The 288,358-nt window shown below is 44.5% G+C and overlaps 1 protein-coding gene across 1 annotated transcript; it reads right to left on the reverse strand.

Moving 5' to 3' along the window:
- Positions 1-11,846: 11,846 nt before the first annotated feature.
- On the reverse strand, positions 11,847-240,730 carry CERS6 (ceramide synthase 6). Its single transcript, XM_075000988.1, has 10 exons — positions 240,296-240,730; positions 166,733-166,838; positions 163,217-163,347; positions 126,557-126,614; positions 66,843-66,893; positions 63,409-63,501; positions 51,593-51,721; positions 41,410-41,516; positions 18,707-18,863; positions 11,847-12,598 (listed from the first exon to the last, which is right to left on the reverse strand). Exons 1-10 carry the CDS (start codon positions 240,463-240,465, stop codon positions 12,437-12,439), a joined length of 1,164 nt encoding a protein of 387 aa, XP_074857089.1. The 5' UTR covers positions 240,466-240,730; the 3' UTR covers positions 11,847-12,436.
- Between the last annotated feature and the right edge of the window lie 47,628 nt (positions 240,731-288,358).

A 288,358-nucleotide genomic window follows, 5' to 3' on the forward strand; every position in this document is an offset into this window, starting at 1 on the left:
TGGGGTTTCTCTGTGTCCTTCTGTTATGGAAATACTCAGAAGTGAGCATAGCACTGAAGGAGCTCTGACACCACAGCACTACAGAGCTGTTAACTCCCTGCTTTGCGATGTGCCTCCTCACTGCTGCTCAAAATTGCACTGGTGTATTGCTGCCATCATCGTGCATTGCAAACTCAGGCCTGATTTGTCTTTCTTGTTATCCTGGAGACTCTTTCATCATTGCAACTTCTCCCTCCCACTGACTTTCTGTGTAGGGTCACTTTCTCCCAGGGAGGGTTAGTACACTGTTCTCAAAGCTGAATCCTAGATTGTTAGTTTGCCTACTGCCCTGAGCTTTCTTGGTCTCTTGGCATTGTTTTCCTGTTCTCACCTGTGATTTACAACCCCTCCTACTTGAGCATCACCTGTGAACTTCACAGATGTGAGCTCCTGCCTGTCCAAGAAAATCTTTTGATTCTCTCCTGGCTGACTTGAGACATTTCTGTTACCTCTCTCTTCAAACCAGCCTCACTGACAATATGGTCTTCTTTTAGGGTTAGATAGTGCAAGGGAGGCAGTGCAGGAGACACAATCTGCCAACAGCTCCAAGAGGTGCTGCCACAACATATGCTGTCCCATGCTTTGGGAACCATGGCCCTGCCCCCATTGCAGTGACTTTGCCCAAAGGAGCAATCCTGGTGTTCCCAAACCAGGAACTCTGCATGGTGCTGAGCTTCCAGCAAGAGACATGCAGTGAGAAGCGGCCTGCTCATGTGTGTGACTGTCAGGCAAATTCTAGCCCTTAATAGATGATGTGTTTGTAGCCAAGTTTCACAGGGATCAATCTTATGGCTCCAGGTGTTAATGGAGGAAAGAAATGGAAGTCAAATCATTTAATTTGCATAAAGCACAAATAAGCCGCAAAATATGAAGACTAATGGGCAACTAATTAACAATGCATTTTTCACACAGCTGTGATCTAAGATTTTAAGTTCCAGAGGGAAGCATGATAATCAGTGCGATTTAGCATAGCTGCATTAGCCCAAATTGCATTCTAGCTTCATATGTGCCACTTCCCAAAATATTCATGGCCTTCCCTCATAGACTGTTCAAGGGTTAATGTGTGCACCTGTGAGGTTCCTTGCTAAAATGAAAAGAAAAAGTCAATAAATATTGTTAAAGGCCAGGGTAAGGCTATTAGTTTGGGGATGTATGAATGTGTGCATGCAAGAGCATTCCTCCTTAGCTTTCTTGTCTTGTCACTAATTACGCCAATCTATGTGAGAGTATAAACATTATAGTTAACTTAACTAAAAACAGAAGGGAAAAAGCAATGGCTTTAATATCAAAACCCTCTTGTACACACTGATTAAGAAGGTAAATGTCCTCACTGAGACCAATGATGAGGACAATTTACCCTTCCTGCAAAATCTGGTAGGTTTGGTGTATAAATACATTGCCTAACCTCATCAATGGGGCACGGAGTGGCTGCTGCACAGAAGGGGACAGGAGGGAGCCAGAATGCTCAGTATAAGTAAAGTCTCTATGGGCATCTGATGAAGCGGGTCTTTGCTCACAAAAGGTTATGCTCCAAAATATCTGTTTGTCTACAAGATGCCACAGGACTTCTCGTTGTTTTTCCTTTTACACCTATCCTATCATAAAGAACTACTCTGGCCTGCCTAATCAATGGGCATTTTCTAACTTGTTCGCACCTATGCAAATATTGGTGCAGCTATGGTTACAGCACCACTGGCAGCCTAAATGATATATTGCTTCTGTTCTTGCAGACCTTTTAAACTCCAAGTCAAATAAACCTGTTCTGCGCAAGCCTAAATAATGTGATGCTAACAGTAGCTTCTACGACTACATCAGTGTTGGCAACAGTGGGACATTAAAATAAGAGTTAGCCTAGGATAGACAGAAACCACTGTACAGTGTCAGAGAAGAGGCAGTTACCTTGTGCAGTAATGATGGTTCTTCGAGATGTGTATCCCTGGGGGTGCTCCACTCTGGGTGTCAGTGTGTCCTCACGCTGGCGCTCAGAGACTCTTTGATAGCTGGAGAGCCTCATTCTACAGCTATAGCAGTAGTGCCTGCTCGTGCTATCTGGTGCATGTGCAGCATGGGTCCCTCCGTTCCTTCTTTACCCTAGCAAATAGAGCAGGATGCTCCAAAGCAGGGGAGGGAGGGAAAGAAGTGGAGAAGCCACGGGGACATACATCTTAAAGAACCATCATTACTGCACAAGGTGAGTAACTTCCTCTTCTTCTCTGAGTAGTGTCCCTGTGGGTGCTCCACTCTGGGTAACTACAAAGCAGTAGTCACACTTTGTAGGTGGCTTTGGAGCCCAGTAACAATTACAGTCAACAGAACTGCTTGACCCACTTGAACGGAGGAAGTGATGGAAGACGAGAGACAGTACTGAAGGCAAGGCCTGACTCGTGCAGGAGCAGCAGGTAGTCCACGAGGACAGGAAGCGGTGTGGTATGAGGAGGCATAGAATGATTAGCATCCAACCACTGAGAGAACTGCGTGCACTTGTAGAGAGAAGATTTGTGGGTGGATTCCTGTCCGCTGGTAACAAGAACTCTCTTTACTCCTTCAGAGCTTGTGATTTTGGCATTCTGGAACCATGAAGGAGCCAGGCATAGAGGCACAGCCTGATTGGATTGGGGTGAAAGGTGCAGCCAAAGTCCTGAGACAGAAGGTTGCAGCAAGGAGGAAAGGGATACGGAGTCGCCACTGACAGCCAGTACAGGTAAGGACACCAAGTTTGTCTCAGCTGGGCTGGGGCTATCAGGGTGAGGCAAGCCTTGTCCAGTCTGACCTTGACTAGAAGCTTGTGAATCAAGGGAAGGGGAGGAAATGCGTAAAGAAGTGGCATGTCCCATTTTATGGGGAAGGCATCCCCGAGGGAGTTTCCCCCCAGACCCACTCTGGAGCAATTCTGATGACACTTTCTGTTGACTCGGGTCACGACAGGTCTATCCACAGCTGGCTCCAAGGCTGGAACACATGGTTGAGGGCCACAGAGTTGACTTCTCACTCCTGGTGATTACTGAATGAGTGACTGAGAGTGTCTGCAGTCACATTCAGCACCCCAGGGAGATATGTGACCACCAGAGTAATGTGGTGCTGAAGGCACCAAGTCCACGGTTGTATGGCTTCTGCACATAGGGACAGGGACCAAACTCTTCCTGACGATTGATTATAATACATGGAAATGGTGATGTCTGTGAGGACATAGACTAACCTGCGTGCAGGGTGCCATTGGAAATGCTGTCAGACAAAGCAGACTGCCTGGAGTTCCAGGAGGTTTATGTGGAGTTCTTGCTCGGTGAAGTACCCTTTGCCGTGGACTGTACGAAAACCCAGATGGGCTCCCCATGCAATAAGGGAGGCATCTGTAGTAAGTAATAGCCAGGGGCGATTGGTGGAACAGCACCCTGTAACAACGTCGTCCAGACTTGTCCACCACTCAAGGGAGGCGAGACCATGCAGTGGGATGGCCATGGATTTGGACAGCGGGTCACTGGCTGGGGTGTAGCTTGTGGCCAGCCAGGAGTGGAGGCACTGCATGTGGAGTGGAGTGGAGGCACTGTATGGCCGGTTTCAAAACATATGTGGCAGTGGCAGTGCTGGCCCAGAAGCTTGAGGCATACACGCATTGTGACACTGGGAGACAGTTGCATGACCAGGATGAGATCGCTCAGGGCCTGGAATCTTTTAAGTCAGAGAGGGGCCTTCACGGTGGCAGTGTTTATGTGAGCCCTGATGAACTGTAGGCATGGCGTGGATTGAAGTGTGGACTTCTCATAGTTTATGTGGAAGCCCAGGCTGAGCAGGAGGTCTGTAGTGACTGTCACCATGTGAAGGTCCTCCAGGAATGATGGCCCTTTTATGAGACAATTGTTCAGACAGGGGAAGATGATTACCCCATGACAATGCAGGCCAGTGGCCATGACTGCCAGAGTCTTGGAGAACACTCTGCGCACAGTGGAGAGCCGAAAGAGGAGGAACCCATATTGATAGTGGTGGGATCACACTATAAATGAAGGAACTGTCTATGTGCTGGGTGGATTGTGATGTGGAAATAGGCATCTTGTACGTCAAGAACTGACAGCCACTCATTTCTGTCCAGGGTTGGAATAATGGTTTTGAGAGTCACCGTATTGAACTGTCAATATAGAACATATCTGTTGAGCCTCCAGAGTTTGAGGATGGGCCTCCAACCCCCATTTTTCTTCTGGGTTAGGAAGTACATGGAGTAGAACCCCCTGCCCTGAAACTTTGCTGAGACTGGCTCAACAGTGCCCAGGTAGAGGAGGAGCTGTACCTCTAGCTTGAGGAGATGCTTGTGAGAAGGTTCTCTCCTTTCTTCTGCAAGTCCTTGCACCTCATGGCCACGGCAAAGGCTGTGACCTAGCTGCTGTGTCCACTACATCCATCATGGACTGGAGTGCCATAAGAGTCATGATGTGCCCTTCATGTATGACATTCACGAGGTCTGGGTGCTGCTGCTCCTCACATAAGGAGGGAGCCATATCCTACAACTTGCAGTAGTTCAGGTGGTCATAGCTGGCCAGCATGGCCACATAGTTTGCTGCCTGCATGAGTAATGTGCCAGAGGAATAAACTTTGCACCCCATGATGTCCCATTTCTTATTTGTCCTGAGGATTGCAATAAAAGGATTTAGTTTTGTTGTGGACGGTGTCCACCACTAACGAGTTTGGCTGTGGATGGGTGAATAGAAACTCTGCTTCCTTAGACACCACAAAGTATTGTTTATCAGCCTTCTTATTAGTGGAAGGAATGGATGCCAACATCTGCCAGATGACATTTGTAGGGTCCATTACGGCTTTGTCCATGGGGATCACAATTATGGAGGAGGAGGGAGGCTGTAGGATGTGAAGAAGTCTATACTGTTTGACCAGCACCTCCTGCAGGTCCTCCTCCTGAGCCTGGGTCACCCACTGAAATAGCTCCTGGAAAGCCTGTGAGTCATCCGTAGGAGGAGGCAAAACAAAGAGCACTGTATCATCTGGTGAAGACAAGGAGTGATGCAGCGGGGACTTAGCCTCACCAGCCAAAAGGGAATCCTCAGCTACAGAGTGTTGTGACAGCAGATATGTCACTGATGTAGTGGGCTGTGGCAACAAGGGGGTTGTCCCTGGATGGTGCCAGCAGAGCATCAGACCAGGGTGAACACCCCTGCCAAAGTGATCATTGAGGAGCCAGTTCATGTGCATATGGGTAGTGGTGTGCAAACCACAGCAGGGGTGGTAGTTGGTAAGCCAGGGTGGGCAGCATGTCTTCCAGCTGGAGTGTGTGGGACTGGAGTGCTGTGACAAAAAGATACTCCTCTGATCGAAACTGCCCGCTCCATGGCTAGGCAGTTTAGCCCCTGTGGGAACCTCAAGTGCCTGAAGAAATACAGGTTTAGCACTGGGGACACATGATGCAGCAAGCTGGGCAGTGCTGGGCCCGATGCCATGTGCACCCCATGGGTCGAGTCTCCACAGTGCCGTTTGGCCACTGTGCCATGCTTTGGTGCTAGGGGTTTTGGTGAAGCGGTGTCTTGGTGCCGCTTTGGTGTCTTCTCTGGTGCCATGGCCCTGGACTTGTGTGGTGCCGAGTCCGGTGCCTCCTATGAGAGCATGGAGACTTGGAGCATTGCCATCTGCACTCCAGGTCCAGCACCAAGGGTGGTGTCTGTGTTTCCAAGGACCTCTTATGCCTAGGGGTAGAGGTGGCTGAAGCTGGTGGTGCCAACGGCATTGGAGGCACCAAATGCTGATGGCTCAGCTCCGAGTTAGCTGGCTTTGACAGTGCCAGGGATGTTGTGGCAGTCTTTTCAACTGGCACGGCCTGTGAGGATGACACTGGAGGCCAGGAATGCACTGGAGAAGGGCCTGCCTTTGTGGATGGGGTCCCAACTGAGGTAGAGGGATGAACAGAGTGCTGGCTTCTTGGTGGAGGGCTTCTCCTTGGGTGGTGATTGGAGGGACTTTTCGTATAGATGTCTTGAGTCCCTCCTGGCCCTTGCCATGAGGCTGGAGCAATGGGTGCAGGATTGGGTTTTGTGGCCCTCACCCAGATACTTGATGCAGGAGGCATGGGCATCAGAGGCCTGCATGGCTTCCCTGCATGTTGGGCATCACTTGAAGTCCAGGGAGCCTGACATGGCAATGACGCAGTAACTAATTCTAACACTAACTAAACTTTTTGTTATTTGAACTTTGAACAGGAGAGAGAACTTGGATAAGGGTAGAATAAATGCTTAACTCTCTAATTGAACTCTCCATTGTCTTTCAGAGACAGAGCGAAGCTACCGTGCATGCACGGCATCGGAAACCACAGCTATAGAAGAATCTCCGAGTGCTGGTGTGAGGATGCATTGACACCTAGAGTGGAGCACCCTCAGGCACACTGTACTGCTCAAAAGAGAAACAAAGTTATTGGACTAATTTTGGTTGGTGAGAGAGACAAGTGAGGCAGTGACAAACTGTTCCTTCTACTTTTGTACATTTTTTTTTTTAAACAAGGGCCAAAATTTCCCAAAGAAACTATGATTTTTGGTGGCTCACCTTCAAGGCGCTAAGCAGCCGCTCTCTCTGAACCAAGTAGACCTCTTCCGAACACCTCAAGTTAGATGACATTCCACCAGTACAATTGCGATAACGTACTGAATTCCTTAAAATACCATAAACAACTTCCCACAGACATATACAAGTACAAGCATATCTGGGACTGCTGAAAAAATTGTTGAGGAGTGTGTACTGTGGGTAACAGCCCATGAGCTAGGAAATGATGGCACAAACACTGGGAAATACTGTTTTCTTTTCAAAGAACAGAGAAGATTATTGCCATTACATTCCTAATGTTTATTATGAAAAGTGTCTCCGAATTAAAATAGTTCACAATATTGATTGGTTCTATATTAAAAATAAAATCCCAAAACAATAAAACACAAAGTAACTCCCAAAGTTTTGCACAATATCTATGCATAAAAGAATTCTGCCGACCTTATATAGCACTGTATTGGTGGATTGCGGAATTCTAACAAATTGTATTTCTGAGAGTGTTGCTCAAGCACAGAACGGTCATGAAAACACAGGTGAAATTGTGTCACCTGTCCCACCCTGACTCAGTGCAGTTAAAAAAGAATGTATGACATAGCTAGTGTGTATGAAAATAAAGCCTTGAAATTCACAAACCAAGCTAATAGAACTAAAAGCTCTATGCGACCTGGAATTTGTGTGTTGTTTTCCATAGATCATTTTAGATCGGTAAAGATCTACAGAACATTATGGATCACTTTGGTTTAGAGTTTGACATGTCTGATCATTAAAGTTTTAGGCTTTATGGGGTTAACAAAACATTATACCATAATATGTACACTGTTTCCTGCATAATTTGTACCAGAAGCGATTTCAAAAATGGAGAATTCAGTACTGACACACTCAAACATTGTGTTTTCGTTGCAACTACAATCAGAAACCTTTGCAATGTAAAAGCTATATATGTATGTCAACCTTTTCAACTGTCCACTGTTGTTTCAAAAAAAGGTGTCTTTGTAAAATTTCCATTAGGTCCCATTTCTATATCAAAAGCACTCAAAGCATATAAGTAATACAAACTGATTTTGCTTTGTGATTTCAAGGCAACTGTAACTTACAGTATACTGTGAGGTTGGGCCCATTCTGATTTATCTTACACCGAAGGGTATAAAGTTTTCAACAGATCACAAGTAGTAGCTAACTGGAAATATACAAAGAATTAACTTTAGCAAACAGTTTTTTCCTGTGTTTGGCCACCCTGACAGTTAAGAACTTTTTCCTAATGTCCAACCTAAACCTCCCTTGCTGCAGTTTAAGCCCATTGCTTCTTGGTCTATCCTCAGAGGCCAAGAAGAACAAGTTTTCTCCCTTCTCCTTATGACACTGTTTTAGATACCTGAAAACGCTATCATGTCCCCCCCTCAATCTTCTTTTTTCCAAACTAAACAAGCCCAATCTCACAAGTAGTAGCTAACTGGAAATATACAAAGAATTAACTTTAGCAAACAGTTTTTTTTTTTTAAATCAAAACATCAACAATAGAAAACCAATGGCATCATTTCTTTCATTGAGAATTACAGGAGGTTGGAATAACCACGTGTACTTAATTGAGATGAATAATACATGCATTGGATTTCTAACTAGAAAATTCTATGTAGCCTATGTGTTGTATCTAGCCAGAGACACTTACTTTTATTATCAATGGCATCTGGCTGCAGAGCAATTTTTCCAACAGTGTCAGGTTCACAGCCACATAGTGACTGACTGTCACTCCTGACGGACTCAGATTTAACACAAGACGACCTGAAAATATATGAAGCTTTTTGTGCACATGGCCAGTGGTCTAAAAAGGGGATTAGGCATTAGTGACTATGCTGGCCCCCGGGGCCACGCTTGTACATGGCGTTTTGGAGTCCGGAAGAACAGTCTTCTGGACTCCAAATCGTGACGTTATGCTAATGAGGCATGGGGAATTTACATCCGCGCCTCATTAGCACCTTTCATTCCGTGTATTAGCATGCCATGTCCGAAGGAAGTGGCCTGTGTAGAAATGGCCAATAAGAACTGATCTTAGTTTAACATATGTCAGGGATAATTAGAAAGAGAAAACAAATTCTTCACTATTTGCTAATAATGTCTGTATGTGGCATTTGCATTTTTCTACTTACCTATTCCAACCACAGCATCTCTTAGGCTACATATACGCTAGCCAAAAACTTCAAAATGGCCATGCAAATGGCCATTTCAAAGTTTACTAATGAAATGCTGAGATACATATTCAGCGCCTCATTAGCATGCGGGCTGCTGCGGCACTTTGAAATTGACACGGCTCGCCACCGCGCAGCTCCTCCAGACGGGGCTCCTTTTTGAAAGGACCCCGGCAACTTCGAAATCCCCTTATTCCCATCTGCTCATAGGAATAAGAGGATTTTGAAGTAGTCGAGGTCCTTTCAAAAAGGAGCCCCGTCTGGATGAGCCATGTGGCGGCGAGCCACGTCAATTTCGAAGTGCCGCAGCCGCCTGCATGCTAATGAGGAGCTGAATATGTATTTCAGCGCTTCATTAGTAAACTTCAGAATGGCCATTTGCATGGTAATTTCAAAGTTTTTGGCTAGTGTAGACACGGCCTTAATGTACTACAAAAGAAGGAAGCATAGGATTTGAAGTGAGGCAAAAACGCTGAAGAGCTCATTAAGAGGCAAAGAGCTTGAAAATGCTACTATATACCTGGAGTACAAATTCTTGTTTCTATAGGAACTGGCTAATGATGCTGTGACATCTATTGATGTACACAGCCTTCCAGTCCTTCACAATTACACAGAGCTGTGTGAACCTTTTGCAGTTCAAATCTCTTTACAAATTTTGTAAAATACATCATTACCCAAAAATGTACAACAGCCTTCAAAACTGTTCCTTCCCCAGTGCAACCTGTCTCAATTCAAGAACATAAACACTGGTTCAAATACAAAATATTTTGAATGTTTGCCACTCTCCTCTAGGAGTGAAACACTGTTCCTCTGCAAAGGCTGAGTCAGAACTGTTTTGACTCCTGTCATTTGACATACTGACTCAGAAAAACACTGCAAAGCATGTTCAACAAAACCTTCTGGTCCTGTCCAATAAGGGTGGGAGAAATTTGCTGAATTTCCCAATTCCCTCAAATACTGTGGACTGAATGTTCAGCAATGATTCAGTGATTTTTAGCAAAGCTCTTGATGCATTCTCTTCCCCATCACTATTTTTCCAACTGCCCACTTTTAATGTTGTATCTTCCTCATGCAGCTACATTTTCATTGAAGTCCCATTTCATGCTACTAAGAGGACTTGGAATGCCCAGGATAGCTAGAGAGGACTGATAATGAAATGAGAGGGATACACCTGACATAAAGGCCATATTGCAATGACACCTGCATGACTGTACAGGTGGGGAAGTGGGACCTCTGATAGTATCTAATATCTGTTGCAGATACTGATGCGGCACTGGTGTCATATGCACATTGCTATTTTCGAAGAAGACTGCAAACTTAGAATAAAAGAAAAAAATTCTCAGCATTCTAGAAATTCGGGGTTTCAAGAGTTCCCAGACTTTATTCTTGAAGAGAGTCTTGGCAACTGACCTTTCAAAGATTATAATTTCTAATTCACTACATCCCATTAATACAGTCTCACTGTAAAAAACTTTCTGTAATCCCAGTATCAGCATACCATTACGGATCTCATATGCAGGGTATTTTCCATATAGATTATTTGTACATCCACCTTTCCTTCCTTCTCTCATTCTCTGCCATTATTCTTGCATTTACCCTCTTTGAAGTGAAAGGGCCATTTTTCATCTTGATGTCTGGCCTTTTCTATCTGCTGGAACCAAGGGTCTTTGCACATAATGACAATTCCAGAGACTTTCAAGAACCAGCACAAGACACTAAATGGGTAAAAGGATGAGATAATAAATACCAGTCTTTCAAAAGAAATTGAGCTTTTTTTCAGTACTGTTCACATGGAATAAATCCACTAATAATACTCTAAGAAATCATCTACGTTTCAATACTTGCGTAAGTATGAGTAAACAAACCTATTTTCTGTTTTACAATACTCCTGCTGAGGGGGATGCTCTCAGTCCTGGTAACTCAACAGATGATTTTCTGTTTCAGGTTTACACCTGCTTACCTCTTCTATAAGTCTTTGGTCTCATATACACATTACTTCAATGCACACATGCGCAATACAGTGGAAGAGCAGGATGGGCAGAGATTGTTCCCCAGAAATGCTCCTACTGCTGCCACTGCCATTAATAAACAGAGAAGACTGAAGAGGTCTCCTTCGCAATACTTTACCCAAGGATTTTCAAGAAATTGAAGATTATATAAAAAAAGGAAGCAGCTATTCTTACTCTCACGTACTCCTTTGGGAGCAGAGTTTCCTCCTACCATAAATGTCAGATTAAATAGAACAGCAAGATTGCTGGATGGCCATTCCAAGCTTTATTTCTTAATTCAATAAAAAAGACTGAAGTGTCCTAAGAGTTTGCTAAGAATAAACTTCTGATGGTGCAGAACACTCTGTGGTCTCCCAGCTTCTGTATGACAAGAGTGGTAAGAACAAGCCCTCCTCTATCTGTTGAAGCCGCTGTTTTGTCATTGGGCCACTGCTCTCATCCTTCCCAGCTCACAAACAAACCCTCAAATTCAAGAATGAATTCTGGATTCACAAGAGTGCACCTCATTAAATTCAAAACATCGCTCTTCTGACATGGGATCAACTGTCAGCACGACATTATTTGCAAGACACTGAAGTCGACAGAGTTAAAACTTGCAAAGCAGAACTAATCTGCAAGTCCATTATCATAGCTGTTGACATAAAGGTATCTGGGGTATTTGCACAATTATTAAGTCTACCCTAGTGCAACTAACCATCAACTGAGTTTAAAACAACGCTAAAAGCTTACCCTACAATAACCACAGATTTGTCTGAATTGCTAATTGACCTTATTAGACATAATTTAAATACTAATCCATCATTTTAAAACTTTACACTGGGGACTGGCCACTGTGAATTTAGAGGTGATTTCAAAACTAGTACTTTAAAACACAAAGGGCTTGTCTACATGTGCCCCCAACTTCAAAGGGCACATGTAAATCAGGACAATGGGAGATTACTTATGAAGTGCTGCAGTGAATAAGCAGCACTTCATTAGGTTAATTCTCCCCTGTGGCAACTTCAAAGTGACGAGTAAAGGCACTTCGAAGTGCCTGTGGCTACACGCATGCCGGCACTTTGAAGTTGGACACTTCGAAGTTGCCATGGGGCAGAATTAGCTTAATGAAGTGCTGTGTATTCATCACAGCATTTCGTTAGTAATCTCCCATTGCTCTGATTACCATGCCCCCTTCGAAGCTGAGGGCAAGTGTAGACCCAGCCAAAGATAGCAAAACTATCTGGAGCCGAGCTAGAACCTGCAAAACCCTGTTATAGCTTACTGTAAGGGGCAAATCAAGGAAACTACTACTTACAGAAAACTGGGTAACAGGAATGGACGGAAGAGATCTTAGAGTGTCTGTCTCCATCACTGAGATTGTAAAGAGCAAAAGAGTAAGGACATTCCTTTTTGTCCCTAAGCCCCCAAAGAGTCAAAATAAATATTCTAAGACAGTACAAATAAAAATACTGTTCCCATAGTGTCAATTACATACACATACAGCATGCCCACGTATACAGAATGGTGTGTCTCTTCATTCACAGACAGGAAATATGGCAGTGCACTATTGGTATGCTTTGATACTCCTTAATTTTTTTTTGTTTCTGAGATATATGAAGAAACTGCATTCACAACTAATTATTTACTTCTAGTAGTAAACAGTTCACTTTGTTCATGTTTCATCAGTCAGCTCAAGGATTAATGGTCCTCTGAACTGGTGCTACCAGTGAGATATCCATTTGTCCCATTGGCACCACTGGTTCCATTCGTGGTGGTGGCGTTGTGTGGGGTCTGTGGACGAGGTACTGAATCTTCCTCATCTGAACTGGACTCAACGTCACTTCGGTCATCCTTTGCTACCTGAAGAATGTGCGAGAAGGAGTACATTATAGGCTATCACACGAAAACACGACGGAGCACCCACTAGTTCACACTAGAATCAGAGAAACTGTAGCCCGAAGAAATTCTTTAATCTGAACTTTAAAAGGGGCCTCAGCCCTGACATGCTTTTGTGCAATTACCTTCGTAGGCTGCTTTCACGCACTGATCACACAACAAAAAACATTGGTTCAAACCTATCACCAGGGCACATGTGTGCTTGTGTTCAGAACTGTGTGCAAAATGTTTGCACATAAACCATTTGGAATTCTGACTCTTTGGATCATTCAGTTCAACTCCTTGCTTGAGCAAGTTTGTGCTCTACCACGCATTTGCTGGTACTTGGTTCAGTGTAGTGTAAAATATCTCATGTGACAGAGTTCCCACCTCTTCCCTTGGGAGACAATTCTACAGCCTTACTGATCACAGTGTCAAAAATGTTTTTTGAATATTTTTCCTCAGTTATCCCTTTCTTAAATCTCCTCACACTAATTCCTGAGAGGCAATTTGGGCCAGTGGACTGGACACGAGATTGAGTCAGGAAATCTGGAATTCCTTCCCTGGCTTTGCCACTGACGATTGTCAAGTCACTCCACCTCTATCTGCATCAGATACTTCATCTGTAAAGTGGGGAGAATAATACTTAAGCCTCCTTTGCAAAGGTCTTTGAAGTTGATGGCTGAAAATCATTATAGTAAAGAGCTAGACATTATAGCTTTTAATTCTAGTTTTGTTCCTGGCAGGTCCTCCAGCACAATTCCTCTTCTCCTTGACTGCATTCCACAAATGGATGACTCCAGTCATCTACTTTAAGAGGTAATGTGGCAAAGCCAAGAAGGTAGAGAGTAAAAAATTCTACAGCTGGGCAACATGAAAGAAAAACCTGTCCTTGTTGCCCTGTTTCAGGGCATGCATTTATTGTGGTGGAGAGGAATGTAGTGCCAGCATGGGAAGCAAGCCATGAAAGGGAAAAATCAGTGAAGACTCATAAGGTACAGCCAGCAGACAATAATGAGAAGACATCTGCAGGCCAACAGGGGTGTGCACACCTTGCCTGTTTGGTTCTATTAATATGCTACTAGCAACAAGAATGATCAAAGGTTTAGAGAACATGACCTATGAAAGGCTAAAAGAATTGGGCTTGTTTAGTTTGGAAAAAAGAAGATTGAGGGGGGGACATGATAGCGTTTTCAGGTATCTAAAACAGTGTCATAAGGAGAAGGGAGAAAACTTGTTCTTCTTGGCCTCTGAGGATAGACCAAGAAGCAATGGGCTTAAACTGCAGCAAGGGAGGTTTAGGTTGGACATTAGGAAAAAGTTCTTAACTGTCAGGGTGGCCAAACACGGGAAAAAATTGCCTAGGGAGGTTGTGGAATCTCCATCTCTGGAGATATTTAAGAACAGTTTAGATACATGTCCATCAGGGATGGTCTAGACAGTACTTGGTCCTTGCATGAGGGCAAGGGGCTGGACTCGGTGGCCTCTCAAGGTCCCTTCCAGTCCTAGCATTCTATGATTCTATGACTCTATCTCTATTACATGTACTAAGAAGCCATCCATGCTGTAACACCAGATTAGAAACACAGGCACTAGCTTTCTCTGGTGTGAGATAAATTCATGTGAATGGGTTGAGAGTTGAAAGCCAGCTGGAGAAGTGATTTCTCTGAAATGTTTAAAATGCTCTTGGGTAAGAAACTTAACTCTACTTGTTTCAGTTTTTACCAAGATCCTACCACTTTCCTGAAGAACCCCTGATTCTCTCCCCAGCTGTCCCTGCTTTGAAAACTTGGAAAACAACCCTCCTCCTCTCAATTAAGGATGACTGACATGACTCCCTTCAGATGATGTTTGTTAATTGGACAATAGAGAATAACATCACAAGGAGCACTTGACAGTTCTCAAGTACCTGCTAACTGGTACAGTCCCTGATGCCAACATCTAGCAATACAGCAACTACAGAGCCATTGAAATTAGACTTCTGCTGAAGTCACAGTTTTGATTTTATATGCCTCAAATAAATATTACTATGGATCCTTTCATACGGGGGGACTTTCATGTTAAAGCTATTGAAATAAAATGATCCATTTTGAAAGATACTTCAGCCAAATACAAGTTATGTGCTCAATACTGCGATTAGTGGGTGAAATTTCACAGCCGACGTTATACAGAGACAGGAGGGGTAAGGCAGTATCTTTTCTTGAAACAGGTTTTGTTGGTGGAGAGACAGGAGTGGTTTGTCAGGCCTGGGGAAGCTACTCCAAGCATCACAGCTAAATGCAAGGTGGAATAGACTGTTTAGCATAAGTAAGTTGCACATACTGTAAGGGACCATTCAAGGTAGAGTGGAGTGTTAATAGTTTATTGAGGTCAGACTAGATGGTGTAATGGCCCTTTTTGGCCTTTAATTCTGTTAATATATGAAAATTTAGGACTAGATTCTCAGCTGGTGTAAAACCAGCATAACTGCAGTGAAGCATAATAATGCAAAATACCTTTTCAATCTGTGCTCTCAATTGATAATTATGGAATCAGACATTATACATTCAAAAATGCAAGATATATAGTAGGGGTTTGGTTTTTGTAACTTTAGCTACAGATGTAGCACGTTGTACTGTGTACTACAAACAATGTGTGGTCATGTATATGACAACTATACGACATGCCATTTTTATAAAACTACAGATTAGGTAGAACACAGTAGAATGAACATAAGCTGGCATTTGCTGACTGTCTAAATTAGCTGGTAAACTACTGTTGAAGATTACTGCTGGTTGAAAATAAATGGAATAGTTAGTATATGGCTGCTGACTAAATTATTAACATACAGACTTCACTATTGTAAAGGTGACACAGGCGTTCCAAGACAAGTATATTACCCCAAATCATCTTCTCAATATTTCACCATATTTCACAAATAGTCTTTGTGGAAAGCTAAGAACTATCTCATTGTCACAGTTATTGCTAGATGTTCATACAATTTTAGACATGTAGCATATTGTGCTCTAAATGTGTTGGGCATGAAACTTGTCACCTGAGAAGGGGGCATTTGAGAGGAGACCCAATCAACATGAGAACAAGCACTGAGCCAATTTCTATTCATGGTCTAGGCCAGAAGCAGTCCTTAGCAGTTTCAAAGGCCAAAGAACTCCGGTAAAAGTCTCTGAACAGGGGATCAGGGGGTTGAAAGAGAATAGACTAACTGTATTAGAGTTATACAGAGTTGTTTAAGTGATCTGAAGAAGTGGTTTGTCCCATGAAAGCTCATCACCTAATACATTAATTTGTTAATCTTTTAAGTGCTACATGAATGCTTTTTGTTTTGTATAAGAGAACAAAAGAAGAGGGGAGAGTGGACACAGAGTGGCTCTGCCAGCAGTGCTTGTCCCGTGAATCCCAGCTTTCTAGACTGTACAAGCAGGGTTTGGCACTGGTTTGGGTGTGAAACACCTTAGCAGACTGGAAAGTACGTTGGTAATAAGTATACATATTAAAGTTTGTGTCTTTTTTACAAATCCTTTAATGAGCCTTTATTCTGAATCTGTATCTCATGCTCTTGCAGAAAACCTCTGGTTTTACCATAGACACATCTGACTGCCTCGTTCTAAGAAGAGTGTTGAACTTGGTGAAACTGCTGGGATGAGGTGAACAGAACAGAGGCCGTGAATTGCTATGCATTGTGGGTGTCCAAAAGATGAAGAACTGGGCACATCAGGGTACCAGAGGAGGGTGCCTAACACTGTTAACTTGCAGAGGCAAAGAGCAGCCCTCGCAGAGCCTGGACCACAGCGCTTGTGTTGCCAGCAGCTAGCTGGTGGCTGGAGGGAGTTTCTCTCTGTGGGCACAAACCAGATTCCCTCCTGCTGTAAGTGGGTGGCAGTGATTCAAACTGACTCCCTGGGTAAACCCAATGAGTGCTCCAGTAACTGAAAACACAAAATGTCTTCACAATTTTCTTTGAGGGGATTAATTTAAATTCAATTCTTTAGTTAACTGATATGTGCTGAAATACAGAAGCTGAACGGTGCCAGAGCAAAGGGTTAGCCTATTCTACAGTTTATGATGCTTGTTTGTATTACAGACTCCCCTCCCAGAATTAGAGTCCTTTGAGGTTAGGCACTACCATTGCTTAATTTGTAAAGAAAGAGGTGCTGGGGCTCACACAATTTTTTAAATTCCATAATGGATGTGACAAGCATAAATGAGCCAGGGCTCTGCCCTGACAGGTAGGGCAGCCAGCTCTGTAACTGCACAGAACTGAATACTCTTGCCCAGCCCCACCCTGCCCCTTCAGAGAGGTGCCTCCTCCCTGCACTCCCCTTCTCTGAGGCCCCATTCCCACTCATTCCAACTCTCCTCTTGCCGTCGCTTCCTTTCTTCCACCCTCACTCACTTTCAGCAGGCTGGGACAAGGGACTGGGGTACAAGAGGGGGTGAGGGCTCCAGAGCGTGACAGGGAGGTGGAGCTTGGAGTGCAGGAGTGGGATCCCAGTTGGTGGCGCAGTGGGTCTACATCAAGCTCCGTGTCTGCCCTGATTCTGTGCAGCTCCTGGAGCAGCTAGCATGTCCACACTCTAGGCAGAAGGGCCCAGTGTTTCCGGGCAGCGCACACAGCCCACAACTGCTGGCACCACCTTTCACTGGCTGCAGTTCCCAGTCGGGGAAGCTGGAGAGGTGGCACTGGGTGGAGGCATGTGCCCTGGCTGCCTCTCTGCCTAGGAGCCAGAGGGAAACGCCATACGGTTCTGGGAGCTGTGTGGAGCGAAGGAAGGCAGGGAGTCTGCATTATCTCTGCTATACTGCTTGCCACACTAGTAATGGTCTAGTCAGTGGTGCTGATCAGAGACACCGGGGTCCCTTTTTGATCAGGCATTCCAGTCGAAAACTGGAGGCTTGGTAACCCTGCCGGCAAGTCTTGGCACAAACTGAGCACTGGATGTTGAACAACCACAAGTTTAGAACACTTTGAACACCGTCGAAGCAAGAAGCAGGTGTAACAATAAGAAGGAAGAGGATCAGGGAGGAAGGAACATAGGGAATAACAAAACATAGGTTTGCATAGCATGCGACTTTTGCACAGCAGAATCAGAGAAACTTACATGCAAAAGGTTCCACTTTCCAGCCTTCCCAGATAGCAGAAGGAAAAGGATAAACAAGTAGAGTAAGAAAGTCTCAGGAATGCGGGTGTGAAATCACTGGCTTAATTAAACAGGGGACATTGAGCCTTAGAATTGCTAAAGCAGAGGTGTCCCAACTGTGTCCCTCAACCTAAAAGACAGACCATGCCAGTAGGTGTGTTTAATACAGAGGGAGCTGTTGATATTGAGGGTGTGTGGGCACTCAATTCAAAAAGGAGCTGACCACTCTGTCTACAATGTTGATTATTCATGTGCTTAAAATTAAGTGCATGCTTAAGTGCTTTAGAGCTTGTTAGCCTCTGCCCAGACTGGATGGTTCAGCATCTGGATTAGAGTACTCTGGACATAGTGCATGTTTGGACTTGCTGTCACTGTGAGCCACTCTCCTGTTTTGAAATAGAAGGGTGGCAGCAATGTGCTAGTTTTGTATAAAGAGGCCTAGCCCTTTGGCACCTGGAAAGTGCCAGTGTGGCCCTTTGTTTAGCCAAAAGGCTTGTGATGCGTAAGACTGTCAAGAGTTGAGACGCAGCTCTGCCATTTACAAAAGTGACAGCTGGGCGGGTTTCAATTTATTATTTTTCTCTGTTGGGAGGCAGGTATTTTTTCACCAAATATTCTAAGAAAGAAAGTAAAACAGAAAGGCAGAATGCAGACAAGTGCTGTTTACACAGCTCCTAAATGTGTACTGGGATTTGACACCACTTTTTAAAAAAGGAACCGTTAATCACAACATAATCTTTGTCTTAAAAATACATGCAGTTGGAGTTCACATATCTTGTACATTTGTTATCAAGGACACAAAGCTAGTATGCTTTCCATTAAAGAAAGGAAAAGCCTCTCTCCTCAAGTCTGTTAGGGGTCAGTGAAGGAACAAATTCCTGGACAATTGGGAATTTTCAAAACAATACAAACAAAAAGTTTACTGTGAAACATCAGACAGTCTGGGTCAACTTACCTTGCCTCTGGAGATAGCTTTATATGCTGATTTTATGATTAGATAAGACCAAAAACAGTGCAGGACTTGAAGTACCATGAGCAATATGTTGAAGAGCCACAGGGCAGGAAAATTGCCCAACGCTTCATACATTTCAAACAGCACTGAGTTTAATATCCTAAAAGAGAGGGAGAAAAAAACACTTACATTTTGTTCAAGTCAACAGTGATCTAAACTGGAGCCTTTTTCTACTTAAGATGACTAATATTTGATTAGATGGTATTCACACGGGTATTTGATTCTCAGCTTTCCAATGACTAAGACTGAATAGCACTAGAAGAGGAGGAGTGAGAAAACATCGTCTGTGCCTCTGTCTCTCCAGAGGTAAATGACTGTGTAACTTCACTTTCACTGTTTCATTTCAACCAGCCAACACCCCATGGAGAAAGCAAATGTTCTACTCGTTCCCTCCTTTCCTGTGCAGAGCTGGTGAGCACCCAGACATGGGTTCTAACACCTCTTTTCCTGGACACTACTGTACATATGACAGATTCCGATCCTTCAGATTACTCTCCTCATGCAGAGCAAACACTTTTGGTCAGGTCCACCTTGTAGGCTAACAAGGAAACACCTGACCTTGAGGATACTCCTAACTTAATTCCTCTGAGAAGGAGGGACCTTAAACTTAGGCTATGCTTGAGTAAAATATGAAGCCAACAATACTGCAGCCATTCTACCGGTGTAATGATATGACATTTTTCCCATCTCTGAAAGGGATTTGTCTAATTTGGAGCAAAAACCCCATATATCACCAATAGCAACCAATACCTGCTATCAAACATTTTGGGATAAAGAACATTACATTATATGACAGTAAATTCATTTTTAGAGCATGTGTCAATACTATTTACAGCCCTATTAATGGTTTTGCTGTAAATTCCCAGCCTTAACATGAGCAAAACCTGCATTGATGTTTTGCTGCTCCCAGCCTGTACTAAGACTATTCAACTAACATGAGACTTCAGCAATAGCATGCCTATGATGGGACTCAGAATGTAGTAGGAATTTATTTGTTCATTTGAAAACTACAATGGTGAATGATGCAATCTGGGTCTTAGTGAAGAGTGAGCAAGAACCAAAACTACCAGGAGATGGGGCAATTATAGGAGGTAGGTAAACATAACAGCAGTACTAATGGCAGCACCTGGCTGTCTAGAAATACTTGATACCTGCAGGAGTCAATTAAAAATGGAGAGGATCATGTGGATTTTTGACAGCTCTTCTGCTTGGTACTCCTGCTGATGCCTATCATGTTGGAAATGTTTAGTGCGTTTATATTTTAAAAATTAACTATCACTACATAACCAGTAGATGGCACATTTACTCAAGCCAACAAATACACAGCTTTCAATGTGCTCTTGTTACACCATGCTTAGAACAAAGAAATCTAATATACCAGTGTATCATGGGGCTTTAGAATAGTTCAGACCTCACTGTCTTGGACTGAATGACCAGCCTGTGTCTGAATTTTGACATATCTTGTACACTTCAGGAATTCTTTTTACCTAAATACTGAGATGGTCACTATTTTCGCCAAAACACACACCTATAATTCTTGTTATTAATGGGAAATATCCAAAGGCAATGAGTGCACCCTCTAGTATTTATGATTTAATTAGTGTAAAACTATTTCAGTTAAAATTAGTAGATGATTTCTAATAAACTGACTTAAGCAGATTAGTCTTAAAGCTGTAGAGCATCAGAGTGCAGTTTTGATTCTATTTAGTATTACTCCTTTTCTATTCCTGGTCGCTGATGCTAAATTGTGTCTGTTTCATAAATCCTACAGTGCTTTCTGTGAGAGAGGAAAGTTTCATTCCTTCATTTTGCAGTCTGAATTTTACAATTTGTTCAGTGTATGGAATAGACATAAGAAAATGAAACAGTTTGCAGTTAAGGCTAGACATTTGGCACATAATTGTTGTTATTAGCTAAGATTCATAGACTTGACTTTGTGCAATTTGTTCTGTCAAAGACAGCACTAAATGGCAGAATAATGTCCCACTTCATAATCCAAGGTGACACTCTCCCTGCATATCAGAACACAGCTTTAGTCAGCCTTGCTTATTTCATTGGTAGTTATTTCAGTTCTAATTACAATATCAAACTCTTTTTAAAACAAGCAGCCCTTGCATGTGAAGTTACTCTCACTACATTGACTCTCCTTTTGGAGGTCTAAAAACTTAACACATTCCAGAATTATAAGAGTAGCTATGCTGTCATTTACATTTAGATGCCCTGGAAGAAATTCATCCCTGGGGTAACCCCAATGAAGTCAGTTAAATTAAGTTGTACTAGGGCTGAATATTGCTAATTTTTACAAGTTTGAAACGTTAAGATAAAGAGGTCCTGGAGAGGCATTTCTGAGTCCTAAAGCAATTTTGCTGCACAAATGAGTTACCTGCTGGAGATCAGAGATGGAAGATAAGCATTTATTAGAACCCTCTCAGATTTGCGTAAGTCTGACAGATGGAGGAACAAACTAGAACTTTCCATTAAGTGTCTGATATAGTTTGCACAGATTATTGCACGAGGACTATCCAAAATGAAATTTAGGGACAGTGATATGACACAATGTGGTAGGTATGGGAGGGACAGGTGGGCCTTTAATTCAAGCACATAATGGCTGTGTCTACACTTGCATTCCTCTTTTGAAAGAGGTATGCAAATGAGGGAAATCGAAATGCAGATGAGGTGCAGATCTGCATATCCGGCACCTCAGTTGCATATTCATATTTTGAAATAGCTTCTTTTGAAAGAAGAAAACCAGTGTAGGCACTGCTCTTTCAAAGGTGGGGTTTACTTTTGAAAGAGCGGTGTCTACACTGGTTTTCTTCTTTCGAAATAAGCTATTTTGAAATAAGAATATGCAAATGAGGGTCAGATATGCAAATCTACATCTCATTGGCATTTTCAATTTCCCTCATTTGCATGCCTCTTTTGAAAGAGGAATGCAAGTGTAGACACAGCCAATGAGAAAAGAAGTAGAATATGACCATAGAAGCCCATAGAAATACCAGACAGGTAAAAAACTGGTTTATGCCTGGCAAAAAATTATCTGATTTTGGAGGCTTTGTCTACAGGGATCAGCCGGTTAAATAGGAGTGAACATGATGAGAGGTGGTACTACCTTTAGATGTTCAGGGCAGGAGACAGGCCAGGCTACTCAACTCCCCCGAACCTCCATTCCGAATTCCATTCCTCTAAAGACTCACATGAAGCATATTAACCACATACACAAAAATGAATACTACACTACAACAGAGTCTACATGGCAATCCCACAACTAAGTTGGTTCCAAATGCAACTGACAAAAGGACCTAAGGGCTAGATTTTTTTTTTTTTGTTGTTGCTGGGAGGGATGGCGGGAGAATTTAGGTGCCTCACTGCAGCTAGGAAACTGGTGGGACTTTAAATGCACCTAGGTGCTTAAGTCTCCAATTTTCACAAGTCTGCACTTTTTGTTCTTCCTCACCTGCCACCTTGGGCTTGATTTCCAGAGATCATTTGGTTAGAGCTGCTTGTGTCTCAAGCTGGCCACAAAAAAAAATCTTAAAACAAACATACACAAACACACAAGCAAAAGAGAGACAACGTCTGAAATTTTGGCCCTAAGCAACTTGTCGAAGGCTGTGATTAAACAAGGCACCGAATGCAATTCTCCTTTGTGTTAGTCCTATATGAAATATAGGACTCTACTCCTCCTTTTTGCTAAATGCATAAAAAGGCGCCATGTGCATTGTGGTAGCAATTAAATTATCATTCCGCTTAGTGTCCTGAATTCAGTGACATGGTTCTGGCTCAAAGTGAGGCTGATTACGTTTTATTATGGTGGGCCTCATGGGAACAGACACAAACCACCACAGGGCAATCCAGCTTCCAGAGAAGTCACTGACTAACCTCCCAGTAATGTTTGTGTGAGTCTCCCTCTCTCTTGAAGGTCTAGCAGGTCTATTCCTAATTAATTATTTTAGCCAGAGATTCAGCGAGAGATCAGAAATTACTGGTATAAACAACACTATTAAATGACCACCTGCATCATAACAACACAAGGTTTCCCCATCATCTGACTCTCTGGTCACCTAATCTACAACAGGATTGACTCAGTTGACATGCTCCCATTGACTTAAACAGGCATAGTTCCTCGCTTTTAAGAGAGAGAACAGACTGGCACTTGTCAAGATGGAGAATGGTCAGAGGGTGGTAGGAGGAATAAGGAAAGAGATGTGGAGGACAGGAAGGGGTACAGATGTTAGAGATACCCTTCTATTATAACTGAAAAACTGAAGTCAGTGTTTTGCCGAAGAATTAAGTATGCAGTAGCCTGAGATAGCATTCTGCAAAGAGATAGAAACGTGGGCTTCCCCTGTTCCCATGGCTGAGCTATAGAGCTCTCTGTTCCTTGGGTTTAATGCTAATGCTATCAATGTAGATTTCTCATGGACGAATGCACCCATGTGGGTCATGTGGATCAGGTCTATAAAGCTCTAACTAACCCTTTTCCATACTAAAATCCTTAGAATGGAAAAATTTAGAGCAATTGACATATTGGAATCTGAGTAAAATGTGCTCCAGGCTGAGATGACAGACTGGGAGCAATGTAGAAAGAACACTGGCAAGGCCAGCCAGACACAGGTACGCCCTGCAGCATAACACAGAAACAGAGCAGCTGATATGCTAACCTTCCAGGTTTCTGTCTCATGTGGAAAACTTATACCGGGCTCATGCTCCTCCACCAAAGGAGGCAGACCTGAAATGAACACTACTGTGAGCAGCACTAGCTTCTATGGTGTTTCCCAGCCTGTAACATACTGTGTTTGTAAGGGAGACTGCTGCACTGACATGCTGCTCCCCATACCTACCCTCCCTCCTGACCAGTCATCTCTCCTCAAAGTCACATAGTGGAAGAAAGACACATGTTGCCTATAATGGGGCAAACAGTTCTGCTTAGACAGGGGAGAGCAAAACATGGAGCCAGCACATCCCTGCATGTGGCCCTTCTGCCATTTCAGCCCATTTCTCCTGCTTTTCCTTCCTTTAACACAGTACGAGAGAGTCATCCTGCACTCACCTCAGAGCACGTGGACAGCCATGTACTGTAGAAAGGCAAATGCAATGCTAAACTTTTTTTTATTACAAGTGTGTGCAATGATTATGCCAGTTATTTTTCAGCAGGGTGGTGGTGGTGGTGGTGGTGGTGGTGGTGGTTTTTTTTGTCCTATCATGATTTTACTCCTTAGAAACATTTCCACTTATTCCCCCACCTCCAAACAAAGAGATCTTTTTCTTGCTCCCATGTCTGATGCTAGTGAATTTCAGCAGACACCAAGAAGTCAGGACTCCTGGGCTCTGTTCGGTTATTCAAGTCACTCGCAATGTGATCTGAGGAGACACTGAGCTCCTTTACCCCAGTTTGCTCACGAAAATGGGGGGAGCACTTGGAAGAAAGACAGAACAGTGGGGGAAACATAATGTTGTGAAAGGGAAAGACTCACAATTAAGGCAACAGTCTCTCTTTATCAACTGAAAGGATGTGGAGAATGAGTCACAGTCTTTTCCAATCTCTATGGCTTCCATGCACCATTCAAATACAGTCAGTCAAAAGTGTAATGATTTGTATTCATCTACGGCCAACACACTTCAGTATTCGGCTATGTCTACACAGGCAGCCTCTGTCAACGGAAGCCACTGTTGACAGAGAAACCTTGGCAGTACAGTATCTCCAGCAACAGACTGTATCCATGTACAAGAGCAGATTGAAAGAGCAATTTGCTCTGTCAACAGAGAGAACGTCACTGCCCTGCCCTCTCTCGACAGAATGGCTGACTGGAAGCTGTGCATACAGGGCTGCCCTGGGAACAGGAAGCCCTGTCCGTCAACAGAATTGTCTACACGGGCATTCTGTTGACTAAACACTGTTGACAAAGGCACTATTCCTGATCCGAAATAGTGATAATGCTGCTGACTGAACAGCTGAATTTTGTCAGCAAACTCTCAACAGTGTGCTTTAGCCGTGTAGACGCTTGGCGAGTTTTGTTGACAAAGGGGCTGTTCTGTCAACAAAAGCTGCCCGTGTAGATGTGGCTTCTATATTGATAACAATCACCTACTCCGAACACACACAGGATATATGCACTCCAGAACAGCATGTGTGCATTCGGCATTTGTGCCAGAGAATTATCTGCTTAACCCCCCAACCCCCCCGGTATTCCAGTTAAGTTAGAACACTGGACACAGCACTGTTGTGCACACTAAAAAGCACTGAACACCCCATGGAGTTATGACTACTAAACACTCTTCTCTTGGCCAGCAGACTCTGTTCCACTCTTTCAAACAATTATTGGATCTGTTAGACTTAAATATCCAGCTGTGCTCTGAGCACCTGAAATGGCTTTCCTGAGACAGAAACTTGAAGGGGTGTGAAATTTTCAGCTGGACCAACCGCCTTGGCACTACCACAAGAGGGTGTGAGAAGATTCATAGGAAGGCAGCCAGAGAACGGGCTATGTATGTGCATGAGGGGGCAGGAGACGGTGAGTTCTCCTCAGCTGAGAGGGTTTTACGATTGATTTTCCAAGTAAGGGAGCAGATTCTGGGAGTCTCACCCTTTCTTTTTATCGTGGTTAGAACTGAACAGGACCTATAGCTCAGCTCTCACAATTTCAACTGGGTTCTCTAGCAATCTGTAATGATCCAGGCCTCAGTTATGGGATATTTCTCATGTATGTTAGGGTGAATGGAACTTCAGGTAAGTTGTCAAACTTGTCCTGAAGGGGGTATGAAGAAAAGGGCTCCTTCCCTGGACAAGATTAAACTACTAGACCTAAAATGCCCGGTTCAACAACACTGGCTTCATCTACCAATGTCACTAAATATTTAAGCGTAACAGAGCCAGTACGTTCTGTCTAGCCAATTCTTCTCTCTTCTGGCTGGCTACTCAGACAGCTGCTGTTTCTTTCATATCCTTGCTCTGAAGGGACTACAATTTGGTCCTTGCTGAGTGGAAGGACCAGCTGCTTTTCCGTTCCTGTTTCCCAGATTCTTCCACTCCTTTTCTGTACATGGAAATGGATCTCATGCCATTAGTCAAAGCATGGTAAATAAGAATAGAGCAGCAAAGATCTGTCCAGCATGTGCTGCCAGGAGTTGGATGGTACAGTCACTCACAGAGCATCAGGGAAATGGTGAAGGCCTGAGAGGAAGGACAGAGATGAAGTACACAAAGGCATTGCTACAGGATGCTGGGTTTGCTTGTCAGACCTGTTCACAGTCTCTACTCCTCTGGTCAATGAGCTCCAAGGACACGACCAATATAAGGCACACAATGCTGGAGTGGGTCTGACACATTGTACCTCCTGGACAGCTATTTGTGGGTCAACTCCAGTGGTAACATCTGCAAAGGTGGCCTCAACATAATACAACAGTGTCCTCTGAGGTGGTGTCTGTTCTTTGTGTTCCTTTTTATCTGACTTCGAAGTTTGTGCATACCCCTGAAACACAGAGCAGTTACTGCCTATTTCCATTGATGTCTGCAACTTCCATAGGGCTGCCAACTTCCTGGAGGTTTCATCACCTGACATTACCCTCAATTAAAGATCAAATTTCAATTCCTGGGGACTCCAGGAATATCCTGGAGCACTGGAAGCCCTAAAATTTCGCTGTCCCAAATGATGTTAGTGATGCTACCAGAAAAAACAAAACAAAACAACTATTTAATCTGTCTAGCTGAGAGGGAGATCTGTGCAGACAGTACAATAAAAATCTACTGTACAATTATTTAGGGCCCTGGTCACTTCAATCCAGACTCTGACAGGTTCCGTCCAGTTAGGTCACATGTATCTGTAGTGGAGCTGTATTACCAGCCATTTAATGGTTCTAGTTCTCCTGGTTCTTTCTCCATCCCTGCTGCCTGCATCCAACACTTCCCTGAGTGGGAATGCAGAGTTCTACCAGTGGCAAAATATTAGACAATGAGATCCCACAAAAGCGAAGGTAAAGCCGACTTTGTGAATGAACCAGAGATGTGAAGGCCAGGGATGCTAGATAGCCATAATGCCCAGAAATTGCATACTGCCCAGAGCACAGCGATCTGCTCAGCCTCCTTTTGAGCACACTGGTAAGTACAAAGTGAATATATTGCTGCTTTATCAAGAGCATTAGAAACATACACCATCAAATTCTGCTCTCATTTCCAAAGATGTAAATCCATAAGTCCCCTACTCAAGTCAAAGGAACTTCTCCAGATTTACATCCTTAAATTTCAGAGTGGCATTTGACCCACAACTTCTTTTAATTTTGAGTCACTTGGCAGATGGAGTGGGAAATCCAAATGAGCAATGGGCTGACATGCAATTGTGTTTGAAAGCAAGCAGTCATTTGGGAGCAACAAACGAATGTGGCTCAATGTACTTCAGGGTTATCATACAACAAAGGGGGTGGGGGGTGGTGGTGGTTTGACTCCGTAAAGTAGATTGTGCTGTGTAAGAACAAATCAGACAGATTAAGGAAGTTACACTGACTCCTAGGTGGAGTGCCCCAAGGGCTAAAGTAAGCCACAACGTCTTGCCATGGGAATTATGTGTAAATACAAGATGAGAACCAAGAGGATCAAAAGCTATTTTTTTTGTTTGTTAACCTACTGAAGATGATAAAAGTACCAATAAATAAACCGCACATTTATTTTTGATAAATTAGCCACTAATTAATTGCAGCCCTGGCTTCTGGCCAGATGCCAATTTCATCTGAGTATCGCAGAATTGGGCACTCTTTTAATACTAATCAGCAGTAAAACATCTTTTCAGAGATCCTAGAACCCCCCACTGAGACAATGTTATTTTAAGCCCCACGTAGGGCTTTCAGTTACTCAACTAACAGAATGAAGCCGACAGGAAATTATTCCTGTTTGATGTAGTGTAAAAGGCACTATTCTGACCAAGCTGTCTATTGTGCTGAATTTAGTTGCGCTTATCTGTTCACTCAATTTCTCCTCATCAATAGCTCCTGCCTGCTAACAGATTTTCCAGTCGCTGGCATGAACATTAATATCTCCACTCTTGCTGACAGAAAAATTGAAAACACAAGGTCATATGCACCTTCACAATCAAAGTGTACATCTCAGGAGAGTCTTTGAATAGAGATTTGAATAAAGGAGGACTTCAGATTCCCTGGCAGAATGCATTTATTGCTCTGCATAATGTTTTATCAAGACTATGTTCTGCCAAATGCATGTGTATGCGTCTGGTATCAGAGTACAAAGATACTGGAAACAACATTGTTTACATTTCCAAGTTGGAAAATCTTTAAAAACATATTAAAAGCTTGCACAGACATCAGAGAATTCACGTCAAGAGGCATTTGTCTCAGGGTGCATATTGTTCCCTGCTTAAACGAAAGATGTGACATATGATATATGGGGCCAGGTTGTTCCTAGCCTTGCAAGGGTGTGTGGTGTGGCAGGGCCAGGGTGGAGGGCCCCTCAGAGGGAGCCCAAACAAACAGAAGGGCCTGTAGGACAATCAAAGGCAGCTGGGTGGGAGATGGCTCAGCCTAATTGAGGCCAACTGGCCCCAGTGATAGGACTAATAAGAGGCCTTTAAGAAGCCTGCATAGTGGGAAGGGTGGGGAGAGAGGGTAAGAGGTGAGTGGAGAGATGCAGGGGGCAAGGAGACCAGAAGCAGTGAGAGAAAGCAGGTTAGAATGGAGCAGAACAGGAACACCAGGAACTGCAGATGGAGAGTGAGGAGCTGCAGCAGATTGAGAGAGGGACTCGTTACAGCTGCAGCCTGGAGAAGGTACCAGGGGAATTGTCTGGGGAAGTGGCCCAGGGAGAAGAGCTGATGTGCCAAGGGCTAAGGGAGTCAGCCCTTCCCACTAGCAGAGGCATAGGGTCCCTGAGCTGAAACCTGACACGAGTGGGCAGGGGCCAGGTTCTCCCCTGACCACCCCTTGCCTCAGTGAGGGCAACTGGGCCCTTGAGTGGGCCCAATGGACTGAGTAGAGGCCAGAGGCCCAGGAACAGGACTGACTTTGTCACAGTGGGGGCGGGGGAAGCCTTTGCCATATCTGCTATCTCTTCCTTGCCTCCTTATGGCACTAAGGACAACTACAGTTCCTGACTGCAAGAAAACTTGAGGAATGTCCCCTCCTCTGCCTCAGGGGAGTTGGGAGGAGAAAGGGTTAAAGACTCATCTATAAAGCAGGTTGGACACCCCAGCAAGATGACTGTGCCACCTGATAATCTTCTCTGGTGTCACTCTGTAGTACCTCAAACCAAAGCAATAATTCAACAGTTTTCTAGCTCATGGTATTTTGCTCCTAGCATTTTTAACACTAGAATAACTGAATCCCCTCTCAACCTACACAAGATCATATTAAACAGGAGTGGTTCAATGTATAAATTAAGGGAAAAACTATCAAAAACATGACCCAAAGGTTACATTCTTGTTGGAGAGTAATTTTATCTACCTGCTAAAGGACTTACACAAGAATCACCCTCCCCACCCCCGCCCGCAAAAAAAATAACCCAACAAAAAATCCTCTAAACCAACCTCTGCCACCACCTTTGCACCCCCCTGAGCTGAACGCAAACTTTGCCTCCAGATCAAAGTATGTAGGCAAATTAGTCCTAACAGCATCTTGTTCAGCTTGAGCACTCAAAAGATTATCTCAAGTTTTATGGATAGAATGGGTCAAATTCAGGTCTGGGGCAACACTACTGCATTTGGTGCTGAATCTGATCCTGAAAAGTGTTTTGGCTCTGATCACCTATTCTTAGCCATCTAGTAGAGGAACTGTTGGAAGAGATGTTCCAACAAAATTTCTGTCAGCAGATCGGGTCTACACATAAAAGCAGATAGATCTTTTGATCTCTCTGTCAATAAAAGGGCCCACAGAATATCCACATGGCTTTTTTGTCTACGTTTTTTGTCAACAAAATGCATTTTGTGTGTAGATGTCCCAGTTTTGTCTACAAAACGCTCTAGTGTAGATGGAGTCTTTATCAGTTCGTGCTGGTAAGTTTAGTGTCCTTTGGCAATACTCCAGAACTATGACTTTTATAACCCACATAGGCACTTTTCTGTTACTCTAGATTAGGAGATTAGGTTCTTGTAGTTGACACACATCAAATAAATGATGAAACATATATTTTAATGATTCTTCAGAGTTAAAGTTTGGGATTTGCTATCACTAGGATTATACTGATACCCATTTTAACCCCTGCTTAGGTTACCAGACTCTTGCAAAATGGGCACATATGGCCATAGTATTGCCAATGTTGATCCCTATAAGGATCTACTTGGACCCTAATTGAACTCTAAGGCTGCTCACAGTCAAATACCAGCACTGTCCATATTTCATATTTCTTTTAAGCACTGTGAATGTACCATGGTAAATTGTACTGGACAAGCAATAGGCCTATGTCCTAAAGATTTATAATTTAAAAGTATGGGGATAAGAACGGGAAAGACAAAACACTTTCAAGAGCTAGTATTCAACACATGGTCATTAGCTAATAAGCAAAGCTTAAATGAATACAAATGTTAGCTGAGAAATTCACAGCCACCAATACTCTGTGCAAGTCTACAGTGCTACTCCAAAAAAGTTTTGGGAGTAAGGGGACTTCAAAGTTCGGCGTGTACTTCAAAGCATCTGCAGCTACCCTGCCTGTCAATGCTTCGAAGATAGCAGCTTCAAAGTTCCCACAGTGGACATTATGCTAATGTGGTGTTGCATATGCATTGCAGCCCTCATTAGCCTCCTACAACCTGCCTGCTTAGCTTATCTCTTCGAAGGAGGGGACTAGTATAGATCCACTCCAAGGCTATGTCTACACTAGCCAAAAACTTTGAAATGGCCACGCAAATGGCCATTTCGAAGTTTACTAATGAAGCGCTGAAATACATACTCAGCGCCTCATTAGCATGCGGGCGGCCGTGGCACTTAGAAATTGATGCGGCTCGTCCAGACGGGGCTCCTTTTCGAAAGGACCCTGCCTACTTCAAAGTCCCCTTATTCCCATCTGCTCATAGGAATAAGGGGACTTTGAAGTAGGCGGGGTCTTTTCGAAAAGGAGCCCCGTCTGGACGAGCCATGTAGTGACGAGCCGCGTCAATTTTGAAGTGCCGCAGCCGCCCATGTGCTAATGAGGCGCTGAATATGTATTTCAGCGCTTCATTAGTAAACTTCAAAATGGCCATTTGCATGGCCATTTCGAAGTTTTTGGCTAGTGTAGACACGGCCCAAGAGACATAGTAAATAACCCACCTTGTAGATACAGTCAACAACCAAAAAACTTGTAAATTCCTTGGACCTTGGTCTCTTGGTGGAAAAGCAGACTCTCACAGAGCTCCCCTCAACTCAAGATTAGGAGTTTAGAGTGGAATCCATTGCAGTGGATATGGGAGCAGTCCTGATAGACTCTGTTCGTCAGTATTCTGTTTATTCTCCAGCCTTGATACCTCACTGATCACAGTGATTTAAAAACAGCACCACAAATACATCTGACAGCAGTAAGAAGGTGAATGCTCCTTACTTTCTCTAGAGATATTTACACCCATTACAATAATTCTCAGCCCAGACTGTTGCAGTAATTTTCTCTGTCCTGTTTGCATTTCGGAAAAGAGACTATTCAAAGCTAACAACAATCTCAAAGGCCCAAGAACACTGATTGAACAATCTGTCTCTGCCAACAGAATGTGTTATTGGAGCCACAGGGAACAATATGTATGAACCAAAATTGAGGATAATGAGGACTGACTTTGATAAGCCCGATAACACTTACTTTAAAACAAAATCTTGCTTGTAATGAAATCATGAAAACCCAAACCCAGAAACACCGAGCAAAGGCCACTGGTTGTTATTTACCTTAAAACCTTTCACTGGTGAATGACACTTTAAAATTTGCATTTGTTAGTTCCCCTCTAGGAACAGCTGGTTCAGTTTTAACCTAAAACTGCAAAGTTCAAGTTTTGCTTCAGACAATATTGAAGCTTTGTGCTCTCAAGAACGCACACAAATCAAAGGGATAAAATAGCTAGCCTCCCTTAAGAATAGCATCAGATAACACTTCAGCAAAAGCTGATAAGATAACAGTTTTACATCTTTTCTGCTAGAGAATAGGAACAAGAGCTGAGAGAAGATTCAAGGTGAGTTACTTATTTAATTCAGTGAGCCTCTTTTTGATCTTTATTTATTCATGAATAATTTACTACTTCCTCGAATTGACTCATTATTCAAAATTATTTGCCAAGTTTCCTTAGAATATTTCTTGGCCAATAGCTAGTTCATTAACTGTTTGTTGTGACTATGAAATATCTAAAATTCAAGCCTCATTCCTTAGTTTTGCTTATTAGTCATAAATCTGAGGTTTAGTGCTGTTATTTGTGTTCTTTGAAAGAAAGTGTAACTTTATAAATCACATTCCTGGTGAGAAAATTGTTATTTGGTCATGGAAAATCTACTGTCCGAAAATAGGGAATAGTTTGCAGAGTTATTGCAGTTGTGTTGAAACCAGGATATTAGATGAGGCGGGTGAGGTAATATCTTCTGTTGGCACAAGCTTGAAATCTTGTCTTTCTCACCAACAGAAGTTGGTCCATACCCATCTTGTCTGCCTAATATCCTGGGACCAACAACGGCTCCTAATTCTAATACTGCTTGAATTTTAGATACTTTGTAATCACAACAAACAGTTTGTAAACTAGCAACTGTCAAGAATTATTTAAAGAAAACTTTTGGTAAATAGTTCTGAATAGGTTTTTGGACAGCTCTGCTTGTGATAACTGACTGGCCCACACTATGGACACAAACCAGGTCTCAATAAGGCAGGGTGACCATATCTCCCTGTCCCAAATATGGGGAAGGGGCAGCTCCTCCCGGCTCCTCCAAGTCCCGGGGAACTGGGAAGGAGGCAGCAGCTGCCGGCCCTCCCTGAGCCCTAGGGAAGTGGCAGCCCCCAGTGGAAGCAGTGCTCTCTGGAAACCCTGGGGAAGCAGCAGCCCTCAGGGCTCCCTGGGAGCCTGGGGAAGCATCAGCCGGCAGCCATCCCCTGGAGCCCTGGGGAAATGGCAGGGACACAGCAGCCACCTGTGCTCTCCCAACTTCCACGAGGCTCAGGAAATTGACCTACCTGCTCTCTGCTTGTGCAGCTGCTGGCAGAAAAGTTCAGGGGGAGGGCCCACATAAGGGACAATTAGTCCCTTTTAAAAAAGAAGTAGGGATGCCTTTTTAGTGTCTCATATACAGGACTGTCCCACTGAATATGGGGTGGATAGTTACCCTACCATGAAATCAGTGAAAATACTTCAGTTGACTTGTCATGAATTGGACCCAATGACAAAGAGATTAAGGTCCATGAAATAAACTAATTAATTCAGAGACCAGACCAGGTCTGGTTCACCAGGATAGTTACTTCACTATCAGCTTTGTAGGAGGGTTCATAGTTTTGTAGATTCCCTGGCCAGAAGGGAACCATTGTGACTATTTAGTTGAACCACCTTAGAACACAGACCATAGACTTTCACCAAAATAATTCCTAGAGCATTCTTAGGTTGATCAAACAGTAATTATTCCAGATGACTACGTCTCTTTTAATTAGCTACTGCTTGTACAATGTTTTGAAGATGGAAAACATTTTGTAAGGGAAACCCAGGACTCTCATTTCACCATGAGATGGCCCTCGGGACTGAGGGTATGTCTACACTGCAATAAACAGCTGGCCCAGGTCCACTGGCTCAGGTCTGCAGGGCTATTACTGGAGCCTGAACTCTGAGACTCCCCACCCTCAAAGGGGGAGCTCTTGATTTACTTGGAAAGAGGGCTAAATATAATCCGCTAATATTCCACTAGTGGAAGTTTTGTGTAATAGTTTGCTTTCACTATATAGCAGCAGTATTCAGGCTACTACACTGAAGTACTGTTACAGAATTCACTGCACATAGCGTAATAAACACCAATAGAAAAAAGTCACCTTTCTAATGGAAGCATGTTAGCACAATATTTGTAGTGTTTTGTATGTATAGACAATGCTGTAAACATCATATATTTTCATATGTTGTATATTTGAAAGGACAACACACACACACACACGTATCTCCCTGGAATCCTTAATGTAGCAATCAGTACAGGTTAACTTTTAAGTCACAAAAGAGTAAATGGCTTAGCAATTTTAAGCACTTCTTTATAAATACCTCAGTGTAGTAATGAGCACACTATCACTTCAGTTATGCTTAGACATACATAGAATCATGGGACTAGAAGGAAACTTGAGAGACCTTCTACTCCAGTCCCTTACACTCAAGGAGGCAGGATCGTATACTATTCAGATTACCGCTGGCAGGTGTTTGTCTAACCTGCTCTTAACAATCACAGAGATTGTACAACTTTCCCAGGCAATTTATTCCAGTGCTTAACTACCCTGACAGTTGGGAAGCTTTTTTTGTAATCTGTAACTTCTGAAAATTAAGCCCATTGCTTCTTGTCCTGAACTCAGAGACTGGAGAAAACAATTGTTTCTAACAATCTTTTATGTACTTGAAAACTATTGTCATGTTCCCCCGCATTCTTCTTTTCTCCAGACTAAGCAAACCCATTTTTTTCAATCTTCCCTTGTAGGTCATGTTTTCTCAAGCATTATTCATTTCTGCTGCACTTCTCTGGACTTTCCAATTTGTCCACATTTTCCCTGAAATCTGATACCCTGAACTGGATACAAAACTCCAGTAGGGTGACAATCCATCCTGTAGTGGGTGGGACGGTCCTGAGTTTGGGATGCCAAAAAGGCGTCATGACTTATGTTTCAAAAGGGACTAATGTCCCGTCCCGTATGTGGGCCGTCCACCACCCCAGTTCCCTGAGCCTCAGGGAAGCAGGGGGGGCGTGGACAGCGGGACTTATACATTCCAGAACATTATTTGCCTTTTTTTTTCCAGAGTGACATATTGTTGACTCATTTAGCTTGTGATCTCTATGATCCCAAGATCTCTTTCTGCAGTACTTGCGGCCCAGGCAGGCATTTCCCATTTTTGTACGCGTGCAACTGCTTGTTCCTTCCTAAACTGAGCATTTTGTGTTTGCCTTTACATAATTTCATCCTAGATATTTTGCATCGTTTCTCCAGTTTGTCCAGGTCATTTTGAATTTTAATTCTTACCTTCAAAGAACTTGCAGCCCCTCCTGGCTTGGTATCATCCACATACTTCATAAATGTACTGCCTATGCTATTATTTAAATCATTGGTGAAGATAATGAACAGAATTGGACCCAGAACTGATCCCTGCATAATTCCACTTTAGATGCCCTTCCAGTTTAACTGTGAATCACTCACTTTGCAACCAGTTTTGCATGCACTTTATAGTAGGTTGTACTTCTATAGTTTTTTTATGAGGTCATGGCTACGTCTACACTAGCCCAAAACTTTGAAATGGCCATGCAAATGGCCATTTCGAAGTTTACTAAATGAAGCGCTGAAATACATATTCAGCACCTCATTAGCATGCAGGCGGCCGTGGCACTTCGAAATTGATGCGGCTCGCCGCCATGTGGCTCATCCAGACAGGGTTCCTTTTCGAAATGATCCCGGCTACTTCAAAGTCCCCTTATTCCCATCTGCTCATTGGAATAAGGGGACTCCGAAGTAGCCAGGGTCCTTTTGAAAAGGAGCCCTGTCTGGACAAGCTGCACGGCAGCGAGCCGCGTCAATTTTGAAGTGCTGCGGCCGCCCGCATGCTAATGAGGTGCTGAATATGTATTTCAGCGCTTCATTATTAAACTTCGAAATGGTCATTTGCATGGCAATTTCGAAGTTTTGGGCTAGTGTAGACAGGGCCCATGAGAGACAATATAAAAAGCCTTATTAAAGTCAAATCACATCATATCTACCCCTTCCTCACAGCCAAAAGGCTTGTTACTCTGTCAAAGAAAGCTATTAGGTTGATCTGATATGATTTCTGCTTGACAAATCCACGTTATGTACCATTTAACATACCCAAAGTGTTAATTAGTTTTAGGAGACCTACACTCAGCTATGAAGGTCAGAGATCTGCACAGCTTGCAATTTAGATTGGCCATGCAGATGAGGAGGTAGAATGAGAAGGTAGAAACACACGACAGATTAGAGCGCTGAGAAGCCAGGAACAGAGTGCAACTGAGCGGTGAAATCAGACAAGTCTCGGTGGTTACACAACAGTTGTATGAATGTTTTTTTGTAGGGAGGGAAGGATAAAAAAGTAAAGTTTTTCAGTCACCCGGTTCAGCTGTTTTCAGCCTGTGGCCCCTGGACCACTGGTGATCTGCAGAGAAGTAGCTGGGCACATGGTGCTGGCTCTCCTCCTATCAGGAGGCCTGTAGAAGCAGCTGTAATCAAGAAGAAGGAGGCAGCTTTGATGCAACTAGAAGTAACTATATTCTACATAAGAGGAAACCGAAGCTGTCCACGGGGACCAGTGAAACCGAAGCTGCCTACAGGAGTAGACCGCTTGGGGGCATGGGCCATGTAGCATATCCACCGGGGGAGAGGACAAAGACTGATGCCTGGGCAGCATGTGCAATAGAGAAGGAGACCAAACACAGGAACGCTGTAAAAGGCTGCGTGCACAAAGGAGAGGGAGAACAAAATAGATGGGCTGGGAAAATAAAATTAAGAATAAAACTTGACAGTGGGATTAATTTTTCAAATGAAACAAAATACTTATCAAATTAAATACACACATTTGTTTTGTAACACAGTTTGGCCATGTAAACAATTGCTAGTTACCTCTAGGATTTTTTTTTATTATTATAAATGGATTCTGAGACATTGTGTCTATTAAAATGTTGTCCATAATGTGGAAAAGATTGGATACCATTGGCTTAACAGTAAAAGATTAACAATAGCATACACTCCTGTTATGAATTATGAATCCACACAACACTCCTGTAGGTCTCAAAATCTCATTTCACTGATGGGGAAACTCACACCACAGGGAAATTAATCTCCAACAGAATGCCTCTATTCCACTCATGCGGCGAATAGCTTTGGCACCAGTTAGTTGATTTTGGTTTAGGAGGATGTGCCAAATTTCATCTGAATCATTTAACCTTGGTCAGCTGCACTTCTCCTGGGAAAGCTAACATTACAATGTAATTTGAAAGTAGAAAAAAAAGTGCTTTCTCCTACTTAACCTCATATAAGAATATTCATAAGACCCTTTACTGATTAAATTTTGTATTTTCAGAATATTATTTTGCACAGTGTCATTGGAACTGAAAGAAAAGAGCACTTTAAATTACTGTTGGGTTCAGAGTGAGAGCCCCTGTTTGTTCAATAAATATAACAAGGACTCAGTGAAGCTGAGCACCGTAATATTATGCTGAGAGCATTATGCAGCTATCCAGAATTTAAAGAGGCACTATTACAGTTGGGAGACTGAATGTGTGTATATTTGACTTCATATATTTGGCTGCAAAGTGGATCTAAACTTTTTAGCAGTTACCTAAAGCATTGCTTAAAGAGGGGGAAAAAACTCTGTATTTTGTACCAAATGCTGAATCACTTTCCATGGGTATGCAAACAATGTCATACATCAGAACTGGTAGCTCAACTGGAACCCATCCTAATCTGGGTATAGTTGAGAAAGACAGTTTTCAGATTTAAATATATTTATTCATGCTGTTGTCACAGGGTGGGCACACTCTCCCCCGTCAGAGGGAGGGCATTGGGTCTCTGTCACCCCTCAAAGAGTGCTCCTCCCCATATACTTACCAGCTCTGGTCTTCCCCAGTGACCACAGGCAATAAAACCCACTCCTTCCACTCAATGCAGTGGGGGCCTAGAGGCCAGAATCAATACTCACGCTTTCTGCCTTCAGGGCAGTGAGACCTAGCAGTCAGAGTTGATAGTCACACTCCCTCATACTCAGTAGAATGATTTTGGTAGCCAGCATTGATGCCAATAGTATGGTGCTCCCTTTGGGGTCAATGGGGATAATAGGGAGACCCAGGCTCTCCTTTTCCACTGGGTCTTAGCCCTGGTTTCTCAGTGGTCCACCACAAGCTCACTGGGGAATCCATCTGCAACACACTAAACTCTTGGGGCGGGGGGATAACTCCCCACCCTGGGCTACTTCCAAGCCACTTCAGTCACCCTCTTCCTCACTAGCTTCCTTCAGACAAGGGGCTTCTCCAACCATTTCTCATTGGCTGGCCTCGGCGGTTTGAGCCAGCCACAGCTCTTCCTCTGAAGCTCCTATGGCTCCTCTTTCCTCAGCAGCAGTCAGCTGTCACGGAACTGCTCCACAGGCCTTTATAGGTGGCCTCCAGCTGCAGCATGCCCAGCAGGGCTGTGGGCTGAGGCCTTCTCAGCCAGGTAGCCAGAGTTAAACTTTGCAGGCCCAGTGCAGGTTTGGTATACCCTCAGGCACTGCTAAATTAGAATGAACCCAAACAATAGTGATTGATTAGACAGAATCTATATTACATTGTTTTATTATCTCCTTCCATCTCACTGGCTAGTTAGCAGAGAGAATATGAATTAATTACTAGTTCCAGTTCTGCCTACCATCAGTGACACTGTGCCTTCCCAGACTAGATGAACGCTGGTATATTCTTAAAACAGCTTTTAAATAAAATGACAATAATGACGATAGTTCTCAAAGCTAAAACGTTACTATTCTGATGTCTGCATTTTAGAGCATAAAGCTTTATATGAGTTCTAAGTAAGAACACTAAAACAATAGCAATATTGTGCTGACATCTATTTCTACCATGGGCTTAACACTAGGAACACATACATACCACAGCTGGGAAACTGTTAGTGTTAAAGCAGTATTACGGTATTACTGTTAAAGCAGCACGTTCTGCTGTCTCTTTTCTCCTCACATCTGACTATTCCTCTACTGTAATCTGCTGCTCCCCTTCAACCTTCTAAATAGCACACGGGAGTTGTGTGGGGCTGTGCAGTGAAAGGAAGCTTCTATGTAGTTACCTTTTTCCATGATTCTGTTTGCTCCTGATTTTCACCCGTTAGTCCTTTTTGCTACAGATATGGATACTATATGACTTGGATCAAAAGTGAGATGACAGTATTCTCGTTTTAGGCATCAAAGGATATTGGTAAGCATTGAAAAACACTGCAAAAATAGTAAGAATGTAAATCTGTGCTTAGTCCGCTTTTGATAATGTAGCTCTATATTGGTAATCTCTGATTGTAGGATTCAGTGTGGAACAGCAGGGCTGATGCAGTCAGTCTGAGGGAATTGGGTAAGAAAACACACAAAAACTTCTGTTTGTGTTATGCCTGGACCTCACCAGCTGTCAGATCTTTAATTTAACAATTGACCTATGGAAAGTTGCTTTACAACTAATGAGAGAATACCATCAATAATTTCAGTTTTGTCCTTAGAGTTTGCTGCATTGTGTGTCATTTGGTTGGAGTGTTTCAGAGAAATTTGCCAAAACGGTGTGAGGCTTCATTTCCTTATCCTCATCCCAGATTGTAAGCATTTCAGGCTAACTCCTGCACTCCCAAACACTTGAGTGAGATGGCCTGGGGGTAAAGTAGAAACAGGACTGGACCCTTCTCATTTTCATGTGCCTTGAGAAGAACATATTCTGAGTAGCCACTTTATGAGAGAGAGAACTAATGAACTTCCCTGAATTTGGTGAATTCTTGGGAAAGAGCTTTGTGTGAGATCAAGACAGAGCTCACCCAAAGCAAGAACATAGCAGTGATCTGATAAATGTTAGGGGTTGAAAAATATTACAGATAGACATCCATGACTTGCATTTTCCCCTTGTCCTTGAGAAATATGGCAGACAGACATCTAAAGCTAGCATTCTCCCTTTGTTTTTTCAAATAGCTCAGAGCAAGGTTTAACATTTTATTAAAGAGCTAAAGTGATGGCTAAACAAACTAGGCAGCCATCTACTCAAGGAGTGTAAATCTGTTGTATTATTTATAGCATTACAGGCAAATCACATGGAGCAAACGCATTCAGTTGGTATTTGGAGCAATGCAGATTGTAAGAACGGCCATACTGAATCAGAGCAAAGGTCCATCTACCCTGATAGCCTGTCTCCTGACAGTGGACAATGACAGGTGCCCCAGAGGGAATGAACAGAACAGGTAATCAACAAGTGATCCATCTTGTTGCCCTTTCCCAGTTTCTGGCAAAAAAGGGGCTACAGACATCATCCCTGGACATCCTGGCTAACAGCCATTGATGGACTCATCCTCCACGAACTTATCTACAGAGACCTATCAAACTGAACCGTCCCATGGACAAACCACATAGCTAGTCATCTGTGGTGTAACACTTTTGGCCATATTTGGCCCTCACTGTGTCCCTGATGTAAAAATAGATATTGGAGGATAAAACAACATATGCACATTTGATAGCACACAGGTGGGGGAAATCTGTATACTCCATCTATTGAAATTTAATGTGTGACTAAGAAACCTTGGTAAGAGAAGAGGAAGAAGGTATATTTAAAAAAAAAAAAATCTGTCCCAGCCTCAAAAGACCACTGAAGGTTTCAACCAGTGTTTGGATTTCTGTTTTTTTTTTTCAAAGTCTCTGGGGTTATTGAATTTCTGGCAATTCTCTAGACTCACTGAGCACTAGTTGAGTCTTTTGCATTTAATATGACTGCCAAAAGGTAACTTGATTTTATCCTGCCTTCATATTAACAATCCCCCAAAAGGTTTCATTTTACTGGCTTGTGAAAGGATGTGGGGTGTGGGCAGGGTTGGTATTTGTGTATGTTGACCATATTTGTGATTAAGTAATGAGCTTTTTGTGGCTGTTTCTCTCTGCACAGCCACAAAGAATTTCTGCTTAGCGTAGCATTCTGGTAGTAAATGTGCTCTATAAACACAATGGATAAAACTGTTGTTCTACTGCATCCCAAAACTACTCTGCCAGATGGGATTAGTTTTGTTTCTGGAACAATGAAACAAAATGCTGAGGTGGCGTTGGAACTTTCTCACCAAGTCTTCTCGAGGGCAGGATGCTCACTTTATAATAGGGCTGCTCCTTTCATGCGCACGAACGTGAGATGGAATTTCATACTGCAGCTTTAAAGCAATTTGAAAAGGACTCTCCCTTGGGACACAGCTGTGCTATTTCTTAGTTAGACAGAACATTTGCTACTGCAAAGTGAAAGGGTTTCTTCTCCACAGAGCACATGGACTGTTTCCACAGCGCACACATCCACAATTGCTTTTGGAAAAAAAAGAGAGGCATGAGGCTTTGCAACCCCGTATAGTAGCAGTGCTGTCATCAGGCAGACTCTGGTGTCATTTCTTTTCTGTGTGTTTTTTAAGACAATGAAAGTGGTAAGTGGGAAAGATCCAAGCTCACCTGTTGGTCTCTTTTTCCAGTACTTAATTCTTGGTCACCCACTCTACAAAGGCAGTTGCACGCTTACCTGTGGCTGACTCCACCCATTTCTGCTTTAAAACCAGCTCAGGCCCTGACCCCTATCCTTCTACTATGTTGACTGCTCTGGTACTCTATAGCAGTATCCTGCTAGGATCTTCTCTAGGAAAGCAACTAGTTGCCTCTGAAATCTTTTTGTAATGTTTGTGACATACATGCCAGTGTACACAGCTGGAACCTTGCCATAATGCATCCATCTCCAAACTAGGGTAGGGTTAAGTACCTGAGGTAAGGGGCATGTTTACTCACCACAAAGGATATATGCCAAGCCTTGTGACGATGAAGACAATGGCAAACATAAGGAACAGCAGGTCACTCAGTTTTTGACACTTGCAATAGTTTGCCATTTTGGCAGCCTGTAAAGGAGAGAGATGGATATTGTTTACTCCAGTTATTATGACAACTGCAAAAGTCTTACATTGTGCATGAGCTGGGATGAGCAATTAAAATGCCATCAAGCCAAATTTTGATCAAATATGGCAAAAGCCACATTGTGCTGTTATAGAGTGACCTTACTTCCTCTCTACCCTGGATTTAGTCAGTTTCTTCAAAAACAACATCCAGCAAAATTTCCTCTCAGCTCTACCCTTTCCCACCCAACTGTTTCTCCCTCATCACTGCACTTTCAAACTCTCAGGTACCATTTCTAATCACAGGGTGAGAAACATCCACTGGCATCTCTCTCTTCTCCTTTCTCTCAGCTTTCAAGTACACCATATTTTGTCTGGTTGAATGAAACACCCAACTCCCCCTTGACTGAATCTTCTTCTGCTGCTACTGCCCATCTTCATCCTCCACCAGTGGTCTCCAGCCTTCTTGGGCCTAATGTCCACAAACACTGCCTCCATTTCTTCATTTCTAACCCTTTCTTGAACCCCAGCCTTTTGGCTTCTGCCCTTTCCACTACTCAGAGATTGCTCTGAAGGGACTCATAACCTTCTCCAGGCTAGGCATAAGGAACTCTTCTGTACTCCTCCACCTGGAACTTTTTGCTGCTTTTGACTTGGCCTATCACGCTTTCCTGGTCCATCTGTTCTCACTCCCAGCTTTCATAAATGTATTCTCCTAAATATCTCTGTATTTCTGATAGTGCCTTCAACATAACTTGATTGCTGCTCTTCCTCCCATACCCTGGCTCTCTTGTATCTGTGTTCCCCTCCAATCCACACAAGGCACTGCTGCTAAAAGTAACTCTCCTTGTCCAATGCTCAGACTACACTCCATGCCCCAAATCCCACCATTGTCTTCCTTTTGCACTCCTCATCAGAGTTAAGATTCTTGTTCTCCCTATTGTAGGGCAGACAGACCTGGCTTGCCAGCCCCAGGGATAGAACCTGTGAGCATAGAGTCTAAAGCCCTGCACGCTAAAGGCCAGCTGAGGCTGTAGAGCAGAGACTTCACTCACCCCACATGATGTCTCAGTGCTTCTGGGTACTACATGCTTCCCTGGGCTGAGAAAGCACATCCTGAGCTTTGGAGACCTTCCAGCAGCCCTTCCTAGCCAATGCACCCGTTGTAACACCCACAGGCCCAGGTTGCTAGCACCAAGAACAGAACCTGTGAGCATAAGGTCTCAAGCCCTGCACCCTACCACACGAGCTAAAGGCCACCTGCCTGTCAGCCAAGGCTGTCAAGGAGAGACTTCACTTACCCCAGATGAGATCTCAGTGCCTCTGGGTACTACACTGTGAAGACCATGTACTCCACCACTGTCTTCAGCCCAGCTCTCATTTCCTCCTACTGCTCTCCTGCTGCTCTTGCAGCTTGCTGTCTCACACAGACATTTTGCCTGCCTCTCCCACTCATCTTTCTCCGTCCTTTGATGCTGGAGAGCACTCTCCTCTGTTTAACCCCCACTCTGCCATATATTTCATGTGACAGTCATCTTGGATGAGGCTCTAGCACATGTTCATTTAAAAACACTTCACAGTGCATTTGACAAAACACAAAGAGGATAACAGTGTGATATTTCTAAAAATAGCTGCAGCACTTGACCCAAGGTTTAAGGATCTGAAGTGCAGTCCAACCTCTGATAGGGGCATGCCTTCACAAATCTTAAAAGAGCAGCACAGTCTGATGAGGAAACAGAACACAAACTACCAAAAAAAGAAAAATATAAAAGAAAAAAGAAAATTAACCTTCAGCTGGCGTGACATAGATGATGAAATGAACATGTGTTGGCCCGTTTTGCTTTGGGTCATTATCGAGCAGAACCTACCATCAACATAGACACACATTCTCCGGAATGGTGGATGCAGCATGAAGGGACACATGAATCTTTAGAGCATAAATTATCTTGTGATGCCAGGTACGCTAGTGCCATGCCAGTGTCTTTTTGCACTTTCAAGTAACAATGTAAACAAGAAGTGGGCAGAATTATCTCCTGCAAATTGTAACCTAACTTGAATAGTAACAGAGAGGAAGCCGTGCTAGTCTATACACTATCAAAACAAAAAGCAGTCAAGTAGCACTTTAAAGACTAGCAAAATAGTTTATTAGGTGAGCTTTCGTGGGACAGACCCACTTCTTCAGACCATAGACAGACCAGAACAGACTCAATATTTAAGACACAGAGAACCAAAAACAGTGTCCTCCTTGCTTACTGTTTTTGGTTCTCTGTGTCTTAAATATTGAGTCTGTTCTGGTCTGTCTATGGTCTGAAGAAGTGGGTCTGTCCCACGAAAGCTCACCTAATAAACTATTTTGCTAGTCTTTAAAGTGCTACTTGACTGCTTTTTGTTTTGATAGTGTAACCTACCTTGTTTCTCTGAGCAATTGGCTGAACAAGAAGTAGGACTGAATGTTTCTCTAAACTTTCACATTGTTTTATTTCAGAAAACAGGTTTTTAAAATAATTCTCCTTTTGTATGTTCAACTTTCATAAAGAGACTGCACTTCTGTAACTGTATTAGGTGAACTGAAAAATACTATTTTTTCAGTTATTACAGTGCAAGTATGTGTAATCAAAAATAAACACTTTGTATTTGGCATTGTAATTGACATTAATATATTTAAAAATATAGAAAACATCCAAAATATTTAAATAGCATTCCATTCTTGTTTAAAAGTGCAGTTGATTCTGATTTTTAAAAATTCCACAAATAATTATGACTAGTTTTTTAATTGCTTGACAACCTAATACAAATATCCACAATATATTGAGATTGTTCATGCAGCTGAACAAAATTGCCTATTTTAGATCACGTGCTTCTTGAAGAAGGGACAATCTCTTCCTTACACTTTCCACTGGACATACTGATGTCCCTGCAGTAAATAATAAATAGTAATGTATCAAAAGCCTGATTCAATGCCCACTTTAATCAGTGGGAGACTTTTCACTGGCATCTATCAGCACTATATCAGATTCCTACACTTCTAAATATGCACTGTGTGTGTAAATCCGTATATATATATATAGTACCCAGAGGCACTGAGACCTCATCTGGGGTGAGTGAAGTCTCAGCTCTACAGCCCTAGCTCAGTGCCAGCTGACCTTTAGCTCATGTGGTAGGCTACGTCTACACTAGCCCCAAACTTCGAAATGGTCATGCAAATGGCCATTTCGAAGTTTACTAATGAAGTGCTGAAATGCATATTCAGCGCTTCATTAGCATGCGGGCGGCCGCGGCACTTCGAAATTGACAAGCCTCGCCGCCGCGCGGCTCGTCCCAACAGGGCTCCTTTTTGAAAGGACCCTGCCTACTTTGAAGTCCCCTTATTCCCATGAGCTGATAGGTATAAGGGGACTTCAAAGCAGGCAGGGTCCTTTCGAAATGGAGCCCCGTCGGGACGAGCCGCACGGTGGCGAGGCGCGCCAATTTCAAAGTGCCGCAGCCGCCCGCATGCTAACGAAGAGCTGAATATACATTTCAGAGCTTCATTAGTAAACTTCAAAATGGCCATTTGCATGGCCATTTCAAAGTTTGGGGCTTGTGTAGATGCAGCTGTAGCGTGCAGCACTTTAGACCCTATGGTTGCAGGTTCTATCCCTGGGGCTGATAATGTGGGTCTGTCAGCATTACAACTGGTGCATTGGCTGGGAAGAATTGCTGGAAGGTCTCAGAAGCTCAGTATGTGCTTCTTCCACCCAGGGAAGCATGTAGTAGCCAGAGGCACTGAGACATCATCTGGGGTGAATGAAGTCTCTGCTCTACAACCTCAGCTGGCCTTTAGCTCATGCGGTAGAGCGCAGGGCTTCAGACACTCTGCTTGTAGGTTCTATTCCTGGGGCTGGCAACCCAGGTCTGTCAGGGTTACATATATACATTCACATAGCAATAATAGTGAGGAAAAACTACTACATGTATTGGCCTAAAATCCTGCACAAAAATAAATTAAGATAACTTATTGAAAGGGGGAGAGACAGCACGGCTCCATTATATATGATTTTGTTAGCATCCTGACACTGAATCTGAAAAGTGTGAAACAGTCACATTAATGCTGGAGTTCAAATTCTGAGGTGACTCCAAAGTAATCTGATGTTTGCATAACTTCAGTGTTTTTTTCCATTATATTTAGAATTTAAAAGTGATTTGCCATCTTGCAAACCAACTAGGAAACTGAAGGGATACGGAAGAAAGTCCCCAGCTCTACCAGTGTAGACTAAAATAAGGCTTTGATACCTACGACCCATTGATATTTCATGGCTGAGATTCAAATTAAAGTTACCACTTCAGATGTCAGCATATAAAGAAGAGTTATATTTACATTTCAATATTTTTTAGACTGGAAGTCTAACTAGAAAGTGGTTCATATTTCCGAAACAGTCTAGAATATTGCTGTACCAACTTGTGCTGAGATCATGCCAGATTTCAAACTAACCAGGATGAGCTGAGTCAGAACTTGGATGAAAAATCTGTAGAAAGTGGTGAGGGTGATTTGTTAGATGGAATTTGTCCATCTGAATCAGCAATGAGTAAAACAAAGTGTGGAAAGCACACACATTGCTGGAGTCGCTTGCTTCTGGAGGTTAGTCACGTAAAACCAAGGCCTTGGACAATTATGGTCACCAACAAGCTCATAACACTTTCTATAAAAGTAGGGACAATTCAAATAATTATACTTTCCTAATCCACCTGCATCCTCAATATAGCACATAAACATTCTTGAGTTACGGTCCTCAAATTGTAAAACAGCTGCTGTTTTCTATCTTAGCTTTGATCGAGTATCATATATAAGCCCTTTCCCAAGCCTGATGCGAGATTTAAAATAACCCTGAGATTTCTTGGAGGTACAGTTCTGTGAGTATAAACAAGAGGTTCCAGACACCTGTGTAACTTAGAATTCCTATCAATCAGGGAGCAAGCTCTCTATCACTCTTCCCCTCTGCCAGTGAACATGACACAGGAAGCCAGATTTTTAAAATCACTTTTTTGTGTTTATAAAGCACTTTAGTGATTCTCAGATGAAAGAAGTATAAAGGGTTGTTATTAATAAGCTTTTATAGACAAAGCCCCATGTCCTACATAGAAAGCAGGACATAAGGTCGTCTTTCTGTGCTTTCTAGTGCAGCAATTGAGAAATCTAATGGATGCTTCATTTAATTAATAATCAAAACAAAACACAGCTTGGAAACGAATACAATCTGAAAATAAATAGCAGAATCTGTGCTGATTTATTTTGAGATTTAATGCACTTCCTTTTACGCTATCCAACTTTTCTGAGCTTTCATATGCCAAAGAGCTTGTTTTGACAACAAATAACTGTGTCGAAGGTGTTGGGGACAAACCAGAGGTTTTGGTAGGTGACTACATGTTAGCTGGGGATTTTGAGCCTGTGGGGAAGAAAGAGATAGTATGGGATCATTAGATAAAGACATTGGCAAGATGTTTCTGCTACAATGATTGGCAGCTAATATTCCGACACTTAAACATTTAAAGTCATCTTCAGACCTGAGACACAACAACCCCCTGAAATGAATGGGGCAGTTCACACCTCTCAGAGCCACTGTTTTAGTCTTGAATTCTGCAGCACAATTCAGTGGCAAGGATGACAATTCCACAGAACAGTTCTGTGGTCTCTTTGAAATGTGGAACTCATTTGTGGGGGGTTTGTGTTAGAAGTTCAAAATATTATCATGAATCATCACAGAGCTTTTCACAATCCAAAATGTGTCATTAGTGTAACAGTTGTATAGCCATGAGACACATTAGACACTTCACTCAGTAGTAATTCTCACCCAGCTCATGGATATCATAATGACAGAAGGGATTGCTTGACTTGGACACACCGTGCATCCCCTATTCTTTTAGAAAGGTATCCTAGGAACTGTACTTCCTCATACCGTGCAACCAGAATTTGACAGAAAAGGGCACAGCTTAACAGGTCACCTAAAGGATGACATTACCTGTGCTAGAGCAATATCTAACAAATGTGTTTTCACAAATGTTTACTAGAATTGAAAGTTTTACAGTATTCATTAATTGGACAACAAAGGTCATATTTTCAAAGGTATTTAGGGACTTAAAATGCAGATGGATGCCTAGTGGGATTTTCAAAAGGACTTAAGCAGCATATGCATCCTAGATCCCTTCAACAAGTTAGATCCTTAATTCCCAATAAAATCAAGTTAGGAACCTAATACGTTTAGGCACTTCTGAAAATCTCACAAGATGCCTATGCAGCTTTGAAAATCTGGCCTGAAATGTCCACAACATTTTGCAGTGAATGTGTCAAAACCTTTTCCAACATTTTTCCATTGGGCACATACCTTAGGAATTTATTTCTCTAATAAAAAGCCAGTATTTTTTTTTTTGCAGTCAAAACAGAAATTTGGCTACGTCTACACGTGCAGCCAACATCGAAATAGGCTATTTCGATGAATAACGTCTATACGTCCTCCAGGGCCAGCAACGTCGATGTTCAACTTCGACGTTGCTCAGCCCAACATCGAAATAGGCGCAGCGAGGGAACGTCTACACGTCAAAGTAGCACACATCGAAATAGGGATGCCAGGCACAGCTGCAGACAGGGTCACAGGGCAGACTCAACAGCAAGCCGCTCCCTTAAAGGGCCCCTCCCAGACACAGTTGCACTAAACAACACAAGATACACAGAGCTGAGAACTGGTTGCAGACCCTGTGCCTGCAGCATAGATCCCCAGCTGCCGCAGAAGGAGCCAGAAGCCCTGGGCTAAGGGCTGCTGCCCACGGTGACCATAGAGCCCCGCAGGGGCTGGAGAGAGAGCATCTCTCAACCCCCCAGCTGATGGCCGCCATGGAGGACCCAGCAATTTCGACGTTGCGGGACGCGGATCATCTACACGGTCCCTACTTCGACGTTGAACGTCGAAGTAGGGCGCTATTCCTATCTCCTCATGAGGTTAGCGACTTCGACGTCTCGCCGCCTAACGTCGAAGTTGGTGCCGCTACTTCAAAGTAGTGTGCACGTGTAGACGCAGCCTTTGAGGCAAAACTCTATGGAAATGGCTCTTCTTTTCTTATAATATTGAGCTGAAAATAGCAAATGCTTTACTGACCCATCAAGGCAAGGCCTTATACCAGTTTTCCCTGTGGTAAGATTTGTTTCCCCCTGTACAGCCCTTCCCTTAGTACTGCCTTGTAGTCAGCAGAGCTTATCAGTTTCAGGTGACTGGTAAGGAATTGGAATAATGACCTTCAGGCCCAGAAACAAGAATTCTCTCAATTCAATCATACTCACACTTGTGGCAAATGCTTTTCAGGAGTTAAGAATAATTATCTTCCGTCGTATTTTAGGTTAGCTCTTTGTTCATTAAATGACAGCAGTTAAAATGAAAAACAAATCAACCCCAACATTTTTGCTGACCCTCTTGTGTCTGTCCAGGATATCAGTAATTTCTATTTTATTGTCTTAGAAAAAAATTAGTGACTGGAGCACACGGTCAAGCAAAAAAGAAAAAATCTCTTCGCCTTCAGGTTATGGTTTTCAGCAGCAAAACAGTATAACATATAGGGGTTTTTTTTGTTTTTGTTTTTTCAAATCTATCTTGCAAGTATTTGGGTGATCACTAGCAGATTTTATGGTACCCAGGGATCCTGTGGCTCTTTCTAAAGTAGATTTTTGTGGTGAGAATAAGAGAAGTGAGGTCAGTGCTGGTGAATTCATGGTTACATGGACGTAGACCCAAAACATTTCTAACTTACAAAGTTGGATTCTCCCCAGCCTTTCAGCCTGTGCAATCAGGGATACTGATACATAATAAAATTTATAATGCTACCGAGCCAGAACTAGCAGTGTTGACCCATTTCAAATTCACCTTACACAGCTGTACAGAACTTCACAAGGTGTAAAGCAACAGACAACGGGGCTCAGTGTGGAAAAGGCCCAGACAGTCTTGTTTTTTTAAAAGCAGTAGCACTTTTCCTGTTATAAAACATTATTTTTGATAAATAAAAACTAAGGTTTTCCTCCTAATCTGTAACCAAGAAGGATTTGGTACAACTCAGGAGTGTCAATTCAAAGGAGGTTTAAAACCTTTTCTGTGATCTTCTCATCCACAGTGCATGCTGATGCTTGTCCAAGTCCTGGCATAAATTAGAGCAGACTCACAGCCAATGTTTACAGAGATTACTCAGAGCTCTACAGGTGTTCTACATAGCAAATGAAGCCTGGGTCTGCGCCTTCTCTCAAGCCAGTCCCTACCTGTGTCCACCCTGCAGGCATGCTAAGCTAGGGCTCAGACCCAAAGTGCTGCAGGGCTAGAAAGGCCACGCCTGAGTTCAGCTGGGACCTCTAGAGGATCCAGCTGGGACCTTTTGAGGATCAAAACCTTATTACTTGTCTGGGTGCATATGGCCCTGGATTGACTTAAGCTCTAGATGTCTCTCATATGCAACCCAGAGTTTCTGGTGGCAGAGGAGGCAGCACTACAGACAGCCAGCGCAGCAGCCAGAAGCTCCATTACTGAGTGGCTGAGATGTCCCTCCCCTTCCTGTTCCGGCTTCTCCTGACTATTGTGCAGAGTTCACCTGCAGCAGGGAGCAAAGCTGACAGGTGGGAGCTGGCTCCCAGAATGTTGGGAGTCATCCCTCCCTCAGCCATGCTAAGCCTGGAGAGCCACCGCTGCCCGTCCTTTCAGGGTGGCGCTTGCTCCTGCACCCCTCTGTCCTCCCTGGGGCTTCAGGTGCAGGAGTGCTTAGGCAGCATGCACATGAGTGTTGTGAGTGGGAGCCAGCCTCAAAACTTCCTCTCAATCTCCCAGGGATCCCTTATCCCTGCTTCCAAGGGTGCAGCAGGGGCAGGGATACAGGATCTCCAAGGGTGCTGGAGCACATTGCACCCCAAGCCCTAGGGATGCAGCTTGCCACTCCACAGCAGGCTGCAGTCAGGGTGGGCTGTTTTCCCTCTGAAACCTACAGTTTATGTCTAGCTTCAAAACCAACAGACTAAAGTAAATAAAAAGCCAGCCAGCCAAACCCTGCACTGAGCATCCCTGTCGAAAAATTAAGAACTGGGAAGTTCCATTTTAATAGCCTGATGGCCCTGGACAAACAATGCTCATTAGCCTCAGAACAGGGGGACATGGCATTTTCCTGCCACTGTGACTCAAGCTAGAGCTGGAGAGCCCAACCCTGAGATCAGATGGTGCTTCAGCACAAAGCCTTCTCAAAATGCACTCATTCTACTGAGCTAGCTACTAAAACAGCTAATTATACAGATTATGTACATGTGTTTCTGAGTCCCATCCATAGCATCACCTGCACCACAGTTAGGAAAGAGGGCGGGCCATAGAGTTTTGCCACTGTGCACCACATTCCTCGTTCCTGCGTGTCAACACTAGAGGGGAGCACGAGGCACGCTGTGAGATGTTTAGTTCAACTTGGGTTTGTGCACTGCAGCCTGGATGCCAGGGTCCTGGTTTCGAGCCAAAGTCAGAAAATCCTTAACCTAGGGTTAAAATGCACTGTAGACGCCCAAGCCTGGATGTCTCCTGACGGGGTCACCTGACTCGAATCCCATTAACCCTAAACTTACATTGCTGTGTAGACATACCCTCAGGGACAATAGCAGTAGCTGGAGATTAGCTGGTCAGAAGCGAACTCTCACTGTGCATTGTCTTCCCTAATTGCACCCTAAATACTGATGGCTGGATGGACGGAGAGGCATAAGATCTGCTGCAATGGTCCTCCCATCTCTCAATTCCTCTAAGCTGGGGCCATCTTGCAGTGGAAAGATATGCCACCTTTAAGGTACAAAGCTGTCCCAACATACAGTTTGTGATCTTTTTCAAAGCCGCATTACACTTTGGGAAAGAAAAAAACATGATATTTTATGAAAGACATAGGCTAATCATAATCCAGCCTCTGTCGTAGGGAAAAAGTTTTTACGCAGGCAGTGTAGGCTAGAGTGTACCCTTCTGCTAGCCAACAGAACACAGCACAGCCAGTACCAGTAGTAAGACTAATTTACTTTTTGTACAGGATCGATCCTGATGACACATGAACAATCTCACCTCCAGCAAAATGTCAGCTGCATCATGAAGACACAAGGTCAGGGCTCCGATTTGTGTCAGATTTGTTACATATGAAAAGGATATCAAAATGATTGTTACAATGTGATGCAAAAACATGACGCTGAAATCCTGGAGTGGGAAGAAAAAGAGAAAAACAGCACAGTGAGTGATTGTGCACCACATTCAGCATCTTTACCAAAGGGATCGGTGGTTTTTAAAGTTTAAAACTTAGGGTTGGAGGTTACACTACTCAAAACCCCTGCATAATTCTTTTAACTGGGTGCACATTAAATACACATAATTAAGCACTTAATTTAAATTAAACAAAGCAGTTACTGTATGCAGAGCAAATATAAATAGATTATTAAGGGTTACATAGCATTTCCATTTCACGGTTCATAATAAATAAATCTAATGAAGTTAAAGCTTTTATAGTCAAATCTACTTACAGAAGGCACATGTACATACAAGCCAAATTACATCATTTTTCTTATACCCTAGCCAGCTTACACCATGCAAACAATGCAACCCAAAAATCACTTACGTACAAGATCTCAGACACTGTTACAAGCTCTGAGAGTGCTTCCTGTTCATACAGAAATACACACACATTTATAAGGTATTAAAGGCCTCCAATAGACTGCACCCTGATACAGATCCTCAGATCTCCTAACACTGAGGATGCCATTTCTAAACTGCTTTTTCACTCCAATCCCACATGCTATCACAGGATGGTGGCCCTTTAAAGGAACCAGCTGACGCTGTGATGCTAAGGATCAGGTGATAGCTTGAAGATCACCTAATCTTATGAAGAGCCAGGAAGTTATCTCAGTTGCTGGTGAGAACTGCAGGGCTGTGGCCACACTAGCCCCTCCTTTCAGAGGGGCTATGGTTATGTGGCCCTTTGGGATGTGCTAATGAGGCGCTGCATATTCATGGCAGTGCCTCATTAGCATACCCAATGTGCCATATTACCATAGCCCCTCTGAAAGGAGGGGCTAGTGTGGCCACAGCCTAAGAAGCAGAAAGGCCCCCGCAGGAGGCCTGGAATAATGGGACAGAATTCAGTTCTGAGACTCCTGGCCAAAAAGCTTGTGGAGAGTAATCCAGCAAGAAAGCTAAAGGAAGAAAGGCTCATCTTGACTTGTAGGATGATGGCCCATGGAGTGCAAAACCTGGTAGGAGGGGGTGGAGTAGGCAAGACTCCTGCAGAAGACTCCAGATCTTGGCAAAAGGACTTAATTGAGATGTTAATGAAATTATGTTAAATAAGTTTTATTTTGAAGAAATAAAAGCAATATCCTGAAGAAAAGGACTGGAACTGGGTGACGGGAGAGAGTTCTTTGGTGCATGGGTCGGCGAGTCTCTGCAGCCCTGCCAACTGGGAGGTGGGTTGGGAGTGGGGAAGAGAGTGATTGCCCCAGGACCCAGAAATTCAAAACGGCCCAGGACTCCTGCCACTGGTTCTGCCACTATAACAGAAATGCTGGTGGCTGGAGCTCTGGGCTCTTTAAATTGCCACCACAGCCCCACACAGTGCTCTGGCAGGGTGTGTGTGTGTGGCAGGGTACAATCCAAGCAGCATTGCGGGTTGGCCCTTCCGCCTGAGGCCCTGCCCCTTCCAAGAGCACAGAGCTGCCCTCCAGCAGCTTGCCCATGGCCCAGCAGGGTTGTTGACTCCCCTGAGTCTCTGTGGATCTCTCAGCCATGTTCACAATTTGAGAAATTTTCTCCTCCAGGAGGCTTGTACTTGGCCTCAGCAACAAACATAGCAGTTTCCAGTTCAGACACGGTTGTGTTACGGACAGATTCTGCCAGTGCCCCTTCTATTTCCAATTGCTGAACTCCTAGGCTCAGAAAATGAGGAGAAAATGTGTTGCAAAGGAGTTCACAGGTTAATATTGTGGGATAAACCACCTCCTCTCCTCTGCTTGGAAGACTCTCCTCTATTTCTTTATAAAATTATATGTATTTCCTTTTTCGGACAACAAACCCTTATTTCCCATGGCCTTGCACCTTTGTACCATCAATTACAGGTGTGCAAAGTGACCCTACACCCACTTTGCACAGGGTATGAAAAACCAGAGGAGGAGTAGAAGCAAGAATGGGGGCCATACAACCAGAGCAAAAAACAGAACCCAAACAGTCAAATTCCTGTCATCCATTCTTAAAAAATATCACAATGTTGGCTCCTATGGAATCAGTGACATCAGTGATAGCATTTGCTTTCTTCAGAATCCAGGCATTACTATGACCTCAGTTCACTATCAACTGCAAGGAAAGTTAACAGTAAAATATGACAAAACACTTTCCCTTTTGGGTGTCTGAGTTTTGCTTGAACCTTACAATACATGTAGTATGTACAAAGCAATCTAAAAGGTCTGCAGCACATACTTGCTTGAGAAATCTCCCTATTATTAACAATGAAAAGAAGCCCAGAGCTTAACCTCCCAAGAGTCTGAATGATCAAAATAGAAAAAATGGTCTGTTTCATTTCAATACCAGTTCAGATATTTATGGACATCCATATGATATTTAAATCTTCTATAATCAAAATAGCAAAGCTTTTACCTTTCCCACAAATATCAGGAAAAGAATGGTCAGGAAAATAATGTAGTCTGTGAAGCCGGTAAAGATTAAGATAGCATTCTTTATTTTTATTTATTATCTACTTAGGAATCTGCTGTCCAGGGGATTGTACCACGAGACAGTTAGACTGGGACCTTAGGTTTGTGGCCTGGTCGGATCCCTGTTCCCACTTAAGGTACCATTATGTTGGGGCTGCCACTGTTTAATTTGCCTGCAAATCTGGTAGCAGGAAATCCACTCATCCTGTGCAAAATACAGACCTATAGAGAGCTTTCCAAATACTGTGTAAGATGGCTTTTTCAGAGTTAGATTACTACCAAAGTTAACAGCTGTAATCAGTCAACTGCTAAGTAATGTTCAGGGGAATTATATTTAAAATTTTTATAAGAGCTAAAGATAAAAGTCAAAAGCTACAAATATGGAAAGAATATTTTTGTCAGACATTCAACTTGAACAGTCACATTGAACCAGCTGCTCTTGAGGCTGTCAACTGTTAAGGCAACAATGAAAAAGAATACCACATATTAAAGCAGAAATTAAAGTTTTAATCAGGCCTCTGAAAAACAGCAAGGCACCTAGTTTAGGAGGCATACTGCCTGAAATGTTAAAACATGGCAGAAGAGGTATGGACTACTTATATTCATTTGGATGAAAGGTGGCAAAACTCAACAACTGTACCACTATTTAAGAAAGATGACCTGACAGATTTAAATAACTACAGAAAAACAACAACGAAGGGTCCTGTGGCACCTTATAGACTAACGGAAAAGTTTTGCGCATGAGCTTTCGTGAGCACAGACTCATTATGATGAAGTGAGTCTGTGCTCACGAAAGCTCACGCTCAAAACTTTTCTGTTAGTCTATAAGGCGCCACAGGACCCTTCGTTGCTGTTACAGATCCAAACTAACACGGCTAACCCTCCGATACAGGAAAACAAGTCTTTAAAGCATTCCTAGTAAGGTATTCCGTAGAGAAGAGGTTCTCAAACTGGGGGTCAGGACCTCTCAGGGAGTTGCAAGGTTATTACATGGGGGAGTCAATCTCCACCCCAAACCTGGCTTTGTCTCTAGCATTTATAATGGTGTTAAATACATTAAAGCAGTGTTTTAAATTTATAAAGGTGTGCATGAGTGGTGGCGGGGGGAGCAGTCCAGACTCACAGGCTTGCTGTGTGCAAGGGGTTACCAGTACAAAAGTTTGAGAACTACTGCTGAAGTGATCTTCAAGTGAAAAAAAGAGCAAAGATTACCTTCTCTGAGTGCCAAGTTGGCTTTAGGTCGGGATGATGCACCTTAGAACAAATATTTGTATTTTTTTGGCCAAATCTTGGAGATACAGAAGAGTTCAATAAATCCCTGTTACGCTCATGTGTTGATTTTAAAGTGGCATTCAACACTGATAACAGAGGTGCTCAATGGAAAAGACTTACATGGTCCAGTTTTAGCAGCAAGCTGATTCAGATACTGCTGGGTCTGTATAGTACAGCTTGGCATGCACTGAGAATGAATGGTGAGCTGACAAAGTAGCTTGAAGTGAAAACTGGAGGAAGATGTGATGCATGCTTAAACCAATGCTTTTTATGTTATACTTAGAAAACATCTTGTTAGTAAGTAACATCTTGTTAGTTACACTGATAGGCTGCACCATATTACAGCACACTAACAGTATCAATTACTTAACTTTGACGACAGTATTGTCATGATAATGCCTATGGAGGAACAAAACAAGAAGCAAATGAACCTATATGTGAGAGCCAGTGAATGGGGCTTCAAAATGAAAAAAGACCGAACTAATAACATTAACAAGAACTGGTGTGAACACCAAACAAGTTGACAGCTTCTGCTCCTTGTGTTCCATCAGAACACACAACTCCTCTGTAATATGACTGGGATTCCTGGGCACAGCTGAGGGAACCAACCCTGGGTATATTGCTTAAAACTGGGCCACTTACAGCCCAGGCTGTGATTTCCTTCTCACTAAGGTAAATCAAAGCAGTCACAAAAGTACCTCTGCCAGCCCCACTGGCTAGCCAGAGCCACACAAGCAAACCCACAGATTCTCCAGCTGCTTTAAGGACACCCTTACTCAGGTGGGAGGGTGTTAAAACCTACCTCACCAAATCCACACAGATTCTTCTGGGCCCCAAAGGCTACGTCTACACGTGAACCCTACATCGAAGTAGCCTATTTCGATCAATAACGTCTACACGTCCTCCAGGACTGGCAACGTCGATGTTGAACATCGACGTTGCGCAGCACCACATCGAAATAGGCCTTGCGAGGGAACGTCTACACACCAAAGTAGCACACATCGAAATAAGGGTGCCAGCAACAGCTGCAGACAGGGTCACAGGGCGGACTCAACAGCAAGTCGCTCCCTTAAACGGCCCCTCCCAGACACACTTTCACTAAACAGCGCAAGATACACAGAGCCGACAACTAGTTGCAGACCCTGTGCATGCAGCATGGATCCCCAGCTGCAGCAGCAGCAGCCAGAAGCCCTGGCCTACGGGCTGCTGCACACGGTGACCATAGAGCCCCACAAGGGCTGGAGAGAGAGCGTCTCTCAACCCCCCAGCTGATGGCCGCCATGGAGGACCCTGCTATTTCGATGTTGCGGGACGCGGATCGTCTACACGTTCCCTACTTCGACGTAGAACGTCGAAGTAGGGCGCTATTCCCATCCCCTCATGGAGTTAGCGACTTCGACGTCTCGCCGCCTAACGTTGATTTCAACTTCGAAATAGTGCCCAACACGTGTAGCCGTGACGGGCACTATTTCGAAGTTGGTGCTGCTACTTCGAAATAGTGTGCATGTGTAGACACGGCTAAAGAGTCCATCCACATTCCCAGGTCAATACATACTTGGATCTTACCTAAAACAGCACACTGTGCAAATTCTTTCAAAGCTAAAATCTAAAGGTTTACTAATAAAGAAAGAAAGAATAGAATGTGAGGGAAAAATTGCTTAATTAGTACATTACATACATCAGTTAAAGCTACTGACAGGGGCCAGCAGTGATCTATGTTGATTTCTTGAAAGTCTGAAAGCACAGCCCTTGGGGGACGGGATCCCAGTTCATATAGGCTTAGTTCTTAGAGACTGAAGAACTGAAAACAAAATGGTGATTCTCAGAGTCCTCTTTACACCTTGCCCCTGAGGAGGAAAATTCCTTTCTTCTCCCATAGGCTTGGAGGGACACCCGACCACGTGAGCCGTCCTGGCACACTGCCATTGTTCGCAGGTTTCGCCAGCACGTCCCGCATGGTTAGGGGGTTGAGAGGAGGCACTTTGAGAGTGACTTGTACTGTGTGAAACTGTGGGAATCACCAAGAAGGGTGATGGCAGCTTACTGCCTAACATAGTGAATGCCAATGAAAATGGGGCAGTTCATAAGTTATAATAGGGAAAAAACAAGTTAAAAATTACTTGGACATATTAGACATCTTCATGTTACCAGGGCCTGATGAAATGTATCATAAAACAATCAAGGAGCTGACTGAGGAGATATCTTACCTATTAGCTGTTATCTTTGAAAAAAAATCACAGAAGACGGGAGAGATCCAAATAAGGACAACCCACAGAGGTACAGACCATTCAGCTTAACTTCAGTGTCAGTAAAGATAATGGAGCAAATAATTAAGGAATCAATTTGCAAACGTCTTGAAGATAATAGGGTGATAACAAAAAGTCAAGAACAAATTCTGTCAAACCAACCTGTAAGCTTTGTCTGATTTTAGTAAGGCATTTGATCCAGTCTCATATGACCTTCTCATTAATAAACTATGGAAATACAACCTACATGGAGCTACTATAAGGTGGGTGCATAACTGGGTGAATAACCATTCCCAGAGAGTCCTTGGTGGTCACTTGTTAAAGAGTAGGATGTCTTCATGTCACCCTCTTATTTGTGAGTCTGTTGATGGCTAACGAGCCCAATTCTAGAGCTGCAGATCTTATCACAGAAGAGGCAGGTGTTGGTAGCTGCTGGAGAAGTGCGGGGCAGTTTTTGCCACATCTTCCTTCTTCTCCGCCTGTCCTCATCTGCATTGTGCCAGGACCTCTCAAATTGCTCCACCCCCTCACGGATTACTGCTCTCTGCTGGGGACCGTCCCGGGCAAGGTTCTCCAAAGTATCAATATCAGCGTTGCACATCTTTATGTGCACCTTCATGCTGTCATGCTGGAAGGGCATAAGGAGTGGGGGCTGCACTGGGATCAGTTCTTCATACAGCTCTGTTCAGTATCTTCATGAATGATTTAGATAATGGCACAGAGAGTACACTTACACAGCTTGCCCATGATACCAAGATGGGAAGAGTAGCAAGTGCTTTGGAGAAGAGGGTCAGAACTCAAAGAGATCTGGACAAACTGGAGAAATGGCCTGAAGTAAGTAGCATGAAATTCAATGAGGACAAATACAAAGTTCTCCACCAAAGTAACGATCAGTTGCACACACACAAAAATGGGAAATAACTATTTAGGAAGGAGCTCCGCAAAAAGGAGCTGGGTGTCCTAGTAGACCACAAGCTAAAAATAAGTTGACAGTTTGACACTTTTGCAAAAAAAAAAATCAAATATAATTCTGGAATATATTAGCAGGGGTATTGTAAGCAGAATACAAGCAGCAATTGTTCCACTCTATTCTGGCTGATTAGGCCAGGAAATATGTGGACAGATTGGAAAACCTCTAGAGAAAGCACAACAAAAATGATTAAAAATCTAGAAAACGTGAAGGACCACTCATGTGGCTCACTCATTAGCCTAGGTTGTCCATCGCTGCTTTGAAGTGCCACAGGACTCTTTATTTTTTTGCTAAAACAGAGTAGTATGGCTGCCCTTCTGAAACTTGTGTAGACTGAAATAAACCCATTTCCAATGTCTCCATCTTTAAGTCATTAATCTAGGAACTTGCCTATTATACAGAGCAGACGGGCTTTTAACCGGAAAATAATAAGCCTGTAGACCCACATTGTGCGTGCTGGCTGCTCATATACGAACACTATTGAACAGTGCCAAAGGCAGCCTCTTCCATTTTGTTTTCCTTTCCTCCTCCTTCAATGGACCACAAGAATTTCACAATAGTCATCCATAACAAAACCCAAAAGAACATTGGCAATAAAAACCCCATGCTGTATTACAATAATGGACTAAAATACCACAGTTTAATACTGTGCTTTGGATTACTGTGCTTTGATGCATTGGATACTGTAATGTGTTAAAATTACAGACCATAGAATTTATTTTTGTTTCTTAAAATGAGTAAGGAAATTACAATTAAAAAAAATGTTAAAAGAACTTAGTTGCAAAATCCATCACTGACAAGGAAATGTTCATATTAAGGTTGCCCATGTTGCCTTCTGACACTGTCTTTAATTAAATAATCACAGCTTAACCCATGATTTTAAAAGAAAAGCCCTTGTTCTACTGGACAGTTGATTCTTACATGACTATATTTTTGGAAAGGAACTGAAAAATTCAGAGTGCCCTCAAGAAAATTAATTCCACCCCTGGAACCACAGTGTACAACTGTGAATCCTAATTTGAGTTTGCTTCAGCAAGGAAAATACTCCATTTCCAGCATCTGTAAAGCCTCTCTCCAGAAGCAGAAGGCGCAAGGAAATGTCCAAGAGTCTCAAATCTGTATTAGATGATACAGTTTAAACAGAGCAGCTGCCACAGACATACCACTCTGTTTGCTCCAAGTGTCTAATCTACTTACAGTTGTTACATACAGAGTAATTCACTAACTTGAAGTCAACAGAGCTTCTCACCCCTAAAGCAGAGATACACAGAAATGTGGCTCCACAGTGGGGTCTGACAGCAGAGAAGAATTCAGTACAAATCTGATATGTGTAAGCAGCAGGAGCAGGCAGGACTCAAACATTTGCAAATATGAAATTCAGCCCCAAATCCCTGCAGCTACGTTACACTATCCTTCAGGTTACCTGCAGCAATGTGTCATTGTATCCAAGCAGTTCCACTGCACAAATTTAGCCTTATGTGCTGCGCAGTTCTATCTTTAGCCTGGCTTCTCTGTGCACCTTGGAAGGAAGGCCTGTCAGAACTGCAAAACTGTGGAATACTGACATGGATGTGTTTTTCAAATACCTGCTAGTATCTTTGACCATATAAAAATAAAAAGAGGGAAAGTACGGAGCAGTAACTCACCGTGCTAAAGTACAGCTCTCAAAAGGCTCAGTGTGATGTTCAAAAACTTTCCTAATTTGATACCTCTTGGGAGCACACAATGTGACAATTTCTCTGATGACTCAGAGAGTTGTCACATTTGATCAGACAAATAGAAATTTGCATACCCAGATTGACTAGCTGAGCATATACCCACTCAGTTACTGCTTGTGGTTTTGGTTTCTGAGCATGGAATCAGGGCCCTTTCCGAAAGTTTACAAAGTTATCTTGCTCTCAGTTATGTTCATGTCACTGCATTGACTCCAATGGAAATGTAAGTTACAGCAAAATTTGGGCCTGAGTTTGTAAAATTAGGAGCCATGCGTCAGAAGGCTCTTCAGTGTCCTGACAAGAGAAGACCTTCAAAGTTCAAAGCACGATAGTTTAATATCATTCCTAGGTCTCTAGTAATGAAAAACACTTACACAGAACAAAAATGGCAGCTCAGGTCTGGGTGCAGGCCAGGGTGATCAAAATTCAGTTGGAAACAGAGGAAAGGTTTAAATGTCCCACCTCCAAAGGACCAACAGGAAACAGAGGGAAGGAAGAGAAGCATTGGGCTGCAGTCCTTCCTTGTATCTGCCCTTTGCTGTATATTGCAAGTTTAGCAAGGCAGGAACCTCATCCATCTAGGTGTCCATAAAGTCCATCCACAAGTGCGCACAAAACGAAATAAATAAAATAGTCACTTTCACCCACATAAATTGAGTGTCAAAGCCACATTCCAGACATTAGTGGAGGTTTTGCCCAAGTACATAGTTCCTGACTCAATGAGACTCTTTTCATTGACTTTAAATGGATCAGAGTGATAGAGGTAAATGGTCCAGAAAGCAGAACCATTCACAGCATTCCACTCCATAAAGCAGCTTCAGATGTAAGGAGATTGCATGGAGGGAAACAAATCGCTCTTAAACAGACGCCAAAAACAAAAAACTGAAGTTAATAGCATTTAAATGGTGAGACCTACAAGGGAAATATCTTTTTTTTATTGCAGCCTATACACCAACATCCTATCGATTTTTTTGTGCCCACATGGTTGCACACTGAGTCTTGGACTTCACTAACTTGGGGGTCAATGAAGTGTGAATCTGCTGAAACTAGTAGAGTTACACTGGTGCAAAAGTGGTGAGGGAGGTGTCAGACCCATAATGTGAGTTGTGATATACACACTGCCAACCCTCATATACGGAAGAAATACCATTAAGTGAGTGGTTATGAGTTCACCACAGTTTGAATATTCAATTACAAAAGACTACAATGTGTAAAATCTGAAATAGTTCGAACTCTGAATCAAAAAGTCTTACTAAGAAAGAAGCCAACGGAAACACCCTGTGCCTTGCAAGTTTTATATTGCACACTCTAAAACGTTATTCTGAGATTCTGTTCACAGTGTCATTTTCTGTGTCTCATACTTTTATAAAGGATAGCTAATGAATATTAGAGGATTGGATCCAGAAAGAGCTCCTCTGTGTGGCAACCTAGTACATCTTTAATTAAGCTGCTGTTTGGCTAGCACGACTGGGAAGTTTGCCACCCAATACAGTACATTACTAGAGTACTTCATGGAATTTATAGTTGCCAGATTGCCAGTTCTCAGCACGAGAAACCTGTTGCTATTTTTTAACAGAGAAAAAATTAAATATTATGTAAATTTGGCTTTCTTTCTGAGATGTTCTGAATGCCAGAGCCGTGCTGTCATAGTTCAGAACCATCGGAAATACCTTGGCACTTATTTCTGCCATCTGAGACCCTGTTGAAATTCAGCTGCCCACCTTCATTGCATCTAACCCCTTGCAATGACTGGTGCTGACGCTCAGGGCTGGCTTCACTTGCTCATTGAAACTTGCTCATTGTTTCCATCTCTACTTTTTCCCTCCCCTGTATCAACTTCATGATTGAAAGTGACTTCCTGTGAGATTGCTGATTTTCAAACACCTGCTTTGTCTTCATTTGCATGTTATAGATTCCATCTGATTATCTATGCCTGTCCAAAATGAAATGGACAAATATCTAACAATCTTGCTCACAACATAGCATTAGCATTCAGTTGAGGCACTGAACAGTGTAAATAAACTTTTATAATTTCACAACGGCATGTCTGCTTCATAAACTTCTACTGTACTACTATAATTATTTTCTAACCTGAAGGTGATTTCAGTTTACCAAGACTGCATCAGAGATATGATTTCACATGTCTCTGCTGCTTCCCAGTTTCCACGTCTGAAGGGCACAAGCAGTAGGAGGAAAAACAGATTTGTTAAGATAGTTCTGGCGGTCAGAGAGCATCCCTGAGTTTTGAATCAGTGAAGTTTAATGTACGTGTGTGTTGACAGCATGGCAGAAGTGTATTTTGAGATAAATATATTTTATGAAGGTCAACCTAAGTGATTTTGTAAATCTACTACCTCAATCCATGGTTTCCTGGATCAACAAAAGGATTGTACAAATTGCACTTCAGTAGTTACAAACGTTATATTTTTTCTGGAGGCTTACCTGTGGCTGGATCCTCTCCCTTCCTTTACCAAAAATTGTATCTGCTAATTACTCTGCACGGTGCTTTATGTTTACAGAAAGTTTGCAAGAGCAATGAGTAACCTAGGCAAGTGAGTGGGCCACGTGAGTGACTCTCCATCTCAGTGGGCAGCAAGACTGTCGTAACCCGGACAGTCTCCTGGGTTACAGTAGTTTTGCTAATTGCACTTGCATACCTAGACTTTGCACAGTTGGCCAATGAAAACATAGCAGTGCTTTGATTCAGTGCAGAGGGAGCACCTGGCTTTCACAGTCAATGTTGTGTGCAATCACCATGCACCTCATTTCACATGCCCTTGCTTTGCAAGCATGTCACTTCAGCAATACCAGTAGGAAAATACCAGCAGAATCTGCCAAGCTTGCATGTGATATCTACAATAGCCTGCAAGTGGACATAACATGTGTCTAGCACAGTACATAGCAAAAGGGTTGAACGCTAGCTAAGAGTCAACAAAAATGCGTCTGTTTAAATCCCCTGATGAGTTTTTCCCTTGATAGTTCTTACCTTTCTTTTGATGTCAGTGAACTGAGAAAACATTAAGGACCAATAGAATGACAGCTCGACTATGTAGTAGTAATGAAGATCAGGCACAAGTGGCTGAAAAAAAAGGGGTTTTAAAAGGTTAAGAAAATCTAAAGTACACAAAAAGAGGAGAAATTGCAGACTGGCTACTGGGTAATCTTCCTGTGTTGGCCAGTTCTGACAGATGCATGTTCCAAGCACTGAGAGCTCTGTGAGAAACTCCTTCCCATCTCTTACTTACTCTTCTCTTTTCTATTGTTTAGATCCTGTTGCAGTGGTTTGAGTTGACACATCATTAAACTCCTACAGCCTATCCTAAATCAGCATGCCGCACTCCAGAAGGCTAGGTGACAGTCCTGTTCTCTCCTATAGACAACCTCCGAAAGTTATGAGAATTCTCACTAGCAACCACAGGCTATACCACAATAATACCAATCCTGGAACTTTCCCTTGCAACAAGCCCCGCTGCCAACTTTGTCCACATATCTATTCTGGACATACCCTCACTGGACCTAACCATGTTATTCACAGAATCATGGGCACATTCTCCTGTTCCTCAAACAACAACATATGTGCCATCATGTGCCAGCAATGCCCACACACCACATACATAGGACAGATTGCAAACAAAGTATAAATCGGTGTGTGGACACACTCTGTCGACAGAAGTTTTGTCAGAAGAGATGTGACTTCTGTTGACAGATGGCCGTACTGTAGACACGGCTCAAGGGTATAGATTAGTGGCTGTCTTCTTAAACTTAACTCTAGTATCTGAACTAAAAAAAGAATCTGGAATTAAATTCTAAATCCCCTAAGAATTTATAAGAACAAATTGTATTAGAAGAATTTGTAGGGTTGTTGGATGTTTTCTACTAATTAGTATTTCTAAACACGAGTCAAGTTTATTGGGAGTGGGGAAGAGAAGCCCACACTGTGAGAATGTATCAGTTTCCATCTCGCAGAAGCAGAGAAGTTGATCTGTTAGTTGCCAAACCTTAACTTCAACAGGACTTAAACACAGTGCGTTGAGTAAGGATTTGGGCCTTTGCCAATCAAGTGAATGCAGAATCACTCACTTGTCTATATCTTTATAGAGTTGTGTTGTATTTCCAGAATGCCATGTTGAATAATTCATGTGAGTCACATTACAAACCAAATAAATGACCAAACAATGTCCCACCTGCCCCCCGAGAGCCTCTCCAAAATAACTTTGATTTGAGCCCAAAATGTTTCTTCTCTGGGACAATGACAGACAGGTTTTTATTTGCGATTTGCTATCAAGACTCATACTCTGGCACCGGATCTTCTCTGTCCGCAGCTGATCTGTATAGATCTCATATTTAACTGCTAGTTTTCGAAGGGTGCAAGAAATATTCTCAGTAACAAAGGGTGAACTCTCTGTCCTGATCATAAGCTTAGTAAATATTAAATGCTCATTAACCAATCGTACTTATTCTTTCTTCAGGAGCAGATTTTCTTCAGTATGCGATACACAGTTTACATATGTGTCCACACATTTTAGACCTTTCAGATTTCAAACTCTTTCTTGAATTTATTTCTCTTATTTTTCGGTTACTAACTGCCACTTCTGGGTAAGGTACTTTATTACAAGGGACATTGTTTATTTTTAATCTCTTTATAGAAAGATTGGGAGCTGCTGGGGACTTCAGAGAGTAACAAGAAAGACCCTTGGCAAAGTATGTGTATACTGCTTATGAGAGCAATAATAGTAATGAAGATGTGGGGTGGGAGTGCTTATTTCTGACATGCATTGCTGGCAAGCCTAATCATGGGTTTGTACAGTCTCTAGACCCATGGGCCCCCAATCCTTGCTGGAGATTTCGAGTACTGCTATTACACAAATAAAAATGGAAATCAGTATTTGGCGCTAAACAGGCCAACATTCAGAGGCTTTCTGAAAATTTGGAATTCAGATGGGTAGAAATGCTGCAAAATTACTACTACAAATTACTGTGAGACTTGGTGGCCATAGCGTTACGTGATATTTGTGACTTGTGATGCACCACAGCAATGGGTTTATATTTAAAAGTATTAAGAAGACAGACGAGGCACAGGAAAATGGTTGCTCTGAAACTGGCAATTAGTTCCAACTATAATTTTGCTCTTATTCAAAACAACTGTGAATCCTGAGGGCTCTTGAATTGTGGCCTTAGGTTTATTTACATTCTTCTCTAACCTAAATGTGATACTTCTGTGATGACATAAATGCAAACTGGTATTACACAAAAATACATATCCATGAAGCTGAACTTTTCCAAATAACTGCCAATGCCAACTCCTAACCACATATGCATGATGACCTTTTTCTCTAATGAGCTCTCTGATTAACAAGGTTATCTAAAATTTAATAGATATGGTTTAACTGATGCTTGGCATACCTTTGTGTGGCAGGTAAATATTACTAGCTTTGTAAGTACATCTACCCAACAGTTAAACACCCATGGGTGGCCCTGCTCAGTTAACATAGGCTCGTGGAGCTTGGGTTGTGGGGTTACAAAATTACTGTGTAAATGTTTAAGGTCAGGCTGAAACCGGAGCTCTGGACCTCGTAACTGGGGAGTGCTTGCAAGGCTGGGCTTCCTATACTTTGGATACAAGGAGGTAATTCCTCTTACCATGCATATATTTCATGCAGGGTCAGATCTGATCTTTGTCCTCAGACATAGTGCCTTTTTGCCAGTTATAACTAATGCTCTGTCATCACTAGGATGGAGGGGTACACAGACTGAACAGCTCAGAAACAGAATTCTCTCATCCAACATCACCTGTCATCTGGCAGGACAATTGATGTTACCGGATCAGAGGATCCTGACTGGGAGGTTGCTACGAGAAGGGCCAGTGGCTGGGGGCCCTGCCTAATGAGAGCTCAGTGACAGGGAGACTGGTGGCCCTGTGCAGGGGAGACAAGGGGCTTGTGTTCCTGGTACCAGCTCTCCATCCAGGGCTGGCATAGGCTTCCTGGACGAGGCTACAACCAGCTCCCTGGCAGGGGCTTATGCCAGACTCTGAGGGGCAGCAGCTGGGGCTGCGGCCTTGCAGGGTCAAGGCTGGTGGCATCAGCCCAAGGGGGAACAGGGGCCTGCTGCAGGTAAGGTAGCCACAAAGGCTGGTGGAGATGCTGAGGCAGGGAACCTCCCCTTGTCTGGCAAATTCCCTTGTTCGAGATGGATCAAGTCCTGAGGATGCTGGACAAGAGAGGTGCAACCTGTATTTCCTTCCTGAGAATGCCACTCACTTTGCTCCTCCATGACTCAGATAATAAGGGGAGCAAAATGGTGTCTTTAAGGAAATTGGATAAAGCTAATCAATATTTGCAGAAAACACCTGGAGTTTGCATAGGCAAAACAACTTCTCATTGAGGTTGTATATTTACTTCTCTATACAGGACGACTTACCTGATATGGGTATCCACTCCAGCACTGTCTTGTGTCCCAGAACCAGGGAGTCTGAAGGAAATAAAACAAAGGGGCATGTTAGTAGCTGTAAAATGAAACAATGCCGTCCTCAGCAGTTAACACTGTTCAGAGACTAAATCTTAAAAGCTGTTGAGCATTTGTACATCAACCACTGCAGTCAATGGGCATTGAGAATGAGAGCTAAAACCCTCAACGTTGTGTGTGTTCCATATTACAACAATCCACTCATTCATAAGGAGCCTGAGTTGCGCAGGTAAGATTTTTCTGCACTACAGAACAGCACATTGTGCTTCAGTCATTCTCATAGCTGTGCGCAAGTGGCGGGATCTCACGCCACACTCTCAGCAGCACAGCCAATAAACAATAACTGGGTCTTACCCAGCATTTCTTTCATGAGTAGGTTTCAAAGTGCTTTGCAAGGAACATCAATGTAATTATCCCCATTTTACAGATGGGGAAACCAAGGCACAGGGAGGCAAAGTAATCTGCCCAGAGCTACCCAACAAGTCAGTGACAGAGCCAGGAGTAGAAGCCAGGTCTCCTGTCTTTCACTCCAGTACTCTGTCCCCTAGGACACACTGTCTGACGGCCCTGTTGGCCTCAGACTGTTAGAATGTTGAGTCAGAACTGCTTCAGCAGGTTGCTGTTCAGTCCAGTCCCAGTAAATTACAGGAAAGGGGGTTATTTCTTCCATCTCCACTCCAGTGGTTTGCCTGCCTGTTAGCCAATGGTCAGGTGAGATGCCACTATGCCCTTGTATTAATATGAGATATTAACTGCCAGAGCAGAGCTCACCAGTGACCAGGTTAAGAGCTGCTGAAAAGCAGCTGGGTTCTTTTGTTTTGTGTTCAGGTTAGCACAGTAACAGGAGGAGTCAGGTTACCACTTAATCAATTACTTTGTTTATTTACCTAACAAGTTAATCTCTTACTGTTACAATGTTGCTTTATTTGTTACCTAGCGAGTTAAGCTCTTGTGGTTACAATTGTTACAAGGTTTATACTTTGATTACAAATAGCTATCATGCACTCTAGTTCATAGGTCTATACTTGTTAAATGCGCACAAAAGAAATAAAAAGTAAAATACCTATCAGGTCTTATCCTCACCCCTGCATTATAAACGTGGCTTGGCCCGTTTCCTCTCAATCCCTTGGGAAGAAGTTCCTTTTTGTCCCTTTTTTCCAGAAGTAGAGCGTCCTCGGGGACCTGGGGAGACCCCCACTCTCCTGTCCGGCAGGAAAGATGATTGGAGCTCAAATAGGGGGTTTGCCGGACCCCTCTTTATACCCATTGGGTCACGTAGGCTTCTTCCTTGGTTTAATTGAATTAAACTGTCTCTCCGTTAACTGATGCTGGCTGTCACAGGCAGTTCAAGGGTGTACTTCACACCTGTGAGGTAGAGACAATTAGGGGCATTTGTGTTTTAATGGGCCGGAGATTTTCCTCCCTGTCTGGGACTAGTGTCCTGGAGAATCAACTAATGGTAATTAGCCAAGGGCAGTCTGAGGCCTGGCTGTTAATTAGCCCATTGTTCTTTGCTTTGTTCAGGAGCTTCAAAGGCCCGTGGCTAAAATAAGCCCATCTGTGCTCTCTGGCATTCCAGGGCTAAGCTATTCCTTTTTAACACTTTCGTGCTCTGAAGCACCTAGGGACGGCAAGATGGAGTAGAGCAAAAGTGGGGGCTCTGTAGGCTACACTCCCCCATAGAGATCAAATCAAGTCCTTACATGCCTGGGTTTGGGTATTGCTCTCCTAGAAGATAGAGATTGCCATCATACCACATATCCTGCTTGCAGCAATTTCCTGAGGGAAAATGACGGCAGAGAGAGAAACTCAACGCAGTGTGCAAAATACCAATGGAATTTTCCATTCGCAAAGGCCAATCCCAAGAAATCAGAAAGATGTGGACGGAAGGTTCTTGTGGAGATGCATCACTGCTGTCCTTAGTTTGCTTGCCAGCTATTTGCACAAAGATTTATGTGACTATTTATACCTCAATTTTTCATGAAAGACAAGAATAGCAAAGTCTCCTTAAATGTCAGTAAATCTATTTTTTCAGCAGATTTATTCCTTTGTTCATTTCAGATGGGATTTCGGTGTGTTGCAGCATGGACAAAAATAGCAGTGAAGGCCTGATTGTCACATTTATTACCATCTACTGCTAGTGGAAGAATTTTTCTCTCCAAAAAGAGTAGTTTAAACTGGTGTCCCAAGGACTTTCACCCTGCCTTTCTGCTTCCTAAATATCTACTGTGGAATTCCTACATTGCAAAATACATGGCAAAATATTAACTTTCAGTTCTTTCTAACCATACACCAGGAAGTAAGTTGTCCTGGATCCAGTGCCCTCCCAGAAAAGGAACTTGGAGGACCAGAGTAGGATTTTGCAGATACTGTGGGTGGAAGAACATTTAGTGCTCCAATGTGTTATTGTAACTCGAAATTAAAAGTTCAAGGAACTGCTTCCCTTAAAGGGAAATTTCAAGATCGCAACTAACAGGTCACGTAAAGGAAAACTAAGCCAGTGAAGGAATTCTACACGACAAAAATGGCAGGTGTGTCAAGCAGTTCCCCTTCTTCAGGCGGAACTTTCTCTTGGTTGCAAAAAACCCAATCAGCTCCAAATACTCAGCTCTACTTGTCTTACCCACATGTATGTCCTGGACTTCAGAAACCAGGCTTTTCTCCTGTGCCTCTGTCTCTGCCCAGAATACTCCCCAAGTAGGTGAACTGCTCCACTTCTTCCAGGTCATCCCCTCCCAGTGTACTGGTGTTGTTGTTGGACTGGTTGACACTCACTGCCTTGGTCTTTCCCTTGTTGATGTTCTTTTCAGTCATTGAGGCAGTTTTGTCTAGTGTTGCACCCTTTTATTCCACATTTTCAAGTCAGTGCGAACAGAGGGCATTTGAACACTGACACTGATTTCAGATAGCTTTCTTCCAAGTATCATGGTCCTAACTCAGGAGCCCGAAGCTGAAAACTTAAAGCTCACTCAAAAGTCTTCCAAGATCTAGTCAAGTTATATTAAAAACATTTTAAAACATGGGCTGCTGGTGTTGACTAGCTTTTGCAAGAGGAAAAACACATTAACAAGGGTCACAGGACCAGAGAGAGCCTAGAATCGATACTAATTATAGCTGAGCTAAAAACATAAAACTGTCAATTTATTTAGCAGAACACTGTCATTTTTACTTGGTTTGACAGAGCAGAGCGGACGTTTGAAGCTGAGTCACTTGTAACTACAGAATCTCCTGATGCGGGAGTGAGTTTATTTATGAGGTACTAGATTTGTTTCCACTATTCTCACCCTACCAAGTCAGCAACATATAAGGCAGCTTTAAAAATAAAAGTGCTGTGTTTTAATATCTTAGTCTCAGGCGATTCCTTTTTTTTTTCATGCCAGCTCACTGTGTATTTCAACCAAGTGGTAACAGCAGCAGTTTCTAAAATTTACTAGCCTACATACAAACCTTCTCAGCTTTTACCATGAAAGGTAGCCAGGCATAGCAGATAGGACACTATTGTAGGAATTAGAAGACCTACCTATGTTCTGTTTCTGGCTCTGCCTACTTTGACAATGACCTGCTGTGTGACTTTGGGCAAGTTGCTTCCCCTTTTCCCATTGCTATCTCTATTGTCTTTTGACCAAGAGATCTTCAGAGGGACAGTCTCTAAATGTTTGTCTGGTGCCTAACACGATGGGACCCTGATCTCAGTTAGAACCTGAGGCACTACGTTAACATAAACAATAATGGCTCATAACAACTGAAAAACTATCACTACATTATTGGCCTATAAAAATCTGCTCCCCCAACCTAGCCAAAGAGTTTTTCCAAGGTTAATAAAACTCTGTAGTCAGTGAAGAAATTCACCCGTTAGGTTTTGACAGTGGTTTCACTTGGGAAATCTTCTAAGATAGAGTTTTTCATTCCTCTCAGGTCTCTGAGTGAATTGCATTCCATTGGATGGGGGCACACAAGCTTATGGGTGAAATCCTGGCTAACTCAGATGAAGTCAGTTTTGCCATTTGACTTCAATGGGCCAGGGTTTCACCTCAGGAAAGGAAACAGAATTCAGGTCTTCTGCATAAATCCACAACACATTAGCTTGTGATATCAATTTGCAATGGTTCTTCCAACACAAAAGTTGCAAAACTGATTCAGTTACTTGGATTTTTTGTATTCATCCAGAGATTCAGCTATAGGTTTGACCTTTCTAATCTGGAACTCTCTCATCTGGCAAACTCCTTAATCCAGCAAACTCTGTAATCTGTCTTGATTTAGTTAGTCAGACGACCACTTATCATGGGTGTGGCCAAGTTTCCTGTGGTCCTATAAAATTTGGTTACAGCCACCAGTCCTGGTTCTCAGTGTTCTGTGCTGTTATTTAGCTGCAATTTACCACTAAATGTCTTCTAAGAGCCCAGTAAGCAGGGGAAGGGCTGGTAATGCTGCTAGACAATATTGACCTCCCATCGTTCGGCAAATTCGCTTGTCTGGCATGGGTCAGATCCCGAAGGTGCTGGACAAGAGAGGTTCACCTGTATTTGGGTTCTATTTTTTAAAAAAGCAAAACAAAAATAAATACAAAATTCTTTCCCTTTTTTCCCATTAGGTGATTCAAATGAATTTTATTGAAAATCAAAAACGCCAAGGAGGGCAAGCACACATCTCACCCACATCCTCTCCTATTGAGCACATTAGCTGTATCGACATGGCCCCTCCCTTTCAGAAGGAGTATGCAAGCGAACAAGATTGGAAATGCAAATGAAGCATGGATTTAAATATCTCGTGCCTTACTTGCATATCCCCACATGATCTGGGTTCCGGAAGAGCCATTTCCGGAAGCCGAAGCAGCCATGTGGATGGGGTTCTTTGAAAGGAAACCACCTTTTGGAAAACACCCTTCTTCCTATTTTTTTTCAGGAAGTAGGGTGCTTTCTAAAGGTGGGGGGGTTCCTTTTGAAAACCCCCATTCACAGGCTGCTTTGGCTTCCAGAAATGGCTCTTCTGGAAGCCAGATCATGTGGGAATATGCAAATAAGGCATGAGATATTTAAATCTACCCCTCATTTATATTTCCAATCTCACTCATTTGCATGCCCCTTCCAAAAGGGAGGGGTCATGGAGACACAGCTAATGTGTGTGTACATAAAGAAAGTTTAAGCCATGATATAAGAAACAGTGACTCATGTGACCTGCCAGTCTAAACTGATTTGCCAAGACTTCCTTTGGGCATAAGCAGGAAGTGCTTTCTGGATGCACTTATACTTCATGAAGCACAAGCTGACCTTTGATTTTGACTGCACTTGTACTGTGCGAAGGACATTTCTAAAGCTGAAGAAGCCATCTACAGGGCTTTATGCAAGAATGTGGAAGAGTTGGGTGTCAGTGGGCTGTATGAAATTTCTTTACAGAAGCTAACCAGCTTTACTCCCAAGTGTAATGAAGGGGACAAATATTTGAGTCAATAAGCCTTTTGGATTAAAGCACGCGTACAGCACCCTGAAAGCAATAGGAATATCCACTAAAATGAGATTTGTTCAAATGAATCCTTTAGGCAACACTGAGTCATGACACACATTCCCTCAATTTCACTCCAGCACTTCAACTCCAACAAAAGCAGAGAAAAATCCATGCTCAAAAAATGAATGGGCAACAAGCCAAAGAAAGTGGACACTAAGTAGAATGTTATATCAGGGCCTTAATGCAGTTGAGAACCAGGCTCCTATTATCTTTAATGATCCTCATCACAGGAAGGATTTGCACTGCATGGATGGACAGTATAAATGTTATTAATAATACATACTCACTCCCAAGTTGTGTGAAGAATTCTAATCAGCTTCAAACTCAAATTTGTCATACAGGACAGTGTACTTGCAGTACATATATATCGATGGTATGATGACTTTGCCATTGAAGACAATGTCCAAGCTTTAAATTTTTAACTTTATGTTGAAATTAAAATAAAAGTTGCCAATGTATGCAAATGTATGCAAATGTATGCAAAAGGAGCAAGGATTGCAGAAGCTGATAATAGGACTCCTTTGCCCAGCTTAAGAGTTGCACATATCAGTCTCTAACCCTGTGTCTACACGTGCCCCTTCCTTTTGAAAGGGGCATGTTAATGAGCGGGTTTGAAATATGCTAATGAGATGCTGCAATGACTATGCAGCGTCCATTAGCATAATGGCGGCTGTGGCAGTTTGAAAGTGCGGCTTTTCGAATTGCGCACCGCCTGTGAAGACAGGACGTTCAGAAAGGACCCCCCCTAGTTTTTGAAAGCCCTTCTTCTAATCACCAGATAGGAAGAAGGGCTTTCGAAAACTGGGGGGGGTCCTTTCGGAAGGTCCCGTCTCCACGGGCAGCACGTGATTTGAAAAGCTGCACTTTCAAACTGCTGCGGTCGCCATTATGCTAATGAGGTGCTGCATATTCATTGCAGCGCCTCATTACCATCTTTCAAACCCACTCATCAACATGTCCCTTTCGAAAGGAAGGGGCACGTGTAGACCCAGCCTAAGTGATCAGTGCATGGAGTTCCTGTTGCACTGTACATCTTGAGGCTTTGAGTAAAGTGTGAAGCTCAAACTTCCTCCTCTTTCTGTCAACCAGAATCATTTCATGCAAGCTGTTACTAGGGTCACATAAATCAATTTATTGTACCTCTGCCTCTTCCAGCTGACCTACACAGAAATATTTAATGGTGAGGAACTAATGCATATCTAATTTGCCAGCCTCTTGGAATGGAACCATGAGCTTCGTTTTGTTGCGGTTTTTTTTTTTTGACACTCACAGATATTCAGCTGGAAGTTTGAGTTCTTGTGGACCTCAGAGTTTTGATCTCCAGTGTTTTGAAGCCTTTGATACATGCTCATTCTCACTCCTCCTCCTCCTCACCAGCCAACACAACCTTTTGGACATGAGGAGCTGACATGAATCACAGGGGGCGTGGCTTTGAGCAAGCTCCCAGCAGTATGTGGGAGGAGGGACAGGGCTGAATTGCTGCCTTGCTTGTTGATGAAAATTGGTTCTTGTGTCACTCTTGGCACCCATGCTGGTGGTTACTGACACCTGGTCTAGAGATTCTGGACAGTGGTTGGTCCTGCTGTGAGGGCAGGGGACTTGATTTGATGACTTCTTGAGGGACCTTCCAGTTCTGTGAGTCTATGAATGTGGAGCCAGGGCTTTACTCACCTGCTCCTCGGGGGGAGTGGGAGCATCAGTCACACAGCCCTGGCTCTCTGCTACATGCCCGGAGTCACAAACCAAGGTCTAATGAGCTGCCACAGGCCCTTCTTGTCTGGCCATTTTAGATGCAACCACAATGAAGCCATTAATAAACTAAACTGTCTATTGGGCTGGGCATGTGTATAGCACATAATTAAATGAGAGAAGTGCTTTGGAAATGAAGAACATTTGTTATGGATACATGGAATTAAAAAATGTCTGTCTTACAGCTGCCTAAATTAAAGCCATTCAAATTTCAGCCACCCATTCATTTAGGATAATTCCTACTTTTAGCCAAGTCTGAAAAGCAATGACTGCTTTTCACAGCAAACTCAACTAGATGCAAGAGATACTTCACCCATTTTTCTCACTACCTAAATTACAGGTACAGACCAAATATTCACATTTATATTTTCTTCAAATATTATGACACATCTTTAATATTACTCTAAAGAAACCTTGCTGCACTATTTGCCAGTGCAGAGATTTGGAATCGATTAAACTCTGAGTACAAAATAAAACAACAAGTTACATTAGAGAACACTCAAGGCCTGATCACAAAGCCTGGAATCTCATCACAAGTTGATAATGTAAAGTACGTATGTTTCTGTGCCTCAGGAAATGACCCAACACAGAACATTTGCACTCTTCTGAGCCACACAAACCCTCAAAGGCCATGGTTACAGGCAGCCAGATTCCTAAATAGAAGGCTTCTTGCAGCCTCTACTCTTCAGCTCCATGGACTGCGTTGGCAAATATCTGTTCCTAAAATCACTGTTAAGGAAGAGGTCGGATGAGTTGGTCCTTTGTTTAAGTTGGATTAAAGACCCAGTCCTCTGAAACTTGGAGAATTATCATGCCAACCACCCCATTACGAAAAGGTCAAAAAAAGAAAGGAGAAAAAAAAAAAACCACTGGATGGCAGAAGAATTACCCTCACTGAATTACACAGCAGTGCGCCAAAGAGGAACCCACTAAGTGGTGGCTTTCAGCGATTCAAAGGAGGTCTCCCAGGACAACCCAACCACAATATAAGGTATTGGATTTGTGAGGAGTCATGGAGGAATGAATACTATGGAATGCTGTGTCAGGAATTCTACAGCCTTGTAGAGAGAAGATTTGCCCTTCAGTGCCCCCCTTCATGCCTGCTTAGTTGTTGGAGATGCTGGGATTTCTATGGTTCCTCCAGAGATGAAAATTAGCTGAAATGAGCCTCATTATTGAGCAATGTTCTTTTACCTTGTAAATTAAAAACCAATATAGTATAACAAAACACACACTGTGCTGTGCAATTGTTCCATCCACCTTTAACTATGGTGTAAAGGTGCTGACTTGAGAAGGATTTTTAGTCCATAACCCTAGAAGTCAGGCGCCTTACACTAATGAATGTTGACAAAACACATGCATTAGGATGGGTAGTACTGGACAATACTCTCAATGAAATTGTTGGCAAATGGAAAATCAATCTCTTGAATGCCACATAAAGTAGCTGCCCTGCCACAGAACATTTGTACAATTTGTGCAGAGCTGACTGAAACATTTTTGCTGATTTGGCAAAATACATCTCAGAATCTATCCGTTTCCACCAAGCTTTTATCAAGGAAGTTTTTGAATCAGGCACAAAGCTACAGCCTCTATATTGCATGGTTAGGCCATGATGTGGGTGCCTCATGTTCAAGTTTCTTATCTGAAATTATATGGGATGAAAAACTCTGCTCTGCGCAATGCAGAGCAGGAACTTCAACCTGGCTCTCCCACATCCCAGCCCTGTGTCACAACCACCAGCCTACTGAGTGAGTCTGATCCCCTCTGTGAAGCTGATCCCCTTCTGTCAGCTTTAACCCCAGGGGCTTGGAATGGGATGAGAAGGATATGAGAAAGTGAGAAGAAATTCAGAAATTTCATTTGACCACCCTCCTTTTAAAGAGATCTCTCCTGCTGCCCTTCATACGCTAGTCCTAGAAGTAGTGGCCTTGTTCACACTCCCACAGGCTTACAGGTGCAGCTGCCCATAGAGTCCCTTCTTCGTGATCCATAAAGGACACTCGCTCTTGGCTCACAGCTCCTTAGTCATCACTTCAACTGGGCAGAGACCAACCTCTTAGGCTGCACAGATCCCTGCCTACACTGTGATATCCCTAGCAAGTCAGACTGCCTGAGCTGGCCAGTCCTTGCATTTCAATTTCTCTTCAAAAGCTTCAAACAACGCGGCTGCCAACAGTTCTGAGTTATCACACAGCTCTTTATAAGCAAGCGCATTGATTCTTAAGGTGAGAACATTACTGAGAAAACACACAGACACAATACAAGGGCCTATATACATGCTGAAAGCTTACCTGCAGTCACTCAGAGGTCTTACAGAGTCTCAGTAGGTCAGGTCCTTTCCATACTTCTCAGGAAGGACCAAGACCCCCTAGGACAGAATATCCTGTATGTTTGCCGGATCAGAAATCAGGCCCTGAGTCAGTCCTTTCTTTGCGAAGAATTTAGTCTGACCATCCCCAGGTGTTGGCACCTCCAAGGAGGTATTACAGCCTGAGCGAATTTGCCTCATTGCCTCTGACTGTTCTTACTGCCTGGAGGGTTGTGCTCACCTTCCCCTAGGAAATTACATATAATCCCTGGCTCACAAACTTAATGGGACACATCCTACTTAATTTGCTTCATTCACTGCTCTCACTAATGGCTTTCCTTCCCTCCCTGCAATATAAACACTAGGTTCTGTTTCTTTTTCTCCTTCAATCATCTGAAGAAGTGGGTCTTAGTCACGAAAGCTCATGACCTAATACATTTATCAGTCTCTAAGGCGCTACATGACTGCTTGTTATTTGTGAAACTTAATACAGTAACACCTCCCAAAGATATGGCAGGGAATTACGATCTCTGTCACCCAGGGACAAGGCCGAAGGCCCAAGGGAGAGGACCAGATTCTGATAGCCATACTCAGGCTGAATAACACATCCCACCTGGGACAGTGCCCCTGATTCCAGTGGGTCCAGTTGTAGAGTAAGGCCTGACTCACCCGTAGTAGGGCTGGCAGAATCTGGCCTAAGCTGTCCAGCTGAAAACAGATCAATAGCACAACAAACTGGAATAAAGGGAATAGCAAAACTGAAATAAAACCAGCATAAAGCTATAAGTGTAACGCTCAAGAGCAAAGTCGAGATTGCTGAGAACTGTCAGCAAAAATATGTATATTGCACAATGCATTTGCTTATCTCCTGCTGACAGTTCTGTCGGGAGAGGCTTCCCCAACATTTGGCCTGTCCACACAAGGCCAAATGTTTGGAAAGCCCCTTCTGCTGATGCATCCGTTCTTCCTCATGGAACAAGGAAGACTGGGATGTTGTCAGAAGGCTCCCATCACAGCAGACTTCTGTTGGGAGATCAGAGGTTTCCGACAGAAGCCAGCAATCCAGACATAGTCAAGGTTTGGAATAATTTTTACTGGGCATAAAGTGTCAGTTCTGCTAGCTGTTTTTTCACAACTATTGCCTCACATGTTACGTCAGCTCAAATGAAATGAAAGCTCTACCCCACTTCTCATTCCGTGCCAAATGAGTGCAGCATGCACGACAATGAAAGATGATAAATAGCTGTTGCTTGTATTGTCATTTATTTAGGAACAATACTTCCTCTCTTTCTCTCCTTATGTAAAAATCCGTCTAAAGCTTTCTATTAAATCTCGCCCTGAATCCACTAGTTAAAGGAATTTTATTTTTTAAGAGCTCCTGAAAACTTCTGAGACAGGGCAATAGTGAAGTTTAAAATTCTGCAGGAGAAATAATATGAGAAGTCTGCATGTTACACAAGAGCCCTCAGCTGTTTTGCGCATATTGTTCTATCGAGTTATCTTTAGAAAGAAGCTAATCGTGCCCAGTTTTCTAAAATATCAGTCTTGTAAGCACAAGCAGAGTCAAGCCCTCTTCTGTAAGCACCATTAGGTACATACATCAAAGAGGATATGCAAACCAATGCAGATATGAGACTGGCTGGCATTTGACCCTCTGTGTGCTCCACATACTTCAAACAATCAGTACAGTAAACCCTTGTGTTCCTACAGCCCCCGTGCAACTCAAACTTTCATGCAAGTCGGGGGGCAGGGGGGGAGATGGGAACCAGGCTGCTGCCTGGTTCCTGGCTCCCCTGGGCTTGAAGGAGCTGGGAAACTGACTAGCCCATGAGGGGCAGGGAGACAGGTACCAGGGGGAAGCCTGGTTTCCATCTTCCTGCTGCTTCTGGGATGTGGGAAACTGGCCAGCAATGAGCTGCTCAATTTCCCGGGCCCTGCAAGGAGCGGGGAGCTGGGAACACAGTAGCAGCCTGGTTCCCAGCTCCCTGCTGCTTGTAGGACCTGGGAAACTAACCAGCTCATGGCTGGTCAGTTTCCCGGTTCCCCTCATCACAGGGCAGCTGGGAACGAAGCTGCTGCTTGGTTCCCAGCTCCCTGCCACTTGGGGGGCCCTGGAAACTGTCCAGCCATGAGCCACTACTAAGCCACTGCTAACAGCCCCTCCTCACTGCCTTTTCTCAGCCATGAGCTGGTCAGTTTCCTGGGTTCCGCAAGCAGCAGGGAGCTGGGAATCAGGCAGCAGCCTGGCTCCAGGCTCCCCTTCACTTGCAGAGCTGGGAAACTGACCAGGGCAGCTAGACAGACTAAAAGCCTTCTTCCTGCCTTCCCCCAGCAGCACTGTTGTCAGGCTGACAGCCGCACAGCTGGGGGAAGGCCAGGAGAAAGGGCTCTAAGCCTGCCTAGATGCCCACAGCTGGGGGCAGTTAGGCTGGCTGACAGCTGCAGAGCAGCTTCAAGTTGTGCTTAACTCATGCTGAAGCAAGTTACATAAACCTTCTCAAAGACAGATTTGAATTTTAAATCATCAAAGACAGTAGCTTTGTGTCCATGCGTGAAAACAGATCACTACAGAACGGCTGAACCACAAAAAAGAGAGTCCCTCAAAAATCTGAATAGAATGAAAACTTTTCATCCAGTGAGATAACTGCGCTCCTCAAGCTTGGCCAGATGCTCCATTAGAGTACAGGGAGTATTCAAAACCACAATAGTTTATTGATAACAAAAATCACGTCTTGAAAGCTAAGTCAGTTTTAAACCAACTTATTCCCCAAAACAAATCTCAAAACCAAATGACACAGTGTTCTCTGCAAAAGCCTCACGGAAACCCCAGTACGGGGGAAGGTTAAAGCTGCCCTCTGAAATCAGTAATCATTAATCGGTGTGATCTGGGAGCCCTACAATGCCAACTGGCAGGGGCCACACCACTCTGCAGCTTATCTGACACCTGATACACTCATTACCCCTCAACACACTGTCATCGTGGGCTTGTCTACACTTGCCCGCAACTTCTAAGGGGGCGTGGTACTCCGGGTGTTGGGAGATTACTACTGAAGCGCTGCAGTGAATATGCAGCACTTCGTTAAGCTAATTCTCCCCTGCGGCAGCTTCCAAGTGTTGCATTTTGGGGAATAAAGGCATTTCAAAGTAGCACTTCGAAGTTGCTGCGGGGTAGAATTAGCTTAATGTAATCTCCCGTTGCCCTGATGACCACCCCACCTTCGAAGTTCGGGGCAAGTGTAGACAAGTCCCATACGTACCTAAATAGTGCCTTATAAAAGTGGGATGAGCAAACTTTTTACATTGGGTCCCACTTTTCATCCCTGCAACTGCAGTCCCTCCACCCCACAGCTGGCTCTGGAAGTGAGCGGTGGTCTCCTGGAAGTGACACACTGCACTCCCTCAGCAATGGTGGTGGCAGAGGCCCCGGAGGCGAGGAGGGAGGCATCGGATAAATCAGCTCTCTGAATGCCCCTTTTTCTCTTGAGAAGCTTGGCTTTTGTTTTTAGTTCATTGAAAGAAGAGAGACCAGCACAAATTTTTATAAATCTCCTTTTTCACCAGTTGGACCCACGGGATTGTTTCTTTGACCCTGGCACTAAACCGAAAGAGGTGGACAGCAATTGTGCTAGTTTTGTACCTTACGCAGCTTCTTACTGTAAGGGATTCTCAGCAGCAATGAAACTTTAAAAAAATGTGTTCCTCTCTCTTTATATCAGACTCTCAGAAGCTTTGAAACAAGCCCAGCCCAAGGAATGAAGTCTCAACATGACTTATAGAGCCCCGTGTAAGGTGTAGGGCAGGCTGTGTGCAGTGGGAAGCTCGGCCCAGTTCCCCTGAACACTCAGCCGCAGCTTCTCACTTCACCGCTGCTCTCCTGCAGCAAGGCCACGCTCTCACCTTCAGAGAGACACTCGGAGCAAACTGCTGCCTCGGGAAAAACAATGAAAAGACCAGGCGACAGCTCTTGGCAGAGCTCAGGAAAAGAGGAGCAGAGTGGTTGTGAGGAAGGTAACAGAGGCTGTAGGGGGGGTGGGGGCAGCCCAATCCCACTGTGCCCCCATTACATAATTTTGTGTCCCCCCCGCCAAAAGGCACAGTTCCCACTTTGCACACCCCTGCTATAAGATACATGCAAACTGGGGACATGCTAGACTCCAATATCTCTACAGGATGTATGTTCAATTTGCATACAAACACTTGTGTATGTGTGTTAGAAATGAGAACTTAAAATCCATCATGGAAAACAAAGAAGTTTGATATCTACTTGTTCAGCTGGCTTGATTTCTGGCAGAGGACAAAAAAACACATTTACATATACTTCAAACAAAGTGAACAAGCTGCACCTTGCAGAGAACATGTGGGGACAGAACCGCATCTCAGCAATCCTTCCTGGCTCTCAAGGCAGAGTCAATGGACTTTGGGTAATGTAAAGGGAGCAGACAGACAGACATTCTGGTTATTCGTCACTTAAGCCGTGTCTACACGTGCTGGCTACTTCGAAGTAGCGGCGCCAACTTCGAAATAGCACCCATCATGGCTACACGTGTTGGGCACTATTTCGAAGTTAACATCGATGTAAGGCGGCGAGACATCGAAGTCGCTAGCCCCATCAGGAGATGGGAATAGCGCCCTACTTCGACGTTGAACGTCGAAGTAGGAAACGTGTAGCTGTTGTGCGTCCTGCAACATTGAAATAGTGGGGTCCGCCATGGCGGCCATCAGCTGAGGGGTTGAGAGACGCTCTGCCCAGCCCCTGAGCTCGATGGCCGCCACGTGCAGCGGCCCCTTAAAGGTCCCCGCCCCCTGCCTTCCTGTGCAGGAAACTGAGAGAGCGTGCAGGCGGCAGCCCAGCCACACGGCCAGCCTGCACGCTCTTCTGCAGCCAGAAAAAAACCCCCAGCGCTGCGATGGCCGCCCCCCAGCCCCCTAAGCGCCCCCAGGGCACCCTCCCCAAGGGGAGCCAGGGCTCCCAGGCTGGCAGCCAGGCCGGGAAACGGCAGCGGGGCCCCTCCTGGACGGAGGCTGAACTTCGGGACCTGCTGGGGCTCTGGAGCGAGGAGGAGGTGCTCCAGGTAATGGAGAGCAAGAGGCGGAACGTGGATGCGTTCGCTCGCCTGGCCGAGGGCCTGGCTGCCTGGGGTCACCCTGCCCACACTCCGGATCATGTCTGCAGTAAAGTGAAGGAGCTGCGGCACGGTTACGCCCGGGCCCGGGATGTGGCCGGCCGATCTGGGGCCACCCCCGTCACTTGCCCCTTTTACAGGGAGCTCAGGGCCATCCTGGGCCCCCGGCACACCTCCTCCCCTCCGGCCACTCTTCATACCTCGGCCGACGAGCCCCAGCAGGCCCCGGAGGTGGAGTCCGCCCTGGAGGTAAGCCCCGCACCCCAGGGCCCCCCCCCAGGAGCCCACCCCCGGGGCACCGGAGGAGGAGGAGGAGGAGGGGGAGTCCTCCTCCAGCGATGCCGGGCTCCGGATCCACATCCCATCCCAGAGCTCCAGCAGGGCGTCCGCCCACCGGGTGTCCCCTGACCGTGGGAGTGGACCATCAGGTATGTACCCCCCTGGTGCACACCCCTGGGGTTGAGGGGCGGGGGTAATAGATATGACCAGGGCCCTCCACATGCCCAGATGACCATGGCCCCAAGGACAGCAGTGGCATGTCCCTCAGAAGAGTGCGTCAGCCCCTGCCCCCCAGCACGACAGTGCCATGCCCCATCCCCGGGGCTGGGGGGAACGGAACCTCTAGGGTCCCCCAGGGGGAGGGGGTGGGACACCCATCATCATCAGCAGCAGCATCTCCAGGGGATGGGGATGGGGAACCAGCAGCAGAGGGGTGGGGGGACAAGGGCCACGGCTCGGGGCCCACACTAACGGCTGTCTCCACTCTTCTTCCCCCCCGTGTTCCACAGCTGCACCATCGGAAGGACCGGAGAGCACTGGCGAGGTGTCAGTGGTCCCGGACAGCCCACGGGGGCCATCACTCCAGGCCAGCCCCTCAGCGGAGGAACGACCAGCCCCACGGTGGGCACGACGGCGGACCCAGCACCACCACCGGACGGCGACGGACCCCCAGCTGCTGGCCATCCATCGTCGGCAGCTGGAGGTTGCCGAGCAGCGGCTGCGGGTGGAGGAGCAGCGCCTCCAACTCCAGGAGTGGGCGCTGGCCTGGCACCAGGAGGCATGGGGGGCCTTTATGCGGACATTCGACCGTATCGTGGACTACCTGGCCCCCCATGCCGCACTGGCCGCCGCTGTGCCCGCCCTGCCTGCTCCACCCGCTGCTCCACCCGCTGCGCCATCCGCTGTCGCACCGCCACCGGCCACCAAGGGCCCTTCCGCCGAGGGGGACCTGGGGCCAGCTGACACCCGCCGGCCTTATCTCCTGGTCCGCCCGGCCCCCAGCCAGCCCCGGCCAGGGCTGAGGCCGAGGCGTGGGTCGCAGCCGCCCACCCCCAGCGCTGGACATTAGGGGGTGTGGGGCCCAGCAAGTGCCCCCCCCTTTGTATATATTCCCCTCAGTTTAATCTTCTTTTGTAAATAGTTTCTATTAGACCCCTGTTGTTATGCTGACCCCTGCCCCCCCATGTACATAGTTCTCCCCTTCCTTGTCTTCCCCTTTCATCTTATCTTATTTATAATACATATATATAATTTTGATTTTGCCTGTAAATACTTAGTCATGATAATAATAATAAGAGTTCAACAGATATTTGATTTGACGAACAAATGTCTGCTTTTATTTACAAGAAAAGTTGGGGGGGGTGTGCTCTTGGGTGCTCTGTGATGTGGGCGTAGGGGCAGGGAGTGTTGTGGAGGATGGGGGGGTGCAGTGGGGGGGTCTGCCAGCATTCACCCGGCGGCCTCGTCGAACTGGGCCCGCAGGGCCTCCCGGACCCGGGTCCCTTCGGGGTCCACCTGGCAATTGGGGGCAGCGGGTGGCTGCACATCAGCCCTGCCGGCCTCCACAGCCCAGCCCTGAAAGAAGGCCTCCCCCTTGCTCTCGACCAGGTTGTGGAGGGCGCTGCATGCGCCCACAATCTGGGGGATGTTGGTGGAGCCTGCATCAAGGCAGGTGAGGAGACACCTCCAGCGCCCTTTGAGGCGCCCAAATGTGCGCTCTACCACCTGGCACGCGTGGTTCAGGCGCATGTTGAAGCGCTCCTGGCTGGCTGACAGATGGCCCGTGTACAGGTGCATGAGCCAGGGCCGGAGGGGGTATGCCGCATCTGCGATGACGCAGAGGGGCATAGTGGTGTCCCCCACAGGGATCTCCCGCTGGGGGACGTAGGTCCCCGCCTCCAGCCGGCGGCACAGGCCCGAGTTCCGGAATACCCAGGCATCGTGGGTGCTGCCAGGCCAGCCCACATAAATGTCCAAGAAATGGCCCCGGCTGTCCACCAAGGCCTGGAGGACCACTGAGTGGTAGCCCTTCCTGTTTAAGTAGCGTCCTCCACTGTGCTCCGGGGCACGGATGGGGATGTGAGTCCCATCCAGAGCCCCAAAGCAATTGGGGAAGTCCAGGGTGGCAAAGCCCGTGATGGCAGCATCCGGGTCCCCAAGCCTCACGAGCCTGTGGAGGAGCAGGGCGTTGATGGTGCGGACAACCTGCAGGGGAAGCACATGGGAGAGCACCAACGAGGGGTGTGCAGGGTGTGTGTGGCCCTCCCCTACCAGGGCCCCCCTCCCCTCCCCTCAACTCCCCTGCCAGGGCTCCCCTCCCCTGCCAGGGCTGCCTCCCACTACCCCTGTGGGTCCTCTTACCTCCATGAGGACAGCCCCGACGGTGGCCTTGCCGACACCAAACTGCTGGCCCACACATCAGTTGCTGTCTGGAGTGGCCAGCTTCCAGACAGCGATGCTGACCCGTTTCTCCACACTGAGGACATGCCGCATGGCAGTGTCCTGGTGCCTGAGTGCGGGGGTGAGCCACTGGCACAGCTCCAGAAATGTCTGCTGGCTCATGCGAAAGTTCTGGAGCCAGCGGTCATCGTCCCACTCTCTGAGCACCGACTCTCTGAGTGAGCACTCTCTGAGCACTCTCAGAGTCGGTGCTGCACTCTCTGAGTCGGTGCTGGTGGGGTAGTTCCACAGCCGGCAGCGTATGAGGCGGGGGAGTCGGGGTGCTGCAGGGTTGGGGGTTGCGTCCTCCTCCCCCGTGGGCAGCTCCTCCTCTGTGGCAAGGATGTGCTCAGCTGCCTCCTGCATGGCATGGAGCAGGGTGAGCACTGCTCCTCCAGGGGCGGCTGGGTGGACCTCTGGCTGCTGCTGCTGCTGCTAGGGGTCCACGCCTGCGTCGCTCGAGGTGTGTGTGCCTATGGCTCTGCAGACCGCGTGCTGTGCAGGCTGAGTGTGTCTGGGAGGGGCCCTTTAAGGGAGTGGCCAGCTGTTGCCCTGGAAGCGCGAGTCCGCCCTGTGACCCTGTCTGCAGCTGTTCCTGGCACCCTTATTTCGATGTGTGCTACTTTGGCGTGTAGACGTTACCTCGCTGCGCCTATTTCGATGTGGTGCTGCCCAACGTCGATGTTGAACATCGACGGCACCAGCCCTGGAGGACGTGTAGACGTTATTCATCGAAATAGTCTATTTCGACATGTAGACGTAGCCTTAGGGAGCAAAAGGAACATCATCCTTGGATTCTGTGAATGCAGAAAGCTGGAGGTCCTGAAAATGTGATGTAAAAACACTCCTTAGGCAAAGATTTAACTTGCTAAGATCAAGTTTTGTGACTAGAAAGTGTTTCATTTTGACCTGTCTCTTTTTCTCTTACTTGGTGTTACTTCAACCTCTGGACTTCCTCAATAAACTTGCTTGTGTTTCATAACACCACCCTCTCAGTACTGCATATTAAACAGAAGTGAGATTCTTCAGCTACCCTAACAGGCTGGCATGTGCTGCATCTCTTTGGAGCAGGCACAACGATGGGTGGGGCACAAAGAGGAGGCTGTTGCACCAGGACCCAGAGTTTCAAAGAGAGCCAGACATCAATGGGAGCCCCACACACCTCTCAAGTGCTGCTGGAATGCCACTCTGTGTGGTTCTGAAAATTCAAGGGTGCTGCCTGAGGACCTGCCCCTTCTGGGGGTGTGGAACCGGGCCCCACTCTCACCTTGTCCCAGGGCCCACAGTGGCTGTAGGCCTTGCTGCTTTGCGCTCATTTCTGTGAGTGTCCAGTGACACTCCTCCTCTGGGAAACTGAGGAACTGGGGTTTGTGATTGTTACTGCACGGCAACATTCAGATTGGCAGAGTCTTGAAGACTTTGCTGGCATTCAGCGGATGCATGGATGAGCAAGGTAACACACAGCTCTGCAGTAGCCCAGCTCTCTCTGTTGCTAAGGATAAGATGGTGGCTCACAGTTCTGGGTGGCCTGAGCAGGACATCACAATGGTTTTTTTTAAAAAAATCATACCTAACACTTCTAGAGAGATTTATGTACAACACGAGTGTCTGTAGTCTAACAAAGCAGAGATTTTTGCTATATGGCTTGACCACTGGGATTTGGGTGGAGTTTACTGCATTGGCCTTTCTCTCAAAAAGTCTTGGTAGCTTCTAGCCTAAGTGCCAGAGAAATTTTCAGTATATCTTCATTAAAGTCAATATAATACAAATGTTGGGCACAGTTCTAGCCTCATTGCCTTAATACATTTCCTCAGGCCAGATGATGTTCTAGGGGTTAGAGCATACCTGACATGGAAAGCATCATGCATGGTCTCTGCTTGCTCCTGGTGTGACAAAGCTTGGTCTCAGACATGTTACTGCAATTCTCACTCTCTCAGCAGCATTCCAGCTCAGAATATGGTCTTTATTATAAAATTTCCATCCATAATAACAACATTGTATTTTGTTTGCATAAAGTGGGAGTGAGAAAAAAAGCTACAGTGTCATTGTTGACTCAAAATACAAAACGTGTAACTACTTCCACCTTCTATATATGCTACATGAATTGAAAATTGCAGGCTTTAAGTGAACAGTGTCTTTCATATTTGCAGTGGAAGGACAATTATTTATAAATAACAGGCATTACATTCTTCTAGCATGCAATCTTACATGTTTAATTTAAATGGGATCTCAGTCTTCCTACAAAAAATGTAATTAAGACCATGAATGCTGTCAGTTCTTTTTATTCAACAAATTTATAAGCATTCCTCCTGCATGTCAGTTGTTTTAATAAGTATTCAGTACTCTGATTAGAATTACTTGAATTGCTTTCTTTTTTTCTTAAGCAGCACCTGCATCCTCTTACCATGGTGATGCTGAATTGCTGCTGACACTACAAAAAAGAAAGTCTGATTACCATGGCAGCACATAAAACATCTTTCTATAGTTCTGAGCTCCTACAATTCTACATTCAGATAGAAAAATTCTTCTTTCCCTTTAGAGTGAAAACAAGAGCTCTTCCAGATTCCGTAGTCACCTCAGATTCTCTTTCTTTTGTGGCTTAATGGACGTCTAAGTTAGCAGTGACTCTTGTAAGCTTCCTCTATTTTAGGCACACCAGCAATACCTAGCAAAATATTTCCTTTCTTGTACAATATGAAACCAAGGTTGTCTTGTCTCCTGGGTACATACAAAAGCATAGATTTCAATTTCTTGGACAAGAAATCAAAGCTGTACAACCAAAGCTGAGCAAACCAGAATTATGCAAAAAGGAAACCTTAAAAATGATAAAGGGTGCCATAAAAATATAACCTACTTTTTTCCCCAATAATGTCTTGCAGGGAATTTTCATGCTGATTGTTGATTTCTCTCTTAAAAAAAAATCAGATCTATGAGTTGTGACCCACATTGTTTAGCAAGAGCATCATTATGCTTAAGCATTATTAGTTCATGGTAGGATCTTTGGTGTTGTGAGTCAAAAACGAAAAGCAAGAAATTCTGACTTAAGAATGCATTGTTACCATACCCCAGAGTTTAGGCATTACGGCACAGTGGAGTAAGAAACTAATATAATATCCATGGTCAGATCATGCTGTAAGATTTTTGAATGCACACAACGTGTTCAGGGGGGAGGGCAACAGTTTTGCCCGGCCCCTGGGTAATGTGGGGGTTGGCCCTGCACTCTTGGAAGAGGTGAGGCCTCGGGAGGAAAGAGCGGCCAGTCAGCCCTTAGCATTACCAGGAGCATGCTTCACTGAACTTCCTTCAGCCCTTAGTGTGGCCCGGAATCCCAGGTCCTTTTGAATTGTTGGCCCCAGGGCAACTTCCTCCCAGTTTTCAGCACAGTTGGCAGGCCTGACCATATGCTGAAGTCATCTTTCTTTTCCTTTTAGCCCATTTGTAAACACTGATATTTCTTGTCCATTTTTGCTGAAAAGAAATCAAAATGTTTCCTCCATTATCTACATAGCAAAAGAAAAGAAGACTAACAAATGTGCAACAGGAGTGCGAGTTGTCTGGAACAACAAGATGACTTTTCGTTTTGGCATCATAATGGTGTTTTCACAGACATTCACAGCACTTGTGTGTAAACCAGTAAACACTTAACTCTAGCATCATGTTCTAGGGCAGTCTTTCTCAACTGGGGAGGAGATGGTTCCCTTAATCGGTTGCCTAGCTTTACAACAAGCTACTTAAAAAGCACTAGCATAGTTGGTACAAACAAATCTCAAACAGACAAAGACTTGTTTTTAGTGCTCTGTATATAATACTCTGAAATAAATGTCCAATATTTGTATTTCAATTGATTTGTTTTATAATTATATGGTAAAAAGGGGGAAAAATTACCAACTGTGCTGTGACACTTCTGTAATTTCATGTCTGATTTTGTAAGCAAGTGGTTTTTAAGTGAGGGGAAACTTGGGGCGTATGCCAGACAAATAAGACTCCAGAAAGGGGCAGAGTAGTCTGGAAAGATTGAGAGCCACTGTTACAGGGTAAGCCATGGGCTAAACATATTGAAATGTTTTTCTTTCAGAATCTCATCCAGTAAAGGTCCTGGTCTATTTGGGAGTCTGAACATGTTAAAATCATCAGAAGTAACTGCTGCTTCTTTTTTTGTTAGTTATTTCTCACCCAGAAGCTTCTCACCTGGTTAAATATTTCCTCTGAAATGGCAAAAACATATTATGTTAAAATCATCAGAAGTAACTGCTGCTTCTTTCACTCTACAGTTGGTCTAAAGCTTGCAGCCTCCAAACCAGCTAGTATCCTAGGCAGTTACGTAATACTAAGCGCCATAGATAACGACACAGACAGCACTGCATGGGTATTATTTATGTAAGGACGAACCGTGCCTCACAGAATCCTCAGAAAACATGGCAGGAAAAATACGTTTCCACAAACGTCAGAATTTGACCACATTCACATTTCAACTAAACAGAGCTCCCACTACCCACAAAATCACTGGACTATTGACAACTGCTGTGTTGGAACCAAAGACAATTTAGGGATCCTAGAAAACCCATAGCTCACCCTCTGTGCCAACTTCTGCTTAGTATTCGCTCTAGTGACTTATTTGAAAAAGAACAGCATTTCCATATGTTCTTCAAGACCCAAATTAGTCTTTCACACTTCTTGGCATAGTTCACAATCACACAACACTAGAATGGGAACGGACCTCAATGGTCATAAGTCCAGTCCCCTGCACTCACAGTGGGCCCAAGTACCATATGTATAATCCCTGTTAGATACTTATCCAACCAGTTCATAAATATCTCCACTGATGGAAGTTCTACAATCACCCTAAGCAATTTATTCCAGCACTTAACCACCCTGACAGTTCCCCCCATGCCCCCGCCAATGTCCAACCTAAACTTCCCTTGCTGCAATTTAAGCCCATGGCTTTTTGTGCTCTCATCTGAAGTTAAGAAGAATGGTTTTAATCCCTCTCCCTTGGAACACTTGTTTAGGTCCTTGAAAGCTGTTATCATGAACTCTTGGCCTTCTCTTTTCCAAACTAAACAACCCCAATTCTTTTAATCTTCTCGCACAGATCATATTTTCCAGACCTTTAACCATTTTAGTTGCTCTTCTCTGGATTCATTTTTTCCACATCTTTCCTAAAATGGGCTGACCAAAACTGGAATCAGTACTGCAATCGGGATCAAACCTACACTGAGTAGAGTGGAAAATTACTTCTTGTGGCTGGGGCTGCTGCCACGGCAGGGGCCATTGAGTGGCTGGGACCGCTGGGGCTGCAGGAGCAGCTGGGGCCACCAGGGCTACCACAGCAGCTGGGTTGCTCCCTAGTGTGCCTTGCAAGGTGCCTCCAGTCCTGCAGACTCAGATATAATGAACTTTCGGCATTAACGGACTCCCTTTCCCCCCATAAGTCTGTTACTGTACTGTGATCCCAAGCTATTTAAAGAACACCATTAGTTTTTCAAGTATTCTAACAAAAACCAGAGGGGCTGCTATGTTTTTGAAGATGTTTGAAATTCAAGCTTTTCAAAGGTCTCTATGGAAGTAGTTAATAATGAAATAAATTCATCTTCATGTATTTATTTTCTCTCTAACAAAAATATGTTTCTGCCTTGCCAGAAGGGTACATGTGACTAATTTTGACAAGCAGATAATTTCCATCCAATTTGTTTAAGGGAAATTGTTCTTGCATCCTAGGGCATGCTACTGACACAGGCTTTTGGAAATTCCTGATGACTTTCTTTCTGTTAGTCATTCTGCATCGCAATGGCTTGCTTTATTAGCATCCAGGTCCAGGCTACTTCTCCCTGCTGCCCAGGAGGTGAGATATAGTGACTGACTTTGTAGTGCATTCTTTAACTTAGGAATATTTTTAAGACATTTAAACTCATTACAAATGTAAAGTCACAATGTGTCCTGTTGTATTACGTTTAAAATCAAGTGACAGATAAAACATTAATAATTATATGGGGGGAAATCCTGAAAAAATGGATCCAGAAATGAAAATAGTATCAAAATGATAAATGCTTAATACCACATAAAGCAGGACTTTACTAATTTGTCTCCCTACAGAGGATGGCCTTATGGCCTTTTTGGCAAAACAAATAAGTGAACCTGGAATGGTGAACAAGTTTTCTTCTCATGAATTTCCCCCACTAAGGACTGGGAATACTCACATGTATTATATACATGTGCATTTGGAAAATAGCATGAGAGCAGACACAATTCCTACCCTTGAAGAAGAGTGGAGTACTCACCAAAGAGCCCTTTGTCATTACAGCCAGATTTCAGCCAACTGCCTCAGTAAAGTATCTCCAGTGGCAATGTGCTGCTCATTGGTCAATTTCTGTAATGAAGTAAGTTCTGGTTCCGTGTATTAGGACTGGCTGGGGTAAAGCATGACCCCGCAGACAGAAAACAACTGGCTAAATCAGCCCCCTTTCTCTTTCCTCTCCCATCCCAACAGTGGCTGTGTTCTCCTCATTTGAAAACTGGAGCTTAATTTTATCTTTGGGTGCTGTGTCACAGCATAAAAAAACCTCCTCCCTGGGAAGAAGTGGGTCATGCTATGATTTGGCTTCTGTTTTGAACAAAACTGTTGCAAATTCTAACCTATAAAGTCCTTTGAGGAAGAGTTCTATCAAGCACTCTTTTTCCTCTGAAGGGAGTTAATACCCTGATCACAGGGACGTCCCATCTGGAGTGCCTCTCTTGTAAGCCACGGCATGGCAAGCGTGACTGCCTCAGTTTCCCCTGTCAAGTAATCCAAGGACTCCACTTCAGTCTCTTTTCCTTCCTTACTTAGGACTGGTTTATTATCAAAACCATACTCCATTATAAAAGTCCCCAGCATAGTTCATTTAACTTGCCAGTACATAAAGTCAGTAAAATCCCAAGCACACATTTTCCACCACACCTAGGCTACTGTTGGTCCATTTATCTAGCTCTGCCTGGATAGTCACACCAGCCCTTCCAGATGGATGCAACCTTGCTCTTCCCAGCAGGAATGACCCGCAGTCTCTTTGATGGGAAATCCTCTTCTCTCCTTCCTGTCCTCTTGCTCTTCACTTAGGTCCAGCTCTCTAGCTCTGGAGATAGCAGGCCAGCAGCTCCACTGCTCCATATACAGCAGAAGTCAGCTGATAACTCCTCCTGTATTTTGGCCTTCAGCCTTTCCCCAGGAACCACGTACAGCAGGGGTGGGCAATAAGAGGCCCATAGGCCGATTCCCAGGGTTAGCCCGTGGTGGGCCTCCAGATGCTTTATTTACTTGTGTGACCACAGTACAACGACTCAAAGGTCCAATTGGCCCTGGATTATTGTTCCTGGCCAATGCAAGCTGTGGGAAGCAGTGTCCCAATCTGCAACACTTCTTCAGCTCCCATTGGCAGGGAAAGGCAATCTGTGGCCAAGAGGAGCAGCAAGTGGCTGTACCTGTGGATGCACAGATAAATAAAGCATCTGACAGCCTGCTAGGGGCTAACTCTGGTAAACTGTGTCTGGCTTCAGCTACTTATTGCCCACCTCTGATCGACAGCTTTGTTCCTGGACCTTCTACAGTCCACCGGTCTCTGGCAGCTCACACCTATTAACACAGGCCCCTCTCACCTGAATCTCACCTCACTGGGGCTTTGTCTACACTGCATAGCTTTTAGTAATGTGGCTGTGTCAACACAGCCATGTCGTTAAAAGTCTTTCAGTGTGACCCCTGTTTGTTAGCACTTTTGCTGAGAAAATACTCCCACCCGTGTGAGCTGGATTCGGGTTGGCCACAGGAGAGCACACCTGCCAACAAGCTGTTCACACTGCGACTTACTGTGGCAAATCTGTTTCTTTGGCAGCACCTGTGCATGACAAAAGTTTTCTTGTTCAATTGGTAGTGTAGACAAAGCCTGGATCCCCTCCTCTCGGATTCCCCTTAATCCTTCATAGCCTCAGGTGATACCCTGTCCTACTCTCTTACTTGGCTATATGGGAGGGTCACTTCTCGCACAATAAACCCTGACCTGCATCACTTACAAGGTGCAGCCACTCTGTGACATATTCCTTTACAATTAAAATGGATTTGACAATACATTTAATAAGGTATGGCTTACTGCTTAGCTCTGATTCAATGTCCACTAATAGCGCTCCCTGGTTAATGTCAGCTCTTGCAGGATAATGTGTGCATACTTTAAAGAAAATGTACTGCTTTTATTATTTGGATTAAACCCCACTTACATGGCCATGTATATTATTTCGAATTTCATTTTCCATTTACATTGGTGACATGCTTAAGATGTTACCAAACTTTTAATTTTCTATCTAGCCTTCTCCTGATTGATTCATTCATGGATATAGTGTTCTAATACCTTTTAAGATTTTTTTTAAAGACTGGTAATTAAAAAAAAATAAGGTCTCAGTAACACCAGCATAAAATGAGAGAAATTTGACCAAAGTCTAAGGAATTATAATAGCGTAAACCTGTTTAAAAAGAGATTCAGTAGGATTATGGTACAGTAAAGCACCAACTGGGTCACAACCAGATTTCCACAGACCAAGAAATCTTTGGGGAAACAAGGAAGTCCGAAGCTCCACACTGAAGGTATGTCTGAAAGTAAGGGCTGATTTAAAATAAAACTGAATACAGAATTCAGTCTGAGGCCAGCTGGTTTTATTGAGCAAGTTATATTTAGGATATTAACTTCTGATATTTTATTATTAACATTCAAAAACCCAACTATCAGCAGTCAAAGAGAATGTGAAAGCAACAGAAAATGAAAATGTGCTAATAACTAAGGCTGTGTCTAGACTGCTGAGAACTGTTGTCAAAAGATATGCAAATTGTGCAACACATTTGTGTATTTCCGGCCGACAATTCTGTCAGGAGAGGCTTTCCAGACATCTGGCCCATCCTCACAGGCCAACTATTGGGAAAATCCCCTCTGCTGAGACATCCCTTCTTCCTCATGGCTACTTGGTATGAGTCTGAGCAGACAGTAGTGAAAACAGAGCTCTGGGAGTGAGAATGACGGGGTTAGGGATTCGGATATATTCTTGTGTACGCTCGGCAGGAGGAAAAGGGATCAGACAGAGGCCTGCACATCCTGGAGATGGATATTTGGGTGTGCAAACAGTGTTGTCATGTCTTCAATTTCTTCAACCATGGGAAATTGCCCCAAGAAAGTGCTCTCCTGGGAAGAGATGAGACCCACCTGACCAAGAAGGGGAGGAGCATCTTCGTGCACCAACTTGCCAACCTAGTGAGGAGGATTTTCAACTAGGTCCAAAGGGGATAGGTGACAAAAGCCAATAGGTAAACATAAAAAACATGTAAACTCAGCAGACAACTAGATGGCTTGGAGGACACAGAAAATTACAATGGTTTTATAGAAACAATAAGAGGGAAATCAGTGGGGGAACCTCAAAAGGGTCAGAAGAAGGAGTTCAGGAAAGCTGGCAGTTTCTCAGGAAGACAATATTAAATGCAAAACTGAAAACTATTCTGTTGCAAAAGGAAATAATGGTAAGAGGCCAATAGGACTCCATCAGAAACTCCTTAATAATTTGAAAATAAAAAAAAAGAATCTTAGAAAAAGTGGAAACTTGGATGAATTCCTAAGGAGGATTATGAAAGAACAGCACAAGCATGTAAGGATCAAATAAGATAAACATAGCAGAAAGCATAAAAAGCCCTTAATGAAGAGGTTCATTACATATATTTGAAGGCAGAAAAAGACAAAGGAGTGTGTGTAGGACATCTGCTTTGCAAAGAGATAATAACTGATGACTTCGGGAAGGCTGAAGTGTTTAACGTCTCTTTTGTTTCAGTCTCAGTTAAAACTGTCGGTGCCCAGATACTCAGCACAGTTAATATTAACAGCAAGAGGGAAGACATGCAAGACAAAATAGTGAAGGAATAGCATAAGCAATATTTAGATGAGTTAGATAGCAGTTTAGTATTTAGCAGACAGTGTATGATGGAGTTCATCCAAGGAAACTTCAGGAACTAGCAAAAGCAATCATCTTTGAGGGGTCACTGAGGACAAGTGAAGACCCAGAGGAGTGGAAACAGGCAAACATATAGCCCATACTTCTAAAGGGAATAACGACGATCTCAGGAATTTTAGAGTAGTCAGCTGAAGTTCAACACCATGAATGATGCTGGACCTTACTATCAAATAATCAATTTGTAAGCACCTAGAGGATAACAGAGTTACAAGGAATAGCCAGCTTGGATCCGTAAAAATTCTTTATAAGGAATCTTTCCAAATGAGCTTAATTTCCTTATTTGACAGGACTATGATCTTAGTGGATCGGGGAAGCTGCACATGTGATCTATCTTGATTTTAGAAAGACTTTTGACACTGTCATGCATTGGTGCAGGCAGCATTATTGTAGCCATGTCTCTGGCTATTGGAGGGACAAGAGGGGTGAGTAATGTCTTTTATTAGACTAACTTCTGTTGGTGAAAGAGAAAACCTTTCAAGCTTACCTGACGAAGATTTCTGTGTAAGCTCAAAAGCTTGTTTCCCTCACCAACATAAGTTGGTTCAAAAAAAGATATTACACCACCCACCACCCACAAATGAGATACCCATAAGCAAACCAGGAAAAAATGGCCCAGGTGAAGTCACTCGAAATGGGTTGAAAGACTGCACTCAGAGAATAGTTATGAATGGTTCACTGGGTCTAGTGAGATATTGCCCAGGTCACTTCTGGATTCACTATTTTCAGTAATGACTTTGACTGTGGAGTGAAGAGTGCTTCTAATATCTGTAGATGACACCATGCTGGGAGGGGTCATGAAGCACTTTGGAAGAAAGTTAGAATTCAAAACTACTTTGATAAAGTGGAGAATGGGTCTGAATTCAACAAGATGAAATTAAATAAAAGTGCAAAGTATTTCACTTAGGAAAGAAAAATGAAATGAACAACTTCAAAATGCTACTACTGCTGAAAAGGATCAGGGGTTATATTAGTGAATCACAAACTGAAGATTTCAAAAATGTGGAGTAATTGCAAAAAAGGCTAATGTCATTCTAAACTGTATTAACAGGAGTGTCGAATGTAAAACATGATAAGTAACTGTCCCAATATACTCAGCACTGGGGAGGCCTTAGCTGGAGGACTGTGTCCAATTCTGGGCACCACATTTTTAAAAAACCAAAAAACAAACAAAAAAAAACTGGTGGAGAAACTGGAGACAGTCCAGAGAAGAACCACTAAAAACAATGAGAAGTGTAGACAACCTGACTTCGAAGAAATGTTTAAAAAGAACTAAAGAACCAGAACATGTTTAGTTTTGAGAAAAGCCAACTAACTGACCTGTCAAAACAAAAAAGCAGTCAAGTAGCACTTTAACAAAATAATTTATTTGGTGATGAGCTTTCGTGGGACAGACCCACTTCTTCAGACCATAGCCATACCACAACAGACTCAATATTTAAGGCACAGAGAATCAAAAACAGTAATCAAGGTGGACAAATCAGAAAAAAAAAATGATCAAAGTGAGCAATCAGAGAGTAGAGGAGTAGAAGAGGAGGGGAGAAAGTCAAGAATTAGATTAAGGCAAGTATGCAAATGAGCCCCTATAGTGACCCAGAAAATTCCCATCCCGGTTCAAACCACGTGTTAATGTGTCAAATTTGAATATAAAAGAGAGTTCAGCAGCCCCTCTTTCAAGAGCGTTGTGAAAATTCCTCTTCAGTAACTTGCAAACTCTTAAGTCATTAACACAATGGCCCACTCCATTAAAATGCCAGCTAACAGGTTTGTGGATCAGGAGTGTTTTTATGTCTCTTTTGTGCCCATTAACTCTCTGTCTAAAAGAGTTTGAAGTCTGTCCAATATACAAAGCATCTGGGCATAACTGACCTGGTAACTCTTCAAATCTGTTAAGGGCTGTTATAAAGAGGACTGTTATCAACAATTCTCCATGTCCAATGAAATGGGACAAGAAGTAGTGGGCTTAATCTACAACAAGGGAGATTCAGGTTAAATATTAGGAAAAGGTTTCTCCTATAAGGATATGTAAGCTCTGCATTAGGCTTCCAAGGAAGAATGTGCAACCGCCATCACTGGAGGCTTTTCAAGAACAGTTTGTACAGGTAACTGTCAGGGAGAATCTAGGTTTACTTGGTTCTGTGCCAGTGTAGCCAGCTGGACCTGAAGACTTCTCGAGGTCTCTTTCAGCCCTACATTTCTACAAAATAGATAACTTACAACAGTGAGGCGTTTTGTTGAATTCTTCACTTTGCTACACTTATAAATGAAGCTGCCTTTGCTTTGAGCTATATTAAATCCAAATAAATGTATCGTTATTGTAACATTGCTCAAATTAAATACGTTGGAAAATATATGTGTTAGCCCCATTATTTTTATAATTCACATCCTTCAGAGAGTTGATTTTCTGCTGCTCTCAGTATAGCTGCTAGAAAAGCAGGTCATTCAAGTCAACACGCTTATATAAGGCTGACGGCTTTGTTTAATGGATCTGGGCAATTAATAAAATTCATTTGGACAATTACCAATATTAATAGTACAATGCACAGCTCAATACAAGCCTAACTCTCCAAAAATATGATTATTATTATTATGAGTATTACTGTGCTGTCAGTGATTATTAATTAAATATTTCAGTTGGATTCCAGGCAGATAAACAGACAATGCAAGTTCAGATTTTCTCTTTTTTTTTTTTTTAATTCAGGGTATTTTGTGCTTCACCCACACAACCTACTTTTATTCATATTTTTGCCTTTGTAAATATTGTATCTGAACAATATTCTGCTAGTTGAGTGAATAATTACATCATTTTTCTGTTTCTCTCCACAGACCGCTATTTACTTTTTGTCCACAAATAGACCCAGCATTCTCTATTGCTACTTTCTTCTCCTAATTTGCTTGATTCAATTGATCATCCTAGCTTCAAACAGCTTAAACAGTAGCTTATTCATCACAGGGATCGACCTTCCCAGGGAAAAATTCTCCCATATTCCAAACTGCATTGGCTCCTTCTCTTTGAGGTACGTTGCAGGGATGTGCTTTTAATTTAAAAAAAAATCTCTCCAGTGACTTTGATTTCCTTCCTCAGAGAATATGTCTCATGATCCCAATTCTGGACGTTCAGACTCATATCATTCCTCTTGTTGAATGGTCATAACATTACCATGATTTGAAAGGTATATGAGCTACCTAAGTCCTTATGTTGGGTAAGATCTAATCAGGGTCTTGTAACTGGAAACCTATTTGCCTCCATTCAAATCCTACCAATAGAAAAATGCACTATGCTGCCTGTTTCCCTTCTCTATAACAGCATTCTTGGGCAGTGATGTCATGTGGACCCTTAGCACACTAATTCTTCTCTTTCCTGCACAAATAACTGGACAATGTTTCCATGTAGTGATTTCCTGTTGCTTCCATTTCGTCCCATGGTCAGAGTCTTCCTCCCAGAAGAACCAATGGAAGTTCTATGCAGGACTGCAATGGGACCAGGACTGGATCCTAAGGGTACAGCTGCACCAAAACAAAAGACCTATGACTCTGGCTCAAGTCAGGTGAGTGAGGCTCATAGAACTCAGGCTTCAGGGCTAAAAAAGTCATGGTATAGCCATGACTGGGCCACAGCCTGGGCTCTCGGATCCGGGCTCAGGTGCCAGCCAAGCTCAAATATTTACACAGGGATCTGACAGTCCCATGAACCACCCACAGGTGTTTAATTACTGTCTAGACCGTGGGTGTCCAGCCTTTTGGCTTGCTTGGGCCGCACTGAGTGAAGATAGTCTTGGGCCGCACACAAAATATATAATATAGTTAATGTATATAAATCACATAATAATGTTAAAAGTTTACTATCTTGTGGGGCCACATTACTAGCTGTCCAGGGCCGCATGCGGCCTGCGGGCCACAGGTTGGACACTCCTGGTCTAGACTTACCCTTAGCATTTTACATTTTACCTTAACAATTTTCAGCATCTGCCCCAGATACTGAACAATGCAATTTTCCGCTAAAATCAAAAAACACAGGAGTCCAAATCTACCAAGTTTACAGCCTGAACAATATAACAAAAGCAAGCTTCCTTCACTGAAGTGCAGAGATACCTGAAGAGTCCGAACATTAGCTAAGCAGTCCTCCACTTAAAGCTAGAGATGTGAATATTGCTTAACAGCAAGCTTCCGTATCTTCTTTGGTTACCCAAATTATCCAAAATGCCCTTAATTAAAGTCATTAGAGAATAAAGTCTAAATGAATTTTAAGTCATTTCAACTTTGTCTACACAGCAAGACCTACTGGTGCGGTTCTCCTGCCCATTTACATGTGCTCAAGGCAGCTGCACTGGACGTATCACAAATAGTAGAGTAGTCACAGGAGCAGCGCAGCAGCAACAGCAGCAGAGAACTGCTGAGCTGTGACCAGCATTTACCCACCATTTTCAAATTGGTTTGCACTTTGCATGGCTGAGACATCCCTCTGCTGCCACCGTTCGTTATACTCTCTCTAGCCCTCATAAAGCTACTCTGACAACTTGCAGGCGGGTTGCACCCCTCCTTTGTAGTGTAGATATGCTCATAGGAAAAGTATGAGGCAAAAAGCATGGACTGGAAGGAATGGAATTAAAGGCATCAAAAGAAGTCCTGTCCCTTTCTCACGCAACTGGTGCTGTTTTTCAAAGCAATCAAACGATATATTCCATGCATGAGTCAACAGCGGCTCAGATCGTTGTGCAACTGTGACTGCAATACATTTGAGTCGACTCCCTCGACAGTCATACTTAGAAAAATCAACAGCTGTTCAGAGAGATTTAGAAAGTTCCAGTAAAATCCTCTGTCTCAATAGGAACTAAGTTTTAACCAGAGGTGCCAGGCCAAATTTAGCCTTGGTATAATGATGATGATAAAGTGGCATCAGAACTGAATTGAATCCATTTTAACCTTTGCTCACTCTCTCAGCCGTTAGGCACTGCCAACCCCCTGCTAGTCTCAAAAAAAGTATCTGAGAGAGGAAAACTGGACTGCAACTTCTTTTTTTAATGAGTGCCATATTTAATGAGTGGTATATTTTCTGCAGAGAAAGCAGAAACAATTATTGTTGTTCAAAACTAATATAAACTTGCTTTCTCAGCTTAGCAACTACTGCATTTTGCAGAGGGCTCCTTCTAATGTCTCTGCATCTGCCAAAATGGACTGGAAACTTGCCATGGATCGTTACTGCTAATAGCTGTATCAAGGTTAGACAAATTTAATCTACCAATTGTTGGTTTGGGGAGCTTTGCTGCTGGATTGCTCCCCAGTGGCACTGCCTGATGGACAGTTCCCCAATGACATGGACCGCTGGAATCATTAAAGCCATTACCTCATTCTCCTTGTGATTTTCCCTGGTCTGAACACAGACTAAGCTATATTATTATTTAATACACATATGAAAGTCACACCCAAAATGCCCAGTCAGGATCAGGACCCCTTTGTAAACCCTACAAAACAAATGTGCAGGCACAGTACCTGGCTGAGGTGCTCACAGTCTAGCAATCACTGAATGTTGCTTCCCAATTCTGTTTAATGACTCAGTCCAGAAAGGCATCATTGATACTCCAGGAAGGACCTTTTAATATGCCGTACTGCCCTTCTTTTACGAGCACAAAAAGATGCTTGTTCTCCTGAACAGGCATCATAATAATGAAAAAATAAATAACTACAAATCCAAATGCATCCAGTTCTTTGCCGACTTTCAGGAATATCAAAGCACTTTAACATTTGCCACTATCATTTATTTATCCTTGACTTCACATCAAACATGCCAAAGAAACAGACATATTTCCCACACAACAAACTAAAGACAAGGTGATCTCAGATTCAAAGCATTCTTATCCTTGGGACAGCTCTACTGGTTCCCACTGTGATGGAAGTCTGATTTTTCTAGATAAACTTGGCAGCAGATTAGTCTGACAGGAAGTGGTCATGAACAGCTGCAGATTGTGCCACAAGGAAAAAAGGATTGGAGTTTCTTTCACAATTCTTTCCTGTCCTTAAACTGCGCTGTGGAACTATCCCCATTATCAATAGGGCCCTACCAATTTCACAGCTGGAGGGTTATAAAATTAGTCAATTTCGTGTTTTCAGCTGTTTACATCTGAAATTTCATGGTGTAACTGTGAGGGGGTCCCAACCCAAAAGGCACCTGGAAGTGCGTCTGATCTTCCAGAGCAGCCCTGCAAGGGAAGGATGAGTCTTGTCCCTCTCCTGCTAATCTGAGACTCACAGATAAGAGATCCACCACTGGTGCACTCCCAGGAGCAGGGGAAATCCGATCTCCCTCCACAAGTCTTCTCTAGCTGCAGGAGCCTCCAGAGCCGGAGGCAAGCATTCTAAAATGGATCTCATCTCCCCTGAAGGGCTTGTCTCCACTGTGGGGTGGACTGATGTCGCTGCAATCAATCTATGAGTGGTTGATTTAGTGGGTCCAGTGAAGACTCACTAAACTGACTGCTGATAGTGCTCTTTTCCACTGCGGTACTCCAGCCAAACTGAGACGAGTAAGACAAAATGAATGGGAGAGTTTTTTCTGTTCACCCCCTGCAGTGCAGAACTGGCAGTGAACAGACCTAAGTTATGCTGATTTGTGTTACACTATTAATGTAACTCAAACTGAGTAGCTTAGATCATAGACCTTGCCCTTAGAATGAAAGTAGCTGTTATGGGAAAGAACAAATCTCCTCCCGCCCTCCATGACCCCAGGCCCAGCCGAGACTTGCTGCTAGGATCCCTCTAACTGAGGTGCTACTTGAAACAGTGGGGAGCTCAGGTTTCAAGGTCTATAACATTATTCACAGTTGTGAAATTGGTTAGGCACAAATGCTGCCATGATCAGAAGAACTGGACAAAAGAAAGGAGACAGTAGGCCAAGACAGCCATGTCAGATTACTACAGGAAAAAGGAATCTAACTATTCAGCTTCCAACAGTGATCTGAAAGATTCCTAGTAATTTCTGCAGCCAGCCTTTGACTGAATACATCCATCCCAATGAACCACCCCACCACTGATGGGCACCAATTTCTCCCATCTGTGTGCACAGTGATTTTTCTCATTCATGCTGCATTTTTTAAGGTTGGTCACTCACCATGAGGCTGAGTACGGCAGGAAGAAAACCAACAGAACTATAATGTTTTCTGTATTGTCCCACAGAGATACAATTCAGTCCTCATGACATTGGGAGAAAAAAACCCCCACAATATCATAAAAGCAGAACAGTCTCTTGTGCTCCCAGCAAATCAAGGGCTTATTCAGCTACGGAAGCGATCTGCAAGACTGCATGTTCTTCCCGAGTGAGTCAGCACTGGGGAAGTGGCTGCAGTTGATACCCATCAGCCCACAAGCCTGCTGGGTGGGAGGGAGAACAAGTGAGCAGGGTAGAGCACATCTGTTTCAGGGATTACTTAGGCCCCTTCACAATCAGAACAAAGCTTCCTTACCACCTTCATTTCCACAAGAGGAGACAGATCAAAGGGGAGTCAAATTGAAAGAAACGAAGATTAAATGACAGCATAAATTTGGGACATAGCAGGATGACAGTCATTTCACAACATCACAAATTCCTACCTTACAGGCAGCATATGAATCATAATATCCCTAAGCCAAAAGTCTTAAAAGTATCAATAAATGCCGGCGATCCAGAGATGGATGTGGAGAAATGCTGCCATGAAATAATGTGACAGGAGAAATGTTCCTAAAGGAATATGAACAGATTCCCAGGGAGTATTAAATTTTTTCGTCTTTGCAGACTTAAATCTCTTTCAAAAGCAGATCTAAAGAACACTAAGACATTCTCTTCCTCAGTGGGAGGCAGCTGAAATACTCCTCTAGAACAGTTCCACAAAGAATATTATCAACAAGGGAAGCACGTTATGGGCAACACGTTACTATTACTACACTTTCCTCCCATGCCATCAGCCAAGCAGTTGCTGCCCTCTCTCTCTTCTTGTGAATACGTAAACCAAAAGTCTCCTTTTCAACCTACACAAATTTATTTTTCCATGCTCTTTGCCAAATGCTTAACCCACCCTAATGCCTACATTCCTCCTTAGTACCAGCAAGGCACACGTTACTGTTGTCTGGCAGTTTTGTGCTTTTACACAGCCAAAGGGCTTTGCTAATACTAACTAAATTTAGCAACTGGGGATAGCTCTCAATGTGCGTAAGTAGGAGCTTGTGTGATGAGGACACACAGAACCACCCCCATCCTCGTGTGAGACCTCCCACTTCTCGAACTTTGTGGAACAACTCTTGTGCCCATGGCTACAAGTGAGATGTCCCTTTGGCAGTACGGTACTTCTGTGCATGGAGGGGACTGTACACAGTTTGTGTGTACCTGTGACACACAGAGCTCTGTGCCTGGCATGGCTGTGCTGCAGGAGCACTTCCAAAGCAGGAGAGGTGCTCAATGCTTGTCAGAGTTTCTCCCGTGGGGCTGTAGTAACTCTGCAGCCACTCCACAGCCTGGCCAGGAAGATTCTTCTTCCCTATCCAATCTAGACAGAAGATTTCCTCATGAGTACCAGGGCACATGAAACCATCACTGGCAACACTACCCACATCAACAGGTGCACGACTGCAGAGGGCCCTGCCCTGCTTACTCACTGACTGGAGCAGCATCCAGTGTCCTCTTGCCAAAGTTTGGTACCATTGCCACTCTGGAACCTGGCAGAATATCTCTAACCAGTACCACTCCTGCAGCTCCCCCCTCGTCCTGGACTGCAGCAGTCATTTGTAAGGTCATAACGGAACAGCACCATATGTTCAGAATTAATTAACATTCTTCACTCAGCCATTTAAAGGGAGATAACCAAGTGGAAACAAGATAATCAAAGCTGTGGTTTGTTTCACTACTAATAGTCAGGCAGCGCTTGGCTCATCACTATACGTGTGAGTTGCAGCACAGTCCTTATTTACCAACACTGAAATTTATAGCAGTCCCTTTCATTTTTATTATAGAAATTGTGTTTGAATAAAAGGAAGAATTAGCAACTATCTCCAGTATTACTCTAGCTATTTAAATCTGCATTAATTAGTTTGCATTAAAAAACCTTCTTTCCCACATCTTGCACTAAATAATGCAGGCAGGTATAATTACACAGCTGCAATTCTATTTTTAGGCTTGGAGTGGTTTATAAATCACTCTTTCTATACACCTTGTATTGCAGACCTGTAATAACGAATACAGCTTTCCACTCGGCACAATGGATTCCCAATTTATTACCCACTATCTAGCCATGAGTGCACACAGACACATGCACAACTGCATTTACAGTAGAAGTGTTTATTTTAGTATTAGTGAGGCTACTGTCATATTTGAAATATATTGTTTTCATGTTCTCAGCCAGCCACTGCAGGTGAAAAATATTGCTTGTTTGATGCAGGAAAATGACCAGTGTAAATAAATGTTTGCCAAAATGTCAAATCTGAGATAACAAAAATTAGCTGATGTTGGAAACTTATGGCTTATTCTTTTTCAGAATGCTCTGTAGGCTTCAGGCATCCTAGAAGTTCAGGACATGAACTAATTTTCTCAAGATCTACAGTATTTTATCTATTAAACAAGAGCAGACATTGAGATCCAGGGATGGGGAGGGAACCACAAATCCCCACTTCAAACCCTTTACGAATGGCACATTTAACTGCTGTTGGGCAACGTCTGTGGCGAGAAAGTGGACACGTGAATGCCTGTGTGAATAAGAGCTGTGAACTGCTTCCTCATTGGATGGCATGTTAGAACTTCAGACTGTTTAGATGTGTCACTGGTTCGTCTGTGCAATAGTTCCTATCTCTGCTTCGTCAGCACCTCAGAAAGATATACCAGGGTTAGGGACATGGCATAGGAACTAGGGATGTTAATGGTTAATCAGTAAGCCTCACCCTTAACAGATGAGACTCACCAATTACGGATAAACAGTAGGAGTGGGTGGAGTGGGTCGATGGCACACCACACGTGTGGCTCTGGGGAACCACATTTAAAGGCTCCAAAAGCTGTATGCAACTCCAGAGCCTTATTTGCCACACTGTGGTGAGTGGCCATTGTATTGGACAATGTGGGTCTAGACTGCAAAGTTCAAAGAAAATGCTGTTCTTTGCAATTCAGATATCATCATCAGGACTGTAGTTCTAATGCAGAACAGAACTAACCCTTTCTCAACAAGAAAATGCTGTTTCCAAGCTACACCTTCTCATATTCATACAAAATATGTGGCTAGCTTTCATGTACAAAGAGATAAGGAGATGCTCCCTGCTCCCTGGTCCTGACAGCAAAGATGACTTCTAACTCAGAGCTTGTCCTCAGGAACTTTTAAAATTGAACCACTGTACATCATCATGAATATAAATGTGCCCCATCAATGCGGTTCTATTGAACAGACCCAAAAGCTTTAGCTGCAGATGAAAAAGCAGAGCAACTGAATTGATTTTATTGCATACTAGTGACATTTAGAGAGCAGAAAAATATCATATTCATGAAGCTTTTATTTTTTACCTTCTCCAGTGTGTTCTGTGTTTGTATTATTACTCTTCCAAATAATACGTAAGCTTCTGACTTTAATGTGAAATGAAGGCCACAGCACCACCACTTAAAGAATAGATCAATTTTCCCTGGATTTGGTGCAACAACTGCAGCCAGCTTTCTGAGAGCCTTTAAAACATGCCTTTCAGAGCACCTTGTTGGTGTAATCAGATTCAATAAAACAACAATCAGTGGCTGTATTTTATTGGGCTTCACAGATGATTAAACTGATGAGCCAGTGTCTCAGCTTTGTGTGGTATAATTCTTCCTGGGGTATACTTAATGTTAGCAGTTTTGTTTTTTTTGTTTTTAATAAATAAAATGGTTAGATATAGGGACTGAGACTGAGAGACTGAGAAGTGAGTATGGATTGGTGGGAGCTCAGCGGGGTGCAGCAGTGGGATGACAAGCAGTGATTGCAGAAGTTTCAGACGTGAAAGGCCATATTCCTGGCTCGGTGTGATGAGTTAGCCCCAGCCTTCCAGGGCAAGGGCACCAGCAAGATGGTGCCCTTGTGATGCGCGAGAATACACTGATCATAGTTCAAAGCATTGGTAGTTCTTTCTGGTAAATGTAAAATATATTAAGAACATAGTATACTACGAAAAGATGTCACACGGCCTACCATCTGGATGACTGCAGTCCACGGCAGGAAGACAGTCTACATAGCAGCGGGGGTGGGAGACTGCATACACCCGAATGCATCCTAAGCCTGTAGTTCAGCATGTACTCATGTCTGCATATAGCTTAGACTAGACTGTGAATAGCCCTGTGTGGGTATGTAAGGTGAAGCCCTCACCTTCAAGCAAGACACCTCCTGAACTCTCTAACACAAGCCCTTTGCTCACGAGCTTGCTACAATCACTGCCTTGGTGCTTAAACACAAGGAGGACTGCCTGGGGCTCTAACAAGCAAAGAGTTAGGCAGGAGCCATAACTCTTATTTCCTCACACAAAAGCTGCGTCTACACGTGCACGCTACTTCGAAGTAGCGGCACCAACTTCGACGTTAGGTGGCGAGACGTCGAAGTCGCTAACCTCATGAGGAGATAGGAATAGCGCCCTACTTCGATGTTCGACGTCGAAGTAGGGACAGTGTAGACGATCCGCGTCCCGCAACGTCGAAATTGCTGGGTCCTCCATGGCGGCCATCAGCTGGGGGGTTGAGAGATGCTCTCCCTCCAGCCCCTGCGGGGCTCTATGGTCACCGTGGGCAGCAGCCCTTAGCCCAGGGCTTCTGGCTGCTTCTGCGGCAGCTGGGGATCTATGCTGCAGGCACAGGGTCTGCAACCAGTTGTCAGCTCTGTGGATCTTGTGTTGTTTAGTGCAACTGTGTCTGGGAGGGGCCCTTTAAGGGAGCGGCTTGCTGTTGAGTCCGCCCTGTGACCCTGTCTGCAGCTGTGCCTGGCATCCCTATTTCGATGTGTGTTACTTTGACGTGTAGACGTTCCCTCGCAGCGCCTATTTCGATGTGGTGCCGTGCAACGTCGAAGTTGAACATCAACGTTGCCGGCCCTGGAGGACGTGTAGACGTTATTCATCAAAATAGACTATTTCGATGTCGCAACATCGAAATAAGCTATTTCGATATTGGCTGCACGTGTAGACATAGCCAAAGAGTCAGATTTACACTTTACATCTCTAGACACAGCATCTTCAGCTGCAGGCGGAGGTGAAGTGGGGGAAGGCACTGACATACCTTCATGTTTTCCACAAAAATAAACAAAAAGAAATATAAATGATAATATAATATATAGTTAATATAGTAAAATCTCTGCCAGAGGTAGACTTACCAGTCATCCAGACACTTTGGGTGCACCTCCACAAAAAACTCGTTTCAAAGTTAACTTCAAAGTTAGGCACTACTTTGAAGTAGCCAGCAGAGAGTCTACACATGCTTTCCCTTACTTTGAAGTTAACTTCAAAGTAAGGGAGCCCAGCTTCGAAGTTCTTGCTCCATTGAGTAGTGCCCTACTTTGAAGTTTAACTTGGAAGTAGGGTATGTGTAGATGCTCGACTTGGAAATTATTTTTGAAGCGTAGACACAGCCTCTGTGAAACCAGAAGTCCCCAGTCCAGCAGCAGAGCAAACCAAAAAAAACCTCTAAACACAAAAAGCAAATACTCTGTTGGGGGAAGGGTTGGGGCTGCAGTCACAGGAGGCAGAGGGCTGGGCTCTAGGCTTCAGACCCCTGGCAGATCCAGGGCTCACGAAGTTAAATGCAGCAGATGCTGGGGTTCAGGGCTGTAGTCTGCAGGCTTGCAGGGGGCACTTGAGCTCAGGGCTTCAGCTCTATGGAGGCTGACAGGTCTTGGAGCTTTAGCTATGAGGGGAGCACTGGCTTCATCCCCAACACTCCCACCACAGATAAACCCCCAAGTTCTGGTGCACCTCCCCTCTCCCCACTCTGCTGAAGCAGGGACTGGAGATGTGGGGCGCACACACCAGACCGCGAACCAAGAGAGGACCCTATAGTTGAAGCTTGGAGCCCAGCACTCCACCCAGGTGTGCTGAGCCCCAGTGCTCCTGTGGGACACAAGTCCTGACACCCTGCTCTGCCGAGAGCCCTGGCCCTCCCCATGCTGAGGCTGCAGCACCAACTCCCCATGTGACTATGCCCATAACCTCTTTGCCAGAGTTAGAGAACATTCCAGAGCTACGGACACCCTCCATTCCTGAGGTGTCCACAACGCTGAGGTTCTACTAGGTTAACTTTTGACCCACTTTTACCTTTTAGGCACCCCAAGCATGTGCTACTGTTCCTAGCTGGAAATCTGGACATACTCATGTAAACCACACACCTTCTGGGTGTGATGCATTGTCTTACCTAGTGTAACTAACACCACTTACAGAAAGAATAATGAGTCTCCTCTGTAGTTTTAGCTAGTAGCCAGGTAAGCCTTTTAGCTCATGCCACACAGGTTCATACACTAAGCTACGGATGTCTCAGGTTTGATTTCACCCACAGATGATGGGGGTCTGTTGATGTTTCACTCACATACACCATCCAGAAGAGCTGAGTGGGTACTGAAAGAGAACTTTGCTTTAAGACTAATTCAGATGGAAAGAAGGAAGATTTTTAATTCTATAGAGGAATCTGGATAAAAAATCTCTGGGGATAAACACAATCCAAGAGGGAACTCACAGAATTTCACAGAGACGCATTATTGATTCAGTACAAGCATAGCATAGATCACCTTATAAATCATCTCAGACACAGGCTGTGTCTGCACTACAAAGTTTGTCTGAGGCAAGGTATTTTGGCTTACAGCCACTGAATCACATATCGCCCTCAGCTAAATGCACATGGCTTCGTGCTTCACTTCTTGCATCACTCCTAATTTTCACGCCATTTGAAAAATTCCCACAGGTCTGGGTGCTATTTTTCTGTCTCTTGTCATCTCTCTGGCAGCAGCACGGACGCTGCAGAACTTAGCAAAGCTCTGTTACTGTTGCTAATACCGGACACACGACGTGTCAGAATCTGAAGAAATTCAAGCACTGTCATTACATTGGGTGGTGTGGTGATGAAATTGAAATGCCTGAGGATGATGAATGGATGATGAATACAGTAGATTAGCATCAGGTTGTTGCTAGCAGTCATGGAGCATCTGCACAGAGGCTGAGAAGTGAGTATGGATTGGTGGGAGCTCAGGGGGGTGCAGCTGTGGGATGACAAGCAGTGATTGCAGAAGTTTCAGACATGAAAGGCTATATCCCTGGCTTGGTGTGATGCGTTAGCCCCAGCCTTCCAGGGCAAGGGCACCAGCATGATGGCAGCATTGATTGCATGAGAGCAGAAAAAGTGAATGGCAATCACACTGTGGAAGCTTGCAGTGCCAGGTTGCTACCAGTCAGTAGGAAATCAGTTGGCAAGTGGAATATCTGCTTTGGGGGCTGTTGTCATCCATATGAGCAAGGCCATAAAGTTGTGAAACTCAGCAATGTGCAAGAAATAGTAGAATGATCGATCTGAAGCAATGGGGTTCCTGAATGGTGGTGAGCCAATAGAGTGGATTCATGTCGCTGGTCTGGCATTACCCTACTTTGCTAGCAAGTACAGAAATGGATATTTTCCCATTGTTATGCAACCAACAGTGGATCACCAGAAATGCTACACTGACATCCACATGGGCTGGTCAGGCCAGGTGCACCAGGCTCACGTCTTTAAGAGGGAAGGAGGTTTTCAATAACTGTACGCAGATCAACTCTTCCCCAGCCAGCCTGCTCACACTTGTGATGTTGAAATGCCAGTCGTGAATTTGAGGGGGCCTTTGTCCATCTGGCTCTTGAAACTACACTAAGCACCTTGACCAAACCAAGGGAAGATTCAGCTACCAACTGAACAGGTGCAAGATGACAATTGCATATGTGCTTGGTAGACTCACCGCTCACGGATAATATTTAGTGAACAGACTGGATTGCAGCAGAGCAAACATTCTCATCATTATTGCTGTATGATATGTGTTACATAATATTTGTGAAGCAAAAGGCTCCCCAGCAGGGTGGAGCGGGTGAGGGGGATCAGCCATCTGCTCAATTTGAACAGCCAGAGACAACAGATATTAGGAATACAAACCATGGGGCCTTAACAGATCATTTCAACAGTCATCCATAGTAACCAACGTGCCTTACCATTCAGAGACCTGAAACATGGGTGGGGTTCTCAACTCCAATTACGAACTTGGGAATGCAGCTTGTCCACTTAGTTCAAACTAATGCATAAATTCTGAGTTTCAAAAAATAAAACATTGTGTGCAAATAAACAGGATGCAAAGTTAAAGTGCAAATACAAAAGGTGAATACATTTTAGCAGCACTGTAAGACAGTGAGTCTTACTTAAAAAAACAGGTAAAATCATATGTATACATACTAACATAGTTAAAATATTACAATACTTCATTTCTGGTAAAAATAAATAGCACACTGTGTTTACTGGCTGATCCCATGGTTATCACAGGTCATTGCAGATGGAATCATGTTTCTCCTTGTTTTCTCCTGGCATAGGGAGGCAACAGCAAGGGTCAGACCATGCTACTACTGGTTATACTAGTGTGTATTGGGAGCAGGAAGCATTGAGTTTTCCCCATAAATAGGAAAGTTTCTGCTTACGAGGTCTTTGGGTTTTTGGTTCAATAATTTTCTGCAATATGCATTTGTTGCACAAGCAGACCCCTAAGAGCTTCCCAAAGAAATTCTCAATGCACTTCTCTGACCCTTTGACTCTTCCTCCAGCGATCAACTCTCTCTATTCATGGTCCTTCAAAAACGCCTGAATTCAGGGCCAACAGATGCAACAGACTGGAAGACCACAGGGAACACATTCCCGCTAGTCTTCTTTCTTTGCCTGATCAAGGTTAGGCATTTAGGAGATGGGAAGGGGGCACCTCTCAAGGCCACCACAGCTGAAAAGAACAGGTAGAGTCACAAATACCTTGTTGGAGTTACAGTTCCAGTGGAAAGGCAAAGCTGAATCTCAAAACTGCCTTAGCATTTTTAAAAGGTTTTTATAGGAACAATATAATTGTCACTTTATCTTTGTTACAGTGACACTCTGCTACTCAAGCCATGGTGAGAACGGACTAGTTTTTTGGGCACTGAAGCAAGCGGGCACTGCTGCATGGGAGCCTGTGTGCTTGAGGGTGTGAGTATAGATAAGGTCAGTGGAATGTGATTTTTAACTTTGATGGATAATATCAATATTTTAAGCATTTTTTAGACTATCAATTCACATCTTCACAGTTGCGTGAAATTATTGGGGAGGGATCAGCTAATAAATATTTTAAAAAGGAGTAGATATTTAGATTCAAAAAGTTAGTGCTCTATTAACCATTAAAATGCAATCAGTCAGTAACACCTGTCAAAACATACAAAGCAAATATCTTAAAACAATACATCCTACCTGCTATTTTCTATTCATTTGCTAGCCCATTTGTAAAAAGTTTAATTCAAGAGATTTTGCCCATAAAATGTTCAGTTCCCACACTTAGGAGGCTGCTTGATTACTGGAATGCTTAAATATTTGCTGGAACCAGCAGACAATTCCAGGTTTCAAAAGTTCTCCACACATGAAGTTGTATTCTGACTGCAGCACAAAAAACTGAGTTGCTCAAACCGGTCTTGTGCAGAGGCACATGCTGCATCTGTCTTGAACACTTCTCAACACACTGAAGTTTCCAAATACACTGAAGTTATTAGCAACGTGAGCCTACGTAGTGCCACAGTGGACTTGGCAGGCAATGACTGGATTTCTTTTTTCCAGTATTCAAGTGTTGCCAGGCTGTCATTACAAGGTACTTCACACAACATGTGCAAGTCAAAATCATGCTTCAACTTTTCTGCACTGCAGGTGAAAATATGCAACATATTTTTCTGGATGCTTATCTTGTGTGACACATGACCCTTGAAAAATGGACCACACACTTCAGAGCTGGCAAAACAATCTGCTCAGCCAGACACAGCTCACGGAGCATGTTGCAGGATATGGTTGCCTTCAGTTTGCTTTGAAATTTGGATGTGAAATCACACATTGCAGATGAAAGGAACTGCCTTCTGGAGCCCACTGACGTGAGCTCTGCTTCTTTTGAGGTGTTATCTACATCTGCAGTAATTTGCAAATTATAGTTAAACAGCATATCAGTGTGATGTATCAGGGATATAGTCTTTTTCTAATTGAAAAGGAACCTTGCATATTTTTCTTGAAAATACACAAAGCAAGGACAACTCACAATACAGTTCCAGCTGGGTTCTACCACCCTTGGCCATCCAGAATAATTTTATTGCCTTTTAGAAGGTGGTTCCATCCTCTTCTTTAATGAGAAAGTTGATCACATTGTGCCAATGAGCATGAATGAATTCTGCTGCCCCGAGCCTGAAAAGCCAGTGTGATGGCACAACACAAGGGGACACAAGAAAACCCAATATGGTGATGGCACTTCTTGCACTTGAAAATAAAACTGTTCACCTTTGACTGTTGGCATATTTATGCATCACTAGAGAATGCACCACAATTTGTTCATGTCGTGGAATTCATCAGTTTTGGCTACATGATCAATGAATACATGCAAAAAGATGAGCAATCCATACAACGTGTGGCAGATGAAAACGCATTTCTTTCATGTCCTATACCAGGTGTTGTGTGTACATCATGGAATCATTGCTGACTGAGATATAGTTTTCCCACAAATGGTTGTACTCTTGCGTCTTAGATTCACATAGAAATGATCTGCATTGTACTGAAGAACAGAGGATTTTAACAAAATAGAATTTATTGGTTTATTTTTGTCACTGCAGAACACTGCAAGGATGTTAATTGCTGGCTGTCTCGCAAACTTTCACTTTTCCACAAATTACTAAAGAATCTCTCTCCACTCAAAAGATCTTTAATTGCAGCTTGGTGGTAAGCAAAAAACATCATTAAAATATTTTCCTACCAGACAACAACATTCTGGGCAAGAGCATATTAGTGAAGCAGAGCTAATAAAAAGCTCCAGCCACAGACAGTATTCACAGAAATTGCATTAATACCTAACACGAGCCCGAGATCATGTAAAAATTCTGCAGCTACTTCTTTCTTGTTAAACCAAACAGGATTTTGTTGAAGCTGGGGCTATCTTTGCTTTACTTCCTTTTAATTTTAAATGAGAGACTTACTGTTCAAATATCCAGTAATAGGATTTGCCTGTCAACAGAGTGTTTTACAATGCAAAATGTCCTCATCTCCCTTTCTATATTTTTTTCACCATTTTAAATTTGTGATCAGAGTAGTCTCTTCTGGCACTTGTAATCTCTAGGCAGTGAATTCCAAAATTTAATGACAGAACGCACTCTCACAAGGAAAGGGACACCAAGGGGCAGCTGCTGGAGGACAGTTAGAGTCAATGTAGTGCCTATACTGACAGAAGTAGGTAGACTTTGGCTCTGCATTTTTTGGGGGTGGAGGGTGAGAGTTATTGCATCAACCCACACTGGCAGAAGACACATTTATGTGTGGACACATGGAAAACTAAAACAAAAATAAGTTGACTTAGATGACCTAACTCTGCAGAGTAGATCAGGCCATGATAGAACCCTATAACTGGTAATGAAGAAACAAGGTTTCATTTTTTAAATTATATTTCTTTATGCAGATGGTAGTTATGGAAAACCTTTGCTTATAGCCAAGTTACTCTTTGAAAAAATGACTTTCCTAGGGGAAGATTCCAGTGCACAAATATTTATAAACACATCTTTGGTCATAATCATCACAACAAAAAATGCCCAGTATGCACATTTAACTCTCTGTGTAAACTGATTTTATTATACACATGTAGCTGTCATTAATCTCTGATAATCTCTCACTTCCTTAGTGACCAAAATGCACAGCAAATGGTCAAAGGTGCAGACACACACAGAAGGTTAAAATGGAGACAAACCTTCTGGCATGGTTTGAAGTACTATGAAGTGTGCGTAGTCTGACGGAGACACAGCATCTGGTTCTATCATTTATAGCTCCATCACTCACTGTTCAAACCGATGGCACGAAAAACTTTCACAGCTCTCCTGGAGCACCTCCCAGGCATACATGTGTCTACCATGAGAAAGGTAGAGAATACATTGTCTCTCAACATCACAGCCAATGGAAAGGGCAGAATGGAGCAGCATCAGATCAGGAGAACCAAGGCTGTCACTTGAACAGTGGAGCATATGGAAGCTGCAAATTCACTACTTAGACCAACTTTGTGTTCACGCAGTTGGCCAGCTCCATTGACTACTTCATGGTGTGAGGAACATTGCTCTGTCTCCTTTAAGGCACCTTGAGCCCAAGGAAGTAGAAACTACCCTAAGCCCAGGGACTTGGATTCTGTCTGGCCGTTAGCAGCCTCCACGTGGGAAAACACAGGGAAGAAAGATCCCTACAACCTGGTTTAAGTTAGCATGTGTAGTTAGTGTGTCTTTTTATGGGAAACGTACACTAGATCATTGCTTTCTGATTGTTTCCAAATGCATTCAGATCATCTGTGAAAGCCTGGAACTCATCAACAAATTTGGCCAAATAACTTCCTTGGATCAAGGTGGCTCCCACAGAACCAAAAGAGGCTTCCACAGTCACATGCAACAGAAACCCAGTTGCCTGGAGCATTTTTCAACACAACCAGTTTGCCCACCCCACCAGTTTACTTGGTGATCAGATTTTTAAAGCAAACGACCACCAGATCAAAAAAAAAAAAAAAAGGGGGCCGGGACCTACCGTGGCCCTTTTCCAATGAAATTTCCAGTGTGTGGTGTCAGGTTTCTGAGTTCCAAATGCAGTATTCTCATTGAAGCTGGTCCATAAACTTTTACAACTTTGTAATTTTCATGGACAATGATGGAAAAGAAAAAAAGATGCAGTAGTCATCAAATGTCAAGTCTCTGGGGGAAGCACTTCAGTTCCACATCTTAAAGCTTCTGTTTTATAGAATTACACAGAGACAGCATAACTCCAGGGCCAGGCTATGGGCTGAGTTCATTTCCTGATGTTCTTCCTTTCCCCTCCCCCCTGCCCAGGGCTTGATTCTGCACTACTGAAGTCAGTGGAAGTTTTATTATTGAGTTCAGTGGGACCTTTAAAGAAGCAAATTCTCACTGATTTTAATGTAGATTTTGCTTTAGTAAGGACTCTGAATTTTGGCACCATGTAATTTAGTGATGGACAAAATATTGCTTAACATAGTAATTGGAGCTGCAGGTTGTGCTGTAATCAATCTTACGGGTTTGCTCTGTGAGTCAATGATCAGTAGCTAATGCATATGGAACAAGCTGAGTTTTTATCAGAGCTCTTATCACTTTGGAAGCTCAGCTGCATTCAAAAGAGAAAAAACCATATAAATGATCAGACAGGGAACAACAGGAGTTGTCTTATGCTGTATGCTCCAGATCACAGTGATTTATAAGACATAAGGAACATCACTACCATTTATCATCTTAGATTAGTAATGAAGAATCAAAAGTGTGCATTGTTTTTCTGCGAGTGCTGGACACAATGACATCTCTTAGGAAAGCCCTGAGACATATTGGCTATGTCTACACTAGCACACTATGCTGAAGTAGCCTATTTCGATGTAAGAACATTGAAATAGGCTACTTCAACAGGTATCATCTACACGTCCTCCAGGGCTGGTGCCATCAATGTTCAGCGTCGAAGTAGCAACGGAAAATGTTGAAAGAAGCTGCCCTGGAAGGAAATGCGGAGCATCCACACACACAAGCGCTCCCCGTCGAAATAAGGGGCCAGCAAAGCCCCAAGCCGCTCTCTTAAGGGGCCCCTCCCAGACACACTCGCCTTGCACAGCACAAGATCCACAGAGCCGACAATCATTTGCATATCCCGTGCATGCAGCATGGACCCGCAGCAGCAGCAGCAGCAGCCGCCAGAAGCCCTGGGCTAAGGGCTGCTGCACATGGCGACCATAGAGCCCTGCAGGGGCTGGACAGAGCGTCTCTCAACCCTTCAGCTGATGGCTGCCATGGAGGACCCTGTTATTTCAATGTAGCAGGACAAGGATCATCTACACACGCCCTACTTCGACGTTGAATGTCGTAGTAGGGCACTACCCCCATCTTTGGATAGGAATAGTGATTTTGATGTCTTGCTGCCTAACGTTGATTTTGTCGAAATAGCGCATGGTGCGTGTAGACGTGATGCGTACTATTTCGACGTTGTGCCAGCTACTTCGAAGTAGCCAGCTAGTGTAGACACACCCATTATGATTTCATAATTATTCCTCACATTGGTGCTGGCACTTAGAGCCAAATTTATCCCCGTATAAAAGAACAGAAATCAAAGGAATTGCATCAGGGATTAATTTGGCCCTTGTTGTTTTAAAGTCTGATCTAATATTATTCCTATATGGATCATCTAAGAAGAGGAAAACTCCTTTGATGGTAGAGAAGTCTGAGGCTGACAACTCTAACCCTGGTACTACCCAAGGAGGAAGAAGATAACCCTAGTAGATAGTCACAAAATATTTTCCAGAGTTCTTTCCGTGGAATTATTTTGGACAATTACTAGCTAAAAGTAAAAATACATACTGTAAGCAGCTATGTTCTGCAGAGTGGCAGATGATTTTGCCTTTCATCCTCAAAGTAGCATTTTCTGACTTTATTTCATTATTGAAAAGAAATTATTAAAACATATGAGATTGGAACAGGTAACAAACCAAAAGATTTCCCATATGATATGATCTTTATTGGAGGATTCTCTTGGAAAATACTTAGTAACACCAACGTACATTACGTACAGTGCCAACCTAAAAAGTCAATAGAAGACAACTAATCTACTTCCCATTTATGCCAGAGTAACAGAGCACAGCATTAGGCCCATAAAGGTGTATTGGTGGAGGGTGGAGGTGGGAGATGTTTTTGCAAGACAAAAAAAGGTGGGTTTTGAGCTACGTTTCAGTCTATCTGAACCAGACTTCAGACATTTCAAATAGAAGAATTTACTCTTAGTTCATTTTGTACTTGAGAAATCTGGGCTGTTTTGTAAAGCTCAGTTTCAAATTTGTAGTTTGGATTGCAAAACCAAAGCAAGGATGTTTGAGGTCCAGGATCAATTATGTCACATGGGGTGGGGAAAGGATGCTTTTGATAAAAGGTTCCAGTTTCAGCCCCTCTCTCTTCTAGCACAGATAATTAAATCTGATATGAAGAACACTGATTCAAATCCTGAACAGCTACTAATGATTGAACATTTTTCTCGTGCTTTGCAGGCTGGTTATCTGAGTCTAATTGATAGTGGGTAGGAACCTATATGACAAAAGCCACCGTCACCATTGGTGCTGTTTGAGTCAAGAAAATTAATCAGCACAGAGTCTGAAACTGTTACCCTATTCCTATGAAATGTTACAAAATGACAAATCTTTGAAGCCTAATTGCAACCACATAATGCTCCTACTCAGTGTATTTAGACAATCTATTACAAATAAAGAATGAAATTCCTATGCCATTGACATCAGCAGGCGTTCCATGTTCACAGAAAGGGCACAATATGGATGGCCCCCCTAGCCGTTGAAGTCAGAGTGTGTGCTCAATAGGCAATGGATGCAAATCTGCTGTTCCTGTCCCTACTGACTCCATCTATTTAAGGTACAGATGGTACAGTCCCTGCATATAGTCAAGCCTATGTGAGATAACACTCAAAAAAAAAACAACCCATCATCCAGCAATGTCCGTCAAGCTCTCAAATGGAACCTTCAAGGAAAATACAACAGGGGAAGACCTCGGACAATGTGGAGAAGATCTACTGATATTGAAGGACAACAACTGGGGCACTCCTGGAGTCTGCTAGAAGGTTTTTCCTGAGACAGAGTGAAGTGGAGGAGAGTTGTAAATGATCCATGCTCTACTCAGAGTACAAGGATTTAAGTCAAGTAAATCATGGGACATAAACATAACATAAAATAGTGAGAAAACTGAATGTATAATAGGGGTTATAAGTAGGACCAAAGTATCCACCATTATAATGTCTATAAAAACAAAATTCCATCTTAGATTTCTCATGACAAATCACTCAGCCTGTTTTCCAATGGCTGACAGTGCTACCAGAACGTCCATTGGAATTCAAACCTTGCAGTTTCATAGTATCCACCTACTTGTTATTCTCATATGGGGGGAGAGAGACAGAAAGATAAAGGGGAATCCCTGTCATGACAGATACAGCGTGACAGCTCCAGGTTAGAAAATTAGGATGACATCTTCCTCCCCCTTCCCCAAACTCCTTCTCAAATTACAAACTCTTTTGAAGGGTCACCTCTGACCTTCGTTGACATCACTGAGCAGCTGGAAGACAATGAGCTCTGCCTGAATGTGCACTCCACCATGAAGCAGTTGCCCCACATGGTCCTTTTATGAGCTGAGTTTGTTTTATGTGCTTGTTTGGATTGAAATAAAACCCCATTGAGATTGATAGGTGTGAGCTCAACATCTAGTTAATCTGACCGTATGCATAGGCCCCACCAAAGATAAAAGAAGCACGTGAACCTGGTCTGGATTATCATTATCAAAATACCAAAGTTGATGAAGCACAGCATTCTACACGTCAGCGCCCACTCTGCCCAGTGGGCCTGGAGGGTTACAGCCAGCACCCAAATGCATTCAGTCCTATGAAAGCCTTCCTCTCCTTTACTCGTAAGCCCTGTCATGGAGCAGTGCTGGATGTGGGCATGGATGCGTGGATATCTGATATCGCAGAGGGAGTCACTGGGGACAGGCCTGCCAGGCTTATACTTTTGCAGATTTATTACCTGGAAACTCCAACTTAAGACTTGTGGCAGGACAGTGTCCACTCTAGTAGCCTGTAAACTAGAGTAACTGCTACAGAAGTGCCATACTGAACCCTTCCCCCAGGCTGAAAGGTGAAGTCCATTGTCCCTAGCTCTGGGCAATTCCCTGAACGACATCCTCAGTCACATGGCAGTGCATTTCACTCAAGATATCCTGCACAAATGCAAGCATATTTTATTTATGTAGCCTGCATAGACAGGACTGCTTATTGTACAGTTCTGCAGATGTAAAACCATAAGATTTGCTCTTGGGTCAGATAACAGTGTTTCCAGGGAAGTGAGTTTTTTGCTAGCATTCTTCAAGCAGACATTGCCAATATGCACAAACATTAGCCGTGTCTACACGTGCACGCTACTTCGAAGTAGTGGCACTAATTTCGAAATAGCGCCCGTCACGGCTACACGCGCCGGGCGCTATTTCGAAGTTAACTTCGATGTTAGGCGGCGAGACGTCCAAGTCGCTAACCCCATGAGGGGATCGGAATAGCGCCCTACTTCAACGTTCAACGTCGAAGTAGGGACCGTGTAGTCGTTGCGCGTCCCGCAACTTCGAAATAGCGGGGTCTGCCATGGCGACCATCAGCTGAGGGGTTGAGAGACGCTCTCTCTTGAGCCCCTGCGGGGCTCTATGGTCACTGTGGGCAGCAGCCCTTAGCCCAGGGCTTCTGGCTGCTGCTGCGGCAGCTGGGGATCCATGCTGCATGCACAGGGTCTGCAACCAGTTGTCGGCTCTGTGTATTTTGTGTTGTTTAGTGCAACTGTGTCTGGGAGGGGCCCTTTAAGGGAGCGGCTTGCTGTTGAGTCCGCCCTGTGACCCTGTCTGCGGCTGTGCCTGGCACCCTTATTTCGATGTGTTCTACTTTGGCGTGTAGACGTTCCCTCGCAGCGCCTATTTCGATGTGGTGCCACGCAACGTCGAAGTTGAACATCGACGTTGCCAGCCCTGGAGGACGTGTAGACGTTACTCATCGAAATAGCCTATTTCGATGTCGCTACATTGAAATAAGCTATTTCGATGTAGGCTTCACATGTAGACATAGCCATTCAGCATTAACACCCATTTTTCATTTATAATGGAAAATGTCAGGAACACTTCTCTATGAATTAAACAAGCTTTCTTTCAGAAAACACTTTTTACATTTTCAGTGATGTGCTCAAAAATTACATATTATGACAATTAGCTCGGTACCACAATTGTTACTTCAGTGACATACAATTTGCTGTTTGGGACAGAAGTAGTAGGCAAACATTAATTCACTTGGTTTTTCTACTCCAGCCATTAACCACAGAAAAGTTCTATGTTCAAGCTAGCCACGGTATATTCAGGAACTTATGCCTGCTATGGCTGACTGCACTGCTGGCTTTTAAGTTTTCTATGATTTTTTATTTATTTACTCGTTTATGTATTAATTTTTGTGGCAGAATGAGAAACACAGTTTGGTACAAGCTGCAGGGCTGCTCCTTCAGATGAAATTTTCTAGGCAAGAGAGTAGTGCTCAGAAGTAAACTTTTTAATAGAGTAGGCCACTTCAATTGGTTTTTACAATGCATGTATGCTTGTTTCAACTGTAGTTCGTACACAGAGCTTCCATTTCTCAAAGACAGACACTGAAAGCTAAGGACTGTGAAACTGATAAGATTTGTAGTCAACACACAGACATATATTTTGATTGGTCTTTATAACGCAATGGGGTCTCAGTTCTGCAAAGACATCTAAGACCCAGTGTCACTTTTCATAAAAACAGGTCTAACACAAGGTAGAAAAAAAAACTCCCTTCCTGTGTTCTTTTGCAGAGTAAAATATCCTGTTGCTGCTGCCACCACCAAAGAAATGATGCATTTCAGGGATTCAATTATTTGTTTCTTAAATAAGAAAACAAGGGAAGGTGAATAACTAAGACGGAAAGTAACTGACTCATTTCCTATGGAAATTACATGAAAAAACAACTTTGCAGGAGGAAAATAAGGGTGAAATTCGCAGGCAGGAGATACCATAGGCCAGGAGAGGCTATTCCAAATCCAGGCTGGTTCTGCCCATGCTTTGCTGGAAGGACCTACCTTTGCTTCCCAATCAACTACCAGTGCAGGGGAGGAACCAACTTGGAAGCAGACCAATGAGCTGCAGCATCTGCTGTGAAAAAATCTCAGGCATTTCTTATTATCTGAAAATCTGCCCACCCAGAGGATGCAGGCTCAAAAATGAGGCAATTACAAGGGAAACCTGAATGTATTGTAAGCCTAACCGTTTTATTGGACTGGACCTGTCCCCCCCACACAATAGAGAGCCTATAATCTCAGACTTTGAATAACACACTTACTGGACAAAAACATCAATAGTGAGAAAAAGAATCACTAAATCTTAAAACAATAATATTTCTTATGTGGGAAGATACAGAGACAAATCATTTTGCCTCTAAAAAAGTAATACCCAAAACAGAATTTGGAAGAGAAATGGGTTGCTCAGCAAGAATAAAAAATATTCTACAAGCAGAATACAAGTCACAGGCACAATTAGTAAACAGCATTACTCTTCCCTGTCAAACCTAAAGGAAAGACTGTGAAATCATTGACTGGGTCCTTTAACCTTCTAGGAATTCACAAAAGCTTTTTCCGAATGAATTATCTCCAATAAGACAATAAACCAACCACTTATACATCTGTTTATTCAGAATCACTTGAATGCAGTTTCAAAGGTTATACTCTGTTTTAATAACACACTGTGCTGGGGTTATTTGAAAGACAAATATGTCATGTTTTGAAAGGTTAGATCTGATGAATCCTAAATGCTTTATAAATTAAGTATTTGCTTGGATTCTAAAGAGTCAAATGAAAATGTAAAACTTGGTGAATAGCTACAGAGAGATAGCTGTGTTGGTCTGTATTCTATCAAAACAAAAAAGCAGTTATGTAGCACTTTAAAGACTAACAAAATAGTTTATTAGGTGATGGTCTGTCCCATGAAAGCTCACCACCTAATAAATCATTTTGTTAGTCTTTAAAGTGCTACATGACTGCTTTTTTGTTTTGATGTGAAACTTGGTGATACACTGATCGAATGTTCCACCCCACGACTTGCTGTAGTTGTCACTGGATGAGCTTGTATAGCTCTCTGCTGGATTTATGTCTCTGATGCTGGCAGACAAGATGCCAGCTCTTGCCGAGGCTTTAGATCTCAGTTGAGCACTAACAAATTAATTGCTGGAAACCAGTCTGTTTCACCTGTGTGTTACTATGGTTAAGAGAGATACTGAACTTTCGTGCTTAGTGCTAAGATGTTGTGAAATACCTATAAATTGTTGCCTACATTCATTAATCTTGTTTATATCTTTAGCACATGCTATAAGGCAATATTTAAGTTTTTGACTGTAATTGTTAAAATATTTGCTCTGGAAATAAGAACCACTAGCAGGTATTGTCATCTGCCTATCAAAAAAGTCTATCAAAACAAAATGAGCCATTGGTGAACATCACAAAACACAGATTTTGTTAACTGCCCCCTCACACGTATGACAAGACTGTGCGCAAAACGGCTTGTGTCATTAGCTTAAATGCCGGAAGAAGAAAATAAAATGAGCTGACAAGAAAAAAATTCATATTTTACTGTTTAGATGCTCACCAGGCTAGTGCCACGAAACAGAACAAAAGACTCTCCCAACTCCCATCCTAAAAGGCTTTCAGAGGCAGCACTATAATTCTGTCGCCATTTGAAACCACAATTTGTAAATTATTTGTGCTTGCCTGCTTTAACCTTGTGATCACTCATTTCTTTTCACAGTTAATAATCTACTGCATATTTTAGAGAGTTTGTCTGTCCATTTGATGGAATTCCGGAATTACAGACCCAAGCAAGGCTGGGTAAATCTGGTAGTACTTGGATAAATTTACAATAGGATTGGCTATAAGAGTTTTCTATAGTGTGAGAGCTAAGCCACAATTTTGCTTGGGGTAAGTAACTGGTCTGGGACCAGGAGCACCCTGAATATTTTGTGCTCTTGCATATATCACAACCATCTATTAGTATGTCCAGCTTTCCCGTGTGGCCAGATAAACTGGAATGCCCCATGGGACTGTCTGTGACTCTGTGACAGGACTACTATATTGTGCTTTGGGGGTTCACTCTTGATATTGGTTTGGTGAAATCTAATTACAGATCAGTTTTGGGTCTCTGCTCTGCTTCCTGACAATCTGCCCTGAGGATGGAACTCATGGTCAGGAGCTGCTCCAGACAGCCTGACACTCTTATTTAGACTTTTTGCTGTATCTCTGTTTATGTAAATTCCTGGTCTCTCCAGCCAGCTGGACCAAATGTATGGAGCTTGATGCTAAATAGATTTCAACACTTAGACTGCACATCTCTACGAGGGCATCGTAAAAGTGATGCTGAGTAAGCATTAAAAGAGTACTCGCTGATAGGTTTTCTAGAGGGGAAAATCAGATACACAAGAGTTTTTATTAATCCCAACTTTGTTCTTTAACTTTGCAGATAAAGAATTAAGAGAATCTTGCAGTTTATTCACTAAGCATAATCAGAACACAACCAACCAGATTATTTACCTCAGTATTATCATGAAGCTGAAAGGACTGAAAGTGAAGCTCAATGAAAATATACTGTGGCTTGGGATTCCAATTTCTGAATTTTATTCTTTGCAAACTCAAATCTTACTCCAACACACATACAACACAAGCTTTGATCTGTGTGGGGTCAATGAGTTTCATTTTCTTTTAGTTCCTGGGACTGACAAAATAAGTCAAAGGGGCTGATGTAAGTCACACCATTTAAATATACCGACAATCATAATTCTGTTCACTTCAGGCCCACGTGAAAGCTCACTGATGTCAACTGGCCTCTTTTTATTGAGTTCAGTAAGTTTATATCAGCCACTTATTGCTCATGGTTTGATAGTTCCACTGAGTGGAGCAATTGTCATGAGTTACTGCTCACCTTTATGATTACAGGTTCTATATTAAGACCATTAGACTATACATAGTGACTATACCCGAGCTGACACAGAGAGGGCTTCACAACAGAACTGGTTTTTGTTTAAATCACATTTTTAAATTTTAAGTAATCTCTACCAGTTTTGTATTTCACTATACTTTTCTTTTAAAGACAAATCTGGTTATGTTTGAAATTAAGATAACCTCTATGAAGATGTAAACTCACACTAAACTACTAAACATCTGACTAAATAAATAAAAATATGCCATATTAGTAAGCCTTCCCCAAATTTTAATAATTAACGAGTGCTGCTTTTTTGTTAAGCAGAGAAGTAGGGAAAAACATCTTTAACTTCTGGGGTCCACTCAAACTTCATAAACATGTCACAATGCCACATCATGCTTCAGTAAGTATATTATTTTCAGTCTTTGCTATGCAGAGAACCCTGTTATTTACATTTTCCTTAATGTAAGCACTTTCATTTTCTGTGGTGCAGGAGAGCTTTTTGTCTTAATTACTTTTGGTTCAATTTAACTAGGAGGTGAAGAGAGAAAGATCATTTCCTCCACTTCACCAAATTGCAAAACTGAATGGGAGTGAAGCAAAACAGGAAACCTTGTTTTCCACTTGGAATTTTTAAATAACAACCAGGTGTGAGGGGATGAGCTCTAGCTACTCGAAAAAACTGAAAGACGTGCGGTCAGATTTCCAAAGATATTTAGGCACCTAAAGATTCAGATAGCTGGCTCATGGAAATAGTCGAAAGTAGTTTAAGTGCCTAACTTCCACTGATTTCAACACGTTAGGCACATAACCTGGTTTGGTGGTTTTGAAGATTCCATTAGGCAGATATCTACTTTTTTGAATACCTCAATACATTCGAAAAATCTAGCTTACAGTAACTGGAAACAATCCACCAATTCATGAACTGCAGTTTATCCTTTCTGTGTTTAACAGATATATTAGTTTTAAACTTGGACCATATTTTGACAAATTTTCTTTTTTCTGTCTTATGTATCTAGTACATGTAAGGTAATTTTGTTTAACTAATAAAAGAGATTTTTAAAATGTTTTTATGAAATTTTTAACTGAATTCCAATTTCCACCCAAATGCAACTGGACACAAACCCCATGTAAAATATTAAGAAATGCATGGTCCATCATTTCCTAACAAGAATTGGAATAAATATACATTGAACTATATTATTGATTCAATAAATGGGATTATATAGACTGAATCCTCCTAGTTATCAAAAACAACTACCAAATTTAGTGCAAAGTCTTCCATTAGTTACAAATCAACATACTGTAAATAGTTACTAGCCAATGAGAATAAACCTTCATTTAGGCCAATAACTGAATAGGACAAATGCAAAATAAAGATTTCCTGCTTGCTGATTTAAATTGCGATTTAAAAGTCAGTGTTTTAAATCACTTTCATTGACAAATCAACTCGCCCTGCTTCACAATATTATGGTATAGGCTCAGAAATTTTGCCTCTCATGCTACTACAGTAATTCTTCATTTAATGGACTAATGCGGGCGAAGGGTGTCCGTTAAACCTGAAAGTTTACTGAGGGTTTGCTTTCTCCCTAGCACCCACCCACTCTCGCCAGGCTCCCCTAGCCCTACTCCCCCCAAACTCAAAAAAGAAAGAAAGAAAATGTCAGCAACTCACTAGAGCCACTGCCACTGGAGCCAGAGTCGCTGCTGCTTGGAACCCCACTGAGGCTGGAGATGCCACCATGGCTGGAGATGCCGCCATGGCTTGGAGAACTGCTACAGCTGGAGGTGCTGTTGTGGCAGCTAGGCAATCCACGTGGCTTCAAGGAGCCGCCACCGCTGCTGGAGCCACCATTCACTCCTCCCACAAGGGCAGGGGTGCACATGTGAGTGCCAACATGCCCCACACCTGGTGGGAGGAGCGTGTGGCAGCTCTGGCAGCTGTGGTCCAGGCCGCGGTGGAAGGTTCAGCAGCGGCAGACGATGGCGGCTGGAAGCGACTCTGGTAAGTTGGCTTACTTTCTTGTGGGGGAAGGGGGGGCGGGATTTAGGATTTTATGGACCCCAGTGAACTTTGGGAACAATGGGAGGCTGGTGGATGTCCATGGTTCCCGAAGTCTGCTAAATCGGTGTCTGCAAAATCGAGAGTTTACTGTATTACATTTCCTGCAGACAATATATTGTGACCTAGAAAGACTTCAGAGTAAAAGAGTCAGGGATAAAAACAGGGCTCCCTTCCCATGCCCCAGCATCACATCACTCATACTACAGCGAAAGAACAACTCCCAAGGAAAGCTCAGCATTTGGAAGCTCTATATTGACCATATGCTACTAAAACAATAGAAACCGGCTATGGAACACTCCCTTGCACTATTCACCATGACATCATTCATTGTCTCCCATTTTGGCTTCTGATGCTGTTACTGTGCAAGAGGATGGGGAAGTGGAATGTTGGACTATTAACTGGAAACTTTTTGCTTGCACAGTGCCCCAGATCAGGAATACAAGGGAAGTTTGCTTGGGAGCAGCTCTTTCAGCTCCTTGGTGGAGATTGAGCTTATATTTCTGCTAGTATTAGCCTTGGCCAAATGACTCAGAGATGACTATGTTCTCATCCTCTTGGCCACATGTCTTTTGGAGTGTGCACTTCTGCTGTACTGCCAACCTAAAGCATTCCAACCTCATGAGATATGCCTCAAAAACTCATGGAGATTGGTTTTAGAAGCATGAATTTACAGAAAGAAGAATACAGATAGAAAGATCCTTTCATTTGCCTTCTGGCTTCTAAGCCTTTATGACACATGTGTCATATTTTCAAGCTTTTCTTCAAACCATCAATATTAGAGACATGTACTTTGTTTGAAATGAAAGCTGAGATTTTCTTGCTGTGTTCTAATTCCAGCATGTCTGTAAGATATGAAATCTCACAAGTCTTCCAATAAATATTGCAACAGACTCCATGGCCATGCTCATTACCTCCTGAGCAGGGGTTAAGGGAGCAGAATCTCTTTGCTTTCTCCTGTGAAGTGGGGTTGGGAGCAACCACTCCTTTGTGACCAAAGAATCTATAGGAATCTCCAGGAAGATTCCTCTCTCCTACATGGGCTACTTCCACACAGGAGAACACAAGGCCCAGCATGAGGACGATACAAATATAACTATGTTTTAACTGTAAATGCATCTCATAGTAAGTATCATGAACAGCCTAATGCCTGTTGGGAAAACAAGGATGTTGTTACTCCAACTTTTCTGACATTTAAATGGTTTTTCGAAAGCTCTTTTCTTTTTGGTTTCAAAAATAACAACCTTAAGGTTCTCTGCAAAGTATCAATTGCAACTTATTTTGTAATGCAAACCTACAGCTTATTTTAGCGGTGACTGATGATTTTGTAAACTTCCAAACTACACATTGTACTTACATAAAGCTTTAAGCAGTTTTGTAACCAGTTATAAAAGCATAAGGTAATAATGAAAGTTCCTACCTTTTTCAGGAACCGAACTCCATAGGTAAATATATAGAGGTAAAATGTAAATCTCCACCTGAGAAAAGGTAAAATAGATTGATGCTATGATACTAGGTTTACATATTTGACAGCAGAACATCTAATCTCCCATTCCATCCTAAGATTAATGACTATTGACCCAAACTATACATTCTCTTCATTCTGAAGACTGCCTCAGTGACTAAAAACAAAGTACTATAAGATATGCTTAAGTTGTACTGAAATAAAAGGGAGTCTAGCACTTGCTTAAAGCTAAGCACATGCCTAAGTACTTTCCTGAATAGTATTCTGTTTTTTAATGCAGTTAAGGTCTTTAGGACATATTTGTTTCCTTTGGCCCAAGCTGCAAGGACTTTTGCCAGAGTGATGACTGAAAGATTGGGCTTTTGGCTACAAAGCAAACATTAGTGTACAAATTCTCACTGATTTCCTCCTGTTCAAAGAACTTTTATTTTAATTTTAAACTTACTTCTGATAAAGCCTGCCCTGTTTTCAGAGAAGTGAAATTGAGAAAGAAATAAACACCTCCCCACAATGCTTTTCAACTATCTTTCTTTCTCATATCTCACCACAAACAAGAGATTGTTTTATGCTTTCAGCAATGATAACGTGTGGCTTGTTAGATTTTAAAAATGTATGGAACAGCATCATCCAAGAAAAATGGGAGATCGGTACAGTAAGCCCCCAAAACGCGCAACTTTGAGTTGCACTTAACTTGCATTAACATGAGTTAAGCACAACTCCAAGCCACTCTGCTGCTGTCTGCCCGCCCGCCGAGCTCTCCCAGATGGGAGAAGCCAGGTGGGCAGCCACGGCGATGTGTCTTCTTCCCGGCTTCCCCGTCATCAGCTTTAGGTTAAAAGAAACATCACAAAGGAGAAACTGGGCAGAAGTGTGCGTAAAAACGCCAATGAGATTCAAACTGTCTAGCTGAACAGAAGCATCCTCTTGTTCCTCCATAAGATACAGAGCTGCAAAGATGAAATTGCTTAATTGGTATTACACAAATATTGGTCCTTTCAAGAACTTGACACAACCAGCAACCTACCAGCATCTTTCGTGTTCCTAGGTTTCCCAGGAACTGCTGCAACAACCTAGTACTCAGATAAAGAATGTCACCTCTGGTACCACAAAATCATCTAATCAACAGGAAACAGACAGGATAGCGAGATGCAGGAATGTAAGGGTTTCCTCATGAAATAGGTCCTCAGGCAGTGAACCTTGCTCCATAGCTACACAGCCATGGAATTCATGTGGAGAAGTTCGCAGGACTGTGATAATGCAAAATCAATCAATGGGAATAATTCATAACTACCATATTTTACTCCATGGAAAAATATTACTGCTGAGACCCTTTCCCTCCTTCCACTACTCAACCCCCTCTCACATGCACACAATATGGGAAGTTACAGTAACTACCTTTCAGTGATAACACTCCACTTTAACAACCCCTCCCAATATGATCTTTGTTGGATTTTTCTCAAGGCAAAGTTAATAAAATTGCTGTAGTCCCTTGTAACTTGTGCATGAAAGACACACCAATCCACACAGCTAAGAATGCCTCTCAATCCAAGGAGTTCATAGACTTCTAACAGATCATAGACTTCTAGTATACGTTCTTCATGGGGCTCCACCATCCATACTGTTCTCCAAGGAGGTTTCTTTTGTTTGGCTCTGCAGAAGGCAAATTAGTTTGCTGCTACAGCCATTGCAGAGAAAGAAAACTCTTCACTTGAGCTATGTACATCAATTGTGAAAATGAAGTGCATTTGGCCTGAGGCCCATTATTTTGAAGACAGAATATTAAATTATTTTGAAGTCTAATGAAAGACAGTACAAAACTCCCACTGACGTTTGTAGTGCAAGGACCTCACCCATATTCTTATTTTGCAAACCTGGGAGGAGGGCACAGTTCATCATGAATTAATCTATAGGGCTGGACAAGTGGTTATTAATAAAAAAATTTGTCAAAGAATGGCAAAATCTGGATCAATCAACTTTTGCAGTAAGTTGCTCAGTTTGCACTATCAATAGAATGTCTTAAGCCTGCTGTCTGAACATGTGAAACAGCACTGCCAAATGGTTTATGTTGCTCTGGGTCCGGCGGCTTCTTTTTCCAATGGCTTCAAAGGAAAATTTTGCCTGATTTAGTACCAGTGATGAAATCCTGGTCCAGTTCATAAAGCTCATAGGCCTTCCCACACCATTTATGTATTGGTTTATTGTTTCAATCAACGGTAAAATACCTGAAATCACTGCCAAGGCAAACAGTCATATTAACATTGATAATGATTATATAGCTAACAGCCTGAATTCATTTAGGGTTGGAAAAATAATGTAATTGGTTTAGCTACTTAAATAATCAACCAAATAACAAATTAACATGCAGTATCCTGTGAAGCTTAACTGCTACTTGGTCTATTATACAGTCTTCATACATCAATGACTTTACTAATCATTTGATATTTAATCAATATTTGTTTTATTAAATCTAAATAATTAATACTAGATGTTTATTAAATATTATATACTGAATGGTCTAAAATCTGCATTTAATTAAATGTATAGTTGAGACAGTTTAAAGTGAGGTTTATGAACCATTCTAAAGAAATATATGGACAGCAAACTGGATACTGGCATTTTTCCTACAAACAGTCTCAATACTGGAAAAGACACGATCAGTCTGTCCTCTGACAGATCCATCAGTAGGTAAGTGGTGGATTTACCGCTAACCCTGAGCAAGAGGTTGCACTTAACTGAGCTGCTACGGGTGCTGACCAGAGACTGAATTATGATTCAGTTCTATGACTGGTTTCTTATCTTGCGCAAGAGAGAAAGCAATCTGAGTCAGCGCTTTTCACTCCCATCCCCGGGGCAACCCACCTTATGGGAAGGAGAGTAGCAGGTCCATGGATCTCATGCTCTGCTATGACCCAGAAGGAGGGCAGTCCATGCTACATAGTCACCATCCACAGTGAAGCCAGCCTGAGGTATGACTATGGATGCTCTTGTAGTTAATTTGAAAGTTAGTTTGCTCTGAATAGGTCACCAATTCCATCATGGACTAATTGATTTCAGGGAACATAATAAAGACCCACAGTGCTGTGGAGGGGCAGGAGTGGGACAGGACTCTTTACAGATTGACAGGGCTGTTATACCCTGTAAATTATCAACCCAGAGCAGAAGAAGGGAACCTGACATATTTCTCCAAGAAAGGTATGTTTGGAGGTGGAAATGGCTTCTTTGTATACCTGAACTATACAGAAGGGGATGGTTCATAACAAATACTTGGCTCAACTCTGTTTGCAATTCGTTATACCTTTTGCATGCCAAAGGCTCTTCGCAGTTACATGCTTTATGGCTCTGCAAACAGAAGTGTTGTGTGGGCTGCAGACTGTGAACTGATGCATCAGAAACACGTTGCAATCCATTGGACGCAGGAGTAATGGGTTTTCTTGATTCTGTTATAGTGTTCAAGAAAACGACCCCTTGTTTAAGTTCTTTTTACGACTGTTTGGTGCTGTCAAACAGACAATACACAAATAGTACCAAGAACCCAGTTTGACTTCGCTCTCATCATTTATAAAGAGTATGCAAGGGTTTTAAATAATTAGATGCTTTAATATATAGTTAAATTTTATAGATGGTTAGGCTGTGTCTACACTACAGCAATCTTTCAAAAGATGACCTTTCAGAGGATCTTCTGTCAAAAGAGCACATCCACACACACACACAAAAGGGGATCAAAAGAGCAATCTGCTCTTTTGAGAAACAGCATCCACAGAGCCCCCACTCTTTCAAAGGAATGGGCCAGCGATTGAAAAATCTGGCACCATGAGAACTGCTTTTTCGGACAAAGGACCCCTCGAGCATCTACACATGATTTTTCCCAAAATAACCATTTGGAAAAAAGGCACTCAGCCTCATTTGGGAGAGGAGGAGGGCCTCTGGGAGAAGTGCTGCGTTCTTTCAAAAGGAATTAGAAAGAGAGCATTTTGTGTGTGGACACACTGCTTGCTCTTTTTAAGAGGGCCTGATTTTCCAAAAGAACATGCTAGTGCAGCCATGCCTTCGAGGCCATCAGGTCAACAGACTACTTACAACCATCCACAGGACTCACTCTTGATGTGCTTATAATCACCAAAAATACATCATATTCATGTTTATAACACTTAACTGTTTATATTATTTATAAAGGGCTTATAAACATCCATTTATAAGTAAAAGCAAGCCCCTGTGCTGAAAAAAACATCTGGTTTGCTCTTTGCCTTGTGTGAAGATGTCAGGTACAATCCTGACCTCACTGAACTCAATGGCAAAACTCCCAAACAACTGTGAAATCCAGCCCCCATGTCTAATTCTCTCCTTACATGCACCAGTTTCCTTGTAGTAACAGTCCTGATTTACACCAGAGTGAAAAGTAAAATAAGCCTACTTTACTGGCTACCATGTAGGTTGCCCACTGAGAGTTTATCCTCATGATTTAATATGATACACTTCTCATCTCACTTTTAAGCCTCTCCGTAATCTCAGCAGCCTTCTCCATCACACGCATCCATAGCTGGGGGCTGTAACAATGGCTCATATCATCCGCGTACTGAGCACAGACAGGGGCCTGCAACACGCACTCTCTGATGGCTTATATATTCACTCCCCTTACCCCAAATGAATTGCGCCAAGTATTTGTTATGAACCATCCATAGCATCCTCACCCTTTGTGGCCCACAGCTGCTTGAAACCTGGCTGAGACTCCCCCATTAGGTGATGGCTGCCATCTTGGCTGACACACTGGGGAATGAACTAAGGACCTGCACAGCTAGCTGCTACAGGCTCCGTGAAAGAGCCCAGGCTCTTTTGCTGGGTCTGCAGCAGGCTCCCATCCTCTACGGATTGTACCACTTTCACCAGTCACTTACTCATACTTACTTCTTACACTCATGTTCTCATTTTTCTATTTCCCCTCTTTCTCCTCCCAGTTTTCCCTCTCCTTGTCATTGCCCTCTCTCTCCCACCCCCACTGATTCACACATTACCATACCAAAGCTCAGCTCTGGTTCCCATTTCAACCCCCTCCTTGTAACTGCTTCCAACTCTCTCACAATTTCTGTCCCTCCACAAACACAAATGTACAACTCTGAGAGGCATCTGAGCAGGGGAGGGTGAGTAGGGGACAGAGCAGCCCCACGTGGCCTAGGGGCAGGACTAGGACAAGAGCAGCCTGTGAGGAAGGTGTTAAGCCCTGGCCTGGGAGGTTGCTGTGGAGCCTGCAGAGTCAGGGCACAAACAGGTTGAATATAGCTTCCTTCCCGTAACTCCAGAGCCTCGTTTAGGGGAAGCGAGGCTTCCGTGTGCCAGTGGTGTGCGGGGCTTTGGCACATGCAGGGCTTGGCTGCTCCTAGCCAGCAAACTGGGCCAGAGGGCCTAAAATTTTTCACAGTTGCCATCTCGGCCAGAGATGGGTGGGGCAGGGGGGATGTTCTAGCCCTTCCCTGGGTTGGCGGGGGCTGGGGGGGTCACGTAGCTATTGCTCCCCTCCACTAAGCCTCCCTCACCAGTCGCTGCTGGGACTGCCCCTTTAAAAATGGATCATGTGGTCATCCCAACTATGAAAAAGAATGGAGTAGGGTGCAATTTGAAGACAAGAAATCACATAACTGTATGTAAACAAAAAAGCAGTCCAGTAGCACTTTAAAGAGTAACAAAATAATTTATTAGGTGATGAGCTTTCGTGGGACAGACCCACTTTCTGTGCGACTGGACTGCTTTTTTGTTTACATAGTATATAGATTAGCACGGCTATCTCTCTGTTGCTAGACTACATAACTGTATGTAGCGTATGCTGCTCTCCTGTCCCCACGCTTTCCCCCGACATCATCTCATATTATTTTTCTAGCCTAACTAGCAAGTTCCTCAGGTCAGAGAGAGTATCCAAATGGTTTATAGAAAGCAGGATGGGCACTCACAGAGCTATAACACAAATAGCCTGATGATAGTCTTACGTTTTGTCTCCTTGTGTTACAATGCGAGCTTTCCAGGACAGGGACCACATCTATGGCTTGCAAGATACCACAAACATTTACACAGCTATAAATAAATATAATAATGGTCTAACTCAAGCCCTGCAGCCTGCTGTAATTCTCTATTTTCCAGCACCACTTAACATGTAGTTGCTGAGCAGATAGTACAGTTCCTCATGAAAATGACTGACACACTTTCCTTAATTTCCTTATGTAACATTCTTTCCTGTTGTACTTCAGCTGAGTGGCATCATGTTAACATGTTTACAGCTTGCGTCAAAAGCTGTCTGCTACTAATTATAGGTGAAAATGATAAAGATTCAAGAAAGATGAAAAATGATGCAGCTGGGAGTTAGTCCTTTTAAATATATAACTTAGCAGCAATAAGCCTGGGCTCCAACACAAAGAATCCCAACTCATTCAACCATGTAATCATAATTGCTTCATCTTTCAGATTCAGCACAGCATGGCAGGCGTCAATGGGACAAACTGCCTGCTAGTTTACTGGAGTGTTGCTGCTATCACTGTGTATGTTAATATGTTTGCCCCTGTGGTGGTATTTGCCTACACAACAATCTGCGGCAAATGATGGAAGCACAGTATTAGAGTGATTATTTTTCTTACAAACATTTGTCTTGCACTCCAGAAATACTGATGTGAATAAACTCTCTGATATGTTGTAACAAGGTTACTCAAAAGATTTTATAGTGCAATATTTTCAAAGCTGCTTTGGAGGTTTAGATACCCGAATCCCATTTATTTTAATGCAAATTGCCTTAGACAGCTGTGGAAAAGCTCATCTTGAAAATGCTTGTAGAATTTCATAGCAACAGCCCAAATGGTAGCAGAGTCTGTTTAAATAAATATAATGAAGAAAATCAGTCTCAGTATTTTTATAACTAGGTTAAATCATTTCAGAAAATGTATCTCTCACACACACACATTATGAAGGAATAGTCCACAGAGACTACAAGTCTCTTCTTATGTACACTCTTAAACCCAACAGCACTTTGATTACCTCAAACATACCTTGAAACAAGAATCCAGTTTGTGCCGCAGCAAAGGATGTGTAAGACCCAACTACTCCAACTACTATCTTAATTCGTATACTCTTAACTGCCTGTTTTTATCAGTTGGGAATAAGAAAGGCATGGAAATTACTATAGCCCTTGGGTGAAGAGATGTGTGTGGAAGATGAGAAGGGTAGCAAGAGGGCTGTGAATGTGCATCAAACCTTCTTGGGATGTTGGAGATTTGGTAAAAGACTCTCTCTTATTTCTCGTCCACTCACACTACCTGCAGAGCTAGAAGTATCTGCAATCCACTAGGATCCATCCATGTTTCTTGGCTAATAGATCAGATCTGGAGCTCTCAGACAAACCATATCATTAGGATGACCCCTATTTCTTGTTTCCTTGGTTATAAATCATCTGACCATTTTTTTTTTAATCAGGAAAGTACTACCTGTCTTGATGTCAGCCCTGAAACCCGCCCTCCTGGACAGCAATCAGGATGGGCTCTCACACACTTCACAAACAGGGTGGACACCTGGGTGGCTACCCTGTAACTGTAGTTTCCAGGCATTCATTAGAAGAGGAGGGCTGTTGCAACTGGTTCCATTTCATGCCAATTTTGCACATTCTTCAGAATGAGGGTATTCTGTCAGTTTGGTCTGCAGCTGGGCAAAATTCTGGTTGCTCCAAATGCATTCAATAAGGATATCACTTTAAAGAGACCTGACTTGGCACAATCACTGCTCTTACTCGGTTAACTCAGTAGTTCAAGTGGGAAACTGCTATACTAGTGTGAATGTCCACTTACAGCATCAAATGGTCTCTTGAAATTACAGGACTGGCAATATGTGCTTAAAATGAACAAGCTCAAAGAACTCCACAGGAATGAACTGAAAGACTTGACTGCTTTTGTTCTGCCTGATACGTCTTTCTGATGAGAAGCAAAAACTTGTCAAAAGAGATATCCCAGCCTCCCAAGCCTTCGCATTTTATACTAGCAATGACATTTTGAAGGTGTTCCAGAAGGACGCAGGCCAGTGAGAAGAAAAGAAATTGAGACAGAGAGACACACATAGAGGGTCAAGTATCGGAGGGGTAGCCGTGTTAGTCTGGATCTGCAACAGCAACGAAGGGTCCTGTGGCACCTTATAGACTAACAGAAAAGTTTTGAGCATTTGCTTTCGTGAGCACAGACTCACTTCATCAGATGCTGGTCTTGGAAATCTGCAGGGCCAGGTATAAATAAGCCAGAGCAAGGGTGGGGATAACAAGGTTAGCTCAGTCAGCAGGGGTGAGGCTTACTACCAGCAGTTGATCTGGAGGTGTGAACACCAAGGGAGGGGAAGCTGCTTTTGTATTTAGCCAGCCATTCACAGTCTTTAAGCCTGAGCTGAGGGCATCGAATTTGCAGATGAAGTGTAGCTCAGAAATTTCTCTTTGGAGTCTGGTCCTGCAATTTTTTTGCTGTAGGATAGCTACTTTTAAGTCTGCTACTGTGTGGCTTGGGAGCTTAAAGTGCTCTCCTATGGGTTTTTGTATATTGCCATTTCTGATATCTGATTTGTGTACATTTATTCTTTTACGAAGAGACTGTCCAGTTTGTCCGACGTATATAGCAGAGGGGCATTGCTGGCACATGATGGCATAAACTATGTTGGTAGATGTGCAGCTGAATGAACCCACGATGGTGTGGCTGATCTGGTTAGGTCCTGTAATGGTGTTGCTGGTGTAGATATGTGGGCAGAGCTGGCAACGAGGTTTGTTGCATGGATGGGTCCCTGAGTGAGAGTGGCTGTGGTGCGGTGTATAGTTGCTGGTTAGGATTTGCTTCAGGTTGGCAGGTCGTCTGTGGGCAAGGACTGGTCTGCCTCCCAAGGCCTGTGAAAGTGGGGGATCATTGTCCAGGATGGGTTGTAAATCATAGAGGGTGAGACAGAGAACACCTTTTGCAACAGCCTGATGTAGTTATTTATTCCCCAGTTTGGCAGAGTACTGAAACAACGGCCTATCTTTGAATCAATGGGGTTACTCGTATGCTTAAATGTAGACATATCCTGAAACACACTATGAAACAGTGCCATTAGTTTTGCACTAAACTCTTAACTACTTCAGAAGCTAATAAAAATTGGTTCCTTCAACAATACAGCTGAAGTAGTTCAGCTACACTCTCAGTATCTGTGATGGTCTGTGACCCTGGGATGCCAAAGTGAGGTGCTGAGATACCAATGAGTCAACCTATTCTGGCAGTCTGCATGCCCTTAAGCCCTGTCTTCTTGAGCCAGGCACTACGCCCTCCTCCAGCAAAGCTCACACACAGGGCCACACCCTGCTGCAGAAAATATAGTCACTGGGAACAGCTTTTGGAATACTCAAGTAAAGGGATTTACTACAGCACCTGATGTTCACACCCCACTTGGGGGTACAAACCCAAACTTATATGAAGTTTGCCTCTGTCCTCAGTGTGAGGGAAGGTATACACAGCCTCCCTCCCCCTGCAGTAAGAACTGGCTTATATTATAAACCAGAAACATGTTTATTAATTATGAAGATATATATTTGAAGAGGTTAAAGACATAGCAAACAGAACAAAGCAGATTACTAAGAAAATAATACAAAACATGCAATCTAAGACAGATTCACTAAGGGTGTGTCTACACGTGCACAGTATTTTGAAAAGACCAGCCCTCTTTCAAAAGAACGAAGGGAGCGTCTACACGTGCTATGTGCTCTTTCGATTTGAAATCGAAGGAATGCAGCCCAGACATCAAAAGCTGGACCCCGAACCCGTACGGGAAGAGCACCACCCATCAAAAAACACAGTCGAAAGAAGGCACGTGTAGATGCTCCACGGCCCGCTCTTTCGAAAGAGGAGTCCTCCACAACAGTGCCCAGCCCTGCCCCGCCCCGCCAAGTGGAGCTCTATGACCTGCACGTCCGGCCACTCTTAAAGCTGCATGGACCCAGAAACCCTGTGGCAGGAAGCTGAGAGCAGGCAAGCTGCGAAAGCACGAGCCCCAAGCAGCATGCCCTCTCGGCCGCTCCTGATGACAGTAACGGGCACATGGCCAGTGCCGGCAGTCTCCTGAGCCCCAGGGCCCCACCCTCAGAGCCCCCGCCACAGAGCTCCCAGGGGTCTGTCCTGGAAAAAAAGAAAAGGGCCCCCTCCTGGATGGACCGCAAACTGTGAGACCTCCTGGGCCTCTGGAAAGAAGAGGAGGTCCTCCGGGAGATGGGGGTAAAGCGGAGAAATGCCACTGCCTTCACCCACCTGGTCCGGGGACTGACCAGCCAGGGCCACCCAGATTGGAACCCAGAGCAAGTCCGGAGCAAAGTAAAGGAGCTCCAGCAGGGCTATGCCCGGGTCTGGGATGAAGCTGGGTGCTCAGGGGCAGGCCCCTCCACCTGCCCCTACTATCGGGAGCTGCACAGCATCCTGGGGCCCCAGGACAGCTCCCCACCCACAGCGGTCCTGGACAGCTCAGCAGACCAGACTGAGCCTGAGGAGCTACAGGAGCCAGGGGCAGCCAGCCTGAGCCAGAGGGCAGACACCACCCAGGACTGCTCCAGCAAGGAGGGTGACCTCGTCATCGACGTCCCCTCATGGTCATCCAGCCAGGCCACAGAGAACTGGGCGCCCCCAAAGATCATCGAGGTCCGCCCCACCAGTAAGTGCACAGCGGGGCCAACACCCTAGCAGGCAGGGCTGGGGTGTCATCCCTGCCAGCGGACCAGGCACAAGCCCAGAGGCCCAGGGCCAGACACCCTGGCTGGCCACAGCCCCGAACACACCCTCTGCACCTGCCTGCGCCACTCAGCATCCAGACCCGTGGACAGTTCCAGGCACCCAGTTGCCCAGTAGGACGGCCACGAGCCAACCCACACCCAGGGATGGTTCCACCCGGGAGGGAAGCCCTGTGTGCACTTGACACCACAGGGATGCCATGCCCACCATGGCCAGGCCCTGGGGCGGGTCAGGGAAGGCAGGGCCGCAAGAGGACAGAGTCACGGGGGGGAATGGGGGATGAGGTCCTGCTCGGTGACTGACATGCTATCCATCATCCCTTCCAAGTGAAGCAAGCGAGGGCCCACACAGCCCATTGGCGTCAGTGGTCTCCAAGAGCACCCCCCCCCGGAGGCATCAGACAGGGGCCAGACACCTCCAGCAGCAACAAGATGCTGGGTACGCAGCCAGAGGTCGCAGCGGCGCACGGAGGAGACCCTGCCAACCTCCACCTGGCAGAGCTCATGGAGCGCTGCCTCCGGCTGGAGGAGACTGACCTGGCGTGGCGGAAGGAGGCCTGGGACCAGCTCATGTCGCGCCTGGACGCCATCCATGGGATGTTCCAGGAGCATGTGGGCAATGTGGCCCGGCTCCTGGCCCTCTGCACCCCTCCCTCTGCCCAAGCCCCTGAGCCCCCCACAGGGCCTCCTTAGAAAGGTCCCCCACCAGGGTCCTCTGCCCACCCCACAGAGTCCTCCACCCCAACCCACACCAATTCCCCCTCTGCCATCCCACCATGCCCCTACCTTCCGGTGCTCCCTGCCCCATCCCAGCCCCGCCATAGGTCCTGATCCCGGGGGGGGAAGGGGATCCCGGGGCCAGCATGACTCTCGGCCCACAATCCCCTTGCCCAAGTGACCCTCCCAGTTCTGGCCCCCTCCCCACCCTCCTCCAAGTTCAGGCCCCCCCACCTCCCTCTCCCATTTCTGGCCCCCTCCCCGCCCTCCTCCAAGTTCAGACCCCTCCGCCCCACAACATACAGGGGTGTCCCCCCGACCCACATTGTAAATAGTTGGATAAATATTCATACCACAGTTTTTTACAGTTTATTGTTGATAAAGGTTTTTATTGTGCACCAATGTCCGTGTCGCATGGTCCTGTGGGGGGGGAGGCATGGGTGCGGTGGTGTACATGGTGGGTGGGTGGATGTATGGGGGGACGGTGAGGGGTGGGCATCAGGGGGTCAATGCGACCCTGGGGTGAGACTTACACGAAGGGCCTCCTGGATCCGGACACCGTCGCACTTTGCCTGGCGGCTGGCGACAGCAGCCGGCTGCTTGAACCCCATGGTGGCCTCAGCTGTCCACCCCTGGATATAAGCATCCCCCTTACCCTCCACAACGTTGTGGAGGATGCAGCAGGCGCCCACCACTTGTGGGACATTGTGCACCCCCACCTCGAGGAGGGCAAGAAGGCACCGCCACCGCCCCTTGAGTCACCCGAAGGCCCGCTTGACCATGTGCCGGGCCTGATTGAGGTGGGTGTTGAAGGCCTCCCTGCTGGGGTCGAGGTGGCCAGTATAGGGCTGCATCAGCCATGGCAGTACGGGGTATGCCGCATCTGCAACTATGCATAGTGGCATGGTGGTGTCCCCAACCGGCATCTCCCACTGGGGGATGAAGGTGCCGGCCTCCATATGCCACCACAGGCCAGAATTGCTGAAGACCCTGGGATTGTGGGTTTGCCCTGACCAGCCCACGTAGATGTCCATGAACTGGCCTTTGTGGTCCACCAGGGCCTGGAGGACCACTGAGTGGTAGCTCTTTCTGTTGATATAGTGGCCGGCGCTGTGTGGTGGAGCACGGATGGGGATGTGTATCCTGTCCAGGGAAGCAAAGCAGTTCAGGAACCCTAATGAGGAGAAACCCTTGACGATGGTGTCCAGGTCCCCGACACAGATGACCTGGTACAGGAGCATGGCATTCAGGGCGCGGACAACCTGCATGGGAAGGAGGCCATGCGCTCTCATGAGGATGTGACAGGGTGTTCCCAGCTGGCGACCCCCTCCCTCCCTCCCCCCCAGTCAGTGACCCCCTTCCGGTCCCCCGCAGCCGGTGACCCCCAAGGGGTCCCTGTGCCCATGGGCCCCCTTCCCCCTTCCCATGGTGGGAGTGTGCCCTGGTCCTGGCTTACCTCCATGAGCACTGCTCTGACAGTGTCCTTGCCAACCCCGAACTGGTGGCTGACTGAACGGTAGGAGTCCGGGGTGGCCAGTTTTCATACTGCAAATGCGACTTGCTTCTCAAGGGGGAGTGCAGGCCACATGGAGGTGCCCTGATGACTCAGTGCACGTGCCAGCCAGTGACACAGCCCCTGGAAGGTGTCCCAGCTCATGCGAAAGTTCCGGAGCCAGGTGGCATCATCCCATTGCCCCAGAACCAGTTGCTCCCACCAATCCATGCTGCTGGGGTGGCTCCACAGGTGCCGGTGTACCAGGGAGCGGGGTGCAAGCTGGGTGCACTCCGTGTCCGCAGGGGGGCAGTTCTGTCTCCCAAGGAGGAGGGGGGCAGCTGCGGCGACTGTGCAGACAACGTGAGCAACAGCGCCCACGATATCTGCATCCAGTGCAATGAGCAGCGTGTCATTGACCATGGTACTGCTGCGCTGGGGTCCTGTGTTGCTCCTGGCAGCTCGGCAGGTCTCAGCTAGTGCAGGGCAGGGGAACTGGAGGGGGGGGGCCTTTAAGGAGGCATCGGGCTGTGGGCCCCGGAAGGGCTTGGCAGCCATGCGACCCTGTCCGTGGCATCTCTGCCTCCCTTCTTTCAAAAGAGCGCTCATACACATGTAGATGCTCTCCTTCAAAATAGTGGGACAGGGTCTTCAAAAGAGTGGGTCGGAACTGTGAACCCCATTGCTGTGTGGTCGTGTTCTTTCGAAAGCCGGTATATTGATTTCTAGCTTTCGATTCTGCTCTTTCAGTGGTGGGCTCTCGTGTAGACACAGCCTAAAAAAGCTAGTTACATATAATCACTTCTCATCCGAGACATTATTTCAGATAGTCCTTCACAGGCCAGAGGGGTCTTTTTTGGCCTCAGTCCAGCAGTTCTTCCCCCACCGTTTCAGGTACAGTCATTTGTTTTCAGGTGCTTTCAACTACCCCTTTGAAGTGGGAGAGGGAGAGGGAGAGGTAAAGCCCACTGAAGACAACCATTGCTCTCCTTTCCTGCCTTACTCAGAATTTCCATAAGTTAGGAAATATTTGACTCCTGCCACCTCACCTTCTTTGGAACATTTCACCAGAACAAGGAATTTGTATTAGGTAACCAGGTCATCTGACTCCATTGTCCGTGACCAGTGTATTATGGAATGTCTGCAGGATGGCCAAGCCTTTTTAAAGTCCACTATACTAACTAATGGGCCATCAAGCCCTGTCTGTTTTTTTTCATTTTAGCGCTGGAAGTATCAACAGTGACAGCTACCCCAAGAAGCACATATGAAATACAGATATACAGGTCAATATGCCTAACTACATCTACAGAAATGATATAGGTGTACAAATGGGATATCTGTATTATTAAATGATAATCTTTTCAATAATGTTTTACATGAGCCATCTTGCTTAAACCTAACTTATGGCAAATTCATATCATACAAATGTTTTCATAGAGCATTTAAATAATAATGCTTTTGTCCAATGGTTTTGTCTGTGTCAGGGCTGACTCCCCACTCTGACATTGCAAGTGCAGAAAGTGGGATCCTGAAAAACCTTAAAAATACCTTGCCCCCAAGGCTCTGCTTACAAATTCCCCAAGGGCACATGTTTCCTGACCCTGGGAGGTAGCGGCCACCACTCAAGTGAAAAAAAAACCCAACAACTTTAACCCAGGAAGACATGGTTAGAATGTCTTCCTGTGGGGTACCCCACACTCTTAACCCTTCCTGAGGAGAGAGCCTAGAAACAAAGAGTTGTAATTTGGTAAGTATCAGAGGGATAGCCATGTTAGTCTGTATCCGCAAAAAAGGATGAGAAGTCCTGTGACACCCTACAGACTAACAGATATATTGGTGCATAAGCTTTCACAGGCAAAGACCCACTTTGCATGCATCTGACGAAGTGGGTCTTCGCCCATGAAAGTTTATGCTCCAGTATATCTGTTACTCTATAAGGTGCCACAGGACTTCTCATTGTTTTTGTAATCTGATAGCTGACCTTTTAGTCTAAGGCAGGACACAGTGATCAAATTGTTACCTTAAAGGAGTAATTTATTCACAAAACAAGAGAAAATAACTCAAACATACCAGTTGCAGCAAAAAGAATTACTTCCCTGGGATTCACCTTGGAAGTTACAGAGTAGAGAGGAAAGAATCAAATCATTAATCAGAGCAACTGAAAAAGTTCACACCAATTTCAGAATAGCCATGACCTGATCACGTCTATCTACATATTTCCCTTCTACCTACAAAGCTATGTCTGATTATGATATGACCAGGATATTTACTGGATTCATTCCAGCTGCTTAAGAGTGATCATTTCTGTCTTTCTCTGCTGCAGCTACACAAAGACCCCTCAGACTGCAATTGTTCTCAATTTAAAAGAATGTCTCTTCTTCCCAATGGTTTACCTGACTGCCTCCTGCAGAAAGCCCTGTTAACCCATTACAGGCATTCATTCATGACAATGTTACATTGTTTCAGAAATACCTTAGTCCCCAGACGTTTGGTCTGCCAACCTTGTGGAGCTCATTTAGTGTTGGGTACCCCAGACTAGAAGGAGCCTTATGTTGGCTGACTTTTGTATCAAATGTGCTAGATTTTACAGGAATTCTTGTTAATGTGGTTGGGTGATTCTAGGAGTTGGAGATTAACAATCTGCTCTTTCCCTTATTTTATTGTCTATCTTTCATTTTTCTGGACTGAGACAAATTTCATTAGTACTGAATTTAGACTCTTGGGCTACAGCAAAACAGTTCAGGAACCCTAATGAGGAGAAACCCTTGACGATGGTGTCCAGGTCCCCGACGCAGACGGCCCGGTGCAGAAGCATGGCATTCAGGGCGCGGACAACCTGCATAGGAAGGAGGTTTTTAACGAGGGATGCAAATGAAGGAAATTGAAAATGGAAATGAGGCACAGATTTACATATCTAGTACCTCACTTGCATACTCTTCTTTCAAAAGAAGAAAAGCAGTATAGAAATGCCTCTTTCGAAAGCAAACCCCATCTTCGAAAGAATCCTTCCTCCTATTTTGTTTTTTTAGGGAGAAGGGTTCTTTCGAACATGGGGTCTACTTTTGAAAGACCTATGTCTATTCTGCTTTTCTTCTATCAAAATAAGTTCTTTAGAAAGAAGAATATGCAAATGAGGAGCCAGATATGTAAATCTGTGCCTTATTTGCGTTTTTGATTCCCTTCATTTGCATGCTTCTTTCAAAAGAGGAATGCTGTTGTAGACACAGCCTTAGTGTTGATGCAGCTTTATGTGCAGGAGCCCAGTTTGTATTTTGATTTACGACTTGTGCAAACCCAATGGCTTTCAGTGTACTCAGTTCAGAGTTTGTCCCAATATTTGAACATGACCTTTTGTTTCCTATTACTGTTTCGCCGTTGATTAAGTAAGGGTATACTAATGCTAGGAACATGAAACTCTAATTTTGCTTGTATCACACTTGGAAGGGCTACTGAACTGCCCTGCCCACATGGAATCTCTGGAATTAACTCCTGCAGATATACCCCTGCAAATTAACAGCAACAGACCTATTAAATCACAGTAGCCATTGCCTATATGAAAAGCAAAAAAGCAACTGGTCTAGACAAAATCTCCTGATCATAGAACAGTCACTTGAGTGGAACTACCCCTTGTACATAACCTTCATAGACTTTGAAAAAGCCTTAGATAGCATTGATAAAGACACTTTGTGGAAACTGCTGCAACCCGGTGGCATCCAATCCAAAATTATTAACCTGATCCATTCAGTGTTTGAACCCTTGACGTGCCAAGCTGCTCACATTGGTATCTTGACAGAATCCTTCAGAATATTCTCAGGAGTGCCACAAGGGTGCCTATTATCACCTTTCCTGTTCTTGATCACAATGGACTGGATTATGAGAAGGACAACAGAAGGCTATCAATGGGGCATTCAGTGGCTACTTTTCAAACAGCTAAAGGACATTCATTTTACTGACGATGTCGCCCTCCTTTCACGCCAACATGAAAGCATGGAAGAAAAGGTTGCAACACTCGACATAACTGCCTCACTGACTGGACTGAGCATTAACAAGGGAAAGACGAAGACAATGAGGATCATCTAGGCCAACAACAACACCATCACACTGGCAGTGGATGACCTGGAAGATGTGGAACAATTCACCTACTTGGAAAGTATTATGGGCAGAGATGTAGGAAGAGACAAGGATATCAATGCCAGCATAAGGAAAGTAACAGCTATGTTCAAGACTCTTTTTCCCATATGGATTTTCAACACAAATGTGAGGAGCGTGGTCTTGTATGCATGTAAGACCTGGTGTAACTAAAATGTCTTAAAATCATAAGCTACAGACATTCATAAACAGATGCCTGCGGTACATCCTTCACATCAAATGGCAAGACTTGGTCACAAATGAGAAGCATTGAAACAGAGCGGGACGAGAACCACTTGACGTTCAAATCAAGAGAAGAAAGTGTGGATGGCTAGGCCGCACTCTCAGAAAGCCATCATCCAGCATAGTCCTTCAAGCTCTCACATGGAATCCACAAGGAAAATGCAAAAAAGGAAGATCTTGGACAATGTGGAGATCTACTGAGACTGAAGGACAACAACTGAGGTACTCCTGGAGTCAGCTAGAAGTTTGTTCTGAGACTGAGTGAAGTGGAGACTTGTAGGTAACCTATGCTCCAGTCAGTACCAGGGTTTACGTCAAGTAAGTCTACTTTAATGCAATTGTTCAGGGTATATAGACATTTTCGCCTCCAGTGGTTGTCTCCACAATTGTTACTTATGTATAGCCAAAGGCTGTGGTAGGAGACAGCACATGACAGAGATCTGCGTTTTATTGAACTAAATGCAATTCTGAGTTTTCTCTGGTAACCATGATATCCCTATGTAGATGGTGATTGTCTGTAAAACTTACTATATTACCATGGAATTGGAACATCAACCATTATGAAACAGAATGAGCTTTGGTTAACAGCTGTAACTCTCCAGTTTACACACAGTCACTTCACGTTTCACACCTTCTATTAGATACTATTGCACAAATATTGTAAGTGTGCACAAGCATGTGAGTAAACTGCACAGAAATCTATTCCTCTATTTTGCGAATTTGCATCTATGCCACCACAAACAGGAATGCCCGTATACATGTATAATATAACTGTTGAGTATTATTTTCTTTATGTGAATAAATATGAAAGCAAATTAAAGAGGATTTTCTGCATTCTCAAGCACATGGACCATGTTAGAGTTTGTTCCTAGAGCTCAGACATCATCAATGCAGTGAAATCTTGAGAGGCACCTTGCGTGAATTTTGACATGCCAATAACATCTCATATTGTTTCCAGACTTCTTACTAGTCTTTTTGGTAAAGCGTTTTACACTGACCACACCTTCTCTCTTGTGTTTGAGGAAGTGCACTGCACACTACAAGCACTATTAGAAACCACACACTAGTAACATCACACTTCAAATCCAGCAGTTTTTACTCACCTAGCAGGCAGTCATGGACGAATTTTGTCAAGTTAGTTTGTTAGTCTGAAACTAATCTAACAGACAGTGGCAAAGCAGTAGTGGTAATTGTAATGGAAACTCTACAAGTACTTAAAAGCACTACTTTACTGAGAACTCTGGCAACAGATCATAGGGGTCAGGCTGCGATTACACATACGTATCGTTCTTTTGGCACTTGGATTCCCATACTGTTTACTGAGCTGGGTTATGACTAACATAAGATTGTTACTGTACCAATTTTCTGAGGTTATAAATTGTACCTATTGATTAATACCCAACTAGAGGCACTCAAAGGAACATTTCACAGGCTAACCTTGTACAGATTATATATGCTGCATACATATTAGTTTAGTTATGGGGAAGGCTGTGTCTTCTAACTCAGGGGTGCACACAGTCAGTGGTGTCCCCCCTGGGGAGGGGCATGAAATTTCACAAGGGGGGAGCAACATGATCAGAGGCTGGGTCTCAGGCCCATCCATCTCATTAAAAATGTTGAAATATGTTACTGTTTTTATGTGTGTGCAGTAACATTTATATACTGATTGTGAGTTTTTACATTCTACATACTTATTTTCTTACATGTGCCAAAAGGGGTGTTTTTTTTCCATAGGAATATAACTAAAATTTCCATTGGTTTGGATTAGATTAGACAAACTGGGGACCCTGCTAACTGCAGTGATGAAAAGCGGGGCCTGACATAAAAATTTTGCTCACCCCATTCTAATGGGCAAGACGGATAAATTTGCCACACCCATACCACAACTGTACATTTGCCAACACTTTCTCTCTCCTATTACCCCCTCCTATATCCTGAGCTCCACATTGTGCTCCTCTTTCTGGGAAATGGAAGGTGCATTATACTGTATCTCTCTCTGCAGTCAGCTTCTAAACTGGCCAAGGGGTTTCACTCCATTTAAGCACTGAATAAACTGCTGCCAAATCAGGAGATGAAAGACTTGGAATGTGCTATTAAAAAAAAACTATTGAGTCTTGCCACTGGTTTAAATGAGCTTTAGATCAGCTTGCTAGAATTACTAATCGCTGGGCCAGCCCTTCGCCCCATCTGTTACACTTCACATTTTTCCGTCAACATATCAGGAAATATTTCACCTCCCACACCAGAGAGTAATAAAAATAATTTGACTAATTTTAACATGAACCAACAAGAAAATTAAGAAGCTTATGAGCATTTTCAAAGTTTGATGCTGCTGCAGATCTAAAATTAGCTCCTTTTTATTTTGGAATGTTTGATATTACAGAAATTAACCTTTGCACAAAACTCTACTTTCTGATCCATGCAGAAGCACTCATCTGGCACTCTGTTTTCTTCCTGGTATACATGGACACCTCCTCTATTAATTTTAATAGACTATTCACCCAGCTGCAAAGAACAGACCATCAAAGCTGAGATCCACTGTCAGTAAATTCTTTCCATTGGTTGGTTTCTGAGAAGGGAAGGTTGTTGGCCTCTCTACCCAGAACAAGAAATGACATGCTGAAAAGTGAAGGTTTTTTGCTGCAAGTGGTGTACATGTTCCAATATAGCACGTTTGACAAGTTGTATCCCCAGCTGCAGAGTTAACCAACTTTGGCTTGAGACATTAGCTTTCTTGTCAATTGGCCATTTTAATTAACAAATCAAACTCCTATCTGAACATTTATCAAAATAACAAACCAGTTTAAGGATATACAATTAATCCTGGGAGCATATTTAGGGCAGGGTTCTCAAACCTTTTCCATTGTATGGATTACATTTTAGTAGAGAGGCCATGTTTCCTCTTAATCACAGTCTCACAGTGTTTCTGTGCTAATTAAAGCAGTTGCTGCTAGAAGTAAGTATGTATTCCTATACACCTGAGTACACACCATCTTTATCTCCTCCTCAGAACACAGCATAAATCTGTATGTAGATCTTTCAAGACAGCTGTTCAGAAATCTAATTATTCTGTAGAAGGGAATGAACTTTCCTTTTTCTCAGATTCAGAACCGATCTAGAAAGAACATCAGTCTCTCTGGGTATTATATGCTGTCAGCTCATCATGTCGTGTGTCTTAAGAGCTTGCCTTTCTCTGGTCTTTCTAAGAAAGTTAGCCTTGTTTGGAATGATATCACAAGAGTGACAACATCCCTGGTGCCAGATGCCCCATGTACACAATTCTTACTGCAACCCAAAGTTTCTCTTGCTGTGTTTTATTGAGCACGTTTAGCTATTACCAGATGCACTGCCGTGATAAAAATTCCTCATCGCATGTCCAGTCTACGAAAGCAATAGTAGCTCTGCTGATTTGGTCCGGTATGTTCCTGCAAATGGTGAACAGGTTCCTAAGCTGGGGTAGCGTCTTACACAGCTGAAGTGATTTGAAGCAGAAATCCTACTGCAGAAAGATTGCTGTCTTTTAAAGTGTGCAAAGCAACAGGCAGCATAAATAAGAAACCATCATCACCTTCATATTAAATTTTATGCTTTAAAGTTTGGCTAACTTCAGTTTTTCTTCCTGAGCTTTGTTTTATACAGTTATTTAATACTGAATGTTATGGCACCAGTTGGGACCAGTCCTGTCCTACATCTTCCATTCTCAACAGGCAGGCAGCTCTGAAAATATTAACTACAAAACTTAGTAGTGCAGAAAAATGAAAAGAAAGAAAAAACGCTAGCACTAAATTTCTAACGCAATGCAGTGTTATAAATAATACAGCATGTGTGTACAATTAGTCAAGAAAAGATGTGCGCTTGAATAGGTGTTTTCATGGTTCTATCTTATGTGGCCCTGGAGGGTATGATGGTTATATAACTGGTCTGGTTGCACACTTCAAGGTTAACATGGAGTAAACTTTTAACAATATCTCAGAAATATATTAGTCTGACCAAATATCACTGTGCAAATATCTGCTGGTATGTGGAAAACTCCTGAAATAAGTACCTAGAAAACACAGACTTAATTGCTGTGTATCAGAGAGGTAGCCGTGTTAGTCTGTATCTTCAAAAACAACAAGAAGTCCCGTGGCACCTTATAGACCAATAGATATTTTGGATCATAAGCTTTCATGGGCAAAGACCCACTTCATCAGCACCTGACGAAGCAGGAGTTTGCCCACAAAAGCTTATGCTCCAAAACTGCTATGTACTCACTTTTACATTCTGATTGACAGGACTGGTTTAACAATGAGTGATGCTCAATGCACAAAATTCGTGTTAATAGGGGCATTGTCACCAGATTGAGGGAAGTGCTTATTCTCCTTTATTTAGCACTGCTGAGGCCACACCTGGAGTATTGCATCCCATCCAGTTTTGCTCCACCCTCCACAACAGAAAGAACACGAACAAACTGGAGAGACTCCAACAGAGAACAACAAAAATAATTACGTGGCTGCAGCACATGACTTAGGAGGAGAGGGTGAGGGAACTGGACTTTTTTAATCTTCAGAAGAGAAGAATGAGGGGGGATTGTGGGGATTCCAAAGAGGATGGAGCTAGGCTGTTCTGTGGTGGGAGATGACAGAACAAGAAGCAATGATCTCAAGTTGAAGTGGGGGAGAATCAGGTTAGATACTAGACAAAATTATTTCACTAGGAGAATGGTGAAGCACTAGAATTGGTTGCCTAGGCAGATGGTGGAATTTTCCACCCTTAGAGATTTTCAAGGCCACACTGAAATGATTTAGCTGGGGTTGGTTCTGTCTTGGGCAGGGGGTTGGACAAGATTATTCCCTGAAGACTCTTCCAATCATAATCTTCTATAATTGTAAGTTACACAAGCTCATGAATCTTTCAACCTTTCCTGGACCTCGCTCTCTGGGTATGCAGCAAAGAGCTTTTTCTAGTACTTTGGACTGTGAGTGCTCTAACTTTTCTTCCTACTGTAGACTATATGAATATATAGAGAGACTGATTAAAGGAATGCTTCTCACCTGCAAGCACACATCTCCACCCATTCGTGATTTCACAGCATTCCTGCTGCAATCACAACCAGTTTCATATTCATCTGTAACATGTTTTTTTGTTCCTTAAAAATTTAATTTCATTGTCTGTATTCATTTTCCAATTTGCTTTCTTTTTCATCTATTCTGGTAGAGTGCATTTGCTCCATCTTCCACATTATGCTCATAATTTGTTCTATTTTTGGATTGATTGACCAAGGGAAAACCACATGTATACTTGAATAGATGAAGACAAATTATTGTCACTCAGTCTCTGATTTGTTTAAGAAAAATCAGTATCTGTATTAGTCTCCAGATTTTAACTAAACTACAAAAGGAACAGTAATAATGGATTTCAATAGCAGGTTTCCTGAAAAAGCAGTACTCTCAGGGTAGTGTGAGAATAAAATTTATCAGGTCAGAACACCAAGAAATCTGCCAAGACACCGGACAGCAAAGACTTATTCATTTTAAAGTACTTAAATAAATAAGCATGAGTAACTGATTTGAGGAATAGAAACTACATACTTCAAAATATCATTTTGAAAGTATCTTGCATTGAAAATATTTCATAGCCTGAAACCATAAATCTTCATTATGTGTTAAAGGGCTGATTCTAGAAATTCTTCCACATGAATACCTTAGTTTACATGAGCTGATCTATTACTTTCAATCCCCAACTCTCCTGGAGATTCTACACTAAATTCATTGCGGAATGTGGCACAACATTCTTTATTTGCACTTTTTCAGAATTTGCTGACTAATGGCTTTCAAGGTTGAGAGGGGTCAAAGTGCAAAAACATTTGGTCTCACATGCCAAATGTTAGATAGACGAGGTAGGTAATATCTTTTACTGAACCAACTTCTGTTCATGAGAGAGACAAGTTTTTGAACCAGAGCTCTTGTTCAGATACTTGGTCATTTGTTCACATCCTGTCTTCAATCCACAACTCGATGTTCTGACTGAAGAGGAATCAAAAAAGCCACATGGGTACAAATTTAAACAAAATATGGACTTCCAGAATAAATTATGAGACTGCTCATCAACAGTCTCCAATTCTGACTGCCCAGTGAGCATGTCAGTGATCCAGGTTTAGAACAAGCAAGCAACAGACTTTCTAACAATCTTTCATTGTCAGTCACCTTCTTATTCCGGATATGCATGCAATGTTATTTCCATACATTCCAAACTGTTCTGTCAGTCATAAATCTATTCTCTGTGAGGACATGAATGGAGATCCTTGTTAGAAAGGTATTTGGATAGACAACTGTACAAATGCAGCTTTCAGTAGACATTATCTTCTGCTCAGTTGGTTTACAACTTTTAGCACTTAATCATGAAACGAAAATGCAATTTCAGAAACAGAAAGAGCTATCCCTCTATTGTAAACTGCCAATTTAGCTTATAAAACAGTTATATCAGGAAAAATACATCTTAGCTTTTTCTACAGAGCATGGACGCGCACTATAGTAAGATATGTTAAAATGGGGCAGTCAGAAACTCAGAAGGAAACAAACACAGTGGGAAACTACTCTGTTGCGTAATAAGACACAGGTCCCATTTGCTCCAACAGGAGTTATGCCCTGTCTAACATTGAGAAGCAGAACTGAACCCTGGGCCTCTGGAGCTTAGTGCATGAGCCTCTTAAGGCTAGAGTTAAAAGCCAACAGGTTCTTAGCTGAGGCTGTGGAGGAGATTCACTTTTTCAGTCACTCTATAAGCGATCTAAGTACCACCACATGGGATAATGACCTGCACGCAGCAGGTGTGTGGGTTACATTTACACAGATTTAGGCAAATCAAAAAAATTGGACAAAATGTGTGGGATGAGATTAAACAAATGGTTCAATTGCAGGCACTTTTTAAGAAAAGCAAAGAACGTAAAGGGCTAGATTCAGACAAGAAGGAGGCAGTGCCCCTCTTATGCCCAACACCGCACTGGTGAGGGCATTCCCTTAAGCTGTAGGAAACCCAGGTTCAAATCTTCACCCTGGAGTAAGGATACAATCTCAGGTTGCCCCCCTTCCAGTGGGTTGTTGGCTAGTCTCAGGTGTATTTTCTTCTCTCTCTCACGTACTCCTGTTAAAGTTCTTCCACTTTATACTACACTTAACAGAGCCACTGAACCAGAGAAAAAGGAACGAGTGACTCCATAGCCCTACGGGTAGGCCTCACCCAGAACATGGGAAGCCCAAGCTCCGGTGCCTGTTCTAATGAATATTTATAACTAGAGCCCTGTAAAGGTACAAAATTTGGATCCACAATAATGAGCTGTGCATATCTGCATTGAATCTGCTGATGTCTGCAGCTATAAATCAGGTATTTGTGGATGTGCAGGGCTCTACGAAGTGTAATGAAGTCCAACAAACGAGAACAAGATCCAACCCAGAATACCTAATGGCTTTTTTGATAATTCCATGACTACCTACCTGTCTTGATGGTCACAAGTGCTATGGGGTATGGGTGATTTCACTCGGACTTGAGTGTGTACAGCATGCCCCAGAAAATGCATAACCTCGTGCAAAACTGATCAGAAGCCAATGCAAAGACATACAGATTGTGAGCAACACAGCAAGTGCTGTCTGTTCAGCTCTCCTCTTGCAGCATGCTAAACCGCTACATTTCGGTCTTTAAGCTCACTTTCTCAACCTAATTTTAAACCAGTGTTCACATTAAGTGAAATTTTAAAAAGTGTTATTTAATTTCCATACCATAAAGCAATGATGGGTGCACACAACCCACAAGGGAATATCAATCTAGTTAATTTATAATACTATTGCTTAATGTGGAGTGATAATGTTAACTGATAGCATCTTCACAGGCTCTGCATAGGAGTTAATTAAATTTATTAACATTATTTAATACTGCTTCACCTAAACAGAAAGATTCAGGGAATTAGGAATTCTAAATAATCTAATCTGGGAGGGAGGCAGGAAATATGAATACTGTTACGGAACAACCTGAACACAGTTTGCCTAGGTTAGTATGATCTAAAGACATCCTTCAAATCCTTAATTAGCAGAGTACGTGAAACATCCATCACTGCAGGAGAGAGTCAAGATATGCCCGTAGAGAACACAGGAATGATTCTTTCATATGGCTGCTGGACACCAACCGACCTCATGTACTTCTCTCATCAGCTCTAGCTCTTGCACTAACACAGTATGTGCTCCCTAGTGTATTACAATATGTAACAGACACTGTGTGTCTCGAAGGTCAAGCCTGGAGTATGCCGGAAAGGAGGGTGCTGCTGACTTCATTACAAAACATCTTTATAGCAAAATAGCCCATATTATTGTGGATGGGGTTGGACCCAGTATCCTGAAAAGCCTTGTTTGGGTCATACCTTTATTTAGCTAGGTCAGGTTGAGGAGTCTCAGTCATTATCCACCCTGTGGTCCAGGCTGCCACTTCACACACTAGCTTTTACCATAGCAAAAGTGAGGACAGAGTAATGGAGTTCTCAGCCTTCTCTAATCTATACCCACTAAATATGTCACAATAAATAAAGCCTCGGTAACACAGCTGGAAGCCATCCCCACAGTCCTAACTATCCCTGCCCTGAATGCAGGGAACACATCTGCAGTTCTGACAGCACAGTGTGCTTTGTTAGTGGCTGTTGCTTGTGATTTGAGCTTCATAAACTAAAACAGTGGGCCAGATTCTCAGCTGGGCACATCTGACAGGGATGAAAAGGGACCACAAGGAAGCCAACTGAGGCATGCTGATTTCAGGACCAATTTTATGCTAGCTGCCATGCAATCAGAGCAGCCAAAGGAATGACCTTTTCAAGCTCTTTGTGCACCAGAGTCTCCCCTGCTGCAGAGACCTGGTGGTTCTGTGCTCCTTTTGTTCTGGTACAGTAGGGCAATAAGGAGCAGAGCCAGTGACAGAATCGGGCCCACTATTTTTACTGTTCAAACCAGAAACTGGCGGTAGCGGTCAAATGACAAAACCATTTCCACAGGAGTAACTGAAGCTAAAACGCCAATATCCCCAGACATGGCAGTGGTTATTTTTCATCCCTACCCTGAGCGGACAGCAGGTACTGGAGAATCCTGGCATGCAATGTACTCAGGCATCTGTGAGTTACTTTGCCCGGCCAGCCAGAATGTGCCTTGGTCTTGGTTTAATTGTTGCACCACGCTCCCTTCCTCCTCCACTCTGGACTGCATTAAGGCAGTAAATCTTCAGTCTACAAACTGTCACATCACAAAAGAAGGCAGCTAAGGCAAAATCCCTTCTCCCACCATCATCTGCCTCTCATTGGACAGGAAACCTTCATCAGGCACATCAGCTCTTAGCAATGCGCATGACACTGAGAGAACTATTTGCACTAGTTGGCGGGGGGAAAAGCTCGATTCCCTTCTGATCTGGCACAGAAATAGCTGAAGAGGGGAGAAAACAACTCAATTTACTTTGGTACCAGGCAATAGACATGAATGCTTGCAGGGCTATTTCTGTTGACAGCCCAGGGGAAAACACTCAACCCTGACACAGATTCTGTCACTGCGTGTGAGAAATATGAGAAAATGTGGTATTTCAGTGCATGGTCTCAAAGTCATACGCTGAACTCTGCATGTCAAAGAATGCTAATTGCCTCCCTCATACTTGCATTTTGGTTTTGCAAATTAATTTATAAGACCTCATTTAATGTGTCCTGTGTGTTTCAGTTTTTTGTTCTTTTTATCTGGCATGGACATGTCCTCATTTTAACTATCAATGTAAAATCCATCTTTGAGAAACAATAACATTTTACCACTGTTCTAGAGGCATGCATAGTCTCTTGGACAATTACTGAACTTTCACTATTGCACGACACCCAATCAGGGTGGATAAGAATCAATGATTTAAAAACACAAAATAGATTTTTCTTTTAAAAAAAAATCAATAAAATGCTAATTTTTTCACTAAAAATAACAACTACAATTAAATCTTATCATAAATCTGCTACACTTACACTTATAGTCCCAAAAATAATGGTTCTGCTCTGTCCAACCTAACTACCAGCTCTTGCTTCCTGAAAGTTCTGGGCTTTCAATTTCTGTTTCTCAGCAGACTAAAAAGTAATATGTGCAAAGAAGGGCACAGGCTGGATAGAACCGTTTTGGTTCTGTGCTTTCGTGGTGGTAGAGCACAGTGGGGGAGCTAGTTAATACATTCTCTTGAAGACAGAAAGACAATAGAGTAAAAGCCGTGTCATCTGGAACTCAGATAACTGGCACATTTTATGAACCAACACTCAAGGCAGCTGCCCCGGAACCAGCTGCCCTGCCAGGACCAGCCGCTGTGGAACTGCCCCACCCCTCCCCTGGCCAGGGCCTGCTGAGCTGGGCTGGCTCCCTGGCCTGGGCCAGCAGCCATGGTGCAACCCCCCAGCTACGGCCAGCTGAGAAGGACAGGCTCTTCTGGCTGTGGCCAGCTGCCATGGGGCAGCTCCCACTCCCAGGACTGGCTAATTGGGGCCAGCTTCCTGTCTGGGACTGGCTGCCGCGGGGCAGCTCTCCCACCCGTGGCTAGCTGTTGTGGTGCAGTCTTCCCAGCTGGGGCCAGCTGAGTGGGGCCATGTGCACTGTGGCAGCAGCAGGGCACCTTCCCCACACGTCTCTTGGGAGCGGTACACTCTCCCCACCAGGATCATTTGAGCAGAGCCAGCACCTCTGCTTGACTGAGTGACAAACTAGATTATTTGCCAATCCCTGTTCCCCAGGGATGCCAGATAATCAAGCTTTTACCACAGATAGGAAAGGATGGGGGCAAGACAGAAAGGAACAGTGGAGTGGACGGGAAAGAAAAAGGGAAGACATGTTGCACACACACAACTTCTTATATTCCCCCCTCACTCTTGCTACAGAAAAAATGCCACGGCTTTTGGGCATGAGAGAGACCCTAACTGGTAATATTTTGAAGACATGCTTCCCCTGGGTAAAAAAGGAAAACGCGTCAAAAGTGCAAGCAGGGCAAGAAGGAGATGCAGGACCTAGATGCAAGAATGTCACTTGGTCAGGAAAACTACTTATTGGGAGAAAATGATGTGGGTGTAGATGTAGATGTAGATGCAGCTGAATGGATCAGCGGGTAATAACAAATTATTTACTTTGCAATGCATCATTCTTCAAGACTGTCTCTATGCCTTTAATATAAGTGTGATTTGACAACAAATTCCCAAGCTGTCTGGTGTGTTGGCTGGTGCTACAAAAAAAAAGGTTTAGCTTAGCCATTCACTATGGCTTCTTTAATTAACTAGGTTTAGAATCTATCACTCAAACATATAGCACAGAAAGCTGCAGTAAGAGAAATCTAGAATTACACATTGCCACTGAGAGTCATTTTCTTATTTTATACAACATAATACATGCCCTTTATTTTGGAGCATCATCGCTACAGGCTATAATGGTGATGCCATAAATCTATTGCCTACTTTACTTCAGCATAACTCAGTTTTTCCAACAGAACCCCACTCCATACTTGTTTTCTCAAAAAACAGAAGTGCTAGTGATTTCCATGGGGCTTACTCCAAAATGAAGTGCACTCTAAGATCAGTCTTTCTAGCTTTTTTGCTAACTTGATTTAAATCAATCCACCCTGGTCTCATTCAGGGAACATGACCTCATTGTGCTAGGCACTGTGCAAACCAAAGACAGTCCTGGCCCCAGAAAACTTATAATGAAAGATCATTAACTACATCCCGCAGTCAGAGGCACTGATAAATATTTTTAGGAAATCGTACAACATTCGTTTGATCCAATAGTTGTCTCACAGCTTTATTCAGGGAATGAAATTTACAGAGATTGTACCCAGTGCTGCTGTTACTGAAGTCAGTGACAAAACTCTCATTAACTGCAGTAAAGCAATATTGGGACCTAGCTCTTTCTGTGCCACTGTGCTTGTGCTTCCACATATTTTGCTCTTTTCTTAATGCAGAGAAGTAATTCCACAGGTACTTTGCCAGGTATAATATGCTGATTATAATACAGCGTGGAAATAAATATGGGAATTTTAAAAGACATTGAGGAATTTGGCAACTTTACTAAAAGTGTCGAGTTCCTCAATGCTTAAGCATCTCTAGAACAAAACATCAGACTGACAATGAGGTTTTGCAGTTATGGAGTATGTGTGTAGGGTGCTTAGATGTTGCACTGTTTGATTTCCATGCTACGTTTCATGACAAAATCTACATCATCATTTCCTTTTAGAAGATTAGAAAAAAACAGGGACAATCCAATAAAATGACAGGTACCATGGTGAGAAAACACAAATAGCCAAAGCCAATCAGAGAAATATGTATTTCTCCCTTTGGGTACACATTAGGGCTTTGCTGGCAGAGGGTGCCTCCCCCCACAGGTTCAGCAGGAAATTCAAATGCTACATGCTGAGGCTGTGGAATATCCATCAAAGGTTGGCCAAACATCTGTCAGGGATGATCTAGATAGTGCTTGCTCTTGCCATGAGTGCAGGGGACTGGACTTGATGACCTCCTGAGATCTCTTCCAGTACTATGGTTCTATGTTTATCATTAGTAAATTGTTCGCATTTGTTCTCTACACATTCATATCAAGAATATAAGTAGTAACATGGACACTTCTGGATTCCAAAAAACTATGTTCATTAACTATGCATACACACAACACTCCGTATTGTTATCCCTATGAACAGCCAATCCCTCTGCATTTTGTTAAGTTACTGGCCTTAATAATGGTCAGTAGCAATGACTTCCCTCATCTAACTGTGTGTGATGTGGCTAAGCATTTTCTTTTCATCAATTTTGAATTTTTCACCTTTCAGTCTCCTAGGTGCAGTTATTGTGGAATGAAAGGACTACTCCTTCATATTTTACTGTTTTTACGCCCCATGCTAATGGTGTTTGTTATTAAATCTTTATTAACTGATCTCCAAAACAATTCACAGAGTTCAAAGCCACAAGAAGCCATTAAATAACCATGTCCTCTGGCTTGCTCCTTTCTCCTTTGATAAAGCAGGCTTGGATGAATGTAATATAATTGATTTCAGGATGTGATAAAAGGCTGAGAATGAGAGATAGGACAGGAGGAAAGAAGGAGGGGAGAGAAAGCAACAAAACAAAGGAAAGGGAAACAGTACAGCATTTTATGTGCCTGTGTGGTGCAGGCAACTAAATAACCCACTGACAGATTGAGGGCTGGATGTAATGACGTGACTTTCAACACTCACAGCTGAAAACAAAACAAAAAAGCAGGCATGCAGCACTTTAAAGACTAACAGAATAGACTAAAGACTAACAGAATAATTTATTGGGTGATGAGCTTTCGTGGGACAGACCCACTTCTTCAGATCTGGAAATTCTGATGAAAGCAAAATGGCACAACGAGAACTAAACAGAAAGACAGAAAAAAATGAAATGAAAACTGACAAATCAGCTGCACAGGACAGAAGGGGAGGGGGGCGGGCAGGGAAGAAGGAGAAGAAATTATGGCAATTACTTTACACATTACAAGGACAGTTTCCCCATCTTTGATATCCGTAGTGATCTCAAGCATGTCACTTAACTTAATGGACACTTGCAGAAAGTAATTTTCTTCCCCTTCTTCCTCGCCTTTTGCCCCACACCCTCCTTCTGTCCTATGTAGCTGATTTGTCAGTTTTCATTTCTTTTTTGTATCTCTCTGTTAAATTCTCCTTATGCCAGTTAACTTTCACTCTCTAACTTCCATCAGGCTGATGAGGAATTAACCAATTAATGGGGGTGACAGATGGGAAGGACACTGGAGTGACTTCTCCAGCTGTCCGCCCCTCTGCCCCCGTACCTGCACCACATAGAGGATGGGGGTTGTTCTGTCTGGGATGGAGTGCCCCCAAATGTAGGGCACTGGAGACTGGGGGACTGCTACAGCCCAGCTGGAGCTTCTCTGCCCACAGCGCTGCTGCAGGCGGGGGGCACTCCAGCCTGGCCAGAGAGCAGCCCATGTCTGTGGCAGGGGGATCGCTCCAGCCTGGTGAGTTGGAGCGGCCTTCCCAGCCCTCTCCGCCACATGCCACCACAGATGGGTACTTCTCCGGCTGTGCTGAAGCACTCCACTCCCTGCGGTGGCCCTGCAGGGCTGGAGTAAACCCCACCTCACACTGGGCAGGGAGCTGCTCCAGCCCCTACAGGTTAATTGGAACAAGTAAGCCTCATCCTAAAAGGATGAGGCTTACTGGTTAACTACATCCCTAGCTGGAGCATGGGACTGCAGTGAGGGAAGGATAGGAGAGCTCTGGCTGGGGGTGAGGGTCCAGGGTAGGGCTGTGTATGAGGGGGTTGGGATGCCAGAGGAGGCTCTGGGCTAGGCCAGCGGGCTGGAGTGTTGGGAGGATGCAGTCTCTGGGGGCAGTCTGGGTGTGGGAGGGAATGCCAGGACTGGGGCAGGAGGTTGAGGTGCAGGGTTCCAATGGCACTTACTGTGGTACCAGGTCTCCAGGGCCTCTAGCTGCAAGGGTAGCCATGGAGGCTCTGTGTGCTGCCCCCATGCCCGCAGGTGCTATCCCCAAACTGCCCTTGGTTGTTCTCCCAGCCCTGAGAACTGCAGAGCCAGTACTCAGGGAGGGGCAGTGCATGTGTCTTCTCTTGCTAACCCTGCAGCTAGGAGCTACTTGGAAGCCAGGCAGGTTGGAAGCCTGCCTTAGCCCCATGCTGCAGGACCGAGCAGGCACTGGGAGGGAGGGAGAAGAGTTCATCAGCAGGGTTTAAGCCCCACCCCCCCGCCCCCGCCCCCGTGTTTCCTCAGTCCTGGGACTCCAGTTTGAGAAATGCTGCTCTAGAAGAGCTAAGAGGCCAGTGGTTAGAGTGCTCAACATACGTGTGAAAGACCCAGGTGGACATCTTGCTTTGCATAATTTAAACTAAGGACTTGATTCTAGGTTGTTCACCTACCAGGTGAGTGTCACAACCACCAGGACATAGAATCTGTCTTCCCCTACCGCTCTTTGGAGCTGTTCCACTTGGTACAATCAGTCAGTAACCAGGCCTTAGAAAGAGACTGACACCACAGCCCAATGCTGTGTGCCCCGACCACTGAGCTATTGCCTATGATAGAGTGGGTCTCTCTCTCTCCAGAAAATCAATCATGGAACTGAGTACATTTGATGTGGATAAAACAGCATTTTTCTACAGAAAAAAGAAATTTTGTAAAAATAGATTTGATCGCCTCTCCGTTTGCTAAATGTTCCTTTACTTTATCTCCAAAGTGCAGCAGATCTGTTCCACTTGCTGGCAGGGATGAGATTATCCCTGGCAGGACAGTACCAGAGCTTGTCCAAAACTACATGGAGGAAATCACAGTTGACCTTGCATTAGCTCTATGCATACTTGTTATGTAAGAGAATGTGTCAACAGGCCCTGCTGTGCAGCGGCAGATACTGGGACATTTAGCAAATTCTTGTTACTGCAGTTTTGGAGCCAATCCCATCCGTACTTTATGAAGCAGCTACCCTCACATGGACCCTTTGTCTATAAAAGATGATCCAATTAAATTAACACTTGTCCACAGAGTTGGGATGGAAATAGTTTTCTCTTTTTACTCCATATTTAATACTTTTTCTGACTGGGGCACTACTCCAGCTCCCCAGTGTAGATGGCTGTGAAATGAACTCAGACAACAAATGAACAACTGATATTGTGACAGGAGAGTCTACAACCGCGGTGTCCAATACGTTTGTCACTCACCACATGTGGCAAACAGGACACCATGGTGTGGCGAATCCAGCTCTGCAGCCACGTGCAGCTCTTGGAGCCTTTAAATGTGGCTCCTCCTACAGCCACCCATACAGAAAGCTCTCTGGCCATTCTGCGCGCACGCCTCACCATTAGGTGGGAGAAGTGCGTGACGGCAGCAGCAGCAGCTCCAGCCACAGCTTTGGCAGTGTCCCTGGTGGCAGATCCAGCAGCGGCTTTTATGAGTCTCTGGCATTAAATCAGAACAGGGGGCCTTCAGGAGCCTGCTGCTGTGGGGAGGCATTTATTGGGGGCGGGGGGGGGCTGGGAGTGCCCAGCTTTGGGGGAGGGATAGGGCATTTATTGAGAATGCGGGGTTTGTAGCTAATATGGAAGAATGATAACCACAAGTGTGGTGATCTTTGAATTCCCATTAGACACCACTGGTCTGCTAGGACTTGGCACAGTATGCAAATGAATGTCTTACAACTCTATCCCAAATACACAGATGGACCAAAAAAAATGGAACATGCCACTTTGTGGCCTGGTTACTATTTGATTCTATATATTGCATCATTTCTGACATCACTGATCTGGTAATAGATCAGCGTTTCCCAGCCTATGGGTCACGAACAACATGGGTTGCAATTACATTTGAGAAGGCTCATTGCCTGGGCTGCACGGCTCTGCAGGACCCATTCACACTGAAGTGGTACTCAGCTTCTTAATTGGTTTAACTGCCCACCTGCATGGGAAACAGGCTGAGGGCAGAGAGCTAGGGAGCCAAAGAAAGAGCAGAGCCCAGTTCAGATGAGGTAGGTAGGGGGCTGGGGTCGGGGGTTGGGAGGCTTAAGTCTGGGGCCAGGGCTGAGAGCCGGTCAAGGCTCCCTGCCCCAGCCAGCCTCTAGTCTCTATGAGAGGTCGAGCTTCCCTTGCCCCCAGACAGGGTTCCCATGCACCAGCTGGCTCCTGCATGTGGCGATCACCAGCCATGGCTGTGCCCCAGCCGGCTTCCAGTCACGGAGGGTTGGGGTCCCCCATGCCCCCGGCTGGGTTCCCTTCAGCCCCTGAGTGTGACTCCCCTAGCCCTAGAGTGCAACTCAGCCCCCGCGTGTGAGGTTTAAGCTGGGGGAAGTGGTTTGGGGATGAATGTCTTTCCCCCAGCACAACTCCGATTAACTATAGTAAATGTAGTCTTATTGTTTTATTATTAATGTATTTTCCCCTTTTCTATGAATTAACTACCATGAATATATAAACATGTGGGGGCACAATTTTATATTATTCTCCCAGGTGCAAAATTAGTTATTTATGGCTCTGCCCTCACCACGCCCCCCACCCCAACCATTTTTTAACTGCCTTGGGTCACCAAGTCCTCCTGAATTGTCAAAATGGGTCCCCGTCTGGGAACCACTGTTATATTTTTAGGCATTCTGAATGCTGGAGCAGCATATCCTCACACCACTTGTACATGTGGCCAATTTCTGCCCCCAGTGATGAACCTGCCCCCAAATGAGTACTCAACACAGAAAGATACTTGTAGAATTCAGCTGCTAACTTTTCAGTGCTCCCCTTAATCTCTTCCACTTGCAGAATGAAGAGCCAAATTCCACTCACAGTTATATTGATACAGGCACAATGGTGTAAAAGAAAATTTGACTCAAGTTACAAAACCACCCAGCAAAATACCAAAACGACAATGTACAAACAGTAGCAAAAGGTCTAGAAAGCTGCTAAGATCCCCATCCTTTCCCAGGTGTTAAGGGGACTATAAACAGACTGCAAACTACAAACCTGGGTGAAAAGTCTCCAGAGACATTAACAATAACATAACATGATTCTTCTGCAAATTAAAATGATTAAGATCACAAGCATCTGCTACCAAAATATCCAGAATCTTATGCTGGTATTATTAAAAATTTAAACAATGGATTTTAGCTGCAAATCTGAAAGAAATTAATTAAGAGCTCTGCTGATTAAGAGCCTCTCTTTATCTAACAGGCAATTACAGCAGCACAATTTGTCACATTTTATATGACAAACCATTCCAGCTCTCTGAATTTAGAGGGCCAATCTGTTTACCAGAAACACCTCCAAACTTTCACTCCTCATTCAGTCCTTGTCTCAATATAAACAAAAGGCTGCCATTAGTGTACCACGTTTGTGTGAGATTTGAGAACAGATGAATCAGGTGTTATTTTTAAAACCCAGATTATGATGCACCCTGCAGAGGAGTGAATGCTAAAGCAGGATTTAGGAATCCCAAAATATAGAGAGAATATAAAATACCCATGAGAAACATGCACCCTGATAGTAATGTCTGCTGAAAATGCAACACCCTGCTGACACTGATTCACAGAATTTTAAAATCACCTAAGGGATTCTTAAGAGACTATCATTTTGTTCTTCTTTGCACCCTCGGTTTTTCTACTTCTGCTGACCTCTGCTACCTAACAGCTTCCCCCCAGCTAACAGGATGCACAAGTGAACTCTTGAGCCAGCAATAATGTGACTGGTGGACCAGAAAGCGTGTGCTGGAAATTATATGCCCAAAAGTTATGCCACCACTGTATTTCTCACATCTCCCAATCCAGAGGAAGTACATGTGACCTCCCATGTCTATAGCGCAATATGTCACAGCAGTAGCACTGGGCTGGTTCTTGGAATGAAACAGAAGCAACAGAAGAATGTTCTCCCTTCAAATTCACTATAAGGTGACTATCTATCAGTTCCCTGTAAGGAAAAAGTTGCTCTAATATTTTAAGTAGATTTAATTTTCAAAGCAATTTCGGTACAGAGTAAGCATTAAATGCTTAATATAGCACAGAAATGTAATTCAAATTCTGGAAATGTGGTTCTACCTAACAAAGGCGCAATAAGAGAAGATCTGGCTTTAACGCGAACAAGCATTCAAAATCATTTCCTAAAAGTAAACTCAAGCGTGTTATGAAATGGTCTGGATGACCCTAAAGGTCTTCATGTCCTTCTCCCCATCAGTCTTGTCTCTAAGTTTTTAACATCCATTGGTGGAATAAATTTTGTTATGAGATGAAACCATGTGCAGAATTGAAACACACGCTGACCACTGTGGGTGGCTGTGCGCATGCTGCTAATCAACTGGGCAGCACCTGAATCTCTCTTAGGTGGCTGCCCAAGCACTCAGCTTACAGGGAGCACTGGTCCCCATCTCTAGCTTCTTTCAAATTACACTCCTTCAAAACTGTGACACAGAGATGAGTATCTCAGAGCTACAAATAAGTTTTAAAAGTGATTATGCCCCCAAAGAATCAGCCTGCCGATAACTCAGCATTATCAAACATGTTTCCCTTTCTTTAGTCTTGTGTCTCTAAACTTAATTCACATGCATCATTTCAGTAACCTTTTAAAGGATCCTTTCAGTCTATTCTCCCTCCTGTGCTCTTTAAGTGACTACCTGACTTCCTTTGAGAAAAAGAGGATTCTCTCAATTCAAGAATAAATTAATTTGTTCATTTGGGGGAGGAACATTACAGCAGGGACACTTAGCAACAAAGGATGCATATGCTAAAATATGCAAGAAAGAACACAGCTCCTTACATGCTTTCACAGAACTTTGTAAGAGTGCTGGGCTTTTCTTGGTTGCGTCTTTGTCGAAACCACCGTTGAATACTGCGCACATCCCAGTCCAGCTGCTTGGAGAGACCTTCCAGTCTCTTCTCATCCGGGTGCTACAGAACAAAAAGTTATTAAATGACTTCAAGTGCATTTTACCTTTACAATGGGTATCATAATATTGTTTTACATTTCGACCCCAAGTTAGGTCATAAAGAACTCAATCCAATTGTACAACTAGGACTTACAGAATCTGCTCTACCTCTCTGCCAGCCTCATGGAAACATGAAGTAAGAAAAAGTGTCTTCATAGAAGCACCTGCTGGTGGAGGTATACCGGATGCAGTACTCGGCTAAAGGGGGCTAAGGCAATGCAACTATACAGAGAAGTTTTTAAAGTTATTTGGGAAAATAGGAGGTAACAACTCAACTTGGCAGAATTCTGTATATGTGTGTGAATATATACAAATTCACACACGTATATAAAATTTTATACTGATATTACCCACTGACATTATACATATATGTTGATGGATAATATCAGTATTTATTTTTTTTATTTATTTCTTAAAATTTTCACAGTTGCACAGAAATAAAGGTGAGACTGTTAAGGGAAGGATCAGCTAATTATTTAATGACAGTAGATATCAACATTTAAAAACTTAAATCATCTAACAGTTAAAAACATGAATTGACAAAACCATGTCAGAATATACAAAATAAATATCCTTAAACCAAATACTTCCTTTGGTAGCATTTTTTTTACATTTGATCAAGACCCAGGGGACTGTTCAACTAACATGGAAGTGTATTTTCCTGTATGTTAATATTCAAAAACTACATTATCTTCTATTTTTTAAATTGACAGCTTCAAGGAAAGTCACCTTAGTAACCGAGATAGACATGTTCAGTAAAATTAGCTTTAAGTAGCCATTTTCAAATGCCACAAACATGACTCTTATTACATTGGAGTAGAAGTTACTCTGTCTAATGTAGCACACAAAAGACAGGTGAAAATTAACTTCCTTGACTTGAGCACTACATGGGAAACAGGGGCAGAGGACACATTTCAAATTGTCTGATGCTGCTCTGAGTGCAGTATTACACACAAAGTACATTCCAATATTCCCCCCATCACATTTTAAAAAACACCCTGACAATTCATTCTGTGCATCCATTTTCCTGGGGATAAGATTTCCTCCTATAAACCAGTGGGATAGAGCAGAAGAAATGCAAGCACTTCTAGAGTTAAGACTTGTGAAAGTTTCCATTACACAAACTCCTAAAATTTCACAGAATAACAACCATGAAATAACATTCCCTCCAGGCAGAAATGGGGTACGTGAGTCACTCGAGAAGGGAAAAAAGAAAAAAGGATATTTTCCCTTAAAGATTTAAGTTCAATCAGTTCAGCCATTTGTTTTTCAGTTTTAAAGAAGTCATTTGGAGTCAAGACCCATAAGGCTCTTACACAGGTAGCCAGGGAGCACAGCATTCACAGTAGCCAAGGACAGTTTTGCTTGGGTGTATGACCGTAGCCTCTGGCATGCAGAAAAAATGACCAACTTGCGAGGAGTAGTTTGTGAGTCTGACTGGCTGGGCCGAAGAGCACTATCAGTTTTTAGGGGCAGGGGAGGTGGGGTATCCGGAAATCAGCCCCTTGCTCTGTGCAGTCATGACACTTATTCCAACCATCACACAATTCGTGCTTCACACCACAAGGACTGGATCAGTGAGCATCAAAATGATCCACCAGCACCAGCCAGAAGTTCATCGGCCAGGCTGTGCCTACACTTGTCCCCAGCTTCGAAGGGGGCATGGTAATCAGGGCCACGGAAGATTACTAATGAAGCGCTGCCGTGAATATGGAGCACTTCATTAGGCTGTTTTCCCCCCACGGCAACTTCCAAGCATCAAACTTCAAAGTGCGGCATGCATGTAGCCCCAGGTGCGTCAAAGTGCCCGCGCTACTTCGATGTCTCTCTACTCCTCATCAAAAGGGACTTGGAAGTAGCGTGGGCACTTCAAAGTGCCCACGGCTGCATGCATGCCGCACTTCAAAGTTTGATGCTTCAAAGTTGCCGTGGGGGAAAATTAGCCTAATGAAGTGCTGCATATTAACTGCAGCATTTCATTAGTAATCTCTCGCGGCCCTGATTACCATGCCCCCTTTGAAGATGGGGGCAAGTGTAGACACAGCCCCAGTTCCTTGATACAATGTAAGTACCTGCATTCCGTTGCATCTCTAAGAGGCCTTCCCTGTTTCCCTTATATTTTCATCGGAGCTAGCTATATGCTGTAGCTTGAGATCTCTCCCCTTTCCACCTGAGTCCAAGAGCGAGTGTAAGTAATGGGCCTTTCAGACAAGTAGGTGTATCTGATCCACCCTCTGCAAGTATGCTGCCAAAACGAACCAATGCAGTGGGGAGCACGGCACCTACACTCACTGGAAGGGTAGATTACCTAAGGAATAAGGAGATCAGTCCCTCTGATGCAAAACTGAGACAGAGGCCATCACCAAGCGCTCTCCTGGTATATTTCATCCTCTTCATCATCACCTCTAGTAACTTTAATCCTCACAAAAAATCCCAATTTTGTTCTTTGTGAAAGAGATGCTTCAAAGCCACAGGCCAGATGGTCTGTGGTGTTTGGTTCAGCTGCAGAGTGGAGTAATGTAAAATGCGAAGAATAAAAACTGTGGAAACTGTATTCTCATGATATCTGTCTAAACGAAGGGGCCATATGCCAAGATCTTTAGGTGAGGATAACAACACCAGACCATCATCCCACATTCTTGCTGCCTGGTCTCATCAGGAGGCAAGTCAGTATTCAGAATGACTGTTAGGACAATCAGTCAATGTTTCATCAGCAAAACCCGCAAACACAGAAACCCACAGCCTTTATCTAAGGAACAAAAGAAAATATCAGCACATGGGGCAAAAATGAGTTTGTGGCTTCTCTATCACTCCGCTGTATCCTACAGAGTTCCACAAGTTCCAGAAATTCATTGTTAAAATTATTTTCCTAGCTTTTTCTGATGCAAAGAAAAAAGCACCCATCACTACATAAACAGACACCAGCCAACCAATAGCGCTCATCCTCTGCAGTTTACTCAAGGTGTGTGAACCTCAGATCTGGAACATACTAACATTTATTGATACAGAGTAAAATTTTCCCCTCTTTGTCCAACCTCCTCTGCTTCCTCCCCCCGGCTCAAAAAAAAAGAAGACTGTTAATTTAAGCAGCCACTTGATACCTACAGAACGTTTTCTATTACAGCTTTCCTGGTTAAACGTGTAACTTGGTATATTACTATCATGTTATGCCATATATGCTATGAATGGGTCGGCCAACCTGCAAAACTAATGTGGCTTTTAACTGTGACATATATACATCGCACTGACAGTTCTTTAACTTCACTTGAAATGATCTTACTTTACAGAGGTTAATGTTAAAACATCATATCACATTTTTAAACAATTACTTTAAGTAAGTACTGTACCTTCGTAATTGCAGTGAAAACTTTTTCCAGAATAGCATTAGGTTGGGCTTTCTGTGGTCCATTGGCTTGGACTTTAAGACCTAAGGCACAGGGTTTAGCTATAAACCTACAGAAAAACAAAAAAGAAAGAAAAATCAAATATGATTCTTCAGTTATTTATTATTGCAAGATCTGTTGTTACCATGAGTAACAAGCCACAAATGTGAAAACATTAAAAGAAGGCATGGTCCCTGTCCTGAAATTTCTACAATGACAGACAAATGCAATATATAGGATATTTGTTCTAATGCAAGTATGTACAGGGGTATGCATCAACGGAAGAAAATATCACAGAATAAAAATATTTTAAGCATATATTTGAAGGAGGAAGGTTGAAGAACTGTTCAAAGCATGGGCAAGAGCAATGAAATCAGACATGCAAAACATAATATTTTCTCCCCCACCTTACTGCCTCTTTAATTAACCAGGTTAGCTGTGAACACAGAACTGCTTTGGTGTGCTGGACAATCAAGCAGTTTTTAACGTAGGGATGGGCAACCATGAATAGTGGGTGGGTCACATGAGTAGCCCTCCCTTACCTTAGTGGGCTGCAGCAGCCCACATCCCACTGAGGTTCCACCTGTGTCCCGCAGCTCCTGTCTGCCCCTCCCGCCACGTGCCTGCCCCTCATGCATCTGGGCACCAGAGCCCCACACTTACCTCCTCCTCCCCCTCCTTCCCGGCACTTTTGGAGCACATGAATTGCCTGATTTGTGAGCCACCCCCACCCTTCCCAGAGCTGGAACATTGTGAACAGATGAGTCACAACATTCTAGCTCTGGAAGGTGAGGGAGAAGCGAGGATGGCGCGCAAATCAGGTGATTTGTGGCTCCTCCTAAAGTTTTGGAAGGGAGAGAGAGGCATAGGAAGTGCGGGTTTTGGTGCCCTGGTGCATGAGAGGTGCGTGGGGGGATGGGAGCAGTTGGAGGGCCGTGGGCAACAGTTGGAGGTTGCCCACCACTGTTTTAATGTCTGACAGCCTCCAATATGCTTGACCGACACAACTTAATAAATATCAGCAATCTACAAATATAAGAGATTTCACTTTGCTCAGAATGGGTTGAGGTCATTTCCTTGACTGTCCCCAAGAGCAAAAGTGCATCCTAACATCTCTTCTGCCAGAGCCCTTTCTTTTATTTTTTAACAGCAGTGTGGGGTCACAGGGCATGAGGACCAGCTCCTGGCCCCAGAGCCAGAGCCTGGCTGCACAGCACAGGGCAGAGTTTCTGAGTCCAAGGACTCCCCTGGCCACAAACCTCTGACCACCTACATGGAGAGCAGATGTGTAGTCACCACACATGCCCGATGGAAGCGGGCGGGGGGGTGTCCCTGGGGCTGGCTCACAGGGGTGATCCCTGCTGCCTGCACCTTCTGGCCAGACTGGCAGCATCCTCTCCCCCGACCCCTCGCCCACACCCCGTCACACCTTGCTGGACAGAGACTCCAGTCCTGGACTTGTCCACACTGACCCCTGCTCTGGTAGCCCACATATATTCTGCCAGTTGCACAGCATCCATCAGACGACTTCACCCAATGGTAAGGCTGGCCTTGGTTAATTCCATCCAAAAATTCTGCATAGATTATAAATATTTCCCTTTACATATAACCCATTTTGCATAATATATACAAAAGTCAGATATGCAGCTCCCTAGCCAAGGAATGGGACCATTCCAGGCATTTAAGATAAACTGTTCAAATTAATGAGTTCTACTAATGGTATTTCTTCTTGTACAGTAAAAACTGTTAGTTCATCTTTAGCTTGTCCATACACAAACTGTATGGAGAGCAACACACCTTGTCATGTCACATAACTCTACATTCATCTCCTCTGACAAGCTCACATCCAACTATTAACATGCTCAGAATGACTATATACAGGAAACTCTTTCCTATCCGGCAGCCAAGGAACTGGGAGGATGCTGGATATTCAAATATTCTGGATAATAGAGAGGTATCCCTAGCAATGCATAACACCAAAGAAAAACAAGATTAGACATTAAGAAACAAAGACAAATGTATGCAAAAGTACTTTATTTACCAACAACAGTAGTATTGTTCACTGTAAACTTATACTGTATTTGCTGTATTTATTTGTATTTACTTTCACTACACTGTGCTTATGGTAAATGTAACTAAAATGTACTTATGGTTAAAATGCTGGTTATTTGAGAGTTCTGGATAATAGAATGCGGGTTATGAAAGAGTTTACTACATAGAGAATGCGTGCACACGCGCACACACACACACACACACATGCATACAAAGACCCCTTATGATGAGCTCTGCATTTCACCAAATAACATCCTGGAACATAAATAGGAAAATAGTCCTCACGTTATCCCATTGCTCATGCAAGGCTGCTTTAAGTCACACAGATAACTAAATTCCAAGCAAAAAAAAACAAAACAAAAAACCGTATCTGTATGCGAAAACCTGTTTGGATAGATTTCAAGGCATTATTTAAATGGATCAGACCTCAGATTGTAAGCTTCCCCTTAGATTATAAACCCTTTAGAGCTGGGAAGCGGTGCTGGAAAAGATTTTAGGAACACCTTACTCCATCTGTGCCCCTTACCATCCCAGGCTGTTGCCACAGTTGGAAGCAGCTGCAGAGCCCCAGGCACAGGGCCAATGGTTGGGGCCCCTGGATCTGGAGCAGAGCTGCCATTACCTTGGACAGTAGCAGAATCCCTGGCAGCTGGGACCCCAGGGCTGAGAGTAGAACCCACATGGCCAGTGGCCAGGAGCCTCACAAGTAGCGGGACCAGTGGCTAGAACTTCATGGAGCTGGTGGCTGGAACTCCTGCAGCACCAGGGCCCCTGTATGGGCTGGTGGCTGGGAACCTGGCACAGGGCACAAAATCTGGGGAGTGCTGCGGCATCCCCTGGCACCCCTGCTTCCCACACCTATGGCTCTGGGATGATTTGTTTTGTTCCATGTTTGTAATGTACCTAGTACAAATGGGACCCTGGTCCATGGTTCCTATGTGTTACAGTGATACAAACAATAATAAGTAACAGAGGTGAGAGCTGTATTCCACTGCCCCTCCACCCAACTATCTAGTTCCCCAAGCTTCTAGCTGCTTTGTGTTTAAATATGCTGAATGATTCTGTTTCCCTTTAAATGTTTTTCATAACATCCTAAACATTTTACAAAGGAACAAAAACCACCACACTATGTAGAAAAATGTTCTGTACTCCTAACCCTCAATACAGTTTGCTCTTGTGAGCAAATGTGGAATCCTTATCAATATTTAAACACCAAGGTAAGACTGTTTGGAGCAAAAATTGTGTTTTCCTAAAGATAATAAGGACGATGCAAGATCGCACTGATCTCAGCAAAGAAAAATCATTGGTTTCAGATTAGAGTTCAACCTTTAATGGGTTCACACATTTACAGCTTGTGCCTCCTTCACAAAAACTCTAAAGTAAACAAGACAGTAAGTCAGAAGAAATCTGCATTCAAAAGAGGTTGTTTACATTTATACTTTCACAGTGCTCTGAGGAACCTTTCTGTCACAAGAATTCATATTTCATCCTGCAACATTTGCATCTGAAAGCAAATGCTAGAGCCTGAAGTCATTTTTGGTGGGTATTCAGGGATTGAAAAGAAACCTTGGGTATGATCACTTGATTTGCATATTTTATATTTTGGCATATTTTGGCATGGCATCAGTTTGGACAAAATCTGCATCAGTTGTAGGAATCATGTTCTAATTATGTTGCCAGTGGCTGTCACATAAGCCAACCAGTAACATACAGAAAGTTTTAAGCAAAACAGCATTCTTTTGCACACACCTGGGATGGACCATGCCTTACCGTGAATAGGGCTAGCCCCAGTGTTTACCAGGCAGAAATCCTGAATGGGAAAAATGGAGGAAGTGGTTTCATTCTTCACAACTCAAAGAGTGGAAAGGCAAACCACCTGGCCCACAAGGAATAGCATAATTGCCCTCTCCTGTGGAAAATATGCATCAGACAGGCTTGTCAGTGCCCACCCTGATGTTGAGGCAGGAAAAGGCCAAATAAAAACTGGACTTATGATGGTCACTTTTATGTAGATCACTGTTTCATGTTCATCCTGTAATACTGATTCCAGACTTTCCCAGTATATATGGGGGGAGTGTGGAGTTCATTCTCTCTTTTCTTCCCCTTTACAGATCCTGAACACAAGCCGGGATATGCCACTGTTACCCCAGCACTCTGCTGGCCCTCAGTATCTGGAGTGTGATGCTACCCAAGCTCTATGATGACCTGTGATCCCCCTGAACCTTTGGAGGTGCTTGCCTGCAGAGGCCCAGGAAGTAAAATTACTGTGCCACATGCATACATTCTACAGAAACAGGAGCAACCCCCAACTCTGCAGCATAACTCTCAGTTCCCATGCTACTGGCAACTCTTCAGTGTGCTCCTGGGAAATTATGGCTAATTGTACCAATGTTGCCACCAGAGAGTCACTCAAATTTTGCTGTGGAACCAAGCCCATACCAGAGGCCATCCCCTTCCTCTGTAAGCCACTGTGGTGTAAAAAAGGGATGCAAACCATCCAAGGCCACTACTGACAGCCTTCCAGTAGCGAAAGGTACAGAATAGTCCTCGTTTCTTCGGCCATTGGGGAACCAACCATGCCCTTGGCTATGTCATCATTGTTGCTGGCACTCAAACACCTCCATTACCCAAAAGGGAACCGCGGCTGTCAGGAATATCACATGGTTCCCTTGTAAACTGGGAACCAATGAACTGACTGCAGCGGGACATGACTTGATTCAGCAAGGTGCCCCAGACTGGGTAGTTGCATTAAAGGGCACATGCTGAGACAAACTCATGCCAACAATTTAGGTCAAATTCTCTGGGCACCGTGGAGGAATATGACAAATGTTTCCCACAACCAGAAAATAAACCTCACTGTTCTTTTGATGTTATCCAGGAAGATGGGTCTATTACTGTCTATATTGGTAAAGCATGTGTATGTAAGAACAACGTGAAATATTGTATTGGTTAATGGACTTCACCCATAGTACCCTACACTAATCACTGTTTATTATATATGGAGATATACATATCTCATAGAACTGGAAGGGACCTTGAGAGGTCATCAAGTCCAGTCCCCTCCCCTCTTGGCAGGGCCAAGCACCATCCCTCACAGATTTTTTTTTTAAATCTATTCACCCCGGACCTCTAAATGGCTTCCTTAAGGATTGAGCTCACAACCCTAGGTTTAAAAGGCCAGTGCTCAAACCTGTAACGTAACCACAATGGTTAGTTATGATAGCAAGTTTACTGTGTCTACATAGACTATATAGCATGTCAATGCCTACCCTGAGTAATACAAAAGAGATTTCCCCCATTGCACTGGAAATAAGTGTCAATGCTATTTAGGGACATTTAACTCATCCCTCCTTACAAACGGAGCCATGGAAGCTACAAACTATGGGAGAGAAGGGTAAACTTGACATTCACCACTATAACCATGAGATCTCTAGATTAGCAGTTACAGTTAGAAATACAGGCCTGATGGGTTTGGTCCTGCTTGGGGCGGGGGGCGGGGCTGGACTCTATGGCTTTTTTGGGTCTCTTCCAGCTCTATTGTTCTATGATTCTATGATTCCTGCTGGGAGACTTTACTTGGATGGAGCCTCAGTGTAACTGTTTGTTTAAATATTATGTTTCACTCCATTATGGTGCCCATTGGTTTCCAAATTATACTAGTAATTGGTCTGATCCTACTGGTTTGCTGGATTCAATGACTGATGCGACGGTTACAATGGATTGAAGACCAGACTCACTCCCATGGACAAAAGATGTGATGGGGATATTTGCTCAGGGCAAGCACCCTGTCAATGGAGGGTCTTATTACCTACCAGCTCTGTGTTTTTGGGGAATCAGAGAACGACCACCTGTCAGCCTTGTGCTCTTGGGGAGCCAGTGAGTGAGACTCATGGAAAACAAATCCCCTTCCCTCAGGCCTCTGCTTGAATCAAAGACAAAGCACTGAAACTGGCAGGGGTGGACACACCTAAATACCACCAACAAGGGTGACTGGATTAAGGAAACAACCCCTAGCCTCATCTGCATTGAAGATGGAACAGAAAAATAGCATAATGAATGGAGAACAGCTCTTCCAAAACAGGAACCGCACTGAACTATGGGATACCAAAAGCAGAGAAGCACTGTCTGATGGGGAATCTCTGCTCCAGATGCTAATGAACCCAGGCCTGCTCACACCCAAATTAGTCATTATCAGATCAGTTCTGGTAATGGATCTTATTGGTCTCCAAAATACTGAAACTGCCTAGTTGCATTGTGAGCTCCTTCAGGGAACATCACCCGCAGCCAGGCATGATCTGTCTCTTTTATCTCACATCTGTTTACTCATAAACAAACCCAGTGTTCTTCTTGGAATGATTGTCCTGTCTCTACAAAAACACCTGCCCTTGCTCACTGAACTGTTCTGATGCCTGGATGTAAACTCTACATCAGTTCCATTGAGACCTCATCATCTCCTGCCTGATCATGCTGGGGATCTGCTTGTCTCCTGCCCTCTGGATCCCCAGCTACCATCACCATAGGGGACGCCCAATCAGTGCAAGCTCCACTGAGTGCTGACATCTCAGTCTCCCCGCATCCCACCCTGCCCCAGGCTTAGCCTCCTAACCTTGACTTATGTAATTAGTTATACGGTTTGCTAGCCCTAACGATTATAATCAGTTTATTTACTATTGTAACTGTTAAACATATATTCATTACCCAAAAATAAATAACTTTTATTGTTAAACTGGTTGCTTCTCTCTCTTCTTCTTCATGTCTGGCTCACTCTTCCTCAAGGGGTGTTGTTTTGTCTTCCCCATTCACTCTGCAGCAACGCTTCTTGTACCTAAGTGAAAAGATCCCTGTGGTGCCCAGAACTGCTGTGGGGGTTGCCCATCCAGTGGGTTACTAGTAGAAGGATTATGCTGTGAAAGTGGGTATTAGGGAGGGGCTGCTGAACTGGGGTAGCATATGAGAGTCCAAGGACACATAAGGGCCACAGCTTGGCACTGCTGTGCAACCCAGGCCACTGAGTACAGGGACATATAGGCTACATCTACACGTGAAGCCTACATCGAAGTAGCCTATTTCGATGTGGCGACATCGAAATAGGCTATTTCAATGAATAACGTCTACACGTCCTCCAGGGCTGGTAACGTCGATGTTCAACATCAACGTTGCGCAGCACCACATCGAAATAGGCGCTGCGCGGGAACGTCCACACGCCAAAGTAGCACACATCGAAATAAGGGTGCCAGGCACAGCTGCAGACAAGGTCACAGGGCGGACTCAACAGCCAGCCGCTCCCTTAAAGGGCCCCTCCCAGACACAGTTGCACTAAACAACACAAGATCCACAGAGCCGACAACTGGTTGCAGACCCTGTGCATGCAGCATGGATCCCCAGCTGCCGCAGCAGCAGCCAGAAGCCCTGGGCTAAGGGCTGCTGCACACAGTGACCATAGAGCCCCGCACGGGCTGGAGAGACAGCATCTCTCAACCCCCCAGCTGATGGCCGCCATGGCGGACCCCACTATTTCGAAGTTGCGGGACGCGCAACAACTACACGTTCCCTACTTCGACGTTGAACGTCGAAGTAGGGCGCTATTCCCATCCCCTCATGGGGTTAGCGGCTTCGACGTGTCGCCGCCTAACGTCGATGTTAACATCGAAATAGCGCCCGGCGCGTGTAGCCGTGACAGGCGCTATTTCGAAGTTAGTGCCGCTACTTTGAAGTAGAGTGCACATGTAGACACGGCTATAATGTGTCAGCTTATAGTGCCAGTTAGCCAGTCCTCTCGGACAAGCTCTGGAAGAAAGGGAGAGAGAGAAAGAGACAGAGAGAGAGAGTGTATGTGTGTGTGTTCACCTGAGTCCAGCGTGTGAAGAACTTAATCTCTGGACCATGGACCATGGCTTGGGAACAATAGCTCCATTGGGAGGGAACTGGGAGAAGGGAGAAGTAAAGCTCCTTAGGAACACTAGTATCACAAGCAGCACACTGACAGAATTATTTACCTCTTCCCTCTGTAACACCAAATAAATGAGCATACCCCAGAGTAACGGGTAAATCTGGTAACACATCAACCAGGAGAATGAGGCTACAGATAGTTTAAATACATTGCCTGGGAAAAGGATTCTTCAACAGCAAAGTCAATTGGAATTTCACCACTGAGTTCAAAGGAAAGTGGAGCTGTAACTCTTCTGCCCTGTCAGTTTCTATTGGTAAACCATATATCTACATTCAAGTGTTTATCATTTACAAGAGAGATACTGGAGCTGCTCCAAAGCCTTTGCCAGAGAAATCATTCAAGTCTTAACAATCACTTTACTTTACTCATCTGCATTTGGAACATAAAGGCTACATCTACACTAGCCCAAATCTTCAAAATGGCCATTCAAATGGCCATTTTGAAGATTACTAATGAGGCGCTGAAATACATATTCAGCACCTCATTAGCACGGCGGCAGCCATGGCTCTTCGAAATTGCTGCTTTTTGCTGCCGTGTGGCTTGTCCAGACGGGGATCCTTTTTGAAAGGACCCCTCCAACTTCAAAATCTCCTTATTCCTATCTGCTGAAAGGAATAAGGGGATTTTGAAGTTCCTGGGGTCCTTCTGAAAAGGACCCCTGTCTGGACGAGCCGCACGGCAGCGAAAAGCAGCAATTTCAAAGAGCAGCGGCTGTCAGCATGCTAATGAGGCGCTGAATATGTATTTCAGCGCCTCATTAGTAATCTTTGAAATGGCCATTTGCATGGCCATTTTGAAGTTTTGGGCTAGTGTAGACAGGGCCGAAGTGAAATTTAAGAGTTTTCTTACTAAAATATGCTGCTAAGATAAAAAAAAAAGGTAAAGAAATTCAAATTGCACCTCTCTCACTTTTGCTTCCATTGCACTATTATGCCCTGTTTTCCAAAGGTAAAGAGTTTATAAAATTTAATCAGCAGTGTCCTAAATTTGTGCTGTCAGTTGCCTTTGAAAAAAAAATGTTTTATCAGTGACCTGCATGGCATCATTACGTTGTGTGTGATAAAGCTTTAAGCTGTATTTCTAAACCAAACACCAGAGTTCAAGTTTGAACATTCTAATGCCAGTGTGAAATGCCAGTGCTTTCCGAACGGACATGTTCTGCTATGTCACTATTTACTAAAGGCCAAATTACGCCGCTTTTAAAATAGCTGTGTGGCATCTTACTCTAACTACAGTAGAATCTCAAAGTTATGAACACCAGGGTTACAAACTGATTGGTTAACTGCACACTCATTTAGAAACGGAAATATGCAATTCGGCAGAAGCAACCAAAAACAATGCAAATACTGTGCAGTATGATGCCATGTTAAACTACTAAAAAAAAGGAAAAAATTTAAAAACAGATTGAACAAGCTAAAGAAATTCTGTGTCTGTCTTGTTTAAATTCAGATGTCTAAACTCTGCATTTTAAGTCCACATGGTAAAGTTTCAAAGCTGTATTAAGCCATTATTCAGTTGTAAACTTTTGAATGAACAACCATGACATTTTGTTCAGTTACACACAACTAGGGTGACCATACCTCCCTGTCCAAAATATGGGACAGGGAGATATTGGGGGTGGGTGGGCTCCCAAATCCCCATGCCTCTGGGAGCTGGGAAGGAGGTGGCAGACAGCAGTGCTCCCCCGGCTTACCCAACCTTGGGGACCGAGAAGCAGGCAGCAGCCACTGGTGTTCCCCCAGCTTCCCCAAGCCACAAGGAGCTGAGAAGCAGACAGCAGCCAACCCCTCCGGACCCCAACCTACAGGTCCCTTTGCAGGGCCTCCTGTTGGCTCCCTCTTCCTGAGTCCAGCAAGCACGTGAGTATGTGCTCTCTGGCCAGGGAGTGCACAGGCTGGTGAGGAAAAAGGTCAGCCAGTGGGGCGGGGAGGGAGCAAACACGGGGCAATTAGCCCCTCTTAAAAATAAGTCCATAAGTCTGCATGCCTTTCTGGTGCCCGAAATATAGGGCTGCCCTGCCTAATATGGAACAAACGGTCACCCTACGCACAACCTCCCTTTCCAAGGTGTTCATACGTCTGAAGTTCCATGTAGTTCCCATAAGTCAGGGGGATGACTCAGAGAATCAGATAAATGCAGTGTGAATAAGATGTCAGAACCTAGCCAGCTTACTCCCCTCTCTTAATCCTGTCAATCAAAGGGCTAGAAAACTGGCAGCCCGTGGCTGAGTCCAGGAAAGATGGAGGCCCGGTGAGCCAGGAGGGAAGCAAGCGGAGAAGCAAGCGGCCCACATCCAGCGGCCAGAGAACTGTGGCTGGGACGGTCAGCAGCCAGGGATAGGAAACTGGAGGCCCAGGGCCAGGGCAGCTAGGGGCATAGGACCGGGGCAGCCAGCAGCTGGGGCATTGAGTGGGGGGGCCAGTGCTGAGAAACTGCAGGGCCAAGAAGCTGCAGGTGGCAGCATGGAGAAGACCCCAGGAGTTGGGGTGGCAAGCCAGCAGGGGAGCATTAACCTCCCCCAGCCCAGCAAAAGCCCTGGTCTGGGACCATTCAGGTTCCAATAGAGCCAGAACAGGGTGGTCAAACCTGTACCAAATTAAGTCTTAGACCAAAATGTAAGTGAAAGTCCAGACAACTAATTCTAACTTCATTTTAAAGGCAGTTTGGTTCATTCACAGTAGCCCGCCCAACTGTTTTTGCTACCAGTTCCCGTAAAGCCATTCTGAGCTCAGTGTACAGGGTCAGAGTGGGAAGCACTCAGCCTCAGCATTCCAGAATTATTTTGCATTCAATTTAAAATATGCTAAGTATTTTACAGGTACTGTACAACATCTGAAGGCAGCTCCAACTTGCACTTTGACTTCTATGTTGGTGACATCTCACAGCTGTTTACCATAATATCAAAAAAGCTCTACAAAATGTAGGAAATAAAGGTCCATAAAGCATGTCACATACACCTAAAAATAGTGTCACTGACACCTGGGCTGTGTCTACACGTGCCCCAAACTTCGAAATGGCCATTTCGAAGTTTACTAATGAAGCGCTGAAATGCATATTCAGCGCTTCATTAGCATGCGGGCGGCAGCGGCGCTTCGAAATTGACGAGCCTTGCCGCCGCGCGGCGCGTCCAGACGGGGCTCCTTTTCGAAAGGACGCCACCTTCTTCGAAGTCCCCTTATTCCCATGAGCTCATGGGAATAAGGGGACTTCGAAGTAGGCTGGGCCCTTTCGAAAAGGAGCCCCGTCTGGACGCGCCACGCGACGGCAAGGCTCGTCAATTTCGAAGCGCCGCTGCCGCCCGCATGCTAATGAAGCGCTGAATATGCATTTCAGCGCTTCATTAGTAAACTTCGAAATGGCCATTTGCATGGCCATTTCGAAGTTTGGGGCACGCGTAGACACAGCCTAGATGTACAGTTTGAGCCTAATTCTGTTCTTACACTTATCCAGAATACTTGCAGCAAAATTAAGCTTTTCGCTAGATTGTGAACTTGGGGGAAGTATTCCCCCAGAAGAAAATAAACAGAATTACTTTCAATTAACTTCACTTTTCAATGATTCTTACTCATTTTTAGTCTCCTTCCTGCACTTTAAAAAAATGCTTCTTCAAAGGGGAAAAGTAGCAGAAGGGAGGAGCGGATAGTTACTTTCTCTCCTTTGTGTGCTTGTTCATCGCTGCTCTGGAAGGAGCTAAACACCACTTTGCCTTCACAAACTGCAACAGTCACCATGCTTGAATAATGGGAGACAAGAATGTCTACCTTGTCAACAGCCAGCAGCTGGGCAGCCAGTATGCAGGCAAAGCTCCCCCTGAATTCACTGAAAGCTTTGCCTGAATAAAAATGGAAAAATTGGACCTTTGAATAACAGATGCCATAGCCACAGTTTATATTCTGAAAGCTGCGGCTGCATACTCTTATGATCACAGTGCATGTAATGGTGACAAACACCCCTCCTGGTAAGCCAGAGAGAGCTTTCTAAAAAGTTATTCTACAGAAATATGAATGAAACCCAGATCCTATGCTGCCGTAAACTGGTACAGCTGCACTGATGTGTCTGTTCCACTGAAACTCTGACCCCGTGCCACTAAACAAAGGACAAGGTACTTTTAAAAACAAAGAGGCATGCCTAACCATAAGGAGAAGGTTTGTTTATGTGAATCTCTCCCATTTCCTTCTAATGGGTAATAACGATCTTTATTAATTACAGTGCTCTAACCTCTCTTAGGTTAGTGCCACTAGTCATCACAAATTATAGGATTTGTCCCCCAGGGTTAACTAAAAATGTTTGTATTGACCCTCATAACCCTTTGATAGTGATGTTCATTAGCAGTAGCAAAATCTGTATTAAACAAATCATTTTAGATCAGCAAATGGGGGAAAGGCATAGTGAAGAAATACCTCAGCTAGTCTAATACAATTTGCTGTGACACATTTAACTACAGGCTCATCTGCTGATGGAGCTTAAAGGCTATCAAATAAAACAAACTGACTTCATGGAGCTCTTGTTCCCCCAATGCCTATACATAATACTCCTAAAACTTCAGTAACAAAATATGACTTGTGTCAGAGAAATGTTTTATTGTGTAATCACAAAAATTAAGACTCTATGGCTAGGTCTACACTATCCCAAAACTGAATATGTATTTCAGCGCTTCATTTGCACGGCCATTTGCACGGCCAGTTTTGGGATAGTGTAGACACGGCCTATGTGGCAGTACAACTTCCATTCCAGACTTTACACGATCTACAGATGATTTCACCCTCTGACAATTTATCCATCTTTAAACAATTAAAAAATGAGTGCTATTGATTAGATTGACCACACCAATGCATCTTGCTGGGAGACCTGTATAAAATGCTACATATTGTTAATTTTTCTGAAATACACATAATTCATCTGCTGCCATAAGAGACCCAATCATGCTAGTAATTTCCTTCAACAAAGACATATTTTAATGGGATTTTCAGGTAACACATTCCTCTAATTTTCTGTAGGTGCGAAACATGGCCAATTTTCATCTACAGAGCCTCAGTTTGACTCCATATGTGGTTTTCCCCTGTACTTTCAACTAATGGATTCCCAGATGGCCTATGGTACAACTCACCAGATCACGTTTAGGGCAAATGTACTACTGCTTAATTTGACAACTTTATTGTTAGACAGGCATGTCAGGTTGTTTTCTTTCAAATTAAAGCTCACATACCAAGGTGTCTTAATTAAACAAAACATAAAGCTTCCTACTATTTAGTTATTGTTTCATATTGCTGAAAAACATATTATCCAAGTTCCATGAGTATTGCTTTGGAAGAAGGGATATGACAGAAGAAAAGGAAGAAGAAAGTGCTCCAAAACCAAGACAAAGAGATGGGCATATTTTTTGGCTCACTCTAGGTACAATAAGAAAGTAAGGAATTCTTTCATTGTTGATTAATGCACATTTGTGACAGTTATGCTGTTTGCATTCTCTCCATTAGAAGGCAGTCGTACAATATACACTAAGCCACATCATGACGAGAACCCTCTATTGACACAAGTTACTGTTGGAAGGGATTTCTTGTCAAAACTTCTGTCAACAGACTGCATCTACACAGAAAATCAATTTGAAGGAGCAATCCACTCTGCCAACAGAGAACAGCCAGACTGCCCTGCCCTCTCTTGACAGAACAGCTGACTGGAAGTTCTACATACAGGGCTGCCTGGTGAACCCTGTCTGGCTGTTTTGTCAACAGAACGCTGTTGAGAGAGGTGTTATACGTGAATGTGGAGAGGTATAATGCTGCCAGTGGATATGCCGGGTTTTGTCAACAAACTGTAGACTAAGCGCATTTGCCGTGTAGATGCTTTGTGGGTCTTTTTATGGCAAAAGCCCAGTTTTGCCAGGAAAAGCCACTCATGTAGACATGGCCTAGCAGAGCTGTACAAATGTATGTTATAGAAATGTGTTATTCAAACAGTTCATAGTTTACGAGGAATGAAGAAAGTATTCAGATGATTTGAAAAATAAACCAACTTAAAAAAAAAACAACTGACAATATTAGTTACCAGCTATACATGTTACCCAGATTACAGCAGGGAATTTTCTTTAAGCACCCAAAAATATTGCTCATTCTTGTACTAATTTGTTAGGTAATATCTTTTTTGACAATATAACTGTCCTAGTCATCCATTTAACCTTCATCTGTTTAACCAGAAATCTACTGTTTTTATTCTCCGTCAAAAGACACCAGCCCCAAGATTATTACATACGAAAGATGTGACCATCCTTTTTCCATTTTAATTATGGAGTAAACCAAAGATATACAGGGCATTAAGAAAGAGTTCTAAAAACGGAGGTGAAATCAACTTCTTTTTCAGGCTTAGACAGGAGATGGAAAGTCTACTGTAAATTAACTAGTACATTACTCTTCAGTACCTGAATAGAACACTGTAGATTTTGCCTTGCTCTATTGTAATTTCTGCCATAGGGTGAAACAAAAACCATCCACTGCATTTATGTTCAATTAATATTACAATGGTTTGTGACCAAATTATATACATTAAAAAAATTTAACACAAGATTAAATTTGTAACATATGAAAAATAGTTTTAGAAATATTAACTTTTAATCCCGTGTTCATCATTAGTAAACCTAACATAATAATCACAAACACGAGGCAGAAGTCTCAACAGAGAAAAAGAGAAATAGACCCAGGAAGGCAGCATATACATTCAGATTATTTTTAAAAAATCCAGACTGCTCCTAACAAATGATAAAAGCATAAACCGATTACAAACAATGTTCTGAGTGTTGCTCTGTGTGGCAGGAAGATTTCTAACCATTATTCAATTGTTAATTTAAACTTTTCAATTTAACTAGACTAAGACAAGTGACCTGTCTGCTCTGTGACCTTGAGACATCTCCCAGGAGCTGAGAATTGTAAAATCTTTCTAGTTTCTGACCGAGTAGTGTCACTTCTTCATCTCACATGAACTCTTTTCATCTCTCCTTTCAGTCTTGATCACATAATGACTCTTTTTTTTTTTGGTCTAGTGATACAGCATTTCCATGGCTAATACTTTAGTCCTCTAAAAAGCCCTACCTTTCCATAAAACACAGAGTCACAGTATCAATATTAGGCAACACTTTGTTAACCCTAACGTATCAAGCACAGACTTTTTGATTCTCCCATCAGTCACACCAGTTTTACACCGGAGTCAGCAAGAGGAGAATCCAACCAGTATAGTGCTGATGTTTTTATGCAATGCATTGGTTTGAACACAGTTGATACCACTCCATCTTGACTTTAGCATCTAATAAAAAACTTCTTTCTCCTCATTTTGGGTCAAGTCCTCTCCACAAAGCCCACAGCCTCATAAACAAGCTTGTGCTGTGCAAAAATACCTAATCCTAACCTGACGTAGCCCACATGGACTCATTCCAAGGCTGCTACTGTTGGCTTCTGGCAGGAACCAGGACATAGCTCACTACTCTTCCCTATGCAGAGCCTGGGGCCACTGGATCCATACTATGCATATATTCATGGGGCATGGCCAGGGGTTTGCGACATACAGTGATTACCAAGTCCCAACCACACTGAGAACATGGTTGGGATCTTCTACACATTTAAAAAGGACCAGAGGATTTCACCTTCTGCAGATGCATTAGGAGAATTTGGGGAATCTTCCCCAAAAATACATCAATCTCCTCCAATGCATAGCGAACTGTGGCTACAATACAAGACCAAAGACCAGCAAGGATCAAACAAAACACAGAAGTCACAACTAAGCCCTTAACACCTCCACTATGGCAGTAACTCTACAGGTGATTACCAAGTTAACCAGCTGCTAAAGTTGCTAAGGCCACTCAATTTCCAGCATAGCACTATCTCCAGATCTGAAGAAACGGGTCTGCCCCAGGAAAGCTCATCCTCTAATAAATTATTCTGTTGGTCTTTAAAGTGCTACATGACTGCTTTTTTTTTGTTAAGGCCAGACAGTAAAGCGAGACATAAGATAAATGAAGACAGTGTGTTACAACTGAACATCTCTGTATAAAACGGACCCTTCGCTAAACTTCTGCCTATTTTCTATAGTGTTTTCCTAAAAGTGTGGAGAAAAAAGTACATATGGAAAAGCAACACCCCTCTTGACTGCTATTTTGAAAATGCATATTGTCCTTTCCAGAGATGGATCAGAGAAGACTTTTCTCTCCCCACTTGCATTTTACTCTCTAAAGGGTAGACTGCTTTCAGGGACATGTAATGATGATATTCTGACTTGTCACAATGTTTTGTTTTATAAAACAATCTGTTCCATGCAACTAACAGGGGCACATCTAGCTAAATTACTCTAGCTTCCAAGATGAGCCAAGAACAGAGGTGACCTGTTTCTGAACAGATATTCAGGATTGGACGCTTTTCTAAAAGTATGCTCTTGGAATTCCTTTGAGGAAGCTCTATGGCCCTTGTTACACAGGAGTTCAGACTCGATGTGTGCAGTGAGTGGGCCCTTCTGGCCTTGGAATCTATGAAAGACACTGACAACACATATAAGCTGTGTCTACACGTGCACGCTACTTCGAAGTAGCGGCACTAACTTCGAAATAGCGCCCGTCGCGGCTACACGCGTCAGGAGCTATTTCGAAGTTAACTTCGACGTTAGGCGGCGAGACGTCGAAGTCGCTAACCTCATGAGGGGATCGGAATAGCGCCCTACTTCGACGTTCAACTTCGAAGTAGGGCCCGTGTAGACGATCCGCGTCCCGCAACGTCGAAATTGTGGGGTCCTCCATGGCAGCCATCAGCTGGGGGGTTGAGAGACGCTGTCTCTCCAGCCCGTGTGGGGCTCTATGGTCACCGTGTGCAGCAGCCCTTAGCCCAGGGCTTCTGGCTGCTGCTGCTGCAGCGGGGGATTCATGCTGCATGCACAGGGTCTGCAACTTGTTGTCGGCTCTGTGTATCTTGTGCTGTTTAGTGCAAATGTGTCTCGGAGGGGCCCTTTAAGGGAGCGGCTGGCTGTGAGTCCGCCCTGTGACCCTGTCTGCAGCTGTGCCTGGCACCCTTATTTCGATGTGTGCTACTGTGGCGTGTAGACGTTCCCTCGCAGCGCCTATTTCGATGTGGTGCTGCGCAACGTCGATGTTGAACATCGACGTTGGCAGCCCTGGAGGACGTGTAGATGTTATTCATCGAAATAGCCTATTTCGATGTCGCCACATCGAAATAGGCTACTTCGATGTAGGCTTCACATGTAGAGGTAGCCATAGTGTCTTTATTTTTGGTAGCTGACACATTTAATTCAACAGGCCCCAATTTGAAAATGCTTCAGAATGTGTTGGGTTTGTTATATGTGCACAATAAAACAGACCCACTCACCAGGACATATCGAGGGACAAACTTAGCAGTAGTGGAAGTCCATTGATTTCACTGGAGTTGTTCCTGTTTATCCAGTTTTATATCTGATGCACTGTGACGTGATGCTCTCTACTTTGGTAAAAACATCAGGCAGTAGCTGTACCCTGCAGTAGCTCAGTGTGAGCCCTAGACCTTAGAGAGCAGCAGGATGGAAGTTTTGCATGAGACAGTTATGATCTGTCTATCTACTCGCCATAAACACTAAGGATCCCAGCACACAATTCACAGCAGCAGGAGACTGTCCCCATGTTCTTATGAGACACACAACATGGCCATCACCAGGCTGGCACTATTGCAGGGAGGCATGAAATAATCCCTGAATGCACATAAATTGGAAAGGGCTTTGTGATCCTTCAGAATGAAGAATCTAAGGGGCAAAGCCTTTCCCTACTTCCAGGTTATACCTGCAGCAGGAGCAGGATTGTCTTTCTGCGCAGAGGGGAAAGGATCCAAAGACACACTGAACAATGCAAAGATGTACTCCCAACGGTGAGTACCAACCACTCTCTCATTCTGGAGCTGGGGTGTTGTTATAGATGGGGGCACTGCAGGTAAGCAGCAGCTCCAATGTCTACGGCAACCCTAAGAACGCAGCTGCAGCAGTGGAGAAGCTAAGCTGCCGCTCTGCCAGAGAAAAGGATTCCTCTATCCACCTACAGATACACACAGCCTGGTCACTGAGGTTTTGCACAGGGGTTTGGCCCTAGCAATGGAGACATCATGTGTTTTAGTCTCAATATTTGGAAAGTGCACACCCTTTTCTCAGAAATTCACCACCTGTTTGGTGCACTTGTAACCCACACTCCTCCTGGGTGTGGTTAACTGTCCCATGTAGTTGCATCTAGACCACTTACACAAAGAATGAACAAGTCCCCTCTACAGTCTTTGCTGTAGCTTAGCTGAGAGCCAGAAGGCTTTTAGCTCAAGCTGTAGAGGCTTGTGTGCTGTGCACTAGAGATCCCAGGTTTGAGACCACTGTTACGCACTACTGTCTGCCTCTTTCACAATGAGGGAGGGTCATGGTATAGTACCCAGAGGCACTGAGACCGCATACCTGGGTGAGTGACATCTCTGCTCTACAGCCTTGGCTGAGTAGCAGCTGGCCTTTAGCTCAGGAGGCAGTGCACAGGGCTTGAGACCCTCTGATCAGAGGTTCAATCCGTGGTACCAGCAACCTGGGTCTGTTGGTACCAAGGATTGAACCTGTGATGATAAGGTCTCCAGCCCTGTGCTCTACCACATGAGCTAAAAGCTAGCTGGCTCTCAATTGAGGCTGCAGAGCAGAGACTTCACTCACCCTAGTATGAGGTCTCAGTGCCTCTGGGTACCACAAGGCACTACACTGGAGGTAGATCCACGTGTCCCTGGGGAGAATTCTCCACCAGCACTTTGAAGGGAATCTGGGGCTGATTCCTCTAACTGAGTTTTCCAATCTCTCACCTGAAAACCACCCTGCACAGAAGGGATGTCTTCCATCCATTTTAGCAAGATCAAAATTGTTTTGACCTTGGAATGGACAAGACTGCACCAAGCAGCAGGTACCTTACACAAGTTTTCCAAGTCAGCTACTCCACCATACACCCTCACACTTCAAATTATGCATGCCTAACATTGGGCTGTTACTCCACATATGCTGCACAAAGTACAGAAACAATGTATAAGCATCTTGAGAAAAATACAGCTTGAGACCACTGTTTAATGAGTGGTATTTCTGCTCTTCTTGGTCAAAATTATATAAAGCACTTGCGCTTAAATGGGGAAAAGCAGAGTCCTTCTCCATGAGCACTTGCCCTAGTGCTGATGGGAAAAACAACAATTCCATTTTACAAAATATTGAAGGTTTTGATATTTGTTTTCATTCTACACAGGAACAAAAATGAGGCCTTGCAAAGTACGAAATCTGAGACCAAGACTCATTTCTGTCTCTCTCTTAATTTTGATTAAATGGCACTTTCTAGTAGAAAAATATTCCATCAAAAATATTCTGATCAGCTCTAACTTAGAAAAGCTTGTGGGGGGAGAATATATTTTGTGGGACCCCTCTCAAAATATTGACAGCACAGCACATTCCTGAAAAATATACTTCACTTTTTATTTAGCAAACGCAAGCGTTTCACCTCAGGGGAAAACAAAAAATTGTTAGTCAATGGGAGTTTCTCCTGAAAAGAAGGAATGCAGAAGCAGGTGCACTATGAGCAACATGCATTGTTATTTGCAGCTGCAACCAAAAAGCTGAACTTTAAGCACTGCCGAGGCTCATTCTCTACATGAAGGTTTATCATGGGAATCGGGGCTATTTGCAGCATAATCATTAGTTTCTTTTCTGTACTTAATTAAATCTCAGCTTCATAAACTGTACGGAAGAAAAATATGTTCACCTAAACTTATGATGCAAAGCTGGCATTATTTAATTAAATACAAAAATTTAGAAGGAACTAACAACCTTTGTACGCATTACCGCAGCAGCTTGTAAATTCTCATGCAAGTTCTACTTAAAAAAAAAAAAAGACTCACAAAAAGCTAAGGAAAACTTGAGTTAAAATGCCAGCAACATTTCTGTGTGGACTGATTACAATTTCTTTGGGCAGAACTTCAGCTTTGCAAAATAACAGGAGATATTTAGCAGGACCGATCTCTGTATCTGTTGTCAACGTTCTCTGCCAATGTGATACTCCTTCCCATTAAGGATGTGGAATTCACTTTTATCTTCAAAACTTTTTGTTCTCCTGCTCTTACCTTAGAACTGAGTCCATTACTTTTACCTCCAAAAGGGGAACACAGAAGCATCAGCTAGATGCAGAGCTCTGGAAAATAGTTTGCTTGTTTATTTAATAGTGCTATCTGCGCAGCAGCTGTCTTCCCACAGTAGTTAAACTCACAAAAGCCTCTTGCCTACTTGCAGTTTTACAACACTGGCCATGCTAGAACTGGAGTTGCTGGGAGGCCAGTTGCAGAGCCAGCACCAGCTGCTGCAATAGGTCATCTTCCCTGCACATTACTTCGTTACGCTTGCATTGAAAAAGATTTACACTTTCACTATATACACAGTGTGATTTACCTTCTTTTCACTGCCCACGTAATAATTCCCACTAATGCTAAAGGAATTACACAAGCACATTAAAAGGGAGAATATTTCCTTGCTCTGTGGGTGGATTACACCGGAGTCCCAAGAATACTGGAATCAATGGCATTTCCATCAAATATATCTGTGTCCAAACTTTCAACAGATAACCACTCACTGTGGCAAAGGGTTTCTGCAGATGCCTGGTAAACAAATGGAGAATTACCAGAATGCAGCATCTGCACAAATACTGTAAATGAAAGCATCACCAGACAGGAGCATTACGGGACGCATTTGGTGTCCTGTCCATTTCAATAGGCCTCAGATCAGGCCTCAAAGCAGAAATCCTCCCTTTGGATCTACACACTACTCTTGCAGCTTTGTGTAGTTGATATCCTTCAGGCTCAGAGAGAACAGAATTCTCTCCCTTGTGATGCCCTGGACGAAGCCCCAATGAACAGTGTTTTGTGGCATCCCTGAGTTGTGCAGTCTCTCCGTGCCCTATTCTGTGCGGCAATGAGAACTTTACAGTCCTTGCTTGCTGCCTCTGTGACTTTCCCCAATGGACTTAAAAGTTCTCAGTGCATTGCAGCACAGTGCAGGGCATGGAGAGAGCTCACAACAAAAGGGGGATTCCAGAGTGGGCGGGGAAGCAGTCACATTATGAGTCCATTGCTGCATAGATTGACTGGCCGAATATTTCACCATGAATTTTTGGGGGCATGTGGCCAGAATCCTATAGCAGAGGAGACCTGTACCCTGGAGCACATTAATGATCACAGCTGGCAAGGAACTCCATCTGAGAGCCAAACCCTGAGCTCTTGTGCAATGAACAGCTTTGCGCAGGGGACACCTGCCAGATGTGGGGCCAAGGGAATGCTCCTTTCCTATGGCATCTTTTTCTCCTCCACGTGCCTAGGTCTCAGCTTCATGTTACGGCCAAATTCCAGACTGGACAATTTATTTCAGCCTGCCTAATTTCTCCCTGCAATTTATACTGGACACACAGTCTTCAATTCTGGTCCTAAAAGGTAGGGGTGTTCAGGTGCACAGACCCTTTTCCACAAAACTCTTATGCTCTGAGTCACTTTCTGGAAGGTGACTACTAACATGGATAAAATCACAGGTAGCACCTCTCAAATCCAGTACTGCCTCAGCCAGCAACATCCCCCGGCCAGCAGGACCATGGATGTTGCCAGACAAGACAGTAGTGGGCAGGTGCAGGAGCCCCAACAGGGTTCGGAGCTGGAGCCCCTCCCTGCCCTGAGGCTGTGGGGATGGCAGACTGCCATGGGTCCAGGAGTCTGCCATGGGGCTGGGAGGTGGTTCCCCCACCTGCCCTTCAGCAACGGGTACAAGGAGGCTGCTATGGGGCTGGGAGCCAGAGCCTTCACCTGTCCTGTGGCAGGGGGCAGGGAGTGTCTGGCTGGAGCCTTGTGGCAACGTCTGGGAGCCTGTACTAAAGCCAGAGTCCCAGAGGAGGAAGGCTGGAGGCTGGTTCTACAACAGGCCCTGAGCGCAGGGATGACTGGCTGCAGACACACTGGCCTCCCCCATCCAGCAAATTCTCTTGTTCAGGACCTCAAAGGTCCCACGCATGCCAGATAAGGGAGGGGGAACCTGCACTTACACAGATCCACTGCGTACATTTGCAAGATGAAAACCTCTGGTTTTAAAAGGCTTTGGGTTCTACTGGGGGAAGAGTAAAACACTTCATAAATATGGTGTCTTGTCCTGACACAAGTGTCACTGTTCAGTGTCTTTCACACTTGCGGTACTTTATACAGTAAAAGAGTGTTTTCATTGGAGATCAATGCTTAGGGAGTAAGTCTACTCACAGAAATTTGGCTTGGGATAATATGTGTCATACAAGACAATGAGAAGTCCTGGGGCATGCGCATGTGATGAAGTTTTTGCCCATGAAAGCTTATGCTCCAAAAAAATCTATTAGTCTATAAGGTGCAATGGGACTTCTAGTTGTTTCTGTGGATACAGACAAGCACGGCTACCCCTCTGATATTTGCCTTTATTAAAGTCTGTGAAAGATAAGTAGAATACGAGGAAATTTAATAGGTACAGCATTTGCAGTCTCAACAGTTTATGTGACATAGACAAGCATGCATTTGTAAGTCAACCAACCACAATACCACAATAGGTTTTCCTATAAGCTGCTCTCCCAGCAGCAGAGTTGAAAACTGTCAGTGTTGCAGAGCTTTTGCTCTAGGGAAATCATTGATTTTTTAGGATCAGTGAACAGTTTAATACAACAACAATGTGGCTAACCTATGCTGCTTTACTATTGTAGGTCTGGTGGTTGGTACTAGGCTGCTGGCATTTTTTAAAAGAAAATTTAAGTTGTGTGTGAATAGTTGCCTTTATGGTCTCCTGTAAAAGGAGGCTTGTAAAGATTAGATTTTTCTCAGTAAATGTACACTGATAAACAAATGAAAAAATACTTCAAAGTACACTGATAAACCAATGAAAAAATATTTCAGTTGACAATAGTTGAAATGTACAGGTAGATAAAGTAAGAAAAATGGTGCTGGAGAATCTAACAGTTTCATTTAAGGATATTTCCTTTTTCATAGTCTGATGTTATGTTGACAATTTGTGACTTAATGGTTAAAAAGCTTTAATATTTTGAATCTTGATATCTGTCAATAAATAATTGTTTTCTTAATGTTCCTTCTGTCTGACCTTTCCATAATTACCAATAATTGGGAAAATGTAAACAGATAAAATAAAAATGCTTTAAAAACAAACGTTAGCATTACCCACTGAAATAAAGAAAAATCAAACTTTCCCATTACGATGTAAAACCAAACCCCCACAATGTAAAGTCAAAAACCCCACCCCCTTCCTGAGATTTTTCTGTGTACATAAAGATATTAATAGTAACATAAAGTCAGCTCCAATCTTCTCTCTGGATGTGGGATGGTCCTAGGATTCTTTTCTCAACTCTATTCAAAGAGCGACATACTGAGCCTCACCTGCCATGTACCCATGTGGGTAAGAAGCCAGCTGCCTTCATGAGTCAGTGGAGCCAAAAGCAGTAACCTTTTCCCCACAGAATCAACCTCCTGTCAACCAGGGAGGTAACTTCAGATTCATCAGTTCTGAGGAATTTTTGTGTACAAGAAATCAGGTGGCACCCCTTCAAATATTGTGCGTCCTCTACTGGACTTCTCAATCCTGTAGTTTTCAGAAGCCAACAGTGTGTGTGTGTGTGTGTGTAGAGTTAGCAAACAGCTATTTGGACCTCACTGTACCCATGTAGTTCCCTCACATCACACTTTTTGTGTAAAAATCAGAAGAGAAAGCAGAAATCAGTACAGGAGCATTGCAAAGACACATACACTCTTCCTCCCCTCCCTTCAGCAGATTTACCCAGCATAGCTCAAGTCCTTAAGTCAAGTAATGGATTTCTGAGGGGACAGCTGGAAAATCAAAGGGAGATGTACCCCAACCTGAAGCTGCCCACCACCCCAGCCTGGTCACTCTCCACATGGCAGAGGGAGGGGAGGCTCATGGGGAGGTGTCTCCAGTCTCCAGCAACCTCCCCCATCCAGCCTTCAGCTGCCCCCTGCAACCTTTCAGCCTGTCCAGACGCGGGGGTGTGAGGTTCTGGGGGCCAGCACCAACCTGCAGCTGCCCTTCCCGCCGCCACCCAGCCTGATGCCTCTCCTTGGGGTGGGAGATGTAACATCTCCTGGGTGGGGCTAGGCTGCACTTCCTGGCCCTTGCAGTGCTTCAGGCGGATGGGGGGCTGGTGGGTGGATGGGTGACTCCCTGCCTCATCTGTCATTGTATGGCTTGACGGCTGGCAACATGCTAGCACTCTTCTGCTGGTGCTGCTGCCGCTCCACTCCCAGTGGTCACTCTGCTGTACAATTGCATTAGCTGCCTCCAGTGGTCACTGTTCAGTACAGCATCCTTCCCCTCTGCCTCCTCCCTTTCCATGCTCTGGAAAACAATATCGTTCCAGGCACTTCCCCTTTTCCAGGAACAACCAAACTCTGACCTTGCTTTAAGTTAGCACAAGAAGAAGCTGTGCACCAAATTTGGTGGCTCTCACTGCTGCCGATTCGGAGTTCTTGAACAAACAGATTCACAGACAGATGGGTGGACTCACATGCAGACATGCAAATGTTTTAAGATAGATGGATGAATGCATAGATGGAAAGTTAACATTAGGCAGTGTAGGCCTGTATCTAATTTGAGAGGGCCCACTACATGGTTATTTGACATGCTGCATCTTTTGGTCATTTGTTACTTTTTCCACATCTTTCTCTTTTGAAGTACAGGAGGGAGGGGAGTGTTCTCAGGTGCAGAAAGAAGCAAGAATCAAACTGGTTTACTCATAAATATGAATAGTCAGTCTAGTAAAGCAGGGTACAATCTAGGCTATGACATTCAAGCTGGATGGGAACTCCTTGAGAATGTAAGTATACTTTTTAGATTAGTTGACACTGGACCACAAAAGCTGTAGCTATCTATACGCTTGCCCCACCCTACCTACAAAGCACTGCAATGGGGGTGGGGGCACAATTGCAGGGAGGGCTATGTGTTCCTCTGTTTGACCATCCTACTTCCTTCCAGAGCTGTGCAGACGATGGGTCTGTTTGGAAAAAGAGGAGTCAGATGTACAAAAGAAAACACATTTGCCTCAGATAACTTTGCCTGGAATACAGAGAACTTTGGCAAGACTGCCCTGTGTGTGTTGACTCCCAGCCCCACCTGGCCCCGGCACACCCCCACCCCCACCCCCATCATTTCGCAGAAGTGTAGCTGAGTAAATACATGGGACAGCCACTCACCGGAAAGATTAGGAAAGCTGTCTCTGTATTCTTTAGGGGGGAGAGTAGATGCAGGGAGCTCATTAAAACATTTGAGGCTAATGACAACTTGAGACAGACACAGAAATAGAGGGTACAAACTTAAACCAAGAACTGCCTGGGCACAAATGGAGCTGAGAGAGAATTGTTTTCCTACAGTGATTAATTACTAAGGGAGGCACCATAAAAAGTGTTGTTTTTTTGCTTTATTAAAAGTATAACTGTGTTCTGTATTAAGAAGGTAGAGGTGATATAGGGTAAGACACATATCTCTGGCATTAAGAGCCACACACTGACTAAGTACGTGCAATCATTTCTTTCTCCAAGAACAAGGCTGGAGCCAGCAACACCCCACGCACGTCAAGAGCTTGTCAGCATGCAAAACAGGAACTCAGCCCCGACCCTCCTCTCCCATGCAACTGGGAGCTTGCACAAAGCCAGGCCGCCTGTGGATTAACAAAAGACCAGCTAATGATACCAACCACCACTTAAACGGCAAAGCTCTGCATCTTCATTTATTAATTAATGACAGTGTTGTAAGTAGGACTACTAGGGACTTTAAAAAGTATCACTGGCACTTGGCCCATACATAGAGGTCAAAAGGTCAAATTTTTGTACACTGCCTTGGAAAGGTTGCTGACCCCTAGTCTAGACCCAACACCTCTACTATAATCTCTGGTACTCAGGTAAGGGAGTCCTCCTTTGTGCGGCTGCCATTGCTGTTCCTATCTGAGGCACAATCTAACAAAAGCTTCCTCCTCTTTGACTGTTTAGCCACCTCTTTTCTATCCAGCACATTCCTGGCTGGTGTACTTACTGCTACGCATAGAAACTGAATTACACATAAAGTCACACCCTTTAACACAGCCAAAATACAGCAAATCATAAAGGTGAGAAATTAAATGGGGTCCCTCTAATTAGAGCTGGTAAAGTCAAACACAGGTAAAAATATGTTTTGACAACAAACCTTTTAACATAGATGGCCTTTTTCTGCCCCAGACAGGTGTCATTTCGTCCTTAGAATTTTGTAACATCCTGGTGATATCGACTCCAGATTTGAACCAGGCAAAAACAATCTCCCAATCCAAATCCATCTGTGCCTGGTCCATCTTCAGGAATTTGAGGGTTCATCTATCAGTTTACAAATACAGTAAACTCTTTCATATCCAGCATTCTTCTACCCAGAACTCTCAAATAATCAGAGTTTTAACTGTAAATAAATTTTAGTTACATTTTCCTTAAATACAGAACAGTGAAAGTAAATACAAATAAATACAGCAAGTACAGTATAAGTTTACAGTTTACAAAACTACTTTTATTGGTAAACAAAGTACTCTGCATACTTTATTGTTTGCTTCTTAATATCTAGTTTTTCTTTAGTGTTAATGCATTGCCAGTGATACCTCTCAAGTATACAGAATATTTGAATATCCGGCTACCTCCTGGTCCTGGGGTTGCCAGATATGAAAGCGTTTACTGTACTCATGCAGTGCAGACATAACCAGTGGAGATCAGAATTTGTGTGCCTTGCAACTGAATGTGTGTCCAATTTGTGGAATTTCCTCAGTAAATGGGTAAATAAAAATTTGCTATACTATTAAATAGAAAATAAACTACAATTGCCTGGGCTCCAAGTTTTACAGACTTAAAATATATGTATAAGCTTTTAAAATAGAGCTGTAAACACATTTTTGGTACCTGTATAACTGAGTCACACTCCAGAATTATAACAGCATCATCTACAGGGTACCAACAAAAACTGTGCAGATGTAGTGAAAGGTCAAAAATAAATATTTTTGCAGCCAGCTGTCTACCATCTTTTGTAATACCTCAAAATAAATAGCTTATTCCATCTGTAAACTTTCCAAATAAAGACTGGTGACAAAGGAAAAAACAGAGGGAAGGAAGCAAAGGCAAACGCATAGAAAAAATGAACAAGAGACAAAAAATAAATAAGATAATAATACTTAACGTCTTAGGCCATTTCTACACATGCCACTTTCATGGCATGTGTAGAAATAGCCTTAGTGTTTTTGTCAAACTAGATCTCCAAGTATTTTACCAAAGGCAGCAGCATCATTAACCCCATTTTACAGGCAGGCAAATTGAGGCAAAGAGCAGCAAAATGACTTGGGCAAAGTCACACAGCACGTCACTGGCACAGCCACGAATAGACTCCAGGTTTCCCAAGTTGTACAGTAAATCCCCAACTTACACGGGTCCGAGTTACATGGATCCATAGATACATGGGTACAGTAAGGTCTCAGTACACGAATCCAGAGTACGTGACCCTGCTCTTACACAGTTGACCTCCAATTCATACAGTAATCCCCCACTTTCCACACCTTCACTTTGCGCGAAACTCACTTTAATGAGAGTTTTGCACAAAGTGAAGCTGCTGGGCTCTCAGCCTGCCTAGCATCCCACAGCAGAGGAGCCCTTCCCCTGCCTTCCCATAGCAGCACTAGGCACTGCCCTGGGAAAGCCTTTAGCCCGCCTAGCTGCCTGATACTGCAGGCAGCCAAACGTGCTAAAGCCCCTTTCCCCCTGCTTCCCAGAGTGGTGCCACTTGACAGTTCACCGCCATTAACTCCCCCACCAGCTCAGCCCCCGCCAACTGCCCCATTCCCATGTGCTCAGCTCACCCTCCCCATGAGCCCGAGCTCACCTCCCCCAGCAGGGGGCTCCAGCCGCACACCTGAGGCTCCTCTCCAACTCCCACGGACCTGGCTCCAATGCACCCGCCCCAACCCCCTCACCTGGCCCCAACCCCTGCAGACCTCAACCCAACCCCACATGGCTGGCTCAAACCCCCTCCTGCTCAAGCACCCCACCCCTGTGCACCCCTGTTCAATCCCTCCCCCCACCCAGCTGAACCCCCTGAGGCCCCAGCTCACCCGCCCAGCACACGGGGCCTCGGCTTTAACCCATGTGTGGGGCTCCAGCTCCCAGCCCCTGGCATATTGTGTGGGGTTCCAAACCCCCCCCCACACTCATCCACACCAGCCTGGTGCACCCCCCATTCAACCCCCCTGTCCAGCTCAACCCCTCCCCACTGCAGCCCCAGCTCACCTCCCCTGCGCGTGGAGCTGCGGGCGTGAGCAGGAGCTCTAACCCCACCGCCAGCTCAGCCCACCCCCACCCCGGTTCATTCCATTCAATGCCCCCTCCACCCAGCTCACTACCCCCAGCATGCACTGGGCTGTCAGCCACCAGCACACATGGGGGCTCCGGCTGTCAGCTGCTGCAGGCGCATGAGGCTCTACCCCACCCAGATCACCCCCATGCCTCTGTTCAACCCAGCCCTCAGCCCCAGCTCACACCCACCGGCATGCGGGGCTCCAGCTTCAACCTGAACCCAGGGCTCCCTGCGCGTGTGTGTGGGGCTCCAACCCCCCTACCCACCACCTCTGCAGCCCCAGCTACAACCCCCACCCCAACCCCCTGCTGTCCGGGTCCAACACCCTGCATGCCCTGACTCAACTGCACCCCAGCAGCTCCTCCGTAGCCCTAACCCACCCCAGGCTTAACCCCCCTTTCCCCTCCCGGCACCCCAACCCATTCCCCAAGCACTCCCTGACTTATACGGTTTTCAACTTACACGGCGACCTTTGGAACGAATTAACAGTGTAAGTTGGGGACTTAGTGTATGTGGTTCTGAAGTTAAGGTAAGATAACTGTTTGTATTTTCTTTTGAAAATGAGCCCCATGCACTATCTCAGTGGCTAAAGGCACTGGCAATGGGCAAAAACTGGTCAGTAGAAAGTTTCTTATTTCTGATGGGGAATCTGCAGATTAGTCAATGACAGGTGTTAGAACTTTATTCTTTTTGGTGCTTTTCACAAAACTGGGACACAATCCAGCTCCCCATTTTATTTCAGCTAAAGTAAACCACTCTAACATAAAAACCATGCAGGTATGCCCTTTCTGAAAAAACACACCTATATATATAGATATATAGGTGTTTTTTCAGAAAGGGCATACCTGCATGGTTTTTATGTTAGAGTGGTTTACTTATATATATATATAGATATAGATATATATAGATATATATATGTACACAGTCAAAATATTGGCTAACCTCTTTGGCTTACATTTCCATAGATGGACATGGGTCGAGAACAATGGGATTATTCTAACATCGAGGTTGTCTGAACCAGTTCTCTACTGATTACCACTATAAAAAAAAACACAATAAATTTAAGTCTTTTGTTGGAAATATCACATGCTGCTATGTATTCATATAAGCTCAGCTTCCGTCGCCATAGCTTTTGTGTAGCCTCAGGGATCCAGGCAGCGCCAGGGCAACCCTGGCAGCCCTGACGCTGGAAGACAGACAGGGCGTGGAGCTCTGCTGGCAGCTGCAGCCCTGGGTACCCGGCTGGGGCTGGAGGAACCCGGCAGCCCTGGGACTAGGAGCCAGCTGGGGCACAGAGATCTTCTGGCAGCACCAGCCATGGGGACTGGGCCGGGGGAAGCTTGGCAGATTCAGCCCCAGGGATTCAGGTAGGGCTGAAGGAATCCCAGTAGCCCTGGGGCCGGGAGCTAGCCAGAGCACTGAGCTCCACTGGCAGCACGAGCCCCAGGGATCCAGATGGGCCCTGGGGAACCCTGGCAGCCCCAGGGCCAGGAGCTGGCCAGGGCGCTGAGCTCCGCCAGCAGCTCCAGCCCCAGGGATGCAGTCATGGCCAGAGACACCCAAGCAGTTCCAGGTACTGGAGCCGGCTGGGGTGTGGAGAGAGCCAGCCAAGACACGGAGCTCCACTGGCAACGCCAGCCCCAGGGATGGGTAAGGTCTGGGGGAACCCCGGCAGCCCCAGCCCCAGGGACACAGCCGGGGTCAGGGGAACCCTGGCAGCCCTGGGGCCAGGAGCTGGCAGGGGTGCAGAGCTCCACTGGCAGCCCTGGGGCCAGGAGCCAAGAGCTCCAGCCTCAGGGAACCAGGGGAACCCCAGCAGTCCCAGGGCCGGGAGCCATCCGAGGCATGGAGCTCCACCGGCAGCTCCGGCCCCGGGGAACCAGCCGGGGTGGGATGGATGGATGGACAGATGGACAGACAGATGGACAGATGCTTCTCCTTTTACAATAGTATAGATAGACAGATGAAGACATCTCATTTCAACAGATGGCTTGCAGGCTGAGTAAGATAAGAGGTCAGAGCACAACACTTCAGTAAAATCCTCTGAACTCTCCTTTTTCTAATCATATCAAAGGAAGAATGATTGCTTTAAATGGTTGATTTTAAAGGACATAAATTTCTTTTGTATTCAGGGACAACAGGGGTTACCCTCCAATGGATAACTTGACAACTACAGAGTCATAGGTCTGCAAGTTAGCGCTCTCTGTGCAATCTATGAAACACTTCTAGACAGCAGAGCATTTATTAAGCTGGCTCTTCTGCAGACAGAACAGGTTTGGATGAACTGCTCTCTGATGCGTGGCTTTATTTATTCATTTATTTTAAATGAGAATTATCTGGGTTAAGCATTATCATAAGTGGCTGCTTTCAATAAATCACAAAAATGGCTTGGCTGGAACTGAGGCCGTGTCTAGACTGTGGGGAACTATCGGCACAAGATACACAAATTGCAGCGCACAGTTTGTGTATCTTTTGCTGGAAGTCCTGTCAGGAGAGTCTTTTCCAATACTTGGCCCTTCCACCTGGAACGGGCATAGGGGGATGTTGAGAGAACACTGTGGTCTACATGAGCGCACTGTCATGAGCGCACTGTCACTGAGTTCTGTCAGCAAAACTTCTGTTGACCCAAGTTTTGCCGACAGAAGCCTGCAATCTAGACATAGCCTAAATTGTCTATTTTATCCAAGTGCCCGCGGGGTGGGTCATGTAATTACTGCTTCATACTGAGCACAGATTATGTCCATTTTTATTGCACAAATTTTGTCTAACCACTGATTGTTGCTGCCATTTACTTGTGGCATATTTTCTGAAATAACTGTTTTATGGTGCTCCAACGAGAAGGCTCATATTTTCAAGGGGTTCTTTTCACAGAAGTACCTGTATTATTTGTGGAGAGGAGGCATGCAGGCACAGCGCTATCCCACACAACTTGTTTCAGAATAAGTAATCTGGCTCTCACCTTTAACCAAAAACTCCACAGTTGTTTTCAGGAGAGGAAGGTTCCTGCTTTTACGTCTTGGGCTTTTTTCCCCTCTCCACACATTTATACAGGACTGGTCTCCTTTGCAAGACCCCCTGGAACATTATTGACATTATAAAATCACAAGATTGTGGTAGCAGAGCCATAGAAAAGGGTAGTGCTCAGTGTACGCCAGAGGAAAGAATTTCAGTTAAATTGCATAATATGCTTTACATAAAAACCCGATTTAAAACCCACCAGGTTTTAACCTTTGCTTCTGAAAACCAGTTTTTGCTGCACACAGCATATGTTTGCAGCTAAATCATGCACCCATTTCCAAACACCCATCCTTAGCACTGGATGACTTTTGTGATGTGGACTTGGGCCTGCATTGTTTATTGTGTTCAGCAGTAGAGCTGTGCAGAGGGTCGAAGTTCCATTTTGTTAGGATGAAAGATTTTGATTCTCACTGTTTTGGAATGAAGCCAATTCAAAAGTCTGAAAATTTACCTCGAAGCAAAATTCTGGGAGTGGGGAGAACTGTTTGAGGTCTACTAAGTGTTGCAAAACATTTAGGCTGCATCTACCCGAGCATATTCTTTCAAAAGGTTCTTCAAAAGAAGAGGACTCTTTCAAAAGATCACACGGTGCGTCTACACACAAAAAGTGTTCTTTCAAAAGTGAATCCAAAGAACGCGGTGCTCCCTTCGAAATCACTCTTCCTTTCTCATCTCAGGAAGAGCACCCAAAAATATACGTAGATGCTCCACAGGCCCTTTTCTTTTTCCCCCCTCGAAAGAGCAGTCCTCATGGGGCCTGATTTTTTGATCCCTGGCCTGTTCTTTTGAAAGAGTGGGTGCTGCGTGGACACTCTCTTTCGAAAAAGCAGATGGCTCTGTTGATCCGCTTTTGTGTGTGTGTGTGGACATACCCTTTCGAAAGAAGTTCTTTCGGAAAAGATTTTCTGGAAGAGCTTCTTTCGAAAGATCTCTGTGGTATAGATGTAGCCTTAATTTCAATTTCATTGAGTGCGATATCTGCCAGAGTGAAGTAACCTAAACCAGAAAGAGGCACTCTTGTTCCATAATAAATGCCCATACAGGAGGCTTACATTGAAATATTAATTCCAGAATATGGTATATCTCCAAGTGTATCTTGGAATAAGAGTGTCCACAAATGGAGTTATATGAAAAGAGTCAATCCTTAAAAAACCCACTTTACAGAACTTCTTCCAGTTTCATAATATGATTATTAAATGCTAGCCATGCTGAGAAAAATACTCTTAAAAATCAGTTCTCATCAGTTTCCAAATCTTGCTTTAGTTCTTCACTTTCACCTCCCTTTCCTGTTTGGTTTCTGAGGAGAAACAAGTTTGCTGTTCCTGCCTGATAAGGAACCTAAGGCTATGGATATGGAGGGGTGGGTGAGAAAAGGGCTGAGGGCGAGGGGGAAAGAAGACTTAGGAAACCATTTATGTCTTGATTTTCACTACTACTGAGGACCCAAAATTCCAACTAAACACAATTGGAGCAGTAGAAGCTCAGCATCACTACACAACCCAGACACAGTTAAGACTTCTCAAAAATCTGTGGCCACTTTTGAAAATTTGGCCTTAATTTTCTGTCCTCCACTAGCTGGAGTCTCTCCCAGGGCACAATCCATGGACACACAATAATTCTTCCACACAGAATGAACGTACACAGCTGTGAGGCGTCACACTGTACTCCTAATACACAGTAAACAACTCGTGCTCAAACAAAGCTATGCAAGAACAAATCCCATTAACAAATAACAGGATTTGTGTGTGGATTTCCCAGGTGCTAGTTTGGAAATGATGCGATGACCGCTGCAGTCAGTAACATGGTTCAGGGAGCACTGCCGTACACATATTAGCTACAGTCGAGACATAGGCAATGCAGACAACACCCAATTAAAATGACAATAAATGAGGGAATTCACTGGTTTTGATGAAAAATGATAGCCCCTGGATGTAGAACCTGGCCAGAAGGAGGAAAGGAGGATGTTGTGGTTTCTGGGTATTCATAGGTCAAACCATACCATAGTGAACCCATTACTTCCTGCAGTCATGCATCACACAGATGGAAGGGCTATCAAAGCTATTTTATACTCATGGCCAAATGAGTGCACTTTCTTTTTTCCACCCAGAACATAGGGCAGAGAAAAAAATCTTATTATGCCTCAAATGCTGTTTAACGGTTAACACTGCCTCCTAGAAGGAACATAAGAACAGTCGCCGGCCTGCACTGTGGTCTTGGACAAGGTATTCGCCAAAAGGCAGTGAAAATGCATCACAATAAGAGAAACCCGTGACTTCTACAGAGCACAAGCAAACAATTACCCTCCTCCACCCCAGAGAGGCAGTGCTTGGTGCCAGTAGGTTTTCTAAATTAAACAGTGCTGGGTGTATGTAGTACTAGGGGCTTGGGTGTGAGTGAATGCATGAGGCTGATTAGAGGTAAGGACGGGCAATTTTTCTCACAAGTTCAGAAATGTGTGAAAGTGGAGTAACTGAGCAGAGGGGACTAATGTTTTGGTTCAGAAAGCTTGTCAGAGCATTTAACTGTCTGGTCAAGTCACAAACCATCTGTGAAGTGCCTTTTAAATGAAAATGCATATACAAAGGTTTGGTGGCCTCCCTCTCCCTCTTCTACATCACTGGTCTCATTGTACTATAAATTCTCTGGGATAAGGACCATCTTCACCTGTGCTTGAACATCAGAATCCTAGAACAATGGGGCCCATTTCCAAGAGGGGCTTAGAGTCCGTATTTCAATGTAAATATTAAAAAAAAAATCCACAAGAGTCAAAGTGCCCACCTAATTCAGATATTTGTTTCAGTTTTTTTATAGATTTAGCAAAACAGTACTGTAATGCCATCAGCTAAAGAGAGAAACACCACACCAATAAAACCAGGTGTCCTGCCTGTGGGTTGGAGAGATTGGGTGTAAGTCAGTCCTGAACTCAAAAAGGGCCTCAGCAGAGGGAAACCAAGTGATCCAATACAAGCCTACTGCGGGAGGGGTGGGATGGGGCGGAGGCGACTATCCTGGGGGCTGGCGATTCAAAAGGGCCCAGGACTCCCAGGTGCCGCAGCGGTAGTCGGACAGTACCTAGAACTCCAGGTCTTTTAAATTGTTGCCAAAGCACCATGTGGTGTGATCGGAGCAGCTCTGAGGGCTGGGGTAGGTGCAGAAAGACAGTGTGACACTCTCCAGGCAGTGCAGAGAGGTGGCTGCTCCCAGCTCTGCCACTTCTACCTGAGGCACTGCCCCTTCTAGGAGCATGGAACTGGCCCCCACCCCACCCTCATCTTGCCCTGTAGCTCGGTGTGGTTGTTGGCTCCCCAGATCCATACAAAAGGGAGAGAGCAGGAAGCTACAGAGGTGTGTCTTGACAAGAGAGAGAGGGCCAGCCAGCTGAGCTCCCACCGGAAAGGGCTAGAGAGTTGAAGCTTTGGGTTATGCAGACCATCAGGGAAAATGTAACTGCTCACAGGCGAACTGGAACCTGGGATCTTTGGTGCACCGCACATGAGCCTCGACAGTTAGTGCTAAAAGCCAGCTGGCTCTCAGCTAAGGCAGTAGAGGCAACTCCCTCTTCCTCTCTAAGTGGTCTTGATGTACTTACATGGGACAGTGACTCACACCTAGGTGTGTAGGTTACATAAGCACTGTGGATGCGGCCAAAAAACTGGAGCTACACAAGAACGGGTGAATTATGACTTGGGACTCCATTTTGAGGGCTCATTGAAGATTATTTTGGGTGTCACACTATGAGATCTGCACGAACTTAATTTGATATTTTACCAGCCTCCCAAAAAGAGAGTGCTTAAGGATATTATGAAGAGGGAGCGGATATGGGCAGGATGCCTGCAGAACAGCCCCTGGCCACTAGGGTGCCCTCAAAAAAGCAGTCACACCCCTGCACCTATCACCATTCCTTGTTACCATTAACACCTGAGACTGCTATCACCGAAAAGCACCACAGAAAAAAATCTTTCCTAAAAACCATCAGTCCAGGCAAGCTTAGCATCTTTACTGAAACATTAGCCCTGCACCCAGCTTAATCTCTCCCACGTGCAAGGAGCCACACAGCAAAGCCAGGTTACTGCATCCTCACTAGGAATGTGATCCTCCTTGTATGTCACTAAGGCCTCTGGAGGCACATCCCAAGTACTTTGTGCTGCAGTAAGCAGACCCACTCTGACTTTTTCCCAGTAGGTTGAAGGGAGAACTTGTCTATCCTCCTGGGCACACAGGGGGATTGTGGGAAGGCACCTCAAGACTATCAACACTCAAGTGACTCATAGAATCATAGAAGAGTAGGACTGGAAGGGACCTAGAGAGGCCATCGAGTCCAGCCCCCTGCCCTCATGGCAGGACCAAGCATTTTCTAGACCATCCCTGAAAGCCATCTATCTAACCTCTTAAATAGCTCCAGTGATGGAGATTCTACCACCTCCCTTGGCAATTCGTTCCAGTGTTTGATCACCCTGACAGTTAGGAACTTTTTCCTAATGTCCAACCTGAACCTCCCCTGCTGCAATTTCAGTCCATTGCCTCTTGTTCTATCCTCAGAGGCAAGGAAGAACACTGTTGACTCATATTTAGCTTGTGGTCCACTATAACCCCCAGATGCCTTTCTGCTATACTCATTCCTAGGCAGTCCTTTCCCATTCTGTATGTGTGACACTGATTATTTCTTCGTAAGTGGAGCACTTTGTATTTGTCCTTATTAAACTTCATCCTGTTTACCTCAGCCCATTTTTCCAGTTTATCCAGATCCTTTTGAATTATGACCCTGTCCTCCAAAGAAGTTGCAACCCCTCCCAGCTTGGTATCACCTGCAAACTTAATAAGTGTACTTTCTATGTCAATATCTAAATCGTTAATGAAGATATTGAACAGAAGAGGTCCTAAAACAGACCCCTGCAGAACCACACTAGGTACACTTTTCCAGCCGGATTGAAAACCACTAATAACTACTCTCTTGGTACGGTTATCCAGCCAGTTGTTCACCCACCTTATAGTAGTTCCATCTAAGTTGTATTTGCATAGTTTATTGGTAGCTTTTTCAACCTTTTGGAATAAAAAGTTGTCTGCAATGCAATCCAAGAATTTATTGGACAGTCTGTCCCCTGCTATATTAGTTTCCCAACATATACCTGGATAGTTGAAGTCCCCCATCACCACCAAATTCTGGGCCCTGGATGATTTTGTGAGCTGTTTAAAGAAAGCCTCATCCACCTCTTTCACCTGGCTAGGGGGCCTGTAGTAGACTCCTAGCAGGACCTAATCCTTGTTTTTTACTCCTCTGAGTCTAACCCAGAGACTTTCAACCCATCCATCTGCTACATCCATCTCCACCTCTGTCCAAGTGTGTACACTTTTAATATACAAGGCAACACCTCCTCCCTCCTTTCCCTGTCTGTCCTTCCTAAGCAGGCTGTACCCTTCAATACCAACATTCCAATCATGAGTATTATCCCACCAAGTTTCTGTGATGCCAACGATATCATAGTTGTATTCATTTATTAGTACTTCCAATTCTTCTTGCTTATTTCCCATACTTCTTGCATTTGTATATAGGCATCTCAGACATTGATTTGGTCTTGCCTCCCAGTTTTGCCCTGGCCCTCTTTTTACTCTCCCAGTGTAGCCCATACTCCCTCCCATTTCAAATTCATCTCCCATGTAGTCATGCTGTCCACTTACCTCCAGGCTTTGCTCCCCTGACCCCGTCGATCCTAGTTTAAAGGCTCTTATGTCCTCACTGCAAAACTGGCATGTCATACATCCCAAGGGAAAATGGCACCGGGGCTCTGCCCCAAAGCCCCAGCCAGGTCACTGAATGGGACCACTGAACTCAGGTCAAAGGGCTGTGTGTGTGGACAAGAACTGGTTTAGTGCCAACACCTGTGGAAGAGCCCAGGCTATCTCTGCAGTGAGCACACACCAATGCCAGTCTCTACCCACACTAGAAAAAATGACTAGAGCATCCCATGCACCCTACCTCACACAAGTGTTATATGCATTTGTCAACTGATAATGCACAGCGCTCTGATCATATGAAATCCTGTAAGTGTTGAGTGGCAGTGTTGTTATTATTAGAGACAACACACACTACACATGAGGCTCTGTTTTTCATTATTCATTTGTGCTGACATAGCAACATCTGTATCTAATTCAAAATACAAAAAACTAACACCATAAGCCCATGACTGGTTTCAACTGGCTGTAGCTCCTTAAGGTACCACGGAGCTGGGATGGAAGTGACAGATCAATGGACTACTCACAAGCACACATGGACTGATGTCAAGTACTGTCCAAGCAACACACATGGTCATGTATTTCCTTCAGACTCTATCACAGATGCCAATTACTGCCTTAGCACACACTTCACTTAACATCCTTTCGACTGGTGGTACTGACACATCCCTGAACAGTATGAACCCCATCTCCATTAGAGACCCAGGAACAGGAAAGACAGTGCAAGTCTCTCAAGGAAAATACAGTGTAGATGCGAGACAGAGATGCTGCAAGTCATACTTGGTAAGGAAAAATGTGCAAAACTTACCCCATGAGAGGCCCCTTTATTATTCATTAGGTGCAAACTTATGGGTAGAACTGTCAGCTAACAGAAGTGCAAAAACAAGAGTGAAATTTCAGCTTACTTCAAGCCTTTTATGTCAACAGACGAGAGACAAATAGTCCTGTTACCCTTCAATGAACTGACTGAATGTGGCTATCAGTGGAAACTATCCTTCCCCTCAGCACCAGAACACATAAACACTGCTGAATGGGACATTCCTAATAGGCAGATGAAGAGATGGACCAAATTCTAAGAAGTTGTCCCTTAATTACTTGTGTCACTGCCTGCTTCTCCAAGCTCTTGGATTCCACCTGGTTCAGGCTAGTAAAGACCATGGCCATCCGCCATTCGCTGAACACTCCCTTCCCCCAAACACATACACAAACATGCACACGCTCAAATCCACAGGTTTTAAATGGGTAACATTGACATTCACTGCAATAATCTCTCTGCAGACACCAAATTAATCGGTAAGAGTGACAGATCCCCAAAGGAACAGAATACATGACATCCCACTGATCAGGAGCCACCCCCTGGAGCAAACAGAGGGAAACTACAAATGTGGTGTAGTGATAGGCTCCAGCTCAGCAAAGCATATGCTACTGGGGAGGAGGTTTTGGGGGCAGACTTGGAAAAAAGACAGAGGTGTGTCCATTCAGCATTCAGTTATGTGGATTATTGGACCTGTGGCCCCTCTAGTGTTTCAGGGTCTAGAAGTCAAAGCTAGACAAATTCACACTAGAAATAAGGTACACATTTTTCTCAGAAAGGCTAATTAACCATTGGAACAACTTTTCAAGGGCTCTGATGGATTCTCCACCAGTGGCTATCTTTTAAACAAAAAGGGCCGGGTTTTTTTTTGTTTCCTAAAAGATGAGCTCTACTTCAGTGGCTCTCAACCTTTCCAGACTACTGTACCCATTCCAAGAGTCTGATTTGTATTACATACTCCCTGGTTTCACCTCCCTTAAAAACTACTTAGCAACAAAATCAGCCATAAAAAGATGGAAGTATCCAAGCAAGCTGTTACTGAAAAATTGTTTCCTGCCTCCTTTTTACCATACAGTTATAAATTAAATCAAGTGGAATATAAATAGGATTCTTGAATTCAGTGTATGGTATACAGAGCAGCATAAACAAGTCATTGTGTAAAAATTTAGTTTGTACTGACTTTGCTAGAGCTTTTTATGTAGCCTGTTGTAAAACTAAGCAAACATGGAGATGAGTGGATGGACCCCCTGGAAGACATCAGTGTAACTCCAACTCCAGGGGTAAGTGTATTCCTAGATGATAACTAACCGTTTAGTTCAGACAGAAATTATTCCAGAAGTTGTGTGGCTGTGTTATACAGAAGGACAGATTCGATTACCTCAATGGACCTTTCCGGCCCCAATCTGTAAATAGTGAACACCTAACACCCTCAGTTTGGGTTGGCTTTCCTTGTAGCAACGCCAGGGGTGCAAACAACCAACAGTTACTAGGCACATCTGAGAAACTAGTCTCCTCAATCAGCTGATAAATTGTAGGCACCTGGAACCTAAGTCAAAGGAGAGAGTAGGAAACAGTTGTAGAAAATCCCTCATCCTCTCTGTGGGCAAGCACAAAAAGGCAAACATTATGCACATGAGCGATCCCCCTCTTGTACGCAGCACTTATCCAGAGCAGCTGGCGTACAATCCAACATAACGAGACACCAATCTGTGTTGAATCCACATGCTGCAGACAAGAGACAGTTATTAAGTTCGTTGCACATGTTGCTGTACTCTGGAGCAACAAAAGGCCCATCATCCCTCCACACTCTCTCTCTCTCTCTCCCCCCCCCCAGGCCTTTGGCATTTGAGATGGAGAAAGGAGCTCTTCCTTAACTAGCAATAAGCAGTTGTTCACTTTTTGCTCCCGTGTGGCTAGCTCAGTAGACCCTGTCACACACATACATGCAAAACCCAAAGCACATAACCTACGTTACTCCCACCCCCCACCCGCCGCATTCCTCGTTTAGCTCTTTGCACAAAGCCCCGTCATTCAGACTCTTGTGGAAGGGAAAGAAAATTGGTACTTGAGACACCTCCTAAAGATGCAGTTGGATGAAGGAACGTGTGCCACGGTATCAAGCATTCTGCGCTGTTACCATGCACAGGGAAGGGAGAACAAAGCTACAGCCAAAATGAGCTAAGACTGTGTAACTTCCTCGGCAATACACCTGTGTTTTTATATACCATGGCAGAATATTAATATTTTAATTTCAACCCCTCAAGCGCACACACTCTAAATGAAACAGCTACTTATGGAGGAAATACAAGCACAATTTCCTGTAACATTCATTTTTATAACTGACTATATCTGCAAAGCTGAATGGATTGACAGAATTCGGTCATATCTTTCACTAGCCAATCTCACCATGATTCCTCATTCCCCCCTCAATTTTTAACAATTATTCATTTATTTCTTCTACAGCAGTGCAAGATTATCATCATTCAGGTCACGGTTTGAGTTATGCCTGGTACGTATCACATAGATCACCTGCACATCTACAACAGAGGCAAAAAACTAAGTGCATAGGTTGTTTCCAGTTCAGTGATCCTACAGCATATGCACTCTCACTACCACAGTGATCCATTAGCAGACAAGCAATGACATTCACCGAGGAGGTAGGGGGGAGATGCGCAGAAATAACGTGCTCTTTTCTTTGCTTTTCTTGCAGTGACATAGTATGATAACATCTGCTTTCACTTTCTTAAACATAGCTTTTATTGAAGCCTTGCATGCACAAAACTCAGGTTATGTCTACACTAGAGCCCTTACAGCAGCACAGCTGTATAGATGTAGCTGTGCCACTGCACGATCTATCGTGTAGCCACTCGATGCTGATGGGACAGAGCTTGACCGCCAACATTATTAAACCACCCCCAAGGAGTGGCAGTAGCTATGTCATCTGGACAAGTTCTCCCACTGACCTAACGCTGTCTACACAGACACTTGGGTCAGTGTAACATGTCACTTGAGAGTGTTTTTTTCATACCCCTGAGTACATAAGTTATACCAACATAAGTGGTAATGTGGACACAGCCTCTCTGAATGCTTTTAGGAGTACCTGAGACATGACCATTTACATGTGCCTTTCAAAAACCACATAACAAACATTTGGCCACACAGCAGATCTCCAGCACTGACTTTGTGCTTCTCAACATACACATAGAGAGAAATCAGCATATGAAAGTACTGCCCAGGCCTCCTTTCCTGCCCAAAGGCAGGACACGAGTCAGCCAAGGTTCAGCTGATCATGTGGCTATTTCTCTCCTGATCAGAAGAGCTTGAGGATATTCAGTTTCATAACTTAAGGAAGGAGGACATCTGACTTTAGAGCCCTTCACATTCATGCATGTACATAAAATGTGTCTATCACTCCATTTCCAGCATGTACAACATACTGCTTAACCCATCAATATGAGCAGGCAGAGAAACAGGACTTCTAGGCCTCTACAAAATGTTTCCCAGCACTAGTCACTGAGTAGAAGGACAGCCCTTGGCCTGTTCAGTTTCTTTTAACTGAGCTTAGTCTTCATTAATCTCTAAATCTCTCTTCATAGATGCTTCAGTGGCAACTATTTGTGAACTCCCCAAAAGCTTTTCTTTCTCATCTCATCCCAGGACCATCCTCTGGGCCATCTCCCAGCACCAATCTGAACAGGACACATCACTGAGTATAAGCTAGAGATTAATTTAGTTAAATGAAAGCATGCCCAAGAATTCATTCATTTGTTGAAGTGCCTTCACCTTTCTCAGCTTTGGCTGAACTACTTTGGTATCAAAGCAGATACCAATGTCATGGTCATGGCACGGGTAGTCAACCCTATTGGTCAGAGCCAGCATTAAAGTCAGGAGTCAAGCCAAAGATCAGAGCCAGAATCAGAGACCAAGGGCAGAGATCAAGTCAGGCAAGTAGGAACCAGGGACAAGCCAAGAGAGCAGGGATATAGCCCAGTATGATATTATATTCCTCACGCATCCTAGTTCAGTAAGCACTTCACCAAATGATTTAAGAATCTCTTCTGAATCCTACTTAGCAGCTATGGCCATATACCAAATTTGATCACGTGCATTTGCAGAAAATTGCTCTACTGTTTCAAACACTGAGCGGACTTACACAGACAATGGCAGCAGCAGCAGAGTTCTACTCATTATAACTGATTCGTGTACCCGTATGAAAGCAAATTATAGTTTTATTTTAAAATTGGGTGGTCACAAGTATTTCTGGGCAGGCAGGCTGTGCTCTCAATATGTGGTCTGAAATTCAGTTTTTGTTCATTTACTTCTAAAACCCAATCACATATATTTATATACACGTGAACAGCCAGCACGTTTCATTCCCCCATAGGAAAATTCCAACCATCACTTTGGAGGAGGAGCAGTGATCTGGATGTTTTAGCTTCTATCCTCTGTTGGAAATCATAGTTTGTTTCACAGCAATAAAAGAAGAATAAAACAAACAAACAAAAAAGCAACTATAAATTTGAAAAGTACTCTAAATACAAGACTCTGTCTATGGCATTGTTCAATAAGCAAACAACATAACCCGCTTTTTGATCTAAGCTACACAGCAAACATGCAATCAGCTTCTAAAGACCAACTCTCTTCCTTTCTTGGAGTCTCCCAGTAACGAACATTTGGAGGATTTACATAGGGTGACCACATTTTCAAAATGCAAAAATGGGACATGTGCAACAGCCCCACCCACCCGCCAGGCCCCACCCTGCTCCTCCTCTTCCCCCTGGTTCTGCCCCCCTGACCAGGTTGAAAGTCAGAGGGTGGCAGAGGTAAAAGCCACCCAAGAAGCCAGCCCACTGTGGCGAGCCATGGACCCTCTACCTGCCCTGACTGGCAGTCAGGGGTGCCTAAGAGCAACCCCCAATCTGTGTCTCTGCTCCCTAGGGTACACCACCCAGCACATGCAGAGGGACCAGGGCTCTCAACAGCGACCTAGGCTCCCTGGCAGCTCTTAGTACTTCCTGGCTCTGGCTTCTAGCCTGGCTGGTGAGCAAGCTCAGGGCAGGAGGGGAAGTAAAGAGGTTCAAGGGTCTCATGCTGAGTGGGTGCTAAGGCCAACATCAGGCTTCCCACCACCACTTCAGGGAAGAAGCTGGTGCCATCCTGGAGTCTCAGGCAGGCACAGAGCAGCACTGCAGGGAATCCAGGATAAATGCTGTCCAGAAGTCCTTCAGCCTGGGACCAGGACTTGTACTCTGCATTTTGTCACAGTCCTGCCCAGCATGGGATGGGTTGTCACCACAGGCTCACAGATTAATTGCTGAGACCCACTGTGCTTTTCTGAGAGATCCCAACTGCCACAGTTCCTTAGGACTGCTGGACAATTCATATTACTTAAGCACACACACAGGATCATGTAAATAAAAACAATCCTTTGTCATTTTTATTTTACTGGAATAAACAATTTCCTTCTTCTGCTGATATCATCAAATATAAGAGGGAAGCCCTTTATTTCTTCCTTCTCTACCCGTTCCACTTTCCTCTTACTAGCTGTAGATTCTACTTCCCAGGCTAATTTTAAAATACTCTCCTTATCTTGGAATTTCAACCATTTTATTATCACTGCTCTTTGTGGCGTGTCAGCAGGGGGTTGGTAAAGGGTTGTGATGTGCTCTTTTTAGTTCAGACACAGGCAAAGTCCTCTGTTGCAACCATTTCTTATAGAAAGCTACTTATAAATGACAAGATATCTCCTCCTCCTTCCCACTCAGAAAGGCCTACAAGCCAGAGATTTTGCCTACTTAATCCATCTTCCAGGTCACCCTGTTTTTCTTGGCTCTTTACAGTGGTTGACTGAATTCTGCAAAAGTGATCCTGCGCTGTAATTTCTCTGTCTTCCAGCTATCAGCCTCAGAACCTCCTTCCTGGAAGATCTTCATGCCAGTTTTCACATAATTTCTAACACTTTAGCAGAAAAGTAATCTATTCTGTATGAAGTATATATACACCTCTCAACATTTGCTTCAGAATTTTCTGCCCACGCAGATGTCCCTGCCCTCAGCCTGGTGACCAAGTGGGCTCAGGAGGCTGATTTTCCACTGAGGTATTGTAGTGAATGCTGTCAAAAATAATAATTTTACCTTTATTTCTCTTCCAAGTCTGCCTTCCAAATTCTTTGGAAGTCATCAATTAATCCATTTGGAAGAGGTAGTAAGGATTATAAAACTGTCCTGGTGGCAGATTTCTGGTTGTGGTCAGCAGAAGTGAACAGGTATCAGTTTGCTGTCATCTTGCGTCAGGCGATTCTGCCAGCATGTTGTCTTTTTTTATCAACAGTCTGTCTTCATGAGCACAATCACAGAACTCAGCTGTTCTGTGTGCACACTGGCTACGTCTACACTGCAATAAAAGAACCTTGGCATAGCCACAGCTGGTCTGGGTCATCCCAGTCAAGATGCAGGACTAAAAATAACAGTGCAAGCATTTGGAGTCAGAGGCAAGTCCAGGCTCCAAGCCCCTGGGTCTCAGAGCCTGGGCTCCAGTCCAAGCCTGTAAGTCTACACTGACATTTTTAGCCTTATAGCCCAAGCCCGCAGGAACCTCAGTCAGCTGGCTTGGGCTCAGAGACTCTGCAGTGTAAACACACTCCCGTTCTCAGACACACACAGGTGCCTCCTGCCTTCATGACAGATTTATATGTATTACCTCAGCTGCTGAGATACTGCACATGCAAGAAAATCTTGTACCCACAAAACTCACCTAAAACGCATATACTGAAGTTATCAAACTCATATACAGTGAAAGAGTTGTTTTATCATTCACCCTTTTAGTTAGGGTGCAGATTTGGAGAGAACTGGCTACAAGCGCTAGAGATACATGGTTCAACTCAGGTTCAAACCCAGCTGTTCTACATTCCACAGATCTGCATGTACTTGTGCAAGTTGTTTTTACTTTCTGCCTCTCATCCATTTATCTGAAGAGATGTTAATTAACCATCTTTGCATGGCCTGACCTGCGATATGATCGGAACTAGTTAAAATTTATTGTGACTCATCTTTCAATGCACACTTCTGAATCTGCATGCAAAATCAGGGCCTAGATCTCAATGAGTTTGCAGCAAACTATGTTTCATTTGAACTGGAACTGATCACACCACAGATAAAGCCCAAAGGAAGATAACTGAACCCATAGTTAACTACTTACAAAATGCTGTAAAAAATGTTATGTATAACTCTATTTTAAAGAGCATCCGAACATTTAAATCTTCAACATTTTGATACCACTTTTTAATAGGGTGCACTAATCAAACAGTCAAACTGCTTGTATTGACTGAGTTGATCCCACCCGTTTTGGTAAGCTGTGTGTTTCTGGCAATTATCACTGATGCCCCTCTTTATCTATCAGGAGGAATACAAGCATATAAGCTGCAACGAAGGGTCCTGTGGCACCTTATAGACTAACAGAAAAGTTTTGAGCATGAGCTTTCGTGAGCACAGACTCACTTCATCAGATGCTGGTCTTGGAAATCTGCAGGGCCAGCAGTTGTGCGAACGCCAAGGGAGGGGAAGCTGCTTCTGTATTTAGCCAGCCATTCGCATAGCCATTCGCTAAATACAGAAGCAGCTTCCCCTCCCTTGGTGTTCACACCTCCAGATCAACTGCTGGTAGTAAGCCTCACCCTTGCTGACTGAGCTAACCTTGTTATCCCCAACCTTGCTCTGGCTTATTTATACCTGGCCCTGCAGATTTCCAAGACCAGCATCTGATGAAGTGAGTCTGTGCTCACGAAAGCTCATGCTCAAAACTTTTCTGTTAGTCTGTAAGGTGCCACAGGACCCTTCGTTGCTGTTACAGATCCAGACTAACACGGCTACCCCTCCGATACTTGACACCATGCAAAGCATTTAAGCTGTTATCTGCTTTCTGTACAGAAGTGCTGAAAATGGCAGATTCCCTCTGCCCTCTCCAACTCACCAGGCAGCAACAATGTAGCCCTAAGTGGAGCACTTCCGTAGTCATTTCTGTGACTTTTGGGAAAGGCACACATTACCCACCCATTCAAAACAAAAAAGCAGTCATGTAGCACTTTAGTTGTAGTAGGCATCCTTCAGTCTGCACAGACTATGGATCGCGCCCTTCAAAGTTCCAATTGAGGACTTCATTTACAGCGTCTGTTGTGACTATAAAGACCCACACGAGAGTGACAGTCCTTGCTGCATCTCTTGCAGATGTAGTGGGTGTCTGGCAAGTCCTTATTGTGCTTTCTGAACGCTCGCTTCTCCTCTGCTAGCTGTCTGATCTTCAACTCGCCCTTCTGAAGGCCCTTGTGTAACCCCTGCCTCCATCTGCTGCGGTCGTCTGCTAGATCTTCCCAGTTGTCCAGCTCGATGTCTACCTCTGTGAGGTCTCTCTTGCAGACATCTTTGTAACACAACTGGGGGTCTTTTGCCAGAGGCTAGCTCACCATACAGGATGTCTTTTGGAATCCTTCCATTGTTCATCCTGTGGACGTGGCCAAGCCAGCGGAGCCAACGCTGCCTGAGGAGGGTGTGCATGGTTGGGATTCCAGCTTGTTCGAGGACAGCAGTGTTGGTCACTCTGTCCTTCCATGATATTCCAAGGATGCGCCTGAGGCAGTGCAAGTGGAAGATGTTCAGCCTCTTTTCCTGGTGGGCATACAGGGTCCAAGTCTCGCTGCCATAAAGGAGGGTGCTGAGGATGCAGGCTCTGTAGACTTGCATTTTGGTGTGAGTGTACAGCTTGTTGTTGTTCCACACACTCTTGCTGAGTCTGGACAGAGTTGTGGCCGCTTTTCTGATCCTCCTATTTAGCTCAGTGTCCAACGACAGGGTGTCAGTGATGGTGGACCCGAGGTAAACGAAGTCGTGGACAACCTCTAACGTATAGTTGTCAATGCTGATTGATGGGGATTCGGCAACATCCTGACCGAGTACGTTCATCTTCTTTAGGCTGATGGTAAGCCCAAAGTCCTTGCACGCTTTGGAGAAAGGATCCAGCAGTTTTTGAAGCTGGTGTTCTGTGTGAGACACTACAGCAGCATCGTCTGCGAACAGCATGTCTCTGATGAGGACTTCTCGCACCTTAGACTTAGCTTTCAGCCTTGCAAGGTTAAACAGTTTCCCATCGGATCTTGTGTGCAGCAAGATGCCCTCTGTTGAAGATCCAAAGGCATGCTTCAGGAGGAATGCAAAGAAGATCCCAAACAATGTCGGAGCAAGCACGCATCCTTGTTTGATGAACAGGGGGCAGCAGCTAACAGGGAAGGGAGTTTGCCTCTGGGCAAAGCGTCCTAGAGGAGCTTGGGTATGGTGTTCCACCTGTGCCCTGCAAGGCAGCACTACCAGGAAAAGAAGTCTCTGAAGAAAAGAGCCTGAAGAGTGATGGGGGAAGGTGGACCTGGGGGCACTGAGAGCAGCTGGGGGGAGAGGGGCCAGTGCAGTGAGGAGGGCGGACACGGGAGCAGATGGGGGGTAGTGAGTTGGGGAGGGTCCTATGGTGATGGTAGCTTGGGGGGGGCGAAAGGTAGGGAGGAGGGTCCCGGGCGTGAGGTCATGGCTCCACAGGGAGCTATGGTGATGTGGTGACAGGGAGGTATGAAGTAGTAGGATCCTTAACCACATTCTCCACACCCCACTGCCTTGTGGGTTATCCTGGGAAGGAGAGAGGCTAAGGGAGTAAACCCTGACAGAAAATCCGGAGTGGAGTCCGAAGGCGGTTTGGTGTCAACTTCGGGCACTGTCCCGGCAACTCCTGCAGCTGAGCTGGTACCAGACGTGGAGGTTATCCTCTCCTTTGGACTATATCAGTAAAGCCGAGAGGGGGACTCTGGTGTCTGGGCAGCCCAGAGTCTCCATAACAAATGCCCAGGCTCGCGCCCGGAGAGGTACTCCGGCATTGCTGAACAGCGTTGCATCAACACGGGAGGCAACAGTTACTGGTTATAAGCTCTTGCTCGACTGGCATAGAGAACGAGTGCCAGGGGATGCCTTCGACGGTGGGAGGGATCCTCGCATCTCACTGGACAGTCACCGCCCGCCTCAAGCTGGGCAGCCCCCAGCCAATAGGGTACTGTCCCGCCACAGTTCACCTGCCTCGCTGGGTGCGTGAGGCTTAAGGTTCCTGAACCTGACAAGTGACTGAAATTTGGGCACCAGGCAAACCAATAAGAAAATCAACAAGAAATGAGAAACATCAACAATTTAAGCTTGCTTGCTGGAATGTGCGGACCATGCTGACCGGCTTGACTGAAGATCTTCAGGCCATCAGTGACACCCGAAAGACCGCTGTCATCAACGAGGAACTGAAGAGGCTCAGAATTGATATCGCTGCACTGCAAAGATGCGACTCACAGATTCGGGATCTCTAAAGGAAAAGGACTACACCTTTTTCTGGCACGGTAAAGCCCAAGAAGAACCCAGAGAGCATGGTGTTGGCTTTGCTGTCAGAAACACCCTTCTACAAATGGTGGATTTAGTCATGGGCGGATCAGAAAGACTTCTTCGGATCACGCTTCAAACTTGCGCCGGTCCTGTCCACCTGATCAGCGCTTATGCTCCAACCCTGTATGCCACACCAGAAGTAAAAGACAAGTTCTATGACGTGTTTAGTGCTGCTGTAGCGCAAATACCTGCTCATGAACAACTGTACATCTTGGGTGACTTCAATGCAAGAGCTGGAGCTGATTGGGCCTCATGGCCTTCCTGCTTAGGACACTTCGGTGTGGGAAAAATGAATGACAATGGACAGCGTCTCCTTGAACTGTGCACGTACCACAATCTGTACATCACAAACACATTCTTCCAAACAAAGCCACAGCACAGAGTGTCGTGGAGACACCCACGCTCCAAGCACTGGCATCAACTAGATGTGGTCATCACTAGCCGTAATAACCTCAAAAACGTCCTTCTGACACGCAGCTATCATAGTGCTGACTGTGATACAGATCACTCGCTAGTTTGCTCCAAGCTCAAGCTGAGACCCAAGAAGCTGTACCGCTCTAAACCTGCTGGAAGGCCCCGCATTGACGCCAGAAAGACCGCAAACTTGGAGAAAACTGAAAAGTTCAGAGAGACCCTCCAGGAAAATCTGCACAGCGGCCCTGGGGGCGTGTAGCACTTTAAAGACTAACAAAATAATTTATCAGGTGATGAGCTTTCGTGGGACAGACCCACCTGAATAAAATAATAAATTATTTTGTTAGTCTTTAAAGTGCTACATAAGTTCTTTTTTGTTGTGCTAGAATATAGACTAACACGCCTATCTCTGTCACTATTACCTACCTTCTTTTACAGAGGAGAAAAGCATGTGTCAATTCATCAAGGGATAAAGAATGGTAGTGACAGAGGACAATTTCTAAAACTCAGGATATTCCAGGTCTCATGCTGGTGCTTTCAGGACAACACTCCTTCTACTACAGCTTCTAAGGTTCTACGTCTATACTAGACCAAAAACAGTCTACCGCAGATATGCAATTCTAGCTACACCAAATGTGTAGCTAAAATCAACGTATCTGCGCTTGGCTAACTTATCTATCTATACAGGGGAAAGTTGGTGGTAGAGTTTCTCCCTTCGACCTCCCTTACTCCTCACATCTTGTTGACTGCGACCCCTGGGAGCTTGATTTCACACATCCAGACTAGGCACGCAAAATCAAACTCTGGAAGATCAACCCTGGGCAGGCAGATCTTCTATGATAGTGTAGATAAACCCTTATTGGCACTGTACCATTGAAACTCACACGTTGAGCTGGAATTTAGGAAGCCGCTGAAAATAACTGCAGTAGTAAAAAGCCAAGTGTCCAACTAGGTATCTCTGCTTAGCGTGCACACAATGACACTTCTCAAGCTCCGGATTTTCTGCTATTGATGTCTATTGGAGAATCCTCTCTTCCAGTGCATTTTAAGTTATCTTACTAACAGAGATATTCTCTGGCCAGAGGAGAGATGAGCCAAACGGACTGAAGGAAAAAAGCTGTAGTTTCATTAGCAGTATTTTTCTTTGTACAATAGATTATCAGTATTCAGTCCATTTCTGAAGCTGAAAAAACAGCTGAAGTGTGAAGAGGACTTTCTATGTCTGTGTCTCGTAACACATCTCGGGTAGAGGGAGAGATTCTATCAGAACTCATGCACTGTTTGGGGAATGCCAGGAACAGATTTAGAAATCAGCTGCAATGGCTCAACCAGGAGCCAGTCCATCACTTTGTACTCATAGATTTAATCCAAGAGCCTCAAACAACTCTACAAAAGATGGGCTACTGTTTTATACCTACTTTATGGATCAAAAATAGGTACACAGATTAAGTGACTTGTCCAAGTTCATCCAACAAGTCATTAGCAGAAAACCAGGGCTCTGATTCCCAGTCTGCTGCTTTAACCACTGCATCGCAATACTGCTCAGATTAGATTTTCCTAGGCTAACAGCCCTAATCTTTTTTATTTTAACTAACAGCTGCACATTTCTACGGACAATCTTTAGCTTTGAATTCCAGGGGTTGGTTCTCTTGGGAATATACTCAGTTGTGGAACATGATCCACCTGGCACTCCAGTGTCTGTTCAATCTCTTGACTGAGTTTGTCGACCTATTTGCCGAAGCATTCCGAAAGATGGTTTGGCTATGAAGGAAATTTTGAGAGAAGATTTCGGGCAGTCATTTCCTGTTGTAGGCAGTACAGTGTGTTTTGATATTCATGGGCTTTTCATCACATAATCATTCCCAGAGGATATTTTTTGTCTTTCTCTCTCTCTGTGCATAACTAGCTCAGTGCTCTACCAAACAAGCCAAAAGACCACCTTGCTGTGACAATGTGGGAGTTGCACTAAGCCAGTCTTAGGTAGCGGTTATCATGGCAGCATAGTTTACACATATTCACACACAACTGGGTTCTCCAGACAAGGTAACTGCCCCAGATCAACTAACACAGCATAGCCGTGTCTACACGTGCACGCTACTTCGAAGTAGCGGCACTAACTTCGAAATAGCGCCCGTCACGGCTACACGTTTTGGGCAGTATTTCGATGTTAACATCAATGTTAGGCGGCGAGACGTCGAAGCCGCTAACCCCATGAGGGGTGGGAATAGCGCCCTACTTCGAAGTTGAACGTTGAAGTAGGACACGTGTAGACGATCCGCGTCCCGCAACATCGAAATAGCGGGGTCCGCCATGGTGGCCATCAGCTGAGGGGTTGAGAGACGCTCTCTCTCCAGCCCCTGCGGGGCTGTGTGGTCACTGTGTGCAGCAACCCTTAGCCCAGGGCTTCTGGCTGCTGCTGCTGCTGCTGCAGCTGGGGATCCATGCTGCATGCACAGGGTCTGCAATCAGTTGTCAGCTCAGTGGATCTTGTGTTGTTTAGTGCAACTGTGTCTGGGAGGGGCCCTTTAAGGGAGCGGCTTGCTGTTGAGTCTGCTCTGTGACCCTGTCTGCAGCTGTGCCTGGCACCCTTATTTCGATGTGTGCTACTTTGGCATGTAGACGTTTCCTCGCAGCGCCTATTTCGATGTGGTGCTGCGCAATGTCGATGTTGAACGTCGACATTGACAGCCCTGGAGGACGTGTAGACGTTATTCATCGAAATAGCTTATTTCGATGTCGCTACATCGAAATAAGCTACTTTGATGTAGGCTTCACGTGTAGACATAGCTCATAGCATTAAGTGCTCTCCTCTTGGGTTGTTTACAAGCTTGTTATGAGTAATGTTCACATGGACATAATATAAAAGACTCTCCTCTCCACTGCACCAGACCCTTGTACACTTGCCTGATGATTAGTCACAAGAAGAATCCAGGCCTAGCATCTGCGCTCTGCTAGCACCTAGTGAATCTAGGAGAGGAAAAAGTAAAGCCAAAGTCCTCATCCCTCCACATCCACTTGATGACTTCTGACAATGCAGGAGTGAGGGCACATCTCACCACTTCAGAGTGAGTGGCACACGCTATCATAGTGTTTCCCCTGGCAGATATCAGGTGGAGTATTTCTGAGATCTCCTGACAGGGCTGTGCTTCTCTATATAAATGTGTGCATGTAGAATGAGGAGCCACTATTTAGTAATGTTCTTTAAAAAAATAAGGGGAGGCAAGAGTTGACTGAAGGAGGAATGGGGTAGGAATCTTCTTGTTTCTGTTAAACCAGCAAAATAATTCTTAAAAATCTGTCCTCTCAGTATAATACATATACAGGATTAGTATATGACCCAATACAGGGAACATAAGATTGGTCTGATTCTGCCATCTCTTACGTAAGTATCATATTGGTGAAAGCTATTAGCTGGTAAGGAGAGACTCTTGATTTATACTGATGTGAAATCAGGTTCAGGTCTGTTTGTATGGCAAAACAATGCTCAGAAGAAATCCAATGTGACAGATCTTCAACTGCTATAACTCAGCAGAGCTTACTGAATCCAACAGAGTTGTGATTTATACCAGCTGAGGATCACCTGGCCCAGTATGTAAATATGAGACCTAAGACCATGTCATGAAGTATTCCTTGTACATGTACATGGTTTCTCAGAAGTAATATGATCTTTAAGGAGAAAGGAATGCAGAAATATTGCAGTTATGAGTATGTGTAGTTCCCTTGGTAACTGGCAATCTGGGGTGCTTCACAAACTTCCAGGGCTTTCACACAGAAAGTCACTGGGTGAGGAGCAAGGGACAGCATGGATGCTGTTAGTCAGTTATTTCTTACTGTGTGGCCCTTGGGACAGAAAAAGGGGATGGGTGATCTGCCTAGAACAAGCTCATTAGGAGCCTCAGAGGAAGCTATGAGAATATGAAAGAAGGGGATAGACCCAAAGTACAGCCAAACACTACCGTGGAAGACTGCCCTGCTCAGGGTTGATCTTCCGGGATTTGACTTCACATGTGCATGACATCGAACTGTCAGGACACGTGAGGAGTAAGGAAGGTTGAAGGGAGAAACTCTCCAATTGACCTGACCCTGTTAAGACAAGCAAGTTAACCAAGTGTAGATACTACACAACTAGCATTGCTAAAATTGTGTATCTGGGGGTTGACTTCTATGTCTAGAGTAGACATAGTCTCCCTCCTGTGTGAAGGTGATCAGGGTCAGGAACAGGTTGGAGCTAGTCTTCAGAAGAATCAAAGCAGGCTGAAGAAAGATTGAGAAAGATGTTGGAGACTATGGGCTTGACTCTCTTCTCATCAAAGCTATGCTGAGGCAGAGGAAAGAGGGATTCAAGCAGCCAACTGTCTCTCTCTGATTCAGAGTTTTCAAGCTGTCCCACAACCTATGACTGCATTTGACATCCTGCTGCCTGCACCCATTTCCGTACTTGGTTTTACATACTTGAAATTGGCAAAACTGCGAGTGGGTTATGTTCCCTGCAAGGTTAGATGGGGAGATGGTTTGCAATGGAGGGAGTAGAGCCTCACTAATAGTTAAATTCTCCCAGTAGCTAGACAGTCTCAATAGGAGCAGTTGGTTTGCCACAAAGGGAAGATGTTCTCTTCTGAGATTCTATACAAAGTATTAAACTTTGACAGCTGGAAGTGGGTTGAGTTTTAACTTACCATACAACTGACTCACTAGTAAGGTCATTTAGCGTTTGCTTTCACTACAGCATCCTGCTCCTCACCTTGCTGAACTCCAGTCTGTCTCCTCTAAAATTCACTTTCCTCTTCCAGCTCTCAGAGCCATTTTCCTAATAAGTGACCTTGTCCCTATTGAAGGTCTCTTTTAAGGAAAATGTATTGGCACTGGGTGCAAAATAGGGAGGCAGGGGCAATGCAGGAAAATCTCCTCCAGCATTTTTTTCCCCAGATCAATACTTTGCAACTTCTGGTGCACAGCTAAGTAAAAGCACCTGATCTTGCTTTCACTCATGGGCAGCAGACACCAAAGGCACAGGAAAACAGTGCCTTCCCATAGAGCCTTGTGTGGCCCACCCAAATTCAGCCCCCAGGTCTCTTCCTGTTTCCCAGGCTGTGCTGTGGGGGCTCTTCTTCCTGGGACAAGGGCACCAGGCTGGGGAGCCCTAGTACTAATGGGGGCTGATTTGCACTCCAGACCTGGGGCAGGGAGGGTATGCATGCCATCCACCTGGGGCTGGGGAAGGCACATTGCCCATCCACCAGAAATGGTGGTTGGGACTGTGCTGTTCACTCACCCAATTGGTGCTCTGGGTCTGTGGGGAGCTGCACTAGGCTGTCCACTCACACTCCTGGTGCTCTGGGGCTGGGGGCACTTGGGCATTCCAGAGCGAGTGGGCGAGGAGGCGCTGGCTTCTATGTGGAGAGAAGAGCCCTTTATGGGCTCAGCAGGAAGACAGAGCTCCCGTCCACTTGCAGAGCAAGGGAAGTGACCAGAGCCTGATTCTCAGCTGCCACAACTGAGTGGAGCAGCTGCCACCCCTGACAGGACCAGGGAAACTGCTCCTGTCAAGGGCAGGGAGCGTTAGGCTGCCACCCCTTACAAGAGTGGTTTCTCTGCTCCTGTCAGGGGCAGCATCTCAGCTGCCACCACTGACAGAAGCAGGGAAGCTTCAAGGAGACTTCAGCCTATGCTGCTCCTCCTGGCATCTCAGTGGCATGCTCCATAGCTAGCTGCTATTTCTCTCAGGGAAATGGAGTAGGGGAAAAGAAAAATGGGGATAGGGGAAAAAGAGTAAGTATAAGTAGGGTTTTTTCCTCCCTACAGGTGTGTCTACACTTGCGTTCCTCTTTCAAAAGAGGTATGCAAATGATGAAATTGAAAATGCAAACAGGGTACAAATTTGCATATCTGACACCTCATTTGCATATCCCTATTTCAAAATAGCTTCTTTCGAAATAAGAAAACCAGTGTAGACGCTGCTCTTTCAAAAGTAAACCCCATCTTCAAAAGAATCCTTCTTCCCTTTTTTTATGGGAAGAAGGATTCTGTCAAAGATGGGGTTTACTTTCGAAAGAAGCTATTCCGAAATAGGGATATGGAAATGAGGTGTCAGATATGCAAATCTGTACCTCATTTGCATTTTCAATTTCCTCATTTGCATATCTCTTTTGAAAGAGGAATGCAAGTGTAGACACACCCTGTTTTACAGCTATTTCCAAACAAGCTTTACTTCTCTCTCTCGCCCTCACACCTTCCCCTCCTCCCTGCCCCGCAATAAGGCTTTGTCTACACTACGCAGCTGTTTGCAACACAGGCAGTGTAAACTATGTTGGTCGGCACTTTTGACGACAAAACACTTTGACGCCCGTCCAATGAGCGGGGTTCCCGTTGCGGACAGGAGAGTGCTCCTGCTGACGAACTGCTTACACTGGTACTGGCCATAGCAAAACTTTTGTTGTTCAATCGGAAGCATAGGCAAAGCCTAGCACTGAATGCTCTTTGCCCTACCTTACAACCCAGGGTTCGCCATGTTGAACGTCCTGGTTGAAGATGTCAACTTTACTACCGCTTCCTGTCCAGCTTGCATGATGCATCCAAGTTTAAAGCCTTTTCTCACTGTCTGTTTAGAGCACTGCTATAGGTTCAGCCAAGCAGAAGCTGATTCTGCTATCACTTTCCCCAGCTTTCTTACACTACAGCTACAGGACAGCCTCCCTGTGACATAAGGAGTGACAGTTCTGGGTGAAATGTGCACAGTTACTCTAATTTGTAAATAGCTGTTGGAGTTAGCAATAGGATGAAAGAAGGAATGAAGAAATCCCGTGTCCAAGGGTGAAATTTTCACATCAAATTTGGTCTGGCCACCATTGTTTCTGCATGCATTAACAGATGCTATAGTATACGCTAGAGTTGCACAGAGGTGAAAATACCATATGCAACATAAGAAGCAGCCACTTCTTTCTGAGCAGCCTTTTTGCTACTGGACAGGATGCACATAAAGCTTGGCATATACTCATAAGGTCAACTACTTAGACACACTGGCCGTGTCTACACGTGCCCCAAACTTTGAAATGGCCACGCAAATGGCCATTTCGAAGTTTACTAATGAAGCGCTGAAATGCATATTCAGCGCTTCATTAGCATGTGGGCTGCTGCCGCGCTTCGAAATTGACGCACCTTGCCGCCGCACGGCGCGTCCAGACGGGGCTCCTTTTTGAAAGGATGCCGCCTACTTCGAAGTCCCCTTTGAAGTTTGGGGCACGTGTAGACGTAGCCACTGATAGAAAAACTGAGAACAAAATTATTTTAGTAAGTGTAATGGGACAGGGTTTCTGGGAACAGCTACAGAAATCAATCCAGAGCACCTTTGCTTAAAATCCAGGCCACTGACAGCCCCCAGCTGGGATTTCTGTCTCACTGGCTACATCTACACGAGCCCCAAACTTCGAAACAGCCACACAAATGGCCATTTTGAAGTTTACTAATGAAGCACTGAAATGCGTATTCAGCGCTTCATTAGCATGCGGGCGGCCGCGGCACCTCGAAATTGACGCGCCTCACCGCCGCGCGTCTTGTCCCGATGGGGCTCCTTTTCGAAAGGACCCTGCCTACTTCGAAGTCCCCTTATTCCAATCAGCTCATGGGAATAAGGGGACTTCAAAGTAGGCGGGGTCCTTTCGAAAAGGTGCCCCGTCGGGACCAGACGCGCGGCGGCGAGGCGCGTCAATTTCGAAGTGCCCCGGCCTCCCACATGCTAATGAAGCGCTGAATACGCATTTCAGCGCTTCATTAGTAAACTTCAAAATGGCCATTTGCGTGGCCGTTTCGAAGTTTGGGGCTCGTGTAGACATGGCCACTAAGGCAAATCCAACCAGACAGAACAACACCTCTGCCAGCTCCACTGGCCCAAATTCAGGTGAGAGGCTCTTAAACCTTTTTCACCAAACACTGCACACATTCTTCCAGATCCCAAAGGGCCCAGCCCCAGACCCCGGACAATATATACTTGGATCTTACCCAAAACAACATGCTCACCAATTCTTCAGATCTAATACCTAAAGATTTATTAATAAAAAAGAAAGCACAGAACTAGAGAGAAGAATTGTTAAGCAGTACTTTACATGCATCAACCATAACTACTGACGAAGGCTAGCGATGTTATTTGCTGATTCTTGAAAGTCTCAAAAGTTCATTTCAGGTGACATAGATTCAGTTGTCAAAGCACTGTCGATCCGGCCTGCTGGGGTCCACTTGCTGGGACATGGACCCTTGAAGACCAAAAAGCAAAGGACCCAAGATGGACACTGCTAAATCCACAGCATGGCTCTCTCTTGTGCTGTCTCTCCTCTTCGTTTTCTGTTCATGGACAAAGCCCCTTCTTCTTCCAATAGTCTCTTGAGTGTCTGCCCCCACCTGACTCAGGTGGGCTGCTGTGGCAAACTGCCATTGGCTGAATCCCAAGAGACAGTCTCATATTTCTGAGATGGACCTGTTCCTTTGTTTCAGTTCAGGTCATTTGACCATTGGTCTGCATCCCCTTGACAAGTCTCAAGCATCTGGAATGTGGATTTGGTGTCTCAGCACCTGGTTTCCGCCCTATTGTTCAGCCCAATGTCCTGTCTGTGGCTGAGTTCACACCTCTTATTGTGAAGCTTAGCACTTGAACATGTTCTAATACAGCTTAAATCTATAACTTTACCTACATACATCATACAAACAATTGAGTAGCATACATAGATTCAGGGTATCGTTAGCTTTCATTAGACACCTCACACGACCCCCTTAGCACAATATTTGGAGCCAACAGCCACACTGGGCATTAAAATGGTTTTCAGGCCCAATATAGAATTCCAGTCACGTAACAGTAAGGAGTGTGATTTTTCACCAAAATAATTATACCAGTCCAACCCTAAGTGTGGATGCAATTATAGACGGAGTTTATATTAATATAGATCAAGTTATACTCAGGCTTGGCAATAAAGCTACATCAGCAAAAGCACCTTTGAAGAAGTACAGCTGTATACCCACAAAGATAGTGAACTGCTTTAACTATACTAGTAAGAGTAAAATATTACAACTCTTATGCCGAGACAAGACTTTAGAGTCACCTAAAAATGAACTTTAAAAGGTATCATTTGTCACATTAGAAATAGAGGTTCGACTGAAACTGAAAGAAATGCAATTGATTTGACATGTTCTGGAGGATCTCTTAACATTCTGTTCCTTCCTATCTGAAAGCAAACTTGCGGGATGTTCTGCTTCTATACATATCCTCCACATTATTAGTAGCTATGTAGACAGTAATTATCTGAAGAGGTATAATTTAATGATGTAACATAACTGACATTTCTATGGCTGCGCAAAGGGCAAACTTCCTAAGTGTGGAACTGTGCTAATTTTGTCAAATATGAGTCATATTTACAGATTTTCTTTCTGAAGCACAAAAAGTCACAATTTTGTGTTACAGTTGCTTTCTTCATGACAAAAACCAGAATCAATGGAAGTCTGAATCCATGTCAAAGAAGCTAATAAGACATGGTGGTGGTGGACAAGTTACAAAGGGAAGCCAGATGGTCATTGTTTGAGGCGGAGGAGACCCCAAAATATAAGCTGAGGTGCTCCATACCCCTATTAAAAAGAAAATTATTTTGCCTGTTTCTGCTTTTGTTATTTGCTGGGCACTGGTAGACAACCTCTGTAACATATTCACCTATTTTATATGCCATCACACTAGCATGCCAGTAGTACTTGACAGCTGTTCCTCTGTGGTATCCTTAAGAAGACAACGTGAAAATGTCTCAGCACTGAAACCAAACTGAATATTCACCAAGATTTTGAAGGGATGAGAGCCGTTGTGTGTCTTCTCAACTGTCTATTATCACTGACAGCACAAATAGGAGCAGTACTCACAGCTGTAGGCAATTTGGGGCAAACAGAAAGCAATGTAAGAAGCAAACAAGAGGTTTCTACTAGTAATTGGAGCATTCACTCAGGCAAAATTCCTTTATTGGGACTTCTACCTGAAAAAAGGTTCTGGTGATTAGTAAAAAAATGGTCACAGAAATCCTTTTCCTCAGCTGAGCTATGAACTTGACTATCATGCTTCAGTCCCTCAATCTGAAAGCAAGCCTAATTGACAGTGTGTTCCTGTCGAGAACATTTTCTATTTGATGCATAATACAGAAAACAGACAATCATGATTACCTTTGCAACAAAATAGAGCAACTTATTTACAAGGGTGTGACCAAATGCACCACTGTATTCACACCCTCACACCACTGTAATATCATCTGTGCAAAACATGTTACGTGAGGTTTCATTTGAATTTGCTGGTCAATTATATCATGGTGAAATGGATGTTACAATGTGATATACGAAGCTACAAACATAAGCTGGAATTATGTCTGAAATATGCTTACTGGACAAGTTTGGGGGCTGAGCAAACCATTTCTTAGGGCAAAGAACAACATGACACCTCTAGTCAGGTGTCAAAGGTATTTGGTTATCACCTGTCAAGTGGCCATTCTTTGGCAGGAAAAGATCAATTTGCATTTTAACAAACATGGAACCTCTTTCACCATGAGACTTCATGCCTCCTTTCTCACAGCTGGAAGGAAGTATATTTATATGTACAGTGCTGTCATGATGCAATATAGCTGTGCCACTTCAGCATGTCTAAAGAAAAATCTCTGTGCTACAGGAGAGAGCTCAACCCTCAAAAAACAAAAACAAAGTCTAACAACCGCCACAAACAGCATAACTCATGCATCTGATGAAGCGGGTCTTTGCCCACGAAAGCTTATGCTCCAAATATCTGTTAGTCTACAAGGTGCCACAGGACTTCTTCTTGTTTATTTTGGCAGTAGATTTGCCAACATTGTCTCAAACATAGATATAACATAGGGGTAACTCTCAGGAAAATGCATGTATGAGGTTGACTAAACTATGCAAATAAAGGGCAAAAAAAGCCCAGGTAGAGTCTCTTCTCCCCAACCCTCAATTCTTATTCTCACTCATTCACTTAAAGATGACAAAGCAACCAACCCTTAGATGGTGAGAACAGAATCAGAGTTGAAAACTTGTTTAGCCATGTTGCTGGGAACATTTGGTAAAAATTTTATCTTCTTCCAAGCCTAGTGCGAAAGGTTTTAGTTATTAGAAAATATTATAGCTTTATTTCTCTGGTAACCACTTCTGTCTTTAATGCTTTATACTTGGATTGACGTAAAACCTCTCTCTTCCTAGTTAAATAAACTTGTTTGATACTTCAATCTGAACTCACCCAGTGATGTGTGTTTAAACTGAACTGTTTGGCCATCCTAATTACAAACTTATACACGGACCCCCTTACAGGGGCAATGAACTTTTAGCATATGAACTGGGCAGGAGAGGGATGGACACTGCAGAACACACATTTCTGGGAAAAAAAATCTAGGTTTGAGACTGTATCACCTGCCTGTGATAACCAAGGCTACCGGAAGCAAATGTATAGCTGGTTTTCTCCTGTGACAGGCTGCTGAGTCAGGGCAGTCACTATATGTAGACACCCAAGGTGTGTACTGCCTCCTGTTTGTAAGCAGCTCAGGTCAGGAATTAGAGCAACAAAGCATGGTGCCTCACAAAAGTTGCAGGGCAGATGGTGACACAATCAGTGAGTTACCTATCTCAACTGTACCTTAGATTGTGACATAGGGATATTGTTGGCTTAAAGGTGGCTAAACATTTAAATTAAATTAAAATAAGACTTCCTAAGTATGCAACAGAGATGCTTCCTCACTTCAAAGCAAACAAAGAAATGAACCTTGCCTATTAAAATAGATTTTTTGAAAACAGCTAGACATGAAACAGTAGTGTCTGAAGACCAGATACTGAAGCACAATAACAGCCAAAATGGTTATGAATAAAAGCAAAACTGACTTAATAGATTTCACTATGCAAAAGAAATAGAAAAGGTAAACAGTGTAATCAATGAGTAATTATCTGGATTTTTCTGTACATCTAGTCACCACTGATACTCTCTGGGTTTTTTTTAGTTGTGAGGTTTTGCCTTTTTGTGTGGTTTTTTGTTTGCTTCTTTTATGTGGGAGGAGGGTATTAGTTTTTCATTTACTTATTAGTACGTTTTGTGAAGAATTGTCAGTTTTGGTTGAATGTATTCCTGGAGGTTTCATCACATGACTTAAATTTTAATTAAAAGATTAATTCATGGAGATTCCAGGACAATCCTGAAGGGATGTTAATCCTAAGAACTTGTAAACAAGCTTCTTTACAACACAGCAGTTTGACATTGACAGTATCCCTTTGAAAGAATGCTATATAAAAGAAAACAAATATATTAAATTTCAGTAGGACTAGGTAAGGGTAACTGAAAAGTTATTCACAGTTGGCAAGTAACATTTAAATCCATAGTCATGTGTACTTTCGGGAGATTCAGCTATCTGCACACAAAGAGGAAGTGATCAGGCATTTTGCAGGGAGCTAAGCATGGAACGGTGGAATGGGATTTGCAGACCCTGCAACCTATCAGTAGGAAAAAGGACAACAAAAAAAAGCTCCTCAATAGTTGTTTTATCATGGATTAAAATAATGGTAGCTGCCTCACCTCGCCACCATCCTGTCCAGCAGTGTTTGATTACTGGGTAAACACTGATGGAATTATGGACCATCCTCCCCAAGCGTTCCTTCAATTCTCTTTTTCCTTTGAGAATTCATTCTATGTTCAGGGCCAAATGAAGGCACAGGTACAACAGGCACACATCTAGGACTACAGCTCCTTGGGTCATTGTGCTGCATTCGAATCTAAGCTCTTGGGTTCTGTCTTATAAAAATTGAAAGTGTCTAGCCCTTATCATGGTGAAGAACATAAGAACATAAGAATGGCCATACTGGGTCAGACCAAAGGTCCATCGAGCCCAGCATCCCATCTGCTGACGGTGGCCAATGCCAGGTGCCCCAGAAAAGGAGAACAGAAGACAATGATCAAGTGATTTATCTCCTGCCATCCATCTCCTGCCCTTGTTCTGAAGGCTGGGGCACCATACTTTATCCCTGGCTAATAGCCATTTATGGAACTAACCTGCAAAAATTTATCAAGCTCTTTTTTAAACCCTAAGAAGTGCTTGAAAATGTGACTCCAGTGCAATCAAAGCAATAATATATTCCCTTATTTACTAACAGCTTGTGAGGCAAACTGCTCCAGAAAATGCTAATACAAAGACCTGCTTCAGGGGGTTTTGCCAATGGGATCTCAACAGAGGACTGGGAAGAACAGGAAGAAAAATGCAGCAGACCCAGTTCAGCCACGCCTGCAAAACAACTTGGGAGCTGCCCCGCCTCTCCAAAGCGAACCAGGAGCTCTGCCACCATTCCTGAGCAGGGAAAAGTGACAGCCACAGTCACTCCAAGGGGGTGCAGTCACTGTACAGGAGCAGGGGCACGGCAGAACCCTCATGTGGTCGTGTGCCTGGGACAACAGATTGCTGTAATCCAGCCTTATATTCACTGAGGTCTGCTAGGACAGAGGAGAGTCATGGAGAAAACTGACTATTATGTCTACATGAAATAACTCAAGGATTTCTGTTATAAAACAGGCATCCTAGAGTACAAAGGTACATCTCTTTTATGTCACACACAAAGCAGCTAGATGGCAACTGAGAATGTAGCCCAGAATTCTGTTACACTATTAGTCCTTGTTGTGATGGGTTGGATCACAAAGATCTCCTTGAGACTGACACCTGATAGGCTGACCATAGCAGTGAAGCTGCCTGCCTATTCCCTGGGGTGCCCTGCCACCCTGTCCTGCTGAGGCAGATACAATGGTCTCCCCCAACAAAAGAATAGAGCTGTGGTGGCAGTCCCCAGCCCATCTCCCTGCACAGCAACACAGACACTGCGAACGGCTCAGCTCAGGGAGGGCTCAGTTACAGGGACTTGACAGCATGCGGGAGCACAGCCCCGCAGCACCAAAATCCCAACTAAATCCATCTTACTCTGCATAAAAGTTTTAAACAGAGAAAGCTTGTAAGTCCACCCTGTTTATCAATGAAAGAGAGGTAGGAACAGTTGTTGTTCTCCTCCCACACACCCGACACACAGTAACAATTATTTCCTCTAGTTTTGATAATAAAAAAAAAGTGTTCAAAAATATTTTTCAATAAAATATGGGGGCACAGCATCACAGTGGACTACAGTTCAAATTTCATATGTTCTAGTTACGTCACTCAGGAGTAAGAAAAATTCTCTCTCTGAGGGACATAGTTAGGCTGACCTATGGAGATGCAGCTAGGCTGATGGAAGAAATCTTCTGCCAGCCTACTTACTCCCATTCAGAGAGGCGGATTACCTCCATCATAGGAGCAAAACTCTTCTGTCCATATAGGAGGCATATATAGGAGGCATGAGTAAACTTTTTACATTGGGCCCCACTTTTAATCTCTGCAATTAGCAGGGCAACCCCAACCTGACTAATGTAATCCAAACCAACTGAAATTTTGGTTATGTTCATATGGGAAAAAAATTCACAATGTATAAGGAAATAAGTAAGTACAATGTAAAAATATTATTGATTGGTATATAAATGTGAATAAACATACACAAAACCAGTAACGTATTTCAGCATTTTTAATTTAATGGATGAGCCTAAGACTCAGAAGCCAAACATGCTGCACCTCCCCTTACATAACACATAAATGCAACCTGGCTACTTTCAACCATCCATAAACTTGACTTAAACCCTTGTATTCTGAGCAGAGAATAGGTCATCTCCTCCACTTCACTCTGTCTTGGGACAAAACTTCTAGCTGACACCAAGAGTAACCCAGTTGCTGTTCTTCAGTCTCAGTAAATCGTCTCCACATTGTCCGAGGTCTTCCTCTTTTGCAGTTTCCTTGCAGGTTCCATTTGACAGCATAACAGATTATGCTGGTTGATGGTTTTCTGAGAGTGTGGCTTAGCCATCCCCAATTTCTTCTCTTGATTTGAATGTCAAGTGATTCTTGTCCTGCTTTGTTCCAAAACTCCTCATTTGTGACCACATCTTGCCATCTGATGTGAAGGATGTACCTCAGGCATCTGTTTATGAATGTCCGTAGCTTGTGATTCGACGACCTTTTAGTACACCAGGTCTCATATCCATACAAAAGCACAGTCTTCACATCCATAAACTAAATTGTAACATATTTTAAGAGGAAGGTGTAGCCATTTTAAGTTAAAGAAGATAATTATCATCTGTTTGGCAGCCCTTTTTCTTTGTCCCTTCCAGCTCTCAGATAACATTATTAACAGAAATTAAATTGTGCAAACCCTTAATCTGTAATGTGACTGAGGCAGCTGCATTGCTCAAAACAAATAAACCACACTGAGTTTTAAATGCAAACAAGAACAAATTTTATACAAGATTCTTACACCCTCCTCCTGCTTTAGGTTTCTCAATGATTCCCTGGGGCTCCTCTTCTTCCCCTTCTAGATTCTACTTCCTGATTTTTTGAAGGCGCCATATATCATAAGATGTGATTCCTAAATACTACATTTCCCCCCTCCAAACGCTTTTTGGTACAATCAAACAATAACAAGTTGCACAATTTAAACCTTCAGAATTCCAGTAATTCCTTTGACTGTAACACTGCAAAGTCCTTCAGCCTGTGTGAGAGCCCACACAACCATAAAGGTCTGTTCATGACCCTGGGGACACTAGCAGTCAGCAGATGCAAGGTTGGAAACAAAATCAGAGCCTCAGAATAAGCAAAACCTCCAAAGAGGCAGGCAGTACAACTCCAGCTGCTGATGGTGCAGCAGATTTCCAAACCTGCTTCTTCTGTGATGGACTCCCATACTTGGACTCAAGTACTGATATGCCTATGGGACCAATCATGCAATTTGTATGTTACCACATCTAAAGGCATGTAACCTGCATTGGAATTGAAAGCTCTGACCCTGCATGGCCTGTATGCAGTATATGCACCAACTGCCCCCTCTGCCAGGGTCACCTTAGCCTACCATTTGTCATCGGTATAACCTTTGAAGCATGCCGGATACTTCTACACATGGTTGTGAATCTCCCAATACTCCTGGGATCCTTCAGAAAAGTACATAATAAGTCTAACAATAAAGATAATTTTCACCCCAACGCCAGTGAAGCCAGAGACTGACCGATCACTCCCTAGGAAACAGCCTGGTTATGCTGTAATACTGAAAGAAAAGCTTGTGGAAAGGGCACGCTATAAGACAGATGAGCTCAAAGCTCAATCTTCCATGTGAGATATAATTCCTCTACAGCTTTCTTAGCTTGAGGGTGGCATCTGGGGGTACAGAAATGGGTGAAACAAGCAGAAAAACTGTGGTCCTTGATCAGGAATTACTGTTTGGGGATAACCCCACCTAGTGAACCACTCTTTCAGCCCATCACAGATAACTTGTTTTGCTTCTTATAGTTGCTCCCTCTGGCACAGCAGCACACTGCCCCAGGCCTGAGCCCCGACCAGAACCCCTTGGCCCTCTCCCGTCACATGAATTTTGTTACGTGCACCAGTATGAAGGTGACGTGTGCGAAGATGATTTGTCACACATCACCTCCACACTGGTGCACACAAGAAATTCATTCTGCTCAGGGTGGGAAAAAAATTAACTGGAATACTGAGGCTGATTATCTTACAGGAGTCGGCACTAAGCAAGCATGGTTCACAATTTTGGATTAAATCTTTGTCTATAATTTCCTGGCCACCATGGCTACGTCTACACGTGCACCCAACTTCGAAATAGCTTATTTCGATGTTGCGACATCGAAATAGGCTATTTCGATGAATAACGTCTACACGTCCTCCAGGGCTGGCAACGTCGATGTTCAACTTCGACGTTGCTCAGCCCAACATCGAAATAGGCACAGCGAGGGAACGTCTACACGCCAAAGTAGCACACATCGAAATAAGGGAGCCAGGCACAGCTGCAGACAGGGTCACGGGGCGGACTCAACAGCAAGTCGCTCCCTTAAAGGGCCCCTCCCAGACACACTTTCATTAAACAGTGCAAGATACACAGAGCCAACAACTAGTTGCAGACCCTGTATATGCAGCACGGACCCCCAGCTGCAGCAGCAGCAGCCAGAAGCCCTGGGCTAAGGGCTGCTGCCCACGGTGACCACAGAGCCCCGAAAGGGCTGGAGAGAGAGTATCTCTCAACCCCCCAGCTGATGGCCGCCATGGAGGACCCCGCTATTTCGATGTTGCGGGACGCGGATCGTCTACACGTCCCTACTTCGATGTTGAACGTTGAAGTAGGGCGCTATTCCCATCCCCTCATGGGGTTAGCGACTTCGACGTCTCGCCGCCTAACGTCGATTTCAACTTCGAAATAGCGCCCGACGCGTGTAGACGTGACGGGCGCTATTTCGAAGTTAGTGCCGCTACTTCGAAGTAACGTGCACGTGTAGACGCAGCTCATATGTTATGTAACACCTCATGTTCATACATATCTTCCCAAGACACCCTTTGTGGGCACTAGACAGCACCTCAGCCAGTGTGTCCTCTGCTCTCACCATTAGGGAGCTCCAAAGTAGACCATAACGGCCCATGGTGACAATTCAAGCCTCAGAAGAAGTCAAACACTGAATAATCTGGAACAATTTTTGACCAGTCCTGACAAAGGTATCTGAGAACTTCCTGTAGTTCTGGGGCAATGCCTCCAACAGTGCTTAAACTGGCCCACTCCCTGCAAACACTCTGGAATCCAGTTCCAGACTTCATTACTGTGTAACAGGGCCCATAAGGGTGCAGTGACCTGAGCATAACATTGCACAAAACAAAGGTAACAGTCAACTAACCTAAGAACCGCTAGAAGTCTTGGCTTTTCCGTGAGGCCTGACAGTCAAACAAGAGCATCCTCATTGGACTGCAAAGAAGTGACTCCACTGAGCAGATCATGACCCACAGAATCAAGCTGATTCCTTGGAGAAACATACTTCTCCCCAGTCAGGGTCATATGATGGTTCTTCAATTGGGTTGATATTGTGTGAAGGGAAGCATCACGGCCACAATGAGATGAGCCACAAACCAGGATGTCACTGATATACATGACCACCTCAAGAAAGTCTGCTAAGTCATGGCATTTTGGAAACAGCAAGAGACTATGATAGCCCAAAGGGGCATCCTTTAAAACAGAAAGAGGGCCATATAGGTGAGAAAAGCCACGCGGTTCCATGACTAGGGAGAAAATTGTTTCTGGAGATATCTACGGAATAGATCCAACTGAGCGGACAGAGATGAACCCTGACATTGAACTACCAATTCCTCCATGGTCAGCAGATGATATCAGTCGGCAAAGGTCCTGCTATTCTTTTCCATCCATGTGAAGAACATTTTTTTATGTGCACCAAGGTATGAGTACACACACCAGAAATTGAAACAAAATCCTGACTGTGGGCACTCTTCTAATCAGCTGGGTGGCATTTAAATCTCTGGGTGCCTGGGAGCAGAAGGGCACGTACAACCTGGTAAGCACCCTCCCAACCCCCTCATACTCAGACTCCACAACCCTTTCCTGGTCAGATCCTTCATGCTCAACCCACTCCTGCACCCCTTCCTCCTGGATAGACCCCCTGTCCCCAGCCTGCTCCTGCTCCCTGCCTCCTGCCCAGGCAGCTACTGCACCCTTTCTCTTGCCCACACCCCCACCCTCAGCCCCCTCCTCCTGTACCTTCCCTCCCACCCAGACCTCCACCCTACCTCCCACCCGGACCTCCACCCTACCCCCCACCCAGACCTTGCACCCCCATCCCTAACCTTTTCCCCTGAAGCCCCTCCCATGCACTGAACCCCGCATTTTGACTTCACCTTGGAGCCTAGCAAATCTACTAGACCCACGACCCCAGACAAGTTAATCTGGCCTATGGGAAGCCCTGAACCTCAGTCCTTCCTCCCACCCCCATGGCGGCTTGAGTGAGAGAGGAGCAAGATGTCTCACTTGGGGGCCACATCAGTGAAAGTAGGGAGTTTTATGTTTGTTTGCTTGCTTCTCAACATTGTGTGGCCTCCAACCGTTTTTTTTTTCTGGAGGTCAATGACCTCCAACCCAAAAAAAGGTTCTTTACCCCTACCATAAAGACAATGTTGCAACCTTTTGTTTTGGACATACGTACATATTCTACTTAATATAAAATGAAGTTTGGTAAACTAACATGATATATGCAGTAAGATCTAAATATACACCCCGTGTGTTATAGCAACATATTTACATTTTTGTGCTCCAGTGGCCTAATCATTGCCCCCAAAATGGATTTCTGTGAGTCCCAACACCTTAAATCCCAGTGCTTAGAAAAAATCCAGCCTGTGACTGCTGGCTCCAGAATGGGCCGTGTAAAATGGGAACACTCCCACTTCTCCTTGATATTACATCACAGGGAGATTCACCATTTGCGAAAACGCAATTTTTGCATTGCATTGCTATATCTGCATAGCTTGGACCAGTGCTCCTTAAACTTTTTGAGCCCATTTCCACACTACCGCTGAAGATCAACCCACTCAGGGTTGATCTTTCATAGTTTTGTTTTGTGCATGCACGAAACAGAATTTTCTGGGGTTAATGTCAACCCTGGAACGCCTCGCAAGTGGCAAGGATTAAGGAAGGTCGATGGGAGAAACACTCTCGTTGACCTTCTTCTGTGAGAACAGCCCTAGCAATCGACCACAGATAAGTTGACTTTAGGTAGGCAATTGGCATAGCTAAAATTGCATATCAGCAGTCAACTGCTATGTCTCGTATAGACATAGCCTGAGACCAAAGAATAACAATTATAGTTTTTAATGTGGACCACTTGTGTTCTTAAAAACAAACAAAAAAAACCTGTTGTCAGACCCAAAAACATAAGCAGCAACATATACATCAAAAAACAAAATGAAGTAATTTAATCATGTATCATAACAATGAAGAAGTAACATTGTAGCTGTTTTTAATAACAGCAAATCTATACCATCAGTGTCTTTTTCCACAGGCTCGTGGCACATCTGCGAGTTGTTCATGGCATACCAGTGTTCTGTGGCACACAGCTTAAGAAACATTGGCGTGGACTGTGCTGTCCATGAGGTGAAACTGGCAAAACATCTGTGGTGCATGGTGCCGTGCATTAGTGAGATTCATTTTCCAGTGACAACCAGCAACAGTATCTCCACGCGTGCTAAATTGATGGAGCAGATTTTAAAATACTTCCAGTCCCGTGTCACCAAATTAATCTCAGGCATGGGATCTTTCCTCATCTCCTGATCACCCATATGGCTTGGGCAGAACAATGCCTTCCAAGAAAATAGTAAAGTTTTCCGTATCGGTGGCATATTTATCTCTGGCTGACCATTCCCAGAGCTTTGATGGTGACAGGAATTGCTGCAGTGAGGATCTGGCTCCTACATTTGATGAAAATTGGGATATAACTCTTATATGGTTACCTGAACCTCAGTCAACATGCTGTACCAGGGTGGCTGCAGCCATGGATGGTGTGAATGATGCCCCAGAAGAACCTGAAAGGGGATTATGGTGTGGGAAAGGAGCTGAACTTCTTCAGTTGCAATTTCAAAGTGACAGCCAAGCTCCATCACCCAGTGGAGGGTCAGGGGACACTCCCATAAGCCTGGGGATAAAATCCACTCCTTAAACTGATTCTGAATCAACTCATCAGTTAGGGATACAAATTTATACATAACTCCCTGTTCCAGGAAGCTGGCTAAACACTGGCAGAACAATGCCCTGGGGAGCTGTGCTCACTGATGAAACATAATACATTTATTTGAGCATACTACTGGGTGTGGGGCGACAGTACACTGCTAGCTGCGTTACCACCTCCTGATAGGATGTGCTGTTCTCCAGAGTGGAAAAAATCCAAGAGTCTCGTGTGCAGATTGCATGGATTAGGAATGCATGAGGCATGCTTCAAGTGCCATTTCCAGACCAGCCAACATCATACACACATCAAACGTTGCAATGTATTTGGCACATGGACAGGGTGAATTCCCTGACAGCATCAGTGATAAGGCTGGTGCACCCAAAGAAACGGGTAGCTGGAAGCACTGTTGGCACCAGCTTCCTCATCACCGCTGTGATATTCCAAATTCTTGAAGACTGCTTAAGTTTAAATGCAAATCAGAACAAACCTTTATTACTAGATACTAGGCACTCCCTCTGTAGGTTTCTGATGATCTTCTTCACTCTCTGGTCTCCATTTCCTGGTTTCGCAAAGAAGCCATGCCTCATAAGTAGCCATTACTAAATACTACCTTTCACAAAAATAAATTACAACGTAATGACAAACAATAAGAACAGGTCTTGATTCTGGTTTGGTGGAAGTCAATGACAAAGCTCCCACTTAATTCAATGAACAGTAACAGAGAGATAGCCATGCTACTCTATATACTACCAAAACCAAAAAGAAGTCCAGTAGCACTTTAAAGACTAACAAAATAATTTATTAGGTGATGAGCTTTCGTGGGACAGACCCACTTCTTCAGGCCATAGCCATACCAGAGCAGACTCAATATTTAAGGCACAGAGAACCAAAAATAGTAATCAAGGTTGACAAATCAGAAAAATATTATCAAAGTGAGCAAATCAGGGAGTAGGGGGCAGAAGGGCCGGGGGGAGGAGTCAAGAATTAGATAAAGCCAAGTATGCCGGGCTCTTATGCATACTTGGCTTTATCTAATTCTTGACTTCTACCCCCCCCCACCACTTCTGCCCCTCTACTCTCTGATTTGCTCACCTTGATAATATTTTTCTGATTCGTCAACCTTGATTACTGTTTTTGGTTCTCTGTGCCTTAAATATTGAGTCTGCTCTGGTATGGCTATGGCCTGAAGAAGTGGGGCTGTCCCACAAAAGCTCATCACCTAATAAATTATTTTGTTAGTCTTTAAAGTGCTACTGGTCTGCTTTTTTGGTTTCATTCAGTGAAAGGAGGGCAAGGACCAGTCTTGGCTTGTCTTAATGAGTATCTTCATTTTAATATTACAATTGCTCCACTCTGCATTGATCATTGCCATACTAAGAGCATAAGGCTTAGACACCTGCAACTATCATTGGGAGCTTTGCATTGGCTTCAAAGAATAGCACTGAGACACAAATATAATTTTCCACAGATAGCTAATGACAGCTCTGCAGGAAGCTGTTATGTTCCATCTGGGTAACAGCATATATTTCAGAAGGTGGATTACTGGGCTTCCCTACAATGAAGGGTTATGAAAATTATTTCTTTTTCTGATCTGAGCAACTATGTATTTATAAAATATTAAATATTTTTAATTATTTTAATTACTTAAGAAAGGAAAATAACTATGAAAAGCTAATTAAATATATTACAACCAAAAAACAAACAAACAAACAAGGCAATTGAAAGCTCAGACTTAAACTCTCTGCTTAGTTAACTTTTCTTCCAGACTGAACTAGCCCTACTGTGCTTACATATTGCAGATCATACGGCATCTTACACAACATCATGCTCTTAACTCAAGTCACTTCAGTACAACACACTGTAGGGAAGGACAGGCAAGAACTGAGGCCAGTTCCTGGTCATTCATGACAAAGTACTTTGTACTGGATCTTACTTAATTTATTATATTCTTGTTCAACATCTAAATAAAATCTGCGAAGCCTTTGATTTCCACATAGACTTTCTCTTGTCATGCAAGTCCATAAAGCAGCACATTTTTTTTTCTAAAGACAACAATCCTACAGAAGCCATGGCCATTTTTCAAAAGGAACATTTTTTCCCAGATGGGTAATGAAAACAGCTGAATATTTCACAAACCACAAAACCAGGCAGCAAATTCTAAGGCCTGTGCTGGGGGAAATGAACTGGGGAAATGAAATGAAGAATTGAACTGCTTGTGAGAGGTGATGAGCTTTGTAGGTTTCAGCTTTCCAAGGTGACCAAATGTTTTATTCCCTGTGTGCAATGACATAATTACTACTCTTCATGTGTCCTTTCGAACATCTTGTGATCATTACGGAAGAAGACACAGCCAAGAATATGTTAGGTGTTTGCAAATGAAAACCATTCCTTTGTTCCTCACAGATAAAGTGAATATCATCCTCTCTGACATGGCATACCAATCTACCCAGAAATGAGCACACATCAGCAACCTGTTTTACTCAATGCTCTCTTTATCCACTCAAGGACAACTAGGTTAAACAGAAGTAACTGCATGTCCATAGCAAGTAAATATTTATACTGTAAGGGAACGTGGCCTTTTGATGTAAATGTTTTCATATTAACTATTAAAAAATCTGTTTGGGTTGATGCAATCACGGATCTTCAAATGAAAACAGTGAGTCTTAATTTAATTCTTAACAGCATCTACCATGTATTACTTTCAGATGAATCTGAATTTCAGATTACAATTAGAACATTATATCTTAGATGTATGAATTCATAAATAGCTACATCAATAGGAGCTATAGAAATTAATAAAATGAAACAGTACCTGGCGATGCTAGCACCTTATTTTTAAGCCACTTTAGAAACATATACTAATTAAGCTTGACTAGTGTTCTGATGCAACGCACCCATGTAAAACCATATGAACCTATCTATCACAGAGTTCATTGTTCAATGAAGTAAAAAGCTTCAGCACTGTCAAGCTCTCCAACTATAGTTTACAAGGACCAATCCTGCCACCCAGCGTAATCTATATACCATTATATAGTCAGCATAGTTATTAATGTGTAATTTGCACTGGCTTTTTGTAAAAAAAAAAAAAAAACTGAATTGCTTCCCCCCAAGAAAACCCACTGTGAGTTTTACGCACAATTTTAGTGCAAGATAGACAAACTTCTTAGAATAGTTTGTCTTCTGGCATGTAGGGAGGATGGGACACTCCATCACGGTGGTATCCAACATGCTAGCCACAAGCCACGTGTGGCTATTTGGCCAGTTCAGTGTGGTTAGTTGACTTGAAAAAGAAAATCTCCAAAATGGTTCCATTTTCAGAATAATGGGACAAGCTGGCTTGCTTCAGAACCGGTTGGACACCCCAGCTCTATAACCTCAATTTTTCTCCATTAATAGAAGAATTATCAAAGATTTAATACCAAAGGCTTAAGATGCAGGAACAGGAGAGGTTCAGAGAACATCCTGAATTGACAGACAGACAATTACAAAGAGCTGGTTGAGAATATAAAAAACTTGTCCTTGGGGGTCAGAAGTTAAAGGCTAAGCCTGGGTGTTTGCTCAACTTGCTAACTCCTTTCTCTCACATGAATCCCCGCCTCGGTTAGCCTTTGCTGGAAGGAATCCCAGGCCTTTCACGCACCCATTTCGCACCAGGCACCTAGGCTGGCAGCCCCACCCCAGATTCATTAGCCCTCCCGTCCAGCTGGGCAGCAGGCTCCGGCCAGGAGGCAGCCCGGGGCGATCGGACTCCTATACACGCGCGGCCCCGCAGGAGCGAGTGGCGGAGCCGCGGAAGGTACCCGCTGAAATTTCCCCTCCTAGCGCCCACGCGGCGGCACAGTGCGGGGCTGCCCGCCGGCTCTGCAGCCTGCCCGGAGCGCACGGGCTGGAGGGAGAGAAAACCACCCCCGAAGCGCCCTCCCCGCGGGTGTCCGCTCGGGGTCGGGCGAGCCAGAGCAGAGCCGCGGGCGCCGGAGCATCCCCGCGGGGCTGCTCAGAGCCACTTGCCAGCACGCTGGCTGGGACCCCGCTCGCAGCCCGTTACCTCTCGAAGAGCAGGCGGATCATGAAGATGCAGAAGGCCAGGGGGAAGGCGAGGTACAGGTCCTCCGCCTGCGGGAAGGTGGCTTCCTCCGTGTTCTTCAGATCCGCCCAGGTGACATTGTGCGGCAGCCAGAAGCGCTCGTTCCAGAACCAGGCGAGCACCCCTGCCATCTTTGCTTTGTCTCGCCTCCGCCGCCGCTGCTGGGGGCGCCGATGCGCAGCTGCGCCCCTGGGTCCCGCTCCGGAGCAGCCGCCCTGCCTTGTCCTCGCGGCAGCTGCGCTCTGCGCCCGGGCTCCGCTCCCCCGCCGGGCTGCGCGGCGCTGGGGAAGGGCCGCCTCGCCTGTCACAGGCCTCGCCGCCTGATTGGCTCCCGCCCGCGTCAGCCAGCCGGCGGGATGCTGGCGGGGGGCTGAGGCGGCTGCACCGGCGGGGCAGACCCAGGCGGCCTCCTCCGTGCCGGGGCTCTTGCGTGGCGGGGCTGGGCCGCGGCTGCCGGCCTCCACCCGGCGCCCAGCCGCGCGCCCGGGCTGGCCCGAGGCCAGCAGCCGCAGCCGCGCAGCTGCTCCTGCCGCCCCCACCCCGGTTTGCAGGCTGCACGTTGCAGAGGCAACGTGGCTCTTTCCTGCCGCTGGCCCGGCCGAAAGTTCCCACGCGGCGCCCGGCCGGGGGCTCGGGGCAGGCTGGCTGCACGAGTTGAGTCCCCTGGAAGGGCCGCGAGCCCCTCAGCAACCCCCCTCCCTGAGCCTGGGCTGCCTCAGCCTCTCCCTGGAGGGAGACCCAGCGGGGTCAGCAGTGGGCTGTGGCACTCACTGGAACACCTCGCTAACCTAAGCTGCAAAGGGACTTGGCTGCCTGAGCATATCTTCCATTTAGGCCCATAAGTCCGAGGTTTGGTTCTGCTGAAATCCACAACACTCCTGCCAAGTCTTGTAGGTCACATCTAAACTCGCTCCATGTCATCCTTTTCCTGATAAAAGCTCCCCACCGCTTGAGTGGCAACCTCTGGTCATATGCAGGCCTGCTTCATTCCAGGTGTCTGTCTCCTACTGAAGCCATACATATCAGAGAGGTAGCCAAGTTAGTCTGTGTCTCCAAAAACAAGAAGTCCTGGGGCACCTTATAGACCAACAGATATTTTGGAGCATAAGCTTTCATGGGCAAAGACCCACTTCGTCAGATGCAACTGGTGAAGTGGGTCTTTGCCCACAAAAGCTTATGCTCCAAAATATGTTGGTCTATAAGGTGCCACAGGACTTCTTGTTTTTGAAGCCATAGAGCAACTCACAAAGGGGCAAGACAGGAGTTTGGGTCCATCACCCGATCCAGGGGCATGCTTAAAGGCCACCTGCAGGATTGGGTCCCGCTCTCAGTACCAGCATCTATTCCACTGTGGATAAATACTTCAACAGTCACAGGGTCAGGAAGAGAGAGAGCAGGAATGGAAACAACAGGTGCAGTCACCTTGTTCCAATACTTCTTTCATTACTTATTCACAGTGGAACAGCTTCAACAGGAGAGGGTGAAGAAGCCCCATGTTAGAAAACATCATAGTTCAATGGTTAGAGTATTCACTGGGGAGATAGGAAATCTTGCTTTAGCAGAGGGGGAATTGAACATGGATTTCCCAGGAGCTGTAGTGAGCTAAAAGTTACAAGGGAGCAGCAACAGTAGCACTTTCTCCACAAGCAAATGTGGGACAGTGGGGCAGATACCTCATTCCCACAAGATACACCTTAGGCTGGGCCTACACTTACAGTGAGTATCGATGGCTGCTACGCAATTTTAGGTACACCAATTGCATACCAAAAATCGATTTTGCAGCAGTTGATATTCATCCCTGTCCCCACTGCAGAATGTTGACATGAGCACTCTTCCCATCAGCATTCCTTAATCCTTGCAACTCTCAAGGAGTTCTGGGGTCAACGGCACCCCAGAAGATCAAACCTAAGCCTTCAATCTTCTGCAGCGAGTGTAGACCCCACCTCAGATGCCTAAGCTGTCTGGCTCCAGGAGGTGGCAGGTTTGTGTTTGTGAATCATAGATTCATAGATCCCAAGGCAGAAGAATGGCCACCCTGAGTGAAACCAAAGGTCCATCAAGCCCAGTATTCTTTTTCTGACAGTGGCATGTACCAGAGGGAATGAACAAAACAGATAATCATCAAGTGATCATGATGGATAATCAGCTGAACATAAGCTGCTAGTGCGGCACTCCAGCCAAAAGAGTTAATGCCATCCTGGGATGCATAAAGGCAGGGATCTCAACTAGAAGTACAGAGCTCATTTTATTTTTGAATTTGGCATGGGTGAAACTGCTGATGGAATCTGGTTTGGTACCCACAGTTCAAGAAAGATGTTGATAAATTGGAGTGTTCAGAGAAAAATCACAAGAACAGTAAAAGGAGTACAAAACATGTCTTCTTGTGAAGGACTCACTCTATTTAGTTTAACAAAGAGAAGGTTGGGGGTGACTTGATTGAAGTCTGTACATACCATCAGGTAAGTGGCCTGTGGGCCAGACAAGGTTCTGCAGGGTTTGCCCCAGCAGCTGGCCAGCTCTTTATTTACCTGCATGTCCATGGGTACGGCTGTTTGCAGCTCCCGTTGGCCACCCCAGTCTACATGGAGAACAAACCTTTAATAGTGGGCTCATCAATGTAGCAGGGAAAGATATAATGCAATCCAACACCTGGAAGAGAAAGCTGGACAAATTAAGCCTGAAAATAAGGCATGCATTCTTAAGGTTGAGGATAATTAAGCACTGGAACAATTTGCAATGAATTCTGACAATTTTTAAATCAAGATTGGACATTTTTCTAAAAGATATTCTCTAGGAATTATTTCTGGGGAAGTTTTATGGCCTAATTTTTGGACATCAGTTAATAATATTATTGGAAGATATTTAATTTAAAATCATTGATTGTAATTTTGCAATTTATTCAAAATATATTTCTATGATAATTTTTATTTTTTACTTTTTTCATGGACCCCCAGCAATACCCTCATGGACCCCCAGGTTGGAAACCACTGGTCCAGTGGCACCGCTGGTTGTTAAGTAGGCTTTTTGAGTACCTCTTCTGCAAGTTCTTTTTTGAGCTTCTTAATTATATTTTTAAACATCATTTGCCAGAACTTTTGCTCCTTTTTTTCCATACTAGGATTTAACTTACACTTTTAAAATTATGCCTTTTTATCTCTCACTGCTACTTGGTTGTTAAGCCAGAGTAGAACTTCTGGGTTTTCTTAGGCTGTTTTTACACTGCAGAGCTATTTTGGGATACCAAGGTATCCCAAACTAACTACCCTGCATCTATGAAACATGCCCATTATTTAAAAATATTTTTTAAATAATGGACACCCTAATTCAGTATCCCTCTACACTTCATTGCAGGAGTAAGGGCACTATTTTGACATTAGTACCAAAATCCCAAAATTGTGTATCTTATTTCGAGTTAAGGGTGCAGTGTCTTTATATCCTTACTATGTTTTGTAATTTGGGATAACATTCCTATCGCTCCCCATTCATTGTATAGGGAACTGGGCACCTAATTTGGGATTTGTAGATTGCAGTGGTGTTCCTGTGATTTTCTAGGTTCCACAATGTTCCAGATTTCAGTGTTTAAGTCACTTCGTGGATACAGCAACGAAGGGTCCTGTGACACCTTATAGACTAACAGAAAAGTTTTGAGCATGAGCTTTCGTGAGCACAGACTCACTTCATCAGATGCTGGTCTTGGAAATCTGCAGGGCCAGGTATAAATAAGCCAGAGCAAGGGTGGGGATAACAAGGTTAGCTCAGTCAGCAAGGGTGAGGCTTACTACCAGCAGTTGATCTGGAGGTGTGAACGCCAAGGGAGGGGAAGCTGCTTCTGTATTTATCCAGCCATTCACAGTCTTTGTTTAAGCCTGAGCTGAGGGCATCGAATTTGCAGATGAATTTTAGCTCAGAAATTTCTCTTTGGAGTCTGGTCCTGAAATTTTTTTTGCTGTAGAACAGCTACTTTTAAGTCTGCCACTGTGTGGCCTGGGAGATTGAAGTGCTCTCCTACAGGTTTTTGTATATTGCCATTTCTGATATCTGATTTGTGTGCATTTATTCTTTTACGTAGAGACTGTCCAGTTTGTCCAATGTATATAGCAGAGGGGCATTGCTGGCACATGATGGTATAAACTATATTGGTAGATGTGCAGCTGAATGAACCCACGATGGTGTGGCTGATCTGGTTAGGTCCTGTAATGGTGTTGCTGGTGTAGATATGTGGGCAGAGCTGGCAACGAGGTTTGTTGCATGGATGGGTCCCTGCGTGAGAGTGGCTGTGGTGCGGTGTATAGTTGCTGGTTAGGATTTGCTTCAGGTTGGCAGGTTGTCTGTGGGCAAGGACTGGTCTGCCTCCCAAGGCCTGTGAAAGTGGGGGATCATTGTCCAGGATGGGTTGTAAATCCCTGATGATGCGCTGTAGAGGTTTTAGCTGAGGACTGTAGGTGATGGCTAGTGGTGTTCTGTTGGTTTCTCTTTTGGGCTTGTCCTGTAGTAAGAGGCTTCGTGGCACACGTCTGGCTCTGTTGATCTGTTTTTTCACTTCCTCGGGTGGGTATTGCAGTTTCAAGAATGCTTGGTAGAGATCCCGTAGGTGTTTGTCTCTGTCAGAGGGGTTGGAGCAAATGCAGTTATATCTTAGTGCTTGGCTGTAGACAATGGATTGTGTGGTGTGTCTGGGATGGAAGCTGGAGGCATGAAGGTAGGCGTAGCGGTCAGTGGGTTTACGGTACAGGGTGGTATTGATGTGGCCATCGTGTATTAGCACTGTGGTGTCCAGGAAGTGGATCTCCTGCGTGGACTGTTCCAGGCTGAGGTTGATGTTGGGGTGAAAGTTGTTGAAGTCCTGGTGGAATTCCTCCAGAGTCTCCTTCCCATGGGTCCAGATGATGAAGATGTCATCAATGTAGCGTAAGTAGAGATGGGGTGTTAGTGGACGAGAGCTAAGGAAGCGCTGTTCCAGGTCAGCCATGAAAATATTGGCATATTGAGGGGCCATACAGGTACCCATAGCTGTGCCGCTGATTTGAAGGTATATGTCGTCGCCAAAACTGAAATAGTTGTGTGTGAGGATAAAGTTACAGAGCTCAGCCATCAGATGTGCTGTAGCATCATCAGGGATACTGTTCCGGACAGCATTTATTCCATCTTTGTGTGGGATGTTGGTATAGAGAGCCTCTACATCCATGGTGGCTAGGATAGTGTTTTCTGGTAGGTCATCAATGTATTGCAGTTTTCTCAGGAAGTCAGTGGTGTCTCAGAGATAGCTGGGAGTGCTGGTGGCATAGGGTCTGAGGAGAGAGTCCACATAACCACACAGTCCTTCAGTGAGAGTGCCAATGCCCGAGATGATGGGGCATCCAGGATGTACAGGTTTGTGGATCTTGGGTAGTAGGTAGAATAGCCCCGGACGGGGCTCTAGAGGTGTGTTGATATAAATCTGTTCTTGTGCTTGTGTAGGGAGTGTCCTGAGCAGATGGTGTAGTTTCTTAGTGTTTTCCTTGGTGGGATCTGAGGAAAGTAGCCTGTAAAATCTGGTATTGGAGAGTTGTCTGGAAGCCTCCTTCTGGTAGTCAGACCTGTTCATGATGACAGTAGCTCCTCCTTTATCTGCCTCTTTGATAGTCTTTGTGGATGCAGACTCTGGATCCATTGTGCAGCATTGCAGAGCATTGGTTGGTCTCAGTAGTAAACACACCCAACATCAGAAGGACCCTCCCTGCTGCTGTGTAACTGTCCTCATATAAATACACCCCTCAAACCTTGCACACTGGAACTTTTCACCCATATAGTCTTACTATGGGTAGACTCATACCTTGCTATAGGTGGGGCCTCTTAGTCACCTCTTACATCAATCTTAAATGAAGGGCAAGTTCACACTGTGTTAACTTAGGTGGAACAAAGTGGCCCAACAAGCTACTGTTCAACATTGTACAGTGCTAAACAAGATATACAGAGACCTTAGCTTGTTTGGTACCTTGTTAAACATGACATTAAAAACCATTGTAACTTTTAATTAAAATCCAGAAGAGAGAGAAAAAACAGTTCTAGCATTTGAAAAGTAAACTTAAATAAGGCACTGATTTTAACAACATACTTTGATCATTTTCCCTTTAATATAGAGAGCTTTTAGAAGGTAATCCTCTATCAGAGAATTTTTTTAGATTATATTAACAATAGTAGTAACTGTTCTTTCAGGGGAACAGACAGGAAGCCAATTGACATGGGCTGGAGCAGTTGTTGCTAAAATCCAGTTTTGTTTCCTAGAATATAAAACAATAAAGCAAATACTGATATTTGCAACTCTACTGGTGTAGAAACACACTCACAGCATACAGGCATAATCTCCACTTTGATGACCTGGCAAACTTGTATCAGGTTTAGGCTGTTTAGGGCATTGCATTTAGCTGCCTGAGGTGACGGACTCACAGCAGTATTGCAAACTATACATTTGTGTCTGACTAAGCCAGATTTTTATTGGACGGGAAGAAAAAAAAGGAGAGATAGGAAAGAGACGAACTAAAGTGAGGGAGGAAAAGAACATAGAACAGGAGTTTGTGTGACAAAATGTTGCTTTCCAGCTGATATTTGGAAGGGCACTAGGGGCAGGGAAGATAAAAAAAATATTATTTGCCTCCTTCTCTTCGGGTTGGTCTGGTCAGGACAGCTTTTAGGATGAGGATGAAGGAGAACAGGATGGTGGTGGCTGTGAAACAGAGGGATGTCTACACTACATCTCATACATTGCCCTCATAGTACTTATCCAGAAAGGAAGCATGACAGGTCTCTACTGAAAGCTTGTAACTTTCCCCTCCCTGTCTAGCTGATTATGCTCAATTGCATCAAACCAGGAAAGTGAATGGAAACTGATCAAAGCTAAACTGTAAACAAAAAAAGTGAAGTGAAAAGACACGACAGTCGGGATAATCCTGTCTATGAGCAATGATGAAAGACCCACTTCAGTAACTGTTAATATGTGTAGGCCCTTGTTCACATTTTATGATTTTGTTATGTGAGTCCAGGTTTATACTACAGACCTATATCTGTAAAGCTCCATCACTCAAGGGTGTGGAAAATCTGTGTGGGAGGCACGGAGATATATATATAAATGAAAAAAGAGCTTTCCAATGTTATGTAACAACATGATGATAAATAATGAGTTTTTAATTCCTCTTATACAATCAGTGTAATTTACTTTTGTGTCAAAATAAAATTAATCTTACAACAGAAGATGTACATATACTTAGATGGGAAGGACATTTGGAAGGAAGATAAAGTACATTTTTCAATTTGAATTGAAGCAACTACATTTAAAAATGAGTTGAAGGCAGGACAAGGAATGAGAATGTCTATGTCTTGCAGGATTTTCAGGGCAAAATCAACAGGAAAGTTAAAGGTGAGCACACACGTTACCTTGGTCCTCCAAACAGGTCGTATCCATGAATTGCAATCCCGTGCTCTTCATATATTGTCTTCTAATGTAGTAATCTCATATCTGAAAGGAATTTACTACCAGAGCATTACCAGCAATTGGTCAACAGCAGGTGACATGATTAGTGTACTGAAAGGACTCTCAGTCCCCAAAAAATCATGCCAACTCTCTGTGGAGGTACAAAAGTTAAACAATAGTTAAACAAATATATCAGTCATTCATATGACAGCAGAAGATGCTGCTCTTTTACCCCCAAATCCTATTCAGTACGAATCCAGGAAAAATAGATGAGCATTACAGCGTGATTTAAAGGTCATCAGTTCTGGACTTTGGTAGCTCAACAGAGAGGGAGGAGAAATAAGTTCCACAGTCACGAGTGTGAGGATGTGTGCACTGTTTCTTTAAAACAGTAGCAAAGAGCGTGGCAGGAGATGTCTGGGGAATTTTTACAGTGAAATGAGCAAAGATAGCAGAGCTTTAGGGATAATGCTATTTTCCTTAGCTCAGGCTCCTTAATTGATAACAACTGCCACATAATTATATAATGGTGATGTGATGTTGGCAGACCAGGGGCCAGCCCATGTCAGGTCCCTAGGTTTCAACTGAGCATTGACCAACACACAGCTGGACGCCAGTCTGGCTCAGACTGGTGTGTGTTAACATTGTTAAAATAGCTGAAAATTTGATAATAATGGGTTTAACTTTTCTGAGACGGTTGTAGGATGCTGCATGTAATAATCTCACTTTTCACATGTGAACCCCAGGTTATAAAGTTATATTGAGTGTTTGCATTGTAAACCTCTGTCATTGTGGAACTCATCAAAAGGGAAAGTAATATTAATTAATGTAAAACCTGGCTTTCTAGGGAAGGGGTTAGGCCCAGTGAAACCATATGAGCTCTTTGCAGGAAGTCCAAACTTAGAGTTCAATAGTCACAGTGCTACTGGAGAGCTGCCTACTCTGCCCAAGATATCCTGTGTAGTCTTGACAAATCATTTAGTCTCTGGGCAGGTCTACACTACAGCAGAAGGTCAAATTAAGGTACGGAATTCCAGCTATGTTAATTATGTAGGTGGAATCAACATGCCTTAATTTGGGCTTCTACATTTTCTCAGTTAAGTGAGGTTGATGGGAGTGCTCTCTTCCATCAACGTCATTTACTCCTAACGAGGGGCAGAAATACTGGTACCGATGCAGGCCCCTGCAAATTTGATTTAGCTTGTCCCTACTAGGCATGATAATCGAACTCTAGAAGATCAACTGTGGCAGTGTTGATCTTCCCTGTAGCAAAGACATGGGTGTGCAGATGAATACATTCAAAATCCTGAGGCTCTCAGGTGTGCTTGAATCAGTGGCCGTTTAAGTACCTAAAATACAGTCAGCTCTGGTTCATCTGGTATTTGATGAACTGGAACTCTCAGATAATTCCAGCAAATGCTGAGCCATGACACAGTTTCCCCTTCTTGCTCTCGCAGAGAGGAGAGCTGAGTGTGGGAGCACTGCCCCACCACCCCTCAGGAGATGGCCCAATCGGTGCTCACCCTGCGTCCATCTGTGCTGCATGTGTGTGCAGCTGGTGGGCTCCTCTGCTCTCCTGCCCGGTGTCCCCTGACCAGGAAGGCTCCCTGTGCCACGTTGCCATGTGCAAGCCCCACAAGTGGCTCCTTGCACTGCACAGCCACGTGCAAGCCCAGCAAGTAGCTCCTGGCGTGGCCATGCGCGAGCACCTCAAGCTTCTCCTGCTGTCCCCACCAAAAGGTAAACAGGGCAGTGGTTGAGTGGGAACTGGCACTGGGAGGTGAGAGGAGCTGAACTTTCTTATGGAGGGACCACTGACCCCTGCCTGTGCCTCCTCCAGCCACTCTCTATTAACCAGAATATTTGACCATCTGGCAACAGCCCAGTCCCAGGGTTGCTGGATATGAAAGAGTTTACTGTAGATAGTCCCTGGTCCCCAGCATGCTGCAGCTGGGGATGCTCCTGGTGGGCCAAAGTAGCCCCTCTCCCTGACAGGTGGCCACTCCAGCCCATCTGGGCTTGAGCATCCTCCCCAGCTGCCCCACACCAAGGACCGCTGTGAAGGGGGGCTGCTCTGGTTGTGGTGGAGTGCCCCTGCCCACAGTGGGCCTGCAGGGCTGGAGAAATCCCCCGCTTCAGCCCCTACTAGCTAACCATAACCAGTGAGCCTCATCCACAAAGTGAGGCTTACCAGTTAACTGGTTATTTGTTAACATCCCTACCCCTGAAACCCAGAAGAGAGGAGCCAACTGATGTCAAATCAAAGTAATGGTGGGACTCTGGTGCTAACGCTTGTCCCCAGGGAAGCTCTGAGGCCACAGAAGACACAGCACAGTCTGGATCCATATTTGAATGAGCCATTTGATGACAACTTTCCCCTCACAACCTGCCTGAGGAGCAACAATAACCAAAGAGGGAGAAGTAGACCTGGATCCTGATCAGTTTCTGGTGGTGTGTTGTTAGAAATGTAAGAATGGGAGGAACATGCAGTGTATAACCCAGTACAGTTTTTTTTACAAGCCCCACACAGCAGGCTGTATCTGCTAATGGTGAAATGCACACCAGCACCTTGGCATCACCCCACAACCACCCACATGGAATTCAAAATAAAGCCAGGGAACACTACCAGTGGTTAAAGATTTAAGAATATTTTGTACTTGTTACTCGCCCATTCTTACAAAGACACGCTGGGGAGTTAAATGTAAGAATCTTACACTGCTATTCCTTTTGGTACACTACATCATACAAATCAACCCTGCCAGCGGGGACCAAGCTACCTGTGAACAGTAAGCTGTGGGGGGTGGGGGAGGGCTGGAAAAAGGGTGAAACAGTGTGTAATGTATGAAATACAGCTGTAAGGTTATATAAAGGCCAGAAATGCAGGGGGGGAGAGAAAGAGACTGGCCGTGCAGTTCTTGGAGACGTCACGTAATTGTGTGCATTTGCATTAGTCAGAACAGGCTGCATGGTAAGCTGTAGGATGGTATTCACATAGACTATTAACACAGCGTCTTTTTAATTTTAATCCAGCCCAGGGCTGATAACTGTAAACTCTTCCTGCCCTATAGGTAGTCACATGTCAGGGCAAGACGTTTCTTTTAGGTCCTCCTCTATGCAACACGTACCAATGGCGTGGATTGATGTTGTCCAGTCACCATGAGCTTGAAACCCTCTGTGGCATACAGGGCTGCCTTGCCACCAACAGTTTAAAATACAATCATTTGCCATTTAAGAACCTCCACGCTCATTATGTCCCTAAGAATGTGTAACACTGACAGACCTGGGCTTGCCAGCCCTAGGGATAGGACCTGCAAGCATGGGGTCTGAAGTCCTGCACTCTACCACATGAGCTAAAGGCCAGCTGGCTCTCAGCTGAGGCTGTAGAGCAGAGACTTCACTCACCCCAGATGAGGTCTCAGTGCCTCTGGATACTACAAATGCATCATGCCTGAAGGATAGAGAAGAATAAGCCATGCTAATACTACCCCTGCAGCCCTGTGCAGCTATAAAAATGTGATGCTGCATCTTCCATGCCCAGCTTGTCACCTGATCTGCAATCCATGATACACATCTGTACAGCAAATCATCTGGATGGGAGAAGGAAAAGAGCACAGATGAGAAAGGAGGGGAAGGGGCATGCTGGAAAGAGACAGGCAGCTCGAAAACAGAGACTAGGAGCAAGGAGAAGCAGGGACTAGTCAGGGAGGCAGGAGTGGAGGAGCTGGGCAGGGCTGGAATAATTCCCCTTCTGCAGGAAGATCTGCCCTGGAACTTCTTGTATCCTTCCTCTGCCAGCAGTGGGGGGCCTGCCTGGCACTCCCACCCCTCCATCAGGCAGCTAGCCAAAGAATGGAAAAAGCCTTATGGGGTAACTGCTCCACTATCCATGGACATGCAGGACTTTTAGTCACCACCACCCTTTCCCACGTGACAGATTTGCAATTTTAATACATATAGTTTTTGCAGATTTCACCTTACCTTTGTATGCTCTTCATTCTGCTTAACTCATTTGTGTCCATGGAAGTTCGGGCAATCAAAGTTTCCAATACAGAAGCAGAATTTTATGAAGTGTATTTTTTGAGTTTGAGATTCCACAGGTACTCTCTCTGCAGAGGCATTTAACCTTCCCTGATGTGTGAGACAACAAGGTACTACTCAATGTCTCCCTTTGAGTTCTGCAATCTTGGCAGGCTTTTCTACCTCAGCCACATTCCAGCTCAAGCCTACGATTTCAAACAGTCATGGAACCACTCAAGAGGAAGTGTTTCCAGGGTGAACTTATAGTGGGCATTCTGGACGGGGCAACAAGCTGGTACAATATCAAAAGGAAAATGAATTCATGGCGTGTGGCAAGGCTCTGACAGCGTGTAGAACATACAGACAGGACAGCACTGCACACAATGACTTGCAGCACAGTTTCTGGAGCTGGGAATGTTGCATGGGGCAGGAATACAGTATGGCAGACAGACCTCTGAGAGGCTCTTTGTGCTAGTGGCTGCAAGAGTACAGGATCCAGCTGTACCCACCCCACATCATGAGTCCCCTCCGGGGCACTATGTGCTGTAGGCCAGAAACACATTGAACAATTCTGTAGCTGGATCTCCCTTGCAGCTAGGATTTAACACTAGCTGGACAGACAAAAATCTCTCCTGCAGGATTCCACGCTCCTGCAACGGTGCTAAGTTCATGCAAAATGCACAAGAAAGGAAAAGGAGAACAAGGAGCACTGAGGCATGCAAAAGGAAGGAATATATTTGTTGGCACTGGGGTCACTGTTCAATGTCTGCTTTGGGCACTTAATTATATTATTGATGTTGGTTAATTACTGGTGTTTGGTTTCATAGTGGCAGCTGGTCTGCCTGCCAGTGCTTTAATGTAATACAACCATGACTTTAATGCAAAACAGCAAAGGCTTTTCTTTTGCTAAGAAAAGTTATTTCCATCCCTGTATCACATTGTATGATATATTTCAAATAATACAGCTAAGCACACACGAGAGAGCTGAATGGTAACAGAGAGGTAGCCGTGTTAGTCTGTATCTAACAAAACAACCCAACAGTCATGTGGCACTTTAAAGACTAACAAAAAAATTAGGTGATGACCTTTCGTGGGACAGACCCACTTCTTCAGATCAATAGCATTTCCAGTACAGACTGACAGTTAGATAGCACAGCGGTCCAAAAAAAGAAATAAAAACTGACAAATCATATAAATGGAACTGAAGGGGGGTGAAGAGGAGAGATTCTAATAATCTTGCCTGAGATCATTACAAATGCCAGAGGAAGGTAAACAGTTCTTGTAATGCATGAGATAATTGCTATCTCTTTTGAGACCAAGTGTTAATGTATTGAATTTGAGCTAGGAAGTTTTATCTGAATTTTTTTTCAGTTCATCCATTTACATCAATGCGTAATGAAAATCCACAGTTCCTCCCACTCAGTGCATCTCTCCACTGCATTTCACAAAGTATCGCATTCCTAATTAAGATTCATGACAATTAATTTCTCTCATTCATTGGGTATAGTGAAAATACTCTATTATTGACATTGCTGTAAAAACACATTCAGAAACTTACTATTCTCCTTTTTCCAGGAATCCATGCAAGCCCATAACATGGGAACACAGAGCATCCCTGACTTCTGTTGCATGTGTGCATCCAGCTGTCACAGGTACTGTACATTGACTGGCTGAGTGTACCACAGTCCATAACTGTAATAGGGTCATTCAGGGGGCAAGTATCTCACCCTTGGCTTCTAAAGGTCATGTTCTGTGGCTTGCTGTCCTCTTCACAGACAGCACGGAGGATCCTGGAATCCAAACAGGCCTGTGACCAGTGCCAGAGAGGTTTCAGTCTGTCAAGCGTACTTTCAACTACCATTCTACACCCACGGCATGTATAATTACACCTTTTTGCCTTTAACATCAAGATACAGTTTCATAAGCCAAAGCAAAAGTGACTGTGGGTGGAATCCGCTAGAGCAGCAGGACAGTTACCCTGTTGATGGTTATGTCATGTAGTGGGAACAGTAGTCCTACCCTCCTGTATTCTTTAGAAATTCAGCTGGTGGTTACACCACCACACAATGTGTAGGGATTACCTACTCCAAACCAAGACACACACAGTCATTAATGATGGGTTGGGGAGTACACCCCAGCCAATATCAGAACTCAGGGACTCTGGTCCTAAGAGCTATACCTGCACATAAATATGAGGGAGGTAAGGGTGCTTCACCTGGCTTGCCAGGTCTTCAAAGACCACTTGGAGGGCATGTGAATAGAGATGTTCACAGACATCTACATTCGTGGTCCAATCCTGACCACAAATGTAGACTCCCACTCAGTGTAATATGTTGGCATCTCAAACTTTTCTGACAGAACTGCGGTGGGACAGAAAATGCCATGGGAATGTCAACCTGTAGCTCATGGGTGTTCTGTCTCTGAAACAGGAATGAAACAAGTTCTTCATCTGGTGACTTGAACTTGTTGCTAGCTCAGTTGACAGGAGCTCAGCAGGCTCTAGTGATGGGTTGTGACAACTTCCTGTAACATATGGGGTGGACAGTCAAGTATTCCCTACACTGTATCACAAAGAGCTTAAGTGGCTACAGGTGGGGAGGGTGCTAGGGATCCTGGGCCAGCCAGGTTTTACTTGGGTCTGCAAATTCAGTGTAGATGCCTGAGTGCAAATATGACACGTAGGCTCAGAAACTCTAGGATTAATAAGTATGTGGATGCTCAAGCCCAGGCATACAACACTAAGCCTGTAGGCTCAAGTTGTACTGAGCCTGGTCTTAGATTGAAGTGCAGACATACCTAGAACTAAGCCATTCTAGCTTAGCCTGGGTGGTGCATCCACTGAAAAGTCCCTTCCTAAGTCAGACCCATGTAACTGAGCTCAAAATGGTACTCTGCTACTCTATATGCTGGGATACCCCTTGGTCCTCAGTAGGGCCTTAAACTGGGCAGCTGTATGAATTTGTTCACAGGGTGTTCCTCTCTGTAGGGGTGACAGGAGAAAACAATGGGTAAAGAACTTTACAAGTGAAATTACTCATGTGGATGCAGACAGCTCTTGAGGTGGGTAACAAGGTGCTCCCATGTCCTGCCCAGGTCTCATGCCTCTCCCTCTACCTCTGGAGGGTTTAGGCTGCACCCATCTTTGTTTTTCTGCATGGGTTGGTCAGTTTCTTGCCTTCCTATAGCCAGGGCTTTCAGCCTTGCTCAAGAAGAGCAGTCCACCCTCCACTGTCTTTTGCAAACACTCCTCCACTCTTCTTCTCTGTCTTGCTTCTCCTTAGCACACGCACGCATCTGCATCCGCCGCCGCCGCCGCTGCCGCTGCTGCTGCTGCTGCTGCATCATCATCATCACCATCATCATCATCTTTACTTTCCCCTCCTCTCCTGACTGGGATGGCTTCTTTAAAAGCCCTGCCAGCATGTGGGCCATGAGACCAGCTGGCCCTCCTTGATTAATTGCCACCACTCCCAGTTGCCTCCACCTGAGAGCTTAACTAGCTCTTTCTCTTCTTCCTCTAGACCAGGCTGTGTCCTGAGCTGCTTTTTCTCTCCTCCAACTGGAGTCTGCTGGCCTGACCCTGTTACAGGTGATAAACAGCCTTTGGCACGTAAAATGTTAGTGCAACTGCCATTAAGAAATTCACAGGGGTTTTCTGCACACTCAACTGACCTCTCTAGCTTTTCATTTCTTCCTGGTTCTCTAATTACAGGAGATTCCAGGTACATTTGCCCAATTTATGGATCTTACTGATGTCATGTTAGAGCTTGGCCAGAAGGCTTGTGTCAGCTTCCAGGCAACTGGCAGTAGGGAAGGAGGATTTCTTGGTGAGCATCTCTATACAATGCTGTGGAAGGGCAGGGGAATGTGCTGTTAAAATGCTGAACCAGGGTAGGTGAGTTACAGTGCAGAATGAGAGAGCATGCAGATAGGAAAACACAGCACTGGGGGAAATGTGGGCTCATACTCCAGGCCTTACAGCGCTTGTGCTTGATTAGCCCATGTCCTTCGTGTAAAACAGGTGGGTTAGCAGCCCGAGCTGAAGCAGAAGTGGAGCTCAAGCTTGTACCCCCAGCACTTCCTCCTAGCCAGAGTTTAAAACACATTCCAGCCTGAGTTAGACATTCTTCCAATGTGGATGACTGGGGTGGGGGAAGGTGGGCAACACCCTGGCTGGAGATCTGCCTAACTCTGCAGTCACACAGACATAGCTAGTGTGCATAGGAAGGCACCTGTGCATGACTTCTTTCAGCATGCGGGAACAGTTGCACTACAGCCACCACACGATCCTGAATGGATAGAAGGCCCCAGTCCAAAGGCACGGGATCTACAATGACTGGGAGTTTCCTGTCTGCAGCAGCCTTCATCCACCTTTACAGCCATTGCGACATTACCCTTGCTACTCTCTGCCTGTTCTGCTGTTGAGGACTTTTAGGATTGTTTGATCCCTCCACCTTGACCTTGCCGCCATGACTCCCTATGGCATTGTTCTTGGGTTCATTGGAACACACAAGCCCACTCATCACAATAAGGTGACAAGCTGGGGAGTAGGAGACATACCTACAGACTCTGGGAGAATCACCCAGCCATGACACTTGTTGTAGGTCCCAGAGGTTCATATTCTTAGTTCTCTCACAAAGTTCCTTAACAAAATGAAAAAATATGCAAGATAAAAATAAGAGCTGCCAATGTTTGGCCATGAATGCAGGCCAGGAGAGGGTGCTTTAGGAAATGGGATACACTAGCTGTGAGGACCGAAGCAGTGTTCCCAGAAGTTGTGACGTACATTACTTAAAAAAAAAAAAGAGCATACGGGCACCCCAGTAGGTTTTAGAAGACACATCAGAATAGTGGGATCCTTATTCACATTCAACAATGACTTCAGCTGAAAGCTTTTAACAATGTTTGGAAGCTTTGTTGTGACAAGTTTACAAAGATCTTTTTCAGTGCAGGCAAGTGGACTAATTAACAGCAGTTAATAAACCCTCAGAATTAATTCCTTGTTTCCTATGGAGGTTTACTTGTCCATCCACAGCCAGTTGGTACACCTGAGTCTTTAAAAAGCTTTGAGTGAGCTTGGGGAAATGGGTATGTTAGGGGCATTTTGAAAGTGTAGTACTGCCAGCCACCTGAAAGTCATGGAGACAGCACCTAACTCAAGCTGGCTTCCCTGATACAAACAACTTAGAAGGATGATGAATAAATTGACAACAAAAGGGCCAAAACTTAAAGTCACTAATGGTATAAATCCGGACTAATGCTACAGATTCCAGACTTATCCAGAAGGGAACAATGATCAAGCTCTGGGTAAGTCCATTTAGGAGCCTGGATAATGTAAGAATTGGTTATAGGATAATGTGAGACTTTTTGATTATTTGAATCTGAACCAGGTGGCTAGTGACCAAAAGTTGATGCTCTCTCCTGACAATTGGTGACCTGTGTAAAATTAATTGGTGATGTCTACGCAGTTCCTAGAAGGTAGCTGTCCATTCAGACAAGCCACCATCTCCAGTCATAGTAATTAGCATCTTTCACAGCAGAGAGCTCAAGGTGCTTTGGCTCCTCTCCAAAGGACTTGGCAATGTGCAGTAAGGAAGCTCGCCTTGCTGCTGCGTACGCTTTACTCACCCTATAGATCAGGAGAATTGCAAGGTTCTGGTGATGTCAGTTTTGGCATCTTTCACAAGCAATAAACAAACTTAACCCCACCCGTACAAACAACAGACGCTCCTTTCCAGCACCACGGTGCTGCAGCAGACTGCTGCTGCCATCTCCACACCATAGGGCTATCATAAATCTGGACTGACTGGCTATCTCCCGTAACTCCCAAGTGACTTGCTCTGTATCTGAAGGACTAGGTGAGCTCTTCTTCCTATCACTTTTAGTATACTGGTAGACCAGGTGTGCCCACTTGGCTATATTCTTTTCCTTAGTATGAAAGCCAAGTTATGACTCTTTGGAAGATGTGCTAAGGGTTAGTCTGGGGTTATGCAAGATTCTGCATAGGAGAAGGTAATTGCACAAACAGTAAGGAGGTTTGGGCTCTACCTTTGAAACCTGGGTAACTGGCCACAGGTAACTGCCCCCTGGGTAACTGGCCAAAGGTGTGGCATTGAAATTCCTGGAAGAAGGGATTGCCCTGCATCCTGAAAAGTCCATTTCATTTCAGGACTGGTTTATGTGTGTAAATAAAACAGGAAGCACCTAGCATATAACCAAGCTCCTATAACACTGGGAAGTGAAGCTGAAGGGCCCCAGACATCTGCTACTGCTCAGCAGTGGGGTGACTGGTGACAGAAGAAGGGGCAACAAAATGGGTGTGGAACACAGACCCATATTCAGGAATTTCTGGGCAGGTGGTGGGTTTTGTTGTAAATGTGGACCGGCCCCCGACAACCCCCAGCGATGGCCTCATCCTTCTTCCTCCACCCTCAGCTCACCACCAAAACCTGCCCCCCTCCTGGCTTCCCCTCCAGCTAGCCTGGTCCTGCCCCTCTCCCCCCAGCATCCCTGCTGCTGGCAGCCATGCTCATGTGCACTGGGCCCCTGAAGCCCTACCCCTCTAACAGTAACTCTAACCCTCCCTCAACATCACCCTGCACACAAGCGTTCTGGCTGCCACTCACACGGGGCTCTTCTAGCTGCTCCCAGCCCCATGCTAGCACCAGGGCTCTCCTGACAGCATGCAGGGCAGGGCAGGGCAGCAGTGTCCATCCTTGGACAGGCTGAATTTTCTCTTTGGCAGGTTGAAATTGCTTACGTATAACACCGATATTGAGGTAGTGTGTGGATGTGCACCACCAGTATGAACAAAAACACATAGCTAGGTAGATAGATATATATCTCAACGGTCCACAGATGTGGAAGACAATATATTAAAATAAGGGATGACTAACAAGGAGCAATGCTCACAATGCTTATTTAGTATGAAATCAAATAAAAAGAAAATGAACACTACTCTCATCATACTTTCTAACAACTCAAGCTAGTGAACGCACCAAAATGCATGTTATCCACACAGAGCTCAGCTTTAAAAGGCTAAACCAATCTATGAGTCAATTAGATACGCTCAAAAATTATGGGCTGGAGTGCAGGAGGCTCAGGTCAGTGGGCAGGGGATGTGGGGGTGCGGGAGTCAGAGCTGGGGTATGTGAGGTATTTAGGGTACAGGCTTGGAGTGTGTAAGGGGTGTAGAAGTTAGGGTAGGGTGTTCAGGAAACAGGGTGGGGACATATGAGGGGCCCAGCACAAGGCATCAGTGTTTGGGCGGGGCAGGGGGGCGGGAGGGCTTACTACTAGCTTAGGCCGGGTCTGCATTAGAAACTTTTGCTGGTGTAATAACGTCAGTAAGGGGCGTGATTGTTTATGATGTTTTCCACAGAGAGCTATACTGGTGAAGTCTTTTGCATTTTAGCTTATTTAATGTGGGGAATTGCTACAAGCTACACCAGTGAAAGCATAAAACTGCGCCTCCTGATGGGGTTTGCTGGTACAGCTATGGCAGCTGGCCCGCCCTAGTCCATGATAAGCTTTAGGCAGAATGTTCTCGCATGGACACGTAACTAAGCCACACTCACTTGAGCTCAACAGTGCAGGCTGAGCACAGCAGCCCCTCCATGGTGACAGAGGGGCCACCAGGCAAGTTTCAGTGAGTAGCATTGTGACCCAGCATGCCAGGTCACACTTCCTCTCTCTTTATGGACCCAGGGCAAACCACCTTTTGCCCCCTCTCCCAGCACTCTCAGGACGCTCTGTCCCTGCCAGTGCAATTACCACTGGCCTTTGCGGATGTCTGCACTTGTCAGGATCCCCACAAGAGCAGCCAGGACCAAGGGTCAGAACAAGGGCAAACTTGAGGCTGTAAGCAGAAAGTCAGGATCATCCCAAGGAGGGCCTGGGGCCTGGGATAACTCTCCTGCATGTGGCCCTTGGGCAACCCTCTTGCCACAGGCACCATCCTACCCCTTCCCCAAGTCCCACCCCCGCTCTAACCCTATCGCTTAACCCTTTTCTCAGGCAGCACGGCCCACGGGAACGGGGGGCCTGGCACGGTGGCAGCAGGGTTCACCTTCGCCTCCCACTCACCATGTGGGCAAGAGGAGCTGGAGCAGCCCAGCAGCCTGCTCCGCCTCTCCCTGCTGCACTCCCGACCCACTGCACCTGTTCTCCGAGGCACAAGGAAGCAGAGCACTCCGGGCTGGGCATTCTTTCCCACCGCTGTGGTGAAGCTGAGCACAGCAGGCCGGGAGGCCAGCACAGAGCTGGGTGCTGGATGCTGCCCGCATGTGAGTGTGGGTGGGGGTGAACCCTGCTGCCACCACACCAGGACCCATAACCCCTCGGGTCCCTACCATCCACAGGACTTGGGGTGGTGGTATGGTGCCTCAAATGCATGGAGCCTGGGGTAGCCTCTCAATTTGTCCTGTGGACAGGACAGGTTGAGAACAGTAGCTTAGATTTGTATTCCAAGCCAGGGTCAACACCTAGGGTCAGAGCCTGAGTCAGGTTACAGGGTCTGAACGAGGAGGCCAAGCCAAACCAGGGATTCGTGTGCAGGAACAGCCACAACAACTACAAGAGATCCACTCTGTTGCCTAGAAACATCCTAAACCACCCTTTAGGTTTATATTGGGCAAGGAACCAATGAGGAGCCATGAGGCTGCTGTCTCTCAAACCCTTGCAGCAGAACTTCCCTGGTCTGTGTCCATAACGGGTCATGGGAAGTGTAGAACAAACTAGTTACTACTACTGATGGAGGACAACCTGGAGCAACCAGCTACCTTTTCACTTAACAGACTGGGCTCAAGAATTGTGGGGCCTTACAATGTTTCAAATAAAAAGTATGTTCTTAATTCAGGTTAGCAAGGCCCTGTTCCCTAACAAGGGTTAAAATAAGGTGCGGGTGTGAGGTTGTGATTTCCTGAACATGAGAGGGGAAGGCTTAACGCTTTCAGACTGTTACCCAGCATTGACTTGTGGTGGGCTGGTTCCCGTGTGACAAAAGACAATGAAAGACTGTTACTAGTGGCAGCTATTACAGTCTCTCGTTCAGATTGCTCAGGCACTAAAGGTACTGCTTTTAAACTCAAGAGTTCAGGGCTCACTTCTCAGTACAGGTATATCCTTCACTGAATGAAATAAGACTTAGTACATTCAGGTGGCCAGTTTATATTGCTATGCACTACTAAATGTGCAGGACAGGAACTCTGAGTATTTCCATGTCGATTATGAGGCACTTTGATGAAGCATAGACATTCTAGGACATGTAGTCCACTTAGACCAGTTTTTTACAAACTCACATCATCACATCATCACTCTTGGGTGAGGAAAATACTCATTGCTGGGTGACATAGTTATACTGACCTAACCTTTGGTGTAGACAGCACTGTGTAGAGAGGAGGCTTCGCCCATCAACACAGCTTGCGCCTCTTGCAGGAATGGGTTTACTATGCAGAGGGGAGAAATTCTCTTGTTGACATATTTGCATAGTCACTAAGCACAGCAGTTGTGCCAATGCAGTGTTGTAAGTGGAGATATGCCCTTATGGATGTGCTGCTGTAACTTGGCAAAGGATTTATTTAGTGGTAGTTGCAGTTTCCTGGCCATGTTCTAACTTGGGTAACCATATTAATAGATTCTGAGTCCAGCCGTGACTCAGCCTGACCTCCTGTATCACACAGGGCGTAGAACTTCTTTTCATGTAATTCCCCCAACTGGAGCCCTCTTTACTTCCTCTTCTACAATGTCACAGTGTTCCAATTTCATTATTAATCTGATAGCAATTTGCACTTAGCAGTTGATGAAACAAATTCAACACAGCATCTGTAAAGCACTTTGGGCTTTTTCTGGTTTAAGGGCCCAATGGAAATATATGCCATTATCATTATTTTAATAGGACTGACAGGAAGTTACCTAACACTAGTTTTCTACTTTCTATCGGTAAATCTCTTTACAGTTCAGTTTTGTTTGTACCAGTTCTCTGAGAGTTCTAATCGCTTCCACCACACTGCTTGCCGTCCTCCATTCTTAACTATAAAATGGATACTTCTTATTCTCTCTAAATTGCAGATGGCTCTGTGCCTCCATTGCTCTCCACTCTATCCGTTGTGAAATTCGGCATTTATGTTCCTTTAATTCTCATAAAAGATAAACGTATTACGATTAGGTTTTTAACTTTCCATTCATGACTTACCACTTTCCATCCCTAAAAATCATGTGATTAACTTCCTCTGCCCTCAACTCCCACTCAGCTCAAATTCATTTTTGGTTACTCCACTATAACCGTCTCTCTCTGTTTCTGGCCTCTTTGCACGCATAACCACATATTTTAGGAGAATTAGTAACATTATTTCTGGGGCAGTTCTCCACTCCCACATGAAACTGACTTGGTATAGATTACAAAAAAGCCTCCCAGGAGGAACAGAATTTTCACCAGCAGCTGCGGCCAGCTGATTGTTCTGTGGTCCATGAATAGCTACCAGCCAAATTGCCCTCGACAGAGATTCTGTAAAAAGCTGGCAGCTGGGGACCTGTAGAGCACTGCTTCCTAAACTTAAAACATTTGTGTACCCCTTTCAGGTCTTTGGCCTTACTGGCATTCCCCTCTCTCAGTGTCATCCCAGTGCTTATCTCCTGATGTTTAATCATTTACCTTCTGCCACATACCCCTTGAAATCCTGTCATGCCCACCAGAGGCACGTGCAGCACACTTTGAGAAGCACTGCTGTCCAGTATTGCTTTGCATGTAGCCAGTTTTAGATTCTCTCCCTTCCCCCTTCCGCACCACCTCAAGGCTAGTTAACTAGTTGCCAACATTAGCTGTGTCTACACGTGCACGCTACTTCGAAGTAGCGGCACTAACTTCAAAATAGCGCCCGTTGCGGCTACACGTGTCGGGTGCTATTTCGAAGTTAACTTCGACGTTAGGCGGCGAGACGTCGAAGTTGCTAACCTCATGAGGGGATCGGAATAACGCCCTACTTCGACGTTCAACGTCGAAGTAGGGACCGTGTAGACGATCCGCGTCCCGCAACGTCGAAATTGCTGGGTCCTCCATGGCGGCCATCAGCTGGGGGGTTGAGAGATGCTCTCTCTCCAGCCCCTGCGGGGCTCTATGGTCACCGTGGGCAGCAGCCCTTAGCCCACGGCTTCTGGCTGCTTCTGCGGCAGCTGGGGATCCATGCTGCAGGCACAGGGTCTGCAACCAGTTGTCAGCTCTGTGTATCTTGTGTTGTTTAGTGCAACTGTGTCTGGGAGAGGCCCTTTAAGGGAGCGGCTTGCTGTTGAGTCCGCCCTGTGACCCTGTCTGCAGCTGTGCCTGGCACCCTTATTTCGATGTGTGCTACTTTGGCGTGTAGACGTTCCCTCGCAGCGCCTATTTCGATGTGGTGCCGTGCAACGTCAAAGTTGAACGTTGACGTTGCCAGCCCTGGAGGACGTGTAGACGTTATTCATCGAAACAGCCTATTTTGATGTTGCTACATCGAAATAAGCTATTTCGATGTTGGCTTCACGTGTAGATGTAGCCATTATTAATGTTAGTGTTCAGAGTGCCCATTCCATCCTTGTCCCAGCCAAACAGGAAGCTGAGACATCCAACAGCAAAACGACAAACAAAGGGGCACAGGTTCACTTAAAACTATGACAGCCCCCCAAAGATGCCTCTTTTTGCCTTTATTCCCTCATTTTAACTTCCAAGTCATTTATCCACTCCTGGAACACATTCTCTTCCTCCCTCGTTTCTGCTGGGGTCACATTTGGGGCACTTGTAGCAAAGCCGTGTAACTTCTAACTTCTCCAAGCTCCAGGCCCAACATTAAGAACATAAGAACATAAGAGAGGCCATTACTGGGTCAGACCAAAAGTTCATCTAGCCCAGCATCCTGCATGCTGACAGTGGCCAGTGCCAGGTGCCCCAGAGGAGGTGGACTGAAGACAATGATCAAGCGACTTGTTTCCTGCTGTCCATCTCCAGCCTCTGACAAACAGGGGCCAGGGACACCATTCCTACCCCCTGGCTAATAGCCTTTTATGGACCTAATCTCCATGAATTTATGTAGCTCTTCTTTGAACTCTCTTATAGTCCTACCTTCACAGCCTCCTCTAGCAAGGAGTTCCTCAGGTTGACCATGCACTGTGTGAAAAAGAACTTTCTTTTATAAGTTTTAAACCTGCTACCCATTAATTTCATTTGCTGTCCTCTAGTTCTTATATTATGGGAACTTTTCTTTATTCACCCTCTCCACACCGCTCATGATTTTATATACCTCTATCATATCCCTCCTCAGTCTCCTGTTTTCTGAACTGAAAAGTCCCAGTCTCTTTAACCTCTTCGCATATGGGACCCATTTCAAACCCCTAATCATTTTAGTTGCCCTTTTCTGAACCTTTTCTAATGCCAAAATATCTTTTTTGAGGTGAGGAGACCACATCTGTACACAGTGCTCAAGAGATAAGCATACCATAGTTTTATAAAGGGCCAGCAAAATATTCTTTGTCTTATTTTCTATACCTTTTTTATAATTCCTAACATCCTGTTTGCTTTTTGACTGCTGCTGCACACTGCACGGATGTTTTCAGAGAACTACCCATGAAAACCCCAAGATCTCTTTCCTGATGAGTTGTAGCTAAATTAGCCCCCATCATATTGTATGTATACTTGGGGTTATTTTTTCCAATGTGCATTACTTTCCACTTATCCACATTAAATTTCATTTACCATTTTGTTGCCCTATCACTCAGTTTGGTGAGATCTTTCGGAAGTTCTTCACAGTCTGCTTTCGTCTTCACTATTAGGTTTGCCAATCTAGGGCACCAATATGTACTGTGCAACTGTTCAAAAGATGATCATACGTCTTCTGTGAGCTCCACTGGGCTCCTTGGGTTTGACTTGCTTCGTAGTGAGGATTCACATCCTTGGCTTTTTCCGGATGGGCTATGGATAGAGTGGAAATCAGTGATGATATTTCCCGAATACTCCACCCGCTTACAGCACCAAAATGAGAAATCAGCCTCAGTAATTTGTTTAAGTTTGTGGCTCTTCTACTCCTTTCTGACCTTTATAGTCAACAACCCAGTCACATTTAAATCATTGTCACTGGGCATCTGAGCTGAGCTTTAATTAAATGAATGGGGCAGTTCCAAGGGCTAGACAGAATTGGGCAAGACTGGGTTGAGGGCTGGGTTCATGCTCCCAGAATGGGTGGGTCCTCAGGCAGAGCTGGGAGCAGCCAGCCCTCAGCACCATACAGAGTGCACCGTACCCTCCCCCAGCCAGCCTTTAGTGCTGTGCAAGCATATGCACTCCAGTGGTGATTGAAAAGGCCCAGGGCTTTGGCTGCTGCAAGCCACAGGCCCTTTGGAATCACCAGGCCCTGGGGCAACTGTCCCCTTTCCCCCACCCCCACTGCCGAGCCTGGGCAGTTCACATATTTCTGTGCTGTTATTCCAGGCTCATTTCTGGATTATTAACACTTGGTTCGGGGGGCGGGGGGGGGGCCTCTGTTCCCTCTCAGATTTTTTATCCATCAGTGGAGTGAGTTTTGTGCACTAATATTGAGGTATTGTGTGCTTGTTCAGGTGTGTGCCACCATGGCACCGCACCCGTCAGTTACTAATGGAGGCGTTTTAAGAGCAGGCGTGCTCACACACACACACACGCACACACCCAGAAGGAAGCGGGGAGCCCAGCCACAAACACACACACCCAGAGGGAAGTGGGCAGCCCCAGCCCAGCCACAAACACACACCTCAGAGGGAACGGGGGAGTCCAGACACACACACACACACACACACACACACACACACACACACACCAGAGGGAAGGGGGAGCCCAAACACATGCACAACAGCAATGGTCAAGCAGAGAAATTGCTCCAGGGCCAGCCCTTCCTGGGCATTGCAGATCTCTTGGCCCCCTTGAAGTGCCACGCGGAGCAGTTCATGGGCTGGAGCAGCATTGTGCCTCTGCCAGCTTAGGAGGGGGCTTGAGGACTGACTGCCATCTTGTCCCTGGGGCCTGGCATGGCTGTCAGTCTCACTGCCCCTTCTACCAAAGCCTGCAATGACAACCCTGTACAGGGCAGCTGCTAGTCAGCGCTGGGGGGAGTCTGGTGCTGGGGCGACTCACGGGGGACTCCTTACCCATGTCACGCTCTGCAGCAGCCCCAACCTCACTTGCAGGGGAGGGGCGCTCAGGTGGGCTGGCTGGCTGCCAAGGAACGCTTGGAATGCTTTCCTCCAGTCCAGTCCCAGAGGCCCACACCCCTCTGCGGTTTGTGTATTGGTAGGAACAGTCCTGGACTCTGAGTGAGTTGGGCTGGAGCCTGTAACCACGGCACAGATTAGCTCTCCAATACTGTCCTGCTCAAGCCCTGGGTATGGATGTGCGCTGCTCCCTCACCCGTGCTGCAGTGACTGCACTGCTATTCATAGCCAGATAGCTCAGTGTGCTGCCCCCTGCTCTCTTGACGGCAGCGCAGACAGAGCTAAGATGTGCTACACCTTGAGTTGCTCTGACTGCTGGGCATGACTGCTCAAGCAAGGAGTGTAAGGGAGCTTTGTTTGGGGAGGTGGTATTGTGCCAATAGAAAAACTCCTCTGAATGTGGGCTACATCGAGCTGGGGGCAAGACTAAGTCAACATAGGAGCTGGAGTGTAGATGCACTCTCAGCTCTCATTGGAAAAGTGTTTCAAGCCTATAGGTCTGCAGGGAAAAGGCTGAAAACATGACCCAAGTGTCCTCAAGGCACAAAAAGCAAAGGCATATAAAAAGACTCAAAGGCTGTGGCTATACTTGGCCAAAACCTTGAAATGACCATGCAAATGGCCATTTCAAAGATTACTAATAAGGCACTGAATTGAATATTCAGCACCTCATTAGCATTAAGACACTTTCGAACGCGCGCAGCTCGGCCTGGCTACACGGGGGTCCTTTTCGAAAGGACCCCACACATTTCAGAATCCCCTTATTCTTCTCAGCTGAAGGGGAATAAGGGGGTTTTGGAATGTGCGGGGTCCTTTCAAAAAGGAACCCCGTGTAGCTGCGCCAAGGCGCGAGCGTTCGAAAGCAGCACTTTTGAAGTGCCGCGGCCAGAAGCATCCTAATGTTAATGAGGGGCTGAATATCCAATTCAGCACCTCATTTGTAATCTTCGAAACGGCCATTTGCTTGGGCATTTCGAAGTTTGGGCCAAGCGCGGCCACAGCCAAAGGCTACGTCTATGCTACGGCGATCTGTTGACAGAAGTTACTCACAAAACTTCTGATGAGAGATCACAGCCACACATGAAAGCAGATTGCTCTGTCAATCCACTCTGTCAACAGAGCGTGGCTGGGTTGCCCGGCTTTCTCTCGACACAACGGCCAGCTGGAAGCCCAGCAGACAGGGCTGCCTGTTGACCTGGAAGCTCTGTCTGTCGAAGTGTGCACACAGCTTTTTTGTCAACAGATTCTGTCGAGAAAGGCGTTCTGCCTCATGGGGGAGAGGCAGAAGGCCGTTGACAAAAGTTCCGAGTTCTGTTGTTAGTATGTTGGCAGAACACATTTTTAGCGTGGAGGCTCCATGAGTTTTGTCAACAAAACTGGTGTTTTCACAACAAAACTTCCTAGTGTAGCCATAGCTAAAATAAACTGTACGTTTATCTATCTTTAATGTCATTATATTAAACCGGTTCCACGATTTTTTATTTGGCTACTGGTGTTGCTATACCTGAGGTTGGCCATGCCCCCAGGACAAAGAATTTTGCAGCAATGTAGCAGTTATCAGAGGCTAAGATTCATTTTCGGTCCCAGGAAGTGAAGGAGGAGGCAGCAGCCTTCAGGAGACTAACTAGGCAGTAACTTTTACACCATTGCTGATGTGTGGGACATGTAGACACAGTATTTTTGCTCCTGGGTAAGTGACAGGTTTCTTTGCTAGTTAATGTGCCCCAGATTGTGTAGTGCTTGGAGGAAGGTGTTGCTAATGAGTGGCTTGTTTTACCTAGCCTAAAGGGAGTTATTGAAGAAGCTGCTTGGTGCATAGCTTCTGGCTTACATGCTGGAACTAAAGGTGCTGGGTGGGGGTGCAGTACCACCTCCTGGCTTGAAGTGATTTCCAGCAGAGCATTTACAGTTTTGTTCAGTGGTTCCCAGCACCCCCATTATATGAACTGTCCCTGCAGCCCTGGTTCTTGGTGTGTCAGATGGTTAGGGTGGAGCTCTCAGTGGGCTATTGTCTGTTGTACGTGCACAGATATTTAATAGGATTGATTGAAGTTCTGCTTGTGCACGTTTGGGCCTTTGAATAATCATGAAAATTCCTAGTTTCTAACAAGTTGTGAGTGTTCCGTACCTCTGGAAATCTGCTGCCTTCATGTGGATTTAGTTTACTCATTTAGGAACATGGGATTTGCCAGCCTGGATCACATGAGGGTCCATCTAGCCCTTCTCCTGTTCCTAAAAGTGGCCAGCACCAGCCGCTGCAGAGGAAAGTGCAACAAATACTGCAGGGGACAACTGGAATAACCTGTCCACAGGGACCATGCTTCCTGACCCCTGTCAGGGGCCAGATTATGCCCTGAAACATGAAGGCTTCTATCTCTTCCAAACTTATGGATGATTTTTTTTATACTTACTTGTGTCAGTCTGGAATTGGACTTTATATAAAGATTCCATCCTTTCCTGAATGTTGCTAAGATCTGGGTCTCAATAATGATACCTAGTGGCAATGAGTTCCACAGGCTCACACTTATTGTGGTAGGTGGGAAAGAGAGGGGTTTTCTTTTTTTACCAGCTTTAATTCAGCTGCCATTCCAAGTCCTTGAACATGGCCTCACCCTTGAATTATGGCAAAGGTAAAAAGAAGTTCTCAATTGTCTTCTCTAGGCATCATATCCCTTCTTCTTTGGCTAGTACTGTCTACCATAAAGAATCCTGGACTCTTATCTTTCAGTGTCATTGGCCCTGATTGTGCAAACAAACAAACACATCAGTTTAAGTAAATGCAGAAGTGGTCATTGCAATTAGTCTGTGTTTGAAGAAATGACCCAAGTTTAGGAAAGATTGTTCCTGAAATCATAAAAGTCCTAACATGCCATTGGGACCAAGTCATATTATTCTGATATCGAGGTGCAGTACTGATCTGGGAGTTAAACAAGGAGTCTGGAAGGATCCTATAAGAGTATATATACAGCAATAAAGTTACTCAGGAGATGAGGTTTGGGAGGTTTGTTTACAAGTGTTTCTATCGCAAAGAAGCTGAAACCAAAGGAGACACAAACTCTCATGCCATAATCAGTATAAAAAAAGGGCTTTTTCCCCAGTTTCAGCACTGCTTTTTTCACTACATCTGTCTATTGCAGAGACACTGAACTTGAATTTGCAGCCTACATCTTCAAGCCTGACTGATGATTCTGTGTGCCTCAGTTAGAGACATGGAATGGGGACCTGACTCCAGCGAGTGAGTGCTCAGCCCCATCTAAAAGTCAGGCCCCTTTAAGATGCATCAAGTTACCCTCCCGCTTCCCCCAGTCACTGAGCACTGAGGAGTTCAGGGTATAGGCTGCGCTGGGAAGAGAGGAATACCCCGGTCCTCGCATCACAGCAGCCTGAGTACAGGTGAGAAGCCCCTTTCTATGTCCACTGCAATTTTAGCAGACACAGCTGGGGAGAAGCAGCTGTCCCCACCAGCCAGAAAAGGTCCCAGCCAAACTGGAAAGGGGCCATGGAAGGGTGCCTGTCCTCAGATCCGGATTGGGCAGCATAGTTGGGGGAGAGGTGCTTCCTGGCCCCAGCCTCAGCACTGCTTTGGGAGCAGCCCCTCCATTGACCCATCACTGAGGTACCATAGCTTGGGGGGAAGGGAAGAGGCCTTCTCTCCCAACTCCAGCTCAGACCTACAACAGCTGGGAAGGATTTTCACCTCTTCCCTCGGTCTCAGCATGGCCCTGCCACAGCTGGGGCAGGGAGGGAAGACGTGCCCCCTCCTCTGGCTCCAGTATGGCACCCACCTTGAGCCCCTACATGGGGCTCATTAGAAAGTGGCTGTGCAGCTTTGACAGAGCTTAGTTGCCCATCCCAAGCACCAGAGAATGGAAGTAGCTGACAAGGAAAGGAAAAAACAAAACAAAACAAAACAAAACACACACAGACCAGCTTCTGGTGGTTTTTAGCAATGGGTAGAGCTGAGCCAAATTTCAGTTAAAGTGGGATAAGAAAAGATTAGGTCATCTTGTGCTTGGGTAAGTATCTGCAATTACTGTGTGGGAAGGGTTCCTAGATATATAACTCATACAAATGTGTGTCAAGTCTATTAAAATCAGGTTGCTTATGAAAGTCAGTGATAAAGGAGAAACAAGGCAATATAGCGAAATGTTACCCAAAATGAAATTCTGCTTCTTTCCTCCATTTCATAGGTCACTAGAAATGTAATCTCTTTTTTTACTTGAGGAGAGATATCACTAGCCCCTTAGGGAAGCAGAGAGGAAGGGACGAATACGTCAGAGAGCTTTGCATTTTTCAAGTTGCAAAACAACTATATTTACCATAAAACACAAGATACTTAATTTCTGATACCCTGTGTGCAGTATATACAGGGTCAAATCAATGCTGGCATAAATTCATTGACACCAAGTTTCACTGACAAAATAATTTATTAAAACAAAGCAAATTCAACCAATTTAATGGAAGCAGAATATAAATCAAAAGAGCTGATGAAAATTGGTAAATTCATAAATTACTGCATGATCGAGAATAATTTCAAGTACAGATACTAACTGAGTATTTAGGTAGCTTAGGTTACAGACAGCTTCACTTCTATGTTCTTCTCAATCACGTTAAAAGGTATCAGGAGCTGAAGCAAAGAGTCGGTGAACTAAGTTCTCTTCTGGCATAAATCCAGCAAAGTTTGACCTTATAGTGCATGTGGCAACTTGTTCAACAGTGTAAAAATCTAACCTGAAATAGCTTTGAAAACCTAAAACTAACATAATACACTTTAAATTGATTAAAAACTGGGTATCCATTAGTTCTCAAAACATAATTGTGTACAGGGCATCATCACTGAGTGCGCGTTTCTAGTTGGTGCCAGAGCAATGGCCTCATGGCCTTTTTCTATCTAACATTTTTTGTCAATGACCTGGAAGAAAACAAAAATCACGTCTTAAATGTCTGCAGACAAATAAATAATGAAGAGGATAGGTCACTGATACAGAGCGATTTGGATCATTCATTAAAATGAATGCAGGCAAACAATATGTATTTTAATACAAATACATGTGTAGCGAGGCGCAGTGGCCTTCCTTGACTCTGAGGCAGAGGAAACCTCTCAGAGACCTTGGTGGACAGGCCCAGAGCACCTTGTGCCCTGCCCTGCAGCAAGAGGCGCCTGTGAGCAGAAGTGCAAGAGGCGGGGCCCAGGATGCATTAAAACGGTGGCCTCTGAGTTGAGTAGAGGCCACTGCCCAGCCTCCTGAAGGAGGAGCCAAAGGGCCTGCACCCAACCAGCTGGCCAGCTACTTTAACCAAACCCTAGAGCTGCGGCTGAGCCTGCCACTGGCCCACTACCCAGAGTTCCTAGACCCACCTGGGCCCTCTGGCCTGGGGTGAGTCCTGTACTCTGAGGACCAAGAGCAACCTGAGCCAGGGGACCTACCTGCTGCTGGCTACCCCCAGGGCTCAGACCTGCCTGAGCCAGTGAGCCTGCCAGCTACCCAGAGCCTACAGTCCTGCCTCTAGCCCACTGTCCTGACAATGTAGAAATGCTTGACTGGCTGGACCCACCCGTGGCTACATACTCAGAAGAAGTCAACCTACCCTATCTCCCAGAGGGCTCTGAGTGGGACTGAGGTACTGGTAGGAAGTGGCCTGGGGAACGCTCTGCCAGAGCCCACGTCAGCATGTTTCAGTCTGGATCCCAACTGACCACATTTGGGCGTGAGCTGTTGTCAGGGCCCTGGGCTAGGGCACACTGGAGTGGGTAGGCCTGCACCTCCCACTCTCTCCCCATGGAGAGGTATTTCCTCACCTCCCCCAACCCACTCTGCCTAGGTGGTGTGCTTGCCATTCTACCCTGCTTCAGGGAAACCCTAGAATACTGTTTGGACTGCTCAGCCCTGCTAGAGGACATGGGGCCTTGCTGACTGCTGTCCTGCACCAGGATAAGGGCTTACATACTGTATTGCTCAGTCCTGCTGCAAGGAAGGCACTGAGCTTCATAATTACTGCCCCGCCCCGCCCCAAATGCACTTCTCGGCCTGGTTGGAAGGTGCTTGCCTTACCAGCCCATGGTACATTAGTGGGGTGTTGTCACCATTCCAGCCCTAGTGAGAGCGGACCCCAGGCACCAACCACTACAATTTGTAAATAGATACATCTAGGAACCAAGAACCATGCTTATGAGACAGGATACTGTCCTGGCAAGCAGTGATTCTGAAAGAGATGTGGGGGTCATGGAAGATAGTCAGCTGACCACAAACTCCCATTGCAACTCTGTGGTCCGAAGGGATAATATGGTCCTGGATGCATAAACAAGGGAATCTCAAGTCAGTCAAGAGAGGGTATTTTACCTCTGTTTGGCATTGGTGCAGCTGCTGCTGGAATGCTGTGCTCAGTTCTGATGCCTGCAATTCAAGAAAGCTGCTGATAAATTGGAGAGGGCTCTGAAAAGAGCCACAAGAATGTTTAAAGAATTAGAAACCTGTCTTCTAGAGACTGAGCGCCTCGATTCTATCTATTCATCTTAAGTAATGAGGTTAAAGGGTGACTTGATTACGGTCTCTAAGTACCTGCGTGGGGAATAAATATTTAATAATAGGTTCTTCAATATAACAGAGAAAGGTGTAACCTGATCCAGCGAGAAGCTGAAGCTAGAGTAAGTCAGACTAGAAATAAGGCATACCTGTTTAAACAGTAAGTAATTAACCACTGGAACAATTTCCCAAGGGTTGTGTGGTGGATACTCCACCCCTAGAAATTTTTAAATCAAGAGTGTTTTTTTTTAATTCTGAAAAATAAGCTCCAGTTATTATTTTGGGGAAGTTCTCTGGCCTGTGTCAAGGAGGAGAGAAGACTGGTGATCACAACAGTCCATTCTGGCCTTGGAATAAATGACCTGATGTGTAGTCTCAGCCGGGTGTGAGTATGTGTAGTATGTGTAGTATGCCTCTCTGGATACTGAAGCACAGCTGTTACAGGCCCTGATCCAATAAATTACTTTAGCACAGGCCTCTAGTTAGGCACATATTTAAATATCTGTCAGAATAGGCGCCGTAACATTTTGTTTCTCTCAGGGCATCAGGAAGAGAATTCTTCCGTCCCAAGGTGACAGGAAAACTCAAATAATTTCTGCGCGTATATACTGGGAAGCTCCACAAGAGAAAATAACTGGATTTTCTCCACACTGCGCACTCAGAAACACAGTTAACAGTACACAAAAGGGAGGAGACTGTTGTACAAGTCCTATTCCCTCCATCTTGTACACCTTCTTCATCCAACTTTGTCCAACCTGTGCAGTATAGTGTCCACGTTTCAGTCATAGAACATCATGGGAAAGAAACGGCTCAAATCAATTCTGAGCTTGGTTATTATGCTAAGATGATGTTGATTCCATTGTAAATGGCCCGTGGCAGATGCCGTGATACCAATTTGATGGAGAACCTCTGAATTCAAATTAGAGAAACTGATCTGATGGTTCCTTTGTTCTAAGATTTTGGAGTGACAGGTGGATTTTAGGTTTTGCAGTTTTGTCTTTGACCATGAAAAATGGAGACCAATCTTAGTTGGCTCTTTCTCCATATGCTGGAATGTCTCACAAAACTTGTTGGGGGCCTGTACTAAAAGAACAATGTCATCAGCATAGTCAAGATATGTGTAAGAGAGATCATTGACCAACAAAAGAGTGCAGAGATTGGAACACAACCCAGCCTAACACTATATACTAATTTAAAGGGAGCTGACATCCACTTCCACAATCAAACACAGGCAGTGGTTCCATTCTGCAGCTCTCTAATCAAGTCCAATGGAGTGGCAGGGACACCTATGCCCTTTAAAGCCTTCCAAACCATGACACAGTCTCCTGAATCAAATGCAGCCATGATATCAACATATGCTCTGTGCAGAGACTTCCTAAATTTGCATTGTACTTCTGACAAATGAAAGGCCAAAATGGCTTAGAATATAGACCCGTTCTTTGTAAAACCTGACGGTTGGGATGACGACAATTCAGATGTTGGAAAGGCTCCAGGCATGCCAACAAAACAAGAACAATCATCTTTCCTCGAACAAACAGCAAGTTGATTGACCTATAGCTCTTATACCGCACAGTCCCTTGCGCTTATATAGTAAAATCACCATCCTTTGGGGTGTTTGGCAGGGTTCCAGTGCTCCACACCAGATGAAACATGGCCAGAAATTATTCTGCTAGAAGATCAAGAGTATATTTTAGCATGTCTGAGGGGATGCCCTCAGCACTGGTTGCACATCTGTTTTTCAGTTTAAAGGTAGCATGCTTCACTTGAGACAGTGTTGGTGAACCAGTAAAAATGTCTGGATCCAGAACCACACTGACTTTCAAATCATCCATCTCTGAATGAGTGGCAGGTGGAGGTTGGTTCCAGACACCAAGATAGTATCTCACTGAGTGTGAGAAAATGCCATCATCTGATTTATATGGATGGTCATCGCTGTTGTTCAGGATGCAGTTTGTAGTGATTGCCTTGGACTGCTGAGGTTGTGAATGGTGCGGCAGGTTGGCTTCAAGTCACTGCTGGCTAAGCCAAATTCAACATCAACTGCCAATTGTCTATAATATGCCTCACAATCGCAGAGTGCCAGGCTGTTAATTTTTAATTTAGCTGATTACAAGTGTGCTTATCACTGCGTTAGCCGGCTGCAGCCTTCAATTTAATCATTTGGAAGGCCTCCTCTGATAGCCATGGTTGGCATGCTGGAGGTCAATAGCCAATCATCTGCTCAGCAGATTGGCTGAGTGTAGAAATGAATAGGAACCAGGCAACTTCCACATCATCTAGCAGATGCCAAGAATCTGTAGATAACATCCGTACAAAACCTACTGCCTAAACCTGGCTTTCAGAGTATGTCAATATCAAACTTCATCATCACAAATGGCTTACCTTGTCACTGGAATATCAACATGATATGGGAAATCCCTAGATGGTGATTGGTAGCACGGAATGTACGGTGAACACAGTGGTCTGCAGGAGGCAAAGAGATGCCTGTTGTGCAGAATTATGTGGTCCCATTCCTTCTGAGTGATGCCGTCATAAGAGACCCATGAATTCTGGTGTATGCATTGCCACTTGGACAAGAATGGAAAGCTTCTTGGAGGCACAGAATGCAAGCAAGCAGTGGGAGTTATCAATTTGTGCCTGACAAATAATGACCAATGTCCTCTTCAAACCCAGTTTCTAGGGAGCCAGTAACCGCATTTAGGTCACCCAGGATCATGTGATTACTGTGTGGAGAGACTCTACATACTAGATGTTCCAACTGATTTTAGAAGTGATCTTTAACTGAATCAACAGGTTCCTGTTGGTGCATAGACTACGATGACTGTGCCAGTGTTTAAGATGTGCAGTAGGTAAATGAAGAGACATGAGCACTCAGGGCCTCACCTCGCAGTAGCAGTGCTTCTCTCATATGGATGGCTGGTGCCTCCAGAATACAGAAGAAAAGAATCCTCCACCTCATGATATCTGTGATCTCTCAGCCTTGTTTCTATTAATCCTATGATTAATATACCGGGACAGCTTGTTTCACCTGAGATAGTGACCTGATGACCATCTCCATGAAGAGTTGCAACATTCTGATATACTCTACCAGAAACCCAATTATCAAACCCTAGTAACTGCAGCCCCAGCTGGGTCAGTGGAACTGACAGCCTCTGTGGGTCCCTGGGTAATGTGGGAGGGGCTGGCTCTATGCTCCCAAAGGGGCAAGGCTAAGGGCAGAAGGGGTGGGGCCGAAGGCAGATGGCTCTCAGTGCTGCCAGGAGCATGGTGTGCTCCCTAACGTTTAGCACTGCTTTGAGTGTGCAGCCCAGGGCTCAGGAAGATCCCTTTTAATTGCTAGGTCCTGGGGCAATTGCCCCTTTTGCCTCATCACTTTTGCAGGCCTAGATATGGGTATGGTTGTGACCAGCTCTATAGTGCAGATGCTCAGAGAGGGACTTTACTAGCACATGGCTGAGAGCCAGGATTCAGGTATGGTGAAGCATAGATGTGCTCTGCCTGGCTTCCCATAGAGTGAGGTGTCTAGAGAAAAAGCAAACAGTCACATGCAACGAAGAATGCAGTATTGCTAGATCAGCATTGTTAATTCCTGAAGAGATGGCTGGGTAGGCTATGTGACTCAGAGGCCATTGGTTTCTAGAGACCCAAGGATTATCTACGCCAGAAATGTTTTGACCAGACCATCACCTCAGAACACATTGAATGTGCCAATGTATCAACTTTACTGAAGTTCTTTGGAAAGGATTGAAGAAATATTTCAAGAGAATCAACATGTATCTGGTATTACAGTTGCCTATGAGCAAAGGACAAATGTTGTTCAGATTAGGGGTCTCCATCTCTCTGAAGCTACTGAATTCAAATATCAAAACTACATGCTGATAATTGCTGATGCACAGGGACTTTCTATTTTATCTGTCAACGAACTGCTTTTACCACCTCCTTTGCACTGATTTTTTTTTTGTAATTCTGAGAAAAGCCTGATTTTTACACAGTGAAGAGGAAAGGTTGTAATTTGGAATCTTTGCAAGGATGAATTATAAATCCAAAACAACTTCTTGCTCACTAAAACAAAATGCAGCTGCAAGAGTTTGGAAATTTCCCTGTCAGGTAAGCTAGGAGCCTAAAGAGAAAAAATAAATAGGACAGGAACATTAAACCAAGGAAACGGAGGTAGCTGAATAATACAAATAATGAGCACTGCTTGATATTTTAATGCACAAGGAGTTTTCATAATCAAAAATGTCCTCTTCCTGCAAATTAAGCTTTTCATGAAAGAATGTTGATGTGCTGCGAGTTTTAATCACTATTTCATAGCTAATATTTTTACCAAAATTAAAGCTTTATCATTTCCCAGTAGAAGTATTTTCCTTACTGAATATACTTGTAAGGACCTTTGCCCACACCTCTGCCTCCTCTAGGCGGCCCAGGCTAACTTAGCTCGTCCCTCCCAGTCTGGCCCATCTTGGGCCTTGTCCCCTTTAAGGGATGACTGGTGGGGAGCAAGCAGCCTGGGAGCCTGGCTCTCAATCTGGGGTGGGGCAGCGGTCAGGCAGACAGAGGCTCCCTCTTCACTCTGGGCAGGGCAGCAGTCACACAGTCTGTTTTGGAAGCTTGGCCCTTGGTTCAGGGCAGGGCTGCAGGTAAGCAGGCAGTTTGGGGAGCCCAGCCTTCAGTTCAGGGCAGGGCAGCAGTCAAACAAACAGGGTTTGGGACCCCAGCCCTCAGTTCGGGGTGGGGGGGCAGCAGACTCATTGCTATCCCCCTAGACGGGGGTGGCTTTGGAGAGGTGAGGGGGTTGCCCCTCCAGGGAGGTGGGGTAGGGGGTCGCAGGCCCTCCCACTACATTGTGACCCAGCCTGGGGCCCTAGTGGTCGCTCACACCCTGAGCTTGGCAGTGGAGATCCAGACCGCGACACACCACCATAGGCTCAGGGGAGTGTTCCCCAGGCCACTTCCTACCGCCACTGGTGCTGGGTCCCAGTTGGCTTGGTCTGCCAGTCCCGGCTGGTAGGTTTCGTCCGGGTAGTCCACCCTCGGTGGCTGCGGCCAGTTGGACATCTCTATGTCATTGGGATAGTCCACCAGCAGCTGGACCACGGACTACAGATGGTCGGAGGTCTCAGCGCTAGGGGCATCCGGCAGGACTCCGGGACCGGGTTCTTCTGGAGCCCCAGGGTAACTAGCCCCATGCAGCGTCTCTGGTCCTGAAAGGGCCTTGGGGGAGGGGGTCCTCCACCAACGCAAGGGCCCCGGTAGGTCTGGGAAGTCAGGGTACTAGCCCAACAGCAGGCATATCTGTGGCTGCCCAGGCTGGTCTGGGTAGGTGGGAGTCCACTCTTGTTGGTGGTGGATCCCCCACTCCTGGACCCAGGAGCCTGGTCAGGGTGTTCTACCCTGCTTAGAGGCCTGGCCTTTAATGGGCCTCGAGCCCTGTTCCTGGTTCTTTTAGCTCTAGGTGCCACCCTCTGTGGGGCAGGGCCCAGGTGTTCCAGCTCTGGCCTGCCCACCAGGGTCACTGAGTGTCTTCCTCCGCCTCTGAGTATGGGGGAGGCCACAGCACCTTGCTACAATACTATTTTGGAAGATGGACTACTTCAAAAAATCTTCCATAAAGAAGAGACTATCTGAACCCATGCAAAACGGAAACAGATTGGCCATCTTGTGAATTTAATTTCTTGTTCACCAACTCCAGCACAAATGCGAGCTCTTAAACCAACGATGTGCAGACGATAAATTGTCTGTTACTCCAGGAATCCTTTGTTAAGATTCTGCCACTGGGATTATAAATCCAGCATCTGTCCTGCACTGAAGGTATTGGTAGGAGACATTAAGAGTATACAAACTGTGTGCAGCCCACACAGGCAGAGTCACACTAGAGATACTCAAGTTAGAGTACTACAGACAGCAATCCAGACATTCCAACTAGGGCAGAAGCTCACGGTATCAAGCCCACCCAACGCCCTAGGCCAGAAAGCCTGAACTCCAGCCTCACCTAGAACATCCACATTGCTATTTTTAGCACTCTAATTTGAACCCTGCTTGTGCTATCTCCAACTCCACTTGCAGTAATCTGTCTACCTGGAAGGCTCACCTGTTCTTTAAAGGAGTCATGTCATAGAAGAGGGTTGGTTGACGCTAACATACTCTACCCCCCATTCCTTAAAGTATCTTAATAAGCCTTCTACATACAGGAACAGCTTTTGTAACAATACTTGAGTGACTATGCCTGACCTCAGAGTTGGTGGTTTAATGGGAGCTATGGGTGCTCAACACCCTTGAAAAATCAGGTCTCAAGTTTGATATGCAAAAATGGAGAGCTCAAAATTTAGATTTAGGTTCATGCTTCCTAATCACTTCCCGCAGGGAAGGAAGGGATGAATGGGCAAAATCTTGCAATCCTAGCTTTCTACAGGAGCGATACTTTAAGCAAGGCCTGAGTGGGAACTGAATTGGGACTATTGCATGAGTATAAACTGAATACAAGTTGCACTGTTTGGCTTTAGGTTTGTCAGTGGATGCTACAAGGACAAACAGACTGGTAGGACCTGCTCAGCAATGTGGTGAAGTGATGAAATGTATGTGTGACTGTGAAATTTTGCTCAAAGGCGTTTCCTCCTTCCCAGAGGTGGTAAGGTCCCTCTTCCAGGCAAGAACTGTAACGTTGGGGTGCGAGGGGAAAAAATATAGATATGAACAGGTACGGGCAAGGAACAGTGCATCCTGGCAAAGGTGTAGCGTGCGGTGTGAATTTGGGAGATGTTGCAGGAAACCTGCGAGGACTGTGACATGGGGAGGGTGGGACAATCTGTAGGGAAACAGTAGAAGCAATCTACAAGGACTGTATATGTTGGGAAGGCAAGTGGTTGTGTGTGTGTGTGCGCATCCTCAGAGACGGTGGTTTGAGATGGCAAGTATACATGAGAGAGAGAGAAATAGAGGGATGCTCAAAACACAACATAAGCACAAAGGAGCAATTGTGCGACCAAAATGACAGAAGGATTGAGAGGTAAGCACCTTCTATTCTAGGATCTGAAATATGAAAGAGCGTCACTGTTTCCAAGTTATCTGTACCTTTGACTCCCACTGTTGGTCTTTCTCAAGGGCACTCACTGAACTGTTTCAGGGTCCTAGCCATCACCTGTCTCAGGCAGGGAGTCTGGGGGTGCAGTGTATCTGCACTTCTGTGATTTCCCCAGCAGGTCTAACTACAAAGCATACCAGTTATCAACCAGCCTTCACAAAGCAAAGTACATTGATTCTGAGGGTAAAACCATTATAGAGAAATATAAAAAAACGTTAAGTGTTCCTATACCCACACTAAAAGCTGCCCACAGCTCATTCATCAATCTTATGGGCCCCACTAAACCCAAATCTTTCCAACTCTTCTGCAAGTGTTGGGCCTGCCCATTTCTTGGGCAGGTCCTGTCCTAGTCTGGATCAGAATGAAGGCCCTCTGTCATTTAAATATCTGTTTTCTCTCAAAAGCTCTTCTTTGTTTGTTAGTCTCTGAAAACCCAGTCTGAACAGCAGATGAAAGACACCCCATAGGGTAATACCTTGCTGAAGGTGTTTGCAGATCTTCTTTTCTCTTTTAAACCTTTGCACTCCAGGTGGAGTACAGGTCATCTACAAGTCTCCTCTACTTCACACTGTCTCAGAACATAACTTCTAGCTGACCCAGGGAGTACCCCAGTTGTTGTCCTTCAGTCTCAGTAGATTTTCTCCACCTTGTCCGAGGTCTTCCTCTTTTGTGTTTTCCTTGTGGGTTCCATTTGAAATCTTGATGGGCTATGCTTGATAATGGTTTTCTGAGAGTGTGGCCTAGCCATCCCCACTTTCTTGTCTTGATTTGAACATCAAGTGGTTCTTGTCCTGCTCTGTTCTAAAGCTCCTCGTTTGTGACCAAGTCTTGTCATTTGATGTGAAGGATGTACCTCAGGCATCTGTTTATAAGTATCTGTTGCTTGTGATGTGAAGACTTTTAAGTATGTCAGGTCTCGCATCCATACAGAAGCACACTCTTCACACTTGTGTTGAAGATCTACAGTTTTCTCTTTGCAGATATTATTTGTAGTCTCCATTTGGGATGAAGAATCTTGATTCTGGGAGACTTGTTACAACCATCCCCCACTGGAGTTGCATATAATCCCTGACCCACAATGATACATAAACAAATCGTAAACTTAATACAATATGCTCTCCCAAAGATAGTGCAAGTGGTTGCAATATCTGTTGCATCTCACCTATAAGGAAGCAAGTATTCACACGGGTGGCTGTCTGTATCCTGGGGGAACCCACTGACTTACCTCCGTCACAGAGCATCAGTAACCAAGTTTGTATTAGTCTGACATTTAATTACTTCCATGCCATAATCTTGGCATATGAGTGTCTGTCTCAGAAACTCGTCATTAGTCCCTTTTATTTCCTGCAGCCAGGTGAATGGTCAATATATGCAGTGAAATGTCATCAAAAAGATAAGGCTGACGTCCAGGTCATGGCTATAATTTCTATTTCAATGGTAGCATAGTTTTCTCTCAAGGAAGTAATGTCTTGCTCAGGTACACTAGGGCAGCATCTCCCCCATTTCATTATTTCATATCAGCAGGACTCCACTCAGCACAAGGACATGTATTCATGCTATCAGGCAACAGCCACCAGTTTGCAATCCAAGGTAAGAGTCACAGGCTGCTGTTGTCTGCTTTTGTCTCCAAGTAACCACACACATGGCCGGGGCCAGGATTCTAATTAGTTCCCCAAACAGGAGACTGGAAATGCACTCAAACGTCCTTAGGCCCCAGACAGCAGTGGCACAAATTGGCAAGGCTGCGAACTGATTGCCTGTCCATACAGGTGGAGCAGTGGCTGGGGCAAATCTCAGGGAATGGCATTGTGATGCAGTATGTGGGCTTGCACCTCAACTCAGATTTGGCTGACCTGCCTGTGTAGCCAGATGGAGAGGTACAGACCAAATGGGAGTCGCAACCTTGCACATGGGGAGTCTGGTCCTGTGTGGCAAAGTGGAAGGGGGTCTGCCAAACCTCCATTCCTGGGGGCTGTGGCTCAAGCACTGAGCTGGTGAGAGATAGGGGGTGGCTCTCTAGCTGAAGGAGACTCAGAGAGAGGGGATCAAGTACAGATAAGAAAGGGGTCTCTGTCTGGGGTGTGCAGGGAGACCAGAATTTGCCCCTCCCCAAGTATATCTGAAATGGTGTCACTGCTAATTATTTAGAGAAATATGAACCACCGGGATTTGGAAAAGGAGGTCCTGTTATTTCCTGAGTCATCAGGAGTCTGTTGGGGATAGTTCTTATAGTCCCGTCACTTATGGGCATGCCAGACTTAATTAAACCCTAATGTCCCTCAATCCCTGAGCCTTTTCCTGTCCACTTCCAGCAAGAAATCGCGCTTTGTCAATTCCCCCTGAGGAGTGAAATGGACAGGTAACTCCTCCATCTGGTTCTGCTGGTGGTGGCATCACTGCTGCAGGTTACCACTAGGCTCAGATCTCCACAGCACTGGACAGTGATAACCATTCTTGGTGCAATAAAAGAATTTCAGATGTCTAGGCTTCTTTTTCGAGGCCCCAGCGGGGGTTTGCTTTTGCCACAGGTCTGGATTTAGTGAATTCTTCCTTCTGGGAAGGTTCTGGTTGGGGGGTGGTGGTCAGCTTTATGTCCCTCTCCCTTGAATTCTGTATCAAACCCAGGCCAGATCTTTGCATATGGGTCAGCTCATTTCCCTGCTAGGGTTAGATCTATTAGCTTTTAGTTTGGAGGGATGGGGCATAGTTTACAGAATTGTTCTAAACCCATTAATTAGGTGGATCGCACTTACTGCCCATCATCCTCTTCCCTGCTTTGCACCCAGGAACAAGCTTTAAGATTTCCCTCCTGTGCCAGATTCTGCTGGTAGGCTGGTTGTTAGCTCAAATCCTGGATCATCATTCCTAGTCTGGTCATCAGACTAGCAATTTGATTAGGTATTCCCTTGTCCACTCCTCAGTGCTATGCTGCCTTTGTCTACGTCTCTTAACCAGATACATTTTTCCAGCTACTCGCAACTCATTTTTCCCAGTCTCTTTTTGTTGTTCCTTTCCTGAAAAGACTGGAACTTTTTTTTCTGGGATTTCTCTTCTACACCATTTGTTTTCTACAGCAGTTGTGGTTGACACCTTCCTGGCAATTCTCCACTGTCATAGATCACACATGCTACCACAAGAAGGAGAGCAAGAAGATTTTTTATGCTATTGAGAATCATAAGAAACTTTAAATCAAAAAGTGATGAAGAAAACTTTGCCTGACCATGAAAAGAAGGAGAGAGATGTACCTTTTTTCGTAGCAACTTTCTTAGGGATCAGGAATAGACATGAGGAATAGAACCCCAGGGAGAAAGTGAAAAGTTTTTCAGGGCAAAAGCTGAAAGAAATACCCAGTTAATGATCCTCCACCTCTGATTTGCAAATTAAAATCCAAAACAACTTGCCATTTTTGAAATCAGAAATGCAACATTTTTAGCCATATGAAATAATCTGTTTAATAGTTCTGAACTACTAGTTTTCTATACAACTTTCATATCACAAAAGTAATTTATTTTATAATTTATGCTACAATAATTTCCATGATGTGTATGCAACAGATTTCTCATTGCAAGTTAGTCATAATGTGTCTTCTGAATTCCAGTTGAAGTCAATTTGTGAATATATCATAAATCCAGATTATGACTATTAAAATCCTGGTTTTAGTTATACTGGGGTATTTAAAGAAAGAATCCTTGGGTTATTTTTATTAAATATGGTAACTAAATGTTTTCCAGCCTGTTCCAGAAATAATCTGATAAAAGTGTATTGATAATTACCAAATAATGGGACAGATTCTTCAGGTTTCACACACACACAAACTACCATTTGATTTATGCTCCAAAGCACTGCTAGATTAGATCCTTCATACACAAAAAACTTGACTCTTGGGGTGCATCTACACGAGAGGCTTTTCCTGGCCAAACTTGGATTTGTTGGGAAAAAAACGCAGAGTATCTACACGCAAAATGCGCTTTGTCGACAGTTCATCGACAAAACCCAGCACATCCACCAGCAGTGTTATACTTTTCCTTGTTCAGGTATAATGCTTCTGTCAACAATGTTCGGTCAACAAAACAGCTGTGTAGATGTTCTGGGGCACTTTTGTCGACACACAGGGCTTCCGGTTCACCTGGCAGTCCTGTTTACAGAGCTTCTGGTCAGCCGTTCTGTCCAGAGAGGCCCAGGCAGTCTGGCTGCTCTCTGTCAACATCATAAATATTAAAATTGCATCATGACAAGAATTAGTATTCATATACATCTGAATTTTAATACCTTTATCTAAAATTAGAAGAGTACTTTCTTGCTTTCCCTTTGGTGAATACAACCTATTGTGTCAATATCACACCTGGGAATTAAAAGCTACAAACACAGGACATTACATAAAATCGAAATGTTGACAAAGATGGATGTTGTTAACAAATATAGATAATCCTCATATAAAGGACCATTGAGTGTCAGTTTATCTCCTCTTCCTAAATGCAATTGGCAGAAACTGTTTTCTCCTTTTTTTCCCATGATAGATCTATATGTAGAAAAAAAAAGAGTCCAGTGTTCAACATCTGGCAGATGATCTTTTATAAGAAGAAACTACTAATTAAGTATCTGACTCATTAATTACAGTTTACATCCTTGAGTTTCTGCATCAGCAGTTTATAAAAGCTTTCCTTCTCCAGACTTTTTACCTTCTAATATATATATATATATATATTTTTTTTTTTTTTTTGCTTGACCATGTTTCCATCCTCTTCTTTGAGTGTGGTCAATTTTTTTACTCTAAACCGTTACTCTATTTCAGTAGTCACAAAACACAAGAGTTTTAAATCAGAATATTTTGACTATCACTAACTGAGACAGATAATAACAGTCTGCATCTACTTACTGGTATATTCCTAGAATTAATGTCTTCTCTTTGCCTTCATGCTGATCTGAAGGCATTGTACTATAAATAAGACAAAAGAGTGAAGAAAATACAAGTAAAATTGATCTGGGACAGGAACTAGAAGGCTATTCAAAACATGTAATGAGATCGTGACGCACAACTACTGATAATATATTTTTCACGACTTGACACAGTTATCTCGCAGAATATCAGCACTGTGGCAGACAAGTGAATGTGAACATGAGCCAAAGGTCCTCTAAAATTGGGGATATTTTGCATAGTTTTGGCACAGTGCCCTTGAGAGCTCCACATGTATGAGAAAAACAGGAGTATAAGGTATAAATCATATCTCCCATTGCAGAGAGATAAGTATTAAATAAAACTTGTGCCATCACTCTTGATCTAGACTGTCCAGCTGTGAGCTCAATCCTCATTGTTCATTTAGGGGAGACCTAGGAAAGGTCACACACATCAGAGAAAATACTGGAATAAGTGCTTTTAAAGGGGGATTAGAAATGGTCTTCGACACTGCACAATTAATTAATAGTAATATTGATGATGTACAAGGAGAGCAAGAAACATCTGTGATGTGAATTTAGGCTCTCTTGGACTGACTCAGGGTAATGACTGAGTAGCTCTGGAGGGAGCTGCACCTGGCCCTCCACTCCTGAGGGATCGTTACAGTTATCCAGCAGTCGTAAGCCACCTGAAAGTAAATCAGATCAGCATCTGGCCCACAGCATTAAAAGCTGTCATGGCTGGAGCACTTCTCTGTTGCTAGAAATGAATATCCTGGGACAGCACGATGGATAAAACCACCTCTTCTACTATACCTAACTTCGATGTTGTGCCAGCTGCTGTACAGACACAACTCAGTATCACATCCGTGCCCGTAGGAAAGTGTGATGACAGAGAGATAGTCGTGTTAGTCTGTATTCTATTAAAATAAAAAAGCAGTCCAGTAGCACTTTAAAGACTAACAAAATAATTTATTAGGTGATGAGCTTCTGTGGGACAGACCCACTTCTTCAGATCAAAGTGGGTCTGTCCCACAAAAGCTCATGACCTAATAAATTATTTTGTTAGTCTTCAAAGTGCTACTGGACTGCTTTTTTGTTTTCATAGGAAAGTATGGTGATGATAGGAAGGTCTGCTTTAAATTCACTCCTGAGTGGTACAGTGCAATAGTGCACATGCTAACGTTTAATAATTCACCACTCAGAAGTGTTCTGTTTTCATTTACTTCTATGTTAATGTTTAATCTAAAGAGGTTCCTGTTTGTTGTTGCTTTGTGCAGGTTACTTTCTGATCAACACTCATAGCTCTTTAGACAGAGGTGCTTTGCAAGCTCCAGCTATGTAGGATAGTGGCAGATTGCTTTTGATGGCAACATTTTTCTAACTTCAGAAGGTTTCTCAGGAAAAGAAAAAGTCATTCACTTCTGTACAGCCTTCAAACCCCATATTTAACTCATATTTACCTCAGTTATTACCTCATATTTACATCAAACCCTCATCTTTACATCAATTATCCATCACCATTAATTTACCTGATCCAGTCATCAAAATGTGCCAGAAAAGATCACATTGCTGCCTGGACTTTTCAGAAGAATTGCTATTCTTCTAAACTTCATGAAATCTACTCCTTGTATCCTTTGACCTGCTGCTTTTTAACGTCATTTGTCCTCAAACAGATGGCTGCAATCAGTTTCTTATCAGCACCCCAGCAATTCTATCAACTGTGTCCATTAAGCTTCTAACTATATTTCCCTAAGTAAACTGTCTACAATTTTCTGTGGTGGATGACCAGGACAGACCCTGCTGCTGCTCTGACTCAGCACTTTCTCTCCCCAGCACGCTTGCTCCTGCCTTCTCTGTTATTGCACTGAGCTGCAGGTTGCTCATTGTTTTCTGTCACGGAGGTTTTTGCATAAGAATGAAAAATACTCAATATCTTTAAACCCTTTCCACCCAACAAATAAGACTCCTTCAAACCGTGGCCAGTTGAACGAGTATAAAATTCTGACTCTCCACAGATGAGCTGAGATTTCCATTTTGAAACAGAATCAAACCTCTCTACACTACATGTACCACGGCAGGCGTTGTGTTACTGCTTGTCAAGCCTCCTGCCCGAATCACCATTTCCTATCATCCAAAGCTCCTAATTTTGCTGCTATTTAAATGTCAAGAAAAATAACACTCTTTGTTTCATATGTCACTGGTCCTTTTCTTTGGGAAGCTAATGTTCAAAACAGGATCCAAGCTCTAGAGCTGGCAGGATGCCCCAATGATCTATCTCCCTTAAGCTGCGTCTACACGTGCACGCTACTTCGAAGTAGCGGCAGTAACTTCGAAATAGCGCCCGTCACGTCTACACGTGTTGGGCGCTATTTCGAAGTTGAAATCGACGTTAGGTGGCGAGACGTCGAAGTCGCTAACCCCATGAGGGGATGGGAATAGCGCCCTACTTCGACGTTCAACATCGAAGTAGGGACGTGTAGACGATCCGCGTCCCGCAACATCGAAATAGCGGGGTCCTCCATGGCGGCCATCAGCTGGGGGGTTGAGAGATACTCTCTCTCCAGCCCTTGCGGGGCTCTGTGGTCACCGTGGGCAGCAGCCCTTAGCCCAGGGCTTCTGGCTGCTGCTGCTGCAGCTGGGGGTCCGTGCTGCATATACAGGGTCTGCAACTAGTTGTTGGCTCTGTGTATCTTGCACTGTTTAATGAAAGTGTGTCTGGGAGGGGCCCTTTAAGGGAGCGACTTGCTGTTGAGTCCGCCCCGTGACCCTGTCTGCAGCTGTGCCTGGCTCCCTTATTTCGATGTGTGCTACTTTGGCGTGTAGACGTTCCCTCGCTGTGCCTATTTCGATGTTGGGCTGAGCAACGTCGAAGTTGAACATCGACGTTGCCAGCCCTGGAGGACGTGTAGACGTTATTCATCGAAATAGCCTATTTCGATGTCGCAACATCGAAATAAGCTATTTCGAAGTTGGGTGCACGTGTAGACGTAGCCTTAGAAAGCCGGATTATTTCTGGTTCTCACCAAGGCTACTCTTGCTGGTCCTAAGATCCCCCACATCTTTGGGGTCAGTCTGGATGAGTTGCAGCTGTAGTGGACGTGGCCATTCATGTTGCTGTCAATGACATGGGAGCATATTACAGCAGTCTCCTTAAATAAGAGACCTGAAGAAGTGCTCTGGCAAGCCTGAAAGCTAATCCCTTGCACCACCGAAGTTGGTTCAAGGAAAGATATTACCTCACCTACCCTACCTCTCCAAACTCAGTCATGTGTAATCGGGAGTCGGCCTCCCAGCGTAAGGCGTCTCTCACATGATGCAAACATTCTGCATGAAGTAAAAAGTGCTGTCTGCACATTTTAAAAGCTCTGGGTAAATATCTGCCTAAGTGGGCACATCAGAAAGTGGGGAAGAGAACAGTGCTCCATACTAAGAACAGACAAACCAGTGCTTTAGTGTAGGGATTAGCACAATTTCCTGGGATGTGGGGAACCTGGGCTCCTACCTCTCAGGTTTGAACAGGATCTCTCCCACCACATGGGCGGGGGAGCGCCCTACAGAGTTGACTACAGATTCATTCCCTCTTTTTTTGGCCACATGACTCTCTTTCTTTATCCACTGCAGAATAGCTTCAACAGCACAGATTTGGGAAGGCCCTCCCCACCCGCTTCAGAACATCCCATAGCTCAGAGAGAAGGCCCCTGAGAGGAAGGATTTCATTAGCATCTCCCCTCTCTCCCTGAGGAAGAGGCTGTGGGGGGGGCGGTGAATGGGGGTTACCCAATTCCAGACAAGTATTCTACCTAGAGGGCAGTAACCCCTGCATTGTGCATGGAAACAAAAAAGCAGTCAAGTAG

Source organism: Carettochelys insculpta, chromosome 8, assembly GCF_033958435.1.
Source record: "Carettochelys insculpta isolate YL-2023 chromosome 8, ASM3395843v1, whole genome shotgun sequence".
NCBI lineage: Eukaryota > Metazoa > Chordata > Testudines > Carettochelyidae > Carettochelys > Carettochelys insculpta.

Excerpts from the sequence above, each read along its gene's own strand:
- CERS6 (XM_075000988.1), bottom strand. The coding sequence starts at position 240,465 with ATGGCAGGGGTGCTCGCCTGGTTCTGGAACGAGCGCTTCTGGCTGCCG. Across the intron at positions 126,615-163,216 it reads ACAAAGTTCTGTGAAAGCAT|GTGGAGATTTACATTTTACC; the intron begins GTAAGGAGCTGT and ends ACCTTTTCTCAG. Across the intron at positions 66,894-126,556 it reads GAGTTCGGTTCCTGAAAAAG|ACTCCCTGGTTCTGGGACAC; the intron begins GTAGGAACTTTC and ends TATTTCCTTCAG.